Below are 228,678 nucleotides of genomic sequence, written 5' to 3'. Positions count from 1 at the left end.
AAAAAAAAATACTCTAATTTTGGAAAAAAATAAGATTAAATTGATCAACGACAAAAACTAAACGGTTTTTTATTTTGCTGAATATTGGTGATAGTGTTTATACAGCCGGTGTGCGACAGACCATAAAGCTATCAGCCATTCCAACGGAAGGAAGAGCCCATCAGCAAGCTAGTTTGAAACCCTGTTTTCACTTCAGATCAGATCAATTCCTTCAAGCGTGCGCAATTCGTTTTCATTAGTCCCCAACCAGCACCTATGTAGACAACAATATCAAGATATCTGCACAGACAGCCAGATAGATCAATATGTGGTTTCGTTCAACCCGGCAGCAATTGCTGTTAAATTGTACTTAATAACTATCAAAATGTAATACATTTCACAATAACAGCTATGTAGTATTTTTGGGGCCTATCTTAGCCGCACGGCTACAAAGCAAGACAATGCTGATGGTGGCTGACTCCTGGTCCAATCCAGGAAATTTCCGCTTTAGAAATTTTCTCGACTCAGCCTCATGATATAGGGTAACGGTACCAATAGTGGAGGCATTAGTAGATCCACAAAAGTATTTTTTTTTTTAATTGATAATTATGGGAAATTTACAGCTTTAATATCTTAGGCAATAGATAAACTAATAAATTTGCCAACAAAAATGAGATTGATGTCCTTTAACATTAACAACGACCAAATATTGCTTGCATGACTAATACACTGTACACTGTTCCTTTAGTGGCGGTAAAAATTAATTTTGGTTCCCATAGTGGTACTATCCATTGATTTCTTATGGGACTCGCCACTATTGGTACAGTTGCACCACTATAGGTGCAAGGAAATCAATTTTATTAAGGAAAATCATTGTTTTCAATAGTTTTTCAAGCGAAATTTTAGAATAAGTTGCATTTAACATGATACTTAAAGCACGACGCATCAACTGAAACCATCGTAAATGGTATATTTATGATAAATCTCATTGAAACCCCACTACCTCCACTATTGGTGCTACCTCCACTAAGGGTACGGTTACCCTATAAATGCAAAAATGTTAACTTGACTGCCTCGAAGTTATTGTGTAAGTGCTGAATGAACACTAAGCTGCGAGGTAATAAAGCGTGTCCCACATAAAATTGCATCAGGAAAAACTCTGTCAAAATTATCCCCAAGACTGGTAGCGATCAATGTCGTTCGAAATAATAACTATAGTGACCAATTCTGACGAAAAAAGACCAAATAGTGACTTCCAATTGCAGTAAAAGTGGTTACTATTTTATTTGGTTACTATCACTTTAGTGACTGTCAGTGAGGTACGCAGCGAGCAAGATCGATCATATAGAAGACGATTTACGGACCCTCCAGACTAGTGTTGTGCGCGGCCGAGGATTTTTAAACGCCGCTGCCTGCCGCAACCATTTATGACCGGCGCGCCACTGCATTTCTCGCCGTCGGAGAATATTAAGCTTTTTAATATTAAGAATATTATTTGGTTTTGGGGGTTCAAATCCTTCCCACAATTCGTAAAGGCGGGCTCTTCTCCCCATATATTGGGTCAATCTGGGAAACGAGGGCAAGATTGTATTATTGTATGTACGAACTTTCTTCTGGAACGAGATTCTTTATTCATCCCGTGGATTCGCATAAGTGTGCCTCTGCTTATGCAACCACCCCACCCATTTTTGGCCATTCATACAGAAGTTTGATGAAATACAAACAGTAATATAAGCATGATCAAATCGTTTATCAGATATGACCAGTGCTACTGGCAGGTGCCTTGCTACAATAGATGTATCATCATCATACCCTTCCCATTTCGTTAGAAGAAATTTCCTATCAAAAGACATTTGAAAAATTTCAGCTGCGCCGCAGAAAAAGAACTCTTTAAACTCTTTCAAATAGTTATAGCCAGGGTTGTTAATCGATAAATTATCATCGTTAATTTAACGCCAACTTCGATAACGATAACACTTTTACGATAATGCTTCGTTGACGATAAAATGAGCGTTGAATTAACGTTATCGTTATCGAGTATTCGTTGATTTATCGATAATTATCGAGTTAACTGTAACATGTACTACAGTTTGAAGTGCAAATATTCACAAGCTGGATTTGCGATATCTATTTTAAAAATATTGTATCGCCTTACAATATTCGAGAACGCCTTTAAATCCTGGAATTAAATTGGGATTCAAGGAGGTCACCGAATTGACCAACACATTATTTCGTTCAATCATTAAAGTTCTTACAGAGTCGCAGTTCTCCATAGTATCTGAGAGCATTTTTAATGTCTACCTATACTTATGTTTAATCTAGCATTATTAACAAAACTTCTATTTTGAAGATCTGGAGCACCCAGTTATATGAATATTTTATGACTCACAGTTTAGACTAAACTCCTTAGTCTAACCAAATCATAGGTGACGAGGTTAGTTCACCAATCTGTTGAGAGAATGTTCACTTGGTACTGGTGCTGCCTAGAATGCAGCACTACAGATCGCTGCATCAAATAAATTTCTAGTACTTGGATCCCAATATATTGTCGATGACATCTAAAAAAACGCTAACCACCAACAGAGCACCTCACTTCTCATCGTTTCGTAGAGCAGCATGCATTAAGCAATAATTTTAGAGTGCCCCGCTTCAATCAAAATTAACTCTGATCAACCAGCTGCAAACAATTTGTTCCATTCTCGGCTTCTGTCAAAATTTTACACCAACTTTATTCGCGTAATCTAGTAACCACATTATCGCAAAATTATCGAGTTAACTTACGTTAAATTATCGAACTACGATAATAATTCAGTTGATTCATCGTTATCGTAGCAACCGATAACGTTGATCACAATCAACTTCATCGGCGATAACGATAAATTAACGATTAACAACCCTGAGCAAACCAAAGACCAAAATTGAATACTGTTTTGACTCAAATCCCAAACTCATATTCCGAACACTCATAACATGAACATTTATCTGAAGCACTTCGTTATTTTTGCATAAATAAAAGTAATATCGCAACAGACATACAGACCAAGCACATTATAATTGTCCAACAAAAGAATAACGTTGAAATTTTTCATTTGTTTGCTTTTAAGATAGTGTTCGGAATGTGAATCGAACAGCCGGATGACACACAGCTATGCTTCTGGGTCCAGCATAAAATTCATGTTATTATTTTGCTGTGGGCGTTATTTTCTGATACAATATTGTTACCAAATATTCAAATATGTTTTGCACCGTACTAACCGTGTTATGTTGAATGAGTGTCTTATTACAATTAAATTGAAAATCGAACACATTTTTCACAGCACGGAATATGTGGTACATAAAGATAATTAGTAGTATTAATAGTAATAAATTCATTCAAACCGCTTAACAACAATTACTCCATCACAGAAAATTAGTCCTGAAATGATGATTTTGCCTTTCTCGTACAACAAAGTTGTACCGAAAGGCTATCATTTCACTACGAAAACGAACTTTTTATAGAAACCTCGGAGACCCATAGTGTTATATACCAATCGACTCAGCTTGACGAGCTGAGTAAATGTCTGTCTGTCCGTGCGTATGTGTGTGTATGTGTGTGCACAAAAGCTAAGAAAAACATTAGACAATTTTTTATACAGTAATCATCAACCGATTTTCTTGCAACAAGTTTCATTCGACAGAGGGCAAAGCCTAGATCACTATTGAATTTGATAACGATCGGACGTTGCCATCAAAAGTTGTAATGAAAATGGTATATCGAACCCAGAGTGTAAGTAATTTAGAGTGGCGACACTGTCATAATTGGAACAAAATTCATCTGTCATTCCTATACAAAATCGTGTTCCAAACGAGCAGGAGACCTGTCAAATGCGACACATGTCGCCACTCTTAATTATATCCACTCTGATCAAACCATATTAGCACTATATAAGGTTGGTGTCTTGGCTAAATGCGAGAAAGGCTGTATCACTACTCGGTGAATTAAGTTGGGTTTTGTTTATTAATTTTGAATTGTCAGTGGGGCCCACCGTGCGCTAACCCCAGAGATGCTAGCCACCATTTTTTCCCATTGGAGAGATAGGTGATGACAGTAGGGTGGAATCGAAGTGTTCGTAATTGAGACAATTTGTACTATGGGTGTTCGGCATTTGAAACTAATTTCGGTAGAATTAAATCATTCAGTATTGATATAGTTACAATCAATAAATTATTAATACCAAGTGCTTATATGAAAGTTCAATTGTTTTGCTAGCTGATGGAAACTACTGATCTATTAAAATATTTTATTTCATGTGCCGTAAAGATCTCCGTAGTGAAAAATGTGCTCAAGTATGCGGAAAATGGATCAAACGGTATGTTATAGCCACATATGTTTCAGATCTTTCAAGAATTGCCTGGAGTTTAGGTTTTCAGACCTCCACGCGGAAACTAATATCTTCCAGCCTTTTGGTATGGACCATATATCAATATTTCTAGCGGTTCATGAATCAAATTGGACTTACCCCCAAGAATTCTCTGGAGTATAGGCCTTATGATCTATATGCGCATAACGAAAAATATATTAGCTCCTTTTTGAAATGCTCTTGGTGATCAAACCGGATTTAATTTAAGAAATTGGCCCTTAGTTGTTTAATCGAAGTCAATACAGAAGCCCCCCCCCCCTCTCCACCAACAACATTTTCTCGCTACGCCATTAATTTACCGGATATGGTATCTTTTTTTTAAAGAAATCTGATTTCAGTATTGTACTGCGCATACAAAATCTACTCCTCCGCTTATTTTTAATCGCAACGAAAAATAAACGCCAGATTGCCGCCTAGGGAAAACATATCTCGAAAAAAACACTACATTTGACATTTTTGAAAATTTGGCCACCACGTGGTGGATTGTGGATGAATGCTTTGATAACACGTGTTATTTGTACTGCGGATAAATTTTACACATCTATGAGAGCCTTGGAAAATGATCACGAAAGTTGTCTCAAAACGATTCGTTTAGGGAAAATATCTTGCAAACGCAACTTGTTTTTATTACATAGAAGAAAGAAGAAGATGACAGACATTTTAATCTAATGCATTGGCGTAACTAGTGAAAAATTCTAGGGGGGGGGCTAACTTTTTTTTAAACTTTTCTATTTTAACACTCATAACAGAAAGTTTACCATTTTCGCTCGATTCAACTGATGTTAATGTTCGCAAGTTGGTCTATCAGATATTAATAAACGACTTAAATATTTCAAATGATGTTCATCGACGCTCAGCCCTGTTACAAAAATCTGGAAATCTCGTAGAATTCCTAAAATCCTTAATAGGTTCAGAAAACCATAGGTGTTGCGCTCGCCGTAAATAGAATGTGAAGCACGATCCTGATTTTTAAAGGATTTTTTGATTTGCTTCGAACCAAGAATACATTGTAAATTAAATATTGGATAAATTAGTTAGTTAAGCTCTTTTCGCCAGCTTTCAATTCAGTGGCCTGACAATTCCTATGAGCTTTCAAACGGCGATCTGACCACAACAAACTAACCTTTCTTTTCTGTTAGAATAACTTCTAGGATGATTTAAAAAAAAAACAGAATAATCCACCTAGCGGTGATGGTGCCTTTCTCGTGTATTATAAAATATAACAAAAAAAGTTCATAAGAGAGGTCAAAACTGCACTTTAGGGAGATATATTCAGTTATTCTCATCAATTTACACTCATTTGCGTTCATTTCAATGCATTCTAGCAGCTTTTGAAAAAAAAAAATTATTTTGAATTTTTTTTCCAAGGGGGGATTTGGGAAAAATGGGGAAACAAACAATGTTTTTTAATAACTCCGGAACGCAATGGCTGATTGGACCAAATTTCAATAACGAAAAATTAGGAAGGATTCCGCGTCACAAGCAAATCGGATAAGGCTAAGTACAAAAAAGTGTGTCTCACATTTTTTTGTACACACACACATACATACATACATACACACATACAGACATCACCTCAATTCGTCGAGCTGAGTCGATTGGTGTATAACACTATGGGTCTCCGAGCCTTCTATCAAAAGTTCGGTTTTGGAGTGATCCTATAGCCTTTACGTATACTTTGTATACGAGAAAGGCAAAAATATGCGGAGTTTTTAAAAGCCACCCGAAAGAATACAAAGTTCTTTCTTATTCAACTTTTAGTTACCTCTACTTGAAATCTAAGAGTTCTACCAAACCTTTCTCAAGCAGTACTTGTAATACTAATAAATAATCTTCTTCTTATTATTATTATTTGTATAACATCCCAACACTGGGACAGAGCCGCCTCGTAGCTTAGTGTGCATTAAGCATATCCATAGTTATTAACTGCGAGGTTTCTAAGCCAAGTTACCATTTTTGCATTTGTATATCATGAAGCTAACACGATGATACTTTATGCCCCGGGAAGTCGAGACAATTTCCCATCCGAAGCTTACCTAGACCGGCACCGGGAATCGAACCCAGCCACCCTCAGCATGGTCTTGCTTTGTAGCCGCGCGTTTTACCGTACGGCTAAGGAGGCCCCATACATTTTTAATTCACTTGTTGATGAGGTATTTCATAAGTTATAACATGTTTGGTGGGGTCCAGATTATGTCCTGAGCAAGTCTTATAACAATTGCTCGAAGTTCAAAAACTTGAGCGAATAGATTCAACTTTCTGTAGTGTCTGTAGATATGTGCAATATTTATACAAAGTAACAAATTTTCTAGGGGGGGCTAGCCAGATCCTAGGTGGGGCTATAGCCCCCCCTAGCCCCCCTGTAGTTACGCCAATGATCTAATGTGATGTAATGTTCCATCAGATGGTGCGATGCGGTGATCAGCATTGCATTTCGGGCAATAACAAAACCACCATTGAACCGTTTCACACAAAAGAGCTAGAAATAATAGCGAACTCCTGTTTACATAACTGGTACCAAACAAAGAAATCCTCCCGGTACCATTTTTAGATTTTCTCCCTGAAATCTGGAAAATTCATTTATGGGATTCTGGAAACTCCGCTACAGGAGGATGTACCCCTTCAGTAGGGTGTCCCAAAAACACTATGTTCGAAAAGTCTTGGTGTTCAAGCCCTATATGAAAGAAAATCGTATCTGGAGCTAGAACAACCCAAAATTCTTAAAATTAGTTTAGAAGTTCCGACAGAGCGATCTGTTTTTCTGCATCTATGGTCATATATTGGCTAAGTTCGCCACATTTCAAACACTTTTTTAATCGTTCAAATTTTTTTGTGAACCATAATGAGTATCCTACATGGTAATTCAGTTGCAGTTATGCAATTATATGGCCTGTAGAACCATTTAAATATCATGAAAATGCATTTTTTTCGACAATTTTCACAGAAATTTACCTCGTGTCCGTAAAAAATGTTTTTCTCGTGAATTGTCAACCATCATTAAAAAAAAGTATTTTTTAAAAGAAAAGTTTTCGTAAAAACAAATCGAAAAAATATTATAACGGGGCTGAGATATTAAAGATTTAGTAAACCCCTAAACCATGATTTTTTGCAAATCTATTATAATTCAACAATATTTTGGTGGATATTTCAACAATTTTAACGTTTTTGGCACCAAATACTCACTTGATACTTGATGGGCTACAGCTCTTCGATGAACCTACGTCGAATGGAGTATCCTTCTCCACTGGACTCGATCCTGCGCCAATCGCTTCCAGTCGCCCTGAACATTGAGCGCCCTCAGGTCCTCTTCAACTGCAAAAAGCCATCGTGTACGCGGCCTTCCACGAAGCCTGCGGCCTCTACCGGGTTCTCTACTAAATATTATCTTCGTTTGACGTTCTTCCGGCATACGAACAACGTGACCAGCCCACCGTAGTCTGCCGTGTTGAATAAGCTTAATAAAATCCAGCCCTTTGTACACCTGGTACAATTCGTGATTCATGCGTAGCCGGCAGATATCGTTCTCCTGTTTACCGCCGAGTATTATCCGCAGCACCTTCCACTCAAGCACTCCGAAAGCTCTCGGATCAGCCTCCTTTAACGTCCATGTTTCATGGCCGTATAAAGCCACCGGAAGAATCAGAGTAGTATGTAGCGCGAGTTTTGTTTTCGTTTGCAGACTACGAGACTTAAGCTGGTTACGAAGCCCATAATAAGCCCGATTTGCAGCTGCAATACGCCTTTTCACCTCGCGAGAAACATCATTATCGCACGTCACAAATGTTCCAAGATACACAAATTCTTCTACCACTTCAAACATTTCACCATTCAGCACCATTTCGCTACTACCATATACTTCGTTTTGCTGGTATTGATCGTGGGTCCAATCCTCGCTGTCCGATAATGGAACCGCTTCTTTGCACACCAGCTCTCCTAAACGCTCCCTCGAGCGCTACATTGAACAGTAGATTCGAGAGTGCATCACCCTGCTTTAATCCATCTAAGGTATCAAATGACGTCGATATTTCATCCGCAACTCTTACACTTGATTTCAATCCGCCCAACGTTATACGAGCCGTATCAGTTTCGCCAGAAAACCATGTTCAAGCATAATTTGCCATAATTCATTCCGTTTCACTGATGATGATGATGATGTGTCTGCAAGTTGTACTCCAGGAATTTATCAAGGATTTGTCTCAGGGTAAACATTTGATCCGTCGTTGAAACCTGCTTGGTATTCGCCGACGAAGGACTCTTGAAGCGGTCTCAATCTGTTGAACAGAATAAGGGAGATAATTTTGTACGCCGAATTAAGGAGGGTTATTCCTCGGTAATTGGGGCAATCCAGTCTGTGCCCTTTCTTAAAGAGAGGGCAAATGAGGCCGTCCAACCAGCTAGCAGGCATTTCCTAGTCTTCCCATATTTTCGACATAATATGGTGCAGAACTTCATAAAGCTGCTCACTGCCATGTTTGAGAAGTTCAGCCGGGAGCTGGTCCTTCCCCGCAGCTTTTTTGTTTTTCAGCTCTTTCACAGCTTTTTAACCCTCATCTACTGTAGGCGACTCCACAGCTTATCCATCGTCGCTAATATTTATTCTGCTCACCGATGCACCGTCACTTCCACTATTCAACAAAATCTTAAAGTGTTGCTTCCACCTGGCAGCCACTTCGGTTTTATCTGTCAGCAAATTCCCTTGTTGGTCGTTGCACATGACGGGAGATGGCGCTGTCTTTCTCCGCACGCCATTGACAGACTCATAAAACCTCCGCATATCGTTCTGCTCCATTTTTTCCTGCGCCTCGCTAATCACTTGTTCTTCATATTCTTTCTTCTTTCTGCGGTGGGTTCGTTTCTCGGCTGCTCTTGCTTCCTTGTACCGATCTCTATTCGATCGGGTACCGGACAACAACATCCGGCTCCTGGCAACGTTCTTCTCGTCTGTGACTCTCTGACACTCCACATCGAACCAACCCGTTCTGGGTCGCCTCTGTGCAGTGTCTACCGCTTCTCGTGCTGTTGTGCTCACCGCTCCATGGATCGACTTCCATAGATCGTTGATGTTGTCGCTAACGTTGATTGCACTTATCCGTTCGTCGAGCTTCTGGCGGTACTCAACCGATACTCCTTCCGCCGATAATCGCTGGATATTGTAACGCATATTGAATGTCCGCATATCGATAACATCCGGGAAATGGCGCCCATCCACCAGAACATGGTCTATCTGGTTGCAAGTTTCACCATTTGGGTGTCTCCAGGTGTGCTTTCGGATATTCTTTCGTGCAAAGTAGGTGCTTCTGATGGCCATCCCTCTGGCAGCAGCGAAATTTACTAGACGTAGGCCGTTATCATTGGTAGCGGAGTGGAGGCTCCCCCTACCAATTATGGGACGGAAAAAGACCTCTCTATCGACCTGAGCGTTAGCGTCTCCGATAACAATTTTACGTCATGCTTTGGGTACTCTCCATAGGCTTTATCAAGACATTCATAAAACGTGTCCTTTACGTCGTCGGATTTATCGTTTGTCGGTGCGTAAACGTTGATTGATTGTATGACATTTGCCAGAAAACCATTTGCCAGAATCAATTTGCCAGAATGATTTTTGCCAGAAACCCATTTGCCAGAATGGACCATGTGCCAGAAAGCCATTCCCCAGAATGGACCATTTGCCAGAATGTAATTTGCCAGAATGTACCATTCCCCAGAAATAGTAAAACTGGGAATTCTGATTATTATTGATGGTCTAAGAATAGAAAAAGGATGTACTTTTGCATAACGGGTATTTCGCATTATTTAATAATGGAATGGTTTTCGGTATACATAAATAATATTCATAAAAGGGATTATTCAACATATTAAACAATTTATCAAAAAAATACATTCATATTTGTCTAATACCGAACAACCTGTTGACGAATGCATAACATATTTTTTCGCCTCATTCCAGACGCAGACTTCATTTGATTGAATCATATCTACAATTGGATAATATCACTTTAAATCATACTAGACAGCTATTCGCCCTCATTGAAGAAGTTGTAGTAGGCAAAATGTCTACTACTAAAGAAGGAATCATACCCACAATTGTCATATTCAAACACGGGCACGGGCAAACACCTAGGGATAACAACTATCCTTGCCAAAATCAGACCAAGCGCATTCATTAAAAAATAATTAATCATATCCACCAATTTCTGGGAAACTCCTATTCTCAAAGAAGGGATCACATTCACTATTGCCTTAATCCAGACAAGCGCCTACTTTTAAAGAAGGAACTACATCCACCATTGCCCTGATCCGACCGAGCACCTGCTTTAAAAAAAGGAGTCACATCAACCATTCCTTAATCCAGGCAAGCATCTAATTTTAAAGAAGGGATCACATCCGCCATTTTTTTCTACCCTTAACTGACCCCCACACCAAAGAGCTCACACAGAGAGCCCACTGGTAGTGGACACTTACTAATAAAATTACAAAAAGCGCGGGGATATGCCATTGCCTTAATACGGGCAAGCGCCTACTTTTAAAGAAGGAATCACATCTTCCATTATATTAATCCCGACAAACGCCTACTTTTAAAGAAGGGTTCAAATTCACTATTGCTTTATTTGTGGCAATCGCCTATTTTTAGAGCCTTTTGACCTTAATCCGGGCAAGCGCCTTCTTTTAAAGAAGGGATTATGTCCACCATTGCTTTAGTCTTGGAAAACGCCTATTTTTAAAGAAGGGATCACATCCACCATTGCTTTAATCCGGGCAAGTGCCTACTTAAAAAGAATGAGTCACATCCACCATTCCTTAATCCGGGCAAACGCCTATTGTTATAGAAGGGATCACATCTTTCATTATATTAATCCCGGCAAACGACTACTGTTAAAGAAGGGATCACTTCCACCATTGATTCATTTGTGGCAATCGCTTATTTTTTAAGAAGGGATCAAGCGCCTTCTTATGAAGAAGGGATTATATCCACCATTGCTTAAGTCCTGGCAAACGCCCATTTTTGAATAGAAAGGGATCACATCCTCCATTGCGTTAATCCGGGCAAGCGCCTACTTTTAAAAAAGGAATCTTATGTTCCATTATATTAATCCCGACAAACGCCTACTTTTGAAGAATGAATCACATCTACCATTGCCTTAATCCGGGCAAGCGCCTGCTTTTCAAGAAGGGATCATATTTACCATTGCATTCAGGGCCGGATGTAGGAAGGTTCCGGGGGCGTGGCCCCGGACCCCCACAAATCATATGTACCATAACCAACCTTTTTGTACATTTTGGGGCCCCCACAAACTGTCGGCCCTGGGCCCCCTTCCGGGTGAATCCGGCCCTGATTAAACCGGGCAAGCGTCATGTTTTAAAGAAGCAATTGCCACCATTGCTTTAATCCTGGCAAACGGCCTGGCCTTTTTAACGAAGGGTCCAATGGCAAATAAGAGATGACCAATTCTGGGGAATGGTGAATTCTGGCGAATGGCTATCTGGGGAATGGCACATTCTGGCAAACGTCTTTCTGGGGAAAGGTCCATTCTGGCGAAATGATTCTGGCAAAAAGCCTTCTGGCAAATGACTTTCTGGCGAATGTCATACAACCCGTTGATTAGGCTGTAATTAAAGAATTTGGCCCGTATCCTCAATACACAGATTCGTTCGCTTATGGGTTTCCACCGCATCACTCGCTTCATCTGCTTGCCCATCACTACGAAACCAACTCCATGCTCTGCGTTTTCGCCGCCGCTGTGATAGATGTTATACTTGAATGCAGTGTTGGTCGTGGGGTCCACGGCTCGGAATTCACGTTCTCCGGATCTAGGCCATCGGACTACTTGAATAGCGGCCACGTTCACTCCAACCTTCTGCAGTTCACGAGCCAGAAGGCTCACTCATCCAGGTTCATTTAGGGTCCTGATATTCCAGGTACCGAGTTTCCAATCATAAACCTTATTTCGTTGCCGGGTAGGTTGCCAAAAATAACGTTCTCTTTTTCTTCGTGGTATTTGAGAGGCTTTAGTAAGCTACCTTACCGAGGTCGCGTTACCTACATCGCGCTGGTGGGGCTGCTGACGCGATACAGCATTTCGTTGATCAGCCGCTGGGTACCAGGCAGACGCTGATTGAGCCGCACCTCCTGGTGAACAGACGCTCGAGGCGTACGTTCTCACTCTAGCTGATGTCAGAAGGACAACAGTGCCCAGGCTGCACTACCAGCTAAGTACACAACCCTTAACTGGCGGTCTTTTGTCATCGGACGAACCGTGGAAGCGTGAGATAGGAACTTGTGGGGACCAGAGATCTGTTGGACGCTCCTTCCTTGATGTCAAACCACCATTTTGCAGCCCTTTTGACACCAAATATAAGAATATAAATCCAGACTGAAGTTTTATGTAACATTAATGCTAAAACACATTAATAAAGTTAAAAAAACATTAATGCATTAAATTCAATTTTAATAATTTCTGAAGTAGGATTGACTTACATACATAATTCATGAAAATAATATTCAACCTGTTAAAACCGATTATGGCAGTCTAATAAGCAAGCTAAGCTTGGTTGGCATGGAGTTTCGGAGTGTAGAATTATGCTATCAATCATGCCCAGTTCATTGACATGCGCTATATTGCGAATTTCTAATGTAGTTGCGATATCATAGAAGGTGGAGTAAATCCAGTTTTCGTTAGACTGAATTACAGTTGTCAATTCTGTTAAAAACAATAGCAACTACACGGAACCGCGAATCAACTCTCTTTATGGTTCCTTTCACTCAAATCCGCCCTTGCGTGGAAGAAGCCAAAAATAAGTAAAATGCGAAAAAAACGGTGAGTACTTTGCCTTTACTTCCGTGTTGAATTTTCACCCACTATGAAGTTTCACCAGCTCACATTTATGTTATTTCCACTTACCCGAGACTATGGTGAAATCAACCTAAATTTGGCTTCTTCCACGGAACAACGTTGGGTCGATGCAGCTCTCTTTGTTTATAAAATCATTCATGAGAGGGAGTAAGAAAACTACTTACTTTTGAGTTAAAAAATTGAACTTCGTACTCAAAGTTGAGGTCTTTAAACTTTTTTTAGGTTCTTTACTTTTTCTGTCTTTAGTTATCTTTTGTTTACATGTTGGTAGTTTACCTAATACACTGAACGAAATCATCAGCCATCAATTGAATGAATCGTCATCCAACTGCCTTCAAACTTATACAATCTCTTTATTATATGATGCAATGGATTGGATGATTTTCCATTCAGAATCGGACTCCAATCATTCAAATTTCAAAATAATAATGCTTCAATAAATGAGATTATTTCATATTAGCTAACCTTTGCCCTGATAAAAGTTGCAAATTGAATTTTTATCATCCCAGAAAGCTTTGTTCTGAAAATCATTCTAACGATAATAGAGACAAAAGCAAGTGGCTAATTGCGGTTAGTTCGGTTGGTTGACCTGTAAGCAAAATCTGATCCGGAATAGCTTATTACCATTGTTATTTTATCGTCGTCGCCGTAACAATCCGTATCCGTAGTCTTCTGTCGTGTATTGCTGCCCGTATTCGGAAGTGTTGAAGCGGGAATTGATGACGCATTCCTGTCCTACATACAAATAAGATGTCCTGCAGCACGGTGCAGATGAGTTTAAAGACGGCGAGATGTTTAGAAGGTTGTTGGGCGATCCTCCACGAGATCGCAGGACAAAACCGAAAAATGACATCCGGTAGATCTGGAGGCTAAAGGCAAGAACCTCATTGTGTTTGCTGCTATTCTAAACTTTTTTTATTGCTATTCAAAACATATTTCAGACCCGAAATGAAAACCGTTGGGAAAGAAGTCGAAGTGTCGATAAAACCCCGGAAAAGCAACCGGCGTTTTTCAACTGATCGAGTTTCATTTGGAATACTTCTCCGAACAAAGAATGTTCAATTTGTTTAATTCCATCGCAAAGCTGCATCGTAAGTTCTCTGTTATTTCAAAAATGACAAAAAAGGTCTAAATGCTTTAATCATTATCAGGTAGGCAAGAACGGTGAAACCACCCTCCACCCTCATCGATAGGCGAACTGATACACCCGCATGGGGCCCCGGTTTGTTAACTTCGTGTAGCATCACGTCGTCCAGCCGCCAACTGCATGAAACTGAACCCAGGAAAACTGATCAAAAAGTTCCGTCGGTGGCTAAGAATTTTGGCGTGTCGGGTGCTGTGGCTATACGAGTGGTGGCGTTCGCTTCAGGAAGACAGAAATCATACGTAATACTGGCCAAGATGTACATGCGCTGCCCGAACTGCCTGGTACTTGATGATCCGACCAATCAATATTTTTTCAACGATACCCGACGAACAATGTAATAGATTTAATTGTCTTTATTACGTCAAGCACAATGTAATAATAAATACATTAATAAATCAATTTGAAATCGAATCTGGCTCATATAATTTAATTATGTGCTTTTTTTTCTGAGAAAGTAAAGTCACGACAACATATAAACTGAATTAAGAAATATAATCATTTTTAATAAGAATGCGAAAACGTTTTGAATTTGAATGAAAATCATTTCATATACCATGTTTGGTTTGACTGCCAATTGAATGATTTTAATGTGGTTGCTCTATGACGTACATTCAACTTGCTTGAATTTTATGAGCAGTAGAGTTGAATGACGGTCAGTTCAAAATCATCTGATTAACGTTATAGGGCTTGGATGAACCAAAAATCATTCAGTTTCCTACTGATATTTTAGTTCAGTGTAGTGCATGCTAGACAATATGTCATCTTTGTTTTAAATTAATCAGTAGACTGGCCCAGCTTAGTATTAGGAAAAAATGTAGTCGAATTCCACGGGGCACCTCCCAAAATTGTTTTTTTTAGGTGAGAAAATCAATCTCTCAAAATTTCAGCTCAACGCTTGTTGCATAAGCTGGCGCATTTGATTTCAAGTTTGTATGGAGATTTCATCCAAAATATATAGGAAAATACATTTCCGTAACTCATTCGATCTGGAAATTTGTTCTTATTGCTCGATTGAACTCAGAATTGCAAAAATGGCAGTTGGGATGCTACAGAACAATTTCACAGAACATTGTATGATGATTTAATGAACAGGACTTCTAAAAAGTTCCTTCTACAAAAATTCCTGTGAAATTTTTATCGTAGAATTTTGTGGGGGATTTATTCTCCCAGAATCAAAGTGCCACCTCTTATTTCAATGAGTATTTTAAATGGAGTCTCCTGAGTAATTTTCAGCCAAATCTATAAAGATTTGGAGGTGCATCAAACGATATTTGTGATTTTTCAGAGAAATGTTGTCTGAATGCCCCAATTTCACTCCACATAATAGAAGTATTAGTCGTTGAAATCTTTTTTAGACTATTATCTACCACTTTTTCGTTAATACTAGGATGTTTAGAGGGCTAAACATCGTAGTATTAACTATGACTTTTTAGCAGGTTTAGCTGAAATAATTTTAGGTGCTTCTGGGACTAGTTTAAATTTTCAATATGTGCCAAATTCAATTTTTCCGTTCGTTTCCTTCAGGTGTTGCGGAAGTTTCGTCCATACATCACTTTATACTGAAAAAGAATCTTCGGTATGTAATAATGCAGTTTCCATGAAATACTCAACATTAAAATAGGGTAATCAAGCAAGCATTCTCCCCATGCTAAAACAAAGTTGACTATGATTTATGAGTAAATGTAAATGTAAAAAAAAATGCACATTTTGATTTCCTCAGTAAGAAAAAGACGGTCAATCAAGATTTCGCCAATCCACACTACGGCTCTATTATAATATTTTTTTTGCAATACCTGATCATATTATCTGGTTTACAGTTCGTCTTTGCAACTGAAATGGGTTGCATAATATTTTTTATAACACTCATTTGGGTGCTATAATGAAAAAACAACATCGGAACAGTAGTTACATGACTACATTTTGCTGAATTAGCTTGAGTAAATGTTCAAATAGTGTATTCTCTGCGTCGTGTAATGAATGAAATAGTTTGATGGACATGACATCAAAAATTTCCAAAGGCAAGTACATCTATCGCTTCACGGCTTATCGAACTATGCAATGTGGCACGGTAACATGGAATTTGATTGTTCTCTGCAGCAACATAATTTATTGGCAAGAATGATCATGTGGAGTAAATTAGACTGTACAATTTTGGTACATATTTATCAAATTAAAGTCTATTTTTCTTCATTGCAAAAAATTGTGTGTACAACTCGTTGCAAAACTCGATTTTTATAAACTTACCACAAAATTTGCAACTTGTTGCATAAACTACTATTCAATACCTCAGAAAAACACCATCACCGCTAGATGGATTAATCAGGGCTATATTTTAATAATTTAGAAAGTACTGTTTTGCAACAACATCCTAACCAGAAGTAGCAATCAACACCATAGTTACATTAACGTTCGTCGTCTTATACTCGTCCGCTCATGGGGATCCTTGGAAACGCACTTTTTCCTCGTAATTTGCTTTCTTTTCTTTTTCATTCCATAGCGCGCACTCCACCTTCTTCATGTAACGTCCGCTGCCCTACTCACTGGTGCAATCCACCGTCGAATCGGTACGTAGTCAAGCCATCGGAGAACCCCGAAGGGAACTGCTTTTGAGTGGTTTCTTTCAAAAATAAAAACTCACAGGTACGAGCATAACCACCAGCTGTGATACAAAACGATGAAAAAAGTTCACTCTTCAAGGACTTCGAAAACCCTACGACAGACTAACCGGCGACGGGAGCGGTTGCCATATCAAACTTATTCCAATCAAATGAAAATTGAATATTCAGATCCGTAATCGGAACGAGTCGCATCGTGATCAGACATTGCAATGACGAATCGTTAACTAATATTTCATGGGCTGCAACTGAACAAAAAAAAAGTAAAAATTCAAATCGAATAAGGACACCGGGAACGACTGGATAAAACTGCTTCCGAACGCGACCAATCCCGAATGGTAACTGAACTGACTGACTGACGGAATGAATGCTTGGTTAGCATTGAACGATGGATGTCACTCACCAACAACAACCACCCAACCACCCCATCAGTCCAATTCAACGGAAAATAGAAGGAGGATCTCGGGATGGGGTGGCTTTCGCATTTGCTTTTGTTTGGTGAATCGTCTACCTGGCGGGAACGGATGCAATGCAAATGCTCCCAGGCGTAGGGTTGTACAATAAAATATCCTACAACGTGGTTTTAATGTTGTCGGTGTCTCGTGCCAAATTATACTCGGATTTTACATTTTCCAGACATTTTTATGTATGCAAAATTGAGAGTATTTTAACCCTACTGGCAAACTAACTTATAATACAAAGAGTTTGATAGTGTTTTTCCTACCACAAAAAAACAAAACATAAGGTTTGGCATAAGTTCGCCAACATAAGTTTTGGCTCTCGAGGAACACTAAAAAGCCTAATCATACTGCAGATTTTTCTTTTAGTCATCCTTTTTGGGTCAATTCTTTAATATTAATATGTAAAAGAAATGATTATTAAAGTTCAAACCTCTTATAAATTGGTTTTTAAAACTATGTTTTTTCGATGCATTTATTAACTGTATGGGGCGAATTCACCACCATACCTCGGGGCAAGCCGAGCAAGGTGGTTATTTGAACAAATGGATTGAACCTAATGAAACATTAGGTATCATTTTTGCACTTCAAGGGATTATGAACGAATGATGTTACTTCCAAAATTGTCGTTCTAAATGTTCATTTTGAGTCACTGGTCATAAATTTGACTGTAACTAATTTAACTTTATATTCGTTGTATCCGTTGTTTTAAATTAGCTCTGATTAAAACTGATCTGATCTGATTCTTTCATAAGCACTTGGCAATGCATAGAAGATTTAGATTTTACTCAGACTTGGACATAACTCATTTAAAATATTTTCTAACATTAGTATTGAGCAATTCTCACAAATTCGTAGGTGGTACAAGCCTGGACTATTGTATAAGAGTAGCATCACTTTCACCCGGTACCACAGATATTGATTTGGGACCAATCACTATCTCTTAGATGGAAGCAATAAACACTCCAATAGTCGGGATCTGTCCTGGCCAAGTCCTTGCTGAGGAAGAGAAGGATGGTTAGTTGGACACCTACTATACACCGCGCGGCTGATGTAATGTTTCCAAAAGCGCATTTAGGAAGCACCGCAATGTTATCTCCCCATAATAATCGAGTATACGGGCAGCAACAATCGCGGTGCGTGGTTTCCTGTGGGGAGCACTGCGTGTACTTTTGAGCAAATGCGTTAATAAGGAAAGATGCATAGAACTATATGACCTCTCATAGATGCCACGGAAGGTTTCGGAATAATTAGTATGGGAGGTTTTAACCACATAACATATAGGCATCTTTGCCGTAGGATGTGGTCCTTCCTTGATTTTGAAACACTAGCGAACCTAGCGGTGGAAGCCAAGCTTTACCGAACAACACGCATTAGAAAGAGCAGCATCGCATGCTTCGCTGTTTCTTTCTTTCGCCTTGGATATACGGGAGTTCCGTTCGTCGATTGTTGATACACACAGAGTTTGAAACTTGCCGTTTGCCCTATGATGCCTATCTGTTTTGTGTTATAATAGTAGGAATCGGGTTGGTAGAACATGGAACACAGAAAGAACTAAGAAAGAAATGCAAAGTAGGAAAGGGAGGTGTCTGGAATTTAACGCACGACCTCCTGCTTATAAGTCAGAAGCGGTAGCCACTAGACCACCGAGCTCGTCTTATTCATTCAAAATCTTTTCTCTACCTTTTATTGGAAGTATTAAACCAAGCCGATTTTCTAAGTTTGCTTCTAGGCAGAGTCTCTTAATTCTCGTGTATACATGGATGAGACAGTGTGCCATGAGCTACAAAAGCTCACGTAGCACCGATTCAGTGCGACGAGAGAAGCTAGCGCGCGCATAAAATAACTAAGTGAGCGTGTCTCAATGTACGTCTCATGAGACTCATCTCATGCGCTAGGAATGCATAGCTGGCGTTACTTAGGCGACGATATTATTGAATGAAAATTTCCCGCCCAATCTATTTTACGCATCTCCGTTGTTGTTGGCAAAGGTTTGCCATGGCAAACAGCGCATGAGCTGATCGCATTGAGATGTCTCAATGCGACTCACCAATGTTAATGTGAGGTACACAAGCTTCGTGAGACTCGCACACGCTAAATTTTATGTGCGCGTAGCAGTCGTTGCTCAATCTCATCCTTTTTTGTACGCGTGTATGATGTCTGCTTCTAGGGACACGGCAGGTATTTCCGGCCTTCGTCGTAGAGGCTAAAACGAACGAAAGCAACGTTCATTTGATAGAACCAGGGTTTTTAGATATCACTCTCAATAGATAACGAACAACGATGGAAGAAAGGCAAAACCCGTTACGAATCATAACAAGTCATGATAACAAATTTATCAAGCTTGTATACAAGTGCGAAAAAACAGAATCAGGCATCCCCCACAGAGAAGTGATGATTCTCGTTTTGTTTTCGCTCATTTTGTGTTGGAGACCGCACAGCTATGTAGAACAAGTTGAAATAATAGAGGTAATAAACTATAGAGGAATGGTAGTCCGAAGCACCTTCTTTCCCCGCAAAAATATCCACAAGGCCACATGAAGATTACCACAGAGAACAGACATGGAGGCTCATACAAAATTTTGTTGAAAACGTGTGTAAAGCTCCTCAGCGCCGCCAACGCAGACTGCCCGACATACAAACTCAATCTCACCAAGCGATGGCGTTGGCTTACACTACGTAAACAAGGTGATGCTGCCATCTAGTGACAATTCGGAATGAACACTAGCGCTAAAAAGTAAAATACGGCAAATTTTCACCAACATTCTTAGCACACTAGCACCGCGCAACGGGGGCATAACGACATACTTCAAAATGACCAGTACAAAGTTTTACACAACTTCGCGACATAAGATGAACGTCTGTTCTCTGTGGTTTTACCGAGAACCAAAATAGTTCTATTTAAGCGTATTTTAAGTATAGATTCTCATTCTTTGAGGTGAAGATCTGAATAATGTCAAAATTCACACAAATTAAGGACAAAAAACTTGTTTTGTTTAAATGACAAACGTACTAATGTCACAGACCATATTGAGTGTTTGGAGCCTTTTGAAGACCTTTCCTGCGGCCAGCTCCGTTGCCTGGGGATGGCAGTGTTGCCCCCGCCAAGGGCGCAAGCCCTCAAGGGGCGCCGGAATCAAGAATTACGGTATGGGAAACAGAACAATTTTATTCGTTACATGGCCAAATAATAACAAACCGACCACAAAGTCCAAAGGTCTATGGCGGAGATATTTCAACAAATCTAAGGTACTTTTCACTCAAATCGGAGGTTCAGTGTGGGAGCCCAAAATTAAGTTTTTTTTCTTAAAATTAAATAAAATTCACTTAATATTAAGTACTAGTCGACCCGGCAGACGTTGTCCTGCATAGTAGGCGAAAATGCGCGCTGTGAACTGCCCATGCGAAATTTCCATACAATTTTTTCTATTAGTTTTTCACGAGTTGAGTAAAACTTTAGTCGTGATTTTCGTAGAAAGAAATATCATAAAAACCCAAGGAATGAAGAAAATCCATCCAGCCGATTTAGTGTTATGCGGATACGAAAACAGACCATTTCATTTTTATTATATAGATGTAAAATATACTTGAAAAAAAGTGAAAAAATCTCTTTAAATGTGTGTTTAGTGCTATGCCACATAGATTCGGATTCACGAGTGTTGAAAAAAATACTAACAAGCAGTGCATTGCAGTGGTAGTGAAATTTTCCTAACATCTAATTCCGTGCGTTAGGTTGTAACTGTGGAAGTTCTGTTACGCAAATCCAATTATGTCGATTGTCAAAGTCAAAGACATGGATAGCCTTGGTTATATTGCCATCTAGATGACTTGGAATAAACGGATGCAAGTTTCGTGGTTCAGCTGAGTGACGGATCATCGTACAAATCTGGTGAGCCCGTTTCAGTATAAATATTCAAATCAAAACTTTGCTATAATTCAAAACTCATCGGAAAAGAAGCTTTTTTATTAATCTGCTTCATACACAAGTTTAATCTCAGACCTGTATCTTTATTACAGTGCATTCCTTTCTATATATTATTTTGATTTATGTTTTGATAGTTTAGATAGTTTTGATCTCCTATTTATCAGTGGAGAGAGACATTTCAAAAGAAGCATACATTTGTTCTTGATTTTTTTCTGTGTGAGACTTGAAAAGTAATTTAGCATCGAGTATAACTCCTAGCAGAGTGACTTCGGACGACCAGTTGATGGCATTATTTTCTACAGTGATCATACAATTGCTAGGATTGCCTATGTAAAATCATTATAGTTTGCGTTTTTGCTGAGTTGATTTTGATTTTCCAGTCGGTCATATATCTAATAAGAACCTCCATGCTTCTTTGAAGTTTATTTGTAAGTTCTCTGGGCTTCCTTTCCTTCATCGCAATGGATGTATCATCCGCAAAAAGTGCAAGAACGCACTCGCCAGATAGAGTGGGAAGGTCAGACGTGAAAATGCTATATAGGATGGGCCCAAGCAGGCTACCTTGCGGAACCCCTGCAGGTATTGAGTAACTATCGGAAAGTGATCTCCTAGGAGATAATTTTTAATAATTTTCGTCAAACACAGCGGATTGTTAAACCTGTTTAGTTTGTAAATGAAAGCTTAAAATAATTTACTCAGCGAGGACAGTATACTGATGGGTCTGTAGCTTCTTGGAGAGGTTGGATCCTTGCCAGGCTTGAGGATAAAGACTATCTTCGCCAACCAGGGAAGTAGTTAAGCAACCAGCAACTTAACTACTAGTTCAAGACAACGATTGAATATGTTGGGCAGTAGAAAAATAACCTTGTCGGATAGCTTCTTGAGGACTAGGTTGGAGCTGTACACAAACCACGTAGACCGAAATTTCACATTTTCAAACCCCCGTCCCCCTTAGTAGACTTTTCCGAAACCCCTCCCCTCCCCCTTGAAGTCTACGTAGACTTTTTTAAATTTTACAAAATATCATATGCGATTTTAAAAATATGGAGTTCAACCATGTTTTAAGCAATTCAGCTATTCAAATCCATTTCAGTACATGCAAGATTGAAACAACTATTGCGATTGTTGCATCAAACAACGGGAATATTGTTGTTTCAAACTTCAATGTTGTTGTTTCAGCATGTTCACATACTTTATTCAATTGAATAAGGCTTGCTGACGTTTAATCATCTTTCTCTTGCACGCTCACAGAGCGAGTAGGACTTATTTTCATCGGGAAACGCTTCGAGGTAATTTTAAGTTTAAACGAACAGTTTGAAATATTTCTCGTGGAATTTTAGAATGGTTTCCTACGATACATATTTTTAAATATCTGTTACAAATTTGGAGCAATTTCCACATTCTAAAGAATTTTCCGAATAATTTTCGATGGAAATTATGAAGAATTTTCAGTTGAAATTTTGGCTTTCTTACAAAAATTGCAAATATTTTATTTGTGGAAACTCTAAGAGTTTTTGGTGGAAAATTCAAATAATTTCTCTTGGAAATTTTCAACATTTTCTATAGCAATGGCAAAGATTTTCCATCAATAATTCCAAAGAATTTGAATTAGAACTCCCGAATAAATTGCCGTAAATTTTCTAATAATTTTTCATCGACATTCCGAAAAGTATCGCTTATATGTCTAAAGAATTCTTCGCGAAATTTTTTAAGAATTACCGAAATTAAGAAAAGGGACTCCCTATGGAATCTCCAGCTGAAATTCTAGAGGCTTTCTCGCGGAGATTTCGGAGAATTCCCCTTACAAGTTTTAAAGAATGTTTTTTGAAAATTCACATGACTTTTTCTTTGATATTCCAAGATGCTTCCTTTGTAAATTTCAAAGAATTTTCCGTTGAAGTACGACATAATTTCCCGTGAAAATTCTCAGGAATCACCTGTCGTTTCCATGGAAGTTCCTGCCGAAAATCAAAAGATATTCTAGTAGAATTTGCCATAAAGTCCGAGCGGAAATAAAGAAAAAATTGAAGGATTTTATAGAACACTTTGGAGAATTTTCCTGCTCAACATAGAAGAATTTTCATTTTCCAATTTCCAATTTCCAAAATCCATGATAGTTTTAGGCCATAGTTCACCCAAAAAAACCTTTAAAATCAAACAGGTGAACTTCCCACAAAGCTGCTGCATAAATTGTTATCCAAAAGAAAAGTCTACGTGGACTTTTGGTATACCCTCCCCCCCCCCCGTCCCTCTTCGTAATGATACAAAATGTAGAGTGTTTGATAGATCGTGTTAAAGTACGCGTCGGTTTGTGAGATTTTTTCTTCGTCGCGGGATCCGTGGAATAAATATAAGTTGATAAATAGTAAAGAGTGCAAGTTTGTTCGTGTTTTGTATTGGACGTAGAACGATCAGATATCGCGTCCAGACATGTTTGCTTCGGTAAGCAGAACGATCGGCCGGTCATCGAAATTTTGTTCTGCTTTGTGCGGTAAGCAGAACGATCGGCCGATAATCGAAAAAAATTGTTCTGCCTCGTGCGTGTGTTTAAATTAATTTGAAAGTAAAAGTTAAAATCGCGTCCAGACATGTTTTCTACAATAAGCAGAACGATCGGCCGGTCATCAAAGTTTTATTCTGCTTTGTGCGGTAAGCAGAACGATCAGCCGATCACCGAAATTTTGTTCTGCTTTGTGCGGCCTTAAAAATAAAAAAATAAAACTAGTATTGTTTTCATCGATCAAACTACACGCTATACACGGCATACCGTTTACCAAAACGAACCCTGCCACACTCCTACCCCATATATCCAACATCCCAGTGATTTCTCGTGGAAGTGCAGATGACTCGTCGGCTTCTATCAAAGCGGGTATCACGTCAACAAATTCCTACCTATTCCCTAATTGACCTGCATTCGGACACGGCCGGCGCTGGTATTGCTTATTTTTGGGTCACCAGTTCTTACACATTGAAGATGATGTTAGTCCCAAACGTCATCTGTTGGTTCTCTGTGTAATTACAGCTGATCTGGCAATAACGGAGTAGCAACCGTGGGCGGTCAATCATGCTCATGCTCATGCTCATATAGATGTAAAATATACTTAATTTTAAATTGAAACTAATCAAAAGTAAGGTAAATTTAACACAACTTTTGTAAACATGAGATTACTCAACGTTGGGTTCCCACACTTTAATCACAGAGAACAGACATAGAGGCTCATACAAAATTTTGTTGAAAACGTGTGTAAAGCTCCTCAGCGCCGCCAACGCAGACTGCCCGACATACAAACTCAATCTCACCAAGCGATGGCGTTGGTTTACACTACGTAAACAAGGTGATACTGCCATCTAGTGACAATTCGGAACAAACACTAGCGCTAAAAAGTAAAATACGACAAATTTTCACCAGCATTGTTAGCACACTAGCACCGCGCAACGGAGGCATAACGACATACTTTAAAATGACCAGTACAAAATTTTACACGACTTCGCGATATAAGATGAACGTCTGTTCTCTGTGCTTTAATGCTCTTGTTGAGTGGTTTTGCTCTTCATTTTATGACAACAAAGAGAAGAGGGAGGGAGATGCACGAGAGAAAAAAGTACCTAGTAGTATTGGGTACTTTTTCTAACCCTGTAGCAGTTGAATGTGGGACTACGAGGCGAATGTAGTGCCAACTAAAATGTAGTGTAACTAAAATATCTTTTGACGATGCTGACAACTGATTAAGGCACCCTGTCGAACTATTGCGCAAAATCGATCAGCAATATGTCGTTCGTAAATATCGCTTCCATAGCGCCCACCAAAGTCAGAGAGACTTTGACGCTTTCTAAACTTTTCATTTATTAACTACTAGCAAACCCGACGAACTTCGTTTCGAATAAAGTTGATATCTTCTTTTTATTGGCATTACATCCCCACACTGGGACAGAGCCGCCTCGCAGCTTAGTGTTCATTAAGCACTTCCACAGTTATTAACTGCGAGGTTTCTTAGCCAAGTTTACCATTTTTGCATTCGTATATCATGAGGCTAACACGATGATACTTTTATGCCCAGGGAAGTCGAGACAATTTCCAATCCGAAAATTGCCTAGACCGGCACCGGGAATCGAACCCAGCCACCCTCAGCATGGTCTTGCTTTGTAGCCGCGCGTCTTACCGCACGGCTAAGGAGGGCCCTTACAAAGTTGATATATTCTCTGATTTATTCTCGAGGTAAGAAAAAAATGATGTTTCATTTGTATGGGAGCCTCCCTTTGCAAAGAGGGGAGGGGTCTCGAACCATCTTAAGAACCTTCCCGGCCCCAAAACCTATGCATACAAATTTGCACGCCGATCGGTTCAGTAGTTTCGGAGTCTATAAGGTTCAGACAGACAGAAATTCATTTTTACTGTTTACTTTCTAAACTGTAAGGCACAGAGAACAGACATGGATGCTCGAACAAAATTTCGTTTAAAACGTGTGTAAAGATTTGAATCGTACCTCAGCGCCGCCAACGCAGGCTGCCCGACATAAAAACTCAATTTCACTAAGTGATGGCGTTGGCATACACTACATAAACAATGTAGTGCTGCCACCTAGGACCGAGCCTAGGAGCAATTCAGAGTGAACACTAGCGCTAAAAAGTAAAATACTGCAAATTTTATCCATATTTATCAGCACACTAGCACCGCGCAACGGGGGCATAACGACATACTTTAAAATGACCAGTACAAACTTTTACACAAGCACGCGAATGAAGATGAACGTCTGTTCTCTGTGTGTAAGGATCAGCGCCAGCTTTCCGGCACAGCTCCTTGAAGCGGTTGGACATGCTGACTTCTATCTTCCGTTTGATAGTCGTTTCAGCTTCACGGAAATATATCTTACGATCCTCTCTGACGGTTTCAGACCATTTTGCTCTTCAAAATTGTGTCTTCTTGCAATGACAGGCAAGGAGGTTGACAAGAGTTTCGCTCAACCTCGCAAGCCCTCGTTAGTGTCGCCGCTGTCTACTCGAAGTGCTTCAACAAAAAGATTCCTGTCGAAGTCCTTCGTCATCCATTTTCCCCGCTTACCGTTATATGTTGTCGTACTGTCGGCATTCGTATTACCTGGGACGGGACTTGCAAAAAGGAAAAAAATGCAACGTCATCTGCTGCCAGTCAGCCACTGTCACGAACTGTCAGATGCTGCCAGCAGCGTTTTGTGCGAAAGTATTGGCATTCCATAAGAAGTATTCCACATGAAAAGTATTCCAAAATAGCCGGGCAGCTTATTATTAAGCAGTTATGAATGTGTTTATTTCCCGATATGAAAATCATTGTGGAAATAAGTTTACAAAATAGCAAATTAAAAACATTTTTATCATGCTAAGAAGAGTCTACACGGCACTTAGCTGAAGCAGTTGAAAACCCCAAAAAACCATGGTCAACTGTGATGCAGATGTGTTGAAAAGTAGAACAAGGGCCAAAACTAGAAAAAAGAAGCAGCGTCTTTGAAGGTCATCTGCACTTCACCCTGCTTATCAGTTTGTTTACCGTAGTTATCTTGAACCCAACCACTTCCTTTCTATAGTAGGGTTCTTACGTTTTCTTTGTTGCCCACGGTTGCCCTTGCGGAAGACCAAGCTCTTGATTGTTCACCACTTTCCTACCCAAGTCTTTTAGCTTCGAGTCCAACTTCTCTGCGTACTTCATTTTATCGCTCGCTGCGATTATCAAGGCGCAAACCTTGACCCACTCCGAGGGGATCGACGTTTTTCTTTCTTCTTCTTTTTCACATTCTATTGAACTTTCATTTATTATGGATCCTGGATGCCCTAATAAGTTTTGGTAATCTTTTGAATTTCAACCACCTATGTATTTCTGTATATGATTGGATCGTAAAGTACACATCTTTCCACAATTTAGGGGGAGCGACGGTTCCCCCCTGCCCCCCTCTGGCTACGCCCTTGCTGTTCTAGGATCCTCCTCTTGGCTATCCTGATTCGTAACTGGAGACCGCGAGGTTGTTTATCGGAATGGAGGCAGTCTACTTACAATAAGGTGGCTCAAAAAACATATTTTTAAATTTTGTGATGGGCCGCCCTCTTACTCGATTTAATCGAGTCGATTATATTTGATGCCCTGATGCTCTGGAGAAAATTTCAGCCAAATCAGTCAACGTTTGGACGGTGCTAAACTTGTTGGTACTTCCTGAGTTGACTTGTTGAAAGTTTATATAGAAAAATGTATGCACTTACAAAACTTTTTCACCGAAAATCAGCATAATTTTGCTGAATTTTGCCGAGCTGAATGATCAGCAATTATTTCAGCAAACTGAAATTACTGAAAATATCAGCAAGGTGGACTGTCATTTCATTTGACAACTATTTACTGAAGAGTCAGCAAAGTTTGCTGAAAATCCAGTTAGTTTGACCATTGCAGGATTTGACAGCATCATGCTGATCAAATTCAGCAAAATACTTCTAATTGCTGATATCATCAGCTTTTTCGATCTACACATAAATTATAGACAAATTGATTTTTTTTTTAAATTTATTTACGAAAGAGAACATTGAAATTTCAAAAACAATAAAGCCGATTTTTGGAAGATTTGTTGAAAGCTCGAAACGTTGGATGTCCTCTTCGATTGGATTTGGCTGAAAAATATGTATAATTTTACTAGGTATTGGATATAAATTTTATGTAAATGTATACGATATAATTCATTGGATGGAATACTTACCGATATCATGTTGGATTGAGCGAAGTTCAATGCTTAAAACACCAATTAAAAACAACAATTATAAAAACTCCTGTTCTAACTATAATGGTTGCTTTTCAGTAAACTATAAAGCTGTCAAGTCGATGTGAAATGCTGTATACGTTCAGTAATCTGAAAAGGTATACTGATTTTCAGTGAAAACCAATCAAATAATCGGTAAACTCCAAAAATGCTGATTGATTTTCAGTAAAATGTTTTGCTGAAATGCTATTTGAGATTTTGGTGTGTATGCAGGAACATCAAAAAACAGTAATTTGCAGTTGGACGACATAATTTCCCATGAAGAACTTTGATACTCATACAGTTCTTGTAGAATTAAATACAGAATGTTATGCTAAAACCTATGTAAGCTTCTGGTTTGTTCCATTATGCTTATGTACTGCATATGCTTGATTTCTTTTCGATCAATTTAATATCAAAAGTATCACAAATTAACTTGTAATCTACCAATGTCACAAAATGTTCTTTTTATTTTTCCTCAACATTCTCATGGATAAAAAATCTTCTATAATCAAATCTAAGGGAATGATAGTTGTAAGTGGAGAAATCCACTATACTAAAACAAAAAAAATACACCTGACCGTAATGGTGCCTTTCTCGTGGTTTATAAACAAAACATGCCATAGAGCGAATGTAAAGATTTTATGTACACTTAACGTACGAGAAAGGTCAAAAACGATTCCCTACATAGATGAAAATCATTTGAGCCGATTGATCAACTACCGAGACAGACAGTCTAGTGATCCCAAGTGAGAAAACTTAGAGCCTCAGGCTGGCCAATACAATCGATGTGAATTCCTTGAGTTATTCATGAATATCGAATGAAGTGGCAACTTTATGTCGCTGCAGAGGTGGCGTGTGTATGATAAACTATTCCAAAACGTATGCCAAAGTTATTCATTTGTACCCAATGCGATAGACATCGTATTTGGCTATGGGATCTTTTATTTATTGCCTACGAATATAGTGCTAAAGTCTTCTTTTTGTCTTCTTTGTATATCAGAGGTGTCCCGAAAGGCTATCATTTTCTCCAAGCTTGGAGGACCATAAGTGTTAGATATCATATAACTCAGCTCGACAAATTGAGCAAATGTTTGCCTGTTTTTTCTTCCTTTGTTTATGTGAATGCGTTCAAATTATGAAGAAAATAGTGCATTGAAACAAAAAAAGTTGGTGTTTTTGCTATGTACGAGAAAGACAGTACTGCTAATAGGTGAATTAATTCTTATTCTTCAATGGCTCTACATTCCAACTGGAACTTGGCCTGCTTTCCAACTTAGTATTCTATTAGCATTTCCTCAGTTATAAATTGAAATCTTTTCTATGCCCGCCATTGCATGAGTATGTACCTTGTGTGGTAAGGTACAATGGGTACACTATGGCCAGGGTGTCGAGAATGTTTCCCACCCGAAAAAATCCTAGACCGGACCGTGAATCGAACTCGCCATTCCTTCTTCTTCTTCTCATTGGCATTACATCCCCACACTGGGACAGAGCCGCCTCACAGCTTAGTTTTCATTAATCACTTCCACAGTTGTTAACTGCGAGCCAGGTTACCATTTTTGCATTCGTATATCATGAGGCTAACACGATAATACTTTTTTCCCAGGGACTCGAGATAATATCCAATCCGAAAATTGCCTAGACCGGCACCGGGAATCGAACCCAGCCACCCTCAGCATGGTCTTGCTTTGTAGCCGAGCGTCTTACCTCACGGCTAAGGAGGGCCCGCCATTCCTGGATTGGCAATCCTACGCCTTTGCTCGCAAGGCTACTGGAGACCCCACATGGTGGTGAATTAATTAGGTTTGTCGAAATTACCCATTCTCAACTTACGTACGTATTAGCTGGCATGGAGCTGGCGGAATCGGACTATTCTGAGTCTTGTGAATCCGATGATGATGATCAGGAACACGGTCAAGGTGCATCATTCTTTAAAATTGGATGCGAGATGCTTGTGGAAGTAAACTGAATTGTATGGAGGATTTTTTTCTTTATCAAAGAGATTTTTGTATTTTAATTAAGATTGAAAAGGGAGGACGAGTAGAATGACATCCAAGAAGAGCAATACGATGGTAAATATTGTTGGTCTGCAAGTTCAAAGAAAGGCGTTCCACCAGATCGTTGTCAAGAAGAGGAGCCTTGTAGCAGTTAGCGGCTCGAAGTATGAGTTTTATGTTGGAAGGTGTCATGAACTGTTGAATGCATTTCTGCTAGAGAAAAAGATTTGGGAGTTGACAACGTTGCCAACTGCGAGCAAGGTCATCAGATGCCGTTGACTCTATGGCAGGACAAAGAAACAGGATAAGCGGAAGCTAAGGTTGCATGGATTCCTATGGATGTTGGATATCTATGTACAGCAAAAAAGAGTTGGAGAATCTGCCGAATAAGAAGTTCCAAATTTTTATCAGCTGTTTGCTGTAGCTTCGTCTAGAGCTTACGAATATTGCACGACTAAAAAAACTTTTTTCCATAAAAAATTGCCAATAAAGAAATAAGGGTATGAGCAATTCATAATTATATAAAATTTCCACAAATAAAGCAAAATTTACATGAACAATTAAAAAATTTCTACGAAACAAAAATTAAATAGCACTTTTAAAATCAAAAATTGCATTTATGAAATATGAATTTTCCATAAAGAAATTTAAATGTTCCACGGGAAAAATTCAAAAATTTCTTTAAATTATTCAATACATATTAGCAATAAAGAATTACAAAATTTTCCACAAATTTTTTTTTCCATAAAAAAAATTAAGAACTGCACGAAAAAATCAATAAAGAGCAATAAAAAAAATATGAAATTTTCAATAAAGAAATATAAAAACTAAGTAAAACTGGACATTTTTCCATAGATGATAACTTCTTTGAAAGCGTTGAAATTTCATGGAAAATTTTATCAATTATATTGCTTTTTTGTATTTTTTATATTATTATTACGCGCCGATATTCCCGCCCTCCGCGGAGACAATTTCGTAGGACATCCGAGAAGTCAAGTGCGGGGAAGCAAGTGAGCAGAAGGTAAACGATAAAGTAACCCTGAGTGATCACTTCGAGGTTGTTTGGGTCGGAAGAGAGCGGCGTCAGCGGCCGCGAATTTAAGCAGGCTTCGATGCCAGTTAGCAGTGACGAATTCGCACTAAGAGAGAACCGACTTTCCGACGGTTCGACAGAAGTCATACGCAGGACTTAACTTCTGAAGTTTGGGCTGCAGAGTGGTATAAATTTAAAATTTATGCCTTCGTCCGCGCAATGGTGAACGAATTCTATCCTGCTGTGCTGTGAACGAAACTGTTTGTCCAATTTCTATAATTCCTTCGCGGCTTCTCAGAAGCTTGTAGCGTTATTACACTCTATGAGACTTGGTTCTGATTTTCCAGCAATAATCTGATGCAGCGTTGCTTTGAATGCCGAAGTGGGGAGGTCGTAGACCAGCTCCATATTGACAAGGCAGACGAAAATGGCTACGAAACATTTTATTCGAGGTGCTTTATTAGCCTTGCGGTACTGGAACGGCCCACAGAACTCTTCCCCTGTGTTCAGCATTGACAATTTCGGGGTATCTCTCTCTAGATGCAAATCTCACTAGCTGATCGAGATTACGAGGACGGCAGCGAATACTGCTTGCGCAGGAGTGCACATCACACGTGCAAAATCCCAAAGTCGAAAAGGTTGAAAACTCTCGCGGACGCATGCCACAAGAGTTTAGGTCCAGCGTGCAGGTGCTTCAGATTGTAGTACGAAACAATCGGCCGTATATCTCAAGCGGCCTTGAAGTCGTAGAATACCATCAACGACAATCGGGGCGATGTTCCGTAGTTTCGAGTTTCGGTTCAACTTGACTGTGTGTAGCTTCCGCAGCGATATCTTTAGCGAAGACTTTGTTTTGCGCTAGTCGAGCTACACATTGTTGAAAGCTTCAATGAGTTGTAGAAAACCTGACCGTCGATCTGTGCGGTTATTAGGCTCGCTGTTGTGACTGAAGCGACGAAGTAGAGCAACGATACTAACGAACGTCGCGTCGTAAATAACGATCGAATCAAGCATATTGGTTGATGCACGTATACTGGCGGTGATGCTGTTTTCACTTCAAGTAGCTCGTGTAGTAAGTCAAATGAGGTTTGTTGAGCTGGCGGTGGCCAACGCCGCGACGGTTGACTAATCCATGGTGGGCCATTTCACCACTACACGCTTCGAAAAATGATATCCGCATAGTTTTCGACCTTTGGGACATGCCACCAATCACAGTATGTGGTGAGATGTTGCGCCTTGGAGATTCAATTTGTAATAACAGTTTTCAACCGCGATGGTGTCGAACGAAGCCTCGGAGTCTGTCCAAAAATGACATTGACCTTCAACGCTGTACTTGGTTGGACCTTGTTATGCAAATGGCGCTAGAGAAGGGCTGATGAGAGCAAAAGACGTGGTAAACAGATGCGCTTCAGTCTTCAGTCAGCGAGGCCACCTTAGGATTTGCCGAAGCATTTTTTCGATGTCAGCAATAATAACGAAGCGATGCATCCGAAACTGCAGAATGATAATTTACATGTCAACTTAAAACTACTTGATTCCACTATCAGGGGAACGCGAAACGTCGAAGACTACTCGCAATTACATCTACTACAGTCTATAAATGATCAATATTACTATGCAACGTCACGGTAGTTAAGAAAATTATTTTGAGCTTTTTAGTGGAATGTCTTCACTTGTCATAAGACGAGTTTGTACAATCCCATTGAATTCCACCACTTAATTGTATCTTGACAGATACGTATTTCGACCTCAACAATAAGGCCGTCTTCAGTGTCTCGTACGAGAAGAGTCAAGTACGAGAAGAGTCAAGTACGAGAAGAGTCAAGTACGAGACACTGAAGACGGCCTTACTGTTGAGGTCGAAATACGTATCTGTCAAGATACAATTAAGTGGTGGTATTCAATGGGATTGTACAAACTCGTCTTATGATAAGTCACGGTAGTGCCAAATGAATGTCAATTAATTGCATATTATTCGGCAACTCGGCCGTACGAAAACCATTTTTTGTTAAATATCTTGGCTGTGCATATGCACAGCATATGTTTCGAAATGGACAAATTGATATGAAATTTGCGAAAGAGAATCCACATGTCTTGGAGGGACTCGAACCCTCAACCTCCTACTCTCTAGATAGGCGTGATAACCCCTACACAACAAGACCACTTAAAGGTCACGTTTGCGGAAAAGCCATCAGAATCCGAGTACCAACCTCCACCGCGGTTAGCTCTCTTTTTTGCAAATTGAATATCTTTCGGATGCTTGATTTGTCCAATCTCCACATGTGCTTTACTATTGTATATCCACAGCCAAGCGAGTGCACATTGTTTATTAAACGAGAGGATCGCACTCCATGCCCCCCAGTAACTGTCTGGGCGGGACGGTATAGAATGCGAATTCAATCGCACTCTGCTGTGCCAAAGGCTTGCTTGGCTAAAGCATTTGATGAGTTTGATTGCCTTTTACGTAAGCGGTCGCGTGTACTCAGACGACTAATGACGGTGAAAGACCGACACTTGATTACAATTAATTGCATATTATTCGGCAACTTGGCCGTACGAAAACCATTTTTTTTGTCTGATGGCTTTTCCGCAAACGTGACCTTTAAGTGGTCTTGTTGTGTAGGGGTTATCACGCCTATCTAGAGAGTAGGAGGTTGAGGGTGCGAGTCCCTCCAAGACACATGGATTCTTTTTCGCAAATTTCATATCAATTTGTCCATTTCGAAACATATGCTGTGCATATGCACAGCCAAGATATTTAACAAAAAAATTAATGTCATTTTATGCACTTGCAGTCCGAGTCCGTGGATCATTATTTGCGTCACTGGGTCACGTTCGCTCTTTCACTGCACTTATTTACAGGAACCTTAAAAAACGCGAAACGAGACTGATTTTTTTTCCGATGAGATGGAATTAGGCCTTAAGGTCTACACGCGTACTGATTCAGAGATTCAGTTTTAAATGTGGAACATGCCTTTTGTGGCACATAGGACAGAATGCGTTCATAACATATTGATGACTAAGAACATCTGTTGTGAACACATTCTATTCTATAATCCACAAAGGGCATGAACCATATTCAAAACGGTTCGCTTGATCTATAGTTGGGCGTGTAGACCCTATGGCCTTACTTCAGGGATTTCTCGGATGACTAAGAACATCGGTTATTAACACATTCTATTCAATGTTCCACAAAGGGCATTAGCATATTCCAAACAGTCCGCATAATCTTCGGCTATGGAAGTAGACCTTTAAGCTTTATTCCATGAAATTCTTGGATAAGCAGCTTGGGTCTTCCAGCATCCGACGACAGGCAAGTACAATCAAGTTTTCGTTTCTCCGACGTCTGATGACGTTACATTTTTCAGTATCCTGCGCTCGACCAATCTACGTGCTGATTCCCCTATATGGCCTACCTCTGGGAATTCGGAACGCGCCACAGAGAGTCTCAAAGGAGCCCTCAACTTCTACGACTCAATCAAGCCTCTTGCCATCTCCGCTTACCCAGTCCTGCTACCGGAAGCGGGGAAAGGGTCGTCCAACAACTTGAATACGCCGAAGAACATGATTATCCGTCAGCTCAACCGAGATATGATATTGCACACCTTGCCTCTACATCCAGTACGCTCCCGGGACGCACTCATGCCGCAAGTTCTGAGGAAGCCCCTAATCCTCCCAACTCAGTCGTGCCATTCCTGCCAGCGACCAGCAGACGTCCCGGTCCTGTGCTTGGGCCAGGAAATGGGGTCCTCCGAACTCCTTATGCCGGCAAGTACTCTCAGTCAATGAATTCTTCTCTACCTGATAGTATTCCGATTTGCAGTGCCTCATCCGCTCCTCGCCACATTCAGTCCGACATATCCATCTACTATCAGAACGATGGAGGAATTAACGGCCTTCTGGACGAATATAGACTAGCTGTTCTGGATCAGAACTACGACGTCATAGTGTTTAGTGAAACCTGGCATGATTCTCGAACTATTTCGAGCTACGTTTTTGGAGCTAGCTACGAAGTTTTTCGCTGTGATCGCATACCGACGAAAAGCATCAAAACTACCGGAGGTGGCGTACTTGTTGCAATTGACTCCAGATTAGAAGCAAAAATGGTTGAAGACGATTACCTGAACACCGTTGAGCAAGTATGGGTTGCTGTTCAGCTTGGTGACAGGCAATTATTACACTGTGCTGTGTATACCTCTCCGAATCGGACTCGCTACTTGGATCTCATTGACACACACTGTTGATCTGTATCTTGTGCTTCAGATATGGCCGCGCCTTGTGATGAGGTTGTGATTTTAGGCGACTTCAACCATATGGGCATTGCATGGACTCATATTCACAGCGGCTTCTTCCAGCCGGATCTTGAAAGCTCCACGTTCCATGCACGTGCCGTTAAACTTCTGGATAACTACAGTATCGCAACGCTATATCAAATCAATGGCGAGGTTAACGAGAATAATCGCTCTCTGGACCTCTGCTTCGTGAGTGGTCGTACCACGGCACCTTCCATCTGTTCGGCTCCTGCACCCTTAGTTAAGGATGTTGCTCATCACCGCCCTCTAGTGATTGCCGTCGAAGATAATGTTATGCGTGATTTCTTCAACCCCCCAGCCGTGGTATCGTACGATTTCCATAAGGCGGACCATCGCAGTATTACTGAAGTGCTATCAAATATGGATTGGGAACATATTCTTGATCTAGTAGACATTAATTCTGCTGCAGAAACTTTTTCTCACATCATGGTGTACATCATCGACAGGCATGTCCCAAAAAAGTCCGTTCGATCAGACTCTCGTATCCCGTGGATGACGAATGCTCTCCGGTCGCTGAAAAGGTGCAAGAAAGCTGCACTCAGAAGTTACACGAAACACCGTACGTTGCCACTCAAATTCCACTATGTCAGACTCAACAACGAGTATAAGCGGATCAGTCGTTATCATTTCCTACGCTACCAAAGAGGGATACAGCGACGACTAAGATCTCACCCAAAGTCCTTTTGGAGCTACGTAAATGAACAGCGCAAAGAGACTGGATTTCCATCGTCCATGGTATTCAATAGTGAATCTGCAAGCACCCAACAAGGTATATGCAACCTGTTCTCAGCTAAATTCGCCAGTGTGTTTGAAGACGAACAACTACCTGTTGATGTCGTGACCACCGCTGCCAGCAACGTCCCATTAGCTAATCAATCGCTCGGTGATATCGAGGTGAATGTCGAAGCCATCTCGAGAGCGATGTCAAAGCTTAAGACATCATCTAAGCCTGGTCCTGACGGTGTTCCATCGATGATTCTCAAAAGGAATATTACCTGGCTGCTGGAACCCCTCTCTCTATGCAGCGGCACATTCCCATCTTGCTGAAAGACTGCAGATATGTTTCCGGTCTACAAAAAGGAGAGCAAGCGTGATGTGAACAATTATCGGGGTATCACATCGCTTAGTGCAATAGCGAAGCTTTTTGAACTGATTGTCATGAACCCGCTGAATGCCCACTGCAAACAATATCTTTGCGCTGACCAACATGGTTTTACAGCTGGCCGTTCAACAACTACTAACTTGTTGTGCCTAACGTCGTACGTCACGGATAGCATGATTGCACGCACTCAAACGGACGTGATTTACACGGATCTTTCTGCAGCATTCGATAAGCTGAGCCATAAAATTGCAATCGCCAAGCTTGACAGCTTGGAGCTTGGAGTCGGTGGAAATCTTCTCGATTGGTTTCGATCATATCTGACCGGACGCCAGCTTGTGGTTGCTTTAGGCGATTGTCGCTCAGATAGTTTCCGCGCTTCGTCTGGTATACCGCAGGGCAGCCACTTGGGGCCTTTAATTTTCCTGCTTTACTTCAACGATGTTCACCATGTAATCGATGGACCACGGCTATCCTTTGCGGACGATCTGAAGATATTTCTTCGCATCTGCTCAATAGCCGATTGCCAATCCCTCCAAAACCAGATCACTGTGTTTGCCAACTGGTGTACTCTGAACCGACTTGTGGTCAATCCGGCGAAATGTTCGGTAATTACTTTTTCACGAAAGCAGGAGCCGATCCGGTTTAGTTGCTCTCTTCTCGACACGACCATTAACCGAGTGCATTGCGTGAAAGATTTGGGAATTCTTCTGGATTCGCAACTTACATTTACCCAGCACATACCCTTTGTCGTCGATAAAGCGGCCAGAACGCTTGGCTTTGTGTTCAGGGTGGCGAAAAATTTCACCGACGTACATTGCTTGAAGGCACTATACAGCTCTCTCGTCCGGTCGACGTTGGAATACTGCTCGGCGGTCTGGTGTCCTTACTACAACAACGGATTGGAGCGCATCGAATCTATACAACGCCGCTTTATTCGTTTTGCATTGCGCAAACTACCATGGAGAGATCCATTTCGCCTCTCTAGTTACGAGGACCGCTGCCATCTGATCGACTTTCTTCCGTTGCGTATCCGTAGGGACTTAAGCAGAGCACTGACCGTCGCTGATATTATACAAGGAAGGATCGATTGTCCAGACATTCTGCAACAAATTAACATTAACGTGCAACATCGGCCATTGCGGAATAGCATAATGTTGAGACTTCCCCTTCGCCGCACCAACTATGGTCTGGGCAACGCACTGAACGGGCTACAGAGAGTTTTTAATAGGGTGGCATCAGTATTTGACTACCACTTGACAAGAGATGCGCTTCGCCGTAGTTTTGTAAATGTTTTTCGTCGTAGTAGCTGACGCGCATATGCTAGATAAGTGTATTTAAGTCCCATGACAATTTTATTTTTTGATGTGATTTTACTGTTTTGTTAATTAGTTATTATTGTAATGACCATACTACCGTGGAGGCACCATATTTGACGCAGTTAAGAACATTTTAAAAAGAATCATTACTTCAAAAACAATTTTTAAATGGATTCGCCTAATATTCTGCATAACGAGCTTTCTACTATTATAGAATGTGTACAAATAATGAAACCTCGAAATATAAGTTTATTTCTTAGTTTTTTAATCTGTTTTTATATGCCCAACTTGACGCACTAATTTTACCGTGTTCCTTATTTGACGCAAAGTTGTTCCTAATTTGACGCACTTTGAAACTATGTTAAAACTCAATCATTTTTTTGTTATTATATAATGACAGTGTAATAGAACTTTGTACGATATAAAATAACAAGTTAATTTATTATACAAAGCGGCATTTTGTTTATTTTTGTTCAGTTGTTCTGCAAGTTATATGCTATGTAGCACGTAAATGTTTTGTTAGTTTCATGTACCCTGCACATCAATCAAAATGCTTCTCAATTAGGTGTAAGAATCATGTCAAAGCATATATTCACGGCCCGTGAATCACGGGAGAATTAAATTTGACATTTCATTTCGTAACCAGCCTACCATGATCTGTTGTATTTGTAATAAAAACTTCACTTTCTTTGGTAATCTGCCATTTTTAATCTATGAAATGAGGAGGATACAGAAAACGCAACCTGTATATGAACCCTTTTAGAACCACATTGAAGCTACCATTATGCAAATGTTACGTGACCGGCAGATATATCTCAAAAAATGTGAGCTGACCGTCTATACACATTTTTTCAATAAACTATTTACACACACTGAAGCTTATATAAGAAAGCCAGTCATATTTTTGTTTAATTTCATATTCAGGGTTAACCTTGTAGCATTTCGTACCTAAGACGCTCTAAAATAATTAATCATTCATATTCAGGGTTGCCCGACCAGCAGTTTGGATAGCGGCAGAAATGAATTGAAAATTTGCTTTTTTTGACTTGTTAGAATTTCGTACAAAGAAAGTAAATTAAATTATAGGATACTAATTTATTATATAATATTATTTTCTCGCAAGAATTTCAAAACCAGCATAGAAAAACTGCATAATAACCAAATACCGTGTAAGAAATGCGTCAAAAAACGCATCAAAATCGAAGACATCATAAGGCATACTATCATGGGCTGGACACTTAGTGGAATAATGTTTACTAAAGCCATCTAGCTTTATTCGTTGATATATTTTTGGCGAAAATAGGTTTTTTGAATCATTTGATATGAAAGTGCGCCAAGTTTGGACCTGCGTCAAATATGGTGCTTCCACGGTAGTTTTAAATCATCATTAGGATTACGAACAATCTGTTGATGTACACTATAAATAAACAAATAAACAAATAACTGGCACAGTAGATCATACATATGTAGCATCATAATTGGCAGAAGACCCTGTGCCCTGTGTTTTTTTCGTAACTTCTAAAAAGTATTCATTTTATTTTCACACGATTTCTCGAAATATGTGATTTTTTATACACTATTTCTCAAAAATACACATTTTTTAACAAGCTTTTCTTTTCGCACGCACGCAACAATCGTGTAAAAAAGAATTCAGTGTATATTGGGATTGGTTATAATGGGTATGTATGTAACTGGCGATTTAAAGTGAGGTTAGGTTTTGAAAAAATTGAAAACTGGAAGTGATATTTACGCTTTTTAATCGATTTGTTGCGCTTGAAATTAAATTGGGTTTGCATTTGGAATACTTTCTTCCATTTTCATTCAAAAAAAACTTTCCTTGTAATGCGTAAATCATCATTTTATCGAAGGATGATCCGTTTTAAACGTTTTAAACCTCACTTTCCCGCAAATAGAGATCGAGATCGTTTTCTTCTCGCTAGCAGATGACTGTGGAGTTTGAGTATGTTACCTTCAGAGTGTGTTTAAGGACTCAGGTCTCTTCTAAGATCTATGACGCGTGCACACGCATCCAGGGAGAGCTGCTGTCATCATATTTCGCTCCGGCCATTTGGGACTACACAATGGCTTGGGGAAGATCCATAAAGTACGTCACGCAAAAAATGGCGATTTTCAACCCCCCTCCCCCCTTTGTCACACTTTTTGTATTAAACCTCTATTTTTTTTGTATGAGTCGTCACGCTGCTCGGAACCCCCGCTCCCCCATAGGACCGTGACGTACTTTGTGGATGGCCCCTTGTGATAAAGGAGAAGGATTGATAACTGCACTGTTGCAAAACTAGACCTATAGTACTAATAATGAATTAGATACAAGCGGATCGGTTGTGGTTACAAGAATGTCACACAATTTTTTTCTTCAAGCGGAATCTTGGCGATGTTTTTGGAATTCGGACAAAATAAACGTAAAATACATATTCGGTTTTTAGAATGTTTCTTCAATCGGTATGATCACGTTCAAATCTTAGAAGATAGTCGAATCATTTCTGATCGGCTTCCATGGCGATCAAAGACACGTAGTACATTTGTATATCGAATTTCGTGTATGTGATATCTTTGTTTTTTTTTGTTTTATAATGATGAAATGTGTATTTGAACATCTAAAGTGATGAACTTGTGGAGTGTTATTAATCTTGCTTGTTGTAGTTCTTTTTACACCTTAAAATGTTTCCACATTGATATAGATATACAGTGAAAGAAATATAAAGTCTTTTATCAATTTATCTTTTTATGTAGGGTATGTTTTCGAATGATTCTCATAAAATTACGTTTGTGTTCTTTTTTTTGTATTTTGCATATCGAACAAAGTATAATCGGCAGCCATTTTAGTTTTTTGTTTCCGTGCCGTCCTCCCATAATGCAATGTTTACACTGAGGGAAGAATATTGGCCAATTACGTACTAATAGAATATAAAATAAAAACTAAATGCAACTTGCCCACTTCGTTTCAAAAAGTTAGAACCACGTTCGAAGGTGAGCAAATACAACTGGTCTTTGTGATAAGATGCCTTACTGTTTTCTCCTAAGGCGGCGAATCATTCACATAATTTACAGCCATCGAACCGCTGGTACTATTACAAGTTAAGGTGACTATTTGAATTCTTGTATACTGTATCGGGTTCCATTTATATGTTTTAGCATTGAATCGTTATTGTTTCATCTATCCTTAAGAAGTAATCTGATGTGACTAATTTTTCTTACATGCTGTCGTTAACCTCCAATTGTTTATTGAGTTGACTGAAATGCGATCAGCCCTCATAAGCAGTTTGTAATTAATGATGAGTGAATATGCAAACTAGTGAGAACATACACGAACGTTAAGAAACCAAACTATTGAAGTATCATTTAAAACCCCTTTTTACGGCACTTTTCACAGTAGAGGCAATTCCTGAAAATAAAATCCTATATATTTCGCTTTTTAATATTTTGCTAAATCGATTTGCTGATTTGATTCTTTAAATATAATGAAAATTAAAACTAATTAACTTTACTTATCCCGAATTAGTGTCGTAAAAAGAGGTTTAAATGTACTCTATATGAAACTAAAAATTAAAGGTCTTTCAATATCAGCGATTGGTGTGCTCAGTTATGTTTCCCATTCAACGAAAAACATATCTGCGAAATTGAACACTTTTCAGAAACAAAGGAAAAACTACGATGCGAGATTCCTAACATAATTCTCATAAAATTTGTTCACTCAAGAAAAAAAAACTTTAACTAAACATAATCACAATTTTCATTATCAATAGGATTCCTATTTCAAAAATTATCACTATTCTCCTCGCTTTTTGTTTGTAGCGTCGAAATAATCTTCATTATTTGTCTGCCAGAACCGTACTCGTCGTTCTACTGTCAAATCTGATTTCATTCTACTTTTTCCGTAATCTTCTTTTGTTTAAGAAATAATCAGCCTTTCGTCTATATACTTTGTTGAGTTATTATTATCAAAAGATTTGATTAGTTATACAATTGATTCTCGGTAAAATACGACTAAACCAGTAGATGTTTTAGTTGTTTTCGTTTATTGATAGTAGCAGTTCTAGAAGCAGCAGTTTTGATCGACAGAAAAGGTTCCAAAGATCGGTTATAATTTCAATCGGTTTCAAGAGAAGAAATGCGGCATTCACTTGGGACACTTCGATGGGGTCACTGCGCACACTATGGTCATAAGACTAAAAAATGGCAGTTTGGTTAAATTCAATGTACCTACCGGGGAGGTTTACTTCCGTTTATTTGGTTGAGTTTCTCCGCTTACAAATTCCTACACACTGAATAAAAATTGCTGAGTAAAAAGGGACAAAATGGACTTGACGCGTTATGTTTGATTTGAGCAAATTGGCTTTTGGAATGGATTTTAGTTCGATCGATAATCGAATAGAACCGAATTCTACAACTTCCTAAAATAAAAAAAAGGGACGTCAAACCAAATTAGGATTACTCAAACCGAATTCGGGGGTATTTTAATTAATCCTATTAACAAAAACTAGGGAGAAAAGCATTGATTATTTACACTTCTCTAGGCGATTGGTACGGATGTCACTCTCTCGTGATTTTCTAGTTGCTAGAGCAAATCCAGTCAGTTAAAACTCAGGGACCTCGTGTCGGGGAGAAATTCAATCCTGCTCGCTGGGTGCACCCGGATAGTAGTACGGTGGTGGCCGTTCGTATTCAGTCGCCGGAGGAGCCATCGGTGGATTCTGGTAGCGAGGTGGAGCACCGTCCCAGTTCCTGTAATAGCGCAATGGAAAAATTAGCACAATTATATCCGAAAATGAACATAGAATATGATGGAGAGAAAGCAGGGTCCAGGTTGCACGAAAAGGTCAATTAGCATACATCACAAGCACGCACACAAACGGGCGAGTCAGAGAACCGATGTAAATGGGAATCGTGAGTTTATTATGTACATCATTTCACACAACTTATGAGTTGACAAATAGATAACCCTTGGCGAGACAAGAGATTTACGCTCTGATGAACAAAAATTATTTTCATTATTATTACAATGAGTTAGATTAAAGAACATTAAGGAAGAGATATCTCTTTTGAAGACAGAAAAAAAACATTCAGGACTCAGAATTTTATTATTTAACACTTTAATTTGAGTCTCAGATCAATCTAAATCGATGTAAATCGGCGGATTACACCAAGTTCATTACGATAAAGATACTCAATCAATGGCTCACTCAAGAGGTCGATCTAAATAATTAATAGTATGTATATTTTAAAAGAGAAGAAACATTCGAGTCTTTTCATTCGAGTAGTGGTTTGATGTACAATTTTCTTTTTAACTATTAAACACAATGGCCGATCGTTATCAAGTTCATTAGTGATCAACTAGAATTTGCCCCCTGTCGAACGAAACTTGTTGCGAGAAAATCGGTTGATGAGGTACTAGGGTTTCTTACCCCATTCCCGGCCTAACATGCATGCGACTGCATTATTTAATTGATATTTATGACAGGAAGCAACTTTTCCTAAATTTCGTGTGCCGTACAATACTGCAATGGGGTTCACTTCTGCTTAAAAATAGCTTTTCTTGGTAAACATCGTTTGAAAAAGCTTTTATTTGATTTAAATTAACGAGGTCCAGCACTAATTTCAGTCATAGCGATTTCATTTCCGGCCCACTTCCAAACCGGTTCCCGGCCTAAGCAAAATTTCGCTCAATCTCTCAACACCTTACTCTCATTCTCTCTCGGGACGGTAGAAAATGCGACGTAAACAAAAATAAGCACGTTCAACGCCGACATGATGCCAGATGGTATTATTTATAATAATTTTTATTTGGTTGAAAAGATATATTCACTCATCCAAATTACTTCCAAACGCTTAAAAACTATATTTTTGTCACTTTTTGAAATCGAGAGAATTACAAATAACATGATACGGTCAACTAATTAGATAGTTTTCCTATGAACGTTGAAGGATTTTGTTCATACTTAAAAAGATTCCTGGCCTTCTGGCAGCACGGTGCAGCTAGAAGTTCTTAGGCCGAGGTGAATTTTTGTTCGGTTTGAGGATACATTTTTAAATGTATTCTAATATTTTTATATTAGTTCTAGTGAAACGAACAAATAGAAAAGATTAAAGTGCGTGAGTTTAGAATTATTGTGTGGTGATTAGCAGATTGAAGCAATGATTGTATCGAGAACTATGACGATTTTCAGGTAGGTGTTTACATAAAAATACCATTTTGTAAAAGTGGAAAGATTCACTCCGGCTCAGTGGTGTAGCAACGGAGAGTGATTGTTCGGAATGCACATTTTTATTTTCTATAATTGGACCAATTAGGAGTGAAATAAATGGTTGAAAAATATTGAGTATTGTGCGATATAAATGGGAGACTTTTTTAAAATTATCAACCATAAACCTACGGCTTCCAAAAAGTGTAAATCCTTAGTTTTCTGTGCAGTGAGCCGGGAATCGGGTCCATAGGCCCAAGTAGTGATTTACCCTATATAAAAAGTTGTCTAATGTTTTTTGGCAACAATCTATAAAATATTTTTATAACTTTTTAGAGCTAAACAAATATACGATAAACGATATTTAACGATGAACAAAACCAAAAGTAAATGGTATTAAGGTTTATATGCGAATTATGGGCTCTGTACAAATAGTGGGCACTTCTACAGAAATAATACTCCACCGCTTATTGCAAGCAATTTCTAGTGAAAAATCTGAAAACCCCTGATCTTTTTATTCACGTTTTCTTTGTTCCTATTCACACTTCCCTCATGTAACCAGCCCACCGTAGAATGTCGTATTTTTTCTGGCTTTAAAGCCGATTTGGTCGTTGACAAGCTGTTTCACACCGTTTAACATAGCACAGTTTCAATTAAGTGAAGACCGCTTCATGTACACAATGCAGGCGATACTAAATGAGTATTCCAGGAGCAAGCAAATCGCGGATGGTTCTACAGCTAGTGCTTAGCACATCTTATTATCTGAATGAGCTATAATTCAAGCGATCTAGTCGTTTTGCTCATTACCCGGTTATAGGTAAATAACAAACAAATAACATAATAATAACAAATTTTGCTGTCATATCAGGTTATGTAATTCCTATGTTATGCATGAATAACAGAAAATAACATCCTCACAACAAATTTTGTTTTAATAGTAAGATTTGTTATTTATAAAGCTTGTCCACGGATTTCGGACACCCATCTTATAATGCGATTTTTGAAAAATTTCGCAAACCACTGAGACGATCAATTTACATGACAGCTGAATCTTTCTGCTTCATGTGGTGCTTTCAGCAAGTTTTTAACACGCCCAAATTGATAAAACGACGACAAATAAATTTGACATTAGCTTAGTGTCCGAAATTCAACGTGGACAGGCTTTATGTTATTGTAAGGAAGAGCAGAACAATAAATGAAGAACAGATTATGTAATCATCAATAATAACTGATTTTGATATTTCTATTTTTGCTATTGATTTATTACTGTTACAATGGCAAAATGAGTTATTTTTTAGCTAATTGCTCGAACAATTTCTCCTATTAGTTATTTTAGCAACTACATCAAACAAACTAACATCAGATTTTGCTTTTCTGTTATTTATATATGAATGGTAAAATTAGGTTACTGTAACTCATATGTGTCCTGATTTAAATACAATGAAGTTGCTATAAAAAAATTTCTCTAACTTGTGCTGCTCGGGAGGTTTTTCCCTGATACTATTTATGGTAAACCGTCTTCCTCCTGCATTCCGCTATAGATAATACGCAACAAACTTATTTCAAAAATATTTTGTTATTTAAATTCTTTGCAAATTTGTCTAGCGATTATTATTAAAACATTGTTAGCTTTTAGATTTTCCTTATGTTACAACTGCACAACCAGGCTTTGGATTCAAGCATGTTTGGTAACAGTAAAACAGTATTGATAACAGTTTGGTACCATGTAACAGAAAGGCTCTCGAGTGTTCTGTTTGTGATGGCGGAGTGTCAGTAGTGGAGTACCTCCTGTAAAGTTTCCATGAGAACGCTGGTGTAATTCGGTAGGCGTGTCGTGCATCGCATGTGGTTTTATAATTATTTATTCAGCCTAAGGCCGGAGTGGCCTCTACAGTCGTCTCGTCTACACTTGTCTCCATTCTCCATAATAGTCGTCTCCATTCTGCTCGGTCCATGGCTGCACGTTACAAACTACGCAGTCTATGGTGGGTTTGTCTTCTTGTCTTCATCCATCTGATCGATCCACCTTGCGCTGTCGAGAACAATTTCACTGAGTTATTGTCCGACATTCTGACTATGTGCCCGGCCAACTTCAGTCTTCCAATTTTTGCGATGTGAACGACGGCTGGTTATTCCAACAGTTGTTGCAACTCGTGATTCATTCGCCTTCTCCACGTACCATCCGCCATCTGCCCCTCACCATAGATGGTACGCAGCACTTTCCTTTCGAAAACTCCAAGACCAACGCACGTTGGTCTTCCGCGAGCATCGTCCAGGTTTCATGTCCGTAGAGAACTACCGGTTCAATGAGCGTTTTATAGATAGACAGTTTGGTACGAACTGTACGAAAGTACGTATGACTTTCTCCCACGATTTGTCTCCGAATTTCTCTGCTGGTATCGTTATCAAGGGTCACCAGTGTGCCCAAGTACACGATTTCTTCAACCACCTCGATTTCGTCATCATCGATACAAACTCGTGGTAGGATGGCTAACGTTGTCCTCTCAAGAGTCTCTTCTTATAATGTATTTCGCCTTCGCCGTCTTGATTTCTTTTCAGTCTGATGTAGGCTTCTTCCATCTTTTCAAATTTACGTGCAATAATATCAATGTCGTCGGCAAAACCAAACAGCAGAACGGACTTCGTGAAATTGTACCACTCGTGTAAATCCCTTACTTACTTGATGGGCTACAGTGTCAATCCCTACCCTTCGTATTACTCCCTCTATCGTGTCACTTGTGGTGCGAGTGTGATATTGTGCATAAGTAATGCATGTAGACTTGGAGATTGATGACTTTCATCTAGCACAGGACTTCAAAGCCGCATATGATACAATCGATCGGGACCAGCTATGGCAGCTAATGCACGAACACGGTTTTCCGGATAAACTGACACGGTTGATCAAAGCGACGATAGATCGGGTGATGTGCGTAGTTCGAGTTTCAGGGGCATTCTCGAGTCCCTTCGAAACCCGCAGAGGGTTACGGCAAGGTGATGGTCTTTCGTGTCTGCTATTCAACATCGCTTTGGAAGGGGTAATACGAAGAGCAGGGATTAACACGAGTGGTACAATTTTCAATAAGTCCGTCCAGCTATTTGGCTTCGCCGACGACATAGATATTATGGCACGTAACTTTGAGAAGATGGAGGAAGCCTACATCAGACTGAAGAGGGAAGCTAAGCGGATCGGACTTGTCATCAACACGTCGAAGACGAAGTACATGATAGGAAGAGGTTCAAGAGAAGACAATGTGAGCCACCCACCGCGAGTTTGCATCGGTGGTGACGAAATCGAGGTGGTAGAAGAATTTGTGTACTTGGGCTCACTGGTGACTGCCGAAAATTATACCAGCAGAGAAATTCGGAGACGCACAGTGGTTGGAAATCGTAAGTACTTTGGACTGTGCAAGACGCTCCGATCGAATAGAGTTCGCCGCCGTACCAAACTGACAATCTACAAAACGCTGATTAGACCGGTAGTCCTCTACGGACACGAGACCTGGACGATGCTCGTGGAGGACCAACGCGCACTTGGAGTTTTCGAAAGGAAAGTGCTGCGTACCATCTATGGTGGGGTGCAGATGGCGGACGGTACGTGGAGGAGGCGAATGAACCACGAATTGCATCAGCTGTTGGGAGAACCATCCATCGTTCACACCGCGGAAATCGGACGACTGCGATGGGCCGGGCACGTAGCCAGAATGTCGGACAGTAACCCGGTGAAAATGGTTCTCGACAACGATCCGACGGGCACAAAAAGGCGAGGTGCGCAGCGGGCAAGGTGGATCGATCAGGTGGAAGATGACTTGCGGACCCTCCGTAGACAGATTGGGCGATAACTAGAAGCCTCAGATGGATTTTTGTCCGGCTTCAAAATAGGAACAACTTTGGCGTTTTTCCATTTATCTGGGAAGTATGCCAATTGAAAACATTTGTTAAATATATTAACCAAAAAGGATAAAGAGCTCTCAGGAAGTTTTTTGATAAGTATGTAGAAAATACCATCATCACCCGGGGCTTTCATATTTTTAAATTTTCTAGTAATAGATCTCACTTCATCCAAATTAGTTCCCAACGAAGGGAAATTCCAGAATTACCCAAATTATGGGCACTCTCGAACTGCTGAGCAAGTTTTTGAGCCTTTTCGCCATTTGTCAATAAAATTTTATTTCCCTCTTTAAGCGCTGGAATTGGCTTTTGAGGTTTTTTAAGAATTTTTGTTAATTTCCAAAAGGGTTTCGAACTGGGATCCAACTTCGAGACATTATTCTCAAAGTTGGTATTTCTCAGAATAGCGAAACGTTTTTTAATTTAATTTTGCAAATCTCGCCAAATAACTTTCAACGCGGGATCGCGAGTTCTTTGGTATTGCCTTCTTCTCACATTTTTAAGACGGATCAGTAGCTGAAGATCGTCGTCAATAATAATGGAGTTGAATTTAACTTCACATTTCGGAATTGCAATGCCTCTGGCTTCGACAATTAAATTTGTCAAAGATACGAGAGCATTATCAATATCACTTTTGGTATCGAGAGGAATATCAACATCAAAATTCCTATCGATATACGTTTTATATAAATCCCAATCAGCTCTATGATAATTAAAAGTAGAGTTGATTGGATTATAAATGGCTTCTTGTGAGATTTCAAACGTCACAGGAAGGTGATCAGAGTCAAAGTCAGCATGAGTTACCAATTGGCCACACAGCTGACTTGAATCCGTTAAAACTAAATCAATTGTAGAAGGATTTCGACTGGAAGAAAAACAAGTTGGTCCATTGGGATATTGAATAGTATAATATCCCGCAGAACAATCTTCAAATAAAATTTTACCATTGGAATTGCTTTGAGCATTATTCCATGAACGGTGTTTGGCATTGAAGTCACCAATTACGAAGAATTTTGATTTGTTGCGAGTCAGAATTTGAAGATCAGCTTTCAACGAATTCTTTTGCTGCCCATTGCATTGAAAAGGCAAGTAGGCTGCAATGAAGGAAAATTGTCCAAAATTTGTTTCAACAGAAACTCCCAAGGTTTCAAAAACTTTGGTTTCGAACGAAGAAAATAATGTATGTTTGATACGTCTATTGATGACAATGGCGACCCCACCACAGGCGCTGTCAAGACGATCATTTCTGTAGATAAAATAATTTGGATCTCTTTTAATGGAGAGTCCGGGCTTTAAATAAGTTTCTGTTATAATGGCAATATGCACATTATGAACTGAAAGGAAGTTGAATAATTCATCTTCCTTACCCTTTAGAGAGCGGGCATTCCAATTTAGAACTTTCACACAATTATTTGGATCCATTGAAACGGAGTCCGATAACAATTTTTTGTGTGTACTTTATACCAACCTGAACAGCTTCAGGAATGGTATTTGCTTTGAACATTGCAACAATCATGTGATGCAATTGTTCAGTTAAAAAAATCGAAATCGGAAGCAGTCATGCTACCTGAATCGGCAACATGTCCGTTATTTTCCGTTGGGACATGGGTATAAACCTCATTTTGAGAAGAGAAATTTTGTCTACCAGCAGCGATGTTTGCATACGTAGGTACATTCGAAAAATTGGAATTTACTGAAGTGCTTGCTATCCGTTGACGAGCGGCAAAATTTGTTTGTGAATTGTGGTGGGTATGAATTGCGCGACCGGTAGCTGGTTTCGAGATTTGAGGGTTAGAAAGATTTCTACCCGTCGAATCTGGGATCCGATTGGAATTCCCCGTCATCAATTTTGCACGGGGATTCAAGACTGTTTTGCGTGCAGGGCGTTCCCAGAAATTGGATTTATGATTGCCCCACAATTTGCACATTTAAATTTATTGGAATCTTCTCTCACAGGACATGCGTCCTTGGCGTGAGAGGTTCCACCACAAATCATGCTTTTAGCATCCATGTGACAATGTTTGGTTCCATGACCCCACTTTTGGCACTTACGGCACTGGGTGGGGTTTTGGAAATTTCCCCAGGCCTGCGGAAATGGTCCCATGTAACACGGACATGAGACATAATACAGGCCTTTTCCAAACTTTCATATTATTTAGTTCACTATTGTTAAAATGAACTAAATAAAATTCTTGAGAAATGCCCTCTGGGAAGTACCAGAGTGGGATTTCTTTTCATCTTAATTACTTGGACTGGTGAAAATCCAAGTAATTGAGAAATTTCAATTTTAATCTCATCCAGTGATTTATCATCACTGGGAAGACCTTTCAAGACGACTTTGAACAATCGCTCAGTTTTGTCGTCGTATGTGAAGAATTTATGGCGCTTCTCAGTTAAAACGTTTGCGATCGTCAAAGGATCCCGGCAAAACGCGGCAGTCACCCTTCCTAGCAATCTGAAATGAAACCTTGATCCCCTGAAGGTTACTCAAAATCTCATTCCTAAAGCCAGAAAACTCGGCAACAGATACCACAATTGGCGGAATCCTTTGCTTTTTCTCATGAATCGAATCACCTGGGCTAGAGGTATATTCGATTTGCTCAATTTCATCATTAATCAAATCGAACTGATTGCTCAGTTCGATTGGAGAAGAATTATTTCCGATATTAGAGTTAGAAGGAATATCTGAATTCTCCAGCTTCCTTCTATTTTTTCCGCGCTTTGGCAGGACGGTCTTGAAACCTTGTTTCTTTGAAGGAAGTGGAGAATTCAGAGACTCCCCTTCCTCTTGTTTTTATTAATGCTCATGGCTGAGCGTGGAGACGTGACCTTCTAAGAGTTTTTTTTCAGAACGGTGTCCCTGCAGGATTACCACCGCTTGTCGGAATTTTACTTCCGCAAACGGGTCCAACGTAAAACGAAGGCACGGTCGTAACGGGATCAGTGGGTACAAATAGCGCTAAGAAGCACCGTTGAAATTAAAATAGCTTCGGGTAGTATTAAAAACTTCCTTCCGCAAAGAGAGAAAGAACCGCACAGCACGAAAGCACGATGCGGTCTGATATTCACATTACCTTGGTTTCGCTTCACCAAGGCGTCTGATTGGAGATTTCCGTCACCATTTTCTAAAACAATGAAATGGCCCTGCGTCCATTTTGTTTTCTATTATGTAACGGAGAATTGTGCACAGAACACTCCTAATCACAAAAAAGTATGGAGCCAATATTTATGATATAAGAATAATATGAGCGCTAATAATTTTGTCCAACATTCTTTATTAAATCATGATCTTTGCATTTTCTGAATGTAAAAGCCATCTCTTTTCTGCTCGATCCACGACTGTCCTTTGCCAATCACCTAATCTTCCAAATTTTCGTCCACCCGAACAATTCATTTTGATCGTAGGGCATTTCACCTTCTTGTATCCGTTGGATCGCTATTTGATGTATATAGTGAATTATGATAACAACAATAACAACATTTATATGAGACGTAATGATAGATTGAAGCCAGCACTTCGATATATTAGAAACGTCAGAAAGGACATGATTTTTTTTATTACCACGATTTTTTGTAAGGTGTGGCCCAAGCTATTGTAAATTTTAAATATTATTTGTTATAATTTTTATTAAGAAAGGGGTTCATTCGTCACATCATTGTTTGATTACCATTCTCGAGTGTGTTCCAATTCTGTTTTAATTACGATCTCGGAGTTTATCAAAAATGTCTATTGTGGCGCAATTACATCATTTAAACACACTCCACATATTTTCTTGTACATGCTCTAAGCATATATATTCAATCATAGACACACGAAAAATTGAAATTTTGCATGAATTTTTCCCGTTTTTTGGCAACATCCCCACTTTGACAACACTGTTGCCAAAATCGGGAAGGGACTGTATTAGAAGCGGGGCAAGACCAACATGTAAGCGGGACGTCCACATAAGGCTGAAAATGAAGGAACAAAAAGGAAAAAAACTGTATAAGGCTTAAATAGCAGAAGGCTAAAATCGAAAGGCTGAAAAATCGCGAGAAACGGATTTTAAAGGAGGAATTTCGAATTCTTTTTGCTACTTTTTGTTGCTTCTCAATTTCTTTAGGGGCAGTAGGGGCAATATGAACATACGGGGCAATATGAGCCACCCTGATTTTGAGCTTATTGACAAGTTTTATCATGTAAAAGTTATATGATCTTTAAGAGGATGCTCCACATATGCATCAACGTGAAAACCGCATTAAAATTCAATTCAAACATGAAAATACACTTGAAAATGTACATTTTCGCTGCATAGGCAAAATTATTATAAGATTTCAAGTTTATAAATAAGGTTTTGACACAAAACAGATTAAAATACAGGTCAAAAATACACCACAATCAAAAGATATATTAAAATTGAATATTGTGCACACATGTTTGTATTGATACAAATCTGAATTTATCATAAAACTTTTTTTCCCAAAACCAGTCTCTATGGGGCAATATGGGCATACCTGCACAGAGCAAGATATCAGGCCTTAAAATGCGAAAAAGTTCAAATTTCAGTAGTCAAATTCAAGAATATTATCATATATGTAATGTTCATTACGGAAAAATTACAACAGCGCATTACTGCGATCGAAACAGAAAAAATGATTATTGACCATTTGAAATGTGGCTGTTCAAACGGTAAAGAGTGGAAAATCGGTTCAGTCCGCTGTTGTGTGGCTTTTTAATTTTATTTGGTATGAAATACTCACAACTGTTGTAGGAATATAATATTCTTCCATATTACGATACTTTTTTCGCCTAAATAAACGTTTTGGATGGGTGGCCCATACTGCCCCAAATGGTGGCTCATATTGCCCCGTATAGTCGGGAACACACATTTAAATCAATACATTTTCAAAAGTGCATTCCAAGAATTTCTAAACGCATTTTTCGTCATTCATCGACGTAATATGAAAGGTAACATTCTCTAGTATAAGTCAACTACATTTGAACGATGTTGTTTTGAGCTTTTCAGCGCTTTTCGGAACGATTTCCTTAGGTGGCCCATATTGCCCCGATCCACAGAAAAAAATAATGAAAAGTAAACGGCACGTAAAACTTGAGATGCGGAAATTTACACTATTCTACGCGGAAATGGACCTCTTCCTAACAAGTTTGCTTACAACTTGCAAGCAATATTGACGATTCACGTCAAATATTGTATACATTTAGGCTATTTCACGCGTGGAATTAAGCTAATAATGGCGTTCCATTTATGTGCATCATATTTAGCGTAAATTTCAGTGGATTTTTCTATCTGTGATCACCCCTACAAACCTTTTTTTTTGGGGGTAGCATAGAAAGGAACAACACATTTTTATTGTTCTTGGTTCTTGCATTTGATTTTTGCTTCTTTCCAAGATTTTTTCTTATCCGTCTTTCTTGCTTCTATCGGTAAATTGAAGTCACACGATTAAAAAAACGACCGAAAAAAAATCGTGTGAAAACAGAATCCTGTGCATGCCACTCATTGCCGCCATGTACCCTTTGCAAGTTTAGGTTATCGACTTTCGTCTTACTTTTTACTATGTGGAAAACGATACTGAGGACCGAAAACATGTGTTTTGAGGAGAATATTAAATATATAAATTTTATGAAATAAGCAAAAAATATCCATTGCCTACCGGTGGGAATCGAACCCACACCGTTTCTATCACATTACCGCTAAGGTAGCTTAATGAGGGTAGCATGGAGTTTACCGTAGCATAGAGAGCACCCGTCTAGCGTACTGGGAGAAGTGCCATTTATTCCATTTATTTTCCTTTTCTCTGTTAATTATTTCTTACTTGTTCTTTCTTCCATTTTTCTTCCTCCCTCTATCTTCCTTGTTTCTTCTTTTCTCTTACTTCTTGATTTTTTTCTTCGTCTTCCTTGTTTCTTCTTCCTTGTTCCTTTGTTTTTCTTTTTTCTGCCTTCTTTATTCCTTATTCCTTAGTCTTTCTTACATGTTACTTCTGCCTTCTTTCTTTTTCCTCCTTCGTCCTTCCTTCATCCGTCTTTCTCTTCCTTTTTTTTTCCTCCTACAATCAATTCTCTACAACTCGATATCTCTACCTATGTCGATGGTTTTCTCTGTCACTTCGATCTACATAGATTTGGGCTTTCTACATCTCGATAACCCTTCTCGCTATCTCGATGTATTCTGGACATATTTCGATCAAGATTATTTCTCCCTATGTCGAAATATTCAAATTTGTGGGCTACTAGACCATCTTTGGACAAAAAAAAAACACATGAAAAACAAGATATGACATTTGTTCTGTTGTCGTTTTTCATAGCAACGATTTTTTTTTTCAATATAGTAGGGGGAATGACGGTTTTGGTAGGTTTTGTTCTATTATTGTCAGGATTTTTTTAAAACTGATTATGCCCAAATTTGGCCTAAACATTCTTTGCTTCTTCTTCTTCTTCTTCTTATTGGCATTACATCCCCACACTGGGACAGAGCCGCCTCGCAGCTTAGTGTTCGCTAAGCACTTCCACAGTTATTAACTGCGAGGTTTCTAAGCCAGGTTACCATTTTTGCATTCGTATATCATGAGGCTAGCACGATGATACTTTTATGCCCAGGGATGTCGAGACAATTTCCAATCCGAAAATTGCCTAGACCGGCACCGGGAATCGAACCCAGCCACCCTCAGCATGGTCTTGCTTTGTAGACGCGCGTCTTACCGCACGGCTAAGGAGGGCCCCCTCCTTCTTTGCATATCAAAGAATATTGTGGCCAAATTTCATAAAATTTGGTCAACAAAACCCCCCTTGACAATAATAGAACAAAACCTGCTGAAGCCGTCTTTTCCCCTACTCAAATTTTCTTCAATTCCTTGATCTCTCTTTATCTTGATGGTCCCTTCGATATCGAGATGTAAAAAGGGAACTGTATTTCCCTCTTGCTTTTCCTTTTGTTTGTTCTATATTCTTTATTCATTATTTTTGACCTTTATGCTTTATACATTATTCAACCACTTAATTTGTATCCCACCAATTTCAGCCTATCGATACATATCAGCCTTGATTCGCGCAAGACTGTCTAGCATCATTGGTTCTGGGCGTAAGAGAACTATGCGGCTTAACATACAGCGACTGTCAGGCGAGGGCGTTGTGGAACAATTCGCTCATTAGCTCGACTCAGAATCGAAGGACAATCAAGTGCAGAAAATGTAAACATATCGTGGCAGCAAGTCACAGAGGTGCTTGGTATCACACAAGGAAATCAACGGAAGAGCTGGTTCGATGTAGAGTGCCCAAGAGTTATAGATGATAAAAATCAGGCTAGGCTGCATACTCGTAGCAGCATGTAAAGGTTGTTTCCTAAACCATTTTTGTCCTACTTAAAGGGGTTAGACAAAAAGGTTGAGATAGGCAAAAATTTGTCGAAGTTCAAATCTGCATAATTTTGCGTAGAATGATCCGATTTTTATGAAACTGGAACCATCGCACGCTGTCCTCATGCAAAACCTCTGATTGGCCATTGACCACCGGATATGTTCCGGGTTTTCCGAGGGTATGTTAAAAATTCATTTTTTCTTCTGCTTGTCATTTTATATGACGTTTACTGTTTTATGCTTTCCCCAGAAACTAAAACTAATATACTGACCAACGCTGGCTGCAGATCGAAAATCCGTAAGGTATATGCAGAGATATGGCCATCTTCGTAAAAACGGTACGAGATTGGCCATACACCCTGAATAAATGTCACTTTCGCAGAACACCCGGAACCTGTTACAAATTGGCCAGAGAGTCTTACAGTCTTCAAAATGTATCTTTAATAAAGTTCCTACATTCATCGTCTTGGGAAAACATGAATTTTGACACCCATATGCATGGTTCCATGGTTCCAAAACCGACTCGAAGGGTGGCAGTGGACACTATCATTCTGGAAATGTTTCTGTAATCATCGTCTCGCAAAGCCATGAAGTCAGATACTCATATTTGCATTATTGCGTTTTTACGGAAATCGCCATATCTCTGCGTAGTTTAGATGGATTCTCAATCTACAGCCACCATTGGTAGTTCTAGTTTTTGAAGAAAACATAAAACATGATGAAAGTAAATGTCACATAAAATGACAAGCAGTGAAAAAAATGCATCTTGAACCTACCCTCGGAAAACCCGGAACATCTCCGGTGGCCAAGGGCGAATCTAAGGTTTTGCAGAGGGTCAGTATACTAGAAGAGTGTCCGCTTCTGATGGTCCTGGTTTTATCAAAATCGGATTATTATACGCAACGTTATGCTGATTTGAATTTCGACATAATTTAACCTATCCTAACCTTTTTGTCTAACCCCTGTTTTACATCTCGGAACGGGGACGCGCCTCTGGACACTGACTGTACTGGTAAGAATCGAAGGAATAATAAGGCAGCAACGGTAGGATGAAGCCCCAAGTGCAGGGCTGTTACAAACTAGTCGAATTCCAATCCGCGAAATCATATTCAAACTGACAGCCCCGAATAATTTGAATCACTGCTGATTGTACTCTAAGAGTACAACTTTGGCCATAACTTATAAGCGTAGTCCGATTTGGCCAATAGGAATAGGAAACAATGGGACAGGATTCTTTGTCGAGTATTAAGTTATTGCGAGTAAATCGGTCAAGGCAAAGTATCTAAAAAGTGAGTGAGATTTTTTAGCATATACATACATTCGCACTTACACACGCAGCTGAGATGATTTATATATGAAAGTCGGCCGTCTGAGCCTTCGATGAAAAAAAAATCGTTTTTGGTGTGAACATATAGCCTTTTTGTTACACCTTGGTTAGGGTGGCTCAAAAAACACTTTTTCAAATTTTTTTGATGGGCCGCCTTTTTATTCGGTTCTATTTGATGCCCTGATGCTCTGGACAAAATGCTCAATATGACCGTGTACGATATGGTGTACGAAGACGATCAGAACGATCTGTACAACATCTTGCTTAACCCGGCTTAAGCCATGATCAAGAACCATGATAGTCATTCAGTTCTTGTTGAATTAAATACAGAATGTTATGCTGAAAACCGCGAGAAGATTGGAGTTTATTACGCAAAGATATAAGCATTTAACTGCATTGTTGTAGGGGTGAATTTATTTCTTTTCAAAGGTAAAAGAAATAAAATTTGCTCAAACCTCACTTCACAGAAATGCTAATAACTTAGCCGGGCAAACTCTAATTTTCTCGCGGTTTTCAGCATAACATTCTGTATTAAATTCTTCAGGATCTGAATGAGTATCATAGTTCTTCATCGTAAGTTGTGCCGTCCAACTGCCATTCACTGTTTTTGGATGTTTCTGCATACATTTTTGCATATAAACTTCCATCGAGTTTAGCACCGCCCAAACGTTAACCGATTTGGCTGAAATTTTGTCCAGAGCACCAATCAAAAAAATTGAAAAAAGTTTTTCCCATACTAATTTGAGCCACCCTAACCTTGGTGTAGGAGAAAGGCAAAAAGCAGTTCTAACAATTCTGATCTTCCTTGATTCCTCTGTTATTATTAGCGAACAAGGTGCAGAAACCCATTCCACCAACGTCTTTTTCACTGCACATGCTTTCCGAATGCGGTTTAGAATGCCTTCCAAGTCGTTTTCTGATTTCATAATATTTGACATCACTCAGGTTCCTTCGGGAAATGTTGGGATGTCATTTTTAAAACAATGATAGCCATTTTCGACCGGGTACGTATGTTGTAAAGAAACTTGCTCTTCCAGTGAATTTAAGAAAATGGGCTACTGCTACCATGGGCTAGCGTTTTCCTAAGAGTATTCTCCGGAATTCTGTACATCGCTTCGGCTCAAAGAATCGGGTATGCTTTTCTTACCAGATCCATATCCAGAATAATTTGATTTTGTTTGTATTTCATATTTTTTCGATCGTGATTCATCTTGGAAGTCTGCGCATCATTAGGAACATAAACAAGCCCATGGTACTCAAAATTGTGCGCATTAGCAAATAGACATTTTAACACAAAATAATGCATATCTGTGTTACTTTTTAAGTGAGTACGATTGAAACAAAAAATATTCATTTATATTCATTTGATATTTTTGCTGCAGCACTAGACCTTATTTTATTATTAATTTATGTTTTCGTCATAATCATGGATAGGACACTGCATGAGCTGTCCTACTCACTACGGATATTGTGATGCGTAAAACGTGTCACTTACGACGCAACTTCCTAAAACATTATACAATTTTTAGAGGATAGAGCCAACCCTAGTAACATCGATGGACTTACACTTGTTTTATAGAATACTTGAGCAGTAAATCGTTGTCCTAAGAGCGCTTTAAAACAGTAATTCTTACTTGGGACTGAAAACGTTAAGGTCAAGAATGTGTTCGTACCAGGGTAAATATAAAAACCCAACTTAATTCACCGAGTAGTGATACTGCCTTTCTCGCATTTAGCCAAGACACCAACCTTATATGGTGGTAATATGGGTCGATGTACCATTTTCTTTATAACTTTTAAGCGCAACGGTCGATCGTTATGAAATTCAATAGTGATCAACTAGAGTTTGTAGCCCGTCGAATGCAACCTATTGCGAGGAAATTGGTTAAAAATTACTATACGAAAAGTTGGCTAATGTTTTTCGGTTTTCGTGTGCACACACACACACACACATACACACGGACAGACAGACATTTGTTCAGCTCGACGAGCTGAGTCGATTGATATATAACACTATGGGTCTCCAAGGCTTCTATAAAAAGTTCGTTTTCGGAGTGAAATGATAGCCTTTCGGTACAACTTTGTTGTACGAGAAAGGCAAAAACTAGCATAAAATGGAGAAGAACATTTTTTAAAGACATTACACTAAAAAATCATACAAATTGTTACCAAAAACCCGTTTCAAGGTTCAGAAGACCTCGGAGGACCTTCAGGATGATGAATATGGCAAACTATGCTAGATGGGAATGGGAATTCAAAAAAGGGCAACCATCGTGACGGGGCTTATGCTTTACTCACAATATCTCTGTTTAAAACTGACGATACGACGGTTGGCCACAATTAATCGTAACATCACCGTTGCAGGGCGCGTAGTTGCATCTTAGCGGACGGAGGATCGAAATGATAGAAAACACAGTTACACAACACTTAGTTATTGATAGTAATCGAGCAAAAAAGTTGATGGAAGCTTTCATGAAGGTAAGGGTAGGTGGAAACAACACAGACTTAGTGGGACACAACGAATGAAAGAATGCCAACTAGTGAGAGCGCGAGTTCCAATTACTAATGAGTGTATTTACAGGATGAATCGGATCGGATCCCTTCATCCAAGTACATATGCAGGTGCAACAGATGTTCGAGAATTCCGAAGTCCGTCTGAAATGCCTTTTGATTCGAAACATGTGCTTCTGGGAAATGGCTGATCAAATGCAACGGTTCTAGAATACGACAGAAGAGGTTTGACTAGGCAATGAGAAACATCGATTCCACCCATTGTTTGTAACCTGCTTGTTAGTTGATGACTTGATGGAAGCATTTGGATTATGATTGCTCTATTTTAGATAATCTATCACAGTCATTCCTAGGCATATTAGTATCGCTCGAATCCACTGTCGGTCCGGGAAGACGAGCGATCCCGTTTTGATTTTTCGATATCGTCCATCAGAGATCGTGGCCTTCGGAACGAAACTGTGCGGAAGTCCAAGGGCGAAGGCGTTCTGCTAGCCAAGATTCCCATCGACCGTATGGAACCAACACTGCTGTTGCTTCGGCTAACGTTAATTTCCCAACCGCAGCCATTGTCTTCAACGTCGCCACTTCGATGGCTGCCGACCTTCTGAAAGTCGTCGAACATTGAGCGTTGGAAGAGGCGGCTCAGTAATCGGTTTGGCGATGGCGGTGGGGTAACTGTAACCTTAGCGGGTGATTCCGGAATGTCACCGGAAGCATCGTACTCACGACTACTGCTATTGGTTAGTATTGATGGAATTTGAGGCACTATACTGGAAGAGTACAAGGTAGGTGTTAGGGGTGGGTTTTTCAGCGCAGTGGTACCTTGAATACCACCAGAGACGAATTTATTATTAAAGGAAGCATCGACCACTAATTGTACCTAATGAACACGGGAATGAACCTATGTTCTAAATTACACTATCGGTGCGCATTTGTTCGTGTGGTGTTTGTGATGGTCTAGAGACATCTATTTACTAAAACGTTTATTTGTTCTGGTTGGCGGAGTGGCTAAGACGGGAAATGGTTTCTGATTGAGGACAAGAGCGTTTGACAAGCAGTACTTACTTTGGTGCCATGTCATTGTATCTTGGTTCCCGACTGTGGCCTCCGGAAGGGCTGCCATCTTCGTAGTATACATCACGTCGATCGCGGGACTCCCTACGGCGATCATTCTTCTTGCGGCGTTTGTTTTTCGGTCCACTAGAAGAAGCAAGAGTGAAATATACATTAAAATCGATTTTGAATATATACTCGAGCTTTATTTCACTTTCTAGCGCAAGTGGAACGCACTGTTGTCTTACTAAAAGGTGTACACAAAGAGTTAACGGCCTAAACAGTTTATAAATGGGATGCGATCAACAGCAATAAAAAAAGTAGGAGAGACTCCCAATTTTAAACTATGAGCGATGAAACAAATTTGGATTACATTTGTCCTGATTCAACATTAAAATGGGGGATGCGATTAGAAGCACAACTTACCTCGCCAGTGGAATGTTGTCCCGTTCACTGTATGCATCATACAGGTACTCCCTGCAATGAGACGGGGAGAGAGATACCACGAAAATAAAACACTCGAACGTAAGTAAAAGTGTTGTCAAATTGAAACAAATGAATGATTTTTTTTAGTTTTGTTAGTCAAATGAATGATTACAACCAAATGGGGAACAAACAAGATTGTACCAATTCGATTTTAGATGGAAATGGGAAACACGTCATAAAAAAATTAAGAAGAAACATATAAAACATATGGCCAACTACTTGTCATGGTAAAATTATTTCACAACAAAGAAAAAAATAGAATAAACATGAATTAAATTCAAAATATATATATATATAAAAAAACAGAAACAAGATAAAACATAATTAGCACAAAAGAAATAAATAAGAATAATGATTGATTGTTATGATAGATACAATAAAGTACTCAATAATATACGCAAGAAATGACTTCCCATTAGTATTACGTAGGACTACCAACCCGGAGATGGCGTTTTCGATTCTAGATTTGGTTTTCGATGTTTTTCGAGTGGAAAACATTCTCAACAAATCTACTCGCAAAGATACATACTAAAAAGGCTTTAATTAATAACTAGGTCGCTTTTTCTCGTAAAGCTGCGCCGGGTAGATCACATCCTTGACAAGGTGTGTTACAATGAAATTTCATGACTAGCCCAGCTCCAGAGATCCCTCATCAATTGCTTGAGCTTGGCTTAATGATGTTACATTCCGTAGTTGCTACTCCGTGATTGTCCAGAACAAACGTGATTCCACAGAGAACCAATAGATGCAGCATGGGAGTTGCTCTCCAATATCAATGTGCACATCCGAGAGCCCTAAACTGGGGAGAAAATGATGATGCAATCACTCGCCCGCTGTACACCGAGTATACCTTTGCACTTGCAGTTCAGTGCAGAGTGTTGCGAGTTGAGTTGAGTTGGGTGGTAGTTTTACATTCGCTGATCCAAACGTAAACTGCTTATAAATATAACCTACAAGCTTTTTAGAGGATTCCCATAATAAAATAAACATGTGGATTCGTAAGCATTTTCGCAAAACCGTACGAAAAACCTTTATTAAAAATAGCTTTCTAAACTTAACGGTCTTATTGAAAATAAAAATCGACTCAGGGCCCGTTGCTTAACTTTGGACCGGGCGGCTATTAGGGCACTACCTCCAATCTAGGTAATCGATTTTTTATGTAAATCTTTATGTAATTCTTTTGGCATTACATTCCCACACTGGGACAAAGCCGCCTCGCAGCTTAGTGTTCTCATTAAGCACTTCCACAGTTATTAAATGCGAGGTTTCTAAGCCAGGTTTCCATTTTTGTATTCGTATATCATGAGGCTAGCACGATGATACTTTTATGCCCAGGGAAGTCGAGACAATTTCCAATCCGAAAATTGCCTAGACCGGCACCGGGAATCGAATCCAGCCACCCTCAGCATGGTCTTGCTTTGTAGCCGCGCTTCTTACCGCACGGCTAAGGAGTGCCGTTTTTATGTAAATATTAGTGTAAATAGTAATAGGTTATAATATTGTAGTTTTAAGTTGAATCAAAAATAGTGCCAACAAAGGCCAAAATGTTAAATATTTCCTTCTAAAAACCATTAAATCAACAGAATGCGAGGAAATATTCGATTACAGTTCTGCCAACTATGACAATACCCCGAGTGCTTGCAAGTTCTCCTCCAGCGTCTTGTACATAACACAATAATGGGTGCGGTGATGAATATTTTTTGACCGCAGTTTCTTCTGGAGCCCGTAGTAGGCCCGACTTCCACAGATGTTGCGCGTTTGTATTTCACGACTAACATTGTTATCAGCCGTTAGCATGGATCCAAGGCAGACGAATTCCTCGACCACCTCGAAGGTATTCTCGTTTATCGTGGCGGGCCCTGTCGCGCTCGGCCCACAAGCATGTACTTTGTCTTCGATGCATTCACCACCAGTCCAACTTTTGTTGCTTCACGTTTCAGGCGGGTGTACAGTTCTACCACCATTGCAAATGTTCGACCGACAATGTCCATGTCATCCGCGAAACAAATAAATTGACTGGATCTGTTGAAAATCGTACCCCGGCTGTTACACCCGGCTCTCCGCATGACACCTTCTAGCGCAATGTTGAACAACAGGCACGAAAATCCATCACCTTGTATTAGTCCCCGGTGAGATACGAACAAACTGGAGTGTTCGCCCGAAAGAAAGCAGTGGACTCAAGCCCATCGCCGTGCACTAAATCGCTCGCCACGACAAGGGCAGAAATCTCCTTCAAGAACCTGAAGCTGATCGGAGTAGTAACTACACCGTCGTCGGCTGGGAGCAATACCGGCCCGTGCACCGGGACGTGACGCAGTGCACCAAATGTTTCAATTTCGGGCATGGCACCCGAAATTGCCACATGGCCGCACGCTGCAATAAGTTTGGCGAACTGCACCCGATGGAAGAGTGCGACAAGATGGAGGTGGCCGATCCAAAGTGCGCCAACTGTGGCGAAAAAAAACGGGCCACTAAGAAAGGCTGTCTGAAATGCGCGGCGTTCCTGGAAATCCGAAGGAAAGCATCAACCAAAGCCCATCCGAAGAGGAAGCGTGTTCCAATGATCGACGAGGTGAATCTTTCTGCTATCACGGCTCCCCGACGAGCGGTACCAGTACTTCCAGCGTTGCAGCCGCACAAGCGACTGACCGCAGCAGCAGCATCGATTGAAGCCCCAGCACCACCAGCTCCATCCTCCAGCGATTGGCCCCCGCTTCCTCCTCCTGAGTTTCGTCGATAGCCGGAGAATCAAACTGTCCCACCGGAAGAATCTGCTCCGCTCTACACCCCGGTGCAGCTGACGCCAATCTTCTCCCAGCTCGCCACTCGGCTGCGTGGTTGCAAAACCCGATTCGACCAGGTCTTCACTCTTGGCATGTTCATCATTAAAAATGGCTGCTAGGGTGGGTCTGGTAAACTGGAACGCTTGCTCGCTAAGGAAATAGACGTGGCTCCGAAACGCACCTACACCGAAGGTGAACGTCAACTTCCCGGACTTTCGCATCGTGAGACTCGACCGGCCGACCAGGGGAAGTGGTGTGGCCATCGCTCTTCGCTACAACATCAACTGTCGTCTGCTTCCAAGCTTCTAGCTCAGTGTCATCGAGGACATCGGTGTCGAAATCACCACTTTTGTAGGCACAATCGCACTCATCGCGGCGTACTACCCAACCCAAGCAAAGTCGTCGATGACACATCGGCCGCCCTTCGGAGGGAAATCGTCAAGCTAACGCGAAGACAAGGTCAGTATATGGGGCTATAGTCGCGGCAATCGAAATGGCACCATCTGGAGCGACGACATGGAGGAAGGCCACTACACGATCCTGAGCCCGGATTCCCCCACTCGGCTGAGTCGGTCCGGAGTCCATGCAACGTTAGATCTGTACATAACCAACATAAACGACCACATCTCCCAGCCGGTTGTGTACCAAGAGCTCAGCTCGGATCACTATCCCGTGGTGGCGGAAGTGGGCTCCTCGGTTAATCGGCATCAGCTGATCCGGCAAAACCCATTCCACATTTGATCCCATTAGACAACAATGGTTCTAAGGATCGCTTGATAACTCCTGCAGAGAAGGTCGCCGAAATAGGTCATCAATTCGTCAGCCCACATTATCTCGGACAGAATATCGTCAATCCGCACGGAGCAGCCGTTAGCGAGTATGCAACCAGCATTCACCTAACTCACAACGACCTCTCAGCTGGCGAATTGACGGCCTATATCAAATCGATGAAAAACATGAGGGCCCCAGGCTTCGATAACATTCCGAATCTCGAGCTCAAACACATGAGTGCTCCGTTCTTCGAACATATTTCGCTGATCTTTAATCAGTGTCTCCGGCTCAGCTACTTCCCATCGTCCTGGAAGTCAGCCAAAGTCATCCCCATCCGTAAGCCTGGGAAGGATCCTTCCTCCCCCAAAAGTTATCGTCCCATCAGCCTTCTCTCAGCTATTCATCACCGGTTACTTGAGTCTGCCGAAAATCTCAACATCTTGAAATAAATTATATTGAGCGTCTTAGGGGAAAATGTTACAAGGTTAAAATACTTCAAATTTCCATTTACTTCCGCTATATTCACTTATGTATCATCAGATACGTATTTCGTTTTCTACTTGAAAACTTCTTCAGTGTTTTGTTATCGACTCAACGCGGTCGGTCAACCGTACACTAACTGACTCTAGTTACCAACGTCCTCAGACGGAACAAGTTTGTCTCAAAAACATCCGCCATGGACTTACTCGATGTTTAGAAGGCATACGACAATGTATGACATGATGGCCTGGTGTACAAACTACAACGCTACAATCTTCCCAGCTATATGATTGAAAATCATCAACAATTACCTGTTGGCAAGGACATTACGAGTCTCAATCAGCGGAGCGAGCTCTAAAGCGCACAACATTGTTGCAGGCGTCCCTGCTTTTCAACCTGTTCACCTCCGAAATGCCAGAACCTCCAGAAGGCGACATTTTGTCTCTGTTCGCAGATGACACCTCCATCGTATACAATGATAGAGTGATCAGAGCGCTCTAACTCTAACTAACTCTAACTCCAACGAGGCCTGAATGCCCTAACAGAGTACCTCACCAGCTGGAAGATCTGTATCAACGCGGCGAAGACCCAGGTCATCATTCTCCCTCACTCTAAATCCCCTAAACATGTTCCGCCTGGAGACTGTAAAATCATGCTCAATGGCACAACTGTGGAGTGGGCCAATGAGGCCGACTACCTTGGCTTGACCCTCGACAGCAAGCTTATTTTCCGCCAACAGGTTGACAAGACGGTGGAGAAGTGTAACCATTTTGTTGAAACTATTGTACCCTTTGATCAACCGTCGGTCGTCATTGTCCCAGAAAAATAAGCTTGCTGTCTACAAGCAAACCTGGGAGAGCTGCCCAAAAACTCATCATCTGAAACTTCAAAACGAGTTCAAAACAAGTTCCTGAGGATGATCATGAATACCCCTCCCAGGACACGAACTTCTGAGGTCCACCGTCTGGTCGGTATTAAAACTCTACTTTTGTCTTTTTGCAATGTTCTCAACATCGATATGTACCCAACCTGGCTCGATCAGCATATGCGCATCATACAAACCCAACTATCTTGAATACGAGATGTTCAAGGGACTCCAAAACATTCTCGAGTTCAGCTCAATGCGTCTACAAGATCAATCAAGGCTTTTGCAATGTTATATCGGCATATATCCAATACGCTCCAATAGACATATGCGCATCATTTAAAACCAATTTTCTTGAATACGAGATGTTCAAGATTCTTCAAAACGTTTTCAAGTTCAACCCAAAGTATCTACCGGATCTCTAGTTGGGTCTCCAGTAGCCTTGCGAGCAAAGGCGTATACGTAATCCTATAGGATTGCCAATCCGGAGATGGCGAGTTCGATTCCCGGTTCGGTCAAGGATGTTTCCGGGTGGGAAATATTCTCGACTACCTGGACATAGTGTATCCATTGTACTTGCCACACAAGATACATACTCACTCATGCAATGGCGGGCATAGAAAAGTTTTCAATTAATAACTGAGGACATGCTAATAGAATACTAAGTTTGAAAAGCAGGCCAAGTTCCAGTTGGAGTTTAGAGCCATTGAAGAAGAAGAAGATATACCGGATCGACCAAGGCTCTTTGCAATGTCCTTAATATCCCTTGAAGTGCGTGGATTGTGTCTTATATCTACGTTTAGAAAACCATAGGAGCTTTGGAAAAGCAAGAGGAGTGAAGTTTAATAAATCTAAACCGGTCGACAGAAAGGTAATTTTTAACTCCTTTGACGATTGTAAGAACAATAAGTGTTATGTCTTGTCTCGCGTCGCGTCTTTAAGTGTCGGCACCAACGTTTCAAAAGGGCGTAACTGCTTTTGTCAACAAAAGCTTCTCCCGTCGGTGGTGGGCTAATTTGAGCCCAGTCACGCAATCCAATCCCACTCTCTTTCATTCTTTCATGAAATTGCGCTAGATTGCGATGGTAGGCTCAAATCAGCCCACCAGCGACGGGAGAAGATTTTGTTTACAAAAGCAGTTTCGCCCTTTTGAAATGCTGGTGCCTGGTGCATACTGTACCCTTTGGAAATTAAAAAAAAAATGTCAAAAATTTTATGTAGACTTGATATTAAACGTTATTTTCTTTCTTCCTTTTACTTCCACTAATTAATTGTTGTGTATCATATAGATACGTATTTCTCCACTTGAGCACTTCTTCAGTGTTTTTGTCGACTGAAGAAAAACATTACTCGCTAACTTTAAATATGGTGTGTGGGTAGAACACTAGGTAGCCTAGTATGCTGCTCCCAAGGAGAACGGTCACGAAAAATTTGGTCTAATTCTTCTTCTTCTTCTTCTTACTGGCATTACATCCCCACACTGGGACAGAGCCGCCTCGCAGCTTAGTGTTCATTAAGCACTTCCACAGTTATTAACTGCGAGGTTTCTAAGCCAAGTTACCATTTTTGCATTCGTATATCATGAGGCTAACACGATGATACTTTTATGCCCAGGGAAGTCGAGACAATCTCTAATCCGAAAATTGCCTAGACCGGCACCGGAAACCGAACCCAGCCACCCTCAGCATGGTCTTGCTTTGTAGCCGCGCGTCTTACCGCACGGCTAAGGAGGGCCCACATTTGGTCTAATTACTGAAGTAAATTTGACAGCTGCTCCAGTATGGGAGAAATTCCACTTTTCTTTGCTTAATAAAAGGAAGAAATATTTTAGTTAACATAGCAGGCGATCTTAGCGTTTCGAAATTTTCGCAATTGACCATGTTCAAGAATTTCAAAAACGGAATCATTCCTTGACAGGGTTTGCAGAAATCGCTCTTAATAGATAACGAACAACGATAAAAGAGAGACAAACTGTTCCGAATCATAACAAGCCATGATAACAAATTTATCAAACTTGTATACTGCCGTTATACGCATAACTGTCCCATGTATATAGGGAATCCCAGCAAACATGGGACAAGTATGCGTATGACGGCAGTATAATACAAGTGCGAAAAAACAGAATCGGATAAGAAGCCCCCACAGAAAAATGGTGACATCATGGGGTATAACCTCTCGAATCAGTTCTCTATCATGACAGCTTGCGAAAAAAGTCTCTCGCGGTATGCTACATATCGTATATGTATGCAGAGATGATAAGTGAGAGACTTGTTCATTATATTTAGGATTCAATCCCTGTTCCTTGACCATTCCTTTGTCCTATCTATTTGCACAGTACTTTAAATGTCCATATCATACTACCTTCAAGACCATACAGACAGTTCAGTATATTACTTGAATTTTCTTCTTTCCATCGAAATCTTAGAAATTGTATTTGTTCCTTTGGTTAAATAATTCATTATTTTATCACTGTGATGTTTGAAAAATAAACTAAGTCCATCACTATTATGTTATTTTAGTCTGTTACTTCCATTATTAATTCAGCAATGCATCTGCATAAAACCACTGTTCATACTCCAATATCTTTAAGCAGTGGTATCTGGTGCTGAGAATTGAGAGAGTGCAAACCCCATTGCGTCTTTCATTCCTATTGCTAGATATAACAAATATTCGTAGTCCGAATACGTAAGCGATTTTTGTGCGTCCCCGCATACATTCCCAGACTCACATTCTTTTATTAACTTTATTAGCATGAAAAAGTTCAGGCTTATACTTTTCATTAGTCTATGAATTTTATTTGCTTTTAGGTATGAGATCATTTATTAGATCGCATAATGAATTGCATTAGTATTGTTGAAAGGATTTTTGCCAAAACTTATTAGAATGTTTGTTTTTACGGATAGTTGGTTTGTTATTCACTCAAGATCAACAATAGGGTTATCGTTTAATCATTGAGCATCACTTACCTATCGCACTTTTGAACATTCAATAATCACCCACAATCAGATTTTACACAAGCAGTAGAAAGTTAGGATGCAATTGTTATGTTCAGTTAGTTAGTATGAGAAGTATGACTTGCGACTACGAGAATCATTAAAGAATGTATAAAGTAGAGAAATACAACTTACCAAACACACTCGGAAAGAATTCAAACTACGTCACGTAACAGTGTTAGCTCGTTACAAAGGTTTTTCAAATTTACACGTGTTATTAATGATTTGTACACACTTATGAGAGAAAGGGGAAATCGTTAACTTCAAATGAACATCAGCTAGTAGGTTAACTTTGGAAATGGATAAATAATTATACACTACAGAAAAAGTTGATAATACTGTTTATTGATTGACTGGTGAATCGATCGGCTTAAAAACTAGTTAAAGCTCTAAAATCTAAATCAACACAACGACGTGCACTGCAGGCAGTCTACTAAATACGATTACAAAACATTCGTTCTAAATTTTAGAGTAGGAAAAATGATTGTATAAAATTGACTAATCTCGTATGTTCTCCGTTCAGAATGGTACATGAGTCAGAATATACAGGGATAACCAAAATTGGGTACACGTGTTTAACGAAGAAAACGCAAAATTTAGGAAGGTTTCTGGAGCGAACCAAGTTGTCTACGTGCACAGATGGGGGTTGCGCCAGAATCGATAAAAAACAAACATTAGTTTTACAGGCTAGGTCTGTATAGTTTAAAAAACAAAAGTTAACCACATAAAGTGGGGATTTGTGTGTGAGAGAGGTTTATGTGAGATGGCAGTTAAGTGTAGTTGTAACACAGTAGAAAATGAATGCACTTACGATTCGACCAGAGGTCCAGGATAGGGATCAGACTTGGAGTAGAGCGTGGACAGCTTCACGCAAAGTATGATTGTCGGCAGGAAGATGGCCAAACACCATCCCACTCCAGTCCAGAATCCATTCTAAAAGTAAGAAATATTGCAATGAGCGTGTTAACTAAGAAACAATCAAAGGAAATAGCTCACGAATGGATCCACAATCCTATTACAGGTCGCCACCTGCATTGATTCGTACACATTGAACAGCGGTCCGCAGCGCCCGATGTGCCTGCTGGTGGATTCAATGACCAAGTTCAGATACGAGTGAATCTGCGCCAGGACGCCTTCCGTCAGTTCCATGGTAACCGACACGGCAAAGTCCTGTCCGTATTCGTTGATGTATTTTTCGGCCTCCTGAATTTCGGTCAAGAACTCATCGATGGCCTCGGCGAACGAGTCGCGTCCGAACTTCAAGCTGTGATCCAACGTGGTTGAAAGGTTGACAAGCTCATTTGTGTAGCGCAACATCGGTTCGACTAGATTAGACTGTTCGAAAAAAAAATTAACATGAGCGGTCAGTTTTCCAAATTTGTATAGGCTGGATTATAATTTCCGTGAGAAATATTATAAAAACGGTCTAAATAGTGTTCATTATTAAATTACTTTCAAATAAAAATTGAAGCTATGATCAGGAGAAATGCAGAACAATATCACGATATCACTCAAGAAATTACAATCTCATCAAACCTAATCGATTTACGGTGATCTATTTAATAAGCAACAAACAGGAAAATTTGAGCGTGAATGGAAAATGTTTTCAATTTTTTTCAGAAACATTGCAATTCATATCAATTATCAAATATCAGCTCAGCCAATATTTTGCTGGCTTGAAAAGTATAGCGAGAAATGAACAAAAATATCACAACAGTTTTACCTGATAAGATGACAGATGCAGAGCCTGGTTCTTCAGATTCACCTTGATCTCATTCATATCCTTACCCGAGGGCACCTGGCTGGCTACTTTGCGCAATTCGTTAGCTATATCGTTGAGGTTGTTTTGTGTGATGTTATTTGTTAACTGTGGAAAAAAATCAATCATTAGTCAATCGACAATATTTACTTTATCTCACGATCTTATTTAACTCACGTTTTCAACAAACTTATAAGCCGCGAAATCGTTTAAACGGGAGTCCCGTAAAACACCGATGTTCGTCTTGGCTTGATCGTCCAAAATTTCAACTTCTGGAACCTTAATCTCATCCTTCAGCCGCTCCAGCTCCCGTGTGATGCCGTATTCTTCTGGGAACTGACGAATTTCCTGAATGTCATAGAAGTTAGACAGCTTGAGCACCTAAATAAACAAATACGTTTAAACGAATCATCTCAACGTTTAATAGCTACAAATGAACCTGATAAATAGAATTGTTTGCGCCGCAAGACTCAATCACATCAGCGATTGTAATCGGATCCAGCTGTCTATTTGATCCCTGTTGCTTCCATTTAGATCGCGCACTCTGAGCCCCTATCCGTTGGTACTGTTTGTTCAAATTGAAGTACGTATCGATGTAATAAATGAGCTGACTATCGTGGGGCTGTTTCAGCGAATCGCAAACGCTTCGCCGGACAAGACTTCCCGCCAGGAAGGACACTAACGTTATAATTAACGTGGCCGAAAACGCGAGGAAGATTATGAAAACTCCACTGAAATTCGACGAATTAGTCATAGATCTAACTTTAACTCTCAACTTTTAACAGACAATACTCACAACATCAAGAATCTTCCTCCAGCACCTTTATTGCAGCAATCGTCCCCGTAACCATCCGGTCGCTTACCACAGATTCCGCAGAGCAGTCCACATATCAGACACAACAGGATCAGCAGTAGGAGTGAACTCACCGCCAATCCAGCATAATACCGGTAGATACTGTACTGTGCAATGTAGCTGTCGGCCGTATCCAAGTGCCGCACCGTGTTGTTCCCAATCATATCGTTGACGTTGTTCAGCTTGGACGTAAGCTCATCGGAAGCAGATTTGATGGCACGGCCGGTGCTGTCCGCAGCCGCCGTTACCTGTGGGATGCGGCTACGCACGGTTTCCTGCAAGTTTTGCTTCATGTTTTCCAGCTCTCGGACACCGTTCTGCACCGCCTTATCAATGTTATCGGAGAGCAGCTCATGGACGTTGTTGGTGATCTCGCTCAGATCGGGCAGCTGAGGATTGGGCAAAATGTTCAACCATATGAATGTAATTTCTATATAATCAAGGCATGTAATTGACAACGATGGCAACAATTATTATGCTAAGGTTAACCAATGAAAATAATTGAACGTATTATAGCTATTTAACCCTTATGCGGCCGACGGGGTACCCGTGTTCCTTTTTCAAATTCAAGTGGTGATATTTCAATGAATTTTTATAGCTGAAAGCTGAAACTCGGTGACATCTAAGAACTCCATAAAATGTAGCATCTGTGAGAAAATCACATTGATACAGTGAGGAGGGACGTGGGGAGGGCATCTGATTTTTTACCACGTGGATGGCCGACAGGGTACCCGTGTTCCACTAAATTGATATTTTCATAACTTTAACAATTTTCAACCGATTTAGATAATTTTGACAGTTTTGGAAACAGAAACTCATATACTTTTTGCCCATAGTCAAGGTTTACAGCTTTTGTCCATGGTTATTAAAGAAATCTTTGAAGTAAGACTTAAGAGTCTACACACGTAACCGAAGGACTATCAACCAGTTTCGAATATATTACATGCTCATTGCGCTTCTTAGAATAGTCGGTGTTCACAGTATACATTATGGGTCTCCAAAAACCCCTGGAGTAAGGCCTAAGTCACCCAAAAAATCCCTGGAATAAGATCTTATGGTCTGCTAACGTAACCAAAGGTCTATCGTGTAAATTTTAAAACGGTACATGCTCTTTATGGTGCTTAGCATATAATGCTTTCACAGTATAAGTTCCTGGTAATCCAATGACCTTTTCTTAAAACATGTTTGCATTCCAAGTAGTTCTTGTTGCTGTCATTGATTCCAGGTAGTCTCCGAACTCCATACAGTCAAGGTCTTCGGATCAATCTCCGTAATGGAGGCAGTTAACGAAGAATAAACCAGTTGCGTGACTCCTTTTTGGCATATGTTTGTATTCAAAGTAGTTCTTGTTGTTGTCGTGGGCTCCAGGTAGTCTACGAACTCCATAGAGTATAGATCTGTGGATCAACCTCAGTAACGGAGGCAGTTATTGAAGAATAAACAAGTTGTGTGACCCCTTCTTGGTATTTGTTTATATTCCAAGTAATTCTTGTTGTTGTCAGTGGTTACAGGTAGTCTACAAACTACAAAAATTCAAGGTCTGTGGTTCAACCTCCGTAATGGAGGCAGTTAATGAAGAATAAACAAGCTGTGTGACCCCTTCTTGGTATATGTGTATATTCCAAGTACTTCTTGTTGTTGTCGAGGACTCCAGGCAGTCTACGAACTCCATAGAGTCAAGGTCTGGGGATCGACCTCGGTAACGAAGGCAGCGTTTGAAGAATAAAAAAGTTTTGTGACCCCTTCTTGATATATGTTTGTATTCCAAGTAGTTCTTGTTGTTGTCGTTGGCTCCAGGTAGTCTACGAACTTCGGCTACATGCCCGGTGCTGTGAATTTGGTTTCATCAGTACCGGCTAAGTTGCGAAGGACGACGGAAGTCCTTCATAGTTTAGTAGGGAAAACACCTGTCTAGCCTACTGGTTTCGTTGTATCAAACCCCACCGAAGTTCTCTAGATCAATCTCCGTAATGGAGGCAGTTGTCGAAGAATAAAACAAGTTTTGTGACCCCATCTTGATATATGTTTGTATTCCAAGTAGTTCTTGTTGTTGTCTTGAGCTCCAGGTAGTCTATGAAATAGAGTCTAGGTCGATGGATCAACCTCCTTAATAGAGGCAGTTATTTGAAAATAAGCAAGTTGTGAGACTCCTTCTTGGTATATGTTTGTATTTTAAGTAGTTATTTTCATTGTCGTGGGCTCCGTAATGAAGGCAAGGCAGAATACGTGAATGGAATCCGTATTTTTCTTGTCGAAGAGACGTACAAACAGGTACTCATAAATGATTCATAATAAGCTACAGGCAGTGAAAGTTATTTCATGAAAATCTTTATTGTTTGCGACAAATTGGGTCGAAAACGTGATAAAATCGGGTTAGGCAAAATCAGGGGTAGACAAAATCTGGGAGTGACAAAATCGGGTCAACCTCATCTGAGTGAATATACGCATTCCTAGTACAGTAGCCGTTCGATAATTGCAAAATGTTTACTTTTCAGTTATCGAATGCCGTTCGATAACTGCAACGCCTTCTAGACGTCAAACGGTTGTCAATCGAACGTCAAATACAAGAAAAGTGCATCTAAATGTGCAGCGCAATGCAGCTGTCATTGAGTCTGACATCGGTTTGAAGTTTAGCGGTCTGATAACTGTAAAACTGTTGCAACTATCGAATTGCAGTTAAATGACTTGCAGTTATCGAACGTCTGCTGTAGTTTTTGTTTTGGCCATGGTACTAGGTAGTCTATGAACTCCATATAGAAATGATCTGTAGATCAACCCACGAATGGAAGGCTATTGGTATATGTTTGCATTTCAAGTAGTTCAAGTTGTTGTCATTAGCTCTGGACAGTTATTGAAGAATAAACAAGATGTGAAACCTCATCTTGATATATTAGCATTCCAAGTAGTTATTGTTGTCTTGTTGTTGTTGGTTCCAGGGAGTATACAAACTTCATTGATATCACTAATATGAAGTCTATGCTTTGGAAATGCAAAATGTAAATAAATTGGAACGATACAACCTCACGCCGAGAACGTGCGGGAAAAAACGGGCTAATATCGCAAAGATCATGTACCATATTAAAATTAGATTAAGGCCACTCCTCACGGAATCCAAGTTTCAAAGTGCTCGCGTTTTCGGGGGCACACCAATCGATACGGAGGCGGCGGACAACTGTATTTTTTGTTGATTTAGCTTTGCTGCGTCGCAGCATGCGTGAAATAATAAAAATGACAGTTGTGCGTTGCTTCCGTATCGAGTGGTGTGCCCCCGAAAACGCGAGCACTTTGAAACTTGGATTCCGTAAGGAGTGACCTTAAAGACCCTCTAGATATTCGTGTAAGCCTAGAAGTCTAACTCCATAAATTTCTAGGATGACCATTGGCATATGCCATGAACGCATTTTATTCATGGGCCCCAAAGGCATGTACCAAATTTAAAACAGGCTGATATATCTCTGGTGTAGATCCTAATGCCTTACTTCAGGGTTTTCTTGGATGATCATGAACATTTAAAATGGGTGCATTCTATTCTACGTACTATAAATGGCATGTATAACTATTCAACTAGGCCGAAGGAACTCTGGTTACGCGTGAAGTTCTTGCTGTTCTCTTGGAGACCCATGAACATATGCAATGAAAGCGGTATATTCTATGTACCAAAAAGGGCATATGCCACTTTTGAAACAATCCGAAAGGTTACGTGTGAAGATCCTGAGGCCTATTTTAGCATTTTCTTGGAAGACCATAAACATATGCAATGGACGTATTCTATTCTATGTACCACAAAGGGCATGTACCACTTTTGAAACAAGCCAAAAGATCACTGGGTACCCATGCAGATTTAAAGTCCTATTCCAGGGTTTTCTTGGATGACCATGAACCTATGCAATGGACGCAATCTATTCTATGTACCACAAAGGGCATGTAACACTTTTGAAAAAATCTGAAAGATCTTTAGTTACGCGTGTAGATCTTAAGGCCTTTTCCAGGGTTTTCTTGGATGACCATGAACATATGCAATAAAGGCGTTCTATTCTATGTACCACAAAGGGCATGTACCAGTTTTGAAACAATCTAAAAGATCTCTGGATACGCGTGTGGACCTGAAGGCCTTTTCCAGGGTTTTCTTGGATGACCATGAACATATGCAATGAAGGCACCAGAGGACTTATCCGAGAGATTTCTTCGATAGCGCAGAACATATGTAGTGATCACATTTGATTTCAAGATGCGCAAAGAGCATGTACCACTTTTGAGACAAGTCCATAGACCCATGGTTACGAGTGTAGACCTTAAGGCCTTACTCCAGAGATTTCTTGGATGACTCGGAACATATACTGTGAACGCATTCTATGCTAAGTACCACAAAGAGCATGTACCGTGTTTGAATTTGCATAATAGGCCTTTGGTTACGCGAGTAGATCTTTAGGCTTTACTCCAGGGATTTCTCGGATGACTAAGACTTCATTTCAGGGATTTTGCATTACCCGAAGCATATACTATAAACACCTTCAATTCTAAGAAGCGCAAAGAGCTTGTAGCATATTTGAAACTGGCTGAATGGCCTTTAGTTACGCGTGTAGACTCTTAAGCCTTACATAAAGATTTCTTGTATAACCATGGGCATATGCTGTAAACTTTGACAATAGGCAAAAAGTATATGAGTTTCTGTTTCCAAAACTGTCAAAATTATCCAAATCGGTTGAAAATTGTTGAAGTTATGAGAATATCAATTTAGTGGAACACGGGTACCCTGTCGGCCATCGACGTGTGTTTTTTTTGTTGGCCGCATAAGGGTTAAACAACTTGGAATTAAAATGAAGACATAAGATTAATATCATCCAAGAAAATAAATTAATGAGTACATATATACAAAATTATGCAAAATTGATACCATTAATCTGATTAACATGTATAATAATATGACTATATCGAACAAAAGGCTCAAAAACGAAACAAAAAACACTAATATCACACAAACTTTTAAAAATGTACATTCAATGTTGATCCGTGGAGAGATGTTTTTAAAATGAGCTCTGATTGTAGTTGAGGTTATTTAAAATGCTCTGTTCTGTATACATGATGGAAGAATGAATGAACGAAGCGTTTTCGAGGAACATACATAGCATGTGTATGAATAGCCATACATAATCTATTGGTCGACTTCGAAGCCGTATATGATACAATCGATCAAGACTAGCTATGGCAACTAATTTACCATCACGGATTTCCGGATAAACTGATACGGTTGGTCAAGGCGTCGAGCATAATTTACGTTTCAGAAGCATTCTCAAGTCACTATGCAATGCACAGCTCGTTACGGCAAGGTGATGGTCTTTCGTGTCTGGTAAGTATTCAACATCGATTTGAAGCGGGTAAAACGAAGGGCAGGGATCGAAACGAGTGATACGATGTTTACGAAGTCCGTTCAACAAGTTGCGTCCGCAATACGCTCTTATCGACCAGGGAAAGTCACCGTACAAAACTGTCTATCTACAAGACGCTGCAGCCGGTAGTCCTCTACAGACACGAGACCTGGGCGATTCATCAGTTGTTGGGAAAACCATCCGAACCGAATGACTGCGGTGGGCCGGGCACGTATCCAGAATGTTGGACAGCAATCCGATGAAAATGACGATGACGGTCACAAGAAGGCGAAATGCGCAGCGATCAAGGTGGATCGATCATGTGGATAACGATTTGTCATAAACTGAGCTAAATGGAGACGACTTTTATGTACTGCAAAGGCCACACCGGCCTTAGTCTGAGTCAATAAATAATATTCACTCTAATCGTTAGAATAAGCCTGACATAATTTGATCACCAGAAATGTTGTTCAGTATAATCAAGGCTCTGTTTCTGAATCACAAGTCGAAAGTCCGCTTAGGAAAAATAATCTAAAATTAAAACACGATCAAATGATATCATACGCGCAAACTATTATGAAAACATCTCCATGGAACCCAAACTCTATTCAGAAATGCAAACGATTGCTGAACCTTGTAATCGGATCGATGAAAGGAAAGAAAGGATAGCCGATAATAGAAAAACAAACCTTATTGTATAAAAATGGGTCTTTTGGAAAAGACTAAAAAAACAAGGAATAAAAGAACACCAGGCAATACAAAATAACAAACTGCAAAACAACACCGAGCCAATGCTAATGCCATACTGTGGAATGGAGCAAACACACACGATATATGAACATGCTCCATTTTTTCATTGTTGATCCATTCCTTTTTATTTGAATAAAAAACCTAATAGTGTATCGAACCTACCCGTGGGAAATATCTGTCTTGTATCTGTGGGTGTTTGAATAGTATTTTTTTCATATGGGAATAAATGGAAAATTTTGGACGAAAACACATTCAATCAGCGACACACAAATCGAATTCAATAGAATCCATTTAAAAGAACGGGTGTTTTTGTTATGGCAGCATGAAATTGAAGACAAAAACAAATCGATGGAATTATTATTATCATGTGGATTATTTTCAAAAGAAAACTTCAACTCACCGAATTGTAATCGATTCCATTGGTGTCCAACCGGCCGATTTTGTAGTCCTCCATCACGTTGATGCACTCCTGGGTGCCACACTTGGTCAAAGAGGCCAAGAGTTCACGTTTAACCCCACGCAATCCTGTTATAGACACATGGATGGAAAGGAGGGATAGAGACGGGGGGTAAGTCTAAAGTGGGGCAGGAAAACCGCAAAAAATGAAACACTCACCATCGTTTAACTGGGAGGCATTGACCCGTAGGTCCCGTGTCAGTTGCGTCATACGCTCTAGATTTTTCTCGATGGCTGGCAGCTGTTCGACGAATTCGTTCAGCGCGTTGAGCTTTTCAGCCTTGGACTGTTCCTCGAGCCGTTGGATGATAATGTCAGAAGCCTCGTTTAAAGTTTGTTTTAGTTGGGTGCTCAGTTCTTGGTAGTTGGTGTCCAACAGCTGAGAAATTTGTCGCGACGTGGACTGCAGGAATTCACGTGAGTCGTCCACGCCATACCTCGCCGATGTTGTGATGTTTTCCACGCCTTGCTGCATGTAGCTGTTGGTGGCGTATGCAATAACGACGCCAAACCTGTGGGAAAACAGAAAAAACGAAGCCATATAAATGGGTTAAACAATTGAATTTTTTAGCTAACAATAATTCACATTCAATCACAAATCTAGAGCACATTGCCTGATCGTATCCGGTAACACTTACACTAGCGAGGATGTGGTGCAAATCAGCAGCAATCCCAAAAGCACCCGCCGGCAGGTATCGTGTTTCTTATCGAACGGTTGCGTGCGACCACCGCATCCGCCGAAGCACCGACAACAGCACAGACACAGGCCGATTATGGGCATCAGGGCGATCAGCAGGACGCAGACTACCGTCACCAGCAGGACGGCCCAGTACTCCCGCAAGAGCGGACTCCAGTTGTTTTCCTGCACATTTGGACCAAATTCGAAGGCCCCTTCCCGGACGATGAGGTAACCTAGAACGAAAGGGAAAAAAATCGATAAACATGTGAGGGGGTACAGAGGAAAAAGTGTTGTTCTAAAACTTCTTCGTACAAGCGGTGATGATAATAAATCATCGCAAATTGAATAAGTTGCTCTCTGTCGTCTGCTACTCACTCATAGTATCATCCATGTGGTTATGCAACAATTGAGCTTCGCTAGGGCAGTGCTCTACAATCTATAGTAGTTATAATACACATTACAGATTGAGTGAAATATATCTCAGACAGATTTTTCTTCAACCTTGTCTTAAAGTATATTTAACGAAGTCCAGTATCTATAAAGTCCAGTGGGGCCGGGAGTAGGTAATGCAACTAGGACATGTCCTACGCATTAATGTTTCTAGGTATGACAGTCAAGGCATTGTCCTACCCATGATTTTGGTAAGAACATATCTAGATAACTATTTCAGTTGCAAAACTATCTTATAGGACTGATTTTAAGGTCTACAAAAATATCATCAAATATTATGCAGCTTAACGTGTGTAGTTTTGTTTGAAGTCATTATCAGAGTTCAAACACTAACTATAGAGGTTTCTGGGATCCTTAAAAAACTTTCAGGTGTGAAGTATCCTTAGCGTGCCGTAGAAGAGGTCTTTCTGTTTGTATCTAACTATCTACCGTTTACAGTGTAATGCAGAATCAGAATCCGTAGAACGGTAACAAAATTTACACGATCGTCTAAACGTCGATGATGAAATAAACGATGATGTTCATTCGTATCTGACACCTCATAGAATACAGAAGTCCATTCGTTTCAGCAGTTGAAAAATCACGGTTTAATTCCCTTTGTTCTCTACCGGTTAACGATTCCTACGTTTCGTATAAGTAATTGGACATAACAGTTGGCAACGAGTGTGAATCGGAGCGCTAGTTAGTGCAGAAAATTAGTAAGAAGTGACAAGTTTTCTTCTCGGCTGTCTACCTATCGGGGCTGCGAAATGGTGAGTTGACATCCGGGAAGGGGCGCCTAACATAGCTCTGGTCCTCACAAGTTCCAATACTCACGCTTCCACGGGTCTTCCGATGACAATTGACCGCCAGCTAAGGGTTGCGTACTTAGCTGGTAGTGCAGCCTGGGCACTGTTGTCCTTCTGACATCAGCTAGAGTGAGAGGGTGCGTCCTGTGGGGTCTGCCTAGGATGTGGTGGGGTTCGACAGTGGGCTCTGTTGAACTTCTATAAAAAGCTGCATGTGTCCCCAAGCAGGCCCTATCAAAGCGACCGTGTGCCGCTCAAAGCGCACTAGCCTAGTCCTGGTGTTGGGTAGGACTTTAAACAAATTTGACCCGACTGATCGAGCGTCTGTCCACCAAGGAGGTGCGGCTCCAACAGCGTCTGTTCTGGCATCCAGCGGCTGAGTATGAAATGCTATTCCCGGAAGCTATACCTAAGATGGCAGCCCCATCCCGGTGGATAGGGAACCTTGGGCCAACAACCTACTGTTCCCGAAACATCAATTTGTTCGAGAATCCGATAATGAAAGAATACGGACTGATTTTACGGCGACGACTCTTAGCGCGAAACAACGGACACGAATAGGAACATGGAACGTTTTAACCCTAGCCCAGCAGGGTAAATTGGCACAACTTGCCAATGAGGCACGCCGCATGAAGCTTGAGATCCTGGGACTGAGTGAAGTCCGTTGGCCAAACTTTGGAGAACACAGAACGCCGTCGGGACAAGTTCTGCTATACTCTGGTTTACGAGGTGAACACGCTCCCGGCAACGCGGAGTTGGCTTCCTACTAAGCGCTCAGGCACACTCTGCGCTTATGAAGTGGGAACCTATAAGTGAAAGGATAATCGTTGCCAGATTTAGAACACGGGTCCGAAACCTTACTATAATCCAATGTTATGCGCCAACCGATGCTGCCGATCTGCAAGACAAAGAGAACTTTTACAGTCAACTCAATGCCGTCGTAGATAGAATTCCGAAGGGTGATATCAAGATCTGTTTGGGCGACTTCAATGCGAAGATCGGATCCGACAACTCGAACCATGAGCGCATTATGGGACGCCATGGTCTCGGAGAAATGAGCGAAAACGGAGAGCTGTTCGCAGAATTTTGTGGTAATAACGACATGGTGATCGGGGGATCGCTCTTCCCTCATCGACCGGTCACGACAGGATAATTAAAATCGACAAGGTCACGTGGGTCTCCCGTGACGGCTTTACAGAAAATCAAATCGACCACATCTGCATCAGCCGAAAATGGAAACGGAGCCTTCTTGATGTACGGAATAAACGTAGTGCCGATATCGCGTCTGATCATCACCTCCTCATCGGCGAAATACGCCTGCGCATTGCGCGGATTCGTCGGCAGGAGGAAAGAGTTGGACGACGATTCAACACACGCCGACTGGAAGATGCCACGGTGAAACGGTCCTTCGTTGAAGAACTGGAGACGCGTGCTGCAGATATTCCGGAAGGTGGCAGCGTGGAAGACCAATGGACCGCCATCAAGAATGCCTTCATCGCCACCAGCGAGAACAATCTGGGTGAACTACGCACCCAGAGAAAACAATGGATCACCGATGAGACCTGGAGGAAGATAGAGGAGCGAAGAGAAGCCAAAGCCGCGATAGAGCGATCAAAAACCAGAGGAGCCAAAGTTCTAGCCCGCCAACGATACGCGGCTCTTGAGAAGGAAGTAAAACGCTCATGTCGACGGGACAAGCGAGCGTGGGCAGACTCTCTGGCCGACGAAGGAGAGAGCCGCCGCAACCGGGGACATTCGCCTCCTCTACGATATCTCACGACGCTTAAGCGGGGCGAAGATGAATGCAACGATGCCTGTGAAAGACGCGAATGATCAGTTATTGACCGACCCAACTGACCAGCTGAAACGCTGGTTCGAGCACTTCGAACAACTTTTTCAAGTGCCAGCCAGGCCATCACCACCTCGGCATGATCTGCCTAGGATCCGACGTATAACACGCGTCAATACCGAAGCTCCATCACTGCTAGAGATTCAAACAGCCATCCAAAGCATGAAATCGAATAAAGCCCCAGGGGTCGACCGCATATCAGCCGAGATGCTCAAAGCTGACCCCATGACATCCGCTCAACTACTGCATCGTTTATTTCATAATATCTGGGACACCGCAACTTTCCCGGTCGACTGGATGCAAGGTATCTTAGTAAAGGTGCCCAAAAGGGTGACCTGACTGTATGCGATAACTGGCGAGGCATTATGTTGCTGTGTACCGTTCTCAAAGTTCTGTGCAAAATTATCCTAGCCCGGATTCAGGAGAAGATCGATGCGACTCTCCGGCGGCAGCAAGCCGGATTCCGTGCCGGAAGATCCTGTGTGGACCATATTGTCACGCTCCGCATCATTCTGGAGCAGGTCAACGAAGTCCCTTTACTTGGTATTCATTGACTACGAAAAAGCTTTCGACCGTCTCAATCACGAGAATATGTGGGGCGCCCTGAGACGCAAGGGAGTTCCTGAGAAAATCATCGGCCTCATCGAAGCACAGTACGAGGCCTTTTCGTGTAGAGTGCTGCACAATGGGGTCCTGTCCGACCCTATCCGGGTCGTAGCTGGTGTGAAGGCAAGGATGTATCCTATCACCGTTACTGTTCCTCATCGTAATCGATGAGATTCTGGTAGGTGCGATTGACCGTGAACCAAACCGCGGGCTGTTATGGCAGCCTATAACCATGGAGCATCCAAACGACTTCGAATTGGCTGATGACGTTTGCACTCCTCGCGCAACGGCGCTCTGATATGCAGAGTAAGCTCAACGACCTTGCCGAGCGCTCCTCTTCGGCAGGTTTAGTCATCAACGTCAACAAAACCAAATCGTTGGATGTAAACACGGCGACTCCTTCCAGTTTCACAGTAGCCGGGCAACCGGTGGAGAATGTTGAAAGCTTCCAATATCTTGGTAGCCAAATGGCGTCGGACGGCGGTACCAAGATCGACATAGGCGCACGGATCAAGAAAGCAAGGGCTGCCTTTGCGAGTTTAAGAAATATCTGGAAAAACAGGCAGATAAGTGAACGCACCAAAATACGAATTTTCAACTCTAACGTGAAATCTGTGCTGTTATACGCTAGCGAAACATGGTGTGTATCAGTGGAGAACACTCAACGGCTGCAGGTGTTCATTAACAGATGCCTGCGGTACATAAATCGGGCCTGGTGGCCTCACAACTGGATCTCAAACAATGAGCTCCATCGTCGTTGTCACCAGAGGCCGATAGCAACAGAAATTCGGGATCGAAAGTGGGGCTGGGTCGGCCACACTCTACGTAGGGGCGGAAACGAAATCTGTAAACAAGCATTAGACTGGAACCCAGCGGGACATCGCAGCAGAGGCAGACCCAGAGGCTCATGGCGGCGAAGCCTCAATAAAGAAATAAAAGAAGTCGACCGAAATCTAACCTGGCAACAGGTTAAAGCGATAGCCGGGCAACGCTCAGGATGGAGATCTTTCAAGTCGGCCCTTTGCACCACCGGAGGTGTACAGGATCCGTAAGTAAGTAAGTAAGTGTCTACCTATCGCTTAGCATAATTGCTGTTGGAGGACGCCATTTGCATAGCAGAGCGATCATCAGTTCATTACACGACCAGTACATCGAAGATTTTCACCTTTTGGACTACAATCACCGTTGAAAAACAAAAATTGAAACAGCAACGGAATACCTTTGTTCGAAATTAATTGAATTTGGTGTGGTAAGTTTCTTTTGCTGGAAATTGTTCTAGAAACAATTAATCGCTCATTTTGAAAACCTAATGACTTGTGATATCCACCATTTTGAGTGTAACAGTGTAACAATAATCACTATTGTTCTCTCTAGGACATAATAGATTGAGAATCCTAAAAGAAATAATAAGTTTGTTACAACCCCCTATTAATAGAAATTTTCTTTTGTTCTATTAGTGACTAATAGGTCTCCTAGTTTGGCCAATATTGCAACAGTGAATCCGGTGATTTCTTCGGTTGTTTGCCATCCTGCTAAGGCTACCTGCCGGTGTCCGGAAGTTCGGTAATTCCCGTCGACGCACTTCCGACGAGGTCCAGAGTTGGTGGTCGTGATTGAGGTTGCGAATTCTCTGCGTTAACTGACGTTTGCGTGTTGCCAACTGGCGAAGAACGCGGCTAGTCTGTAGCTCAGGTCGGCAAAGGCTGCACAGTGGTTCTGGTGAGTCGAAATCTTTTATTTATTTTTTGGGAAAGCGCACAGTTTTAAGACATAGCACTTTACAAGCCGTTTTTTTTTATCACGTGCTGGAAATTTCTCTGGATTTCATTATTTATCATGGCTCAATCGAATATTAACAGCACATTGGAACCTTTCCGTAAAAGCAATTCATTCGGCGAGTGGATTGAACGTCTTGGATTTTTTTTAATATGAATAAAGTGCCCGAGGAAGAGAAGCGTGATCACTTCATTACACTGAGTGGTCCGACAATTTTTAGAGAGCTAAAATTGCTGTACCCCAATGGTAATTTAGCCGAAATTCCTTTTGCGGAAATGGTTGCCAAGCTTAAAGCGAGACTAGATAAGACCGAATCCGATCTAGTTCAGCGATTGAAATTTAATGTAAGGGTACAGCAACCGGATGAATCGCTTGAGGATTTCGTGTTGTCTGTGAAGCTACAGGCGGAGTTCTGTAATTTTGAAAATTTCAAACAGATGGCCATTAGGGACCGTATTGTTGCTGGCATACGGGACAAATCTCTTCAACAAAGATTGCTGAATGAGGAGAAGCTGACATTGGAAACAGCTGAAAAATTAATTGCGACATGGGAAATTGCTAGAAACAATGCCAAAAATATGGAATATAGCAACAATACGGACCAAATAGCATCTTTGAATTTCCCTGGGGCAAGATTAAATAAGTTGGCTGCGACACTGAAGTTAGCCGCTAGAAATAATATTGATTCGACGGCTGAACAAAACCGGGGATCGGTAAAAAATAGATTGGGTTATTCTCCTTATCAAAAGGATCGCTTTAAACAAGGACAATGGCAGAATAGACAATGGCGGAATCGCAATCAGGACAAGGGCGGCAGAAATCATCAATGGAGCCGCCCCGATTATTCGCAAATGGTGTGCGATTTTTGTGGTGTCAAAGGGCACATTAAGCGAAAATGTTTCAAACTTAAAAACATGCATAGGGATGCCGTGCATATGATTAACCCTAATGACTCTGGATCAAACCCGGACAATTTCTTGAGCGATATGGTCAACAGACTGCGGACGGATTCAGATAGTGAGAATGATGCGGATGGTGAGAAATATATTTTTCAATGTATGCATGTGTCCTCCATTGGTAGCATAAGTGAACCTTGTCTTTTGAAAGTAGAAATTGATAATGTCTTGTTTGACATGGAAATGGATTGTGGTTCGTCTGTAACTGTCATGAGTAAAAAGCAATATTTCAATAATTTTTCTAAACAATTAACAAACTGTGATAAGAAGTTAGTGGTAGTAAATGGTGCGAGTCTTGTGATAGAGGGAGAGGCAAATGTTTCGGTGAAATTAAATGGAATGCTAGCAAATTTAAAACTTTTAGTGCTGAATTGTGAAAGTACGTTTACCCCTTTGCTAGGAAGACCTTGGATGGATTTATTTTTTCCAAATTGGAGAAATTTTTTTGTTAATTTAGTTTCTTTTAATGCTGACGAAGATGAAACAATAATTAATGAGATTAGAGTCAAGTACAAGGATGTTTTTGTTAAAGATTTTTCTTCACCCATTCACGGGTTTGAAGCGGATTTGGTCCTAAAGTCAGAAGTTCCTATTTTCAAAAAAGCCTATGACGTTCCATATCGGCTTCGTGATAAAGTTTTAGATTATTTAACTAAATTAGAAACCGAAAAAGTAATAACACCAATAAAAACTAGTGAATGGGCTTCACCAGTGATTGTGATAATGAAGAAGAATAGTCAAATTCGTTTAGTGATTGATTGTAAAGTTTCCGTTAATAAGTTTATTATACCGAACACTTATCCATTGCCGACAGCGCAATGCTGACAGCGTTTTTGCTGGATTGGCTGGTTGCAAAGTTTTTTGTTCGTTAGATCTTGAAGGTGCTTATACACAACTATCATTGTCGGAAAGGTCCAAGGAATACATGGTAATAAACACTATTAAGGGGCTTTACAGGTACAATCGGTTACCACAAGGCGCATCATCTAGTGCATCGATGTTTCAGCAAGTTATGGACCAGGTTCTTAATGGAATTGATAATGTTACGGTGTATTTAGATGATGTGTTGATTGCTGGTAAAGATTTAAATGATTGCAAGAAAAAACTATTTGAAGTTCTTGAGAAACTACGGCAAGTTAACATTAAAGTAAATTGGGACAAATGTCGTTTTTTTGTTAAAGAGTTAGTTCATTTGGGACACGTCATTAGTGGAGATGGCTTGAGACCATGCCTGGACAAAATTTCTACTATTGAAAATGCAAAGTTGCCACGGAATGTAACGGAGCTTAAGTCCTTTCTTGGACTGATAAATTATTATCATAAATTTATTCCTAACTTATCTTCAAAGCTTTTTCATTTATATAACTTAATAAAAAATGATGTTAAATATAATTGGGATGGCAAATGCGATAAAGCTTTTGAAGAGAGCAAGGAAGCTTTAGTGAAGGCAAAATTCCTTGAATTTTATGATCCAAACAAATCGATAGTTATTGTTTCAGATGCTTCGGGATATGGGTTAGGTGGTGTAATGGCACATTTAATAGATAGGGTTGAAAAACCAATATATTTTACATCGTTCTCGCTGAATGCAGCCCAACAAAAATATCCAATTCTTCATTTAGAAGCACTGGCTTTGGTATGTACTGTGAAGAAATTCCATAAGTTTGTGTATGGTAAAAAGTTTTTCATTTATACGGATCATAAGCCTCTAGTCGGAATATTTGGTAAAGAAGGAAAGAACTCTGTTTATGCCACAAGATTGCAACGGTATGTGCTGGAACTGTCAATTTATGAGTTTGAGATAAAGTATCGTAAAGTATATAAAGTATCAAATCGCATGGGAAATGCGGACTTTTGCTCACGATTCCTTTTAGATCAGGCAGTTCCTGTTGAATGTAATTAAACATTAGTGAATAATATTAATTTCGGTAGGGAATTCTCAATTGATTTTTCCATAATAGCTAGTAAGACCAAAGAAGATTTATTTCTGCAAAATGTTATTTCATTCATGACAAACGGTTAGCCAGCAAAGGTGAGCAAAACATACCTTGATGTGTATGCTAATCAGCAAAATCTAGAATTCATAGATGGATGTTTAATGTAATTTAATGTATCTAGAATTCATAGATGGATGTTTAATGTACCAAAATAGAGTTGTAATACCTGCAGTAATCAAAAATCGAATTTTAAAACTATTACACGCCAATCATGCAGGAATTGTAAAAATGAAACGGCTTTCTAGACAGTGTGTTTACTGGTTTGGCATAAACTCAGATATTGAAGATTACGTGGCAGTCTGTGATACTTGCAATAGCATGCTGATTGTTCCCAAAACAAAAACAGAATCCAAATGGATACAGACGAGGCCCTTTAGCAGAATACACATCGATTTTTTTTATTTTGAGCACCGCACATATCTAGTAATAGTGGATAGTTACTCTAAATGAGTAGAGATAGAGTATATGAGGAACGGCACGAATTGTGATAAGGTTTTAAGAAAGCAGGTTTCTTCTTTTGCACGTTACGGTTTACCTCTCGCTTAACTTTTCAAAAGGTCCTAAGTAACATTTTTTTCATGAATTAATTTGAGTACTGCAATCAAAAGCTTTCGTATTGGTCGGTTGATTGCGCTATTCAAATTAATTCATGAAAAAATGGTACTTAGGACCTTTTGAAAAGTTAAGCGAGACCTGATGTTCTTGTGTCTGATGGTGGTCATCCATTCAATGCATATGGCTTCACGATTTTTTTACAACGCCAGGGAATCAGGGTGCTAAAGAGCCCACCATATAATCCTTCTAGCAATGGACAGGCTGAAACAGGGTGTCTACTCATCTGTAAAAACAAAATTCCAACAAATTTACTTCAGAAATTCCTCCAGGAATTCCATCGCAAGTTCACTCATAAATTTCTTCATCCATTCAATCAAAATTCCTTCAGGAATCACATAGGAAATTCATCCAGGTATTCCTTTGAAAATTTCTCCATAGATTACATCGGAAAATCCTCCGGATTTGAAGAATTGCTTCAGAACTTCCTCCAGGATTTAATTTGAAAATTTCTTTGCTAAAACTTTAGAAAACATCTCAAGGATTTGTTCCGGAAATTCCTTTAGATATGCATTTGGCAATTCCTTTGTGATTTCTTTTTGAAGCTCCTTTAGGTGTTTGTTCGAAAATGTCTTGTGAATATATATATTTTTTAAGAATTTCTTTGGAAATTTGGTTAAAAATTCTTTCGGAAATTCCTTTGAATTTTATTTCAGCTGTTTTTTGAAGAAACTTAAGAAAACTTCTTAAGGAATTGTTCCGGAAATATGTTTGGGAATTTCTTTAGGAAATCCTTCAGAACTTCTTACGAAAACTACTTCAGGATGTAGCAAGTACGCCATATTTATTTATTTATTTATTGCAATATTTAGTTTATCTTTGTAAATATATTTATTTTGTTATTTATTTAAATTATAAAACTTTGCATGTATAGTTGCGTCTTTTGAAATAAATCTTTGTCTTGGATCACCGCAAGAATAGTCTAGAAGAAGTACGCCATTGAGTTACCTACGCTAAGAATTGAGTCTTATGAGTTCCCTACAGTCAGCTACCAAAGAAACACATGGGGTTTAGCCAGCATATAGCGCATCATGACGCCAAAAGTAGCGCGTGGCTTGCGGCCAACGACCCGCACGCCGGTCTTTTGAAGTTGCGTTGACCTTTGGCTTGTCCGGCATTCCACGCTTGGCACGATTCTTAGCGAGCAAGCTTACTGGCTAATTTGAATCGTCTGTGGGAATGAGATGCACGATTTGGGGGATTTCGTGGATAAATTCTTTTGATGCTCGGGTTCGCAAATTTCAACTTCGTTGAATTTCGCGAACTATGGAGACAATGTCTAAAATTTCGCGGTATCTGAGGATTTTCCCAACCCGGAATCGTTCACTTTGTTCCGTTCCGTGGAAGAGGCAAAAGCGGTCAATTTTGTTCCGTGCCGTAGTGTGTTTTGTAAGGTAAAAGTGACATAGTTTTTTTTGTAGGTTGTTAGCTAATATACGTTCTTTGTTTTCCTCTAGTCGAGCATAAGTTAGAAAAGCTCAATTCAGTCAGTTGATTGTATATTGTGTGTGCGTAGATCCATATTAAGAAAGGTAATTTGTGACATTTTTAAATATTAGATAGTTCTCAAACATCGTGCGTGTGTACAATTAGGTCCGTGGCAGCATTAAATTGGCGAAGCCGACACACTACACCAATCCGATAAGACCGTCTTTGACCCCACGCATCGGCTACAAAAATTCCCGGGGTACACTTGGCCGGAGAAGGTTGCGTACCATCAAAAGCGCACCTTTGGCAGGCGAAGCCAACCCACCGCAAACAGCATCCAATCAATTTCCAACGTTTTCCAACCGCATAGCAGCAGATCGCCGTTGTCGTCGTCATCATCGCACTACCGACGGCGCCTCAACAATCTGCTTTGCGCGCCAGGACGGACGCTTGTACCGCGCCCATGCGTAAGCCCGCGCACCGAAGGAAGTGAGTGACCGTACAACATCGACGCAATACGCCGTCCGTCGGCGTGAGTTTCTGGACCGGAGTAGTGCGCAATGCAGCTCCGGCCCCATTCGTAGGTCCACTCCAAACACGCCAAGCAAAACCGTGAGTAATATGCATGCATAATTGTTTGTGTCGTCCATGGCCATGTGACCCAGTAGAGGCACAACAATTTTTGTTTCGGGAGTCCGTAATTAGCCAATTCGATACGGCTCCCGTGTGAAGCTCACCGTAGGTATGTGAGAAGCGAGAGTGAGCTCGCAGGAGAAGTTGTCGGAGTCAGCTAGAGGAGGAGAGTCGCGTAGCCGGAGATACCGCCGGCGAAGAGAAAGAGGAAAGAAGAGATGTGAAGAGAATGTACACAAATTAGAAGTAGAGAGGAATATTGCACGCACACACAGATAGCTCAGAGGGAAACAGTGGGAAATGCTAGGCCTAGGCCAATGCAAGGAATAAAGAAAGTGCATTAAAATCCATGTAAATGTTTGTTGAGTGTTCCATGTATGATTTGATCGGAGCCGAAATAAAAACCCAGAGTTGAGACGTTAGACTGGTCCAAATGCGTGTAATTTGAATGTAGTCAGTTACTGTCCTTTAAAGAATTTATGTCGCTTCGTGTTCGAATTTAGGTTTTTGTTGTTGTATTTACTGGGTAGTCAGCCCGATTTGACTTTTGGACCGCTTTCTAGTCTTGGACGGGGTGAAACGGGTAACTTTTTTGGGTTGGTCCGATGAGGAAAACCCCCGCCTGCATGATTTTGTCTCCAGGCCGGATATCGGAAGAATTTATTTGAGGAAATCTTTTGGAATTAGTTGTGTCCGCTCGGAAACGAGAAGTACGACGGACGTATGCAGGTTAGCCAGTCAGCTTTCTCTTTAAGGAAAGTGACCCTTCCCCTAAGAAGGTCTCAAGCCGGGCAACTAAAACTCGTTGGGCGGTCTCCTACCAGCCGCCCAATTCTAAACCGGAAACGCTACTGGCCGACCCGTTATATCTGGCGCCCAACAAAACAAGGCTTTTTCGGAATTTTTTGTAGCTGATTGTTTGTAAAATAACTTTTTATATTCAAGTTTGAATTTTTGTTGCATGAAAAAGCACATATTTATTTTGAAAGTGGAAAATTCATTGGAAGGGAACTCGAATTTCGGAAATTTATGTTTAAATATATGGTATTTTTGTTTTCTGTATTCATATTTATTATTTATGTTTATTTCAATAAACCTACATATTTGTTACATCATTGTTAATTTATTATATATTATTTACATTTTTGTTTCATAATTTATTTTTCTTGTTCTATGTTATTTATTGCTGAGTGTTATTTATTATATTATTCTGTTTGAATTTGGAATATTAAAAAAAGGTAACTCGAAACGTATACTAGACTTAATTCATTTAACTACATATTTGCGGTAGATCTTTGTGGAGTGTCATTTTCTTCTGGTGTGAATTTTCTACTATTATTTCAATATGAATCAAGTTTTTCCCAGAGCCGAAGATCTCAACTCTGAGGAGATCGATTATGAGCTCGCGATTCGACAACAACCAGAAGAAGTTTTTAAGCTTGATTTGTCTGGAAGGCAAAGAACATTGAGACGTTTATTCAAGGAAGATCAGAAAGATGGACGCAACTATCGTTCGCCCTACTCCATTAGCGAGGAAGCGGCACACGTTGAAGGTAGAATCGAAAATTTATCTAAGGCATTGGAAGAGAGAGTAGAAATTAAACTTGAATCTCGAGTGATCCACTACTGGTATCGGGTTAAACGAGCGGTAGCTAGGAACGAGGAGGAGAAGAAATTGCGGAGAGATTTAATAAGAAGAGTCGAGACTGTTATGCATAACTTCCAGTTTGGCCCTCGCTTTCACCATACAAACAGCAGATTAATAAAATCATTCATAGTAATGATGAGGAAGCGAGTGGTCAAACTAGGGGTGGAGCAGTAGGAGGACCAGTGGTATCAGAGGACGGTTCTCATTTTCTCGATAATCCTCGCAAATCGCTCGATTATTCCAAGGGTGCCATTCACAAAGAAACCGTTCAAATCAACCAGGGACAGGGCAGACACAGGATTCTAAGTTTGTGGTCTCGCGTCAAGAATGGGATGAAATGAAAGCCATGATGCAGTGTTTGATGAGTAAGTTTTCTGGGGATGGTCAGGATAATCGGGTTAGGCATTCGAACGAGGAACACCAGAGGCAAATAGGAATGAACGAAAACGACAAGAACTGCCGAGGCAGAGAGACCCACGGAACAGCTATTGGCAAAGTGAAGTTCAGCCACACCAGGATTCGTTAGGCCTTAGTGAGGATGGACACCGATACAGAAGACATCAACCCCAAGAGACAGCTCACAGTCAAGCGACGATGAGAGTTACAGGGACAACATTCCGCAACATCGAGGTTGGGCGCGTTCACAGCATGGCGGGCAACGTCCTCGGGAACCAATTAACCACAACCGAATCGAGAAATGGAAGCTCCGATTCACGGGCGAACCTAGGGGCATGCCGATCGAGAACTTCCTGTATAAAGCGAAGAAGTTAGCCGAACGAGAAGGTGTGTCGAGAGACATTTTGCTTCGTGACATCCACATGCTTCTCGAAGGCGCAGCTTCTGACTGGTTCTTTACCTTCGTGGATGAACTGGTCACTTGGGATGTCTTTGAAGCTAATATCGTCTACCGATTTGGGAATCCGAACAAGGATCAAGGGATCCGTTCGAGAATTCACGAACGTAAGCAGCAAAGAGGCGAGTCCTTTATAGCGTTCGTAACGGAGATTGAGAAGCTGAATAAAATGCTGTCCCGGCCGTTGTCGACGCGGAGAAAGTTCGAGATAGTGTGGGACAACATGCGGCAGCATTATCGCTCCAAAATCTCGATCGTAGAGGTGAAGGACCTACAGCAACTTACGAGACTAAACTACAGAATCGACGCAGCCGACCCGCAGTTACAGTATCATGCCAACGACAGCAACGTTCGGCGGCCTATCAACCAGATCGAAGCGGAAGAAAGCGATTACGACAGCGACCGTTCAGTACCGGTCAACGTGGTAAGGGGGCGCTACGAAAGAGGAGATCGTCGGAGGCAAAGCACTGGCCCCGAGAGACACGGCCAACAGCAAAGCGGTCAAGAACAGCAAGAAGGCAATCAAGCTACAGCGCCGATGATATGTTGGAATTGCCAATCTCAAGGACACGGATGGAGACAGTGTAGCAGGCCAAAAGTGGTATTTTGCTACGGCTGCGGCAATTTAGGAAGAACTACGCGGAACTGTGAGCACTGCTCCAGGAACCAGCGGGAAACGAGTAGAAGGGTGTCGGTCTGGGAACGCGAACATCCAAACTACAAAAGAAGTTCCCAAACTAACTACGACAAACCTTCCATATGACCCATTATTGGAAGTGTATCATATTAAGATTCGCGTGGGCAAGTGTCCCCACATTAGAGTAAGGATTTTCGACACGGACTGGGAAGCGCTATTAGACTCTGGAGCAGGAATAAGTGTCCTCAATTCAAGAGAAGTAATCGACAGATACGGCCTGAAAATTCAACCTGCGTCTATTAGAGTTTCCACCGCAGATGGCTCAAACTACAGGTGTCTGGGATACGCCAACATTCCATTTACTTTCAAAAACATGACGAAAGTTATTCCGACAATCGTGGTACCGGAAATCTCGCGACAGTTAATTCTTGGAGCAGATTTTTGGGAGGCGTTCGGCATTCGGCCGATGATTGATCTTGGAAATGGTCCGGAAACAGTAGAAGTCGTCGCACCGAGAGACAACGAAGTCATCTGCTATACGCTAGAACCAGCGACCGAATTACCGACGATCGAACAGGAAGAGAGCGATGAGACCCTAGACATTCCGGTCTACGAAGGACCGACGGAAACGGTAGCCGATCCGGAGAATATAGAGACGGAGCATGCATTAACGGATGGACAACGAGCACAGCTGATGGATGTGATAAAACGGTTCGAGCTAACGTCAGAAGGCAGACTCGGGAGGACACATCTCATCGAACACGAGATTGTCTTGAAGGATGGAGTGAAACCTCGAAACCCTCCAATGTACAAGTGTTCACCGTACATACAAGAGGCAATAAATGCGGAGGTAGAACGTTTCAAACAGCTTGACGCCATTGAAGAGTGCTATAGCGAGTGGACGAATCCACTCGTTCCGGTCCGTAAGAAAAACGGGAAAGTGCGAGTGTGTTTGGATTCCAGAAAGATCAACAAACTCACAATAAAGGACTCTTACCCAATGCGGAATATGCAAGACATATTCCGACGATTGGGTAAAGCCAAATACTTCACAGTGATCGATCTAAAAGACGCCTACTTTCAGATCCCTCTGAAAGAAGGTAGTCGAAACTATACTGCATTCCGTACTGCGAAAGGTGTGTTCCGGTTCAAAGTGCTTCCGTTCGGGGTGATGAACGCACCGTTTACGATGTCACGCCTAATGGACAAAGCGCTCGGATTCGACCTTGAACCGTTTGTTTTTGTCTACTTAGATGACATTGTCATCGCTTCCGAGACGTTCGAAGAACATCTTCGGCTTTTACGGATAGTAGCAGAGAGACTAAACCGAGCAGGACTGACGATTTCCGTAGAGAAATCCCGTTTCTGTCGGAAACAGGTCATGTACCTTGGGTACCTTTTAAACAAGGACGGGCTGGCGGTAGATGTATCTCGAATCCAGCCAATATTGGACTATGCACGACCGCGTAATCAGGAAGACATTCGTCGTCTCATGGGTCTGGCTGGATTCTATCAGCGGTTCATCAAGGACTACAGCCGGATCACAGCCCCAATCACAGACCTGTTGACCAAGGAGAATAAGAAGGTAGTATGGACCAAAGAGGCAGAACACGGGTTCAATGAATTGAAATCGGTACTGACCTCAGCACCCATTTTAGGCAATCCTGATTTCACAAAGACGTTCACCATCGAATCAGATGCTTCCGATCGCGCAGTGGGAGCAGCTCTGGTCCAAGAGCAGGACGGAGAGACGCGGGTAATTAGCTATTTCAGCAAGAAGCTGAATCGGACGCAACGACGATACTCCGCAGTGGAAAAAGAGTGCTTGGGAGTACTGTGCGCCATTCACCACTTCCGGCACTACGTCGAGGGAACCAAGTTCCGCGTCATTACGGATGCTCGCAGTCTGCTGTGGCTGTTTAACGTGGGAGCAGAGACGGGAAACGCGAAGCTGTTGAGGTGGGCACTCCGGATACAGGCGTACGACTTCGACTTGCTGTATCGGAAAGGGAAGGCGAACATCACCGCCGATTGCCTGTCTCGAGCAGTACAAATTGACGTCATCGCGGCCTCACAACCGGACGCTGAATATGAAGATTTGATGGAGGAGATTCGGAACAACCCGATAAAGCACAAAGACTACCGAATCGTAGATGGCGTGGTTTATCGGTTCGTAAAGGTAAAAGATCGGATGAGTGACCCTAGGTTCGAGTGGAAGCAGCTCCCTACCGAAACGCAGAAGAAGGATGTCATTCAAAGGGAGCACGATAAGGCCCATTTCGGATACGAAAAGACGTTAGCCGCGATCAAGCAACGGTATTTCTGGCCAAAAATGAATGGGGAAATCAAGAAACATTGTAGAGAATGCTTAACTTGTCAGGTGAGCAAATCTGGCAATGTGAACGTAACGCCACCGATGGGAGCACAGAAGCCAGTGGAGTACCCGTGGCAGTTTGTAACCCTGGATTACGTTGGGCCGCTGCCACCCTCGGGGAAGAATAGAAGCACATGTCTCTTGGTGGCCACTGACGTCTTCAGTAAGTTCGTTCTCATCCAGCCATTCCGTGAAGCAAAGGCTAACTCGCTTGCTGAATTCGTGGAAAATATGATTTTCCGACTCTTTGGCGTTCCTGAAATCATTCTTACGGATAATGGTTCTCAATTTGTTTCGAAGCGATTCAAAGACCTACTGGAAGCATACCACGTAAATCACTGGTTAACGCCGGCCTACCATCCTCAGGTAAACAATACGGAACGAGTGAACAGGGTCATCACTACGGCTATCCGTGCGACGCTGAAGAAGGACCACAAACACTGGGCAGACGACATCCAGTCCATTGCTAACGCTATTAGGAATGCTGTCCACGATTCGACGAAATACAGCCCCTATTTCACTGTTTTTGGACGAAATCAGGTTTCCGATGGCATGGAATATAGTAGGATGCGTGACAATTATAATTCGAAAGATGACGAAGATGAGGAGAATGCCGTTTCTGATAGGCGAAAGAAGTTGTTCGAGGAAATTAGAACCAATCTGTCAGCGGCGTATAAGAGGCACGCCAAAGCGTACAACTTGCGCTCAAATCCAAGCTGCCCTGCGTATAGGGAAGGAGAAAGGGTCCTGAAGCAGACGTTTGAGCTCTCAGACAAGGGCAAAGGGTTCTGCAAAAAGCTAGCCCCAAAATATGAGCCTGCTGTGGTTAGGAAGGTTTTGGGTACAAATACGTACGAACTTGAGAACGATTCCGGTAAAAGAATCGGAGTTTACTTCGCCAATCGACTAAAGAAGTTGCATTCCCCTCCGGGTGTTCCATAAGCGGAAACTTTGTCCAGCTATGTACCTCTTTTAGAGCGACAATTCACCGATGAACGAAAACACCTACGGGGTCATAACATCTACGGACAGATCGACGGACTCGTGCCTAGGAAGTTCTCGGACAGACTAGCACTGAGGGTACCGACTGAGCCTAAAACTACGACATTGGTAAAAAGCTATGCAACTTTCTGAAAGTATCTGCGAACAACTAAGCTTCGCGAAAATACCGTAATTCGGGCAGACATTTTCCAAACAAACCACGATTTGAGTCAATTGAAGACGCGTATTCCCGATTTAGACTTTCTCACTCTCCAGTGAGCTGTAAATATGTAAATATTAGTTTGTTAGTTAGCCTATTTCCCTATCACTTAAATTAGATTAGTACTTAGCCTAAATTAATTAAAGATTAAAACCACTCACGATATCCACTTGGATTCGTTCTGGTCGTTCACATCCTTCGGGTAACGACTGGATTTATTCTCCTGGTTACTTCGTCAAGGAGGAGCCAGAGTTGTACATATCCTAAAAATGTAAAAAGTTAATGTTTGTTGTTTGATTACTTACGTTATTTATTATTTATGCTTAGTCTTTCGTAGTTCTGTTTTGTCGATTGAAGTAAATCCGTTTTTTTTCTCAATTTTGTCCCTTCCTCATTCGTAATAGTCCAGTACAGTCCTCGTCAAAATCCTTATAAAGTAGTATCCCGCGTTTGTTTACATTTTGGTCCTTTAGTCCTTAGATAGTGCCGTTCTTGGTACTTTGTGTTGGTCTTCCAGTCCGATGCAATATATTTTAGTCCCGTCCAGTTATCCATAATTCCTTCGTCTATCAAGTATTCGCATTTGGTCCCGTCCATTCAACCACACAGGTTTCTATTAGTGGTTGTCTCTTCTCTTTATCTCCTTTCCTTCGTCCATGTTGTCCTACGCTATTTCACCGCAGATTTGTTTTTCCCGATTACCTGTAAATATAAAAACAAAACAACTTACACCAGATAGGTTTGGAACAACTAGAGGTTCACTCTCCTGAAGATTTCCATCGCTGGCCGCTCCATCGCAGATTTCCACCAACTTTTTGGGAAAAGCATGGCTTTCCCGTTCGCGAACTGTTATGGTTGCACTACATTTTGTTCACTTTCTGAGTTTTTACAGTCCTCTTTTGATGTTGACATCATATGTTTGGTAGACCGGTCTTAAGAGAGAATGAGTGCGCGCGTGTCGGAGTTCAACTGGAGTTGGATTCTGATGCATATGTGAGTGCGTGAGATGAGTGAATGATTGATATTTTGCGTCTTGCGTGTTTTTCTTGGAGTACTTTATAGCCGGATATTTCTAGGCGTAGAAAGTACTCTTAAGAAGCAATTTGAGTTTCTATGTTATGGTGAGCGTATATTGCGGATGAAAGACTCCGTGCATGCGAATCGTAAATAGAAACGGACCCTGTTTTGGCAAGAAAGTTGGTGTCTCGCGTTGCTCGCTACGTGCTGGGTGAGAGGCAACCATTCTGACTTGTTAGTTTTATTCACATGTAAGTGAATGTTTCGTAAATGTTATTTTGTATATCGGCGTAGTCCTGGTGTAGAATAATGTTTCAGTATTTTATGTGAGCTTGCTCAGAGTTGTGCACGACTCTAGAGTTGAAGCCGTTTAAATGTTGTATTTTTGAGAATTTATGTGTATGAATGAGGTCATCTATCATCATAGACTGTAAAACAAGTAACTTCCATAGACTCTGTTTTTGCTTTTCACAGACTTTCAAGCTATTTTTCGGCCACCCCTTTTCATATTTCTATTAGTGAGCGTAGCGGAAAGATAATGACTAGATTTTTGCTGGAGACCGGAGACTCACGTCGCTGATGGTCAGTGGCAGCCAGTACCAATAGGAACTTGTGCTGTAAATTGAGAAGGAGTCGACTTCGGTTGACGATGATCTTATATGACCCCGAAAATCAAAAGTTATTAATCCAATGCGTCTTGCTTGGCCTACGAAAATTTGATTGGCAATTTTCATATCCATTTTCAAATGCCAATCAAATTTTCGTACTTTTAGTGGGGAATGTTGTAGCAAGTACGCCATATTTATTTATTTATTTATTGCAATATTTAGTTTATCTTTGTAAATATATTTATTTTGTTATTTATTTAAATTATAAAACTTTGCATGTATAGTTGCGTCTTTTGAAATAAATCTTTGTCTTGGATCACCGCAAGAATAGTCTAGAAGAAGTACGCCATTGAGTTACCTACGCTAAGAATTGAGTCTTATGAGTTCCCTACAGTCAGCTACCAAAGAAACACATGGGGTTTAGCCAGCATATAGCGCATCATGACGCCAAAAGTAGCGCGTGGCTTGCGGCCAACGACCCGCACGCCGGTCTTTTGAAGTTGCGTTGACCTTTGGCTTGTCCGGCATTCCACGCTTGACACGATTCTTAGCGAGCAAGCTTACTGGTTAATTTGAATCGTCTGTGGGAATGAGATGCACGATTTTGAGGGATTTCGTGGATAAATTCTTTTGATGCTCGATTTGCAAATTTCAACTTCGTTGAATTTCGCGAACTATGGAGACAATGTCTAAAATTTCGCGGTATCTGAGGATTTTCCCAACCCGGAATCGTTCACTTTGTTCCGTTCCGTGGAAGAGGCAAAAGCGGTCAATTTTGATCCGTGCCGTAGTGTGTTTTGTAAGGTAAAAAGTGACATAATTTCTTAGTAGGTTGTTAGCTAATATACGTTCTTTGTTTTCCTCTAGTCGAGCATAAGTTAGAAAAGCTCAATTCAGTCAGTTGATTGTATATTGTGTGTGCGTAGATCCATATTAAGAAAGGTAATTTGTGACATTTTTTAAATATTAGATAGTTCTCAAACATCGTGCGTGTGTACAATTAGGTCCGTGGCAGCATTAAATTGGCGAAGCCGACACACTACACCAATCCGATAAGACCGTCTTTTGACCCCACGCATCGGCTACAAAGATTCCCGGGGTACACTTGGCCGGAGAAGGTTGCGTACCATCAAAAGCGCACCTTTGGCAGGCGAAGCCAACCCACCGCAAACAGCATCCAATCAATTTCCAACGTTTTCCAACCGCATAGCAGCAGATCGCCGTTGTCGTCGTCATCATCGCACTACCGACGGCGCCTCAACAATCTGCTTTGCGCGCCAGGACGGACGCTTGTACCGCGCCCATGCGTAAGCCCGCGCACCGAAGGAAGTGAGTGACCGTACAACATCGACGCAATACGCCGTCCGTCGGCGTGAGTTTCTGGACCGGAGTAGTGCGCAATGCAGCTCCGGCCCCATTCGTAGGTCCACTCCAAACACGCCAAGCAAAACCGTGAGTAATATGCATGCATAATTGTTTGTGTCGTCCATGGCCATGTGACCCAGTAGAGGCACAACAATTTTTGTTTCGGGAGTCCGTAATTAGCCAATTCGATACGGCTCCCGTGTGAAGCTCACCGTATGTGAGAAGCGAGTGAGCTCGCAGGAGAAGTTGTCGGAGTCAGCTAGAGGAGGAGAGTCGCGTAGCCGGAGATACCGCCGGCGAAGAGAAAGAGGAAAGAAGATATGTGAAGAGAATGTACACAAATTAGAAGTAGAGAGGAATATTGCACGCACACACAGATAGCGCAGAGGGAAACAGTGGGAAATGCTAGGCCTAGGCGAATGCAGGGGGATAAAATAAATGCATTAAAATCCATGTAAATGTTTGTTGAGTGTTCCATGTATGATTTGATCGGAGCCGAAATAACCCAGAGTTGAGACGTTAGACTGGTCCAAATGCGTGTAATTTGAATGTAGTCAGTTACTGTCCTTTAAAGAATTTATGTCGCTTCGTGTTCGAATTTAGGTTTTTGTTGTTGTATTTACTGGGTAGTCAGCCCGATTTGACTTTTGGACCGCTTTCTAGTCTTGGACGGGGTGAAACGGGTAACTTTTTTGGGTTGGTCCGATGAGGAAAACCCCCGCCTGCATGATTTTGTCTCCAGGCCGGATATCGGAAGAATTTATTTGAGGAAATCTTTTGGAATTAGTTGTGTCCGCTCGGAAACGAGAAGTACGACGGACGTATGCAGGTTAGCCAGTCAGCTTTCTCTTTAAGGAAAGTGACCCTTCCCCTAAGAAGGTCTCAAGCCGGGCAACTAAAACTCGTTGGGCGGTCTCCTACCAGGAGTGGCGCATAAGCCGCCCAATTCTAAACCGGAAACGCTACTGGCCGACCCGTTATAAGGAAATGTGTTGATGCAAAAATATGCTGGTTCCATGACGTTAGGCATAATACTTTTTTTATGTCGTTGGTAGGGAATGTAAAACTACACTAATAAAAAACATTGTCCTCTCTTGTAAATGTTAGGACAAACTCAACTTGCAACAAGCGTTTGTTCCAAACTGCAACAGAATAGGACAATGATCGCTTACCACGCATTTAGAGAAATAGTCGGTTTTCGATAATGTTTTTGGTTAAGTAAGCAGCAGTTATCAATGTTTAAACATAAACATAACCATCTGTTCACATGATTTGTGTTTTACTTCAGTAAAACACACAAGTTATCGCAGTTTGAAAAGTTCACAACAATTACCGCTCCATATTTGTTGCAGATAAAATGGAACGCAACATTGGCTTTATCCTCTGCAGATGAGGACAAAGACTTATCGCTATTTTCTTTTATTGCTCGTTTTTTGCATTTTTCAGCGACAATTACATTTCTTGGTCGTGGGCTGTTTTTAGGGCATTTTATGCTTAATATCCTTTATGTCTAACGTCCTTATACCTGTTCGCGTGACCAACATCTAGTTTGCTTGGACTAGCAGCCAAGGTACCGGTACTATAAGTGTCAAACGGCCAAGTTATAGCCTATTCAGATTACGCCATTTATGATCATAAATATCATGATAAACAACAACCTGATGCCATCCCCATACATTCAATATTCTTTCTCAGCTTCAACACGATCAAATCGTAATCTGAATTGGTTATTAAGCTTATTGAAGCATATTTTGGCAGAAGAATTTCTATGATACTAGCGTTCTATTACTGCTTTACTGTAAAAACCTTCAGGTTCCCTTTCGGGAATTTCTTAAAGAAACTATACGGAAAATCGTCCGGAAATTCGTTTTGAAATTCCTCCGAGAATGCTTTTCGGTTTTTATCTTGGAAATTCCTCCAGAAATAATTTAGAAAAATGCTAATCATTCTTATAGACACTCTTTTAGTGATTTCTTTGAAAAGTTCCATGGAAAACGGATCCCGAAATTCCTTTGGAAGAAGTATTTTGTAATATATTCCTAAAGAATTTCCGAGGGAATACTCAAAAGAATTTACAAAGTACCTAATCCCTAATTTATTTACCGAATAAATTCCTAGATTCCACCAAGAATAGCTTCGGAAATTCTCCAGGAATTCTTTTGAAGATGGCAAAACGTTTTTTTGCGGAACAACGATCCGTTGACGTTCACTACATTTTCAATAGATTTGACTTGTATATTCATTCAAAAAATTTTAATGATTTTTTCATCTTTTGAAAGAATTTCACTCATAATCACCGGGTATTAAAATTTCCCTGATTATGTCAGGAATTCCCTGATAATTCCAGGTATTTTCCAGGTGGGAAAAAATTCCCTGATAATTCCAGGTTTTCCCAGGTAGTAGACACCCTGTGAAAGGTTAGTGAGGACTGTAAAAGATGTTTTAAAAAAGTTTCTGGTCGACCCTGAGTTTTCATATTTGGATGTGGAGGATCAGATCAATTTGTTTTTAATTAATTATAGAAATAACTGCATTAGTACTGAAGGAAATTGTCCATCTCAAATGGTTTTCTCTTACAAACCCAAAACAATATTAGACCTACTAAATCCCAAAACTAATTATAAAAAATTCCTGCGAGAAGGCTCTGTGCATGACGCTTTAACTAGTGAAAACATAGTCCCAGGGCATGATGACATTAATACGAAGGAAGACCGGAATATTCTGAGAAAAATATCAGATCCCTTCGAAAATCTGACGCCTGGGGACGAAGTATGGTATAAGAACCATAATCCCCATCACACAGCGAAATGGATTAAAGCAAATTATATTAAGAGATTCTCTCGAAATACCTTTTAGATTCAAATTGGAAGCGTGCAAACCGTGGCGCATCGGGACCAGCTTCGCGTGTCTAAAGGTGGTAAATCCCACGAAAAGTCCAACATCCGTCTGGTCCGGCGACAGCCGCACTGTGGTCGGATATCATGAAATCATGGCATTAATGAATAACTCCTTAGGGTTGCCTCATAGAAGTTTGGTGTCTTCCACAAAGTTGTTGCATGATAAGTAGGCCTTCATATGGTGATAAAAATATAGTTCGGAACTCTACCGCTAGGGCGGCGCATCAGCTAACTTTTTATATGAGCATGACAGGATGATGGTGTCTTCAGCAAAAATCAAGAATTCAGTGTTTTGAGCAACTCTTGAGAAGTAACTATCTTTAAAAAGGCTTTTGATTCTGAGATACAATGCATTTTATGTAAAAAATGTGAGTTTATATCCAAAATTTGATTATTTTTAGTTTAATTTTGTATCTATGTGAAATATTTATTTCCACATAATTTTTCTGCATCTCGGAGAGTAATATATAGTAGTGTCTGAGCCGATTGGACCATGAAATAACTTGCAGAACGCCTTAATTTTTGGAAAATATTCAAAAATATGATGAAAAATCGATTTATTTTCCTACTCCCTCCACTTCCCGCTTAGATTTTATCTCGGATAGAATCTTTGGGTTATAAAGAATGTAACGGACACGAATTCGGTTGCAGAAACTTGGCGTAAATCTTCCACAGCGCCTTAATTTTTTTTTTTTGGGTTCCGCATGTGTTTGACGGAAACCTTTCACTTTTTCAATCAAAGTAGGCCGTAAAATTCATATTATAATGAGTACATAAACTTTCAGGGCTTCGTTTTAGTTATTTTGCAGTATTATTTTAAAATAAATTGGTCTGGAATTTAGCTTAGAAATCACTAAATGACGCTACAGATATCGTTCCCTTGAAGTTAAAGTTAGTACACTCTGGACGGATTTCGAAACAAGGAGGTTTGATTTTATCCATATTCTTAACAAGCTCTGACTAGATCATATCAAAACGTAAACTAATTAACGTTGTCCCTAAATCTATGTCTAATTCGAGGAGTGTGCCAACCATAAAAATTATAAAATGTGTATTTGATAAGATTCATCAGAAATACCATCGGGTGTCAGTATATTTGGCGATATTCTATTTCCGTCTTCAAGATCTAAATCGTTGAAAATGGGCTCTCATGAAACATCACCGGAAATTATGGAACAGCTCCTAGTTCTGAAAAAAAGATAAGTACGTTCTTCGATGATTAATGTACAAAACATTTTGTATTTATTTTATGTTCTGCATAAACAGTTCGTATGCCAACGTTAAATAAATATTAATGTTTTCAACTATTATTGAAGAAAAATATAGTATCAGCAGAAAATTTCTATTGCATGGTACTATAAATGGTAGTAATGGTAGGACTGCATCCAAGAAATTTGTGGCGTATGTTAAATTGAGCGCAAAATCATTCAGTTGAACAAATAAAAGTAAGTCGTTTGAAAGTTACGGCAAGTTTCTGCAACCAAATTCCTCTCCATTACATTCTTCACAACCCAAAGATACTACCCGAGATAAAATCTTGGTTGGATGTGAAGAGAGTGGGAAAATAAACCTATTTTTCTGTATATTTTGAATATTTTACAATAATTAAGACATTTTTTAGGTTGTTTGTCGATTAAATCGGGTCAGACCCTACCATATATTACTCTCTGGGATACAGAAAGTTTATGCGAAAATAAATATTATACATAGATACAAAATTAAACCAAAAAAATCAAATTTTGGGAATAAAAGCACATTTTTAACAAAAAAGGCATTGTATCTCAGAATCAAAAGCCTTTTCAAAGATGGTTCCTTCGCAAGAGTTGCTCATAATACTAAATTCTCAAACTTTGCAGAAGACACCATCAACCTGTCATGCTCATATAAAAAGTTAGCTGAAGCGCCCCCTAGCGGTAGAGTTCCGAACTAAATTTTTATCACCATATGAAGGTCTACTTATCAAGCAACAACTTTGTGGAAGACACCAAACTTCTATGAGGCAACCCTAAGGAGTTATTTATTAATGCCATGATTTCATGATATCCGACCACAGTGAGCCGGTAGTAAACGGATTCGAGGAGGAGTTTCGTGGATTCCCTGAGGAGGAGATACGGCGTAACAGGAAGAGAAAGATAGATTGGCCCTATGAAGTTGATGGTTCGCCGGGTCCAGGTCCTAGGCGGTCGAAGAGGCAAAGAAGAGCCAAGTGCGACAGTAATTTTGTTTATCCAAAGTAGTTACGTTTGCGATAGTAACATCGACTCGAAACATGTGAAATTATTTTCTATTCAAATGAAATGTTATTCGTAAAATATTTAAAAGAAAAATAAATTGAATTTGAAGCTTCCAAAAGGGGAAGGATTTAAGTATCCTTAGCGTGCCGTAGAAGAGGCCTTTTTGTTTGTATCTAACTATCTACCGTTTACAGTGTAATGCAGAATCAGAATCCGTTGAACGGTAACAAAATATACACGATCGTCTAAACGGGCGATCTGAGAGACGAAGGTCTCATCGATGATGAAATAAACGATGATGGTCATTCGTATCTGACACCTCATAGAATACAGAAGTCCATTCGTTTCAGCAGTTAAAAAATCACGGTTTAATTCCCTTTGTTCTCTACCGGTTATCGATTCCTACGTTTCGTATAAGTAATTGGACATAACAAGGTGATTACTTTTAAGGGCTCCAAGAAGTAATTTTTGATCCTAAATGTGGTTTTCTAGAGCTAAAAAGAAGTTGCAGCAATCTTAAATTGTAATTATTTTAAAATTTACATAAAAAAGTTTTGCAGAAACCAGAAAGGGTTTATAAAAATCTAAGGAAAAGAAACATCTCTGAGCACACATAAAATCTCGTTTGCAAGGAGTTCTAAACTCCCCAAAAGTTTATTTGATGATTACGATTAGCAGATAGTTCTACGATCTACAAAAAAAAACAAAAACGAAACACATTAAGTGCGTGCTTTATTTTTTTAGCGAATTGAGTGAAACTCGGTTTTGGTGTTTATGCCGAAATGAACATTCATTCCAGTTGGGAATGCAATAATTGTCCTAAAAATCGATAAAAAAATTCACAAATTATGTAAGGATTCTACCCGGAAGGTCTTTTGAAGTAGACATATTTTTGATTTGCATGGATTTCTCAACATATGAGTTTTTGCCCGAATCGGCGTTTCCCCTATTTATCATATCCATGACTGGAACGTGGATGCGCCTCATACGGTAGTAAAACTTAACATATAAATATATAATATCGAATGATCATTTAAATATTAAGCGTTACTAGCGCTCTCGCACTGTGACTATAAGTCTTCGATTCATAGGCTATCATGGTACAGAAAGAAGGAACTTTTGGGCATTCCCATCCGCAACTTTTGAATTCGGCAGATTAGGATTGTCAGTACACCCAAAACCTAATGCTAATACAGTTTTGGCATATACAGAAGGCTGTAGAATTAAAATACGAAATATTAAACTTTCCGTTCCTGAGGTCTATTTTTAAACTTTCAAATATTAGAACTGCTGTGAAACCACTGTTGCCATACCGGTTCCGTTGCAACAACTTGTATTGCATCCGGATTCAATAATTCTCTAGTCAATCCATAGTTATTACAGATTATGTAGAATCAGTTGTCTCCGGAGAAAGTTTAGCATTAGCATAGTTACGGTGTAATTCGTAGATTGGACACTAGTGATACTCATGTTTTACTTTTGAGATCCTTATCTAGAATACTGTCAGAAACCAAGAAGGGGAGTGGTCCTTGATTCCACTCTTAAACAAAAATAACAAAAGCATGAGGATTACTACTCTTGGCCACGCCCATCTTCACCGTAACTAGGGAGAGGAAGAAAGTGTTGATGTGGTACTTACTTAACGAGAGGCCACCGACTTAGCGACACCTTCATAAGTACCACGGAGTTGGATAATGAGGAAGATATTCGTTGGGTCTATAGCTGGCAATGTAACCGTGGTAGATCTTACTCTGTAACACGCCACGTAAAGGTGTCTGTCTACCCAGCGTTACGGGTCAGTCAGTTGTCTCCGGAGAAAGTGCCCATTTACAAGTCCAAAGTCCAAACAGGTCGCGTGACACCTTACAAAGCAATGATGGGAACAATATTTCAGATTGCCTGGGCCACTTGAATTCAATCCGGTCACATTGATTGGCACCAATCCGGAGGACCTACGGCATGACCATTTTCTAAATTCAATCAAAATAGGGCCTTTTTTCATGGATGAAATTGTGTTTCCATAATTTCTTAGCTACTCGGAATCAATTCGATCACATTGGCTGCGTATCCAATAATCTGCTGGAGGAAAATGAGCTAAGGCCTAAGTTAAGCCAAAACAAGTCAAACTTCATTGGTTGAACAAAATTAGCAAATGTTTTGCTACCGGGTATTTAAAGCCAAGAAACTGCGAAAACATAATATCTATCGTAGCTTCGTGAAATCATAAAGTTTGGGGTGTCAAACGGCTCATTTTGTTTCAATTTAGAAAATGGCCATTTCGTAAGTTTGTTCTTGTATTGTTTTCCTTTTTTTAAGCAGAGTCTCTTAATTCACGTGTGCCATGAGCTACACAAGCTCACCACTGAAAAAAATGAACTCCGCAAAAAACTTTCGTAAGTTTTTTGTAGAATTCCTATGCTTATTTGCATATAAACTGCCTAATAATATTGAAATAACATTACAGATCTCAGCGTCTACTGTAAAAAGTTTATTTTAAGACCTGAGTCAGAAAAAGACAAACAATCTTCATCGTCTTTTATCGTATAGATAATTCTATGCAAAATCAGTACCGAAGAATCAAACCTAATTCGCTTGCACGAGCCCTGCGAGGTTTTATATTAACATCTGTATAAAAATATTTATTGTCAGATAAATGATAGGTGTTCAATTTACCTGCTATTTACTCGCCACTTGGTTCAAACACATAAAGGACTAAGAATCAGCGAAAACGTCACAAATCTGGTAAAAATCGGTTTTCATGAATACAGCAGATATGTGATAACGCACGTCCATTCACGATCCAGATGTAATCGCACTAAGCTATACGACTTATCGACTACAATTCCAAAAACAATATATTAACGCTGTTTGGTAAACTGCCAAAAATCGCATATTTGTTCCATATGAATAGGAAATCCAGCAAAGGTGGGACAAATATGCGTATGACGGCAGTATATGCCTGCAGTAATTTGTAATGATAAGTATAGTAGTCTGTACAAAGATTTCCTCCCGGATGTCCCATTCATAATGGAACGAGCTGTTGACGATCACGTTCCTCTATGTTGAAACTATTTTTTATTTATCATAGGCAACCACGTATGCTTGTTGACTGGATTTACGAACAAAGGAGTAGGTTTGTCATTAGGGAAATAGCGTGTTCGATTCTTGGTCAGGCCTAGGATATTTTCAAGTGGGAAATATGTCCGGCTTCCTGGGCATAGTGTATTCAATGTACATCTCCCTCAAAATGTCATATTCATGCAATGACATGCATAGAACAGTTTTCAAATAATAACTGTACCAATGCTAATAGAACACTAAATTGAAAGGTAGGCCAAGTTCGTCGCCACTTATCGGCTAGGATCAAATGCACACCCCCTGAGAGGACCCACGAAATGCTGGCCAATTCAGATAGTAAATGGACTATTTCCGCGATACGAGATGACGAATTGACCGAATACGCCTTATGAATCGGACGGCAAAATATAGCTAGTGATGATTTCCCGTAACACTGTAGATCACTTTGACGTAGTGTGTTGCGGTGTAAGATCTACCAAACAGAGCCCTAGCTTAATCCATTTTTCTAGCTAGGGCAATAAGTTGTGGTAATTAAGGATTCATCGTATTTAGTCCCCGCTACCAACAGCAGTCTCAGAAATAAAACATTATTAATGTTACCTTGCAGACAGTTGAAAGACTCGAATTCCTCTTGTTTGAGGCTAAACTGTATGCAGCGGAAACAACTTTTCAAGCAATTAGTTAAAAAAAACCTCGGTACCCGGTCCTAGGCTGAACTGACTGCTGGAAAAATCGAGTTAGGGGTTTAAATACGTACTAACTCTTCTTGAACTGGTGAACAATGGTAATGAGAGGAACACACGGAAGTTCTTATCACTGAACAAATTCTCTTGTAGAGATGGTCGGGTTTCACATTTTGTCAACCCGAACCCGATTTATAAATTCTTTTCAAACCCGGACCCGACCCGAACCCGGAATGAAAAATCTTATCAAACCCGAACCCGACCCGTACCCGACAATTTTTGCAGTCCTAAACCCGAGCTGGACCCGAACTATTTTTTTGGCGGAGAACTCACACTAGATATTTTATATTTCTCTTTACACTCAAAAGGGTATAGGCCCAAACAACGAACAAGCCTTAAAATAACCAGAAGTGAACAAAAAAATATTCAATATTTTATTTCTTAAACTCGTACCCGACTCAGACCCGACATTTTATCATCTCACAAACCCGTACCCGACCCGAACCCGACATTGTTCTAATTTTCCAAACCCGAACCCGACCCGAGCCCGTCGCTAAATCCTGGGTTTTCATTGTTTTACTGGTGATATTCTAGAAGCAAGACAAGGATGTGGCTAGGGCTCCGATGCATGGCCAAAAACAGTATCACTGTTCTGTTTTCTCAAGAAAGGATTGATTTCCTATTGATAAGGGGCGCGCCTTCAATGGAATTGCTCTCTGTGAAGGGTCTAAATAGAGGGACCTTGTCATGATGCTCTTGAGAAAACAAAACAGCAGCTGTATTGAAACCGATACTGCATTGCTTATCAATAGTAATGAAGTAATTCGACATGCACTTAAACACTAAGGATACGGGTAACGCTGCAATAGATCTACCTAATTTTACGCATAACAATTCCAGGGATTGAACTTATCAATTCATTATCATTTAGTATTCAGCCAATACCTCATTCCAGACTCGGAATTCCGAAAAGTTTATATGGCAGACTTCTAGCGCTATTTTCCCTCTACAACTTTGTTTAAGTCAAATATTTACAGCGTGAAACGCTAGTATCACTTAATATACTAAACCCTAGTAACACTTTGGTTTTATACTAGTTTTATCACACTCTTGTAAAGTAAATTATGGTCTTTAAGAGCGTTATACTTAAAATGTTACTTGGGAATGATAATAAGTGTTATTATCATTTAGTCTATTAAATGATACTAGCGTTTCACGCTGTAAATGTTAGACATAGAGCAAAGTACCCTTAGACAAAATTGAAGAGGAAAATCAGCGCTAGAATTCCGCCTCTGGAATGAGGTATTGGCTGAATACTAAATGATAATGAATTGATAAGTTCAATCCCTGAACAATTCTTAACATTCTCAAACTCAATAATTGAGAATGTTCTGTATCAAATAGGCACATAAATTAATATAAATTATTTTACGTCTTCTTCTTCTTCTTATTGGCATTACATCCCCACACTGGGACAGAGCCGCCTCGCAGCTTAGTGTTCATTAAGCACTTCCACAGTTATTAACTGCGAGGTTTCTAAGCCAAGTTACCATTTTTGCATTCGTATATCATGAGGCTAACACGATGATACTTTTATTCCCAGGGAAGTCGAGACAATTTCCAATCCGAAAATTGCCTAGACCGGCACCGGGAATCGAACCCAGCCACCCTCAGCATGGTCGTGATTTACTATTATTTTACGTACTCCTTTTATAAGCAGAGTTTCAAACTACAGTCAAAAAGTCAGACCATTGGAAACGACAGAAACTGGTGCCAATACCGATGCCCAGGATACCCCCGTGATAGCTTTCGGCATATAGGCCAATCAGCCTTCCCGACAAGACTGATAAGCTATTAGAGAGGGCGATTCTAAACAAACTAGAAGGCTCTACCGAAGGTGTTGAAGGTTCAGCCAACAACCAGTTCGATTTCTGAAAGGGTCGATTTTCGATCGATGCCTTGTACTAGCCATTGGCGATGCGGCAATGCGACAAATGGGTTAAATAGCCTGGGCATGAGGTAGTGTGCATTTGTTACGCTCGATATATAAAATGCATTCAACAGTGTCAGCTAGGAATAGCGGATTCTCTACACCAACTCACCAACAAGTTCCACGACAATCTGTAATCACAGATTGAAAACAGTTGAAAAAAAAATTAATATAAAAAATTAAACGTTCGAAGACTTTTATACCCAAGGAAGTCGAGACAATTTCCAAAGCGAAAATTGCCTAGACCTGCACTGGGAATCGAACCCAGCCACCCTCAGTATGGTCATGATTTGTAGCCGCTCATCTTATTGCTAGCCTAAGGAGGGCCTCTTATGGACAATAATAAGCAGTTGGGCTTCAAAGCCATAGCAGCTCTGAAGTTTTTATAGCAAACTACTAGATACAACCAAAAACAATGTTTGGATTGGGACAGTGGGCACATTTTAACGGGAAATGATTCTGAACCAGAGTGGTTGTGTTCCTCTCAAGGATGTTATCGATCAATTAGTAATCTGCCTTCGATCATTTAGTAGTTAGTGAATAACTCATTCCAGAGCCTAAATTTCAAAATATGTTGTATGGTGGACTTCTAGTGAAAAGGCTTATCTACAGCTCTGCCTAACAGTTCGTTGTTTGAATTTTACAAATCAGGATGTCTACTCATCTGTAAAAACGAAATTCCCTGATTTTTCCAGGTGTTTTACATTAATTTCCAGGCAATAACAAACGAAACAATATAGATTAAAGCAGCAAAATAATCAATTGAAAAAAGTAAATATTGCGAAAAATATTATTTTAAAGAATATTTTGGTGGCTTCACAAAACAATGTTGTAAATTACTTAAGAAGTTCCTCCAGGAATTCCTTCGCATGTTCACCCAGAAATTGCTTCAGCCATTCAATCAAAATTCCTTCAGGAATCACATAGGAAATTCCTCCAGGTGTTCCTTTGAAAATTTCTCCATCGGAAAATCCTCCGGATTTTAAGAATTGCTTCAGAACTTCCTCCTGGATTTAATTTGAAAATTTCTTTGCTAAACTTTAGAAAACATCTCAAGAAATTGTTTCGGAAATTCCTTTAGAGATGCATTTGGCGATTTCTCTACGATTTTTTTAAAATTCCTTTCGGTGTTTGTTCGAAAATGTCTTGTGAAAATCCCTCGGAAATACCTTTATAAAATACTTTGCAGATTTCTTCAGATATTCTCCTGGAATTTTTTTTAGAAGTTTCTTTGGAAACTTGGTTAATAACTCTATCGGAAATCTCTTTGAATTTTATTTCAGCTATTTTTTTTACAGAAGCTTGAGAAAACTTCTTCTATGTTCCGGAAACATGTTTGGAAATTTATTCAGGAAATACTTCAGAACTTCTTACAAAAACTCCTTCAGGAAATGTGTTAATGCAAAAATATGAGATTGCTGGGTCCATGACGTTAAGCATAAGGACGTTAGGCATAATACCTTCTTTATGTCGTGGGCTGTTTTTAGGCCATTTCATGCTTAACATCCTTTATGCCTAACGTACTTATACCTGTTGGCGTGACCAACATCTAGTTTGCTTGGACCTAAAATCAACCGGTTAGCTCAGAATCACAATTCTTATGCTCTACAAGTCTTGTGAACATTGCGATTCGTTCCGTTCATGTTTTGACCATGTCAAAGCGATTTTCAAGCTTATAAATGCATAGAAACACTGTTTCCACTAAAAGTCGTTGCTCTACAAATTCTTTAATTTGAAAAATGACAAATCATTTATTATATTTATTTGCCTCTTTTTTCCCTGGACATTTGAGTATTATAATTGCTAATTTTTGCCTAATTTACCGTGAAATTCTTAAAAATCAGAAGCTGAACATTTGTCATAAATGCAATTTTCTTTCTTCGCTTTAAGGAGGAAGTAAAATTGGCAACCAGCAATCACGTGTTTCAAGTGAGTGTTTGTGCAGCCGCCTTGCACTACCACAGTTATAATTTTGCTGCAGACGAAAAGGGACAAACGACACACTGCCGATGGTGGTTCGATCGGAAACCTCTTCCCATTGTCCAATTGTTTCTTGAGCCTTAACACAATATTTATTACGATAAATAATCTAATCGTAATCTGAATAGGCTATTAAGCTTATTGAAGCATATTTTGGCAGAATAATTTCAATGATTACAGCGCCACTAGCGTTCTATTACTGCTTTACTGTAAAAACCTTCGGAAAATGCTACGGATATTTTTTTTGAAATTCCTTGGAATTTTTTAGGAACTCATTCAGAAGTATCTTAAGGCAAACTTTAGAAAACACCTGGAGGAGTTTTTCCGGATATTGCTTTTAAGAATTCTTTGGAAATACTTCGAGAATACCTTTAGAAACTCATGTGAAAAATCCATTCGGGAATCCTTCGGCTATTCTTTCAAGAATTCCTTTAGCAAAATCCTTCGCAAATCACTCCAGGGTGACCACTCTAGTCGACAAAATAAATTCCCGGGTTTTTCCCGGTTTTCCCGGTAGGATTTTCAAAATTTTCCCGGAAATTTTTAAAAGTACCTGAGAGGGTTTTGATTATGTAGAACAATGTATTTTATTTGAACAAAGAGAATAGTTTCTTGGTATATAAAATGTACAACTTTATGTTTATTTATCAATTCATTCATTTGATAATAAGCATTGAATTCTAACATTCATGACTCATAACAACACTCATAACACAGACTCATGACTCGTTGTAAGAGACTTCAAGTTCTAACTGCTATTTTGTTCGAAAAGCTTTTGAGATATTGATTGCACTCTAGAATCTGTGGCAGGAAAATAATCAAAAGCGCACATATCGATGGTTTCGTGCAATACTGGTACAACTCAAAATACTTCACTTTTGACATTTTGATTGCAAAGCACAGTATAAACTGAAAGTAACACTTGACAAAGACTCATCCATAATTAATGCATTTAAAATTTGATGATTTTTCGAAAAAATTGTATACCTCGAATTAATTGATTTTTTCAAGTTTATTTTTTATAAAAACACATAAAAGTAATCCTGATGTATCAACACTTAGACTGGCCCAGGATACAAAAAGTCGTCCGATTCAACGGGGCACCCCCCAGGATTTTGCATTTGGGTAAGAAAATCATTCTTTGAAAATTTCTGCCTGATCGGTTATTGCATAAGCTGGCGCAATTGATTTGAAGTTAATATGCGGGTTTCAGCCAAAATATATGGGAAAATACACCTCTGTTACTATTTCGTATAGGAAATTGGATGGAAGAGCCCGATTAAGCCCAGATTTGCAGGAAATGAAGTTAACATGCCAATGAACAATTCGACATAAAATTCTACTATGATTAAATAAACTTTATATTAGTTTTTAGCTGATTTATTTGGAGTTTGGTTGAACACTTTGAAATTCATTAATTGCCTTGAAAACAAGCGCATGTAATCGAAGGTAGCTGCGATATGTGTTGTGGCGCGCGTGCAGTTACTTATGTTTCAGTGCGCGCGAAATCACGCATCGCAGGCACCTTTGATTGCATGCGTATGTTTTCATGGCAATTAATGAATTTCAAAGTGCTCAACCCAACTCCAAATAAATCAGCCAAAACCTGATTTGAAGTTTATTTGGAAATAGTAGAAATTCATGTCGAATTGTTCATGGGCATGTTAACTTCATTTCCTGCAAATCTGGGCTCAATCGGGCTCTTCCATTCAATTTCCTGTACGAAATAGTAACAGAGGTGAAATTTATTTCATATATTTCGGCTGAAACCCTCATATTAACTTCAAATCAATTGTGCCAGCTTATGCAATAACCGATCAGGCTGAAATTTTCAGAGAATGATTTTCTCACCTAAAGGCAAAATCCTGGAGGGTGCCCCGTAGAATCCGACGACTTTTTTTTCTCCCCATACTAGGCTGGGCCACTCTAATCAACACATTCAGATTTCGAATTGTGCCTGTATTGCACAAAACCGTTGATATAGGGAAACAATATTTAAAAAATCACAAAATGATTCATTGATGAGCCATTAAAAAAATACCTAAAGAATTTCATATGTCTAATGTTTTCTTCAATTTCTCGCATTAAAATCAAGAATCGAACAGTCTTTTGCTCTGAAAGGTAATACAGACTTTATTTTCAGTAAACTTATCATATTTTATCGTATTATCGTATTTTTAAAAAATATTCCTAAAGAATTTCCAAGGGAATACTCGAAAGAATTTACAAAGCAATCCTTAATTGATTTCCCAAATAAATTCTTAAATTTCACCAAGAATAGCTTCGGAAATTCTCCAGGTATTCTTTAGAAGATGGCAAAACATTTTTTGCGGAACAACGATCCATTAACGTTCACTACATTTTCAATAGATTTGATTGGTATATTTATTCAAATATTTTGAAGGATTTTTTTCATCTTTTGAGAGAATTTCGCTCATGATCACCGGATATTGAAATTTCCCTGATTATTTCAGGAATTCCCTGATAATTCCAGGTACTTTCCAGGTGGGGATAAATTCCCTGATAATTCCAGGTTTTCAAGGTTTTTCCAGGTAGTAGACACCCTGAAAGTATTGCAACTACCACCGTAACTCCTTTTATGGTGGAATTCAAACATCGACCTGTTTAGAAGAGTTGTAGAAAAACCTTCGCACCAAAAGTCCACCATACAATACATTTTGAAATTAGATCTGTGGAATGAGTTATTGACAAACTACTAAATGATCGAACGCAGATTACTAAATGATCGATAACATCCTTGGTTCCTCTTGTTCGACGAATAACAAAATGTGTTGCAACAGTATCATCTTAAAAGCAGAAAACTCAAAATAAAAAAAATCCATGTACATATTTTTTCACTTTAAATGAAGTGATGTCGATAGGCTTCTCATAAGAGTTAGGCAGAATCATGCGTAGAACACGATGTGCCTCATAGCGAAATTAGGACATATCGAGCCAACGCAGTACTAGGCATACACGTGGCGATCCATCGATAGCATAGCCGGCCGGTCAACAATCCCTTTCCTATACACACAAGTAGCACACATCACACAGCATTTAGTAAAAATAAAATTGTAATCTATCAAAGCGACCATACTCAGTGTTCCTGCCCGCTTCTACATCCTAATCGGACGTGACATACACCTCCTTGCCGAAATTGATCCTGAGCATAAGGGGAGGTATGATTTGACCAAGAGCGGGTAAATAGCATTATCAGATCCTTCTGATTGTAGTAACCGTTCGATGTTAAATATTTATTCGTTAGTTGAAAGCATCGACATTTTTGCTTTCAACCATTTTTACCTAGTTATGTGTACTTATTACTAAGTCATTAGAACGTTAATAATTCCAATCATAAAAGCCATGAATGTGCATGAATCCATTATCAAAATTTACAATTTATCATTCATAAATATATCAAAAACTCCTGTTCCACCCGAATAACAATCCGTTGGAAAATCGACAAGGCCGGTCGTCTTCTGCCATTCACTCATCCGTCCAATTCTCGACGACCACGCTGCGACGATGGCAACGAACCGTGGACTATGATTACCAGGAAAAGGATAATCCCCTCGCGCGGCAAAGTCGCTAAATCATGTTTGAGGAAGTGCCTCTGCCCGCCACCGTAACTATATTTAAATACGAAGGGGTTCACTTCGGTTGGTGAACGATGATGCGATTCTGGAACATCCATTTATTACAGCTCTCCAACGAGAAGCTCAATGGAGTGAACAGAATGTTTAACAATTTGTTCGTTGTGCGAGTGGCTGTGTCTATGTTGCGATGTGGTGTCACAGACAACGCTCTCCAGTTGGTCAGAAAAATGAATACAAATGGGTTTGAATATGGTGTAGTACACATGTGCCGGGGTTCGTAATTGGAATATGAATATGAAAACGCTTAGATATACGCAAGGGAGACCACTGTGGATCGGGGCAATGTTCGACAGCATGGTTGCTTGATAACTGAATAAAATATTTGACAATTCTGTAATTTTTCAAGCAAAAATCTAGTAGACGCCTAAAAAATAAATTATATGTCTTGTCAAGTCTAGAGTGATATTTGGATACGACAAGTCAAGTGTTTTTAAATTGCTCAAATGGAGCTGAAGTCAATATAATTAATCGATCTTCAAGAACGGTCATATAGCGGCTTTTATACACAATCAGTTTCAAGTAGATGGCACAGTAGAAGCCAATCATGGTCAACAATCCGGTGAAGCTCCACTTGTTCCCATGACATTTTATTTTGTAATCCAATATGTTTGATCTATCATCGTTGGTGCTGTTTTGTGTCTAGCATTTAGCGAGGATGCCGGTGCGAAACAATACACCTAACGGAAATTAAACCCTTTCCAATCCACTCAAGGTGGAATTAAGAGAATAGATCACGCGGGGCCGCTAATGGCTATATTTTGTCCAAGCTTTGCGAAATTTACATCGAATACAAAACGGCTTGCGGTTCAATGCGACCGACCGTGTAGGTGTAGGAACAATGGGTTGAATTTCTCAATTACCCGTACGTACCTTCAACGAACGGACAAACGAGAGACAATCGAGAGTTCTCATTTTCACACGGCAAATTAAAATTTGTAACGGTGTTGTTGCCACGACGAAGACGTTGACTGTGTTTTCTTGCAGCCGATTTCGAATTAAATCAAGTACAGGGCTGGTAGCAACTTATGGTGGTTAGATATAATATATGAAATGAGTAGATTTTTGATCGTTGAATTGATTGCGCTTTTTTGTTTCATTGCAAGCCACAAAATAGCAGTTTTTTTTTTCAATATTTGGTTCCATGAATTAATAACGTTGAAACAAGAAGTCTGTCAAAAATGCTTAAAAATATTGTTTTACAGAACTGTTAAAATACAAAAATGAGGAATTTATGTATGTCCAAATTATTTTAAAATAAGTTGCGATTCATACTATTCTTTTTTAATAACGGCCCGCTAACAGCCATGTTATTGGTATCTTCATATTCGAGAACTGCTTTTAAATGTAGCGAAATATCCCTGGCGTTCTGTTGCCCGCCCGCGTTTGCCACTCTCAGTGGAACATAAACCACCTCTTATCCACCGTCTGTTGTGAGTTAGTAAGTATGTAGGTTTCATTCATAAACCATTTGCCTTTTGTTTAGTGGCGAGGAACTATCCCATCCATTCATCAAAAAAGTGAATCACTTGCTGAAGAAATAAGTCATGCGATATGTAGGCTAGCAGGAAACTATGGCAGTGGAACTTACCCTCCGGCACTGGGTTCGTATCGACGAACAGCTTGATCACCAGGTTGGTCAGATTGTACAACGGGGCCATTCCGCGCGCATTGTAGGCCGTTGAGCTGAGGAAGGTTGACGTTTCACTAATGTTGGAAAACTCAGTCGTGCGGATTTTCAGAATAAATGACTCCGCGGCTTGTACACTACTGAATTGGCTACTGCTAAAAACGATGAGCAATGTGATGGCCGCCAGGGCCCACAAGGGTCCTGCGCTCCGCCAGTTTTGCCGCGTCGATGAGATCATGCTTGTGGTAGTGGTGGTGGTGCTGCTGCTGGAGGAGGAACGCCTTCGGGGTGGGCGAAGGCTGCTGGTGATGGCAATTTGGCGATTACGGCTATGGCTTTCGGTGGCGGTCGAATGGCAGTTTGGGGGGAGCTTCAGTTTTGTGCAGGACCTGCTACTTCGAGACACTCCCATCGTTGGCGATGGAAGGCCTGCAGCTTGATTCGGCGGGAATGATTGAAACTGCTTCTGGACCTGGAACGAGAAGTAAAAGCAAACGTTGGAATTAGGACGCAATTATTATCATTTTGCACGATGCGACGTGATTGATGGCACTATCTCAAGGGCTTTTGTTTATCAATTGCTATGTTTAGTGGCACTTTCATATATGAATACCACTACGTCTGGGTTGATAGTTCTTCTTTTCGTCCAAAGGCAGTCAAGAAAATTTCCAACATGAAAATTTCCTAGACCTGACCGGGAATCAAACCCAGCTCCATTCAGCTTGGTCTTGCCTTGTAACCGCGCATCTTACCGCACGGCGGCTAAGGAAGGTTGCTCACTCATTCAGGTCAATTGAAGCTTGAAATAGACTTCACACACTTCATCACTCCAGCGACGACGAAATTCAATTGAATTTAATTTCAATGTGTCAAGTGCTATTTTTTTTACACGCTGAACGTTCTGGGAAACGAGGTTGCAATCGAGAGAAGAAATCTCGATGGCACAAATAACGATGTATTTTCGGATTGATCATTTTTATGGCCTCACGGGGCTATATGAAGGTGGACGTCTGTCTGTACAATTTATGCCGAATGCAATGCAAAACGGTGAACACAAATGTTGATGAAAATTTTTCATAACTGTGATTATTTAAATTAACGTGTTTGAACATGATTCTTACTGAATAATTGACTGGCTCTTATCACAATTTTGAACTTAAATTGAATTAATAAAATTGCAGAGAACATTTGACCACTTCAATGCTAATGTCTGATGCTTCCCCCTGGTGTAAAAACCAACGGGTTTGCAGAAGACGTGATGTTAAAAGATATTGACGATACACTACAAGAAGTTGAATCAAAAGCATTTTATGGTGGTACAAGTACGGTGGAGAACTGGCTCAACTGCAGAAAACTTGTATTAACAATTCCCGAAATAGAAATAGTTAGGAACACAATCTACATAGACTGCAGCAGGCGCAAATTAGAGAAGGAGCTTGCACAGTTAAGTTTTTGAGATCCGTTAAGTATTTTGGCGTAATATTGAATGAAAGGCTTAGTTTTAAGCGGCGATTATGGTTTGAAACCACAGAATTTAAAAGGGAAACCACCGCTGCCTCACTCACTTTTGGTTTAATGTTCGAAGCAATCGTACAATCAGTATGGTTCGAGGGCAGCAACTATAAAAGGATCTCGTTAAGTTAACTTGTAAGTGACCTTAATTCGATGAACCACGCCTGGGACAACCACACATAACGCCACATAGATTCCTTCTCCCGGTTGTGTCAGTTCGGGTCTCATCATCAGCACCACCATTACATTACTAAGCTGGTGGTTTACCAGGAACTCGGCTCGGCCAAAAACAACGGAACTTTCATGTAGCCAACTGTGGTTTCAGTGTGTAGATTCCAATATACATTAAATTACGTTCTTGGAACGCTTGCAAAGATTGCATACCAAAAAAATTGTCATACGAGATTAGCACTCTCCTAGACCATGTTAAGCTAATCTGTAAGTTCTTAGTTCAATGAAATTAAATAAAAATCAATCCCTGATCTATTCCACTCCATCTGAGGATTCCAAGAACGGAACATGCAATCAACCTAACTCCAAACGACTTCTTGGGGGAGTTGGAGAATTTAGCTGATGAGCTATTTTGGTCTAAATTGAATCACACAAAAAAAAATAAAGCCCACCAGATTCGATGACATCTTGAACATCTTCTGTTGACTTAATCTTCGGCTCAGCTACTTTATCTCTTCCTGGAAGGCAGCAAAAAACACACCCCTTTGTGGATGTTTGACAATCGTCAACCTACCGTCTCATTGGCCTTATCTCAAAGTCGTCCAAGCTCTTTAAAAAATGCAATCGATCGCTGATTTGAACATGCAAAAAAAAAAACAATTTAGACTCCGCTCCGGACAGCTTTTTTTCATTTTTTTACCGTCCATCAACTAACTTGAAGCGGCTAAGATTATTTTTTTCGTGCTATGTTTCCGGTCAGCAAAAAAACGTATCAGCGGGGTATGCAGCCGTTTTCGATTTACCCAACTTGATTGTTTTTTTTTTTATTTTTGTACTTCAAGATTCATACCAAAAGGCACTTTCTGCAAAATTTTATTTCTTAATTTTGTTTAGCAAAAAAAAACCCGAAATATGCACAGAAAAATTATTTCACTTTTGAGCTGTGATTTCAAATCATGCAGACTTCCAATAATTAACAGCAACAAAAACATAGTCAGAATCTTGTGAGGAAATTTCATTGGAGTGTTATTGACGTCAACTTGAACCTTTCGATGATTTACGGCTGAAACGCGATGGACGCCATTTATGCGAATAAATTTTCGCAGCATCTACCTTCGACGAGCGCTTGCGCTGCTACCGACGCCAAGCGGTTTCGCATGGGAGCACTGATATCGAACGAACGAAAGGCGGAGCTAGAAAGCCGACGCCAATGTTACCGGTCGGTGAAGGGGCAGGGCCTCAATCTCCATTGCAATCGGACACTGGCAAGCCAAGGTCCGATTTTTACGACCGATCGACAAAAGAACCGGAACGAAGCACCGAACAACCATACAAGCAGCGAAAAAGGTGGCTGCGAAGACTGCGAATGTACTGCAAAGTACATCAGCTTCAAGTGAACGAGGACGTAGCCCTTTTCAAGGTCCCAGATGCGCTTACAGAAGAGAGAGGTTTTCCGACGAGCGTTTGCGCTGCTACCGACGGAGAATTTCTATCGTCGCCAAGCGATTATGATTCGCACTATGAAGAAAATTGGTCTCGGCTCTACCTTCTCTTGTGTAAAATGGTGGTTCTGATACGAACCGATTTTCAATCCACAATGGGCCTTTCTAATCACTCACAAACCACTACCAAACAGAGCCCTAGCCTAATCCATTTTTCTAGCTAGGGCAATAAGTTGCGGTAATTAAGGATTCATCGTATTTAGTCCTCGCTACCAACAGCAGTCTCAGAAATAAAACATAATTAATGTTACCTTGCAGATAGAGATAGTTGAAAGACTCGAATTTCTCTTGTTTGAGGCTAAACTGTATGCAGCGGAAACAACTTTTCAAGCAATTAGTTTAAAAAAAACCTCGGTACCCGGTCCTAGGCTGAACTGACTGCTGGAAAAATCGAGTTAGGGGTTTAAATACGTACTAACTCTTCTTGAACTGGTGAACAATGGTAGTGAGAGGAACACACGGAAGTTCTTATTACTGAACAAATTCTCTTGCTTGAAATGGTCTTGTAGACAGAGCTAAATCCCGGGTTTTAAGAGTTTCACTGGTGATATTCTAGAAGCAAGACAAGGATGTGGCTAGGGCTCCGATGCATGGCCAAAACAGTATTACTGTTCTGTTTTCTCAAGAAAGGATTGATTTCCTATTGATAAGGGGCGCGCCTTCAATGGGATTGCTCTCTATGAAGGGTCTAAATAGCGGGACCTTGTCATGGTGGTCTTGAGAAAACAAAACAACAACTGTATCGAAACCGATACTGCATTGCTTCTCAATAGCACTGGAGTAATTCGACATGCACTTAAACACTAAGGATACGGGTAACGCTACAATAGATCTAATAATTGGTCGCAGTGGCACACCCGAACAGGAAAAAAAAAATCACTCACAGCACCCGAATGTTGGTTTGAATCTTGCATAAAAGTTTCACTTGACTGCTTCAGCTGTCCGAAAGTCCCGGGACCGCAACCAACGCCGTTTTTGCAAACAACCCTCTCTTCTCATAAAATATCAGTCTTCAACAGAACGGATTTTCTTTTCATAATGCGCTTTTCTGATCACTAACAGGAACCAAATAATGATCCGAAAATTTCTCTTGGGTGCGGCCCTCGTATCAGCTTTGCGTGAAATCTTTATAAAACTGGGGATTAGAGCCCAAACCATAAGTTGCAGATGTCTGTGCTTGCGATGCCCATATGGGATTGGTCGGTTTACCAATTTTTAACAGTGTTTAGCAACATTGAATTTTTCAATAGTTTAGCGCCTTTAATCCATTGTTTTTAATGGTCGGACAAAATCCTTAAAAGTACGTCGATCGATTGATATCAAAGTCTCCGAAATTGGTTGAAAAAGACGGCCGAGATATTAACGCATACTTCCTGACCATTGTTCGTGACGGTCTCAAATTTGAATCTGCAGAAAGAACCCCTCTATCTTCCCGAAGGACGCAAACCTACGCCAAAAGAAATATCGGACACAACCTCGGAAAAAAGAAGAGAAGGAGTAGTAAGAAAAATAAAGTTCTAAAGGATGAGTTGAACCGGGCTAGTAATGAGTTAAAGTGAAGCGTTGTGACACTCAAATTTCTATATATTTGTGTCATAAAAATCTTCAAACCCGGGTGAGTAATGGTGGAAACTTCCAATACTAATCCAGTAAGTACACACATTACACAATTCGGCACCAACCTTTCAAAAGGGCGAAACTGATTTTGTAAACAAGAGCTTCTCACATCACTGGTGGGTTAATTTGAGCCCGCCCACGGAATCCAGCACCACTGACGGAAGCAGCGAATCCTTTTCGTTCATTCAATGGCGCTGGATTGCGTGGGTGAGCACAAATTAGCCCACAACAGACGTGAGAAGCTCTTGTTTACAAAAGTAGCTTCGCCCTTTTGAAATCTTGGTGCCGAATTGGTTCATTTTTTGTTAACATCCGGTTAAAGTAAACATTGCATGCATTTGAAATAATTCAGCCCGATTCAGATGCAGGATTATTCAAGACAGTCTAAGTATGTGATTAACCAATGAAATTTGTCCGAAAAGCAACAGTTTTGCTTTGGTTCAGGTGAATATTTATGGATTAACAGATAGACAAAAATTAATTTTTGCTCCGATTCAATTTTGACAATGCATCTCAAAATAGAATCATAAAGATATTATTATACTTAACATCAATAGATAACATATTACGTGGATCATATCGACATCGCTACCTGCTGCTGATCAATGATTGCTTGCACATGATGCTACTGACGACGTGCAGAGTGTGTCAAAAGCGAATGGAGCTGGACACGTCGTTGGCATGGTGCGTCACTGGGGTAAATTTTTCACTTTTCATATTTATGGGACAAAAATATGACAAGTGAAAAATTTACCCCAGTAACGCTGAGTTTCCTATTTATATGGGACAGATATGCGATTGCATGCAGTATATTTTTTCCATCAATTGGCGCCATGTGATTAAATCCATCGCGTAGATTGAATTTCGAGCTAGGTTCAGATTTACTTTTTTAGTGAGAGGATAGTCAGGAACGGAGTCAATATATGAATTAAATTTCTAAGTGCTTATCGGGATGAGAAGGTGAATCAATGATTGTGAGATTGTGCTGGTGAGCCGCAAGGCAGCCAATCTGAATGACATGTCGAGAAACCTTAATGATTCCGGTTCAGAATTGGAGAAGCTTTTGAAGGAGAAGACGAACAACAGACGAGAGACAGGGAGATGTATATATTAATATGGGCATATGTCAAAAGCGAATGGAGCTGGACACGGCGTTGAAAGAGAAGAAGATGTGTTACGGTTCATTTTATCTTACTTGTAAGTGACAAATGTTTGAGTGGATTTGTGTACGTACCATTTCTGAATGTTCTGTGTTTGGGCCTGAAGATAGGCAATAAAATTGTAAATAGAAACGATTCCCAGACACAGACTTTATATTGCTGGTGCCACATGGCACAAATTAGTTAAGGGTGCCCAAAAAGAACCGGAATTCTAAACAAAATCCAGCTATGAATGCAGCAGCTTAGATGCTGTAGGGGAAGTGGGGTAGCACGCCCATAGGGGTTAAAACGCGCCACCCTGAATAAGGTTAAATATCCCCATTTTGATTATTTTCAATAGTCTATACGATAAAGCAAATGAAAAATATTGCCATTGGATACATATATTTCATGATTTTTCTCTAGTTATACATGAAAAACTCGAAAAAACGATTTTTGCGTGTTTTGATGCAATTCTAGCTCGGTGGAATTTAGTCTTTCTGTCGCTGTTATACATTGATAAATTAATAATTGAGCCATGAGCCATGCTGCTTACTTGTGTTCTTTATGTTCCACACGAAATCGTCGTCAATATAGGTTTTAAAACGATTTTATGGGCCTTCAAACTTCTGAGGTCGGTGTGGGGCATTACGCCCATGCTCATTTCGTATGACCGAAACAGCTGAAACATTCGGTTAATTGCCTTAATGTAGGCAATTAAAATGGAAATCAGTACGATAAGCACATGCGCGTTTTAACCCATCCACTGGCGCATCTCACCCCGCATGGTTTCAAAATTATTTTTTTTCGGGTGCTTTTTAAAAATCAAATTTCTGTGCAATAAAATGGACAATTAGATATCTGTTATCGGTAGTCAGTCGCAGATATGCTGTTCTTCAGTATGCGCTGATGAAAACTGGCTGAAATGGTGGTTTTCATTGATAAAAATGGCATTTTCCTTAACGTGGGCGTCCTACCCCCAGTTCCCCTAAGTGTAGACGGATTGCAAAATGCAATGAAAACACATTTGCGGGACATACAACATTTGTCACAACATTTGTCACTTACAAATAAGATAAAATGAACCGTAACAGATGCAGCAGGAGAACGCGATTGACGCAAAGCAACGGCAAAACGAGAAGCTGCTCTTCTCATCCTTTCGGAGATGAGAAGAACCATATATAGGGGTTGAGGCAGATGTGTTGATTGTTCGGAGTTAGCGGTACCGAAGCAATTGGAAAGAAGGAAAAGAAAAATAGAAGAAACCCCTAGCCGAAAGTGTGAAGAAAGCCCCTGAAAATGAGTTGAGGTGGCATCGCGGAGCGCCAACTAAGGCATAGATGGCGGCGAGAAACGAAGTAGGGAAAAAGCTCCCGCTGTTCACCAGCAGACCGGAGAATTGGCCGTGGTTGTTGGTTGGTTGGCCATACGAGGTTTCCAACGAGGCGTGTGGATTCAGTGACTTCGAGAATTTCGCACAACCTCTGGAAAACCTCAACGAACCAGCATTGAAAAGTATTCGAGGGCAACTGTTGTTCCCAATTTCCCTTTGGGAATCGTTGCCGAAGCCTGCGAATCGAACATCGGTCGATTTTAAGCCCGAAGCGAAACCAGGAAGTTCTGACTTCGGAAAAGGACGGAATAAGGACAGAGGTGCCGTTTACAGCACTACAGACCGGGTCGACAATCGAAAGTCACGCAAGGATTGTAAGCAGATGGACCATCGATTGCGGTTCTGCCAGCATTTCCGGAGCAACGCACCAGTTGACCAAGTGAAGCTTGTGCGGAAATGGGAACTCTACGACTAATGCCAGAACGAGAATGTCAACGCGGAGAGCAATCTCCGAAAGTGGTGCTGCATATTATTATTAATACCTTTATTATAATGAGGTTTTCGGTCCTGGACCGGTTCGCCTCGTGGGTGCTGCATCAGGGTTCCGGAATGGTGATCATGAATGTCCACATCCGGCTTAGCAGCAGCATATTGTTGCGCACGCTGCCTGTAAGGCTGCATTTCTGGGATAAATCCGTGACTACACTAGACCTGTGCGCCGCCGCGCCACGCCGCCGCCGCCGGTGGTTTTACTCACGCCGCCGCCGCCGACGATTTTGGGTCGGCGCGCCGCCGATCATAATTTTGCCACGCCGATGACTAATCACAATAAAAAAAATCAATTAACTTGAGTCGAGTTGTGTAAAATAAGAGACACTGAAGATGGCCTTATAGTTGAAGACGAAATATGTATTTGTAAGACAATACAAAGTGGTGGAATAGAATGGAATAGTACCAAACTCGTGTTATGATTGTTGGTGTTAGTTGTTAGAATATTGTTGAGGTGGAACTCGTCAAAATTCAATTGTTAATCTACCTCATGTGATGGTGTCTCTAAGACAGTGTGGTGACAAACATTGATCAATAATTAGGTCGGTTGATTAGTTGTGAATTTGAATTAGGCTGTATCTAGTAGATTTAATCTACTAAGAAGAATAATACAAAAACTGTTTAACTGGTCTTTGGAGTTCGTCTAAGCCAAAGCCTCATTCTGTCGGCCACCTAAATCTGTAGGCAGTGCTGTCCTACACTCTGTGCAAAAAATTCTGCTCTTTGATTTTACTCCATCCAAACGATTTTACAATCTTAACTAAGTAAGTGCAACTAATAGAAGGCTATTTAAATTTTCTAAATGTCCATCGTTTAGATGGAGTAAAATCAAAAAGCAGAATTTTTTGCACAGAGTGTAAGACAACACTGCCTCTAGGTGACTCGCAAATTATGTTTCATGTGGTACTTTTGTGAAGGCTTGAATACGTGCCCAAACCGCCAAAACCACTTGGTATATTTCCTAGTAAATTCCTTCAGATATTCCTCCGAAAAGTTTCAATAAAAACCTTAGAAAATTATATTATGTATTTCTCCGAAAATTCCTTCCGAAATTTTATTACGGATTTCTTCAGAAATTCTTCACGAATGTCTTTATGAAACTCCTTATGGAATGCATACAAAAGAAATGTTTCAGTCATTTCTACGAAAATGTTGTTAGGCATTCCTTAGGAGAATCGTTAAGGAATTCCTTCGGAAGTTTCTTGAGCGATTCCTCCGGATATTTCTGAAGAAATTTCGCAAGAAATTCCATTTGGAGTATCTTCAAAAACTGTTTAGCAACTCTTTAATTTTTTAAAGCAATATTTTATTATGAATTTCTTCGGCAATTATTCTATGAATTCCTTAAATAAATTCTTCCAGAGATTGCATAAGGGGGGATTTCTTCCAGCAATTCCTTTAAAACATTCTCCGGGAATTCTTCCAGAACTTCCTGCAGGAATTCCATCGATAATGCCTTCATGGGTTCATTACGAAATTCTTTCAGTAATACCTTCCTAAATCCAAGAAGGAATCCCGGAGGCTTTTCGAAGAAACTTTTATAGAAATCCCTGGTGAAATACCCAAAGGAATTCTTAGTGGATTTTTTTTAGATTATTCAAGGAAATTTTTTGAGGAGCTCTTAAATGATTTTTTTTTAAAGTTTTTGAAGAAATTCCTGGAGGGTTTTGTGCAGGAATTTCTAAATGTATTTCCGAAGCCGTTTTCAAAAGAGAGCCTGAATGGATTTTCGAAAATAATTTCTGTTTGAACTACTTTAAGAGATTTCAAAGGTATTTCGTAACGACTTCGAAGAAGAATTCCTAAAAAAAAATCCATAGGAATCCATAAAGGAATTTCTGAAGGATTTTTTGAAGGAATTTCCAGAGGAATTCTCAAAGGAATTTATGAAGAGATTGCTAATAAAATTCTCTCAGCTATATTTTGGAATTTCTCTCAGGAATTAGTTCAAAAAAGCTCCTTCAGAAATTTGTTTAAGAAAACCTTGGAAAAATCGTTGAAGTATTTTCCTGAAAATTCCTTTAAAAAAATCATATAAGAACTCTTTTAGAATTCCTTGCAAAGTTCTAGGACGAAGTTTCCTTAAGAACTCCTGAACAAGTTTCTGAAGGATATATCCGAAGAAGTCCCTGAAGGTAACTCCTGAAGAAACTTTTGACAGTCTTAGATATCTCCGAAAATTCATTTCGACATTCCGTCAAGACTTCGTTCAGAAATTCGGATATACCTTCTGAAAATCTTTCGAAAATTCTTTTTGAAACATCTACAGAGAATGTTTTAGGAGTTCCTTAGGAAATTGCCTCAGAATTTCAAATAAAATCTAAAAACTCCTTCAGAAATTTATTCACGGATTACTTCAGAAATTTCTTTCAGCTTTGGAATTTTGCTTTGGAATTTATTTGAAAATTAATTTTTCCTGAAATTCACATAGGAAGTCTTTCAAAACTACGTTAAGCCATGGGCGTAGCCAGGATCTCTAGAAGGGAGGGGGCAACTTTTTTGGTCTTCTAAATCGTAGTTTTATAAAAACACATGAATATTAACACATGAAACCAAATCCAAACCAAATCGAAACAATAATGATTAAAACAATAATGGATTTAAAAATGCGTGATTTATTGCTCATCATTGCTATTGCTGGCATTCTATCCGAAATTCTATCAGGGATTCTTTAGGAATGTCCCAGCAACTTATTCGGCAGTGTCTTCAGGAATTCCACCATAAATTTTGCCGGGAATTGATCCGAAAATTCCACCATTATTTACTCCAAGAAAATCTTCACGAACTTCTTTATAAGTTCTACAGAATTCCCTGCAATAATTCAAATAACTTCGTGCTGTTTCCCATAAGTTTTAAGAATAAGAATATTCCGTGGAAATTCCGCAAAGTTGCCAGTAAACATTCCTGAGAATTTCACGAAAAATCTTCGAATTTCTTGTGTAAATTCCATAAAATTTTCCGTGAATTGTTTCGAATAATTTCTTGTGAAAATTTCAAAGAATTGCTCCAGGAATTCCACTGGAAATTTATACAGAAATTATACCGAAAATGAAATCAACAAGTTAGTTCTATCGGCAGTTTCTCTGAAAATTCTTCCGGGAATTTCGACTTCTTCAGGAATTTATATAGATTTTCCACCAGAAGCACCTCCGAGAATTTCTCTGCGAGCTCCTCAGGGAATTCTGCGGGAGGTCCTCTGATGATGATGATGGTCCTGCTACAAACCCCAACAAAGGTTTCTGCTAGACGAGATTTGTCTGTAAGATGAATTCTCTTGTTTCCTAGAATGTTTCTGGTAGTTTCCCCGGGGTTCCTTTGAAAATTCTCCCGGGAGATTCTTCAGAAATTCTTCCAGAAAATTCCTTCGAGAGTTCCTCCGGGAATTCCACTAGCAATTCATCCGGGAGTTCCATCAGAAGCTATTCCAGGAAATTATTCAGGCTTTTTTTTTCAGGAAATCATTCTGGCTTATTTCAGAAATTAAGCTGGAAATTCCTCCCGAAGTTCTTCCGATAGTTTCTCTGGGAGCTCATCCGGGAGGTCCTCTAGGAATTCTTCTAGGAGTTCCTCCTGAAATTCCTCCGGGAGTTCTTACGGGAGCTCCTCCGGCAGTTCCTTCGGGAATTACTCCGGGAAATCCACCAGCAGTTTCTACGAGAATCCCTCCGGGAGTTTCACCAGCAGTTTCTCCGGGTGTTTCTCTGAAAAGGAACTCCCGGAGGAACTCCCAGAGTAATTTCCGGAGGAACTCCAGGGGGATTTTCTATAGGAATTTCCGGAGAAATTATCAGAGGAATTCTCGGAGGAACAGCCGGTGGAACTTCTGGAGGAATTTATTGAAGAACTACAGGAAGAATTTCCGGAGGAAATCCTGGAGGAACTCTCGTAAGAATTCTAGGATGAACTCCCAAAGGAACTTCCGTAGGAATTCCAGGAGCAACTCCTGGAAGAATTCTTAAAAGAACATCCCGGAGGAATTCCCGTAAGAACTCCCAGAGAAATTCTCCGAGGAACTTCTGGAGGAATTTGTAGATAAATGCCTAAAGAAATGCTAAATGAATTCCTGGAAGAAAGCCTGATTGAATTCCCGGTGGAATACCCAAGAGGAAGAGAAAAAATATTTCTGAAGGAACTTCCGAAATCCCATTTCCCGTGAAATTCCTGCCAAATATCGTCCAGGAGTTCACTGTAAAGTTCCTGGAGGTATTACCGGAGAATTTCTTGGAAAAACTCCTGGAAGAACTCCCGGAGGAACTCCCATAAGCACTTCCGGAGGAATCCCCACATGGAAGTCCTGAAATAATTCTTAGAGAAGTTCCTAAAGGAATTTCCGAAAAAATATCTAAAGGAATTCCCAGAAAAATACCAGGAGGAATTAATGCAGAAATTCCCAGATGAAATCCTACAAGTATTCCCAGATGAACTGCTGAAGAAAATCCCTGCGGATTGTTCCGAAAAAATTTCTGGAAGAACTCTTGGCAGATATCCGAGTAAATTCCGAGTGAAGTCCGGAAGGAATTCTAGTACACTTCCGTGGAAAATCTCCCGGGAAAATTCCTGAAGGGATTTCTGGAGAAGTACCTGAAGAAACTCCCGAAAAAATACCTGTAAGAATTTCTGGGGAAATACTTGGACGATTTCCAGGAGAAATTCATGAAGATATTTCTAGAGGATTTCTTGAAGGATATTCTGAAGTAATTGCGAAAAGAATTCCAGATTGGAATGCTAGCCCCCCTCCCTGCCCCCCTTGGCTACGCCCTTGCGTTAAGCAATCTATAGAGAATTTCTCCTCCGGTAAATTATTTTGTAACTTTACGAAGCTACCTACAGGCACTAACAAAACTAGCTCTGTACACGTTGATTCGTCCAGTCGTCCTGTACGGCCATGAATCATGGACGTTAAAAGATACAGAATATCGAATTCTCGAAGTGTTTGAGTTGAAAATACTGCGCTCAATATTTGGCAGCGTGGTGGAAAATGGTAAATGGCGCAGACGAATGAATGAATCACGAGTTAAACCAAGTATACGAAAATGCAGACATAGGCAGGTTGATAAAATAAGGCAGATTACAGTGGGTTGGACATGTAGTGCGCATGCAAGAAGGGAGACCAGCAAAAGAACTTGCAGAGAACCTGGAAGAGGACGTTGGCTCTGGGGTGTGCAATCGAGGAAAATGCGGAAGCAGCTGCTGATGCATTTTGGAAATACTGAGACGGCCTTACTTTTGAGGTCGAAATACGTATCTGTCAAGATACAATTAAGTGGTGGAATTCAATGGGATTGTATAAACTCGTCTTATGACAGGTGAAAACATTCCACTAAAAAGCTCAAAATAATTTTCTTATTGGAAATACTGTTAGGAATTCCTTTGAAAATTTCTGTGGGTATTTCCTCAAAACTTTCTTAAAAGGTCCCTACTACACTTTCCAGCACTACTTCAGGAGTTCTCTCGGAAAGTCCTTTGGAAAATTCTTTTAGGAATTCCTTCGAAAAATAGTTCATTCTTTAATAAATTTCTGAATGAATTCCGAATGAAAAAATATTAAATGCTTTACTAAAGGATTTTCATAAAGAGAACCTAAATGTATTATGCAGAAATTGTCATAGGATTTTACGAAGGAATTCAAAATGAAATTTCCTGAGAAATGCCTGAAGGAATTAAAAAAAAGGTTTCCTCCAGAAATTCTTGAAGAAACTCCACCAAGAACTTTGTTGGCATATTTAACCGAATTTCAGGAAAAATATTTAAAAATAATTAAATTTGGAGATCAAAACGTGTATCAAAATCCTGAATTGGAAATAACTTTTGAAAAAAGTTATTAACAAATTAGTTCTATGACACCGAAATCTAATTCTTAACACTTAGGGGTCACGAAAAAGAGAAGCAGGATTTATTGTCAAAATTTGATTAATCAAAATCAAAGAATTACCAAATCGTGGTAATTCAAATAACATTTTGAAATCAGGTATTGATTAGTATCGCCGGCAATTGACTGTTTTGAATGTGCTGTTTGGTGATCGGCAAACGCAGAATATTGCAATTTTAATCCACTGAAGTCGGTTTTTATACGGGCAATTGCTACCGTGTGAATAAAAACCGCGTTAATCCAAAAATCCGCGGTAAAATTGATTTTTTCATCCACGCCGGTTCACGCCGCCGCCGCCGCCGATAAAAGTCAACGGCGCGCCGCCGTGACGCCGCCGCCGCCGGGGCAAAAGTGACCACCACGCCGCCGCCGCCGATGATATGACCGGCGCACAGGTCTAGACTACACTAGTTGCTGGACGAAGGAGCATCGGTATGATGTTGGAGAACACAATAGCAAGCCAACTAGACGCAGAGGGCGTCCTGCAAAAGCCCGAGATCCAGTGGACAGGATACGTGGCCCACGTATTCTACTAGTCGCAGGAAGACAGGGGAGCCCGGATAATTATGGAGGCGACAACCGTTTGATTGGCAGATCGTTTCGAATCCGATAATCCCCATTACAGCTACCCGATGGCGCTGCATCGGTGCAAGCAGTTGGAGAACCTGCTTATTAAAACATCTACCCTTCTAGAAACCATGCATAAGAAAATCGAGGAATATCAGGCCAAAAAGATATGTATATCAGGCAACGCCGGAGGAATTAATTAATGCCAATCCCAGCAAGGTGTTTTACAAATCGCTGGACGTTGTCGTCGTGAATCGGTTGAAAGAGAAGGTACTCTGATATGAGACGGTCATGCATCCGTGAATTTTTTTTAACTCGCAGCTTATAAAAGACTTCGACATGTTGACATCGCTACCAGCAGAGATCAATCGGTTTCGGGAGCGGCGAGTTTAGTGGGGACATCAAATAAATGTACCACCAAACTAGAAAGGAGGACAAGTCAGTGCAGTGTTATTTATTTCGAGCAGTAGAAGGAGAAGCACCCAAAGACTATTTATATTATTACGTAGACTATTTCTGCGATAGTGTCGACACGGAGAAGCATGCAATCCGCTGGGCGGAAAAAGTGAAGTACGTCAACTCGAAGAGCGTTTACGATATCCGGAACAGGGTCTCGAACTCTTTAAAGTTGATCCACAGGTTTGGAGCGCAGAAAGTGGACCAGGCCGCTCATGTTAAGCAGAACAAGGAATCAGGCAACGAGTGTGCTCGGTATAAGCGTGAAAGACAAGGTCCCCACAAAGCGAATCGTCATGAGCTGTGTAACATAATTCTTGAATCTGGTCGAATTGTTAGCCCCGTTCACGGAAAGATAATTGTACACTAGCTGTGTCGGGCCAGCAGCTGTAAGTGGGACAAACAAAGCGACGGTGAAAGTTTTGCAAAGCTTGCGACGTTGGATGAGCTTGATACCGACAGCTGAAGCCTTGCGTTTACCCAGAAGGCACTTCGAAGATCTTCACTCCAATCGATTAGGCTGCACGTTTTCACCTATGCCAGTGATTGCCCTGTTTTGCATATTTTGGAGTGGAGTGGAGGTGTTCTCCGATGAAAACCAGATTGAAAAAGACGCCGTTGAAGTTTCAATCGGTCCCAAGGCTAGAACTGGCGACTGTGCTCGGCTCAAAACTATTGACAGCGGTGAAAGCGAACCATTCGGGTACTGTTCGTCTCGTCGGCAGTTCCTGTGGACGGATTCCCAAACAAGCGGTGGCTTTCAAGATCGGTAAGATAGTCGATGGGCCCTCCTTAGCCGTGCGGTAAGACGCGCGGCTACAAAGCAAGACCATGCTGAGGGTTGCTGGGTTCGATTCCCGGTGCCGGTTTAGGCAATTTTCTGATTGGAAATTGCCTCGACTTCCCTGGGCATAAAAGTATCATCGTTCTAGCCTCATGATATACGAATGCAAAAATGGAAACCTGGCTTAGAAACTTCGCAGTTAATTACTGTGGAAGTGCTTAATGAACACTAAGCTGCGAGGCGGCTAAGATGAATACACATCTAGGTGTTTCAACCTGCCGAGTTTATGGACGAGAAGAAGGCGGGGGTGAAAAATTCATTTTCGATGCAAAATATAAACAAACTGGCTGGCTATCCCATACTAAAATCCAAGATGGCTGAATCGTGAATTTGGCAGATTGGAACACCTAGTTGTGTATTCATCTTGGAGGCGGCTCTGTCCCAGTGTGGGGATGTAATGCCAATAAGAATGAGAAGAAGAAGATAGTCGAATGTATAATCGTTCAAGACTGGCGCTGGGACCCGACCCGGATAAATATTGCGGACGTATCGATGAAGTCGGATGGAGGTCCTCCCCTGGCAGTCGGCAGGTAGTGGTTTAGGGGACCAGATTTTTTGTATGAATCTGAGAATGCGTGGCCGGTACCGAGCATTCCTTTGGAGAATATGACCGAGGAAATGAAGACACATTTCCTGTTCCACGATGAGAATCCCAGTGGTTTAGCAATCGACGTGAGAGTAACAAACCGGTTGAATAAGCTGGCAGACTAACGGCTGTAGTCCTACGGATCGGCGAAAATCTAGTGGAGAGCCTACCTGGACAGAGAAGGCTAATGACGGCTGAAGCAAGCCGAGTACATGCCGTACGATAAAAGGTTTCCGATTATTCTGCCGAGAAACCACAGAATAGCAGAGCTGCTCATCCAAAGCTGCCACAGAGCGATTGACCATGCAGAAGCCATCGTTAGTTTCTCAACGAGGTGACTTCAACTCCCCTAGAACAGCGCATGGGGGTGACGTCTGGGAAAAAACGGTGAGGTCGGTGAAAGTTTCGACTATATATGGGTGGAAATCAACGAAGTGTTAAAAACGACTCTCACCTATGCGGAGGACGTCATTGAACTTATCAATCACAATGTTTATTAAAATTATTTAAATTTAACATGCAAACAACTTTTCATAGGACGATAAACTGTAAAGGAAAAAGACAACAAGTTCGACAAGCGCGGCAATTTTTAAGAGTGTGACGGGTTTTGTACTGTTTTGTTAACATTGACAATAGGGCACTGCACGGACGAGCTTTATCTCTTTCTCACTGCATAGAAATTAGGCCACTAATTTCTGTCAAAATTAACATTTCCTGGCCTTGTTGTTTTCGAACTTTCTTGAAAAACAAATTACGAATTGCGAATGAGCCTAATCAAGTGATCCTTGACTTTATTTGATTTGTCATTCGTCGCTTGATTTTTTTTTGGACCTGATCAAACTTAAATTTCAGTCAGAGTAAAATGCCAACAACTTTTATTCCCCACGCCAATTTGATCACTTCGGAAAGTACCGAATCCACGGAACCGCCCTATCCCACCATCGAAACCATTAGACCAACTCCGCACACGGATGCTCCGGATCATCAACGAATGCTGCAAGAAATGACATTTCATGCGATTCATTCACGGTTACTGGAGATTGATCTCAAGATGAGCCGATTAGAGTCGAACTTTTGCGAGGCATTCTCTCGGATAGAGGCCAATGTTGCCAAATGCTATAGGGCCATTACTTCGGTGAATGAATCCATAGACCGGTTGAACAGAACTGGACTATACGCAGTTGGGTCACAACCCCGAGATGTAGTGATGAATCAATGGATCCGCGGCGCAACGAATCAAGTGGAAACCGCGTCTTTATCGGAACACATTTTGAATAGCCCGACGACCTCATACACTAACGGCTATATGAATCGCCGACGTACTGGCGTTCTGAATCGCCTCAAGAATCAGGTCAAAAGCGGTAAGAATGAGAAAGTTAATTCTAATTGATTTTTTAAATATCAAATTGTTGCTTTCATCTTTCATGTCCTTGCTCTTTAAATATTTCCAATTAGCTTTCAGTGTCCCGTGCGTTGTGACGCCCACCTTGGTAATTTATCCCAATTCAACCCAAACATCAGCTCCGTCCCTGGGTACCATGGCGAACCAACAACAACAACCACAACAGCCATAATATCCAAGTAGGCTGTTAATGCAACATTCGTAACATTTTTGGGAACTTTTCTAATCAGACGCTAAATTTGAAGTCTCCGCAAAACTTTAATAACTGGAAATTCAAAAATGTCCGTGAAAGAAATTTACTTCAACAAAAACGCCAATTTTAATGAATCGGTTGTCGAATTAACCGAATTGGCACCGAAGAAAGTCGTCCCATTGACGGAGGAGCTTCTCCACGAGAAACATTGTACCATTTCGGAGGACGTCCAGCAGCAGCTAATATCCTTCGAGCAGCGCCTGCTCAACGTAGAAGCGAGGATAGATCGCTTGCACGATATATGCGAAGAATGCGTCCAAAGCATCCAGGTGGAATGCGGGTCAGAGCTGGCGAGTGTCGTGAGTTCCGTTCAACAACCATCAGAAACGGAAGAGGTTCAGGAACGTCAAATAATGAAGTATATTGCCAAAAAGGAAGACACTGCTGGTTCGAGTGTGTCGCTGAACGAGCAGTACGAACGAGAGAAGTCCCTGGAAAGAGTACGGGAGGCCAATATTCACCGAATGCGACGCAACAAACAGTATCGCGATTTGCTGCTGAATGGGGTCAGCTTGAATCCGTGCAGCTGCAAGCGATTTCACGAAGAACTACCAACGAGTTGTTCGAGAGATGCCCCTGACGTGGAGAAGGTATTTATTCAGTAATCGTTAAATTGATTGATAGCTTTTGCAATGCGTGGGATTACTTTCAGATCTGTAAGTTCAAATGAAAAGCGAACGATCAAAATCCGAGGAATTTTCGCACTGGCAATAAAACCTTTCGTGTCCAATCACGAATATTTACTCGTTTTTCAATTCTTCACATCACACACAACGGTCGGTGTTCAGTCCGAAGGTTGGCAGCTTAGAAGGGAGTTTGTGATCTTACTCTGATTGGTGGTGGCGACTGGCAAAGGCAAGCATTGTTGCCTTTCCGTGCAGCTGCAGAATATCTTTATGCATTCGGTCGGTGATGACTGGGCAAGGATTGGGAAAACAAAACACACTCGATAAATGCCACTACAGCGATCGGTGAACGGTTTCTATCCAATGTGAGTAACACGAGCCAACTGTGCCGGCAGTTGGAGTTTGCATTGAGTCTGAGTGAGCCCTACGGATTATGCGTTCACGAGGCGGGAGCTCTACAACAATATGAGTACAATTTTGCTTGTTGGTTTAGCATACCGATGTTGATGGGAAATATGTGGTACAGCTGGATCTTTATTTTGAGATTAAGCAATGGCACACAAAGAAATTCCTATAATTTTAAAGTCATATAGGGTTAAATGCTATTGCACAGGCTAAAATACACGGCTTGTGCAAATAACCTTTGTATCTTTATTGGCTGGCTCACCTCTGGTAATCAAATAACCTTTTATCCTAACTTAAATCAATCAATCGACTATTGCAAGATTCAGTGCCTGTTTTTTTCCAAATCAGTCAAATAAGTTGAATTTATTCTTTGAGTAGAGTGTGGTTACAGTAAATATAAATATGAGCAAGCAGAAATATGCACTTAGATGAAAATTATGACTCAATAATTCCAGTTAAATCCAATTTTGAAACAACTTTTCTTTAATCATGTTTTGTTGTATAACCAAATACATCAACACTTAGCTAAGAAGGACCACAGATTTTCAAAATCACACTCTATATTGAATTACCTATACTAGAGGGTACTAGACACCAAAGATGAATCACAAGAAGCACAACTAGGCCGACAGTCATACAGCCGCAGCAAAACAGGTTTCGTTTCTCTGCGAAAGAGAGCAACCACCTCACAAGTTTCACCATCATCAAAATCCCATGTGCTAATGATCTGATCCGACGACGGCATGTCAGGGAAAAGAACAAGACCACAATTCGCTTGATCGTGCGCGCTATGTTGGTTCAAGTGAGGCAGCAATTTGGGGTCTCGGGTATGAGTCACCACTCTTCGTCTGCACACAAGACGCCAACTAAGCCACTGAGGTTGATCCCAATCAGCGTGCAATCGCGCCAAAAGCAACGCCGAAAGTTGAAAAAGCAAACCCGAAATTAAAAATACCGTCTACTCATGTGATACAATTACCCACTAACCATCGAACGATCGTAGACGATAGTCAGATAATTCGACGCAACAGAGTAGAAACTGGTTCCTTTTTTGTGTCTATTTTGCTTTTCTGGTAGGGTTTTCTGCTCATTATGGGGTTTCCGCAATCAAAATCCATGAATTTTTGAGGTAGAAGCAAACTCACTATCGAGATGAAGTTCTAACTTTTTTTTATTTCGAATCCACGTTATTTCACACACTTCAACAACACCGATTTAATTCACGTGTTGAACAATCATTTTCGTTATTTCACAGCAGAAATAGTAAAATATCAAGTATTTGTTTATATTGAGTGTACACTCTTATTCGTTCAAACAGCTCGTTGTAAGTGGACGTGATGTTAATTTCATTGATGACCAACACTACGAGTTCCTCTTGTTAAGAAAAATTACTTTTATACTAACTTTAATACTAGCTGCGTGCTATTATCAATCCCCATTCACGTCCGGGTCAGTACTGAACCGTTTTGTTTCTGAATGTTTAAGCAGAACAACCTTATCAGCAGCTATTTGAAGATAGCGATGCAAATCCTGTGTTTCCCGATACGATTGAAGTACCTCAACCACAGTACAATTAAATTAAAATTCCACTCAACAAATGATGACTCAAATCGGTTGAGCAGGTACCTGCCCACACCGGAGAAATCCCATTCAAAGAGTCATAAAAATTAATGTCTTTTGCTTGGTAGGTAAAAACATCCACTAGAATGTGAAAGGTTTTCATCATATAAACAAAACCGATTTGAGTGTACTCTTCACTGGGGGCATGGAACACGAGTTGTTTACAACTTACACAAGTTAACTGCACCATCAACGTGGTAGCATGGAAGGTCGTTCGATTGGACTTGGTTCGTTTGAATCTATTTTGATGCGCTGCTGCTGCTGCTGCGCCATGAAGGAGGAAGCAGAGAGAAGACTCAATCAGGGAATTTCCTCTGGGTTATATTGCTTCCATGTTACGTTATTATGGTGCGCTCCGTCTACCTTACGTTGGTTGATGGCGTGACACAACACGGCCGCAGGGGGAGACTATTGGAGCAACAGGAAGTAGGGTGAAACGAGTGCAGGTATGTTGTTGATTGATTATAATCTCAGCTACACGAGACCCAAAATTATTACGTACCCAACATACATAAGTCTGTCGATACTTCCAGTTTTGAGTAACTTCAATCAGTCAGGCAAAACCAAGCAGATATGGTGAAGATGTTAAACGTTGTCATTCCTATATCAGAAAATATAACTGTGGTAAGGCAAACTTAAACTATCACAAATTCGGGAGATTTTTAATGTAATCTTCAGGAAATCACAGCACAGCGTTGGTACTGAACGATTTTTTTTTTCTGAGAATGTGTTGCGCATTCATTTTGACTGCCACCAACATCAAGGATAATTGGTAGCAACTTAAGCGTAACGGATCAATGTGATTCTTCAAGATCTAGACTAGTTTTATTGAAAAAAAAATAGGCCAGATCGATAGCATTACATCAGTCCATGACTTCAGGGTTTCCATGGGGGATTATAAGAGCTATGGAGGCACCAAAATCTACAGCAAATGTAACAATAACCAGCAAGAAATCGCTAGTAGAAGCTGCCTAGCCCACGTAGCAGAGATTAATTTACCATTGAAATCGACCAGAACATCACCTACAGTATGGTCCATAAAAAAATGCGAAAATATTTTTTAACTTATGTTTTTGTACATTAAAGGGTTATTTCTACTATTCATATATATGTAGGTAAGCAAACGTATCATGAAAAAAACATTTGTATCTAGTGAATGTATTAATGAAATAAATTGTTACTATGTAACATAGTCTCTCAGCTATGTAACTACGTAACTATAATTTTGATATTTTCGCATTTTTTTATGGACCATACTGTACTCAGAGCCAAGGAGACTTCTACAGTTCAAGAAAAAAAAGATAAGGATCATACGCTGATTTTGACCAATAGCTATTTATCCTTAGGTAGAGGACCTCTTAGAGTTGGGGGTCATATTTGGAGCGTGGGATCCGTTTCATCAAATTGTGGGGCAGGATTATTGTGTCCTTATTTGCCAAATCGGCGTAGAGGCTATTGAGTTTTTGCTGCAGAGCATTTAGGGGTAATTAACCTAAAAACAGGTCTCCAGATTTGTCCTACACAGTTGGCAAAAAAAATTTTCACAATTTTCAAAAATTAAATTAAATTCTTTCAGTGAGTACAATTAATAGATGTATGTTTGAGTTTTCTATATGTCACTTTGATCTGCCTCCATTGGCGCTGAAGTATAACTTGAGGGGGAATTTGATCGCCAGTCATCCGTCTCAATCGAAAATAGAAGAAGGGCAAAAAATATATTACCAGAAGGTTACCCGGAAAGGATAAAAACCCTAGAATTTTACCATGCAGCTCGTAACGCATATCACACTTTCTGCAGGCTGGAAGCATAGCTACGTAGTCCCCATCCCCTAAGGCACCGATTACGCTAACGAAGTCGTCTCAATTGCCTTATCTAGCTGTGTGGTAAAGGCGATGGATAGGATGGCCAACCGCAGGCTGATTGGTCACCTGATAGCGAATAAAGCTTCCCTTGGTCAGACTCAGGATGATGCCGTGAAAAACCGGTAAACATGGGTATCTTAAGAAAGGCGGAAACACGAAAAGCGGAATACAAAAGGCAGAACACGAAAGGCGGTAAAATCACCATAATAAAAGTTAAAAAACGAAAGGCGGAATTACAAAAAAGCAGAATAGCATTGGGTTGTTTTTACTCAGGCGGACATTTTGAATCACCAGATCAAACGGCACGCCTTTCTGAAGCTAAGAAACCGTACACTTAATAACCCTGGAAGTGCTCAATGGATATTAGGCTACGAGTTTGCTAATGTTTCTGTTGTGAGATGGGTTTCCAATACATACTCCATTCGATTTTGGAAACATGTTCGGTAAATATATGTTGCCAAAATCAAATGATTTTGTCTTTTTTATGATACTTTACATTTTATCACTTGTTGTGCCACACTTTTGTGATACATTGACACTTTTTTACGCGGATTTAGAAATCCAGAAATTTTTTTTAAACAAATTTATTATGCGATTTTTTTACGTAATATTTTTAGGCTGGTTCTGTTAATTTTTCTCAAACAGATTTTTTTTCCAAACAAAAAATAAGTTTTACGTGGTTTATAAACGGGAAAATGGTAAATGCATCATGAGACAATCATGATTATCCTTAAACAATTGAAAAATGCTCCTTAAAAAAACTGATCATTTTTCCTTAAATTATTGAACAAATTACCTTGAAATATATAAAATGCTCCGTAAACATTTGAAAATGCTCCTTAGAAAAACAAAGATTTGCTATTTAACTAATGATAATTGCGCAGTATATTGATATAAGAATTATTTTGAAATAGTTGAAAAAGTACCTTGAAATTGGCTGTCATAAAGTAGAATCTTATGCACCATTGTATAACCCCTGGAGTATGAAGCTGATTCTTTTGCTTGGTAACGCTATTCAACAGAAAAATGCTCCGAAAACTAAAGAAAATGCTCCCTAAAAAGAAGAAATACTCCTTAAACCAATAAAAAATGCTTCTTAACCTGAGAAAATGCTCCTTAAATTAAAAACAGTGTTCCGTAAAAAAAAAAAATGCTCCATAAACTTATACAAAATGTAATCTCAGCCTACAAGCAATTCAAAGCATTGTTAAAGAAATTGTGCACCAGACTGCTTACAGACAAACAGACGTCCCATACAACTGCACATCGCTTAAACATGCTTGACGATACGAATTTCATTAAAATCACGTTGCATATAATGGTTTATTCATCAATTTCCCTTCATAACCACAAAAGATATCTTAGTTACAAGATAAATATTGTCGCTTCGGTTCCCTTTGTTCTGCTGTCCGAAACATGTTGGGTACCGAACTGTCAAATCGTATGTATTTTTCCTTCATTGACATTTAGCACCCTATCCTCGCCAGCAAAAGATGTCAGACAGCCACGACAGCGACAATGTTTATCTTGTAACTAAAATATATCTTATAACCACCCACGGCTTGAGGAACTCGAAATTGTGCTTTGAATTGCTTGTAGGCTAAGATAACATTTTGTATAAGTTTATGGAGCATTTCATTTTTTTTGCGGTGCACTGTTTTTAGTTTAAGGAGCATTTTCTCAGGTTAAGGAGCATTTTTTTGTTGGTTTAAGGAGTATTTCTTCTTTTTAGGGAGCATTTTCCTTAGTTTTCGGAGCATTTTTCTGTTGAATAGGGTTACCAAGCAATCAGCTTCATACTCCAGGGGTTATACAATGGTGCATAAGATTGTACTTTATGACAGCCAATTTCAAGGTACTTTTTCAAATATTTCCTAATAATTCTTATATCAATATACTGGGCAATTATCATTAGTTAAATAGCAAATCTTTGTTTTTCTAAGGAGCATTTTCAATTGTTTACGGTACATTTTTTTCGTTTCTACGGTACACTTTTCAAATGTTTTCGGAGCATTTTATATATTTCAAGGTAATTTGTTCAATAATTTAAGGAAAAATGATCAGTTTTTTTAAGGAGCATTTCTCAATTGTTTAAGGATAATTTCATCTGTTTTAATGGACAATTTTTGGGCTGCTGTTTATAAACAATACAAAAAAATAGAATAAAAAATGTTGTTGCCAAAATCAAGTGTTTCCAAAATCGAATGGGGTCTGTAGATAGAAAGTAGAGAAATATACAGAGGGGCGTGCTTTTACAGAAGGCATCATATCCGCCATCAACTTAGACCGGGCAAAGCCATTTAAAAATAAAATAGGGGGAAAGACGGCTTTGGCAGGTTTTGTTCTATTATTGGCAGGGGGGTTTTTGTCGACCAAATTTTATGAAATTTGGCCACAATATTCTTTGATATGCAAAGAATGTTTAGGCCAAATTTGAGCCTAGTCAGTCATAAAAAACCCCTGCCAATAATAGAACAAAACCTGCCAAAGCCGTCATTCCCCCTATATCCTCCCTTATCTCAAGCAGACGCCTGCTTAAAACTAACCTGTTGCAATTCCGCCTCTCGTGTTTTCACGTTTTGCAATAACGCCTTATGATATATTCTACCTTTTGTTACAGTGTAAGAAGGTCTGCCTTTTTTCCGCCTTCCGAGTTTCCACTTTTCGTTAGGGTCCTACGTGTGCTTTGGCACTGGGAAATTCCTTGCTGCCCTTGGTCAGATTCTGCATGATGCCGCGAAAAACCGGCTAACATGTAGAGCTTGCATCCCTTGACCTGGCGAAAGTCTACAACAAGCATGGACCAACCAATGGACGAACGACAAACGAGTCAGGTACTAGTAGGAAACTATAATAGGTCCAAAGTAGTACAGGAAGAAATTGGCGTATCGCAATAACCCGCAGCACAATAAGAAAGCTGCAGTACAAACAGTTTCTAGTTGGGCCCGGGATGTAGGTTTAGAAATTGCAGCAGAAATTGTGCTAGGTTTGAAATTCAAGATTCGAGGCATATACCACCGTGTGAACCCATCAAAGTCCGTAAATGCAGTGACGATTAACCAGCACCCAACATTTCGACTTAACAAGTCTTCTTCCACAAGTACCAAACTGTGCCGTTTCCCAATAGGAACCATAGGACGGGCCTCGGCATTCGGAGCAGGTTTCTGGGCGAACCCGCTGCATATAAGAATGTGCCAAGAACCTGTCCAAAGCCCTCTGTACTGCCATGGGGCGAATTTGCGTATGACGGCAGTGTAGTAGTTAGTGGTCCCCAGTGCGGACACCTTTTCACACCAGAACTGGGAAATACGCCTCGGCATAGGAAGAAGAGGAGGGAAAAGGGGCAAATCATCCTTTTGCAAGCTACTCCAACTAGACTACATAGGGACCCAATATCCCCATGCAAGCCTTATGAACCAAATCTACGTGGGATGCAAAATTCTCAAATAAAAGAGCTGACTGCGCCCCAACTGGGAGTAAAGTCCTACCATCGGAAGCAAAAAGGCAACAACCCTAATCAATCAAATACATAATCGAAAAACAAGTTGAAATGAAAAATTGTTTTTATTTTCACAGATGCAGTGTACAATTCTTAGCGCGTGATTTTATAAATGATTTTCCATTGAACGATAAAGCAGGATGAAGCTTTAGAAGCGTTATAGCAAACAAATTGGATGTGTGCTTTTTTGCACACGCTGAAGTAGTGCCATCTGCATGTCGTAATGTTGCAACTTTTAGAAAAGATAGCTGGCAGCAACTATTTTGATGTAAATCATTTCAATACTGCACCCAACCTGCGAATAACAGATTTTAATAAAGTTCTGCATAAGAACCTAACGGAAATTTTATAGAATTTTGGCATATACGATTTCGATTTTATATACGATTTTAATACAACCATTGTAATATCTTACAATTTTGTAGTATTTAAATACAATATCTGTATAAAAAGCTTACATTTCTTGTACTAAATTGTATATGCCAAGATTCTATACAATAATTGCAAGATTTGTTTTTTGGGTATATCTATTGTGCATGCCACATAAGATACAATGAAAGACACGAAGGAGCTTTCAAATAATAGCTTTGAAAACGTTAGTAGAACACATAAACGAAGCGAAACTCTTTATCCAAAATATTAAAAAAATTGGGATGCAGGACTCTTTAAGGAATACTTGAAAACACTTTCAAGGAAATTCCAAACTCGATTCAAAACTAAAATCCCATCACTTAGAGAAGTTTGTTTCTAGTGCATTAGATATTGAGAAAAAACTTTAGTGGAATTTTCTTAGCGTATTTGTTTTGATAAAAATCGTATTCTGGCCAGCCCTTTTGATTCCGCGAAAAAAAATCCACAAAAAATCTAAGAAACCCAGCAGGTCTTTAAAAAGCGGTGGAAATTAGGGTAGAATTGTTATAAAATATTAAAAGTTTAGTACAATTCCATTTAATTCCACCACGATGAAGAAATCTTTCATTTTGTATTTTTCTGAGAATTTGCAACAGAGAATTCCATTTTTGATGTTCTTTAAGGTATCATCTAGCATTTGACAAACAACCTACCAAGATTTTATTTTCTGGGAAATCTTCAGAGAAATCTATCAAAAGTTTCTAAGGAAATCTCATTAAAAGTGGATTCAAATGAAAAAAAAATCAATAAACTTTCTCCATGATGTTCTCTAAAGTATGCACCAGGAACTTTTCTAGAAATATTGATGGCTGCGAGGATATTGTTTGGCTGTGACGTTCAAGTACAACTTTGACAAGTTCAAAAAACATGTTACAAGAATGAATGAATGTGTTACTTTTATATATTTACTATTCAAATTCAGCGAAAGAATTAAAGTTATGCAATAAATATTATTTCGTAATAAAGTAACTCAAGAGACGAGAGTTTAGTTTGGTCTGCAGCTCAGGGCGTGAAGATTACGAAAGCCCGCTCGTCATGATCATTTATTTGTCTTTCATTTACTGTATACAAAAGAAGATTCACAGTTTATCTATTTATCAGATCGCTACCCCTGTAGCTTATCGTTTAAGTGCGGTATTCTCAACATAACTAATCGTCAATAATTACTATTTTATTTACGAGTTTGCCTTTCATTACCTATTCTCAGTTTGGACACACTTTACATAATTAGTTTCGTGAATGTCGACCAATCTTTACACAAGCTGACCGGCTTGTCGGATTTGTTTTACTAACCCATGTATTCATCGTGAACTACTCCACATATTCCTACACGGCTGCCAAAGAACGAAAGCGCTTCACCCGGTTCAGTACGAGTCAGGCCAATGACTCTCCCTCCATTCCACGTACATCATCAACGGGAGTGCAGGCTGAATCAGTATGCGCAATTAAACCTACAACCTACGATACGATATACGTGCATAAAATGCATAATGATAGCGTCTGGTTGCTGCTTTTTTTTATTTTGCATTTCCGTTTGGCCGCTCCGAAAGAGGGAACCGGGTCGACCAGATTCGAAGATTGCCCACCGTCCGTTCCTTATTGAATTAACATGACGGAACTGCTCGCTTTTCGAGTATGCTCTGGCTCTGGTGAAAAATCATTTTAATTGAAGCAAATTGATAAAGTGTTGGGTGAGAAACTTCGGTGTTTCAGACTTACTACACTGTCTCATTGATGATAATTGCAGCTTTTACAGCTAGAAAAACGTAAATCATCTCAATGAGTATAAATTTTTCAATTTAAGTCGACACACGGTCCAAAAAACAGCGGCCCCTCGATAATCTTACAATTTGAAAGCAAAACCAATGGATTGCCGTGCTGCTTATCCCATTAGTACCATTTGCAACCTCTGCGAATATGTCAAACAGTCAGTGGTAGAAACACCATAGTCAATACCGAATCGAATGGGCTTGAACGTACCTCGGTGAATGCTGGCTATGAAAAGACCTTAGCTTGGGTAAGATGGGGAGAAAGCTTTGCGCTCCCTTTTGGCCCCGAGTGCAACGATGCAGGTGGTGCTGTGGTGTAAAGCCCTCTTTGGTCTTTAGCTTCGAACGAGTGAAGGTGAAAGGAACGTGTTTAACGAATTAGAAACTGTCCCCGAGGTGTTGTGATAAACGCCGTCGGCCATAAAGAGATTCGAAAGTTCATCGTTGGCTATGTTAAAGTGCTCTTCAGCCGATGGGGTCGACGATTTTTGAATATCATTAGTCCGGCAGTAAAGCGTTTTATAGTTCCAATGTTTTGTGCCAAATAAACAAACCCACGAGAAGCTGTATCAATTTACATAACAAAAAGCACTAAACATAAATCTAAAGATGGCATGGAACAATTGCATTTTTGGTCTCCCGTTTGAGGCTATTTCATTCTTTCATTCAAAGCTGGTAGAAATGATGGCGTGTTCAGTCGGGGTTATAATAATAATGCCTGTCAAGGCCGTCATTTCTCATAATTATTCGTTCAACCTTAGAAACCATTATTATGATATGCTGATTTTAGACTCAAAAAAGACACATCACAGCAACAGAAATGCGACCAGATAGTGCCAAAGATGCTGTTGTTCGTTTCGGATCAACAAAAACATCGATAAACAACTGCGATGGACGATGATCAATGTTACGAGAATGAGAGAAAATGAAACCCGCTCGCTGAATGTGCATCGTTCCAAGTTCTCCAAGTAGGTCAACAAGCAAAAGGCTACATATAAGATGAGATGCCCCACGAAGAACGCGCCTTTGTCTGTTTTTTTTTCTTCTGACCAGAAAACAGTAAGACACACAAGACGTGGTAAAGACATTAGCCGCCAGGAACAAAATCGGTTCAAGCTATCAGCAAATATTGAAAAAAGAAGAAAAATTTGATGGGATTAAGTTAATGTGAAAGAAAAATCCAATTTTTGACACTGGAGAAGAGGAACCTCAATAATCAAATACCAGAAAAAATATTTTAAGCTCTGTTTAGTGGAATGTATTCAACCGTCTAAGACGAGTTTAGTAGGGTAAATCACTACTTGGGCCTATGGACCCAGTTCCCGGCTCACTGCACAGAAAAATAATGATTTAAACTGTTTGGAAGTCGTAGGTTTATGGTTGATAATTTTTAAAAAGTCTCCCATTTATTTTTCACAATACTCAATATTTTTCTATCACTTGTTTTACTCCTAATTGATTCAATTGTAGAAAATAAAAATGTAGAATTCAAAATTTCACTCTCCGATGCCACACCACTGAGCCGGAGTGATTCTTTCCACTTTTACAAAACGGTATTATCGAATAAACACCTACCTGAAAATCGTCACAGTGCTCGATACAACCATTGCATGAAGCTGTTAATCAGCACACCATAATTCTAAACACCCGCACTTCAATTATTCTTATTTGTTCGTTTCACTAGAACTTATTTAAACATACTAGAATACATTTTAAAATGTATTCACAAACCGAACAAAAATTCACCTCGGCCCAAGAACTTCTAGCCGCACCGTGCTGCCAAAAGGCCAGGATTATACAAATGACATCGTTAATAGGAAAATTGTCTAATATGTTGACGTTATTTATTTATAGTTCTCTCGATTTTAAAAGGTGAAATAAATATTGTTTTAAAGTATTTGGAAGAAATTTGGATGAGTTTATATATCTTCGCAACCAAATAAAAATGATTATGAATAATACCATCTGGCATCTTGTTGTCGTGGAACGTGCATATTTTTGTTTACATCGCATTTTCTACCGTCCCGAGAGAGAATGAGAGTAAAATGTTGAGAGATTGAGTGAAATTTTGCTTAGGCCAGAACTGGTTTTTGTATGCCGGATTGGGAATCGCTATGACTGAAATGAGTGCTGCACCTCGTTAATTTAAATCAAATAAACGATATTTAGCACGAATAGCTATTTTTAAGCAGAAGTGAACCCAATGCAGTATTATACAGCCTACAAATTTCAGAAAAAGTTGATTCCTGTCATAAATATCAATTAAATAATGCAGTCGTACGCATGTAAGGCCGGGAATGGGGTAAGAAACCCTACTTTCTATTTATTTCCACTTTTGTTATCTTTGCAGATACGTATTTCGACCTCAACTGTGAGGTCGTCTTCAGTGTCTCGTACTTGACTCGACTCGAGTTGAGGTTGAAATACGTATCTGCAAAGAACAAAACTTAATGGAGTTAAATGGAAAGTACTAAACTCGTCTTAGACGATCAAATACTAGCAAATCAAAAATAAATTATTTTTTCTTCGTTTCGAAGGTATTATTTAATACTTAGTTACTGCTGCTGCTATTTGTTTTTGTGTAGTATCAATAATTAAAAATCAATGATTATTTATGTTGCTGTATATGATATACAGGAGGAGCTGTGGCCCATCAAGTTATATTATAATATTGTAATTAATGTTACGATTGTACTTTTTAGTACTACCTTTTTGCTGAACTGTTCCGATATCAGTCAATCACTGTCATTTGTAGGAAGGTTAATAAAAATCAGAAACAAATAAAAAGTTAACGTTTGGAATAATAACTCACTAAGAATAGGGACTTTACATGTGTCTCCATTTTTTTCCACGGATTTTATTATATTTATATATTTATTGGATGTCACATAGCGAGGACTTTACATGTGCCTCCATTTAGGAAAATATGGTTATCTCCTACCGATCAGAGTATGACGGATTTTATTATATTTATATATTTATTGGATGTCACATAGCGAATCGAAAGTTTAAAATTTTAACAGAGTTCGTAGGGCAATACCAGGCGGGATTCAAGAAAAAAAAATCTGATTACCGAGGCTTCAAGGTTCGCGACATGGCTATAATTTTTGAAGAGTGCAAAAAGATGTACACACAAGCATCCACACCTTTTAAGGACGGAGAAGCTGCACCAATGTCCGCAGGTATTTAGCAAACTCATCCGTCAACATCTCTACCGGAAACACATGGTGGATCCCGACAGTTACCGTGTCAACGAACAGCAGGAGATTCGAAACTTGGTTGATGGCGAAACATAGAAAATTCCTAGGTTTTCTGCAACTGAAGGTAATTCGCCACAAGATGATCAAGAAAGAGCTGCAGGAAAAGTTCTTTCATCGTGTCAACGGTATCTTGAAGAGCTTCCTGTCGGCCGGCAACAAGATGAAGGCAACACACACGTTTTCCTTACCCTTGTTGAAAAACAGTTTTGGGGTGGTAAAGTGACTGACATGACTGACTTGGAGACGTTAGAACGAGTAATACTACTGGCGTTCATCAAGCATTATTGCATGTGCCATCCAGAATCGTTCATTAAGTGTCCCCCTGCCACGTGCCACGTGGAGATAGAGGCGTCACCGATATACAAACAGCAGTTTCGAAAATACTTCTTGGAGAGCTGCTATCACGCTATTGTGAAGCTGACCCTACATCTGGCGTATGAAGACGATCAGCTGAATTGCAACATCAAAGCTGTTGACGAGATAATCTCATCGTGGAAGCAGAAGGAGTTGCATGGGACTCATCCCTATCGAAGAAGCTGGAATATATCGACAAAGCGCTGTCGAATACGTGGCTGGTGCGGGGTGAGCTCTTCTCAGAAACAGAAAGATTCATGGTCGCCATGGACCGAGTAATTATGACGTAGAACTATCGGCACTATATCTTCTTCTTCTATATACATAAAAATGAATTTCTGTCTGTCTGAACCTTATAGACTCGGAAACTACTGAACCGATCGACGTGAAAATTTGTATGCAGAGGTTTTCGGAGCCGAGGAAGGTTCTCTTTGGAAAGGGGTGCTCCCATACAAATGAAGCATAAATTTCTGCATAACTCGAGAACTAATCAGAGAATAAATTAATTTTAGGCGAAATAAAGTTCGTCGGGTCTGCTAGTATTGCATAAAAACTTGAAGGACCCCGTAGCAGAAACAATCAAGCATATCGTATCCGGGTGTTCAGCTTTAGCTGATTAAGCCTATCTCGATCGCCAAGATTATGCACCAAGAGCTTGCTTTGAAGCAAAATTGTTATCTTATTCAGTTATCTACGACAAAAGGGTGCAACGAATAACACTCATTGACAATACTGTTCCGCTGAACCAGCGGTTCTCAACCTTTTTTTTATAGGTATCACTTCGAGTTTTTACTTTAATTGGGGTATCCCACATTTTTTCGGTGTACATGAAAATAAACATAAAACGGACTTGCGAACTAACAGGAAAATTGTCTGAAATTTTCGATGTTCTGTGAAGCTTTCCAATTCAAATAAAGTTTATTCATACTTTCACGAGTTTTGGAAGTTTCCGAGCCTTTTGAAAGGAGGCTTTCGAGCCTCTTTAAAGTAGACTTCCCAACTATTTAAAAGTAGATTTTCGCTGTTTTCAAATGGATGCTTCCGCGCCCTTTGAAAAAAGTTTTCCGAGCCTCTTAGCAGGCTTCTGAACATTTTGCAAGGACGCTTATAAGCCTCTCGAAATAAGATTAGGAGCCTTTTGAAAGCTGGCTTCCGGGCCTCTTGGAAGGAGGCTTCCGGGCCTCTTGGAAGGAGGCTTCCGGGCCTCTTGGAAGGAGGCTTCCGGGCCTCTTGGAAGGAGGCTTCCGGGCCTCTTGGAAGGAGGCTTCCGGGCCTCTTGGAAGGAGGCTTCCGGGCCTCTTGGAAGGAGGCTTCGGGCCTCTTGAAAGGAGGCTTCTGGCCTCTTGAAAGGAGGCTTCTGGCCTCTTGAAAGGAGGCTTCCGGGCCTCTTGAAAGGAGGCCGGGCCTCTTGAAAGGAGGCTTCCTGGCCTCTTGAAAGGAGGCTTCCGGGCCTCTTGAAAGGAGGCTTCCGGGCCTCTTGAAAGGAGGCTTCCTGGCGTCTTGCACGGATGTTTCGTGGCCTCTCTAAAGGATGCTTACTGGCCTCTCGTAAGGATGCTTCCGGGCCTCTTGAAAGGAGGCTTCCGAGCCTCTTGAAAGGAGGCTTCCGGGCCTCTTGAAAGGAGGCTTCCGGGCCTCTTGAAAGGAGGCTTCCGGGCCTCTTGAAAGGAGGCTTCCGGGCCTCTTGAAAGGAGGCTTCCGGGCCTCTTGAAAGGAGGATTCCGGGCCTCTTGAAAGGAGGCTTCCGAGCCTCTTGAAAGGAGGCTTCCGAGCCTCTTGAAAGGAGGCTTCCGAGCCTCTTGAAAGGAGGCTTCCGAGCCTCTTGAAAGGAGGCTTCCGAGCCTCTTGGAAGGCGGCTTCAGCGCCTCTTGGAAGGAGGCTTCCGGGCCTCTTGGAAGGAGGCTTCCGGGCCTCTTGGAAGGAGGCTTCCGGGCCTCTTGGAAGAGGCTTCCGGGCCTCTTGGAAGGAGGCCTGGCCTCTTGGAAGGAGGCTTCCGGGCCTCTTGGAAGGAGGCCTGGGCCTCTTGGAAGGAGGCTTCCGGGCCTCTTGGAAGGAGGCTTCCGGGCCTCTTGGAAGGAGGCTTCCGAGCCTCTTGGAAGGAGGCTTGAGCCTCTTGGAAGGAGGCTTCCAGAGCCTCTTGGAAGGAGGCTTCCAGAGCCTCTTGGAAGGAGGCTTCCAGGCCTCTTGGAAGGAGGCTTCCAGGCCTCTTGGAAGGAGGCTTCCGAGCCTCTTGGAAGGAGGCTTCCGAGCCTCTTGGAAGGAGGCTTCTGAGCCTCTTGGAAGGAGGCTTCCAGGCCTCTTGGAAGGAGGCTTGAGCCTCTTGAAAGGAGGCTTCCAGGCCTCTTGAAAGGAGGCTTCCAGGCCTCTTGAAAGGAGGCTTTGAGCCTCTTGAAAGGAGGCTTCTGAGCCTCTTGAAAGGAGGCTTCCAGGCCTCTTGAAAGGAGGCTTCCTGAGCCTCTTGAAAGGAGGCTTCTGAGCCTCTTGAAAGGAGGCTTGAGGCCTCTTGAAAGGAGGCTTCCTGAGCCTCTTGAAAGGAGGCTTCAGGCCTCTTGAAAGGAGGCTTCCTGAGCCTCTTGAAAGGAGGCTTCCTGAGCCTCTTGAAAGGAGGCTTCCTGAGCCTCTTGAAAGGAGGCTTCTGAGCCTCTTGAAAGGAGGCTTCTGAGCCTCTTGAAAGGAGGCTTCTGAGGCCTCTTGAAAGGAGGCTTCCGAGCCTCTTGAAATGAGGCTTCCGAGCCTCTTGAAAGGAGGCTTCTGAGCCTCTTGAAAGGAGGCTTGGAGCCTTTGAAAGGAGGCTTCCGAGCCTCTTGAAAGGAGGCTTCCGAGCCTCTTGAAAGGAGGCTTCCAAGCCTCTTGAAAGGAGGCTTCCAAGCCTCTTGAAAGGAGGCTTCCGAGCCTCTTGAAAGGAGGCTTCCGAGCCTCTTGAAAGGAGGCTTCCGAGCCTCTTGAAAGGAGGCTTCTGAGCCTCTTGACCCTCTTCACAGCTTGAAAATCAGAATATTTCATCAGGCTATGGCCGCATTGGCTTCTGCTATACATAACAGTCGTCTGCGTTCAACTCAGTCAATAGCTGTACGTTGTCAACCATACAGTCCATGGAAGATCTGCAAATCGTCTTCAACCTGATCGACCCCCCTTACTCGCTGCAGTCCTCGCCTTCGAATCGCTATCGAGAAACATTTTCACCACTCTTCATAATAATAATAGTTGCTGTTTTATTTAATTCCACCACTTGATTGTAAGGTCGTCTTCAGTATCACTTTTGGTTTTTGTGGTTTATGCTAACGTAACAACAACACGGTTGTTGGACAATGGATATAGTCCTGATGATGGGCAGCATCGCAATAACGATAAGTGTTATATCTTGTCTCGCGTCACAGTTTATTGCCGTCTTCAGTATCTCGTCGAAATATGTATCTGGGATAGTACTAACTCGTCTCATAAGAAGTTGCAGACTAAAGCTCAAAATTATTTCCTATTCAATGGCAATCATTCATTATTAAATCTAATCTACTGAACAACGGTGCTTACTGCTTATTGGCACCCACAATCTTGAAAAAAAAAAAATACAAGAATTATTGGAAGCAGGGAAATGCCAATGTCGCACTTGTTCAACAATATCTTATCAATCGAATCACCTGTTGCGAGCTTAGACACGACCGACAATTATTGTGCCGATACTACTGGGTCACAGATAAACTAACAGTCACCAGCACGATTCGATGTTGGTGTGACACGAACAGGCTATCATTCCAAGAGAAAGTCAACTCAGCGAGCTTCCATTTGACCCTTATCCATTGAATGACACTTTCCACTTAAATTCAGCTGATTTACATTAAGCATGACTTCAGCTGCCCTCCGTCAGCGACGAAAAAGGTCCACAATTCTCCGAAAAGCATCACTGTAGGCAAATTAAATTTTCATCCAAACTTTCATTCGTAAACAACAACTCTGATGACGAGAGATAATTAAAATGCGGCGACCTGACGCTGCAGGTTCGTTCCATTGAGTAGTGTGAGGATAAACATTAAACATGGACGGAATGGAAAACGTCACACTTGACAAATCTCATTCAAAACGTGCCTGGAATGCATTTGGCTCCTCACCCCACTATCAGCTCAATTTTATGGATGGTAAAAAAAGAACGAAGAACAGTCCTAAAGAGTTCAACTCATGACAAGTCCAGAAATGTTATGACAAATTTACTAACCCCACCTCACAGCACTCCACACCTCGGTGACGACATTGTCAGAGGAAGCCGACAATAAATATAGCTGTTTCAGAGGTATTTAGTATACGAATGGGGATTTTCGCCTAGTAGACGTTGTACATTGCATTGGGGGAAAAAACACACCGAAAGAAACAGAAAACAGACGGCATGAAAATAGCTGGCAAGAACCGAACCGTTGCACGTGTGAGAATGAATGACAACGCGAGAGTGCACGCGGACAATGACATCGCCAACAGTGACGCGGACAGTGGGCGAAGTAGCGGGATTTTAATAATTAAATATCACCAAAGTATCATTGTGGTAGTCTTATTGCATACAAATATATAAAATTGTAATTTGATTTAAAAACCTGGCATATGCAAAATGTGATTTTTAAAACCTCGAAGATAAAAAAAATATCATCATATCATTTTCTAACGTGATTCAATTTAGCGCGGATTTTTTTATTTGTTCGGTTTTCACAAAGTTACACAAAACGAATAGTCGTTAGTCCATTAGTTCATTATGTATAGAACTTTTCGTTCCCTGTTTATCATTTCATTATACTAAGTGGACTATTTTGACCATAGTAAAAACTCGAGTTTCCCCAAATGCAACATACAAAAAAAGAAGACCCGAATAACTCTATGTTAAATATGCACTAATGTGCAACAGCACCGCTACAGTATGCTTTTCTCAGTCACTTTGGTCATACGACATAACCACCAGTGAAAGATATGAAGAAACGTTCGCTTTCAAAATCCAAAGACAACAGCGACAGTAGCGTGGCGCTGCTTCTGATTAGTGCACATAACACGCAGTGTCACAATGATGAAGTTCGCTCAACTTTGCAAAAGCATTAAAGGCTTTTTTTTCGATGTGCAATATTTCTCTCCAAATATTCAAGTAAAAAATAGTCGTTATACAATCGGAAATCATGTAAACAACTGTCCACTATAAAGAACCCCCAAAACTATTTTAGTTTTTCTTCAAAGTGAAGCTAGAATAAACTCCGTGCAGCAGGCAGCAGTGAATCATTACAAATCAGAGCGCGCACCTACCATGTTCATGTCAACTCCGACATAAATTTCTTCCTTTATGGCTTCCCACAGCTGAAATTCTTGCAGCGTTGTTATGTTATTAAAAGAATGAATCATATAAAACCTGCAGGCAAGCATAACAGGGAAATATTATTGATAACTGTTGGAAGCAATTAAGAAGTAATTGATCCACCAGCCTCGTCAATTAAGTTCATCCAAATCGTTGAGGTTGAGGGATGAGGTTTCTTTTCACTTTGCATTCATCGTCATGTCCTACCTACCTATATAATAAAAGCGCGTAGGAGAAATCAAAACCGAACTCATAAATCATCGCCATTCGACGCAAACAGAAGTACGAAATTTTCGCGAATGGCAGGGCGGGGCGTCACCATGGCCGTTTTCATATATGTGCAAATTGCTTCCATTGTCAATAACACGCGAAAGAGAGAAAGTTAAAAGCTGTAGAAAAGAAATTGGGAATATAAATTGTTTATTAGTATGTTCAAACGGTAAAGCAGCGGTTATCGTTCATAAACGATTATAGGTCCCTGAACAAAAAACAAAATGTGTCTGATATTGTCGCTTGGGAGCAGATACGTGACTTAGTTCCGATTGGACAGCCACATGGATAAAGGATTGTTTCAAGATGATATTGGCGAGTCGGAAGATAATTCATTAGAAATACCGCATACACAGGAATATCTCGGCACGTGGCGATTAGTGTCGTTTGGTTGCTCTATTAACAAACAGAAGAAAAAAAGCTCCTCGCAATACATTAAGTTTCAAAATTGTTCATATTTTCATCAGATCAGATTGTTCATCCTTCGACACCACAAACCCATACAGTACACACGAAACTTTCCAGACGAATTTCCTTCAGAAGGTTCCGTTAGACAAAGTTAGACGTCGCCCTCAGTTGCATACTGATTCTGCAAGCAGACCGCAACCATTTTCAGCATGTCATCACAGACACATAGACGTAAAAAAAACAAACATCGTTGGTGTTTAAGCTAGAAGTTAATTGATTGTCAAAAGGATAATCCTAAATGATGATGCTCGCCATCTCGGAAATTCACAAATAATTTGTATCTCTTTCTTGGACAACATTAAAATCAGCAATTATTTTATCAGAATGAAAGAGTGTTGTCTGCAAAGCGAGAGACAATAATATTTCAACATCATTTCAAAACGAAGGATACGTTTGTCCTATCATCTGTGTTAGAAGACGGGTACGACATTTAATTATGATTCATCGCGCTGTGATTGGTCTTTGTCTCAGTACCACATACTGTGCACCCTCTGTTTTCTCATGCCACGGTGTCCAATGATGAAGAATACTGCCAACGATGACAGACAGGTTATTGCTTGATTTTATTGCAATAATTTTAAATTACTCATGCAGATTGTGTTTACCCTAGATAGCTTGCGCTCAATAAAACTACGAACAACCGTCACCTCGATGGCGTTTAATCTAACTCAGCTCCAGCTGTCAATTTGCGTCCGTACCTCGTATCAATGCGATTTTGTAAAAAATGATGGTCATTTGTTGCACGGAGCCATATCACCTACTAACCCAATGGATGTAGAGCAGGCAAGCGAACAAATCACAACTTCCGGCCCAAATGACTCGCCGGTTGCCCTTGCACTAGCCGACGAGTCTTTCGAAGGAAGTTTTTGTGAGTGTCTTGCAGCAAGAATGGCGGGTATTGCTGCTCTAGGCGGCATCACCGCCATCACCACCAGTTGCTTGTTGATATACAGTTGTTCTCCACGCTAGCGTGTCGTTTAAAAGGACATAATTATGCCCAATTATTGTTAAGCACCCGTGCCGTCCGTTTCAATTTGTCTGTTTTCGGGTATATACTTACGAATGGATAAATCACGCTCATCGTGGGAAAGAAACAGTTATGAAACACACCTGCAAAGAGAAAAAAAAAACAAAATTGTCAGGATTTTTTTTAGGAAGTCTAGAAGACGAGTTAATTTTATTTATTTATTTCCACTATTTTTCTTCTTGTTTTTCTCGAATGTGAATCAACTTGCTCATTGACTAGAATCTTGTCTTTTATATACGTCATGGTTCAGTCGAGCAGAGCAGGAAGCAACAATCATCTATCCGAGAACAACAAACACCAATTGGCAGAACTTATTTTGGTTCTGCAGAATATTTTTTTTTTTAAATCTTTATGTGAATTTTAACACGTAGTTAGCTCTTAAAAAAAACTCACGTGAATAAGGATTTTAAAAAACTCGTGTGTTAAACACTGTTGTGTAAAGAACAAAATGATTTCCAGTACCACATTTTCATTGAAAGAGATCACCCGATATTTACATTTTATTCTCTCCGGCTTTCATAGAAAACAATGAAAGGAACCCACTAAATTTTCACGGATTTTTATTTCATGAAAGCGCATCTAACTATTTTAAACAAGCTGTTTCTTCTTCAAAAATGTTACTTCTTACTCGAAAATCAGGAACAATACAATCATTTTATCGACTAGTCATCGTTATTTGCACAAAACTAATAAAACTGTTTAGAAATTTAGATTTCAAAACAAAGCAACATTCCTATCATGACTGCTTGTAATGTGACAGGTGACCGGGAGCCCGCTACATTTTCATTTGGTCTCTTGAAAATGCAACTGTTTTCGCTTTCACATGACGATCACAAAAACTAACAGTAGTATCCAAGTAATTTGTATTTCTTGTATTTTTCTAAGCATTTATTAATCTTGATCCTTGTTTCTCGAGACGAGCCAGTCTAGGCCAAACGTTACGGCCAAACACTCAATTCGAGGGTGTCCTACGAAAGGCTGAAACACATAAGGCTGAATACTCATAAGGCTGAAATCTCGAAAGGCTGAAAGTCTCAAAAGGCTGAAAGTATCAGAAGGCTGAAATGTATCGAAAGGCTGAAATTGATGGGATGAAATGAATTCCAACCATACGATATGTTGTACCAACTATGTTGAGTGGTTGGATAGTGAATAAAGAATAAAGAATAAAGAATAAAGAATAAAGAATAAAGAATAAAGAATAAAGAATAAAGAATAAAGAATAAAGAATAAAGAATAAAGAATAAAGAATAAAGAATAAAGAATAAAGAATAAAGAATAAAGAATAAAGAATAAAGAATAAAGAATAAAGAATAAAGAATAAAGAATAAAGAATAAAGAATAAAGAATAAAGAATGAAGAATAATAAATGCAGAATACAGAATAAAGAATAACAAATAATGAATAAAGAATAAAGAAGAATAAAGAATAAAGAATAAAGAATAAAGAATAAAGAGTAAAGAATAAAGAATAAAGAATAAAGAATAAAGAATAAAGAATAAAGAATAAAGAATAAAGAATAAAGAATAAAGAATAAAGAATAAAGAATAAAGAAAAAAGAATAATGAATAGAGATTAAAGAATAAAGAATAAAGAATAAAGAATAAAGAATAAAGAATAAAGAATAAAGAATAAAGAATAAAGAATAAAAGAATAAAGAAAAAAAAATAAAGAATAAAGAATAAAGAATAAAGAATAAAGAATAAAGAATAAAGAATAAAGAATAAAGAATAAAGAATAAAGAATAAAGAAATAAAGAATAAAGAATAAAAAATAAAGAATAAAGAATAAAGAATAAAGAACAAAGAATGAAGATTAAAGAATAAAGAATAAAAGAATAAAGAATAGCGAATAACGAATAAAGAATAAAAAATAAAGAATAAAGAATAAAGCATAAATAATAAAGAATAAAGAATAAAGAATAAATAATAAAGAAAAAAGGATAAAGAATAGAGAATAAAGAATGAAGAACAAAGGATAAAGAATAAAGAATAGAGAATGATGAATAAAGAATAAAGAATAAAGAGTAAAGAATAGAGCATGAAGAATAAAGAATAGAGAATAGATAATTGAGAATAAAGAATAACTAATAAATAGGAGAAGAAGACGGAAGAAGAGAGAAAGAAGACGGAAGAAGAGAGAAAGAAGACGGAAGAATGGAGAAGGAAAAAAGATGAAAGATTGAAGAAAGAACGTAGAGGAAGGAAGAGAGAAGAAGTAAGATAAAGATGGAAAAAAGGAATAATGATGAAGCAAGAAGAAACAAGGAAGAAGGAAAAAGGAGGAAGAAAATGGAAGAGAGAGAGAGAGAGAGAGAGAGAGAGAGAGAGAGAGAGAGAGAGAGAGAAGACGGAAAAAGGAAGAAGGAAAAAGGATGAAAGATTGGAGAAAAAACATATTCTTTATTCTTTATTCTAAGTAATATGAAGGTGGAAGAAGGAATAATGATGAAGCAAGAAGAAACAAGAAAGATGGAAGAATGAAGAAGGAAGAAAGAAGAAAGAACAAGAATGAAGAAAAAAAGAAAAGGAAGAAGATAAAAGAAAAAAAGAAGGAAAAAGGGAAAAGGAAGGAAAATTAAGGAAGAAAACAGGACGAAAGAAGAAAGATGAAAAAACAAGGGACAAGGAAGAAGGAAAAAAGAAAGAAGAAGAAGAAAGGACGAAAGAAAGAAAAGCAAAAAAGGTTGAAAGAAGTAAGTAAGAAGAAGGAAGAAGGTAGAATGAATAAAGAATAGAGAAAAAGGAATAAGGAAGAAGAAATTTGAAAAAGGAAGAAGGTAGAAGACAGAAAGGGAAGAAAAACAAGGTAATGAAAGAAGGGAGAAAGAAGAAAAAGAAAAAACAAGGGAAAGGAAGAAGGAAGAAATAAGAAAGCAAAAGAAATAAATGAAGAAGGAAGAAGAAGAACAAAGAAAAATAAAGGAAAAAGAAACCAGAAAAAAGGAAGAAGCAAGAAGGAACTAGGAAGGCAGAAGAAGGAAGAAAGAAACAGGAACAATTCATTTATTTAGTTAACATCTAAACAGATAACACTGAATCAACAATTTGACGCCACAATACACGGTTCGAGGCTGCATCTCTCCATCCTCGGATACGCCCCACGCTCGCCAAGTCGTTCTGCACCTGGTCTGCCCATCTCGCTCGCTGCGCTCCACGCCGTCTCGTACCTGCCGGATCGGAAGCGAACACCATCTTTGCAGGGTTGCTGTCCGGCATTCTTGCAACATGTCCTGCCCATCGTACCCTTCCGGCTTTAGCTACCTTCTGGATACTGGGTTCGCCGTAGAGTTGGGCGAGCTCATGGTTCATTCTTCGCCGCCACACATCGTCTTCTTGCACACCGCCAAAGATGGTCCTAAGCACCCGTCTCTCGAATACTCCGAGTGCTTGCAAGTCCTCCTCGAGCATTGTCCATGTTTCATGTCCGTAGAGGACAACCGGTCTTATAAGCGTCTTGTACATTACACATTTGGTGCGGTGGCGAATCTTTTTCGACCGCAGTTTCTTCTGGAGCCCGTAGTAGGCCCGACTTCCACTGATGATGCGCCTTCGTATTTCACGGCTAACGTTGTTGTCAGCCGTTAGCAAGGATCCGAGGTAGACGAATTCCTCGACCACCTCGAAGGTATCCCCGTCTATCGTAACACTGCTTCCCAGGCGGGCCCTGTCGCGCTCGGTTCCGCCCACAAGCATGTACTTTGTCTTTGATGCATTCACCACCAGTCCAACTTTTGTTGCTTCACGTTTCAGGCGGGTGTACAGTTCTGCCACCTTTGCAAATGTTCGGCCGACAATGTCCATATCATCCGCGAAGCAAATAAATTGACTGGATCTATTGAAAATCGTACCCCGGCTGTTACACCCGGCTCTCCGCATGACACCTTCTAGCGCAATGTTGAACAACAGGCACGAAAGTCCATCACCTTGTCTTAGTCCCCGGCGCGATTCGAACGAACTGGAGTGTTCGCCCGAAATCTTCACACAGTTTTGCACACCATCCACCGTTGCTTTGATCAGTCTGGTAAGCTTCGCAGGGAAGCTGTTCTCGTCCATAATATTCCATAGCTCTACGCGGTCTATACTGTCGTATGCCGCCTTGAAATCAACGAACAGATGGTGCGTTGGGACCTGGTATTCACGGCATTTTTGAAGGATTTGCCGTACAGTAAAGATCTGGTCCGTTGTCGAGCGGCCGTCAACGAAGCCGGCTTGATAACTTCCCACGAACTCGTTCACTAATGGTGACAGACGACGGAAGATGATCTGGGATATCACTTTGTAGGCGGCATTAAGGATGGTGATCGCTCGAAAGTTCTCACACTCCAGTTTGTCGCCTTTCTTGTAGATGGGGCATATAACCCCTTCCTTCCACTCCTCCGGTAGCTGTTCGGTTTCCCAGATTCTGACTATCAGTTTGTGCAGGCAAGTGGCCAGCTTTTCCGGGCCCATCTTGATGAGCTCAGCTCCGATACCATCCTTACCAGCTGCTTTATTGGTCTTTAGCTGTTGAATGGCATCCTTAACTTCCCTCAAGGTGGGGACTGGTTGGCTTCCATCGTCCGCTGAACTGACGTTGTCATCTCCTCCGCTGCCTTGACTTTCATTGCCTGTACTCTCAGCGCCATTCAGATGTTCCTCGTAGTGCTGCTTCCACCTTTCGATCACCACACGTTCGTCCGTCAAGATGCTCCCATCCTTATCCCGGCACATTTCGGCTCGCGGCACGAAGCCTTTGCGGGATGCGTTGAGCTTCTGATAGAACTTGCGTGTATCTTGAGAACGGCACAGCTGTTCCATCTCCTCGCACTCCGCTTCTTCCAGGCGGCGTTTCTTCTCCTGAAAAGGCGGGTCTGCTGTCTCCGCTTCCGTCTATAACGTTCCACGTTCTGCCGGGTACCTTGCTGCAGCGCGACCGCCCGCGCTGCGTCCTTCTCCTCCAGAATCTGTCTGCACTCTTCGTCGAACCAATCGTTCCGTCGACTTCGACCCATATACCCGACGTTGTTCTCCGCTGCGTCGTTAATGGCTGCTTTGACTGTTTTCCAGCATCCGGCAACGCTGCCTCGAGATGCTGCGCGTATGCAGTGGCGACATCAGGTTGCTTCAGTCGCTCTAGGTCGTACCGCGGCGGTCGTCGGTACCGAACATTGTTGATGACGGATAGTTTTGGGCGCAGTTTAACCATCACCAGATAGTGGTCAGAGTCGATGTTAGCGCCACGATATGTCCTGACGTCGATAATGTCGGAGAAGTGCCGTCCATCAATCAGAACGTGGTCGATTTGTGATTCTGTCTGCAGTGGTGATCTCCAGGTGTACCGATACGGGAGGCTGTGTTGGAAGTAGGTGCTGCGAATGGCCATATTCTTGGAGGCGGCGAAATCAATTAGTCGTAGGCCGTTTTCGTTCGTCAGCCGGTGAGCGCTGAACTTTCCAATAGTCGGTCTAAACTCCTCCTCTTGGCCAACCTGAGCGTTCAAGTCTCCTATGATGATTTTGACGTCGTGGCTTGGGCAGCTGTCGTACTCACGTTCCAGCTGCGCGTAGAATGCGTCCTTATCATCATCAGTGCTTCCGGAGTGTGGGCTATGGACGTTGATTATGCTGAAGTTGAAGAACCGGCCTTTGATCCTCAACCTGCACATTCTTTCATTGATCGGCCACCACCCGATCACGCGCCTTTGCATATCGCCCATCACTATGAAAGCTGTTCCCAGCTCGTGTGTACTGCCGCAGCTCTGGTAGATGGTATGATTACCTCTAAACGTTCGCACCATTGATCCCTTCCAACAAACCTCCTGCAGCGCTACGATGCCGAATCCACGGTCCTTGAGCACATCGGCTAGTATGCGTGTGCTCCCGATGAAGTTGAGAGATTTGCAGTTCCACGAACCGAGTTTCCAATCGCTAGTCCTTTTCGTCGCAGTGGTCTTCGCCGATGGTTCCGGTCCGTACTCTCTTGTTGATTGTTCGTTGCTTAGGTTTTTTTTTCAAGGCTGGCCTGCAGGGCCTGACACCAAACCTAAATTTCCGGGGGACCATTCCTCCTTATTCCCGGACAGTTTCACTTAGAGTCCCTCGCTGGCACTCGGACGATGATCAGCCGCCCCTAACATGGAGAACAGACGCTGTTGTTAGCCGATCCTGACATGGAGAACAGACGCTCAGTAAGATTTGCACCTCCGGAGAGGAGCAAACCCCCCTTCCCTGTCAGCATACGACCATAGTTCCCACCGGGTTAGTTACCCGATCTTCCCTAAGGTTGCTCGTATCCGGCCAGCACCGCGGGGAGGTAGGGATAGGAGTTGCTGGGTAAGAGGCTAAGGACCGCGAGATGGGGTCTATTTTATTCCTTCAGGTACGCGAAGTACCAATGGTACGCTTTACCCAGCATTTGCCGTGCCAAACAGGAACAAGAAAGGAGGAATTAAGAAGGAAGAACTAAGAAGAAAGGTAGAACGAAGAAGCAAGAAAGAAACAGAAAGAAGAAACTAGGAAGGGTATAAGAAAGAAGGAAAAAAAACGAAAAAAATGAATGAAAAAGTAGGAAGAAAGAAGGGAGAATAAAGAAGCAAAAAGAAAAAGGGAGAAGGGAGGAGAACAAAGAATAAAAAATAAGAAAGTAATCTTGGCATAAATCAAAAACCAAATATGTACAAGAACCAAGAACAATAAAGTCTTGTTCCTTTCTATGTTACCTCAACATTTTTTTGAGCTATATAGACTAAAAAATAAGAATTCCATATAAAAATTGAAAGACAACAAGAAGTCGCAAGAAGGTTGCGGATCATTTTAGTTTGTGTCCCTATTAACGTCAAATGTGAATTCTTCCACTAAAATTGGTTTCTCACGATTTTTCAGCCTTTTGTTATTTCAGCCTTATGTGAGATTTTTTCTTTTCAGCCTTTCGTGTTCAGCCTTATGTGATTCAGCCTTTCGTGGAAGACCCCAATTCGACCAATTGGAATTCTGCTAGATGATTTTGGTCTTAACGTGGTATTCGGTCAAGTGGCATTAGAACAAATGGCTTTCCCCAAAATAACTTTCTGCCAAAGAGTTGTTTGGTCGAATATGTTATTGGGCCGAATAGAACATTAAAATGAAACAATTGGATGAAACCCATCCGAAAATGTCGTTTTTCCGAATAGTTATTTGGCCCTTTGACTGAAAATATCATTTGACCGAAATTGATATACATACGGCTATGAGAATAACGGTCGAGTTAACTGTTCCTTTTGTTACCGAACAAAACGATAACATTGTACCAAATTTATGGTTCGGGAAAAAGGATGTTTTATTCGAATCACGGTAACGTTCAATTTAAATGAACGAACGATAGGACCAACAGCAGGGCCTGTGTGGTGGTAGCTACCAATCCGAAAGCAAACCTGAAGTTATCCGCAATGGCTAGGCGGATATCAACAAGCGAGGAAAGCCGAATAAAGAAGAACCTGGCTGCTGATCGGACAAATCCAGTTCGTTCAACTATTTGGTTCGTCAGCACAACGTTAGCCCTAGTATCTACAAAAACCCACACGGACCACGCAGACCACCCTCCCCCCCTCCCTCGGGGTGCACGAGATGAAAATACATGTGAGCGCGTGTAGTCGCCCGAGTCCAGGCTACCCGAATTCCCCCACCACAAGATGTTGTCCAAGAAGAGGAAGGCAGTTATCATCGTCGACCGTATCTTCAAAATTTATACATAAAATTCTTCGGAATTGCATCCGGAGACCCTAAGGAGTTTCCACGACGAACTCTGTAATTTGTACGTGAAATTCTCCGGAATTTTCAAGGAGTTTCCGCAAGAGATTGTTCAAAATGTGGATTGCAACAAAAAATTCTTTGGATTTCAACGACATTGTTCGGAGTTACCATAGGAAATGTTGGGTTTTTCAACAGAAATTTCAGGGGAAGGTCGTTTGGCTGAAAATCATTCGGAGGAAACACTTCACACGAAACACTACGGAGGAAATCTTTTCTTGGCCCAAGCCGGTTAAGCCGAAAGCCATCAAGGCAAATTTCATTTGGCCACGGTGAAAGTTTACGAAATGGTTAAAGGATCGAAATTTCATTTGGCATTTTGGTAAATGGTATTTTCGGTCAAATGACCTATTTGTTGATCAAACGACGTTTTCGGCCAAATGACTAGTTTGGTCGAACGACATTTTCAGCCGTATTTCTATTTCGACTATTTTTTTTTTGTCCCTTTCGATTGCTATCCCGAGCAAAGTCCGAAAACATAATGAGAGCATATAGAAAACATATTTTGATATTGATATCAAAATGAAATCATAATTTGTTTTCAAATATGAATCATCATGACTGATTACATATTTTGATCTCATTTTGCTGTTGATTTCTAAATTGTATGGTCTGACATCAAACTGTGTACTTATTTTGTTATCGGAACCAATATCAAAATTAGTTTTCGATTTGCTCTCATCGATAGCAGGAATAGTTTTCGATTTGATGTCACAGTAAGATTTTTCTGCTGTAGATTTTGATCTTTTAACCGTTAAAACGACCAAAAGGATATCAACCTGAGTTATCAAAATTAGGCGATTTCACTACAACAAAATTAGTTATCGATTTGCTCTCAAGCTTTGCTCAGGATGATCGGGGTGTATCGGTTTTTTGAAAATTAACAAGTGATTATGTCGGAAGAATTAGACTTGTTGGCCGCATAAACACCGGACTGTAGGAATCAGCTCACATGATCTTCTTGGACATTTTTCAGGAACGTGTTTTGGTCAGTCAAGTCAGCCAATAAAGATGAAGTTTCAGTTCAGTTTGAACATCTTAATGTTCTGTAAGTACGATGTATGTCTTTTGGTAATTAGTCTTTGATTATTTGTCGAGTCCTTTTAGGTCTGTTATTGTCATTGCACTAGCATAGTGTTGTTTATTGTCTATGTAGTTTCAACATTAAGGTCTTAACACATTCCCTTCCTTTCCCAACTGACTGTAAGGACTTGGCCGGCGCCGTTATTGATCAACATTTGCGAGCTGCTGAAACGTGCACTTCGAGAATAGATGGCAAATCCCAACCACTATTCATTTGGATCGAAGTGCAATTTGCACCAGTTCTGATCAATCACGGAGTAGCAACCATTGATATGTCAGTCAGTCTAAGCTAAGCTAAGCTATGTAGTTTCAAAATTAAGGTCTCATGAAACTTTGTCTTATTAGTGTTGTATTAGTCATTGTTAGATAGCAAGCAGTATGAAAATACAATAGAAATGCCAAGTCTTGCCTTACAATCGCTATGTTTTTCTTCTATCTATCAATCTTTATTTCCTCTTCGATCTATCAATCGCTATTTTCTTCTTCTGTATATCAATCTTTACTTTAATCTTCTGTCTATCTTTTGATAGCATTTCTATAAATCGATTTAAAAAAATAAAAGTTTGATTAATTCAAAAAGTTATCTGAAAATCATAATTTTTCTGTTCAATAGTAGTGGTAGTTTAAAAGGCTGATTTCTAGGTCGCTATGAAGTTGAGGCTCAACATCAAAACCAATGCAAAGATCACGAAAAAAGTAAAAGTGTTAAGCTGAAACATAAAATTCTGATTCTTTTCATTGAGTTAATTTTGATTTTTTTTTCACTGCATCGACGTTACTATGTTGAACTCTCCAATCTAAGACAAATCCTAATAACTCCTTCCTCCGATTAACCTGAAATTTTTATATAAGAATATTGAAATGTGATTTGTGTTTCCCGTATTCCATTCTATATAACAACCTATCCTATCCTACCTGTGGTCACGCGTTAGCTTCGCTACCTCCCGTGGGCGCGAAATTGCCGAGGCAATTCCCTGACCCTTTGGAAAGTACTACTGAGCCCTAGCGGATCCTCAATGTTTAAAGAGCTACCTGATAAATATGCCGGGACATACAATCAGGTGCTCAGTCTGCCTAGCAGCCGATTCACTGTGAATCGTTAGAGGTGCACTGAAGTGCTCCAAATGTGATATGATACACAGATGAATATTATTTTCAGTGCCTTCAACTCCCGTGACCTTGGCTAGGGCGTATTTCTATTTCGACTAAATGCCATTTTTTGCCATATGGGTTTTGGCCTAATGATTTGTTCAGCCAAGTGACATATTCGGCTAAACACTTTTCAGCCTTGTGGCTTTCGGCAAAATGACCCTTCCCGTCGTTTGGTCGGAGGTCATTCGGCGGAAGGCCATGTTCGAATGTCGTTTGACCGAATAGATCATTTGACCGAAAATACCGTTTGGTAGAAATGGTTGTTAGTCAGAAATGTGATATATTCTGCCAAATGATCAGCTAAACGACTTTGCCAAAAAATTGACTAGTTCAGCCGAACGACACTTTTGGCCCAATGTCCTATTGGCAAAAAGGTAGTTCAGCATTATCACGAAAAGATCACACACGGCAATTCGGAAACCGTGTTCAACGATATGTGGTTCTAGATCCTGAAAATATGGTCTGGTCTGGAGAAACAGCAGGTGGCGAACAAATCTCGCATAATTTTTCAAAATGACATAAGTAACATTTTTTTCATGAATTAATTTGAGTACTGCAATCAAAAGCTTTCATGTTGTTCTGTTGATTGCGCTATTTAATGTATCTGGTGCAAATTTATTAACTTCCGTCCATGAAACCATGAGAATGGTTAAACCGGTCACTTCTCAACGTCGGCCGCTCAGCTCCGTGGGTTTAGATTACTTTGGTCTGGTAGAAGTCACAATTCCGATTGGTTTTTTTGGTCACCGTTAGATATGATGAGCACCAGACCAACATTTGAAAAGGACGTAACAGCCAAAATGTATCCTTTCCAGTTCTTTGTTTATGTATGTAGCTTTATATGTAGACGAAGAACCGGAAAGAATAAGTTTTGGCTGTTACGCCCGTTTTAAATGTTGGTATAGATTACCGTCCATATGATCAATAGTTAATCAGAAAGTCGGGTTTTTGCCAAACGTTCTGGATTGAGAATCCTGTGAATGTGTACTTTTTATGCTAATAAGATTAAAATGATCCCAATTTATTATCTTAAAGATACATCGTCCAGCTCAAACTCTTGTAAGGGTATGTGGCAGAGATGTTGACGAAATAACTTAGATTATTATCTTTAGGCAAGGATTCAGATATAATGAACTACAGCTCGAGACCTCAAGTTTGAAAAACCGCTACTTTGTTGTATCTTAACCTTGTCAACATTGTCCTTTATCCTCTTACATTCTAAAATTTCATTTGCAAGAACAATGTTTGCATTATAACCGAAAATGTTTGACCTTCCACTTAGTAACTCACTAATTACTAACAATTTTCCCACTCCGTAGTTTCGACATCCCGTGTCTTATCAGTAGAGCATTTTACGTCTGCCCTTACCATGGCAGTGCTGTAGTCATTATTAGCATCTGCTTGCGGACGGCAGTACAAATTCTTACACGTTGCATTCTACGCAAGTGCAGCAGCAGCCGCAGGAAACGAAACCTGACACAACGAGCGACCAATCTCAGCGAAGCGTGGCCTTTTGTTGCTGCTGCAGTCTCTTATTTGCTTTAATTTTCGTTCTGGGTCTTTTTCTCTACTTTGCACAAGTAGCATAGCAGGGGCACAGTCAACTGAGTGCAAGTTCTATTTTAGAAACCAAAACACGAACTGCGTGGCTTCTGAAGTAGAAATAGCCATTTCCGGATATCATCCTGCAGTAACAATTGGCTTCTGCTGCTGTTGTAGGAAGAAGCCGTACCGAGCAGCATCGAAATTCTCATCAGCACCACCGCCATCTGTAATCAGCCCACGACCATACCGAACTCTGATGTGAGGCAATGCAAACGACCTCATGTTGTGTCTTGTCTCGCGTTGGCTCGAAGCAGATGCCGCAGATTTGACATAGACTATGATGAAGTACGACAACCCATTACAGTGAATGACTGCGTTGATTCTGGCTTTGTGTGACGAACAAGAAGTGACAAACATATGCAAAAAATCTCATTTAGGTTCTAATTGAGCTAGGGTAAAACGTTCTATCGCTGTTTGTGATACACGTTCCAATTGCTGCGGTAGTGTGTATAATATAGTCGAAAAATCGCCATAACAGACTCAGCAGAGTTTAGTATTTTAATAATAGGCTCTACGTGCTAATAATAGGTGAGGTAACCCTAATACCACGCGATGGAATCAGGAATGTAGCGAGATAAAAGATTGTTGAAGAATATCAGTGTTCCTACTGTTTCCGCATAAGTGTGTGAGGTGTGTGGAAAAATGCGATTTGCTTACTTTGCAGATTCCTCGCTGTTGGAGAGGTTTGAAAATTGAGCACAAATTTGTGCGCGACGAGCCGAGAAATTACTTTCCTAGTCGAGAAGTACTGGCAGGAGTACTTGACTTTCTTAGGTTTTGCGCCAGGGAAGAAGAGTACAAATTTCGACGCTGTTACAGCATCATCGAGACGAGAAGCCAAGCAAAGTAGGTACTTGTGCTGCCACTCAATGTTAAAGATTATTCAATTTAGTTAAGCCCAGCTGTACACTGTGAAGCGTTGGCTTATTGTAAATGGTAGACTATTTGCCAACATAATAGAGAGGTGCGAAGTCGACGAGCTCAAATAAATGAGTATTTATGTAAACTTGATTCAAGAAATTTCAAAGAATGCAAATTTTCACGTTTGAATCTGCTTGTGAAATTTCCGCTTTGACCTAACGGGTTAGCACCCAATAAAATAAACAAACAACTTGTTGATCCAAATGTTATGACTCTCTTCTTCAAAGCTGTCCGTCTTCACTACGAACGATTCCGATCAGTGCTTGCTGTATTTACTGAGCGCGTGTAAAGATTGAACTGCATTCGCATAATTTCAAAAATAGATTGCTCCAGTCTCTCAAAGTAACGGAACGTTCCTATTAGCTAACCGATCTGTTCGGGTGACTCACCTGCCTGTTTATTAGCACCTGTACTCAGTAGGACAGCGTAGTTCAGAGGAAAGTACGGCGGGAAAGCAGTTGCTTGTTCACTAGGGTGCACGGAGTTACGGAAAATTGCAGACGATTCCTCGCGTCACGAAGCTACTGCATCCCGCTGCCAGTCTGAGACACTTTTAGACAAAGGTTGAAGTCTTAAGATGAAGTTTGTGTGGCTCAACACAAAGTGTTTGTAATAAAGCTGGAAAACGCTGTCAGAACTGGAGCAAAATTAATCTGTTATTCCCACACAAAATCGTTTTCCAAACGAACAGGAGACCTGTCAAATGCGGAACATGTCGTCACTCTTAATTACATACATTCTGGTTTAATCCACTAGAAGTTATGGAGCGAATAGATTGATACTGTAGATAAACGTCCATGAACATTTATGTTTCGGCCACCCTAATGGTCATCTGGCATCCGGTTCGATCTATGCATGGTTGTGCAAAGTGGTTCACTTTGTGGTATCTGAAGTAATTTGATGAAAGGCCACACAACATTGCAGAAGCAATCTTACAAATTATACAAGGACTAAAAAACAAGGTGGATTGGTATTTTCTTAAGCTGTATGACTAAGTTTTCAAATTAGTATTGAAAAAAACCTGCTACAGTAGATGAACGAATAAAAAATCCGGATAATCTCTCACGTAGGTTGTAGATCACTTGCAGTTTATAGGACGAAAAAAATTGTTGATCATTAATTTTAGTCATTTAAAGAATCATTAATGTGGCGATGAATCCCATTAGTGTGTGGTGCATGGCCATATCGTAAACTGAAACGAAGAGCTGAAGAATGTTTGTACATTCGTTATTTACAGCTCTCGGTCTGTTTACGTTCTAAGACTTCCGCTGTCAGCTCTTATATTCTCTTTTTCGAAGTTGCGTTAGCTGATGTGGAGTTAAATATGCGAGTTCATTAGGCAGCTATAAACTTAGAAGTCATTCAAGAATTCTTATCTTTGATGTTATTTTGATTATTAAATCACATTAACCTTTCAGCATGCGCGCACTCCTGAGTCACAAATGGCACCTCGCCTGCACTGTTCACAAGATGCGTTTTATGTTCGACAGTGTTGTTTTCCTTGAGTGTTACTAAACCTGTGACTAACTTATGTCTGATGTCGCTATGCAGATAGAATGCAATACTACTGGTAGAATATAATTTACAGTATTTAATGACAAGCCTCCCGGAATACACAACTAAATGCACTCGCGTTTCCAAAAGCACCGCCTTCAAAACGGGAGCCAACATCAAAAGGCATTCGCTGTATGAAGTAGAGGTATGCGCCGCACCGGGCCGAAAATCATCGGCGGCGGTGTTCATCATTATTGTGGTTTATCGGCGAGACGATTATTTGTTAGATTTTTTTTACAGAATTTAGCATTTTCAGGAAATTATTTACTTAAAATATCCATTTGGATATTTTATCCAGATTTTCCACGAGAAATACTTTCAAGTTTTCACGGGAAATAATTTTGAAATTCCCACGGGAAAATTGAATTTCAAATTTAAAAAAATTCTCTGGATATCCAAAGAAAATGTTTCGAAAGTTCAACATTGAATTCTTTAATATTTTTGGACAAATATTTATAACTTCCATAGTAAAATCTTCGGAATCTCCACAGGGAATTTTTCCGGGATTTTCATTAAAATTCATCAGAATTTCAACGTGGAATTTCTAAATTATCACGGAAAACTGATGGGGATTTAATTGGGAAATTTTCCAGAATTTTGATGTAATTTATTTAGATTTAGCCGAAAAATTATGTTATTGTTCGGAAGAAATTATTTGGAAAATCCGCGGGAAAGGAGAAGAAGAAAAAAGGAGAAAAGGAGAAGAGTCTTTTGCCCGTCATTTAGCCATTTGGCCGAATGTCACTAGATCGGGTAACACATTAAACTAAAAATCATCTAGCCGAATTCCATTTGCTCAAAGTAAACGTTTGGCCGAAACGGTAATCACGTCGAAAACGGTTTGGTTGAAAATGTCATTTGGCCAAATATGATGTACGGTCGAAAATAGGGTGTCTACTCATCTGTAAAAATAAAATTCCCTGATTTTTCCAAGGTTTTTTTTTGGGTGTTTTAGATTAACTTCCAGGTAAAACAAACGTGCCATATATGTATAGATTTTTGCAGCAAAATAATCAATTTAAAATATTGTAAAAATCGTTTTTCAAAAAAAACGAAACGAAACATATTGGTGGCCTTACAAGTCACAACATTTTTTTCTCGTTAGTTACTCAAGAAATTATTTACGAAATACCTCCAAGAATTCCTCCGCAAGTTTGCCCTGAAATTGCTTCAACCATTCTAATCTAATCTAATCTAATCTCATACATGCGTAACCAATACTTGAAAGCATCCTGGAAAATTACGGTTTCTGAATTCCGTCATTTTTCTTTCCATATGGCCAGGCCAACTACGCAGTATGTACCGCAAAGATGACTCCTAGATATTGAGCGACTTCAGGAATACCTAAAATAACTCAAAAGCTTGGAATCGAGGGGAAAGGAAGAAAGCGTGGACCTCCTGTACCAAACGCTTCCAATAATATAGATACCTAATATATGATAATGTGTATGTATGAGTGTGTATGTGTGTTTATATGTCTACACTGATAGACAAAAGTATTCGTCGTTTTAATAGAGCTACTATGAAAACATGACAAACACTCATGTCCATCAGTATATGTATGTATTTGTGTATATGTATGTGTGTATAATGTGAATGTGTGTGTGCGTTTGTGTGAGTGCGTGCGTGTTAAGCGTTAAGTAGAGCCCAAAAACCAACCGCACTGGAAGACGGTCGAAACGAGACTCGTTCAAAACAAATAACTTTCATAAGACGAAAAATTACACTGTTTGCGAACCGGAAATGAAACAGTATTTTTTGTCCCGGGTATCCCGGGATTTTCGGGATTTCAAAAATAATATCCCGGGTATCGGGAAATCCTGAATTTTCCTTAATACCGGGATTTTTTGTCCCGGGATGTCCTGGGATGGAAACTCTATTCACAATTGTTCAGACAAACGACTCTTTTGGTCAAATGGCTCCTTCACCAAACAACATTTACGGTCGCGCTTTGTGCAATCCCAGAAATTGCTTAAGCCATTCAATCAAAAACTCTTCCAGGAATTCCATCTGAAATTCCTCCAGGTTTTCGTTCGGAAAACTCCTTTGCAAATGATTTCAAAAATTCTTTCAAAGAGAGAATTCTAAGAATTGCTTCGGAATTTCCCTCAGAAATTCCTTTGGAACTTCGTCAGGATTTCATTCAGAAATTCCGTTAGCAGCTCCTTCGAAAATTTCTTTAGATAATCCCTTGGAAATACCTTTGTAAAATACTTTGGAGATTTCTTCAGATATTCTTTTAAAATTTCTTCGAGAATTCCTTTAGGATTTTTTTTCGGAAATTTATTCAAGAATTCTTTCGGAAATTTCTTTAGGAATTGCTTCAGATTTTAATTCGGTAGTATTTTTTAAGAAACTTTAATTTTTTTTAAAGAAACATTCCAGAAATTTGTTTGGAAATTTCTTCGGGAATTCCTTCATAACTTCAGGGATTTCTTTGTAAATTCCTTAACGAGTTCCTTTAGAAATTCCTCTGGTAATTTCCTCGGCAATATTTTAAAGAATTCCCTTGAAAACTCTTTCAGGAGTTTTTTGGAAATTCCTTCCGAAATTAGTGATAAAATCAAACATGCTCTATAACATGATGGACAATAAATGAACAAGTTAAGCATATTGAAGCATATTTTAACAAAATAACAAACACTAGCGGCCTTGTATTTATGCTTCTACTTTACATCTTCGGGAAATTCTTTTGAGATACCCTGGAATATTTATCAGTAGGAATTCATTTAAAATTTTCTTTAGAAAATCTTAAGAAAACATTTAAGAAATTGTTCCGGATGATATTCGTACGATTTGTTTAGAGCTTCCTAGATTCCTTCGTTAATTCCTTTACGAATTTATTTGGAAATTTGAATACATTCCTTCAGAAATTATTTCTTGAATTCCTAAAGGAGATTGTTTCTGGCATCTCTTTAGGAATTCCTCCGTAACTTCTTCGGAAATTCGTTCGGACATTTCTAGAGAATTTCTTTGAACAACTTTTCCAAAAAATCTTTTTAAATTTCGAAAATTTCCTTAATTTATTTTTCGGGAATCTATTTAGAAATTCATTTCAGATCCTTCTGAAGAATTATTTAAAAATTCTTTTAGGAATTTGTTCGAGAATAGCATTAGAAATTCCTTTGAAAATTTCCCTTTTCCACAAATCAATTAGGATATTTATCAAAATACCTTTAAGGTTCTCCTTCGGAAATTATTTAAGGAATTCATTCGGTAATTTCTCCTGAAATTCCTCCAGGGATTCTTTCGAGGACTTATCCTGGAAATTCATCCAGGAATAATTTAGAAAATTAAACTAATAATTCCTATTCCTTTAGTGATTCCTTAAGAAAATCCTCCGAAAATTTCTTTGAAAATTGATCCAGAAATTTCTTCGAAAGTTCCTTCAGGAATTGCTTTGAAATATCCTAAATAAATTTGTACTTTTTTATTGTCAATACGTTCCTGAGCAATTTACAAGGCATTCACAATAGAATATACAAACAATCTTTAATTGATTTCCAGAATAAATTCTTATATTTCGGCAGGAATTGCTTCTGGAATTTCTCAGGAATTTATTTGAAGTTGGCAAAACGTTTTTTTTTGCCATGGATCAATAATCATTCAATACATTTTCAATTTTATGATTTGATTGAAACATTAATTCAAAATTATGGGTCGTTTTCATCTTTTGAGATAGTTTCACTCATGATGTATTGATGACCGGGCTAACTACCGAGAAAAGTGTATGGATTTGTGTTTAAGTTCCGAGTAAGGATTTTTTTTTATTTTGGTGCATATGGGGGAACTGCTTCTGGAATTCATCTCATGGGTCCGATATTTATCTTATCAAAACAAAGCAATCGAAAGCAATTTTATTTGTTTCTTATTTTTGTGATTTTTTTTAGGAGTGTTGACAAAAAAAGCGACAAAATTGGTGTTGTATTTCTTTGTTTCGCGATGAGATGAATATATGTTCATGAAGATGGCGATCGGGACAGTTTCCCTAATTAAATTTAAGGACAAATGTTCAATTTAATGGACGCGTGCCTCAGTTTAGCTCCTTTTTGGTTTTCCCTAGAGACAGTAACAAGTTAAGGCGATAGGATAAAGATCTTCCAAGTCAGTTCTTTGCATCACTCGGGTGTACAGGACCCATAAGTAAAAAGTAAGTTAGTAAGTATGGACAGAAATTGATCCATACGTTTCTTTGTTAGATCCTTGTCTGAGATGATCAGACCTGAATCGATCGACGAGTATGCTTATGTGAGTAAATGGGTTATATGAATAAAAAGTAGCAAGTTTTAGCTCATTACGTTTTGGATATTGAACGTGACTTGTGGAACATGTTCGAAAAAATAAAGATTTTATTACACTATACTTTTCAAACTTACTAATTCGGCCAGACGACTTTTTCGGCCAAATGATCAGTTCGCTGTTTTCATTCCCCGTAACGCTGGGTAGACACCTTTGCGTGGTGTGTTACGGTGTAAGATCTACCACGGTCACATTGTCAGCTACAGGCAAATCCTGACCCAACGAATACCTTCCCCAATATCCAACTCCGTGGTACTTATGAGGGTGTCGCTGAGTCGGGGCCTCTCGTTAAGTAAGTACTACACCAACACTTCCTTCCCCTCCCAAGTTACGGTGAAGATGGGCGTGGCCAGGAGTAGTAATCCTCATGCTTTTGTGATTTTTATCCTAGATTGAAATCAAGGACCACATCCACCTTGATTTCTGATAGCAATCTGAATAAGGATTTCAAAAGAAAAACATGAGTATCACTAGTGTCCAATCTACGAAGTACACCGTAACTATGCTATGCTATGCTATGCTATGCTATGCAAATGATCAGTTCGCTGTTTTCAGCTGTATGTCCATTTTTGTCAAATTACGAACGACATTTTGGGCCGTAGCTCAAATAAAATAACGTGGAAATAACCAGATGATGTTCGGCCAAATAACATATTCGCTTTCATAAGGGAGATGGTACTATCCCATTTAATTTCACTTGTACCTGACGCTGAAGACGGCCTTACTGTTGAGGTGGAAATACGTATATGTAAAGTTACAATCAAGTGGAGGAATTAAATGGGATAGTACTTAACTCATAGTCTACTCATCGGTAACAACAAAATTCTCTGATTTTTCCAGGTTTTCTCCAGGTGTTTTACAATAATTTCCAGGTAAAAACAAACGTGCACAATATAGCTAAAAATATTTCTTTAAAGAATTTATTGGCGGCCTCACAAAAACAATGTTGTAAATTACTTGAGAAATTCCTCCAGGAATTCCTTCGCAAGTTTACCCAGAAATTGCTTCAGAAATCACAAAGGAAATTCCTCTGGGTATTCCTTTGAAAATTTCTACATAGATTCCATCGGAAAATCCTGCTTCAGAACTTCCTCTAGGATTTGATTTGAAAATTTCTTTGCTAAAACTTTAGAAAACATCTCAAGGAATTGTTCCGGAAATTCCTTAAGAGATGCATTTGGCGATTCATTTACAATTTTTTTTAATTCCTTTAGGTGTTTGTACGAAAATGTCTTGTAAAAATCCCTCGGAAATACCTTTATAAAATACTTTGCAGATTTCTTCAGATATTCTTCTGAAATTTTTTTAAGATTTTCTTTGGAAATTTCTTTCTTTCGGAAATTTCTTAGAATTTTATTTTTCCTTTTTTTTGAGAAACTTTAAAAAACTTAAGAAACTTAAGAAGGTGATGTTCCGAAAATATGCTTGGTAATTTATTCAGAAAATCCTTCAAAACTTCTTACGAAAATTCCTTCAAGAAATGTGTTGATGCAATTTGGAAATGCTTCCAGAATACCTTTAGAAACTTCTTTGAAAAATCCTTTCGGGATTACTTTGGCTATTCTTTCAAAAATTCCTTTAGCAAAAATCCTTCACAAATTACTTTACAAAACGGGAATTTCTTAAATTTCTTCCGTTTTGAAACTCCTCCAGGAATTCTTTTGTTTTTATCTTGAAAATTCCTCCAGAAATAATTTAGAATAGCTTCGGAATTTCTCCAGGAATTCTTTTGAAGATGGCAAAACGTTTTTTTGAGGAACAAAGATCCATTAACGTTCACCATATGTTCAATAGATTTGATTGGTATATTTGTTCAAACATTTTTAAGGTTTTTGAAATCTTTTGAGAGAATTTCACTCATTATCACCGGGTATTGAAATTTCCCTGATTATGTCAGGAATTCCCTGATAATTCCAGGTATTTTCCAAGTGGGGAGAAATTCCCTGATAATTCCAGGTTTTCCAGGTAGTAGACACCCGTCTTATGACAAGTGAAAACGGCCTTTCCCATCATTTGATCGAAAGTCATTCGTTCGAATGCCACTTGGCCGAATAACACGTTAAGCCGAATGCCATAAAGCCGAAAATAACGTTTGAACCGTTGTGTTATTAGGTTGAAAATGGTTTGACAAAAAATAAACCAGAAGCAACCTACGGCCGAAAGAAACATATGGTCGAACTGGGGATCAGGCAGATATGACATTTGCCCTAACAGGTAATTTAGTCGAAATAGTCATTTTGCTGGAAAGGTCGTTTGACTGAAACGAGGATTTGACTAAACCGGCGCACAGTGGCGGGCCCCCATACAAATGCCGGACAAAACCTAATATGTTGCTCGAATCTTTCACCAAAGAGTAATTTTGGGACGCTAAATTTATTTTGAGGTTAAAATTGTTGTCCAACCTATACTATGCTATTCGAGAACTTCTGGAGCCGCAAGCCTTAAGGCCTGAAGCATTAACAGCGTCCTCATTCTAGCATTGAAGCAGTCAATTTCCAGCTTTGGAGCAACTTGGAGCAAATCACCACACTAACCACCGGAAAGTAGACCAAACATAGGTTTCAATACATGATACCAGATCGTTCCGAATCGTTTCCGAAAAAAACTTTAGTCAAATTTTCTTTTTCCATACAAATTTGTTCGGGAGATGCTTTACAGCATTAACTTCAACAAGCCACCAAAAATTAAATTTACATGCTACAATCATCAAATTTTGGTATAAGTTCATTTAATATATGTGTGAAATTAAAAAAACTTTCGCAAAACGAACGAATTTTTTTTAGGTTTTGTCTGGGTTGTCCGGGTTTTGTCCGCCATTGTGCGGCGGAACGGATCAAATGGGCAAAAATTTCGACCCGTTCGGTCAAATGGGCTTTTCTGCCAAACGATAATTTTGGCCGAATAGCTTCTTCGGTCAAATAACCAGATCGGTCCAGCAACTTTTTCGGCAGAACTACCAGTGTAGCTGAAATACACTATCGGTTGTATGTCCATTTCGGCCGCATGGCCTTTTCTGCCATACGACAATTTCGGCCAAACGGCATTTTCAGCCGTAAATCTAACGACATTTTCAGCCAAAGAGCCCTTTCCGTCAAAGGATGGCCAGCCGGATTAGAAATTAATTACTATGTTTGAAAACTCGATTTGTACAATTGCAAAACAAGTGAGAGATTTAGTTTGAAAAATGTGTTGGAGGGTAACCATCAGGTCCTTCAGTGGGGTCTGATCCCACGTCCGTACGGATTGATGCTTTTCCTACCTAGCTACGAAGGACCTCCGGCGTCCAGCGTTATCTCCATGAAACCTGTGTAGACGAAGTTTGTAGACACGACACGAAAAAGTGTGTCGTGAATGTCAGTCATGTTTGATCTACATGACGAGTCCTAATCCTAAACCACCAGCGATGGAACCTCTTTCAACGGCGCGAAATTCTTAGAAATTCCCACGAATTTTTTTTTGTTCTACCTGCAATACTTCGGGATTTCCACGGAAAGCTCTTCCAAATTTTCAGGGAACAGGGAACTTTTCGGAATTTCCATTTCTGTTGGAATTTCCATGAGAAAATCTTTAGAATAATAAATAGAACTCCTACAAGCAACTATGTAAGTTTTCTTTCTCGGGTATACGTAGTCAAGCTCAAAATTTTAAACTATTTTCAATTCGCATATTCTAGATAGTAATGAACTCTACATTTTCAGTTCTTTTTACATATCAGGCACACAGAAGAAACTCTATAAACAACAATTTGTTTTCTAATCGATACATTTCGTAAAGTTTACTGCCACTACTGCGGTGTCGATTACTTCAAATATTATTCATTGGCATTTTGTAACCGAATACGAACAACCTCCTACCACAAATTTAAGCACGATCGGCAAATTAATAATAGTTGCATGCACAGCATGACGATTCTCAGCCGCATCATCATCATACACCAAGATTGGAAGCAATAATGGCCGGCTCAAGCAACAACAAAAACAGAACAGAAACACGGTCAAAAAAACAGAGCGTAGTATGCCGAAAGGCTGATGAAACGAGCAACATAATGGATTTGGCGTGAACGTGATACTTTCATCTCCTTCCTGTGACGGACTGGCCATCGATCGGCTTGAAGAAACAGAGGAAGCGAAGAGTTTTCGCTTTTAAACATTCACTGCTGAGTCAGAATTGAAAGCGATTGGAAGGAAAGACCCCATCGCCACAGTTACGGTTGTGCCAATATCTCATCCAGAGCAACTTCTTTTCTTTTGATGAATCCCCCTTTGAGCCATAAAATGCAGGTATACTCAACATTAACTCAGGCAAAATAGCGACAAAAACAGTAACCAAGTAGTAGGACACCAGACTGGTTGTCTTGGTTTTTACGACTGCGACTGATGATTCAGAATCGGCGTTATTCGCTAAGCTTGCACTTTCCTTTCGTCGATGGTTTTCCTTCGAACTCCAAGATTTCGTTTCGCTAACCACTTCTCAATCGATGACACAGCTGGTGATGCACATTTTCCAACTGGGTATGATAGTGACGACTACGGTCGGTGGCGGTGAACGTCGGCCCACTCATTCGCCAATGACCTTTTCCAACGCGAATGGAGGGAAACCTGTTTTTCAACCATATGCAGCAGCCTCGTCACCCAATCTACAGAAGGTGCATTCGATATGAGCTTGCAAATGGAATAAATCCGTTGAGCAGCTTGTACTTGCAAATATGACTTTGCGGGCACATGCTGATATGCCGTAACTGATATTGAAGAGGAGTGCAGCACCGAACCTGAAACAAATCTGAAACGCGCGTGGTATATCACATTTTGGCATTATATCATGTGTTGAAATTGGAACACCATGCTGCTTTGAAACTGGAAGAGCTCCGACACCCCATGAGCAAACAGCGCCAGCGTTTGTTGATGATGATGGTTGGTTTTCACCATTCGCTACCATAGTCTAGAGTTCATCTCCCTGACCGATGTCTTCTCTACTAACAGCACTTCAGCTACTATCCAAACCGCCACCGCATCGTCATATCATACTCAGAGCGTAGACCGTATGTCGCCGTTTTGGACGCTCGAGTGAACATATGATTCGCCACGTTGCATGACCCGAGGCTGCCCACTTTTCACGCTGCCACCCACGTCCCCCAGTGAAACGAAGTCGAACGAAGCCAAAAGCAGAGCACCCTGGCATGAGGATGATATGTTCTGCCGCTTAATTTCCGCAGTGCTGTGGCCGGTTGACCAGTTTTTGGCATCAAAATAAATAGGCTTCCGTGAGGGGTACGGGACGCACGATGGGCCAAGCACAGTAATCGATCGAGCATCAGCCAAAACTCCGATTCCCTGTGGCAAATTCAATCGACGATGCTGCAGGACCGAAAAGATAAGGTGAGCGGCACATTGGCCCAGAGGAAATTATGGCAACGACCTCATTCGCGTGCAAACAACAACTGCGTAGTTGCTGTTATTTTTTATTCTGGGTATCGATTTTTCTAACGTTAACCGAACCATCGCCAGCAGCCAGCAGCAGGATGATGGAACTGGCAAACACAGCATCAGCTCAGCCTAATCCATATTAAGCTTTGGAAACTTTTTTTCGTTTTGGGAAACTCTGTGGTGTCAGTACAGCTCCACTGAGCTCGGAGTTTGCCAGCTGATGCGCCAGAAAGGAAGTCGGCTGTCGTTTGAAAATCCATTTAGACGGAAAGGTCAACATGCTTATCTCAGTCTATATAGCACCATCCGTGACTGAAGCGAAGCGCTACAGCGTTATCGTTTTGCGCTAAAGTGCGTTGAGCAAACAAGTTACTTCAATCGACGTAATTTATTGATGGTGTTTAAAAATATTACGGACATAATATGGTTTGATGGACTGTATCACATTAAAACATTCAGGGAATGGAAACACCCTAGGTTCCAGGAAATCTTCTGCGAAAAGATCGTTTAACATTGATATGGAAATGCTAATATCATCTTCGTGAGTTCGTTGATTTTCGAGCGTAACCTCGCACATGAAACAGCAGCTACTTTACGGACCTGCAAGAAGGATCTTCTAAGAACATCAAGCGATGTGTGCTATGATTCAGCAGGTCACAAGAACCTCTTTTGCTAATATAATGATTGTTCCGGATCTAGAAGCAAGCCTTATATCGGCCCGAAAGTTTGTTGCAAAAATAACAAATGCTGCTTTCGATGTTGAATTCATCCAACGAGATATCAAGCAAGTGGTCGAGAAGCGAATGAAAACTGTCACGAACCTAGAAATTGCATCGGATATATATTAAAACATTGGATAACAAATGTTGTTCCATTTACTAAGCAGATTATATTTCGTATACCTTTGTCGGCTGCTTTTCAATGTAGGATGAAATTTAAAATTCATATCGCGCTTAGCATCATGGGGGTGTGTCTACATTGATCCGTTTCATGTAATCTATTATCTCTCTTTTCTCTACTTGATCAAGTTTAAACCAAAGAAGACTTCAGTCAACTGTGATGGTATCCAACTTGAAAAGTGAATTCAAAATCGGATGCAAACTTCAGAATACTGAACCGTTCATTTAACGACTAACACAAAAAGATTAGAGACAATAGGTCTAAGAGAAATAAGGTCTAAGCGCAGAAATGGCTAAACGTCGAAGAGGACAAGAGATCAAAATGGGCTTCCTTCTGTTTTTATTTCTTTCTTCTTCTTGCTTCCTCTTTCCTTCTTCTTCTCACCTTTTTCCTTCTTTCTGCTTGCTTTTTTCTTCATACTTCCTCCTTCTATCATTTAATTTCTTCATTCATCCTTTTTCCTACTTGACTCTTCCTTTTTTCTTTTTTTTTTCTTCTTTTTTCTTCCTTCTTTCTTCCTTGTTTTTCTTTCATCCTTCTTCCTGTCAAATTCTTCATTTTTACTTTCCTTTCTCTTTTTTCTTATTTCTTCCAATTTTTCTTCTTTCTTTGTCATTTTGACCTTTTGTCATAGATCCAAACGAAGAGATCGTGGAAAATCAAATATTGGTCTGGCCGAATAAAATAGGGAGTAGGATATCAGGCAATTTTACACGCGACGACAAAGGCTTTGTGTAGTTGAATGAAGAGTAACTTTAACTGTTAAAGGTTTGTGTAGCGACGGTAATGTTACCTTATTGACCAAAAGTAGATGTCCTTTTACTTTGAAGTACAACTACACAATGTTTACAAGTTCCTTGATATGTGCGTTAAGAGCGGTCTCGTTCAACATTTCAAGTTCATTGAACAGTGTTAATACCCTTCAGATAACGACTGGAGCTCGCCGAGACTGAGTACGAGGTTCATCTATTGCTAATCGAAATACTTGGTGAATCTCCGTATTTTGACGTCTATCCGGTTCGAAAACCACTATCTCGGCAGCACAGAAGCACGGTGGATTAAGGCGTTAGAACCAAAAAGGATATCCGAGTATGATGGTACGGTTCACTAGTCTTGACTGATTAGCCTTACTTTATTAACTTAACCTCAAACTTCTTTTAATTCTAACGTTTTTTTCCAATCCAATGCATGAACATAAATAGGTGACACGGACCGCGAATTTCTGTTGCACAAGCATACTTATTACGAACACGTCACAGTATTTGCAGGATATTTACGGTACTCCAAATTATTCTTGAGTTCAAAATATGAAGTTCCGAATGGTCAGCAAGGCGATTCACGGAGACTTGGCTTGTGGAATGCAATAACTCCATGACACACTACTTTACTATTATACACATGTCACAATATACCCAGAACATTAAACATAAATTCCACATCATTCTTGACTTCAGATCTTGAAGCTCTGTATGGTCAACATAGCTTGTAATAGCTTCATGGAACATTCCCAGCATATCTACAGTATCCCAGACTATTCTTGAGTTCAGATCAGTACTGCAAAAGATCGTGATCATCATAAGACAGAGAGCAAAGCGCCTTTTTCTATTTGATCAATTTTGCATGCAGAATGTTGTGATTTATTTTAAAATTAATATTTCTAAATTGTTTTGATTGATATATGCGAAGAATAGTGACTAGTCGATAAATTAATCGTAATGTTTTAATTCGCCGAGCAAATATGTGAACATAGCGTGACATCTCTTATTGAAGATGAGAAATTGCAGTTCTGGTTCAGATACTAAAGTGTGGCCAACAAAACCGTTATACGGAGTCTTGGCCATAATTTTAAATTGGTATAGCCCGAGATTTGATTTCAAGGACAGTTCCTAGTGTGATAAATGTTCTGCGGAGATTTCTTCTTTTCTATGGCTCTACATTCCAACTGGAACATGACCTGCTTTTCAACTTAGTGTTCTATTAGCATTTTCTCAGTTATTAGTTGAAAGTTTTTCTACACCCGGCATTGCATGAGTATGCATCCTGTGTGGCAAGTACATTTGTACTTTTCGTACCTAAAGAAATAAAATAGCCCCCAAGTCGCGATTCGAATAGATTCCACTCACCCAATTTGGAAATTTCGCGTAATCAACCCCGGTGGGAACTATAGTCGTATACTGACAGAGAAGGGGAGGTTTGCTCCTCTCCTATTAGTGATGGACTTGGGTTAACTTAAAAATCACTTTAACAAAGATCATTAAAAAAATGCTCCTCTCCTCACCTCCGCGGAGGTGCAAATCTGTCGAGCGCGTGTTCCCCATGTTAGGGGCGGCTGATCATCGTCAGAGTACCAGTGAACTACTCTAAGCAAAACTATACACACTATTCTGCATCACTTAGGCATCACTTGACGCGATGTAGATAACGCAACCCTGGAAAGGTAGCTTACTGAAGTTTTTACAGTTAACAAGAAATGTAAAATTAAAGCCAATGGATGGATTCAATGGCAACAGACCCGCCAACGAATAAAGGACAACGATTGGAAAGTCAGATCTTGGAACGTAAGAATTTTAAATGAGCCCGCTCTTATTGGACTCCTAGCTCGTGAGCTGCAGAATGTCAGTATGGGTGTGGCAGAAATCCAGGAAATAATGAATGAAGGGCAATTCTTCAACTATAGTCTGACTAGCGTCTATGCTCCAACGAATGATAAGCCTGATGACGTGAAGGATATGTTCTATGGAAGCCTTGATAAAACCTACGGAACACGTGTCCAACACGCGATGTAAAGATTATCTTCGGAGATCCACAAACACACTTGGCAACACCCGAGTGGCTCACAGATAGACTATGTACTGATCGGCGGAAGGTATTGACGGACGAGAAAAATGCCGCCAGGAGTCAGATGTTAATGGATTGTACCCGAGCAAAAGATAACGATAGGGGAAGGGGGGGCCCTAGCTAAGCAAACACTGCTTTATTGTCTTATTTGTAACACTATTCATGGGTATTTTTACTTTTACTTTAATAAGATAGCTAGTTGATGCCATCTTTAAATAGTTAAAAATCTCAATCATATTGATAATATTCACATTTAAAAAAAGTGGTGATATTCTGTTGCCGGAAAACTCATGAGGCAAAACGCCTTTTAGTTGGCAGCTCCTAGGGAACAAAGGACCACGCGTCAGCGAATCACCTTTTTGGTATGGATAGTGCGTGGAGACGCAAGTTCAATGTAGGTTAGTGACAATAGGGCGTTTTGCCTCGCCAAAATGTTAGATGTTTCTTCAAGATGTGGAAATTTTTGGTTTTTCCAACCTTCCTATACACTATTTTGAAACTTTTTTCGCCTAACCTACATATTTTTAGATCTAGTTTTGTTACAGCCATCTTAATGACAGTAAATATGAGGGAAACCACAAAAGGCGTTTTACCTCGGGAGGGGGGGGCGTTTTGGGGCCTCTTCCCTTACAGTGTAGGAAGAACAGAAACAAAACGAATCCACCGTAGAAAGAAAATGCAGCACGAAGAGAGTGTGATACAGTGTTGACCCGATTTTATCACGTTGTCGACCCGATTTTATCACGTTTTTGACCCGATTTTGCCACCCCAAAAAAATTAAAATTCTTGTGTTTCTTTTTATTTTCGTAAATAATACCGCAAATAACAACGATTTTCATTAAATAACTTTTACCGCCGGTGGTTTATTATGAATGACTACTGAGCACCTGTGAAGGATTCTGTAAGCATTTTCAACAAGAAATAAGAAGAACCGCTCACGCATTCTGCCTTTCTAAGGCGATTCATATTTGTGAAATGAAATGAAAAGTCGCCAATATTTTTTTTTCGGTTTGCCCTATTTTATCGCCCCAAAATTCACCAGGGGGTGATAAAATCGGGATATTACTGTAGTTGAAAGGCAGCACAACATGGACAGAAACGATATGTGGAGGTTATACACGACTAGCAATGGCGCGTAGCATAAAACTGCACCCGTGCCCGCCATGTGCAATAACCGAGCGGGTAATTTGCAGACAGACAGGACTATGGCTCTAAATGAGCTGAAAAACAGTAAAGCTGCTGATAAGGACGAGATCTCAGTCGAGCTTCTCAAACTTGGAAGTGAGAAGCAGCATCAATCGATCCACTACATTGTTCAAAAATATGAAAGGACGAGGAACTGCCTACAGGCCCGACCTATAAGGAATGACACAGACTAGAGCTTGACAAATTTTCGTGATGGGCCGATCTACGGTGGATCAGATCTTTAGCCTGCAGATGATCTTTAATCAATTCCGGGTTTATAACTTGCAGACTACGTTCATTGTTTTCAAAGCAACGTTTGACGCTGTGAAAAGAAATGAGCTGTGGCAGATAATGTCTAAACATGGTTTTCTAGCGAAATTGATTAGGCTGATACGTGCAACGCTTTCGGATTGCAGATGAACTGTCAACCTCGTTGTTGATCTTAGACGGATTAAGCAGTGTAATAATAGAAACCCCGTAAATCACTCCGTTGTCCATTCAAGTATCCACAACCCACAATAACAATGTCAGATTTCTTATGGTAAATTTAAATTATTTATTATTTTATCATAACTTCCTGGTGGGTATGTGCCAGGTTGCGATGAGTTTGTTTTCGTTTAATAATACCTTTTTTCAACCGTCGGGACTCGCACCATTATAAAATGTACAACACCATCACTACTGAAAAAAGCACGATTGTCGCACTCAACGTGGACGATATTGCATGAGCGATTCAGGACGAATCGAGTCCCGTGCCGGAAGGTTAAACATGTTGCAAAATCATACCTGCAATGAGAAGAAAAGAAATGTTGAAATTATTAATATTGAGCGTCTTAGGGGAAAATGTTACAAGGTTAAAATACTTCAAACTCCCATTTACTTCTGCTATATTCAATATATATAGCGGAAGTAAATGGAAGTTTGAAGTATTTTAACCTTGAAAGAAATGTTATATATCTTGAAGGCAACAAAATTGATGTGATAGGTAATTCATAAAATGCATATTTAATATACATTTGTTCTTTATCAAGATATAATGGACGGATTGTTTCGGAAGCATGCTATTACAAACCTCTCTGAAAATGCTTGTTTCTACAGATAGAAATGATGAACAAACGGAAAGATTCCTGCAAAACCTATTATCACTATTCAGAAAATTCTAACTGTTCTTGGGTTGAAGCAGACGTAGCACACATACGGCACTTAGCTAGTAGCTTGAAATTTAATTGAAAATCAAAATAAACCTGAAGTGCATTTCAAATTTTTTCATCACTTTATTTACGTGAATTCTGAAATGCCTTTAGTTCTTCACTTGTCATTACATCAGATCGCAGTCAAATAAAAGAAAAAATATCGCAGACCGCGTGGCATACTCTGAGAACGACAATTTTCGTATTTTCGTGTTTTGTACCTCGCATCAGTGGTGCGAATTCTCAGTCTCAGTGACTGAAATTTGTTGGATATTGATACCATTTCCTCTTCACACTCACTTCTTAGCAGTGAAAACTGAAAGTGATTAGCAGCAACAATCAAAGATAAAGTAAACAAAAGACCTCTCTTCTCATTGCACACGCAGCCCGCAGTGACGGTCCATTCAGTTCACTCGCTGCTGCGTGAATGCGACGGCCCTATATAAATGCATGGGTGAATACTATCACTTGAAAGACAATGACAGGAAATTTGTGCCGAATGATCATCAGCTTCAGCCCGCTGTTGGCAAACCGAGTTTGCTAAGCTACTCTTGCTTTGCCTTGCTGACTGAAAGGCATCGTCATAGGCAAAGAGGAGTGTGTGTGTGTTTGTCATCCTCTATCCCTCACTCAGCTGGGAGTGTTGGTCAAATAGTACTACGAATAATTTGATCAGATCTCATGCTCCGTTATGGTGCCCTTTTTGTTATGAAGACTAGTACTGCAAAAAGGATTCACTTCTGAAGCAAGAAAAGTTCCTTCAGAGAGTGTAGGGAATGGGATGTACTAGTTGTTCATAACAGGTACAGCAAAACTTCACAAGGACGCCCTTATTCGTACTAACTATTCAGGGAATAGAAGGTCGAGAAGAGCCACCGTTGCTAACTAAAGCGTGAACCGGATACCTGGGACTCCCACAATATCCGCGGCAATAGAAGCAAACGATGCCCTGTACGTATTTAGTGGTATTTTTTTAAGAATCTATTTGTTTTTATAAACAATGCAATAAACATTGAAAGTACAGAATTGAAACGTGCTCACCGGTTTAGTTCCTCTTCTATCCAAATTTCGCATTTCTCATCCTACTTTTCTCCCATCGGAATTGTGGCTGCAATGCTCAACTGCGGACGATTCGGCGACTGCGAAGGTGCTCGTCAGTTTTGAAGCTGTAGAAGTTCCGTTGAAAGGCACCGTCATAGGCAAAGAGGAGCAGAGAAAAATATAAAACAAAAGAATCACACTCAGCAGGCATTGTTGATTAATTGCACCACTACCTCGCATATTTCACAAACGAGACCGGGCAAGTCGTTCCAAGGTTTCGTGAATCCTTTGATTTTACGTAGCTGAGTGGTCCTAGAGCGCTGCGCAATGGTTTTCCCAATCCTGGCTGACGATCTTTTTGATCCAGACTTAGGCCGATGACATGCTCACGCGTATGCATGCGCGAACGCGTTCAAGACAAAAGAATTTCTCTTGCTGATATTCTGCTTTACGAATGCTTGGACGCGCTCCGCATCGCTCGACGCGTCAGTATGTCATCGCCCTTACACGTCAGTCGGGGGAAGCGATGATGTGAAACACTGGCCTTGGTGACCGACTCCATCCAGAACAGACATCATGCACGCGTACGAAAAAGGATGAGATTGAGCAACGACTACTACGCGCACATAAAATTTAGCGCACGCGAGTCTCACGAGGCTTGTTTACCTCACATTAACATTGGTGAGTCGCATTGAGACATCTCAATGCGATCAGCTCATGCGCTGTTTGCCATGGCAAACCTTTGCAAACAACAGCAAACAACGTCGCCTAAGTAACGCCAGCTATGCATTGCTAGCGCATGAGATGAGTCTCATGACACGTACATTGAGACACGCTCACTCAGTTATTTTATGCGCGCTCTAGCTTCTCTCGTCGCACTGAATCGGTGCTACGTGAGCTTTTGTAGCTGTATACACGATAATTAAGAGACTCTGATCCAGAATGCCCGCAGTGACGTTCCTTGGCACCCCACAGTACCTCGAGATCCAGACGAAGGTTGTCGACTGTTGCTCCCAGGCAAGAATGGCCTGGATCTACGAGTATTGCGGGCGGTCGCTTTGCTGCGTAGCGATGGCACTGACGGAATCAGCCAGGACTAGCACCGATTTGGCGGAACGAGTGGTAGCGGTTATTAATAGAGTTACGGTTTCCTCCGGTAAGACGCAGTGTTGTTCAAGAAGGTTATCCGATACCGTTTGGTTGTTACCAGTAACGCTTAAGACGACTTCTTCTCTCAAGCGATAATCATCAGTATAGCGGTGCTTGTGGTTCCTAAACTCAGTGTTTAGCAGCTTGGTGTTGGATCTTCGAAGAGCTTCCGTGTTGCCCCCTCTTCTAAAGCGCCTCGCATTGGAACAGTTTATATTGATTGTAAGAGAGTGCCAGCTCCGTGCCAGTGGACCCTAGACTGGTCATCGTGTGCAGGATCTGATCCCCTTGAACAAGCTATGCGGAGGTACTTATTGAAAATTAAGGAGAGTATGCTGACAAGCTCCCGACGTGCTACACAAGTCATATTTAGTCCGTATAGCAGTCTGCTGTCAATCACCGCTTGGTCGATACGATACCGAGTGTCTCTCTCTATTGTTTGTTTCGTGTGGTCTTGATAAGGTTTTGACAAGGTTAATCCTCGATCTGCAGCCGGATCTGACCGCTTTGAAATGGGGGCTGAAGAACAGTTCTCGGTCGATGAAGACTTCAAGGACCATGACGAGTTTGCGGTTTGGGATCGGCAGCCCATTATCTTGATACTAGGGCCGGAGAGTCGGTGTCGCCCATTACACAGATGCCCACCAGCGGACACTTTTCCCGGCCGACATGATGAAGCCGACCGAGCAGTCACATCGTTTAAATGCTCTAACCGCTGCTTGAGTTCGGACACTCACGACGGAGTGTCTTCGATGCCTACAAGCAGGACGTCGTCCGCGAAGACGAAAATGTAAATGTTTTTGGGGAGGACTATGGAGACCCCTCCGCCAGAACAGACCCTTGCGGAACCTCAGTATCCTCTGGGTAGGTCCTGAAGACGGAGTTACACATAATGCCGCGTAAGGACCGGTGGAAGGGGAAGTTATAAACAAAGGCTAGGATTCTAACAATGAAACCCCAGCTCACCAGCTGATTGAGCACTAGTGAGAAACTATGAGATCGACGTGTTTCGTGGAGTGCGTCTCCTAATCCGGCAAAGTACGAATGGTCCGTTACCCAGGGCAAAAGGCGTGTTGGCCGAAACCATGTCCTCCATCGCAACGAACTTTTCACGCAGCCTACGGTTAATCAACCTCTCGATGACCTTCAACACACAGGAGGTCAACGAGATAGCCCGGTTATTAGCGGTGAAGCGGGAGGAGATACTGTTTTTAGTGATCGGAATGACGTGGCTGAGTGATGCAAAATATTCCCCGTTCGGCACTCATAGTGTTTCTGTTTGTAGTTTTCCATCGCGCTTACCTTTCTCGGTGCCCAAAAGGGTTGGCTGAACGCTGAATGCGTTTCGTCCGACTACCAACGAAGGGCTCTGCGTCCTGATAGAGAATTTGCCTAAGGGATGGATAAACCACGGCATCGAGAGAGAGAGAGATATTTAAGAAATCGGGAAGTATTAGCGGGAGAGTGTGCTCCAACGCCAACCTTGTACCTCTCCAGGTCTGATGGTGGGCGTTCATATCTCCCAAGAGCTTTTTTTTTGCAAGTCGATTACTGCCTTATTTCCGGTTATTGACCACCTACGTTGAGAACTCGATTTATGCTTTTTCACAAAATGTGAAGGATGTAGTTCGAAAAATGAAATGAAATGTCAGAGGTCGAGTATAAAATAATTCATCGGAATACGAACGTGAATAAAACAACGGTGAAGCAAATAATTATTACCTAAACGTCTCCATCCATACATTCCATACATGAGCTGCTGTTTGGAATTTATTTCTGAACACACTTCCAAACACATAGCGGAATAAGAATAATACATGTTTTATGCATTATGATCTCAATAAACGTAATGGGACGTACTATGGACGGTGGCATGACTTTAATTTATACGAGAGAATATCATAGATCTTTAAAACAGAGACACTGACACTGACATTGAGACACTTTACAATATGAAATACTGAAGACGGCTCGAAATTTGTACTCTTCGTTTCAATGAGACCAAAGCAAGCATTTTTTGAGTCAAAGGATAGACTATTTTCGTTATTTTTGGTGAGGAACATCTTTCACCCATCACTCTTTTTTTCTAGAACTAGCTTTGCAAGATCGAAACGAAAATCGCGTCTATTGAATGTAATTCCTTTTTCGTTTCATCACTTTTCCGTCTCGCTAATTTTTCGCGAGAATTCTCGTCGAACAATCATAAAAATGGTATGGCCGCAATGGGAGTCGAACCTAGAACAATAACAATAATAGCTAAGTGATGGGCGCACTAGCCACGCCACCGTGCTATCTGCTTGAAGGCTTCAGGTTATTTGTTTTATATTGCCGTTTGTATTGGTAATAACACAAGAAAGCTTGGATATGTAAGAAAACAAACAAACAAACTTTTTGTGGCAATAGAAGTGAGCGAAAAATGGTTATTACTCTTCAGGCCAGTGGCGTTTCCCTAACCTCAATTTACCTGTGCACTGGATTTAAAGTCAAGGAATTTTTGTGCGAAAATGCATAGAATAGCTAGATTTTGATTAATTCAAATGACTCTGAAAACACACAGGTAAAAAGTGAGGTTACGCGACCTCACTGATTCAGGCTGTATTTCCTTCACAAAAAAGCGATTTTACGCCGATAATTTACGTTCTCAGATTTGCGTGAGGAAGGATTCTGAGCTCCTGAAATTGGGTGAGCATTAGAGATAAACTGAATAATTTGAAACAAGATTTTCAAAGACCATTCATTCTTCACGATTTTCAAAGACTTGTATCAAATCTTAATTTTTCATATTTAAGGATGAACTGCTGTAAAGCTCATAACTCAAAGTTAATAGGCCTATCATTCTCACCTTAAGAGGACAGAATAATTGAACAATATAAACATTCTAATCTTCAGAATTCTCCATGCTCGAGTCTTATCGATGTCTGTTTCTCTGTCAGCTGATCAAGTCGTGTAGAGAAATTCATATGCTGCACCAACGTTGCCGATATGGTAAATTGCCCTGTAATGGAACCTCTGAACGAAGGGGTCGTTCACAAATTACTTATCTCCTCCTTCCCCCTCGTAACATTTTTTGTTTGGTAGATTTATTTAATGCATTAATATGAACCATAACACCATACCACCATTGGCAAAAATGAAACGCATAAGAGCGGCACGGATTGAATTTCAGAACTAAGAAATCCACTATTGCTTAATTTACCCTACATCAAACTCTTCGAAACATAAGTCGTAAACAAGTCACTGCCGCCATCAACGCAGATGACCTCGAGCCTCGAGCCCCTCTTAGCAATGAGTGGAGAGGATGATTAACGTGTTTGTAACTGTTTTGTGTTCCGTCAGATTTTTTTTCTTCTGTTTCTCTCGACAGCAAGAACTTTCTCATTTTATTTAAGACTCTTTGCGGTATAGCATCATGTACAGTGAGGTATTTGCTACAAGACTCGTATCATTTCTAATATTATACAAAAAGCGAAACGACACGACATTATGAAAGACGTCAGTAAATACGGAGAAAATACTTTTTATCAGGATTAAAGTTTTTGCAAGTAATTCCAGTTTAAATGAATAGTGAAAAAGACTTCATACATCACTGTCGTACTAGATGTGAAAGCATGACAGTTGACCTATGATGACTAGTTGGTAGCATAATGCCGGCGAACTATGTGCGAAGTGCGACTTTGACGGAAATCCTCTCGTCTGTTGATTCAGTGCATACCATCATCCAACATTATATTCACAAAAGAGGTGAAATCAAATAATAGTGCGCCCCAACCAGGTCTCCACTCAACGTCGGCGGTGGTGATGGTCGCACGTTGCTCTACTTGAAAACTAAATCTCCCCTGGAACGATTGTCCCCTCCGTAGTCCGTACACGACTCCCATCAAAAGCCACCAGAGATGTGCGCCGAGTGTTGACTCTTGTCATTCACCATTAACGAGAATCCATCATCCACCAGTCGTCCGAATGACTGACTTGGTGCTGGATATGCCACACATACATACTGTCAGCACGCTGCACACATTCACGCTGTAAACATATCTGAAAGTGTATGCGACGAAAAATAGGGTACAGGTTAAAAACTACATTGCAATGTGCATCATGATGACGGGGCGGTGTTGATATTCCTGCACCCGTGGACCGTGTTCCGTTGGATCAGGTCTCTCTATTTACCGAAGTGAGGCAGCACTTGAAAGTGGAACACTACAAACTGGTACCAGTGATGCGATCCCATCATTATGTACGCAGCGGTTGGAAGGAACATGGGAGGACGGAATGGGTACTTTAGATAAATGAACCCAGCAGAAGTAGATAACGACTGCAGCAGCGAAGGCAAAGTGTAAATGTTTGTAGATGATATAGCCAAATCGATGCACAGCAATAGAACGGGTTTAAAGAAGGATAGATGATCATTGTTATCGTCCATATGATACCTCAGAGGCGACCCAGCCAATGATTTGAATACTTCTTTATTAAATATAATTGAAATGCTGATAAATAGGAGTTAAATAAATTACCCTAAGGGTGAATTTTAACCTTTGAATGCCTTGTAACAATTACAAGCAATTTTCAAATATGATAAAAGCACAAACCAAAACAAATATGGATCAAATTGGACCATACTCGTTTCGAAACGGTTATTTTCCACTTGAACCGCTTACCATCAATTCCCCACTCTAGTAGATTGGATACACTATACGAGGACCAGACAAATGCCAAGAAACACTCGAGACGACCTTCCCCAGCTGCCGCTGAACTTCTCAACAATCTATTCTCCGGGAGCGCACAATCATTATTTATCGCCGCCACCGCCATCACCATCAACAGCAACAATTTGGGGCTTACGAAGTAGGAAGAGAAGCTGAAAGTTTCGAAACATTCACTTTTTATGGGGCACGACTCGTTTCGTTTCAAGCTTCTCCAATAATTGACCGTGATCATGGTGTTATGATGACCGCCCGACCGACGCCTGCCCAGAACAATGGAATCCGGCGATTCATGATTAATTAATGTCGATCTATGGTGGAAGCGAACATTCTCTTTTTTGTTGTAATCTACCGACAGACTCGCCATCATCATTACAGGTTGTGTCTTGGGCAACAGCCACCGCATCAATTTTGAGTGACCATTTGTAGACAACAATCAACTGTAACTGTACGCCCCGGACAGAACATCGGTAATTGTTGGGAGTCGTATCACACCTGTTCCCAACCCCCAACTTGCCACCTAACAAAGTTGCGAACATTGCAACAGTGCGGAAAGGCCAACCGTTTTATGTGTGTACTTAGCAGATCTATTCGGGTGGATGAAGGGGAGGAGGGCATTTTCGCATTGTTCCACACGGGGCACACGATGAACGGTTTTTCCTGTCGGCTCGAGACACAGAAGCTCCACCGACCGCTTATCCGTCGCCGTTTGTTGGTTTTGGAGGCGCACGCGACAATCCAACATGTTTGTGCCATCATCGCATCGCCAGCGACAGCGAATCGTGATTGAATTAAATGCGGAGGTATTTTGATTTTGTACGTAAGCTGCCTAGGAGAGTGAGATTAGTTTATGCTGACGGTGACGATCGGCAGAGCTTCAGTGTTGTTCGTTGAAGGAAGTAGCGTATTTGATGACACCGAGACTGCTGAACGGACCGGAAGTGGTTAGATTGAGTGGAAGGTATCCAATTGCAAGCCTCAGTAGTCTGCTCGTTTGTCGCTTTAATCAATCTTGAATCTTAATAAAGAATAATTTACTTGTAGAATAGTAAAGTTATTTAAGGACCGACAAATATCAAATAACTTTCACAACGAATGGTCCAGCATGTATAAAATTTTTGATTTGAATCAATCGTTTCTAGTCACAATTGGTATAATTATGGAACCGTATAAAACGATGACATCAATGAACACTTGAAAAAAACAACTCATATTTTGTATATTTTCAAGAAATTTTTTTTCTGAATTTCGAAGAGAAATTCTTCTAAATTTAACGGGAAAAACTTTCGAAGTTCCGAAAATTCTTCGGAATATCCATTGAAAATTTTCCGAATTACCACGATCGGAATAAGTTAAGGCTCCATAACATAATTTAAGGCTCCAATATCTTAGACCAAGGAGAGAACCAAAATGCCGCATTATACAACTGCACCAGTGACGATTCGTTAACCACAATCTACCTGTTCGAATCTTCCCATTTGCCCCAGTAAGATGCGACTATTTCTAGTCACTCAATCATTGACCCCAGCTAACCACTAACAGATCTCCCGAGAGGACATCCGAAGCAGTGTTCATTTTTTGAATAGCAATATCAGGGCAACATCATTTTTAAGGACCACCCATTGATCCTGGAAAACCAGTTGCCAGTTGCCAGAAAGATGTTGCCGATTCCGTTAATTTGTCTTAAAAAGCTGCCACTTTTAAAAAATTGAGTGTTGTATAGCCATGAGCGAGCAAAATCAATACAATGAGTCATTCATTTCGGATGGAAATGGTCAGTTGAACAAGTGCGTCGTTTGAAGCTGCGATTTTTATAAATCGATTGTTGACGTAATGTGAGAGCAAAATCAATGCACACAACACTCATCGACTCCGGATGGCCAATAAGTGGCCATCCAAAAGTTTCAGAACATGCGGAGAAATGAAAAATTCTGGCATTTCGTCCTAGAAAACCAAGACTTTAAAGATCCCTTATTGTAGCAAGGACAATAAATTGAACCCGAATGGGCACCAAGTGGTCCTATGGAAGTTCCGGAGCACTCGGAGTAGTGACCAAATCGGCAACCGTCCTAGACTGCTGTTACTTTTTATACACCATTTGCTCTAGCAACGTGAGGGCCAAATTCCACTAAGTGGTCGTTCAGGAGCTCCGGAACATCCAGATTAAAGGTCCAATTTTAAGTTTTGTCCTCAAAAAGTAGCGAGGTTCACATAACAATTTTTGTATCAAAATGAGAACCACATCTTTTCAAAAACCATCCATTGACCCCGGGAGACCACTAAGTGGAGCTTCAGAAACTCTGGAACATCTGGAAATGTAATCAATTCTAGAAATTCGCCCTAGATAGTGGCGGTTTTTTTAACGTACTAAGAAGCTGTGAGTTTTTATAAATAAAATATTGAAATAGGAAAAAAGAAACTGATTAGACAAGCCAGTTTCTCCCTCGAGTAAGAAGCGCATCTAACGGGTGGCCACTAAAAAGTGGCAATAAAAAGAATGGCTCAGGAAGAAAACTACAGAGAAGTACAGTTCAATCTGATATACGTTATATAAAGAGTTGGCCTTAGTCTTTAAACTTAGGTAAATGAATAATAGCATATGGTTTGTGGTCCGCCGTGCGGCGTAGTTTAATCTTGCAGGTATCACATGACCGTTGGACGGCGGCCGTCTCCGGATAATTCTTCTGATCCTATTGATGAGTTGCTTTGTGTCTTTGACCTTCCAATCTCCTTTGAATACAATGGAGCTTGGTCTACTTAAAACCCTTTAAAAATTTTCGAAACATTTTCACGTTCAAATTGTCCACCGTATAGTTTTCCCACGATCTTTGTTCGTTTAAAACAATTGCACAATGCGGCGCGCAACCTTCCTGTTTTGACGGCATTTTTTCGGCAACTGAACATATTGGAGTAAAAATGTGTGAGCGACAATTTTCTGAATATTCTAAGGATTCGTTTACATATAAAAATATTACTCTGAAAGCATTATTGTTCTCATAAAAAAATATTGAAGAATTGAAATTTTAGTGACCACCCGTTCTTCTGGAGGAGTTCCTGGAGGAACTTCCGGAGGAGTTCCTGGAGGAACTTCCGGAGGAGTTCCTGGAGGAACTTCCGGAGGAGTTCCTGGAGAAACTTCCGGAGGAGTTCCTGGAGGAACTTCCGGAGGAGTTCCTGGAGGAACTTCCGAAGGAGTTCCTGGAGGAGCTTCCGGAGGAGTTCCTGGAGGAACTTCCGGAGGAGTTCCTGGAGAAACTTCCGGAGGAGTTCCTGGAGGAACTTCCGGAGGAGTTCCTGGAGGAACTTCCGGAGGAGTTCCTGGAGGAACTTCCGGAGGAGTTCCTGGAGGAACTTCCGGAGGAATTCCTGGAGGAACTTCCGAAGGAGTTCCTGGAGGAACTTCCGGAGGAGTTCCTGGAGGAACTTCCGGAGGAATTCCTGGAGGAACTTCCGAAGGAATTCCTGAGGAAGTCCCTGGAGGAAGTCCCGGAAAATTTCCTGGAGGATGTCCCGGAGGAATTTCTGGAGGAAGTCTCGGAGGAATTTCTGGAGGAATTCTCGGAGGAACTCCTGGTGGAAGTCCCGGAGGAATTGCTGGAGGAAGTCCCGAAGGAATTGCCGGAGGAAGTCTAGAAAGAAATCTGGAAGTCCCGGAAAATTTCCTGAAGGATGTACCGGAGGAATTCCTGGAGGAAGTATCGGAGGAATTTCTGGCGGAACTCCCGGAGGAACTTGCGACCATGATTTTTACTCGCGAACAAAATACTGCCATACTCTTTGTCTTTGCTCTGCCCATACTCGCGAACAAAGCAAGCACCAGAAAAATGCAAGCAGTAGGTTCCGCGTTTGCAACAAAAACGTTGGCGAAATTACTTTCTTTTCTTGAAGCGTGAAGCGAGTATTTCCACCACTGGTATACAGTTCTACTCCCGAATACCACTTAGTGGCTATCTAAGGCCGAGGAGTAGTGCATGCAATGATTTTGCTTTCAGAATGCTGAAACAAATGATTCATTAAAAGTCACAACTGTCTAGGACGTATTTCCGGAATTGATCACATCTCCGAATGTCCTGAATCTTTTTGCGGGTCACTTGGAGGTCACCGGGGGGTCAATGAGTGGTCCTTGCGTTGATTATGCACTCGTATTGCTAGAAAATCGATTTCTGAACCATTGAAATTTGTTTATAACTACGCATGACCCATCATGGAACCTATTCCGGAATGGACACTCCGGAGTCAACTTAACTGGTTAACTCAGGTTCAGGGAATCAATATTTGAGCAACGCCTAACAATATACCCTTTGTCATCAACAGAGTTTGTTACTGACAAACGCACCTCGCAACAAGCCATAATACGACATAAATCATTTGCCTTGCACGTTCTGATATTTCCGATAATACGATGCTAATTTTGTAAACAGAGCTAGATTCTCGAAAATATCCATAAAAGCAGAAACTACGATAGTTAGCAACAAAATTGTCTTCTTTTTTTTGCTGACAAAATTTTTCGGAGCTTTGTCATTACTATCTCCGACAAAACAAAGTTCGTTGGTTCTCTTTTGTCGCTTACTTTTCATGCGCATTCAAGAAAAATTAATTCCCTGCTCAGGATCATCAAGAGCATACGCTTGAGATAATTTCAAGAAGTTTGATAACCATATTGATGATGTTCCATTGAAAAATGTTTAGGTCACCTATGCCCCTCGAGGAACCTGGGGTGGCATTGCGCATCTCGATTCGAACGAAATTCTATCGAGTCGAACATGTTTGGCATTACGGCTTTCGATTCGATCTCGAAAACGACTCATCGTTCGAGTATGCTCGAGGAGGTACAAGAATAACGAGATGTTTTGGCATTATGGAAACTCGATAACACACTGAAAAACGACTCAAGTCGAATAAAAAACATTCGTCACCTTTACAGCTTTCGAATGTTGTTCGAGAGTCATTTCTTGCTGAAAGTTTTCAATTATATTGGTTATTATTTCTCTACGGGAAGAGAATAAATGTTTCATTGTTGTATCTTGAAGAAAAGAATGTCATTAGTATACCTATTTTTAATGCATTGCAGTTATCGAACGGCAATCTCTCTGTTGTTACCTTTCCAATAGGTCACAATCCCTAAACTTGATTCTTTTATTATCGTTTAGTTTCCGTTTTCCTTTTTTTGTAAATAAGTATGCTTTAATTCTAGAATAAATAAATAAAACTGTAAATATGTAAATAAATCCTTATATTCCCTATCCTAAGATACCATTTACCCTAAAATTTAATGTAAATAATTAGAAAAATAAAAGATTGAAAAAAGAAAAAATTGAATTCAAAAATCCCATTTCACCACATTTATCCCCTTGGTATCGATCTGTCAAAAGTGTATCCCATCCTATATGTACATAACCATCATGGCGCGCGGTACCAACTGTGCACAGACAAAACCATCCCGGGAAATGTTCTCCTATACTTGGATTTTGCTGTGTCATCGAAGGCCTTATAAGCCTAAGCAGGATGAGGCCAGGGGCTCTTTTTGGTAACAAAATTCCGACAGTTTAAACCTTCCGTTGCTCTCTTCAAGTTTTTTCTGAATCCTTTAGGAACAAAATTCCTAGCTGTTTTGCGAGTGAACTGCTAATTGGCAGAGATAGTGTCTCGGAAGAAAATTGATGTCACCACCCATCATCGGAATTGCCGAGGGTGATCTAACGGCCTGTGATAGGTGGACCGTAAGTGATAGTGAAATCACCCATCCGGTACAAGAGGAAGAGAACTGTGCGACGCCCCCCCTTCAACCTCGGACGTTGCATCCCTGGACCCGACCCAATCGTCGACGTAGCCATCGGTGAGGAAGTGGACCGGTCGAAGCCAATAGTCCGAACATCCACCGACCGACTGGAAATCGCCTCAACCTTTGAAGTCAGGTGAAAATTTTGTACATTCCCATTCCCAAAATTTTGTACATTCCCATGAACTCCTGTAAATACTAAATAAACCCAACCAGTGAACTTTGAATTGATATCTAGTGTTTAGCATACTTATTTCACGCGCAAATCCCTTTTCTCCATCATTCGTTTTATTGAAATTGAATTCGCATTGCAAGCTTGGGAAGTGAGTCCGCCCCAACGATTATCCCGGACAGACCCTGAGAGGGCTGAAGTGTAAATAGTTTAGTAAATTTTCTTGTATTAATATAGTTTTATTTTAGTGAATTTTTCCCAATTGAATTAGTATTTGAAGTTTTCTTAGTTTTATCATTTCTTTAAAATTTCATTGCAATAGAATAGTTAATCGTAACACTGTTTACATTTCGTTTGACAGAACATACTCGATTGAGCTAGTACAGTATCATTTGAAATCTTGTACTACGACTGAATGAAGTCGAACGAAATACATGATGCCGCATTTTTTCGAAACAAATGCAAAAACGTACGAATCGAGTGATTTGATTCGAGATGCACAATGCCACCGCTGTTCAGGAATCGCCAATCGAAGGTTTGCACTTCTTATGGACGCAAAACAATAAAGATCAATCTGCTGATGAAATTTCAAGAAGTTTGATACCCATATTGCGGATTACCTACCGAATTCATCATCTAAGTAGGACATGTCTCTGGAATTCCGGATTTCCCGGAAATCAGAGTGGCCAAATCGTCTTATTTGTCTTATTTGTCTTATTTGTCTTATTTGTCATATTCACACCTGCACCACTGTTATCACCCAAATAGTTTTCAAAGCTGGTGTGGAAACCTTGTACAGAAATCCTCTCACGATATTTTCTAATGTTGTTCTAGAAACGGCTCATGTTTTTATTTTCCAAAACCAGCTGGAGTTTGTTTATTTGGATTTCCTCATTGCGTGATTGGTCGGCGCTGCTGCTGTTCTCTCGCCGAACCACTGCATGAGTAATAAATTTCTTCCCCATTGTTGCCAATTCCTTTTGTTCTCCGTGCTTTTTTAACGGAAAACCCTTCCCTCAGACCTTAATATATAAATTTGTACTGCCCACGTGGATGTTGTTGTTAGATGCTATCAGTGCTATCACATAGAATGAAGATCCTATGTTCACCACTAAAAGTGGCAAGGCTTGCAAGAACTAAGCATTGAATACCTTTTTAAAGCGCAACACTGTATAAAATAACAGATTCTGTCTTAATCATGAATTTATTACCCCACGAGACAAATATGCGTAGATATTCAACAATGGAACAAATTGACTTGAAGTTGTTTTCACAGATTTTTCTAACTAAGTTCGATATTACCGAGTGTTTTTGGAAAAACACATCAAAATAGAGCACTCTGTGATAAAAAGTCAAAATCTTCAAAAACTAACTTGGCACAATTATGCGTAGAAGAGCAGTGTAGCGTCAATGAAACAATGTGGACCAGATTCTTTAACAAATTTGTAGTTCTAATTCGATATTCTACAGAGTCCATCAAATCATACCAAACACAGGCATTCCGGACAAAACGATACCGGAACGGACCGAAACGAATGTACGGTCTACTGAGTATGACCATCCATCTATCGCAAGCAGTGGATCGTCGGATGTCCCACCAATCATCGAAGCCAATTCGCTAATAAATATACGAGAAAGGCAAAAAGCGTTGATTTCACTCCCAGTTTATAATTAATTTTCCAGAACCTAACCTCCCTTTAGATAACTAATTACTAAGATGAATGTTTGCACTACGAAGGCAGCAAAGAGTGAGGATTTGTTACTGATTGAAATTGATTAAGGCCAATATAGTTTTTGTAGCATTTTCAAAACCTTGTTTTCTTACTCTACTTCCGAAAACGATGCAAACCTAATTATAACTGGTTCTCCATACGGCACGCTGAACTGTAACTGTTTAGTGTTCCTATACATAAATTTACGAATATTCATGGAACGTTATTTCGAGCCAAATCCAATTCTTCAAATCAAAATATTATAAATCAATTAGATATTCTCTTAGATATTAGATTGCTCTCTAATTTACTCCTCATCCTCAGTCCATATTTAAATCTAGCTAGAGTAGAGTGAAGTGAGTTAATCAAGCTTTTTTTTAACAAAAATTAAACAATAAATCTCGTCATTAAAAAGCATGGAATTCAGAAACGACGAGTCATGATATTCGTACAATCGAATAGTTTTAAAATGTTTATCTCCTGAATTCCACTGGTTTTCCTTTCCTGAAAATTCGATTCCTACAAGCTGTACAGAAAGTTCAGATTCCGAAATACAATCCGGCCCGTAGTTCCAAACCTAATTGCGCCAATTAAAAGTGTCTCTGCATTCAGTTTCATTCGTTCGCCTGCGGAGCAACGGTTGGCGGTTGCCATGATAAATTCAAAGTAATTAACCATATTGTCACCAATTAGTTTTGTGCCCGTTGCAGTCGGTTATTGATGTCGGGGCGTGCGGGATAGGTTTCAAATGCGAATCCGGATGAAAATATGTACCACGAGAAAGGCGAAGTAGTCGTCTAACGGTAACGACGCTTCAACACCCGATCGAGGAGACCGTGTGGTCCACATTTTCGCGCACTCTTGTCTCAACGCCTATTCAGTCAATCGCAACATCCATGGCAATTGAAACCCCAACAGTTCCCATTGCGGCCACATTCGCGTGAAGACTCGTACGCTGCAACGGGAGGATGGCTTGGCTAGTGCATGTAGGTAGGTACCACCGCCGCCGCCGCCGAGAGGCACCACTTCACTTCAATTAGCTTCTACTTCATTGCACTTGCACTTTAGTTGCTGCCAGCGAGAGAGTACAAAAGTACAGTTATTGGTCGGTTTGTGGCCCTCCGGTTTTCGCTGAATCAGCCAGTCTCGACGATTATGTTTTTTTTTTTTCATCCGAGCAGTAATGGTAGCGGCTGCCTGCCTGCCTCTCGGATCTCTTCAGCAGCAACGAGCTGCGCAAGTTTCAACGACCTTCAACGAGCCAGCTGCAGCCGGTTCTCGAGAACAAGTACCCCCACCGACCGACCGAGTAAGGCACGCTTTGCGACATTCGTGCACTTCCATCACTTGGTAATCTTTAGTGGAGTCGATGCAGCGCTAAGATAGTGGACTCATGAAATCATAAAATGGTGCTTTGTAACATAAATCACCGACTTTATGCATATGGCCAAGGACGTACTATGGACGTTCATTTACGGTCTAGAATATGAATGATGATCAGTTTTTTTTGGTTCAAAGTAAGAATGTAGGTCATGAAAAGTGGTTTTCACTTTATGCCGATGGGCGAATAAAGTGCAGTAAAAACATCATTGTTTTTAACGAATAAACTGCTCGAAAAAAGCCATGATTGGTGATGATTCATTGAAATTATTGAAAAATGTATAGATGTCATCTATTCTTTTATCTCACGGTATAAGAAGCAAAATAATAAATGAACATATAAAACATATAAAAAGAACAATAAATATGTTTGTACCTTGACATATTGTTAAATAAAAAAGGGAAAAAAATGATTCGCCCTTTTTTTCTTTGTTTACTGTAGTCATCACCGGTTCTTCCAACCTACGTAATTTAGTTTTCGAATCGAAGCTATTACCATTCAGCATTCCGAACGAAGCGGATTCAACTCAATTACTTCCAATAGAGTTTCATTTTCTACCGATTCGGCGATTGGCCAGTATGCCATTGGCGAGCAATGCGCCCTACAGTCTGTCAGTAGTGTTTGCAAAAATAAAGACCAAACGTATTTTTTTCTCCTCAAGCAGTCGTGTAGGCTGTTGTTTCGAACGCATCGTCGCCCGTCGGTCGTGTTCACTGGCACTGACCTTGGCCATCGAAAACCGCTGCGCAAGGGGCTTGACTGATTGATTTAGTTTTGAGTTGAAGTGTTTCACGGTATAGCCAAAGGCAAATTATAGAAATTGGATTGGTGGCAATGCAGTTCATTTTGAAAAAATCAAGAAAGTTTTTAAAAATTCAGCGCGGTGGAATTTTGGGTGTGAAAATCTGCAAATGATCCCAAATACTACAATCATTGTAGTTATTTGCATCATTTATTTGAGAAGGTTCACAATCCATTTTATGCAATTCCGAGAAAACAACAATAAATTGTTAATTAAATAAATTAATTAAATAAACTGCTTTTGAAAAAAATAGCACCAAATCTTTCGATTTCTTCGATACAGTCCAGTTTTTTTTTTTTTTTTTTTACAAGGGAGAATGCATTTACACACTAACCCAGTACACGTGCATTGTAGTTGCCAAACTACCACACGGAAGTGTACTGGAGTGTCGGACTCGACCATACCGGTAATACCGACTAAACTCCCTTGGGCTCCACCATCGTTTCCCCCAGGAACTACCTCGCAGTACTACTTCTGGGGGGACGGCAGTACTAAGCGTACTCACTCATTATCGCTCACACAGGCACTCGTCCCACGCGAGACTGACTTGGGTGCTCGCACACCATTCACTCTATTTGAGTCTTACTTGGATGCTCTCCCGGGCGCTCCGCTGCCATGCCTCGAGGTGTCAATAGCGGTAACTGCCTGGGCCTACAGATATTACGCTACGACACTCCTGCCTCAGCACGAGCAGATCAATCACACCACTGCCGAAGCAGACCACACGCTACCCTGCCGAAGCAGGGACACTCCCCATGCACCACATGTGCACAACTGTAGGTGTGTGGGTACAACCCACTGCTACCCTGCCGCCTAAGCAGCTTCTCCAAAGACCATTCGCTCCATGTGACCCTTTTTCGGGTGCTCACTCTAACACTCCACTGCAATGCCTCGGTACAGTCCAGTTTGGAAACGGCAAACTGTGCTCCATAATGGCTTTTGTGTGTGTGTGTGCATATGTACCCGGATAAAAATTAACAGTAACTTGTATGACATAACCCATTGAAATACAATAGATTGTGGGGTAAAATTGTTGTTAAAGATCTTTATTGTATTTACATTAGAAGTACAATATATTAAATGTTACCGATACATTTTATTACATTTTTATTGTTCGCTTATGTTTAGTATTGCTCATCCAAAAACTAAACAAATTATGTAAGTATTCTATCTGGATGATCAGGAAATCCGTCTTGAAGAAAAAAACCCAGATCAATCCACCTAGCGTTGGTGGTGCCTTTCTCGCGCAAAAAGGTAATAAATGTAGCCTTTACGCTTACACCTCGATCATGTACAAGAAAGGCAAAACAGTTACACCACATTACACCAAATTTACACTAGTAGACGACAGATGGCGCTGCCAAAAGTTTCTCGAATTTCCTATGTTCGAATTTTGACTTTCGGACAATTTCACTATGAAACTGAAACGGACTATGAAACTGAACGAAGAGCATACTTACGCCTAAATGCGTGCAACACGAGCATCTTTATAGTACGATGAAACTCTTAATGGGACCAAGCCGCGGATAAACTTTAAAAATATTCATAGATGCAAGGCATTTTTCATAACACATTATTGTTCTATGTCACTATATCTCATCACTATTTTAATATTATCTATTTTTTGCAATTTGCAATTATTATGAAATTCAATAGTGATCAACAGCGTTTTAGTCTCTGTCGGATGCAACTTGTTGCAAGAAAATCGGTTAAGAGTTTCTATGTGAAAATTTGGCTAATGTTTTTTATGGCATTTTGTGCACACACACACGCACACACATACACACACACACACACGCACACACGGACAGACAGACATTTGTTCAGCTCATCGAGCTGAGTCGAATGGTATATAACACTATGGGTCTCCGGGACTTCTATCAAAAGTTCGATTTTGGAGTGAAATGATAGCCTTTCGGTACAACTTAGTTGTACGAGAAAGGCAAAAAATAATATAATTTTGGAATATTTCATGGATTTATTATATTAATGAAATAACAATTGAAAACAATAAAATAACAATAGCTTTGCTTATTAAATGAAAAAAATATACCGATTCTCAAGAATTTTAATATTACAGGTCTATAAATGTTATGCAATAAAAATTTGAAATAAAAAAAAATAAAGAGAACAAAAACTTTTGCTTATCATTTACTCGGAGAATGAAATAAAATTTGAGCGTGTACAGTTTTGTTTATAATTAGTAGAAATACAAAAATAATAAAACTGTATGGTACAGGAAGTGTCTTTTTCATTACTGTTTTTGGTGCTGGGCAAGCGGTAGATCACTGGCTTCTGAATCGAGGTAAATTACTAAAGTGTTATATGTACTTCTTCTTCTTCTTATTGGCATTACATCCCCACAGAGCCGCCTCGCAGCTGGGACAGAGCCGCCTCGCAGCTTAGTGTTCATTAAGCACTTCCACAGTTATTAACTGCGAGGTTTCTAGGCCAGGTCACCATTTTTGCGTTCGTATATCATGAGGCTAGCACGATGATACTTTTATGCCCAGGGAAGTCGAGACAATTTCCAATCCGAAAATTGCCTAGACCGGCACCGGGAATCGAACCCAGCCACCCTCAGCATGGTCTTGCTTTGTAGCCGCGCGTCTTACCGCACGGCTAAGGAGGGTTATATGTACTACAAAAGTTTAATGTACAGTCGCGCTTCGCTGCTGGGGCACAGCCTCGACCCAACTAACGAATTCTGTTTTTTAGTTGGGACATCAATTTGAACTCGTGCATTTCGACTTGAACATCGCAAATGATGTCTAATGACGTCAAAACCCATTTTCGGCGTTTGCATTGATTTTAAATGTATGAATGCTTTTTAGTTGGGCCATAGCCCAATCAACGGAGGCCCTACTAAAAAATGACCCATGTATTATAATCCCAACCAGCAAATCACGACTGTAATGGATGCAGTGGAAATAAGTGTTATCATCATAATACCTGATGATATTGATGCGGCAGAAATCTTTAAAGTACCTTTAAGAGGGTCGTCTAAGCAATTCGGAACATTTTTGGTAACATGTATCCTTGTTCCTTTTCAAAAATGAAGCTCATGATAAAATATTGCTGCTCGCTGCATTCACTGCTTCAAGATCGTTCAGTGACTATCATTGGCCAATCTCACCAAAGGGATATAATAAGAACTGATGCAAGTATTTTTTGACGTAGGACTACGTCTGTCTTTTCTATATTGGAGTACACTTTACGATTGCGAAAATCGGGGACCGTCACGAAAATATGATAGACTTTAAACTTTAATATCTCAGCTGTTTCTCGATGGATTTTCATTTTTTTTTTTGACCATTTGATCAAGGATAAGTCAACGCTTCTTTGTATTTATATAAAAAGACTAAACTATTTATTATCGATAAGTTATAAAAAATCACGTACATGCATCACTAGCACAGACATCAAAATTGAATCACTTGCGGGTTTGGATCTAATCCTCAGTTTGAACAAGATTTCACGCAGAGCGGAGCAGCATTACGAAGGCGCTGGTAACATTTTCAACGGGAATCCGTCGCATTGGTGGTGGGTCCTCGGTGTGTTGCTGCAGATCATTCAACTTCAACGAACCAGCATTTTATAGGAAGAAAGGGTTGACTACAAAAATAGCACTGTTGCGATCTTGTGCCGCCAGTGGCGATGCTTTTATTACATTACATTTATTTATTACAAATTGTGGTGTCAGTTAGTTGTTGGAAAGGCGCATTGGGGAAAGATAATTGGTTCTTCTCAGGACTGAACAGAAAGGTTTAATTGCGAAAATGGACTGTTTCGACTTTTGGCGTTAGTGAATCCATCCATTTATATTTAAGGGCTTAATTTATTGAATACAAGAAAGCTGCTTTCCGGTGTGCGACCCATTTTGATCGGGATTTCGCAAAGAGCGGTTTAACCATTTATAAGGCAGTGGCAACTATATTGCCACCAACAAATTATATGTTTTTCTGTTTATGTATTAAGTAGAGCTCTTTACTTATTATTTTCCAAGTAGTGGCTATATTTACTACCTAGTAATCCCCCAGATGAATTTGAGCCATAAAAATTGAAATGTCAATTTGAGGACGGGTTTTTTTACGAACAGATCGTAAGTTTCGAGTGGAGGATGGATTTTCAGTTTTAATTCGTTCAAAAATGACGACAAAGATATACTTTTTCCCATTGGTAATAATTATTTTGAATCTCATGTGTTAGATTATGGCGTGATTAGCGTGAAAAATGCTTTGCCTTTCTTGTATATTTGGTTTTTGGATTTTTGACGAAATTGTTTGGGAAAAAAGTGCAAAACAATTTTTTTTCACTTATGATGCGTTTTCCTAGGACTTTCTAGGACTAGGACTTCCCGCTAAAAAATGTAACATGCCTTTTTTTATTTGTTTTACGTAAAAGCTAATTTTTTAAAATCTTTTATTTATTTTTATTGCATTTTCTTCCGCTTGCAAGGCAAGGCAAATAACATTCTCCGAAACGTTCGTTGTTTGCGGAATCCCGATCAAATGGCTCGTGCGCGCCGGTAAGCAGCTTTCTTATATCTAATGAAGTAATTCCATTAGCCCCGTCCCTTCATTAATCGTTATGAGTGCACATTATATTTACATCCGTATCAGATCACAAAGGGGCGGGGCTGAATACAAGAAAGCTGCTTCCAGCGCGCGCGAGCCATTTTGATCGGGATTCCACAAAGAGCGGTACGACATTTGATGCAGCGGAGCGGATACAGCAGCATGAAGGCGTGGGTAGCAGTGGCAGGCAATGCTGAAAATTTATTCCAAATTGTGGAGGCTTAGCGAAAAATCATCGAGTTTCAACGGAAGGTGCCGACTAGCGTTTGGATGCAGTTAGTTATTGGTAAGGCGCATTGGGAAATGAAAATTGGTTCTTTTCAGGACCAACATTTTATGCAAAGAAAGAGTTAATTGCGAAAATGGACTGTTTCGGTGGCATCGGGTTTGGCGTGGTAGCTTGGTTGCTGTTAGTGATTACATCCATCTCACCAATTTATTGCATCATCCCTTCCATCAAGCGCTTGTGATTCTGCTACCGAAGAGTATCTTTCTGCCGTCGCAAAACGATAAAGTTTTGCACTATGAAGAAAATTTATCTCGGATTGACCTTCTTTTGTATAAAATGGTGGCTCGGAAAAAACTGATTTCAATTCCAAATAATCTTGCAAGAAAATTTCAATTTCCGCCAATGACAGCCAAATCGATGAAGACGCCAATACCTCTTCTTGGATAAATAATTTAAGTCCTGAAAAGAACTATGTGTAATTAAATCTTGAAGTTCTCCTCACTTTACCACGTACATTCCCATCGCGGGCGAAAATCAAACGTTACAAATAAATATATTTGCGTGCCACTTCTGATTCTCCTTATTTCTCCTTTATTTCGGACTTTTTTGAGGATGGTGTCTTCTAGGATTGTGATATCCTCCACTGAAAGCCAGTCGAGTAACTTTCAGCGGCGATGCGGCCGATGAGTCATGTTAATTCCATAGTTAGACTCAAAGTCCATCCAACTGCGAGCAACTATTCGCCTTCCTGATTCAGTTGACCTCCGAGCAGTTTGCTCAGAGACACAAATTATTATGGCAAATACCATCATTTTCGTATAGCTACGTAGTCCTACGTCACCTTTGCGTACAAACCGATTGGGCTGCACCTTTGAGTTTTTTCTTTTGTTCTCAACGGGGAAAGTGGATAATGTTCTAATTACACAATTTTTTTTCTTCCCTCCAGGGTTTAATTCGATAGCTGTGAATCCTAATATGTTTCTACTTTGTTATCATTGAGATTTCACCATTGGACTAATATAAATAAGAAAATGCCTGATTAATCCACCTATCGGTATTGATGCCTTTCACATGTTTTACATGCGAAAAAAAAAAGTTTAACAAAGTTAAAATCAGCACTTATAGGTAAATATATTCTATAATTCACATTAATTTTTGTTCGCATTAATTTTTGTTTCGCCGTTGAATGCAATTTTTTTGCGAACAAATTGGTTAAGGACAAGTGTTTAAGATTAGCTGATAATTTTGTACGCGCTTTGTGCACACACATACATACAAACACGCACATACAGACATCATCTCAATTCATTAAACTAAGTTGATTAGTTTATAGCCCTGTAAGTCCCATTTTTCCTTTAAAGAGATCATATTTGGGGCGAACATATAGATTTTACGTACACTTAGTGTTCGAGAAGACAAAACCAACCCTCCCCTAGCTATTACAAGAATTCCTTTATGATCTATTCCGTTAAGGTAATGAAATTACTCCACAAAAGATACTCAGAGCAATCATCGTATTGATTTTAGTTATATATAACTACGCATCACTATTGAAGGTCAAGGTAACATGGGTTTTCCACTTACCCCATCCCACTAGGGTAAGTGGAAAAACAACTCCTAATTTTAAAATCTATTTCCATAAATTTCAAACAACCAAAATAGTATGAATTACCACATAGCTGGTGCAAAATTGACTGTTTTTGATAGCCCATTTTGATTGAACGCATTTAGATCATTTAAACTGGTTTTACACTAATTCAAACATGCACTATCGATTTTTCCTTTTCCACTTCCCCCAGTGTACCTTAAGGAAAATTTTCGATTTTTTTTATTGTGAAGATACGTCATAACTAGAGATGCACCGAATAGTGGTATTCGGTGTTCGGCCGAATACCGAATATTTCAATTTTAGTTATTCGGCGAAACGAATATTCGGCCGAATGTTCGGCCGAATAATCTGCCTTTATTCGGCCGAAAATGCACTCATGCTCAATTGATACCAATTTCAGTAGGTTTATTCTACAAAGAAATAAATATGTTTACCTCCTACGAAATCAAACACAGGATTTCTTTTGATAGACTACTAATTGTTTTCGAAGAGAAGAACGTCTTATTTCTAAAACATAACGATTCATATAAAATGAAATTAGGATGTGGGAACTTTGACATTAAGACATTTTTATCAAGTGTCAAAGCTAGGCCAAAGCTAAATAGGTTTTGAGACGACTGCAAATCAAATGTCGGCAATTACTTTATTTGGAACGCTTCACGTAATTCCAGAATATGTTTGCGACCAAGCCAAAAAGTCGACAATAATTATATTTGTGTTTTCCTTATAGAGAAATCCGCTTTAAATAGTAAGAGCAAAAGGATGTCGGATGATATGGCCGGGGTTCTGCCAAATCGCACTGAGCGCCAACAAAAAATTACTCATTTTTCTACTCAAATTTTCGGTTAGCAGATTTAATTTATCACGAATCGTATCGGTTATCCCTCAATCTCATAACTATTGGATATCCTACAACAAATGTACGAGTAAATTGATATGGAATGATGTTCGTTTTATTTTTGCGAATAAAATACCACAAGTCAGTCAAAAAGCCGCTTGGTGCGATTTGGCTGAACCCCGACCATATATAATAGGTCTTGAAAACCCATAATCAATAAAAACGTCATAAATACCAGATTCATTAACATTTTTAAGTATTTTTCTGTATACCTGAGTAGTGTTATCACCTGCTCTCGACTGAATTTCACTATGATTTTTTCATATAGTAAAGACCGGAAGACAAAACATCATATTTTTTTTTGTAACCATGAAAATTTGATACCAACATGTTCGAACACAACACGTTGAATCCACGTTGAATCAATTCAAAGAATTAAAAATTAATTCACTAATTATGAAGAGAGCTGGGTCTTATTTTTTTAGGCTTCACCCTGTTAGGGATTACATTACTAAAAATACCACAGTAGAATATTCAAACATTTCTCGCTTAACTTTTCAAAAGGACCTAAGTAACATTTTTTCTTGAATTAATCCAAATAGCGCAATCAACTGAAAAACATGAAAGCTTTCGATTGCAGTACTCAAATTAATTCATGAAAAAAATGTTACTTGGGTCCTTTTGAAAAGTTAAGCGAGATTTGTTTTATTAATCAGTAAACTATTTTTTAAATAAATTTAAATAAATTTTGGAATTATTCAACATATTCGGCATTATTCGGCTTATTCAATCGAATATCGGGATTCACTATTCGGTGAAACGAATATTCGGCAAAATCAAAATTTTACCATTATTCGGCCCGAATATTCGGCTGACCGAATATTCGGTGCATCTCTAGTCATAACAACTTCCCTTTTTATTGTAAAAGTTCCATTTACCATTCATTTTATCGTGGAAAACTATTATTTCTCATGTGATTTTATTGTCAAAATTCCATTATATTCAATGGTAAAAACTATGTTTTAAATGGTGGTGTAACAATAAAAATTATAATATTTTAATGATATATTTTATCCGGGTAGTTTTACACACAAATGAAAAATAAATAATACTAATCCGAACGGAAAACAAATTTTGTCAGAATACGTATTTTTGGACAATAATACAGATATAAAAAAACTCATTTTGGCAAAAAATGCCTAAAGTAGTGGAATTGAATGGAATAGTACAAACTCGTCTTATGACAAGTAAATACATTCCACCAAAAGCTTTAAATAATTTTCGTAACAAAAATGTCACATATGCAGTTTCCCTTCCAGAGCTGCGAATATTAATTTAGATCGTTTTTATCATTTCATTGCCAATATTGCCGTTTGTGAAACTAATCATTGATGCCGGTAAAAAATGTACGGATTCAAATGGAAATAATGAATTTTTTTTTTTTTAATATTTTTTGAATCATACTATTTTGTTGGCTCCACTTTCTGAGAACTAAAAAAAAATCAATCCTAAGTCCAAAGAGAAAGCTTCTGTTACGCAAAGGCGGTGCATCCTATCTCCCGTTCGCTCCCGACTAGTCTCTATCTGCCACAAGTGCAATGTTTTGTTTACCCATAATGGATTTGCAAAGCAAATATTATGCATTGTCTTTCCGCACTAACTACAGCTACAGCAGTCGGTCGGTCGGTGGCGGCGTCTTCCATCGTTGTTTTTCATTTTTACGGTTGAGCTGGCCACTGAATCAAACAAACGCGAAACGCAGATAGCCGCATCATCGTCATTATCACCGCAGCGCGATTCGTTCGTAGCCAGCTATTAAACCAGAAAGGAAAAAAAATCGTTTATATGAATCAACGGCTGGAAAAGGAAGAGCCTTGAACGGATGCTGTCGATGTGGTGGACTGCAATTAATTAGAATGTGTCAATAAAAGAGCTTCGCTCATCTTTTGTAAATATTTCGAAGTTGAATATTAAGTCATTGAGGGCGATTGATTAGTAGTTATTTGAACCAATGGTTGACGAATAATTTATTGGAGATGGTCCAATGTGGATTGTGACAAAATTGTTTGATGAGCATTACCCACTGCAAAGACATCCTTTCCTGCAAATAATAATAATAGGAGCTGCATTTGATTTTCTTTATAATAATAATGAATTATTGGCAGTGGCTGATTTTCTACCCGCCGCTGTCACATCCAGGCGCTATAGTATATGCGCAAAATAGCCAGCAAGAGTTAACCGCCAGAAATTTGTATGGCGAAAGACATCTAACGCGGGTTTCCTCAAAATAAGAAATTTTTCATGAAAAACTATTTGGTACCGATTATGAAGGATAGTGTCCGCTACTACGCCTACAAAATATTTTTTCGACTAAGCTGTTTAATTTTGAGAAATCGAACCTTAGATGCCTTTCGCCATACTGATTTCAGAAAGTTAACTCCTAGTGTGCCGCTGTAAGCACGCTCAAAGCAGGCGATTCATTGATAGCATAACGCATATGTATCAAATCAAGGAACATTTTTGTGTTTTGTTTGTTGTGTAAACTCTAATTCATTCTAGATGAATGCTTTTAAAGTAATATAAAATGTTTCAACACTAGGTATAAAAGAATTCCTGACGAAAAAAAAACTTTTGAAAAATTATTTGATATATTTTGCTATATGGTTCAGGCGTCTCTCGCCTCATAACATTTGTTTAATGAATGCTCAAGATTATAATGCATTCTTTCCAATAAGGGCTTGGACATCCAAAAAAAAATAATGTGAGTAATAGAATTCAAACGTAAGTTTTGTTAATGAAAATAAAGCCCATCTTTAGATGTAGATAAACTAATTTTCTAGATCCTTTTTGTATGAAAGGTTTAGTTTTTTATTCGAATAGACTAGAAACTATTTAATTTATTAAATTTCAACCTAAAACTAAATCCCCGCGAAAATTGTTATGCAAATCCGAGCCGAATCTGCAAAAATCATGAAATTCGGTCGAAAATAAAAATTGAACGCCCAATCTTTAAATGAAATTTTTCGGAAAACAAAGTTGTAATGAATCACGATGTACTAGCCCTGTTGATGAACGCCTAAATAACTTACTGGTCGTTAGCACGTGTTTGTGTGCGTGCCATCGAAAGTGACAGTTCGTTCCAAACATCAGATTCTGCACCTTCGACGTGAACATTGCGAATGCCCATTATTTTCAAAATCAAGCTAAATTAAAGTAATTGAGCATTGAAACCCACAATAAAATTATACTAACTTACCTTTAAGTTGCACCAAAACGAACCGGACCTTCTGCTGTAATCAAGCACTTTCCCACTCGAACGGATTTCGAAACCGCAGTGAAACGACAAGAATGAACGCAATCCTTTTCTCTCCGCTCCAGCACTCTCGTTTTTCTTACGACAGGAAACGACCAAATTCACCCGTTGCGATGGAGAAGATAAAGGCAAAAGATTCGTCTGTCGCCTTTTTTTACTTTTCCACTAATTCAACAAAGAACAATAACTTTTCACTGAACGAATCTTTTCCGAACACTTTCTATGAATGAAATTCAACTTTATTCCGACTGCACCAGCATTTTTCCCCACAGAATCTGCTCTCCACCGAATAGTATTACATTTTCATCTACAAAACAATTGAGCCCATCCTATCAAAAACACACCTTGCTCTACCACTTCTTCAGCAAGGAAACCAGCAAATTGATTCTTAAAGTTAATATTCCAACACTAAACTCTAAAGTTTCATCACCGCCAACAGCATCCGCCGCCTGGAGGAGGTGTTCTGCATAATTTCGCACTTTTAAATCTTCGATCAGCCCCTTTCCATAACCGAACCCTTCTATGGAAGAGTCCACACCTAATCCATCGAATATAAATCCAACCAGCGGCACTCCCACGTTTGCCCTACAAAACCTCGCATGCAATAGTAGATTAATTATTATTGAGCACTTCTCTGGACGATTTCACTGATCGAAAAACTAAAAACAAAGTCTGAAAGTTCTCCACCACCTATAGAATGGAAAATCGTTCCGCGACCGAACACAACCGCACCAACAACGAACCACACCGGGCAAAAGACTCTCCAAGACTGAACGTGAAACGAAACGAACAAGCGAAACAGAAGTCGTTACCGAAATGAATGCATTTCTCACGAATGAACCACCAACGGGAGAGTTTGACAGTCGGTTTGCGCAAGGAACCTTCTGAAAATGGAATGGTATTCACATACCTCTCGATCAAATGTACGTTGGTACCGTGCACGCACCTAACTTGGGAGCATCTCCTAACTTTGCGCATTCCGCGGTCATTTAGCGTTTAAAGCAGATTTCGGGACATAAATTCAACTTGGCCTATCTTATAATGATAGTGAATGCATTTTGCCGCTGTCAAATGACTTTTTTCTACATTTTAATAGTTAAAACTGTACTGCAAACCTGGGTGCTGCGGATCTCTGCGGATAGCAGCTTTTCTGCTCTCAAGCGAGTAGAGGGATATTTTAAAATCACTCCCATTAGTAAAATTATTTTGCAGTTACTTAGCTGTCAAACATTTCCTACTCTTGGAATTTCTCTCTCCATGCTGCATGAGGGCGCACAAATGCGTGAAACTCCAAATGACTTTATGATGGTTTACATACATTCATGCTCCAATCAGCTGATGAATCTCGTGAAATTTCGTAACGAGTGGTTTTTGATTGCATTCTTACTAATTTTCCTCTCGAAATATAATGTGAAAAAATGTGTTGCAATGAATACAAAACTCAAACTAAGTTTATTTCTATTTTTTCCCAAATATTAACAATGCTTCTCAATATAAGATCTGAAAAGAACATAACTACAATCTTCAATACATATTTCAAGCTCTTTCTGGAATAAGGGCGAATGTCGCAAGAGAGGTTTCTCTTCGTCGACTTCCCCTCTTTTTAATAAAAGTTACAAGCAGGGGATTTCTTTGCAGTTTATCACCTCAGAACGATAGAAAACTATGCGAACTTGCATTCTGAGGTGATAAACTGCCAAGAAACTTTTATTAAAAAGAGGGGAAGTCGACGAAGAAATTTCTCTCTTGCGGCGAATGTCGCAAGAATGCGGCGAATGTCCCAAGAGAGGATTATCTTCGTCGACTTCCCCTCTTTTTAGGGTAAAATCAGCAATGATTCAAATCGCACGGGGCTGTCAGTTTGCATACGAATCTGAATCATGCACTTTCCCAGCAGTGGCTCAAGATTCATTTTTTATAACAGTCGAGATTCAAAAGCTTAAAACTGTTATACCGCTCAGTTCTATTTTCTGCAGATTTGAACCACGAATGAATCACGAGATTCAAATATTTTTCAATTGTTTTGATCCATTACACGGTGACGTCATTACCTCTCCTATGTTTTTTCCACATGAAGTAAATTAGAAAATAAAAGGACCAACTCCAGTCAAATTTGACAGGTAGTGGTCCTGTTGTTTTCTAATTTTCTTCAGGTGAGAAGGAGATAGAGAAAATCCATGCAATGCGTGTTCTTAGCACAAAAATGCCATTCTCTTGCCAACAGTTTGTACTAACATAGCATTGACTGACGGATTGGAAGAATGTATGCTGTAGGAATAATAGCAAATACATCAAAATTGTTATAATACAAAAACGGACATATTTCTAGTGTAGTAAAAGTTCAAATGAACCAGTGTGCTCTAGTACGTTATATCATTGGTATGGTTGAAATGAAAAGCTTATAATTGAGCTTTTACATTCATCGGTTTGAAGCAAGAAGAAAAGAATGAGTGAGATCTCTTTCTCTCTCGAGAGAGTAATTGTATTGTCGACATAACGTGTGTTGACGAACGAAGAAGTGACGAGAGCTCAGTTTTGAAACAGAAGTTGTGAGTAGCAGTTCAGCTTATAAAAATTTAGCGTGAAACAAAAATGGAGGCCTCCGACATATGCAACGCTTCTTTAAGGTCACTCCTGACGGAATCCAAGATTAAAAGTGCTCGCGTTTTCGGAGGTACACCACTCGATTCAGAGGCGGCGCACAACTGTCATTTTTGTTGATTTAGCTTTGCTGCGTCGCAGCATGCGTGAAATAATAAAAATTGTTGTTGTGCGATGCTTCCGTATCGAGTGGTGTGCCCCCGAAAACGCGAGCACTTTTAATATTGGATTCCGTCAGGAGTGACCTTAAGCAGGAAGAGCGTTTCGAGGAACATTTTCAACGAACCTTTCGTCGGGAGAAGAATGGGCAATTCGTGGCCCAATTGCTTCTCCGCGATACCGTAAACCAGTTGAGAAATTCCCAAATTCCAGATCCCTCGCCTTGAAGCGCTTCCTGCTTCTAGAGAAAAGATTGGCCGGAAACCCCGACCTTAAAAACCAGGGGTGGCATTGTGCATCTCGATTCGAACGTAATTCTATCGAGTCGAACATGTTTGGCATTACGGGGTTCGATTCGATCTCGAAAACGACTCATCGTTCGAGTATGCTCGAGGAGGTACAAGAATAACGAGATGTTTTGGCATTATGATATTGCGAGAAGATTGAAAAAATTCGAACCGGGGTCCGACGGTCGACTGTCGGAAAGCTGTTCCGCAAACGTCAAATCACTTGTTGCACGGTAAAAAATTTTGGTTTATTTTTTCGGTGTGAATGTTGATTATTAAAATCAACGGGAATATGCAACTTTAAACGAGTGTTACATGCCGCTATATTTTTTAAACAAGTTTTATGATACTTTGAAGGCATTTTGTCATATATTTATGTGATTAAGAAACATTTTAGATTTCTCGAATATTCTTAATATCAAGAAATATCAACACTTTTCGTACAGTGCATGCCATTTTGAAGTTTCCGACACTCAGTCTGCTTCTTCTTCTTTGCTCCGCAAAATTAGAATTTTTCTCTTTTCTCGCAATAACTCGATAGCATACTGAAAAACGACTCAAGTCGAATGAAAAACACTCGTCACCTTTATAGATTTCGAATGTTGTTCGAGAGTTATTTCTTGCTGAAAGTTTTTAATTATATTTTTTATTATTTCTCTGCGGGAAGAAAATAAATGTTTTTTAATTGTCTCTTGAGGAAAAGAATGTCATTAGTATAGCTACTTTTATAGTTTCCAGACAATATGCAATCTCTAATTATCCCGGAATCTGCGTAAAAACAACTTCAACTAAAATCGGTTTTTTGAAGTTTTCACGTATTTTTTGACGATTTCGATAAATCGCGTGAAAAATCTTTGAAGAAAATCTGCGTAAAAATAGATGAGTTAAATAAAAAACGCGAATGACTAAAACGCGCATAAAAAAACTCAAGTGCATTTAACTAAAATACATGGAAACATCAAAGTAATTTATTATCGAATCCTTCTTTAGCTTTAAATTATTTAGCTCAAAAATGGATCTGTGGCATACACTCGAATAAACATAAAACTTATAATTTGTGTCATAACAGTAACTCAATTTACAAAACATGTCGTATCGGCATAATGTTTTAATCGGTTGCAACTGCTCAATAAATAATATTGATTTGCTTGTTTATAAATTAACTGTCAATTCATGCCCTGAAGGATGCTTTTCCAACAGGCAACATGCTACACGCAGATGAAATTACTCTTATTCTCTCTGTTTACTCACATTCGCCATGCGCTGAAGGTTGTCTCTCCAGCGGGCGGCATGATAAACACGGAGACAGCTATCTCTTATTCTCTCTGTTTACATTTCGTTTGACAGAACATACTCGATTGAACTAGTACAGCACCATACGAAATCTTGTACTGCGACTGAATGAAGTCGAACGAAATGCATAATGCCGCAATTTTTTCGAAACGAATCCAAAAACTTACGAATCGAGTGATTCGATTCGAGATGCGCAATGTCACCCCAGTATGTAGATTTCATCGAACAATGACAATGAACGAACAATGAAAATTCAACGAACAATGACACGCGATATTGAAGAGGAAGATGAACCTCCTCCTTGTTCATCATCGTCATGCGCTTTCGGATCCACCGATCGTGATTACGGCGGATGTATCGAAAATGTACAGGGGTACAGGCAAATGGCTGCAAAATGGTGGGTTGACATCAAGGAAGGAGCGCCCAACAGAGCTCTGGTCCCCACAAGTCCCTATCTCACGCTTCCACGGGTCGTCCGATGACAAAAGACCGCCAGCTAAGGGTTGTGTACTTAGCTGGTAGTGCAGCCTGGGCACTGTTGTCCTTCTGACATCAGCTAGAGTGAGAAGGTACGCCTCGAGCGTCTGTTCACCAGGAGGTGCGGCTCAAACAGCGTCTGCCTGGTACCCAGCGGCTGATTAACGAAATGCTGTATCGCGTCAGCTATACCTAAGGTGGCAGCCCCATCATCGCGATGTAGGTAACGCGACCCCGGTAAGGTAGCTTACTGAAGCCTCTCAAATACCACGAAAAATGGAGATAGAAGAAAAGAGAACGTTATTTTTGGCAACCGACCCGGCAACGAAATAAGGACTATGATTGGAAACTCGGTACCTGGAATGTCAGGACCCTAAATGAACCTGGACGAGTGAGCCTTCTGGCTCGTGAACTGCAGAAGGTTGGAGTGAACGTGGCTGCTATTCAAGAAGTCCGATGGCCTAGATCCGGAGAACGTGAATTCCGAGCCGTGGACCCCACGACCAATACTGCATTCAAGTATAACATCTATCACAGCGGCGGTGAAAAGCAGAGCATGGAGTTGGTTTCGTAGTGATGGGCAAGCAGATGAAGCGAGTGATGCGGTGGAAACCCATTAGCGAACGAATCTGTGTGTTGAGGATACGGGGCAAATTCTTCAATTACAGCCTAATCAACGTTTACGCACCGACAAACGATAAATCCGACGACGTGAAGGACACGTTTTATGAATGTCTTGATAAAGCCTATGGAGAGTGCCCAAAGCATGACGTGAAAATTGTTATCGGAGACGCTAACGCCCAGGTCGGTAGAGAGGACTTTTTTCGTCCCATAATCGTCACTCCGCTACCAATGACAACGGCCTACAGCTAGTAAATTTTGCTGCTGCCAGAGGGATGGCCATCAGTAGCACCTACTTTGCACGAAAGAACATCCGAAAGCACACCTGGAGACACCCAAATGGTGAAACTTGCAACCAGATAGACCATGTTCTGGTGGATGGGCGCCATTTCTCGGATGTTATCGATGTGCGGACATTCAGAGGTCCGAACATTGACTCTGATCACTACCTCGTTGTCAGTAAAATTCGATCACGGTTGTCAACTGTATCGAACGAAAGATCACAGCGAACGATGCGTTACAATATCCAGCGATTGTCGGCGGAAGGAGTATCGGCTGAGTACCGCCAGAAGCTCGACGAACGGATAAGTGCAATCAACGTTAGCGACAACATCAACGATCTATGGGAGTCGATCCATGGAGCGGTGAGCACAACAGCACGAGAAGTGGTAGGCACTGCACAGAGGCGACCCAGGACGGGTTGGTTCGATGTGGAGTGTCAGAGAGTGACAGACGAGAAGAACGTTGCCAGAAGCCGGATGTTGGTGTCAGGTACCCGATCGAATAGAGATCGGTACAAGGAAGCAAGAGCAGCCGAAAAACGAACCCACCGCAGGAAGAAAAAAGAGTACGAAGAACAAGTTATTAGTGAGGCGCAGGAAAAAATGGAGCAGAACGATATGCGGAGGTTTTATGAGTCTGTAAATGGCGTGCGGAGAAAGACAGCGCCATCTCCCGTCATGTGCAACGACCAACAAGGGAATTTGCTGACAGATAAAACTGAAGTGGCTGCCAGGTGGAAGCAACACTTCGAGACTTTGTTGAATGGAGGAAGTGACGGTGCATCGGTGAACAGAATAAATATTAGCGACGATGGACAAGCTGTGGAGTCACCTACACTAGATGAGGTTAAAAAGCTGTCAAAGAGCTGAAAAACAATAAGGCTGCGGGAAGGACCAGCTCCCGGCTGAACTTCTCAAACATGGCAGTGAGCAGCTTTATGAAGTTCTGCACCATATTATGTCGAAAATATGGGAAGACGAGGAAATGCCTGCTAGCTGGTTAGACGGCCTCATTTGCCCTCTCTTTAAGAAAGGGCACAGACTGGAGTGCGCCAATTACCGAGGAATAACCCTCCTTAATTCGGCGTACAAAATTATGTCCCGTATTCTGTTCAACAGATTGAGACCGCTTGAAGAGTCCTTCGTCGGCGAATACCAAGCAGGTTTTCGTGAGGGCCGATCAACGACGGATCAAATGTTTACCCTGAGACAAATCCTTGATAAATTCCGGGAGTACAACTTGCAGACACATCATCTGTTTATTGATTTCAAGGCGGCGTACGATTCAGTGAAACGGAATGAATTATGGCAAATTATGCTTGAACATGGTTTTCCGGCGAAACTGATACGGCTGATTCGTATAACGTTGGACGGATCGAAATCAAGTGTAAGGGTTGCGGATGAAATATCGACGTCATTTGTTACCTTAGATGGATTAAAGCAGGGTGATGCACTCTCGAACCTACTGTTCAATATAGCGCTCGAGGGAGCGATTAGGAGAGCTGGTGTGCAAAGAAGCGGTACCATTATCACAAAATCGCATATGCTCCTGGGATTTGCGGACGATATCGATATTATCGGAATTGATCGCCGTGCCGTGGAAGAGGCTTTTGCGCCTTTTAAGAGGGAGACAGCGAGATTGGACTCACGATAAATACCAGCAAAACGAAGTACATGGTCGCTGGCAATCAACGTGGGTTCATTAGTGGTGGTGGTAGCGAAATAGTGCTGGATGGTGAAAATTTGAAGTGGTAGAAGAATTTGTGTATCTTGGAACATTAGTGACGTGCGATAATGATGTTACCCGCGAGGTGAAAAGGCGTATTGCAGCTGCAAATAGGGCTTATTACGGACTTCGTAACCAGCTTAAGTCCCGTAGTCTGCAAACGAAAACTAAACTCGCGCTGTATACTACTCTGATTCTTCCGGTGGCTTTATACGGCCATGAGACATGGACGTTAAAGGAGGCTGATCGGAGAGCTCTCGGAGTGTTTGAGCGTAAGGTGCTGCGGACAATACTCGGCGGTAAACAGGAGAACGGTATCTGGCGGCGTCGCATGAATCACGAATTGTACCAGGTATATAAAGGGCTGGATATTATTAAGCTTATACAACACGGCAGACTACGGTGGGCTGGTCACGTTGTTCGTATGCCGGAAGAACGTCAAGCGAAGATAATATTTAGTAGAGAACCCGGAAGAGGCCGCAGGCTTCGTGGAAGGCCGCGTACACGATGGCTTTTTGCAGTTGAAGAGGACCTGAGGGCGCTCAATGTTCAGGGCGACTGGAAGCGATTGGCCCAGGATCGAGTCCAGTGGAGAAGGATACTCCATTCGGCGTAGGTTCATCGAAGAGCTGTAGCCCATCAAGTATCAAGTAAGTACAGGCAAATACTCGTTGACCCATCTCAGACGCGATATCAATGAAACTTCAGGAGGGAAAGGGGCCGTTTGGCCGAAACCCATTCGGCCGAAAGCCATTTGGCCGAATGCCACTAGGCCGAACAAACCATTAGGCCGAAACCTATCTGGTCGAAACGGTCTTCCGGCCGAAAGGGTCATTTGATGAACACCTGCAGCCGTTGAGTGTTCTCCACTGATACACACCATATTTCGCTAGCTTATAACAGCACATATTTCACCTTAGAGTAAAAAATACGTATTTTGGTGCGTTCACTTATCTGCCTGTTTTTCCTGATATTTCTTAAACTCGCAAAGGCAGCCTTTGCCTTCTTGATCCGTGCGCCTATGTCGATCTTGGTACCGCCGTCTGACGGCATTTGGCTACCAAGATATTGGAAGCTTTCAACATTCTCTACTGGTTGTCCGGCTATTGTGAAATTGGATGGGGTCACCGTGTTTACATCCAACGATTTGGTTTTGTTGACGTTGATGACTAAACCTGCCGAAGAGGAGCGCTTGGGTCGTTGAGGTTACTTTGCATTTCAGAGCGCCGTTGTACGAGCAGTGCAACGTCATCAGCCAATTCGAAGTCGTTTAGGTGCTCCATTGTGCAGCACTCTACACGAGAAGGCCTGGGCTACGAAATGGTGAGCTGACATCCGGGAAGGAGCGCCTAACATATCTCTGGTTCTCACAAGTTCCAATACTCACGCTTCCACGGGTCTTCCGATGAAAATGGCCGCTAGCTAAGGATTGCGTACTTAGCTGGCAGTGTAGCCTGGGCCCTGTTGTCCTTCTGTCAACAGCCTTTCGGCCAGATGGCTTTTAGCCGAATGGGTTTCGGCCAAACGACCCTTCCCCCCAAAGAAAGCGTTAGAATTCTGGAACTATTAACTTTGACTTATGGAGCGTCAGCAGCTTCGTTCCTTGCAGTGCGTTCGCTCATATACAATTAGCCCGTTATGAGATCAAACATTTTCCAGAAGTCGGATGAAGCCGTTTCCTCCGAACACGACACAACTGAGGCTATATTAGATGGCAATGGCATATTTGTCTTATATATCTAAATAGGAAATACAGCAAAGATGGGAATGATATGCGATCATAGGCAGTATATGAACGACATTCTATCTGGTGCTGAATCAGTCGAAGCTGCAAGGAAATTACGGTATGATGTCGAGAAGTTGATGATGAAGGCCGCATTTCCCGTTAGAAAATGGTGCTCCAACTCGCAAGAAGTACTTATTGATGTTCCCGACAAGGACCGAGAAACATTGGTACTCATCCACGGTTCCGGTGTCAACGAGACAATTAGGGCTTTGGGACTTTTGTGGCACCCGAAGCGTGACCAGTTCCTATTCCACCAACCTTCTGATTCAGTTAACCTTGACGTGGCAGCGAACTAGCGAAGTGTTCTATCCCAAATAACACGGTTGGGACTCATCGCCGGTGATTATCGAAGTGGATATGTATATGGGTATATGGGCTGCTATTCTAGAATGGAACGATCCACTTGAAGGAGATGTATTGCAGAGTTGGAGTGAATTCCGTGTATATCTTTGGATAGCATTCTTGATTTGGAGATCCCCAGATGCGTGAGATTCCCGAGTTGAAACTTATCCCACTTTGCTCGGGGCACCCAGCTGGATATGCTAGGTATCAGCCGTTGGGTCCACCTACCATTCGAGGAGTTATCCCATTCACGCTGCCATGTGGCAACCGAACTGCCCATGATTTCATAGATGACGTAACAACCATTGCACTTTCGTTTGTATTTCAAACAATTTAGGGACAAACATCGCAGATTTAAATCGTTCCAACCTGCAAGCACTTAAGGTGAAGCGTTGTGACACTCAAATTGCTATGTGTTTGTATCATAAAAATCATCAACCATGGATTTGTAGTGGTGGAAACTTCCAATACCAATTCAGTAAGCATACACGTGGGATTCATTTTTTGTTAACATCCGACAACAGTAAACATTGCACGCATTCGGAAGAATTCAGCCCAACTTAGAAACAGTATCAATCAATACAGTCTAAGTATGGGATTAACTGATGGAGTTTGCCAGAAAAGCATCAGTTTTTCTTTGGTTTAGGTGAATATTTATGAATTATGTTTTCACGATGCTGGCTGTTTATGTTTACATCCTCAACCGTTGTTGCCAGCTGCCCGCATAATGAAAAACGACATGTCATGCAGTCAAAATTACATATGCGTTATAAGATATATTGTCACTATTCACTTCATTGTTAGCATACAATTTTAAGCTTGATTCACCATACCAAGCCTACATCAACACTTACTGTTAATACATAACATGCTGTCGATGTGTAATTATATAGTTCTTGAATTGTACATCTACCAACTGATGTATGGTACATCGAAAATTTTGTTCGAAAAAACGGCCAGATTTAAATGTTAATTATACTTAACCGCCCATTACTCATATGGTAGTTTGGCCGTTTACCATCTGAGCTACTGTTGAAACAGTATATGAGACTGTCCATTTATAGTTAACTACTATTAGTGAGACCATCGCTACAATACCACTTATTCTCTTCAATTATAACAGATGCGGTCTACGTATGGTCCATGATTATGCGGGTGCTCAAACGCACCAATAACAAAATCATTTTTTGCTCCGATTTTTCAATATTTGAAACGCACCTTAAAACAGAATCAATAAGATATTATTATTGCATCAATACATAATGCGTTAGGAAAAGATTGATTAATTAAATCGATATTTTACATGTTTCCGCTATGATTTTACAATAGTTCATATCGACATCACTGTCTGCTGCTGATCAATGATTGCTTGCATACGACGCTACTGACGACGTGCAGAGTGTTGAAACCGGCGACGTCGTTGGCATAGTGCGTTACTGGGGGATTTTTTCACTTTGATCACTTGCTTATATATCTTCCTAAATTAGCGCTATGTGGTAATATCATCATATCGCTGCATAGATTGAACTTAGAAGTAAGTCCAGATTTACTTTTTAGTGAGAAGATGGTCAGGTATGTAGGCAATATATGAATTAAATTTGTCTGTGCATATCGGGGTGGGTGGGGTGGTTGATTGTTTGACTGTGTTGGTAAGCCGCAAGGCAGCCATTCTGAATGACATGTCATGAAGCCTTAAATGAGGTTTGGAACGAGCACCGTGTCGATGTTGCAGCAGTTGAATCACCCTAATAAGTACGTAATTAGTCAAATTCGCTGAAATTTCGAATGGTTGATACGTCAACTATGAAATCATGGGCAGCGAAGTCAACCTGATGCACTTGCGGGCTCCTCTGCGCAGAGCTGTGGTGCCACGTAGCTCGAAGCAATCATCGTCTTCCCGGATAACCAGCCCGACTGGCCTCATGCCCGCTATCACACAGGATGCGTAAGTGATATCGTGCGGTAGGCAGGACGGGCCGCCAACTAAGGATAGATACGGCCAAACCTGCCTGCCTGCATCCGAATCCTGGCAGCATTTTTTCGTCCGTTTTCGATGGCTTTTCTCATAGAACCAATCATTTTGTTAGAGTGGCTGTGTAAGCAAAGAGACGTGACCTTCTAAGAAGTTTTGCTAAGAACAGTTTCCGGTCCAGACAAAGATCGTAACATAATCCATTGGTATAAATAGTGCTGAGTATTACAATAATTACCTCAACAATGAGCCGTTCCATATCGATGTGTAGTAAACGTTAACATACAGAAAAACGTTTACGAGCGTACTTGAAATTATGTCCACGGTCGCGTGCCTAAAGATCGTTGTTAAGATAAAACAATGATTAAATGTAAATCTGTTGATTTGCTGTTGTGGTCTGTTGCACTGTCTCTCTCGGCTGTCGTATGGATCATTTCTCCTATAAAAGCAAGTTGAGCCTTGAATCAATGAACAAGTTTTCTCGGTTTTCATTTCGTAATGCAACATTTAGTGGTCTTGTTAAGTGTTTTGGCATTGCTCAGTGCCCAATTGATCGATATAGATTGGTCTAATGTGCGTCCAATTGTACAATTTGACCGTTATAGGGCTCACATGCCAGCTGAGCTGCAATTGCTGCCAGGAAGCACCATCAGTAGACAGGTGGCTACAGCCGGCCAGTTTCCCTACCAGGCAGCTATCGTTAGCAACTTCAACGATGGCGACGGTCTCTGCGGTGGATCCATCTTGAGTAGCAAATATATTTTAACTGCTGCCCACTGCGTTCAGGATGCCTTAGGAGGTGTTGCCATCATGGGTGCCCAAAACCTAGAAAATGTCGAACCATCGCAGCAGCGCATTGCATACTCCTCGGTTGGAATCAACGTACATCCTGGATTCAACCCAACAAGCACTCATAATGACATTGCCACCATTCGCCTGGTCAGTGACATGTCTTTCAATGCTCGTGTAGTTCAAAGTCAGCTTCCCGCTGCTACAGATACGCGTGAATATGTATATAAGATCGGAACCTCTTCCGGGTTTGGAAAGACTAACAGCACATCGACATCTAATGAGCTCATGTACTTCCAAAGGCCAATAATAACTGAACAGGAATGTGTTCTTTACTGGGGCAACTTAGTCGATTCTGGCAATATGTGCTTGTCCGGAATTGGGGGACCTTCAACCTGTGACGATGATTCGGGTGGCCCATTGACTATTCAGGACGGTGATAACACCCTGCAGGTCGGAATTGTATCGTTTGGAAATCCTGGCATGTGCAGTCTCGGTGTACCGCCAGTGTACACTCGAGTGTCGTTTTTCAGACCCTGGATCGTAGATAACTCTGACCTAGTCTAACTAGGCTGGAAAACATATATAAATGGTATGTGAAATAAAGTCAACCAAACTTCTCAAACTGTTTTAAATTCAAAGAAGCTAGAGCCTGGCTACAGGAAACGCGAAAAGAAAATGTAACTTTGCTATCACTGCCGTAAATCTTCTCTATTATAGAACAACAAATAAAAATGAAGAAATGGTTTAACTAGGTAAATCTCTCATACCGCTATGTGCTCACATCAAATAACAATAGAATCCTAAGTACAAACTGAATTCTGGCTCGATTGATTGTTCATTTTTTGACGCATACGTATCCTCATTTCTCCTCCAGGCTTCTAACATTAAAGGATAACATTGTATATTTTGCCTTAAGCATTTTGATAATTTGATAATGATAATTTTTATTATTTGTTGGTACTTTCATTAACAGAATTAGTTATAATTACGTTATTTTCTTTTGCTCAAATCTATATAGGGGGAAAAACGGCTTTGGCAGGTTTTGTTCTATTATTGGCAGGGGGGTTTTTGTCGACCAAATTTTATGAAATTTGGCCACAATGTTCTTTGATATGCAAAGAATGTTTAGGCCAAATTTGAGCATAGTCAGACATAAAAAACCCCCTGCCAATAATAGAATAAAACCTGCCAAAGCCGTCGTTCCCCCTACATAAAAAACAATTTCTGTCTGTCTGACCCTTATAGACTTGGAAACTATTGAACCGAGCGGGGACTCCCATACAAATGAATCAGAAATTTCTTCATAACTGGAAAACTAATCAGAGAATAAATCAGTCTTAGGCGAAACGAAGCTCGTCGGGTCTGCTAGTATGGGATAGAACTAAACCAAATTCTTTTTTTTTGGCAAAAATCTTATAGATTTCACTTATGATAAAGTGAACAGATATTTCTTGGGCCAATCCGGGACATCATGCATTTTTTTAATTTCAAAGTATATCAAATTGTTTCAAAAAAGTTTTTTCCTTCCATCTTACAACATCCAGTATGATGCTAGCTACTCAATTTCGTAGAAACAAATATCCTGATGATGGATTTAAAAAAAATGAAATAAGAAATATTTCACAATCTGACCTCGTGGTCATGCTGTTAACGGCGTCATCGTCCAAGTGTATTATGCTCAGCTGTTCAATTTTGCCTCCAGTCGTGGAAACTCTTTAATAAGCTAAGCATTCTGTGCTAATCTACCAGGTATTGTCCGTTGTTTTTTACTGCTCAGGTGTGTCACTGCGACCACCTATTAGGGCCATTGTCCGTTGTGTAAGTTGTCGTAAGTGTTCAGTTTGAACAACCATTGGTTGAAGACGGAGAAATTGTCTCGGACGTTTCCGACGTTTACCTATTTTAATATTTAATCTTTGTGGATTTTGGAATGCTGCAGATTTCACACATTTTCTAATGTCTCATTTTTGCCAGATTCTGTGACTGACTCAGATCCTTTCGATCCAGATCATTGTCATGACCCGAACTTTTCGAAACATTTTTGATGGTCATGGTCAGTCAATAAAATTAGTCAACTTCCAGTTTTCCGTCGCACGACCGGAATCCCACGACTTAGGCTAAATCATATAAACCTTCGCTGGGCCCAGGGGGTACCTCGGACACAAGTGAATAATAGCGGATTTTAATCAGTTTGAATCAAAACTTGACTCACCGACAATCTGGAGGTCAGATAGAAAAATCAATCAAAAAGGTCTCCTATAATTTAGTTTTCTTGGGCTCAGATACATTCAATCTATTCTACAAGCATTCTAAGTAGTTAAAACAGTGACCCATTCACACCCCCATTTGACCCATTGTCACCCCCGACGACGGAATGTATGTTTTTTTACTTCGAAATTTTGTCCTGTACATAATATGCATGGCGATCAATAACTCAAAGAGAATGCACCCTCCGCAACCAGCACAGTGGATGAAGGGCTGAAGGACAAAAAATCAAAAGGACAAAACGACCTATAAACAAATTTTAAAAATCTTCTATACAATCAATCTACCTGATTGAAACAAAATGTTGAATGATATGTTTAGAATATGCCTCTGAACTATTTGAGAGACAAGAAGGCTTTTTTTTTCGAAAAGCTCAGTTGCTTCGTTGCAAGAAGATTGGAAGCATCATTCTATGCTTCTCGAAAGCCTCCTTCCAAGAGTACTATTTTCCTACTTTCAATATGCTCGGAAATCTTTTTTTAAGTGGTTCGGAAGCTTCTTTTCAAGAAGCCCGAAGCCTCCTTTCAAGCAGCCGGGAAGCCTCTTTTCAAGAGGCCGAGAAGCCTCTTTTCAAGAGGCCCAGAAGCCTCCGTTTAATAGGCCAAGAAACCTTCTTTCAAGAGGCCCGGAAGCCTCCTTCTAAGAGGCCCGGAGGCCTCAAAAAAATTTTTGGTATCGCCGAGAATGTTTTATCTGGCTTGCCTCCTGAAGTAAATGTGCATATATATGGTGATTTTAACCAAAGAAATGTAGATTCCATAC

At 40.3% G+C, this 228,678-nt stretch overlaps 4 protein-coding genes and 1 long non-coding RNA gene across 17 annotated transcripts; 4 read left to right on the top strand and 1 right to left on the bottom strand.

Moving 5' to 3' along the window:
- Positions 1–20,537: 20,537 nt before the first annotated feature.
- On the top strand, positions 20,538–36,518 carry LOC134208822 (uncharacterized). Its single transcript, XM_062684769.1, has 4 exons — positions 20,538–20,599; positions 34,527–34,904; positions 34,982–35,319; positions 35,422–36,518. Exons 1-4 carry the CDS (start codon positions 20,538–20,540, stop codon positions 36,516–36,518), a joined length of 1,875 nt encoding a protein of 624 aa, XP_062540753.1.
- A 3,803-nt stretch (positions 36,519–40,321) lies between these two features.
- LOC134217609 (prominin-like protein) lies at positions 40,322–214,080 on the bottom strand. 11 transcript variants are annotated; one of them, XM_062696395.1, is made up of 17 exons: positions 214,005–214,067; positions 213,258–213,621; positions 156,131–156,180; positions 117,370–117,880; positions 78,425–78,698; positions 77,946–78,298; positions 77,731–77,855; positions 77,493–77,516; positions 71,158–71,603; positions 70,801–71,092; positions 70,539–70,742; positions 70,326–70,469; positions 69,599–69,937; positions 69,414–69,535; positions 60,651–60,701; positions 60,237–60,371; positions 40,322–42,632 (listed from the first exon to the last, which is right to left on the bottom strand). In XM_062696395.1, exons 3-17 carry the CDS (start codon positions 156,149–156,151, stop codon positions 42,518–42,520), a joined length of 3,156 nt encoding a protein of 1,051 aa, XP_062552379.1. In that variant the 5' UTR covers positions 156,152–156,180; positions 213,258–213,621; positions 214,005–214,067; the 3' UTR covers positions 40,322–42,517. The 11 variants fall into 11 exon arrangements, with proteins under 11 accessions (XP_062552379.1, XP_062552378.1, XP_062552381.1 ...); XM_062696394.1 differs by having other exon boundaries at positions 213,945–214,058; XM_062696397.1 differs by having other exon boundaries at positions 213,258–213,534; positions 214,005–214,023.
- On the top strand, positions 88,723–89,589 carry LOC134213998 (uncharacterized). The gene is made up of 3 exons (XR_009979592.1): positions 88,723–88,893; positions 88,957–89,031; positions 89,093–89,589. It is a non-coding gene; the product is annotated as an uncharacterized LOC134213998 (long non-coding RNA).
- LOC134213997 (uncharacterized) lies at positions 134,339–135,941 on the top strand. 3 transcript variants are annotated; one of them, XM_062693447.1, is made up of 3 exons: positions 134,346–134,914; positions 135,016–135,798; positions 135,861–135,941. In XM_062693447.1, the coding sequence occupies exons 2-3, from the start codon at positions 135,235–135,237 to the stop codon at positions 135,876–135,878; spliced, it is 582 nt and encodes a 193-aa protein (XP_062549431.1). In that variant the 5' UTR covers positions 134,346–134,914; positions 135,016–135,234; the 3' UTR covers positions 135,879–135,941. The 3 variants fall into 3 exon arrangements, with proteins under 3 accessions (XP_062549429.1, XP_062549431.1, XP_062549430.1); XM_062693446.1 differs by having other exon boundaries at positions 135,009–135,798; XM_062693445.1 differs by lacking the exon at positions 135,861–135,941 and having other exon boundaries at positions 134,339–134,914; positions 135,009–135,219.
- An 11,277-nt stretch (positions 214,081–225,357) lies between the features above and the next one.
- On the top strand, positions 225,358–226,408 carry LOC134217605 (brachyurin-like). Its single transcript, XM_062696390.1, has one exon. The coding sequence runs from the start codon at positions 225,358–225,360 to the stop codon at positions 226,213–226,215; it is 858 nt and encodes a 285-aa protein (XP_062552374.1). The 3' UTR covers positions 226,216–226,408.
- The last annotated feature ends 2,270 nt before the right edge of the window (positions 226,409–228,678 follow it).

This window comes from Armigeres subalbatus, chromosome 2, assembly GCF_024139115.2.
Source record: "Armigeres subalbatus isolate Guangzhou_Male chromosome 2, GZ_Asu_2, whole genome shotgun sequence".
NCBI classification, from domain to species: Eukaryota; Metazoa; Arthropoda; class Insecta; order Diptera; family Culicidae; genus Armigeres; species Armigeres subalbatus.
Note: the sequence above shows the minus strand (reverse complement) of the source record. Positions and strands in the feature narration are given on the sequence as shown.

What these genes read in the sequence shown, in the direction of transcription:
- LOC134208822 (XM_062684769.1), top strand. Translation starts at nt 20,538, where the DNA reads ATGGCAGTGTTGCCCCCGCCAAGGGCGCAAGCCCTCAAGGGGCGCCGG. An exon ending in CGCCGGAATCAAGAATTACG is followed by an intron (nt 20,600 to 34,526) that starts GTATGGGAAACA and finishes TACATTTTTCAG; the next exon opens with TATCCTGCGCTCGACCAATC. An exon ending in TGCTTGGGCCAGGAAATGGG is followed by an intron (nt 34,905 to 34,981) that starts GTCCTCCGAACT and finishes TCCGATTTGCAG; the next exon opens with TGCCTCATCCGCTCCTCGCC.
- LOC134213997 (XM_062693445.1), top strand. Translation starts at nt 134,416, where the DNA reads ATGCCAACAACTTTTATTCCCCACGCCAATTTGATCACTTCGGAAAGT. An exon ending in CAAGAATCAGGTCAAAAGCG is followed by an intron (nt 134,915 to 135,008) that starts GTAAGAATGAGA and finishes ATTTCCAATTAG; the next exon opens with CTTTCAGTGTCCCGTGCGTT.
- LOC134217609 (XM_062696395.1), bottom strand. Translation starts at nt 156,151, where the DNA reads ATGAGCGTGATTTATCCATTC. An exon ending in TACGAACCCAGTGCCGGAGG is followed by an intron (nt 78,699 to 117,369) that starts GTAAGTTCCACT and finishes CTTTCGTTCTAG; the next exon opens with GTTACCTCATCGTCCGGGAA. An exon ending in AAGACAGATATTTCCCACGG is followed by an intron (nt 71,604 to 77,492) that starts GTAGGTTCGATA and finishes CCCAATCCTCAG; the next exon opens with CTGCCCGATCTGAGCGAGAT.
- LOC134217605 (XM_062696390.1), top strand. Translation starts at nt 225,358, where the DNA reads ATGCAACATTTAGTGGTCTTGTTAAGTGTTTTGGCATTGCTCAGTGCC.